General features: G+C 42.8%; 1 protein-coding gene across 1 annotated transcript; it reads left to right on the top strand.

Annotated features, from left to right (window-relative positions):
- The first annotated feature begins 96,765 nt into the window (after nucleotides 1–96,765).
- On the top strand, nucleotides 96,766–248,343 carry LOC124775985 (glutenin, high molecular weight subunit DY10-like). The gene is made up of 3 exons (XM_047250829.1): nucleotides 96,766–96,862; nucleotides 125,102–125,612; nucleotides 248,151–248,343. The coding sequence occupies exons 1-3, from the start codon at nucleotides 96,766–96,768 to the stop codon at nucleotides 248,341–248,343; spliced, it is 801 nt and encodes a 266-aa protein (XP_047106785.1).
- The last annotated feature ends 40,015 nt before the right edge of the window (nucleotides 248,344–288,358 follow it).

The raw sequence follows: 288,358 nt of genomic DNA, 5'->3' as shown, positions 1-288,358 counted from the left end.
TCTTCATCTACATCCTCTTCCATTTCCATAATATTGTCCTCAAGTACGTCGCCCTTGTATAGACCCTCTATATACTCCTTCCACCTTTCTGCTTTCCCTTCTTTAGTTAGAACCGGGTTTCCATCTAAGCTCTTTATATTCATGCAAGTGGTTCTCTTTTCTCCAAAGGTCTCTTTAATTTTCCTGTAAGCAGTATCTATTTTACCCCTAGTGAGATAAGCCTCCACATCCTTACATTTGTCCTCTAGCCATCCCTGCTTAGCCATTTTGCACTTCCTGTCGATCTCATTTTTGAGACGTTTGTATTCCTTTTTGCCTGCTTCATTTACTGCATTTTTATATTTTCTCCTTTCATCAATTACATTCAATATTTCTTCTGTTATCCAAGGGTTTCTACTAGCCCTAATCTTTTTACCTATTTGATCCTCTGCTGCCTTCACTATTTCATCCCCCAAAGCTACCCATTCGTCTTCTACTGTATTTCTTTCCCCCATTCCTGTCAATTGTTCCCTTATGCTCTCCCTGAAACTCTGTAAAACCTCTCTCCACATCTGCCCCTGGAAATGTCTTACAATTTAAAACCTGGTTCCTAAATCTCTGTCTTACCATTATATAATCTATCTGATACCTTTTAGTTGGTTGGTTGGTTGTGTTTTGGAGGAGACCAGACAGCGAGGTCATCGGTCTCATCGGTTTAGGGAAGGACGGGAAAGGAAGTCGGCCGCGCCCTTTCAAAGGAACCATCCCGGCATTTGCCTGGAGTGATTTAGGGAAATCACGGAAAACCTAAATCAGGATGGCCGGACGCGGGATTGAACCGTCGTCCTCTCGAATGTACCTTTTAGTATCTCCAGGGTTCTTCCATGTATACAACCTTCTTTCATGATTCTTGAACCAAGTGTTAGCTATGATTAAGTTATGCTCTGCGCAAAATTCTACCAGACGGCTTCCTCTTTCATTTTTTAGCCCCAATCCATATTCACCTACTATGTTTCCTTCTCTTCCTTTTCCTACTGACGAATTCCAGTCACCCATGACTATTAAATTTTCGTCTCCCTTCACTACCTGAATAATTTCTTTTATCTCATCATACATTTCGTCAATTTCTTCGTCATCTGCAGAGCTAGTTGGCATATAAACTTGTACTACTGTAGTAGGCGTGGGCTTCGTGTCTATCTTGGCCACAATAATGCGTTCACTATGCTATTTGTAGTAGCTTACCCGTACTCCTATTTTTTTTATTCATTATTAAACCTACACCTGCATTACCCCTATTTGCTTTTGTATTTATAACCCTGTATTCACCTGACCAAAAGTCTTGTTCCTTCTGCCACCGAACTTCACTAATTCCCACTATATCTAACTTTAACCTATCACTTTCCCTTTTTAAATTTTCTAACCTAGCTGCCCGATTAAGGGATCTAACATTCCACGCTCCGATCCGTAGAACGCCAGTTTTCTTTCTCCTGATAACGACGTCCTCTTGAGTAGTCCCCGCCCGGAGATCCGAATGGGGGACTATTTTAACTCCAGAATATTTTACCCAAGAGGACATCATCATTTAATCATACAGTAAAGCTGCATGCCCTCGGGAAAAATTACGGCTGTAGTTTCCCCTTGCTTTCAGCCGTTCGCAGTACCAGAACAGCAAGGCCATTTTGGTTAGTGTTACAAGGCCAGATCAGTCAATCATCTAGACTGTTGCCCCTGCAACTACTGAAAAGGCTGCTGCCCCTCTTCAGGAACCACACGTTTGTCTGGCCTCTCAACAGATACCCCTCCGTTGTGGTTGCACCTACGGTACGGCTATCTGTATCGTTGAGGCACGCAAGCCTCCCCACCAACTGCAAGGTCCATGGTTCATGGAGGGGATAAGGAACTTAAGCAATATCAAATAGTTAAACAGAAATAAATAAATAAATGCAGAAAAATGACGGAACTTGAGGGAACATACAGTAAATGCAATGTTTGAGAGTGTGGTGGTACTGCACTTTTAAAAGGTAAAAAGGCTGAACAATACACACATACAAAAGGGACAAACAGGAAAAACAATAACATTATACTCAAAACTTTGGCTATGTAACAGTTTGCATTAAATAAGTAAAATATAAACAATATTTGATGTGGCAGCTACAAGAGGTATTAAACATGGTCACTTACACAAGTATCAGTTAAAAGAACGCCTTAACAATTGAAACTACAGTTTATATGGAATGTATAGACAAAGATTGCATTTAGTGTATGTTCCCTCAAACGCCTCCATTTCCCTGCATTTAATTATTTATTTATGTTTAACTTACTGATATTGCATAAGTTCCTTATATATTCTGTAGTTAAATTGATAATTGTTTCTTCTTTTAATTGGTTTGTGTATCACTCTCCATGTTTTCAAATGGTTCAAATGGCTCTGAGCACTATGGCACTCAACTGCTGAGGTCATAAGTCCCCTAGAACTTAGAACTACTTAAACCTAACTAACCTAACGACAACATACACATCCATGCCCGAGGCAGGATTCGAACCTGCGACCGTAGCGGTCGCGCGGTTCCAGACTGTAGCGCCAGAACCGCTCGGCCACCATCGGCCGGCTCTCCATGTTTTATACCTCCTGAAGTAGCCATGTCAAGCACTAGTTTTATTTTATTTTATTAATTTTGTTTATTAATAGAAACTGTTATGTAGGCATGTTGTTCCTATTTTGTGTTAAAGTTTTTCCTGTCTACTCCATTTTTATTTTATGTTAAATTTTTTTATTTTTTCAGTGCATTACTACCACTCTGTCAAAGACGTTACTTATTGTATGTCTCTGCTTCAATCCAGATGTGTAACTTCTCTTCCAATGTAGTTTACAAACATTATAACTTCTTTGGTGACAGTACTCAGTAAATATCTGAAGATGGCCTTTTAAGCCGAAAACCGGTTAACATAAAAAGAATAATACAGTAGAACAAAAGCAAACTGGTGCTATTCATTTATTATAATGTTGTTCTAACAAGAACCGACGGAAGATTCAATTAACATAAAAGAAGAAAGTTTGTCGTAGTTACATCATGTATTACCGCTGTGGAAAACTAGTGATAGATGGTGATCGGAGTCTTGCCGACGTGGAAGTCAGAGATGCAGATTTAGCTGAGCTGATATGAGTGGGGATGTTGACAGGGATCAGTCGGATCTTTTTACAAACATAATCCAAGAATTAACATGAAGCGATTTAAGAAAATTGGCGAATGTCCAAATCGAGAAGTGATGAACTGCGAGTGGACCAAGCTCATGTCGACTATGAGTCCAAACGACAGTGTCAACTCGCTGCCTGCGGAATTGGCGGTACTGCCGCACACGCTATGTGACTGTGGAGCGCCACGGCGCGGCCCGTTTCGACGTTTGTGACAGAGGGCCACCCATGCCAAAAAAATTCAATACCATGCTATCAGTAGGCAAAGTCGTGCTCACAGTTTTCTGGGATAATCAAGGTGTGCTACATTTAGGATTCACGTCTGAAAGTACCACCATAAGATCTATAAAGTACTGTGAGACGCTCAGAAACTGAAAGCACGAACTCGAACAATCAGTCCACAAATGGAGCACCCTCTCCTTGAGCATGACAACACCGGACCAAACACAAGTGTCGTGACACCTGCAACAATCAGATGCCTTGGGTTCACACTCATGATCACCTCCCACACCTTCCCGACTTGGCCCCATCCTATTTGTATCTGTTTCCAAAACTCAAAGAACATCTTCGAGGATTTCACTTTGGTACTGATGAAGTAGTACAGGCAGAGATGAGGTTGTGGCTGCGTCAACAAATTCAAACATTCTATAGTGGCGATATCAACAAGTTGGTCTCTCGTTGGGAGAAATGTATTCGTCCCCAGGGTGACTACATTGGAGAAATAAATGTGTAGAAATGAAGAACAAAACATAGAAAGTTAATAAAGTTTGTTTTATTTAAAAAGTTTTAAGAGTTTTCACATAAGAATTTCAGAGGAATTACTTTCCAGCACGTCCTCGAAATGATCGGTACACGCAATGTCAGGCGCTGTAAACTGTTTGCGGCTAATGCAAAGCCTTTCGACAATGTTGAAGGGAATACAGTCTTCGATCACCTGTAGGTATAAGTGATAAAATACAAGAAGAGAAAGGTTATCTACAGAAAGCAGCGTGCAGTTGTAAGACTCGAAGGAGGTACTGTACAGGGCAGTATCTTGCACTGTGTACAAACTCTAGGGTTTGATCTACGACAGGATACGGAACAAAAAAGGTCTAATGAAGTTATGTCTGGAAATCCACGGTTTCCATGTTAGAGACCACTTATTCAGTCATACATTGTTACAGGGACTGCGGTTCCAATACGTGCTGTACCGTGCAGCCATAGTTATAGTGTATGTTGAAAGTGGTTTCCATGTGCCTCAACGCATGCGTGTACGCGGAGTAGCATGTTCCGTTTCAAACGTTCACATCGGCCAGGCTGCATCGGAACAGTGTTAAGGCAGCATGAATACGGTGCTCCAGTGCCTCCACCTCTAGAGCGGGCTCTGCATATACAATACTTTTGAGATGGCTCCATAAGCAGAAATTGCACGGGTTGAAATCCGGCGAATGAGCAGACCATGCATCTGTAACCCGCATCCGACCGAGCGAGGTGGCGCAGTGGTTAGCACACTGGACTCGCATTCGGGAGGACGATGGTTCAATCCCGTCTCCGGCCATCCTGATTTAGGTTTTCCGTGATTTCCCTAAATCGCTTCAGGCAAATACCGGGATGGTTCCTTTGAAAGGGCACGGCCGATTTCCTTCCCCATTCTTCCCTCACCCGAGCTTGCGCTCCGTCTCTAATGACCTCGTTGTCGACGGGACGTTAAACACTAATCTCCTCCTCCTCCTGTAACCCGCATCCGATCCGCCGACCAGGAAAGACACGATTGAGATGCTTACGGATGGTAACGGCGAAGTGAGCTGGAGCACTGTCATGTAGGGCCACACAACCTTCCGAATCATCAAAGGCACTTCTTCCAACAGGGGAGGCAAAGTCATCCGCAAGAAACGCCGATAGTTCCTGCCTGTTAGATGACGTCGAAAGAAGACTGGTCCCAAAATACGGTCACCAATTATTCCGGCCCACACATTCAGGCTGCACCGATAATGATGATTCTCTGTCTCAATACCATGGGGGCTCTGCGTACTATCCAACAGATGACTGTTATGGAAGTTGAAGATCCACTCCGCTTAAAGGTGGCCTCATCTGCGAATAACATGGAAGACACAAGTCCCGGATTCCTAGTTACCTGGTGAAGAAACCCGTGACAAAACTGCTCCCGATGTGGAAAATCTGTCGCTAGTAAGCCCTGCACACGCTGTAAGTGATAAGGGTATTAACAGTTGTCATGGAGAATGTTCCACGCGGACGTCTGGCTTACTCTGTACTGGCGGGCCAACTGCCTGGTACGGACACGGCGGTCGCCTTCCACAGTGTTCATCACAGTTTCCTTCACGTTACGTTTCCGAACATTTCGGGTACGTCCTTCATGATTTCCTGCTCCCTAAAGCGACCCTGTCTCAGACAAACTGAGAAACACTGTTGCAAACATTGAATGCTGTGGTTGTTGTCGGTGGGGATAGGTCTCCTGATACAACCTTGCTGCTCGCTGCCCATTGCTTTTTGCCGTACCGTAGGTAGAAGCCATGTCGGAAAGTTGTCGATTCGAATACGGAACCATTGTGTAGAACGCTGTATCACATCCACTAAAAGGTGAGTCAGCAAGATAAGTAAATCTCACACGACGTTAAGACCGCAGTCTCTGTGACAAAGTATGGTTGAATAAATGGTCTCTAGCATGGAAACCATGCATTTCCGGATATAAATTCATTAGGCCTTTTTTGTTCCGTATCCCCTCATCGATCAAACCCTTGAGTTTGTATATGGTGGAAAAAATCACCCCATAGATTGGGTCGTAGCCTATTCCCCTTGTTATTCAGCTTCTACATAAGGCAATCAGTAAAGGAAGCGATGGAGGAATTTGGAAATAAAGAAAACATGGAGAAGAAATACAAATCACGAATTTAGACGTGATATTGTGAGTCTGTCAAATAGGGGAAAGGACATGGTAAATCAGTTGAACGGAGTGGATAATGCCTTCAAAAGGGGTCATATGGTATTGATGGAACTAGATTAGAAAATGAGACGCAACAGTCAATAGACGAATTTTGGTGTCTGGGCAGAGAAGTTACCGGTGATAGCAGATGTAAAAAGGACGTATTATCAATACAGGGAATCTGTTAACATCGAATATAAATTTTATAATCCCACAGTCAGTTTTAAAAGTCCAGAATGAGATTTTCACTCTGCAGCGGAGTGTACGCTGATATGAAACTTCCTGGCAGATTAAAACTGTGTGCCCGACCGAGACTCGAACTCGGGACCTTTGCCTTTCGCGGGCAAGTGCTCTACCATCTTTTTTTTTTTTTTTTTTTTTTCACTAGAAACAGTAACAAAAATGGCTACAATGAAATGACATAAATAAGGTGACAGATAATTGCAGTCATGAATTACAGATTCAAAAAATGAGCCTTTAGTAGTAGCACAATTTAGCACCTTCACTGTCACCTTCAACTGGTGGCAGTTCAGCACGCACATTTTCTTCTTCTGCAGCCGGTTCCTCATCATCATTTCCCAGGCCCAAATTAATCATTCAGTAAATCCTTGATATGTGTTTTTTCCAGGGTAAATTACATGGACAGAAGAGAAGTCCCGAACAGCGACATCGCAAAATATTTCATTGCCTTGTTATTTTTGTCAGTTCCAGCCTTCTAAACGCATCTATAGGGAGTTCATGATCTTCCTTTATATCAGACACCAGATGTTTCTCGCCGTATTCTTGTATCTGCTGTACTGCTGATTTATTTTTCATGTGTGACTTGCAGGTGAGGTTAGGGTCGGGAACGTGACCCAATCCATTCCCTCTCTACTAGGAATCCAGTTCCTAACCTATGCCCATTCGGTTGAAGACAATTCGGAGCATGTTACCATATTTCTTATTGTGATTCTGATATTTGAGTATTTTCTCGAATTCATTTTCCATATACATCTTGTATTCAATATGTTCATCGCTCCCAATATTGTTAAAAACATAACTTGTATATTTGCCCATTAACCAAATCACAGCGTTATTTTTTGCCTGAGGGTAGTAACTTTCCTCTGGTCTGAAGAAAATGTTAGTCGGTACCTTGTTTGCTGAAGTTCTTGTTATTTGAGCAATTTTCTCCCTGGTCCACCTCCAGTTGATAATCCGATCTCCACAAGTGTAACGATGAGGCACACTATCAACGAGGTTGCATTTGCTGCAGAGGTTTGTGCCACTTAAACCGACGGCAAAGAGGCGCTCATTAGTGCTGATGATGTTGTTGACTGCCTTGTACCACGCTGTTCTCACGTCAGACGAAAGAACATCACTACTGATGTTTTTCCAGACCACATTCCATGCTATTCCAGCATATTTGGTTTCTATGTTATTTTTCCTTTCATGTTTCCGCCTTTCAGCTAAAATCGCCTTTGCTGTAACGTTTTTGGAGTTTAAAATCTTTTTGCTGAGATAACTTAGTTCAAGACAATACTCCCTAATGTGTTTCAGCTTAAAACTTATTTTTTGTATATTTATCGGCGGCTCCACACTTTCTGGCCTGACAATATCGTATAGTTTTGCTGTAATGCACCCTGGATCATTACACTTTATGCTCCATGTTCGTTTGACATACAATGCCATCGCTTTAGACTTGATGTCGGTTAGACCCATTCCTCCATTGCTTGGATCCAAAACTGCTGTCTTCACCGGCACTCGAAACAATTCCCCTTTCCGCAAGAACTTTGCTAAAGTGGACATGATCGTCTTCGCCACCATTGATGGAATGGGGAGAACCTGTGCTATGTAGTAGGCCTTGGATAAAACATACGTGTTGACAAACAGTATTCTCTGGAACTGGTCTATGCTACGTTGACAGTTTTCAATCAAAGCTCCCTTGATTTTTCTTGCCACCTCCCGCCAATTTATTGCTATCATTTTTATAAGGGACGTTGTCAATGCCATTCCAAGAGCTTTGTGTTCATTAACATGGTTCGCCCACTCAATGCGTAAGTTAGCAAGCCGCTTTATATTTAGAAATTTACTTTTATTTTCATTTACCCTCGCACCTGATGCGGAACAATATTTTGCAAGTATCATCTCTAGTTGTGTCACATCTGTTTGGTCTCTGATGATTACGCCTACATCGTCCGCGTAAGCACCTGCGACGGTCTTTGTTCCTTGAATGGTAATGCCTGTCAGCCTGTGCTGTAGCTGTCTCAAGAAAGGTTCCAGCGATATAACGAACAGGAGCGTGGATAAGGGGCTTCCTTGGGTAACACCCCTTTTTATTTCAATTTTTTTTGTCAGTTGACAGTTAACGGAGATTTGTGCAGTAACACCCATTGCCATGTTCTTGATGATGTCGATGGTTTTTGGCAGGAAGTCCATTCGGCGCATTATCTCTATCAGGTATTTGTGATTAATTTGATCAAATGCCTTATGGAAGTCTATGAAAAGCAGTCCACATTTTATGTTACTTGCCTGCGCTAGCGCAATGACATCGCGATACAAAGCCGCAGTTTGTAAAATCGTTCTTCTAAAAGCACAAGTCTGCTGCTGGCCTATGATGTCAGCAGTGCATGGTGTAAAGCGCTTGTTAATTACTCGAGCTATAATTTTATAATCTGAATTTAAAAGCGAAATCGGCCGTAGGTTGTTTATTTTTTTGCAGCCTCTGTTCTTCGGGATCAACACGATTTTGCATTGTTTGAACTCTGCAGGCACTGGCTTTCCTTGTAAGACTTCATTGACAATTTCGGTGAACTTTTCTCCTATTAGGGTCCAAAATCGTTTATAGAATTCAATGGGCAGTCCGTCAGGTCCTGGAGATTTTTTAGCAGGGGAGCTGCACACGATTTCTAATACATCTTCCTTGGTGATGTCGGAAGAAATGTTCTCATCACCATCTCGCGATATTCGTGGAAGATATGTCCCAAAGAGGTCATCGTATTCTTCTTCGTTTGTTTCCCCTGACGCATACATACGTTCATAGTACGCTGAGATCTCTTTAATTATTTCCTTCTGGGTGGTGATTATGGTACCATCATCTATTTGAAGTTCATCCATGAAACTTCTTCTTCTATTTTTGGCGTGTCTGACAAGGTGGTACAATGCAGCAGTCTCATCTTCAGTGACTGACTTTGCTTTGGATTTTATTTTAAGTCCCTCCAGTTCCTTACGTTTCAGACTTATTAACTTTGCATTTATTTTCTTGATGTCTTTTAATCTTGTAGGAATTGCATATGTCTGATCGTAGAGGTCCCTGAGCACGCTGTAGTAGAATTCTACAGTCTGTTTCCTTTCTCTGGCCATATCTATACTAAAAGATATTAAAACTTTCCTTAGCTTCGGTTTCGCTCGTTGGGTCCACCATTCTATCACACTTGGAAAGTTGTTCAGTGAACGGAGACACATTTCCCAAGCTCTGGTTAGGGCATCTTCTAAGTCTTCTTCTGATAATAACGATATATTTAGATTCCACTGGCTTCTTACTCTTCGGGTAGGTTGTGGTGTTAAATTTACGCAGGTCAGCAACGCACTGTGATCGGAAAAACTAACGGGAACAGTTTCTGTTTTCAGTACTTTATCTGCTAAATTTTCCGATACGTAAATTCTGTCAATTCTACTACAGGAATTCGCAACAATATGAGTGAAGTTCACCATTGTTGGGTATTTTATTTCCCACGCATCTTTTAATTTTAAATCAACAACAAGACGTCTCAAGTCAGGTGAGTAATTGAAGTTGGGGGTTTGATCCTTTCGACTCAATACACAATTAAAATCTCCCCCTATTATAAGTTGGAGGGGGTTTTTCCTCAGTAAATAAATTACGCTTTCATTAAAGAATGTGGCTCTTGCAGCTCTATTACTGTTGCCAGAAGGAGCATATAAATTGACTATAGTAACTCCTGCTACATTTATTCCAATACCTCGCCCCGATTCTAATTTATCAACGTCATGTACGGGGATGTCTTCTCTAACTAAAATGGCCGTGCCAACATTCGTTTCAGTGGAAATATTGTAAAAATCAACGTAATTGGAAAAATTTAATTGTGGGAATACCACTTCCTGTAGGAGAGCAATATCCGTCGCTGACTCATACAGAAACTGTTTCAGAGCAGCTATTTTAACATCCGACTGTATTCTATTAATGTTTAACGTGGTAATCGTATATGACTGTAACATAGGGGGGTGACCTTTTTCCCGCTAGTCTATCATTTCATGCCACTCCATGCCGGATACTTCCTGAGAATCTGACTGGAGACCACCGTCTCGGTTTGCATTAGAACCTTTCTTTTTACTTTTCTTGCGGTTTGCATTGACACTAGCCTTCACCGAATGTCTGCTCCGCCCACCCCCTGAACAGTTTTCCACCGAGACCGTAGTCGGTGGATCTGAGTGGCAGTCGTGTGCCACCATCTCGTCTGCCAAAGGCGGCGCAGAAGCAGTTTGCAAACACTCTTCCAATGCCCCATCACTTCTATGAACACTTTCGTTTACTGTTTGTGTGTTATTGTTGTAAAACTCCACTTCTTCGTCTTGGGATTTGGACTGTGACGTCGCCTGTTGTTGACAATCACTCGCTACCTCGTCATGTTTGCGTTCAGTTGCATCTGCGAGTGAATCTGTCTGCATTGATTGACGTACGGGTACTGCAGCGCGGGGTTGTGGTGTCACCAAGAGCAGCGCATTGCCATCTACTGGCGCGTCCAGCGCTACAGAATGGGACTCTGATGTCACTTCGACCTGTTCAGGTGATGGTAGCATATTCGATCTGTCTACTGATGTACTTGACTCAGAGTTCGAATCTATGCTGACAATATTGTCTGAAACAGTTTCCAGTACTGTTTTCTGAATGTCACCTACAGCTTTCAGCGATAGGTTGATATCTTCTTCATCTGTGCTACTGCCGTCACAAGTTCGACGTCTTTTGTTAGTGGCTATACTACTTTTTCCAGCCGGATTGTCTACAGTGTCTTTCCTGAGTAAAGGTGGAAATGCTTCAAGAGTATTTTGTGGCCTGTCGTCTACATTCCCCGAAATGCTGGAAACTTCACCACCCGTCATCTGATTTTCAGTCACAAGATCAGCCAGTGTTAACCTTTTACGCTGTTGTAAATTATTCTGCAATACAAACACCTTTTTTGGACAGTTCTGCCGGAGATGCCCACTTTCATTACATATATGACAAGTCAAAGTCTGTCCATTGTATATAACGTGCGCTTTGTAGCCACAAACCAAAATATGAGATGGAATGTTTTGTTTGACATGCATATCGACAGAACGAACGCCACTAAAGCATTGCAATCTATGCTGGCTTGACCATCGTTCATTACGAATTTGTCTGACGTCACCGTATTTAGATAATGCGTCTTTTAAGTAGCAGTTTTCTACCTCAGGAGGCAAATTAAATACTCTGACTTGTTTATAATCAACATCAGCATTTGAAATAGTAACTGTACTCACCGAATTATCGCGATGGCGGAATTCAGCTTTTCCTTCAAATTTCTGCAAAATCCGTTCCAACACCAACGGGGAAAGCAGCTTCACAAAAAGCAGTATTGCTCCAAGTCATAATAAGCAGTGTGCGTCTGATCCGAAGTAATGCCAATAACGTCAACGATCCAGTCATGAATTTCTAGTGAACTTGGCTGAACATTACGGGTTGCTTTGTCAAATCCAAATCTTAGGGTAAGCTTTCTGGGAAACATTGTTGCCATGTCAGCAGTTAACAGTTCGCGAATACAAGGAAACTAAAATGTTGCATCACCACAATCACAATTTTACACAACACTGTTACGCAGAGTCATGAAATCCAAACAGAAGCGCCACAGCGCGTCCGCTCAGGACGGCCGGAAAAGCCGACATTCTGGTTCCAGATAAACGAAACTTCTGTGTAATTGCTTGTCAGAAGGCTATGAACGATAATGGACACCGCTCAAAGTACAACTGTCTGTAATACAACTATATTTTTAAGTTATTTCACAATGCGAACCAAACTGCGATCTCTGTTTACGTTGCTAAGCAGAGATAATGCCGATTTCCTTCCCCATTCTTCCCTCACCCGAGCTTGCGCTCCGTCTCTAATGACCTCGTTGTCGACGGGACGTTAAACACTAATCTCCTCCTCCTCCTGTAACCCGCATCCGATCCGCCGACCAGGAAAGACACGATTGAGATGCTTACGGATGGTAACGGCGAAGTGAGCTGGAGCACTGTCATGTAGGGCCACACAACCTTCCGAATCATCAAAGGCACTTCTTCCAACAGGGGAGGCAAAGTCATCCGCAAGAAACGCCGATAGTTCCTGCCTGTTAGATGACGTCGAAAGAAGACTGGTCCCAAAATACGGTCACCAATTATTCCGGCCCACACATTCAGGCTGCACCGATAATGATGATTCTCTGTCTCAATACCATGGGGGCTCTGCGTACTATCCAACAGATGACTGTTATGGAAGTTGAAGATCCACTCCGCTTAAAGGTGGCCTCATCTGCGAATAACATGGAAGACACAAGTCCCGGATTCCTAGTTACCTGGTGAAGAAACCCGTGACAAAACTGCTCCCGATGTGGAAAATCTGTCGCTAGTAAGCCCTGCACACGCTGTAAGTGATAAGGGTATTAACAGTTGTCATGGAGAATGTTCCACGCGGACGTCTGGCTTACTCTGTACTGGCGGGCCAACTGCCTGGTACGGACACGGCGGTCGCCTTCCACAGTGTTCATCACAGTTTCCTTCACGTCACGTTTCCGAACATTTCGGGTACGTCCTTCATGATTTCCTGCTCCCTAAAGCGACCCTGTCTCAGACAAACTGAGAAACACTGTTGCAAACATTGAATGCTGTGGTTGTTGTCGGTGGGGATAGGTCTCCTGATACAACCTTGCTGCTCGCTGCCCATTGCTTTTTGCCGTACCGTAGGTAGAAGCCATGTCGGAAAGTTGTCGATTCGAATACGGAACCATTGTGTAGAACGCTGTATCACATCCACTAAAAGGTGAGTCAGCAAGATAAGTAAATCTCACACGACGTTAAGACCGCAGTCTCTGTGACAAAGTATGGTTGAATAAATGGTCTCTAGCATGGAAACCATGCATTTCCGGATATAAATTCATTTGGCCTTTTTTGTTCCGTATCCTCTCATCGATCAAACCCTTGAGTTTGTATATGGTGGAAAAAATCACCCCATAGATTGGGTCGTAGCCTATTCCCCTTGTTATTCAGCTTCTACATAAGGCAATCAGTAAAGGAAGCGATGAAGGAATTTGGAAATAAAGAAAACATGGAGAAGAAATACAAATCACGAATTTAGACGTGATATTGTGAGTCTGTCAAATAGGGGAAAGGACATGGTAAATCAGTTGAACGGAGTGGATAATGCCTTCAAAAGGGGTCATATGGTATTGATGGAACTAGATTAGAAAATGAGACGCAACAGTCAATAGACGAATTTTGGTGTCTGGGCAGAGAAGTTACCGGTGATAGCAGATGTAAAAAGGACGTATTATCAATACAGGGAATCTGTTAACATCGAATATAAATTTTATAATCCCACAGTCAGTTTTAAAAGTCCAGAATGAGATTTTCACTCTGCAGCGGAGTGTGCGCTGATATGAAACTTCCTGGCAGATTAAAACTGTGTGCCCGACCGAGACTCGAACTCGGGACCTTTGCCTTTCGCGGGCAAGTGCTCTACCATCTGAGCTACCGAAGCACGACTCACGCCCGGTACTCACAGCTTTACTTCTGCCAGTATCTCGTCTCCTACCTTCCAAACTTTACAGAAGCTCTCCTGCGAACCTTGCAGAACTAGCACTCCTGAAAGAAAGTTCTGCAAGCTTCGCCGGAGAGATTCTGTAAAGTTTGGAAGGTAGGAGACGAGGTACTGGCAGAAGTAAAGCTGTGAGTACCGGGCGTGAGTCGTGCTTCGGTATCTCAGATGGTAGAGCACTTGCCCGCGAAAGGCAAAGGTCCCGAGTTCGAGTCTCGGTCGGGCACACAGTTTTAATCTGCCAGGAAGTTTCAGTTTTAAAAGTATTTGTCTCAAGTGTAGCTCTATATCGAAATTAATAGTAAGACTTATGTTCTGATCAACTCGAAAGATGCAACATCACTACGAAAGCTTGGCTACTGCGTATAAAAATTTCACTTACTATTCGCGTTTTTTGGTAATTTCATAAATCGTTCTTCTGAATCAATTAAAAGGTTTTCCCACTTCCCTTTCTCGGTTGAATTGCATCCACATGAAAAAATGAAACAAGTATTAGAACAAGCACCGAAAATTTTTTAAACACATACATGAAATGATTTTTTGATCAAGTCCCTGTTCGGGCGCCAAGTGTAGCGTTGCTCTTGGGGGACGAAAATAAAAAGAATTGTTACTTTTTTTTAATGTCGAAAAAGTGAATACTTTGGTGGGCCACTTGGCAACAGAATCAGGGATTGATTACACTATTATAATAACATACGTTGAGCATTAAATACCTGAATAAGAGCAGCATATTGATATATATTTGAGATCGTTCGGAAGGAACATTATCATTTCTGTGCATTCTTATAGTCGCGATGTAGTCATACCCGTATCAACACTAAGGGACCAGAAGATTTATAGACTTTAAAAGAAATGCAACACTACACAAAAAAAGTTGGTTCAGAAATAACAGGAAAACGATAATGTTACTTCTGCCTCATGCTGCGTTCGGCCCATCAGCGTGATCGTAATTCCTGGTGATGAAGTAATACAAAACAATTATCCTTCAGGTAAATAAGAAGATGGAAATCATCAAGGTTAATTTACTAAAATAAGCACACTTATCTGTAACGCACTTTTTTTTTAATGCTACGTACCTTTTCATATTAAATTACAATAGACGACCATTGTGGTTACATACTTTATACATAACAGTCAAAATGTCCTCTTGATGCTGGCTATTCGTAATCAGTTACAAGAAACTACATGTTTTCTGATTAAAAAAAATAACATTAAGCACATTCACTCAATATTTTCACATAAAATATAAAATACAGTTGCGAACGCAGCAAGTCCGCGTCCGCCTTTCATAGAATACCAAAAGTAAAAGGTGAGGCGCCAAAAGCCTCATTTGTCTTGAAACAATGGAATTCTTTTTTATACCATTAATCGATACATGTACATAGAGATTTACAGGCACCGCACAAGAACGGCAAAGATAAAGAATAATAGACTCTGTCGCTGCTATGCGACGGTTCATTTCTTTTACTTTACAATTGTTCGATAACTTTAGGCCATCAGGCTTTTACTATTGAGCGTGTATTAATGTTTGTGAGGCGAAAATTACTAATATTACACTGCCTCCCATGAGGAGGGAAGGAATACCGAAGGTATTAGTTTCATCCTCATGCCTATTGGAATATTTGTAATTTTCGGGTGTAACATACAGGTTATTAAAAGTTTCATTTCACATTCATTCCATAATAAAAGAATTAACGTTTCAATTTGTAATTACTGACGGTGGATCGTTGTGAATTTGTTCTGTGTTTCTATCAGTGTTTGCATGGATTCAGTCTTTCTGGATGATTCTTAAAATTAAGGCTATAAGTATACATATTTACAAAATTTGTAAGGAAATAGAGTCACACTTCATTTTTCATCGTTGCAAAAGTAATTTGACTATCACGACTGGTACACAACTTTCTGTTTTAACTGTATTCGTTATATTGTCGTCGTCTTGTCGATTGATTGCCTTGTCCGTTGTCGCACTTAATTATACATTTATTTTCGTCGCACATATACTATTTATGATAGACTTGGATTGTAGAGCGGCCACTGGTGATGGGTTCGACAAGGAAGTCCATATCTTTCACTTTCAGGGCTCGAGTGTGGCTCTCCGAATTATTTCACATATGAAACAGATAAAATATATATTAGAATAGCTTACAAAACTAATTGTATATACATGTGGGATGGGGTATAGGAAGGATCGGATCCTTTGACGTATTTTCGTGTGCTTATTTTCATTTGTATCGTGACCTCTCGTTAAAGTTTACATTTCAACAGTGTTCAGAGGTGAACTTGTGACTCATCTCTGTGTACAATCAGTCATTATACTAATTACGCTAACTTCTCTATCTTAGAGTCTCTCAGAAGGTTTATGATACATACAAAAATGTTTTCAGTACTGGATGTGAAAGTTTTTGCTACAGAATATAGAGCACAGCAACTGTTATTGGCGGTTGAACGTTTACACTATTTCGTCACATGGTGGCTGTCCGCCTCCACTGTTGCGAGCAATCTTGAAATTCAGTCTGTGCGCGCGCACGTGGCCGGAGCTTTCTTGCAGAGCGTTGATTTCGCGTTTGAGATGCCGTGCGTCGCTTTTGTTCGGCGGATCGTGGTTTTGAGCTTTTTAGATTGCTGGAGGGAGCTTCTGCCACCGAAACTGCCTCACATCACTTCCTGTCCACTATCCAATTATGGATTCACAGGTAAGTGGTAGCTACCGCTGCAACTGCATGTGTGGAATGACACTGATTATTACACACTGCACACATCAATGAATTTTTTTTACACATATGGTGCAGTAGAATACTGCCACTGAAAATCGTCGAACTTTAAAACTTCACTTGCACTGTGGTGAGCGTCTGCGTGAACGGTGTATTAAAAGAAACTCTCGCTTCATAACATCACACGGTGTTTACAAGTTGATTTACATACTAATATTTACAAGAGTTCATTTAAATCGAGAGATAATCTAATTGAACACTTTGAATCAGAACAATTGTTTCTTAATTAGTCTTTTTTTTTACTATTTATGCCTACGGTCACAGGTAAGCTATTATAAGTCCTTTTTCTTTGACCAAATTCATTCCAATCTCCTTTATAAATTAATTTCATACATAGTAATCTTTATCACGCTTGCTTATTCATTTTGTAGGCCCAATACATTTTTTTTAATGCTCATCTTATTTAGTGACTTGTGAGGGGAGCTTCATTTATGTCAAAGTTTCTCTCGTATGTGTTTGTCTTTAAAGAAAGTTCGAGGACAGATTTGAAAATATCAAATCCGCCTCTGGATTTCGTGTAGAAATACAAACAGTCGAAAAATAAAAGTGGGCAATGCGGGCCTACTCGCGGATCGTCGACAGAATTTAAATTACTCCTCAACCAGGTGGAAAATTTAATTTACAATGCGCATTACAAAAGCAATTTGCGCGTCCCGAACCTACTCATTTTTATACGTAGTGCCTCACTTCCCAAGCACATGTGCATCTTTACAAGTTGATCCTGCGGAGTGGACAGGACCTGGGATCTTAAAGCATTTGCACTTAGGAAAGGGATTCAATAATCATATAATCACAGAGAAAACAATAAATATTGCAGTGCGCACTTAGAATAAAATCTATCACTTCAAGCATTGATATCTAATATGTATCTTGCTGCAGCTTGCTTACTACTCTTTGTTCATTTCTTAGACTAAGTCAAGTTAATGCATTACGCATTTGGCTATTAATTATGATTTGTATATATAAGCCTCTCACTAGAATGTTGTTGTTTGCTGCTGTGGCGACCTGTGAAGCTTGGGCGAGATTCTTATTCTATTTGCTGCTAGCTTGTGAATTTGCAGTATCGCTAATGCTCAGTCGTACCGTGAAGTTGCCATAATAGACCATGTTACTCATATGTTCTTTTACTCAGCTTGTTTATAGTCTGGACTCGTCTTACTTTGCGTTATATAATAAACTTCCTTTTTATTCCGTCACGCTTTTACTTAAGGTTAACGTCAGGTCTTTTTAGAACAATTGCACAGCGTTATCAATCTGTTCATGCTTAATCCAAGGTATCTGTTTATTTCAAAGAGATGTTATTTTATCGCTGGCACAGCACTGTGCTGGAATTTACAAGTTAAATCTACCGACTGTTTTGCGCTAACAGATGGTGCCTTATTTACGTCACATTTGAAAATAGGGAATAACCTCATGGAATCGAATCTTCTCACATTACTTTCCTCTTTTGTCTGGACGTTAAGTATTTCCTTTTAAAACAGGTCATTAATTTGTCCTCGATTAAATTTCACTTACTAATACTAAGCACATATAATCATCATTTTCATATTACTATTTAGCGAGAGAAGTGGATTATTCGCTCCTTCCTGTTCATTTTCAAATTACTATTTAACGAGAGAAGTGCATTATTCGCTCCTTCCTCTTTCCTCATTTTAGTACCTCGGGGCTAATTAATACCTCTCGAGTACTTCATTTTTCTTACATACTAACTTATAACTAAAATTGAAAATCGCCTCTAGGACATGTCCTCCTGTTTACATAAAGATTATTCATATAAATACTTGTCTACAACTTATTCTGTATTTTATTTTCCAGACGCGTTGTTTTAATACGTAAGGTTTCCTTTTAGCACCGGTTAACGTCCGTAGTCAGTTCAACTCAGTTCTTGTCACTCATTGGTTAATCCTGATTTCCAATACCTTAGAATTTTCTTACAGCTTAAATTAACTTAATTCCCGGCGTTATAAAACTTTCTTAAATCATGATGGTGGAACAAACCTTTGATTTTATTCGTGGCAGGGTCAGATAACAAATAGCTACCAATGTGTGGTTTCCTCATTATCACAAAGGGACCTTCATAGATGTATTGCCACTTACGATTCTTATATAACAACAGGGATGGTTTAAAGTGAGTCCTGACTAATAACTAACTCCAAGAAACTTATGCAGGTGCTCTTCAAGAGCATCAGATCTCGTTCTTATGGGTACTATAATTTTATTGATTAATCTTGCATCTAGGACTGGCCTTACGCTACAATCTGATTTTAGTACAGACAATAAAGAACTCGAATAAGGTGAATGAGATACTTCTATCACATTCCAGCGTAACATTTTCCTGATCTCGCACTTGACAGCTTAGCGTCTCGCATATGGAATTGAATAGCTCATTCTACAGTAGGTTGAATGGGGCAGGACATCCATTCGATATTCAAAGCCTTTTATTAGTCCAGGTTTCTTAGAAAATACTTGAACGTAATCTGTTAACAAATTGTAAAGCTCATTCTTCTGTTGTTTGGATAATTCAGTGGACTCACTAGCTTTACTGCATAATTCATTCTGACCGGGAATTAGGTATTTATACTCATCGTCATTAACACTTTCAGGATCTGTCATGTCTTCTGTCTGACTGTACTGTTGTCTTTTAGTCCATGGCCGTACTGCTATTTGAAGCACCTTAAAGTTTGTCTTCACCTTACTTCTTAACAAATTTACAGTTACTTGTTGCTGGCTCGCTACTAGAGTACAGATTCCACACTCGATGTCAATTTTAGCTTTCGTCTGCCTCAAGAATTCCATACTCAGGATACATGGCACTGATAGGTTTTTAACAATAAGAAAAATGCACGTTACTGAAATAGACTCTATTTGGATTTGAAGCTGAGTCTGAAGATTCACACGTTGTGTTAGTGGACCAATTGCTCCCGAAACGGTGCAACCTTGAATTGGAAGTGATAAAACTTTGCATACAGAGGATATTTGCTTAAATAAACGTAAAGATAAGACATTTATATTAGCTCCTGTATCTACAATGGCTGTTACTGGTATGTTGGCAATTGATACTCTTATGGAAGCTTGAACTTGTTCGTCCCATACATCATTGTCTTTCGTCTCAGTGTCTGCTACTAGATCATCCCGTAAGTTTGTCTCTTTGTATACGTAATTGCTTTAATTTCGTGTGGACTAAGGGACAGGGTGCCCCCATTCAAACCTGCAGCATCCTCTAGGAGGCTCAAAGGTGCTGCTTTTAATTTTCCGCTCGTCGCTTACTTTCCTGCTGATTTATATTTCTTAAAGTTTCTTCCGTCTGGAACTGGTGTTGGTTTTGTGGTACGAACCCGGTTGGAAATGTATCCTGTTGTCCTGACGTATTCGCTTGCGCATAATAAATTTGCGTATTATGCAGGCGTTTAGGCTTCAGACTACCCGAAGGTCAGTTCGCTTGTTGCGTGAAGTGTATATTTTGTGGCTGGAAGGTATTTTGCTGTGGCTTGTGTTGATTGTAACCGTTACTGAAAGGTGTACGTTGGTCTCCACCTTGATTATGCCATTTATTTCCTTTCCACTGACGATTTGAATCGTAAGACTGATCGTTTTGATAATTACCGTTGATCGGTTGCGTGTTTCCATATTGCTGGGGCTGTGTATTATAAAGTGCATTTCCGTACTGAGGTGGTGACGAATTATATATTGGATTTTATCTCTGGCCGTTATTGTACTTGTTTTTGTATTTACTGTTGGAGTACGTAGTGTGTTTATTTTTGAAACCGTTGTGGGGTTGGTACTGGCCGTCGCTGTGACGCGCTTTCGCTCGGCCACCATTGTTGCCTGCGTATTCTGTGTTGTGCTGGCCGCCTGCACTGAAGTGGGCGTTGCCAACATCAACTCTAGCGTCCTCGTAAATCAGATCTGACGAGTCTAACACAGATAGGAAAGTGTCCGTATCGTCCTCAGACACGTTTACTAACTTTTCTCTGATCGCAATCGGTAGCTTAGTTTTTAGAATCATAATAACGTCTTTGGCGGTGATCGGCGAATCCCAGAACTTGATTTTCGCTAAATACTTTTCAAAATATCTTCTCAAACTACCGCGCTTACTGTTAAACACTTCGGCGTTGTAAACCTCTTTTCTCAGGCGCTGCTGCACACCAGAACTCCAGAATTTAGCTAAAAACATCTGTTCAAACTCTTTGTAACTTTTACAAGAGTCGACCATTTCGGTTCCCCATAAGGCAGCATCGCCGACGATAAATCCAGTAACGAACTGAATTCGCTGGCGGTCACTCCAGCTATTCGGAAAAATTCCTGAAAAATTTCGGAGGAACACTATAGGATGAATTTCTCTCTTCTGTGGGTGAAAGGTCGGAAAAACACGATGATTGATCACGCTTTCCTCCTGCATCAAAATGACAAATGTGGGTGGGCTGGTACTCTGGTTAAATTGTGCTTCTATAGAACTATGAGTTTGAGCGTTATCAAATGGTGAACGGTAATGCACCTGCTGTTGTTCATTACATCGTGGTGAATTATTCCACTCTCCTGACACGGGAGGTGGGGAATTTTCAACTTGACATTTTAGTGTACGAACTTCATCAACTATCTGTTGACGCCATTCAGGTAAATCTTGAGCTAACGTTCGTCTTATCTGGCCTAATTTGACATCACCGTGTCTCCTGTTTTTCCAGGGGCTGCCAATATTTCAAAGGTCACGTTTTTGACAATTTCCCTGAGTTCGTTCTTGACCTTGTTTTCTATGAATCCGTCTTTGTTTTTAATCCACTCTTGGTAGTGGTCGGACAATGCTTCAGCATGTGCCTTAACAGTATTCTTTTTTGATCCTCTACATTAAGAGTCTCAATCTGTTTGGAAAGATCATCAACAACATGCTCGATCGTGTCTACTGCGGTTTTAACTCCTTTGACCTCATCAGAGATTGCAGTATAATCTTCTTTTAAGGTCGCAGCTTGTCTTTGATATTCCATCACTTTTGAATTTATCTCTCCCTTGGCTGCTTCGATTTTTTCATCTAACCGTTTTGAAATATCCTCTATTTTTGACTCTACTTGTGTGTCAACTTCTAGCCTCATGGTCGTGATCTGACTACTGATTTGGCTTTGGACATTACCCAACAGGGTATTTAAATCAGCTGTTATGTCTGTCTTTAGTTCGGCCTTTACCGAATTTAACCGTGTATTTAGGTCATTTATCTCCGTTTGCAGATCTGTTTTTACCGAATTTATGTCTGTTTTTACTGAATTTATTTCTGTTTTTACTGAATTTATGTCTGCTTTTACTAAGTTGCACAGATTTGTAAGGACCTGATTTTTATTATTCCGTCTTTCGGCCTTCTCTTTTTCTTCGCGGGCCTTTTCATCTAATTTTTCCTGCTTTTCACGTTCCTGTCTTTGCGCTTCTCTCTGTCTTTGACTTTCGAACTTGCGTTCCATTATTGCTGCGATCATTGCGGCCAAGTCATTTTTTTCAAAAGCGAGAATAGTTTGAACACTAGGACCAGCATCTAAAACTTCTGTCGAGGCTGCTTCTGCCTCCACTCGTGTACCTATCGCGCGTGATCGTAATGGATAGTGAGGTCCATTCGCATCACCGCTGTCGTCTGCTTTTGTTTGTGTCCGCTGTTTACCGTCAGCTATGTTCATGAATTATTTGTCAAACGTCAAAATGCTACAGATATTGTTTGCCACTGCCGTCAATCGTTTGTCTGTGACGTAGTGCTATGGCTTACTGGGATCTAAGATGAAATTTTAGCTCTGGGTAACAACTGACGTTCATGTACGCCAAGAAGGCAAGATGGTTCCTACTAATTACAAACAAATGAAATATCACACGTTTTACCAGTTTTGAGCGTAGTTATCCGCCATATCGTAATTTTTTTATGCACTGACAGCAATGGTACACTTTCACTGAATTTAACTACATAAGAATGGACTGTGGACAAATTGAAATAAAGCTGTTTCAAGGCAAGGAAAGACAGGTTTACGTTCTGATCAACTCGAAAGATACAACATCACTATGAAAGCTTGGCTACTGCGTATAAAAATTTCACTTACTATGGCTGTCCTGATGGTGATACGGCTGGATACTCGCGTTTTTTGGTAATTTCATCAATCGTTCTTCTGAATTAATTAAAAGGTTTTCCCATTTCTCTTTCTCGTTTGAATTGCATCCACACGAAAAAATGAAACAATTATTAGAACAAGCACCGAAAAATTTTTAAACACATACATGAAATGATTTTTTGATCAAGCCCCTGTTCGGACGCCAAGTGTAGTGTTGCTCTTGGGGGACGAAAATAAAAAGAATTGTTACTTTTTTTTTAATGTCGAAAAAGAATATTTTGGTGGGCCACTTGGCAACAGGATCAGGGATTGATTACACTATTATAATAACATACGTTGAGCATTAAATACCTGAATAAGAGCAGCATATTGATATATATTTGAGATCGTTCGGAAGGAACATTATCATTTCTGTGCATTTTTATAGTCGCGATGTAGTTATACCCGGATCAACACTAAGGGACTGTAACAACAACGACGCTGTACTATTGTCCATATAAGTAATTTTTTTTCCATCTGATTTTTCGATAAATTAGTGTAATTGATGTTCTGATTTCATTTTTTTTTTTTTGTTTAATGTCATTGTGTTAAGAAAGCAGTACATAAGTTTCAATGTGAATATTAATGTTTATGTCAAATGTCAAGCAATATTGTAATAGAACTGAAATGTAACAAATGTTGAAACTGTTGTAACATGTTTAAAATTGTAACTGTGCGTCTGGTCCATACGTAGGCAATGTGTTAGAGTATGTAGAATGTAAAACCTCGGGTGAATACCCTGTCTGTAAGGGAGCGGTAAAAGGTGGATGGCAGGCGAGCGCGGGAAAATGCCCACGGGCACTGCACGGTACAACGGGCTCAGCAGGAGTAGTTGGAGTTAGGCATTGGTCTGAGCAACACGTTCTGGAGCGAGGAGGCTCTCCTGGAAGACGTAGTTTCATTGAGTCTCGGGTATGCCGTTCCAACGCCCATACAGCATGGCAAAATTCCATAGGCACTAAATGGAAAAGTATTGCGACGCTATGAAGAAATAAAGTGCCGATACGTCAAGAGCCATAGCTGGGGTTGTACGTGTGCTTTGTGCCTCGCCATCTCGCCGCCCGCCAACCGCCGCATCGATACAGACAGGTTGAAACTTTTAGTACTGTATTCGCATGGACCAGAAAATGACTTATGCAATAATAACTTAAATTTTACCAGAACTTTCCTATCATTTAATTATCCTCAAAACTAACCTAGATAGGGTCCTTTCCAAATGTTGTGCAATCCGAGCGTCCCGAAATGAAAAATTAAATTTTGTGTTAATAATAATTACTTGCAGACCTAACTATGTTAGAATGGTGTTTAAAGAACTGTTTTGTTAATGAACCAGTAAATGAATAACGAAGGTCTGACAAAGTTGGAAGATAACTTTAATATTGATATAGTAATGAAGTTTAATTATTTAGAGACAGATATAATGGTATTTAAATGAGTAGGAAATAAGATGAAAAGAGTAGTAACTCATATATTGGAAATCTTGAGCGCATAATGATTTAAGTAATCAATTTTTTTAATACAGTGATCATAACAGTTTCAGGGTCCCCCCCCCCCTTTTTTTTTTATTCATTTGAATTCTGAAGTGTTCTAAATTGGTTTGACTAGCAAAAGTTAAAGTCCATATAAAAGTCAACATTTATCAGTGTTTTATCTTTATCAAAATTGACATTGTATGTGTGACTCGAAAGTGCTATTTCTAGGGTAACCTACGCCTGATTTTAATCAGATCAATAGACAGTACGAAGTTTTGTAGTATACATTATAGTGTAGTGTTATGTATTTATGGTTTTTTCATATCAGTACAGAACGTGAAACTATCAGTTCAATAGATTTTCTGGTTCTAAAATTCTACTATATTATGCAGTGTTACTATTTGTTGCTTTGCACGAATATCAGCCGACTTGTACAGGGAAGAAACTCAGTTAATGCCTTATTAGGCTGGCGACCGTATTATTAACAAATTGGTAGCATCTTCTGTGTTGCTTTTTGTCCGTACTGACGTGTAGTTGCATTTCGGACTTACTTGACGTATCATTGTTATTACTGAGTGGGTGTAAGTCTGATTTGCCTCCATTCAGGTACGCGCGGTCAATATCTTTACAAAAATCCTGTCTTGTAAGGTGAACCCCATTCACTTATCAGGCATTAAAGAGTATTGTGTGCCCCGCGCGCACGTTACAGGACCAGAAGATTTATAGACTTTAAAAGAAATGCAACACTACACAAAAAAGTTGGTTCAGAAATAACAGGAAAACGATAATGTTCCTTCTGCCTCATGCTGCGTTCGGCCCATCAGCGTGATCGTAATTTCTGGTGATGAAGTAACACAAAATAATTAACCTTCTGGTAAATAAGAAGATGGAAATCATCAAGGTTAATTTACTAAAACAAGCACACTTATCTGTAACACACCATTTTTTGTAAATGCTATTTACCTTTTCATATTAAATTACAATAGATGACCATTGTGGTTACATACTTTATACATAACAGTCAAAATGTCCTCTTGATGCTGTCTATTCGTAATCAGTTACAAGAAACTACATGTTTTCTGATTTAAAAAAAAAATAACATTAAGCACATTCACTCAATATTTTCACATAAAATATAAAATACAGTTGCGAACGCAGCAAGTCCACGTCCGCCTTTCATAGAATACCAAAAGTAAAAGGTGAGGCGCCAAAAGCCTCATTTGCCGTGAAACAATAGAATCCTTTTTTATACCATTAATCGATACATGTACATAGAGATTTACAGGCACCGCACAAGAACGGCAAAGATAAAGAATAATAGACTCTGTCGCTGCTATGCGATGGTTCATTTCTTTTACTTTACAATTGTTCGATAACTTTAGGCCATCAGGCATTTACTATTGAGCGTATATTAATGTTTGTGAGGCGAAAATTACTAATATTACAACATCGAATATAAATTTTATAATACCACAGTCAGTTTTAAAAGTATTTGTCTCAAGTGTAGCTTTATATCGAAATTAATAGTAAGACAAGAAGAACAGTAGCTTTCTAAATGTGGTGCTACGGGCGAATAGTGAAGATTATGTTGGCGGACTGAATAACAAATGAAAAAGCTCCGAATCGAATATAGAGAAACGAAATTTGTGGTATAAGTTGAGTAAAAGAAGAAAGTCGTTGATGGATCAAACCTTGAAGCACCAAGGAATAGCCTACGTTAATTAATGAAGGAAGTGTGGGTGGTAAAATATTTAAGACTGAATTTTGCATCTAATAGCACGGAAACACTAGTATGATAAAAACAGGAGCTTCATCAACATGAGAACAGCCCAAGCGTATGTGGTCTACTAAATATTCAGAGTGGCCTGTGTCATGGAACTACAAGTAATACACATTGTTACAGGAGCATGCTTAAATGAAATTCGTTGCATCGATGTTGGTTAGTAGATGGTATTGCATCTTTATTAGCATATGACACTTCTGTATGTCGGCAGCTGTTGCGTGCAAGGATAAACTACCTCTATTTTGCAAAAGGAGACATTTTGTAATCATCGTCTCACAGTCTGGAGAATATAGAATTCACTATAACTGCAAAGAGTTATCGATAAGAAGAGATGGGGCACGGATGCAGCGTGTTGTTGTGAAGCTATAAGTTATCTATGAACATCAATGTGGAACCTCAGAATGAATTACATATTCATCAACAATGTATTAGGTGGAAAACGACACAACCGTTTCCGGATGACCTATTACTAGTGCTTGACTCTGCTGACGGTTTACATCTCAACACTTCACCTAATGTACTGTACTCTTTAGAAACTGCACAGCATAAAAGAAGAGCTATGATTTTTCAATCAAAAACTGATCAGATTCGACAAGTTAAAGCAGGAAAGCTAAAGTTTGCTGTAATCTACGTATAACATAAAATTAAAAGCTATTGTAGCAAATAGTTTGCCGGTATCAGGTTGCGCTTGCTTGCTAATAGGAGAGTATTTTATAGACTTGCTTTCTAATAGCAGGGTACCTTACAAGCTTACCGGGTGCTGTGTGTAGCAATTGGGTCATTGTTTACCCCTAGCGGGCGCCGTGAAGTGGGCTTAGTAGGTCGACTGCAACGACAAATGCCTCGGATTTTAGACATCGTGAGAGAGCAAAATGGGGCGTCCGCGGAAATCATGGACTTCGAACGTGGCCAGGTGATTAGGTGTCACTTGCGTCATACGTCTGTACGCAACATCCCTAGGTCCACTGTTTCCGATGCGATAGTGATGCGGAAACGCGAAGGGGCACGTACAGCACAAAAGCGTACACGCCGGCGTCGTCTCTTGACTGACAGACACCGCCGACTATTGAAGAGGGTCGTAAAAAGTAATAGGCAGACATCTACCCAGACTATCACACAGCAATTCCAAACTGCATCAGGATCCATTGCAAGTACTATGACAGTTAGGCGGGAGGTGAAAAACCCTGCATTTCACGGTCGAGCGGCTGATCATAAGCCACACATCACGCCGGTCAATACCAAACGATGCCTTGCTTGGTGTAAGGAGCGTAAACATTGGACGATTGAACAGTGGAAAAATGTTGTGTGGAGTGACGAATCACGGTACACAATGTGGCAAACCGATGGCAGGGTGTGGGTATGGCGAATGCCCAGTGAACGTCACCTGCCGACGTGTGTAGTGCCAACTGTAAAATTCGGAGGTGGTGGTGTTAAGGTGTGGCGGTGTTTTTCACCTAGCGCAGGCCTACATTGATGTTTTAAGCACCTTCTTGCTTCCCACTGTTGAAGAGCAATTCGGGGATGGTGGTTGCATCTTTCAACAGGATTGAGCACTTGTTCATTATGCACGACCTGTGTCGGAGTGTTTACACGACAGTAACATCTCTATAATGGACTGGCTTGCACACAGTCCTGACCTAAATCCTATAGAACACCTTCACGATGTTTTGGTATGCCGACTTTGTGCCAGGCTTCACCGACCGACACCGGTACCTCTCCTCAGTGCAGCACTCCGTGAAGAATGCGCTGCCATTCCCCAAGAAACCTTCCAGCACCTGATTGATCGTATGCCTGCGAGAGTGGAAGCTGTCATCAAGGGTGAAGGTGGGCTTACACCACATTGAATTCCAGCATTACCGATGGAGGGCGCCACGAACTTGTATGTCATTTTCAGCAAGGTGTCCGGATTATTTTGATCACATAGTGTATGAATATTTACGTAAGTACACACAGGTGTTAAAATGCAGTAGCTGTATTTTGTCTTGGCATGTGCCGTGGACTGCTGTGTTCATCTAAAACTACTACATACTACAAAGAATACCTGAAAAACGAACATATTCATCCTTAGCGAAAGTGGTAAAATGAAATCCTGAACTAAATGGATCATTTTAGTGACTCACAGTGCTTCATTAACATTAAGTAAACATTGTTAAATTAGAAAAACTGCAAAATCAGTCTGTTTGCTCGTAGCTTTGCAATTTATTGAAGTAAGTCTTTGATGTAGAAAACAGCCAAAGTTGCGAAATTCAGTTCATTTTATTTACGTGCAAACCGGTTTGCGGTATCAGACCCCATGTTCAAATCGTCCGAACAGAAAAAAAAGATGTATTCTGTAATAGCACGCAGAATGAGATTTTCACTCTGCACCGGAGTGTGCGCTGATATGAAACTTCCTGGCAGATTAAAACTGTGTGCCGGACCGAGACTCGAACTCGGAACCTTTGCCTTTCGCGGGCAACTTATACCACAAATTTCGTTTCTCTATATTCGATTCGGAGCTTCTTCATTTGTTCAAGTTAATATTGTAAATACTTGCGTCTAAGTCAAATTTTTCAGTTACCATTAGCAGGACTAACATTTATGTTGTGTACAGAACAATTAACTAGCAGCTTAGCTTTTTCCCAACTAACAAACCGGCAATGAACCAGCGTAATGCACATGATCACTGAAAAACGTCAGTAAGACGCAAGTCTGTGCAATATTAACATAGTTTATGTGCTATAACAGAATTCACCTTTTCTCTCTCTGGGTGTTTTGAGAATGGGTTCTGATACTTGAACTCTCTCACGCGACTAGCGCCCGATAGGCGAGACACACTATTTGCTCGGTCATGCGATATCATACAGCCGCGTCACGTACTTTGAGTCAGGAAAACCAGACAACTACACTACCGGCCATTAAAATTGCTACACCACGAAGATGACGTACTACAGACGCGAAATTTAACCGACAGGAAGAAGATGCTGTGATATGCAAATGATTAGCTTTTCAGGGCATTCACACATCTACAACGTGCTGACATGAGGAAAGTTTCCAACCGATTTCTCATACACAAACAGCAGTTGATCGGCGTTGCCTGGTGAAACGCTGTTGTGATGCCTCGTGTAAGGAGGAGAAATGCGTGCCATCGCGTTTCCGACTTTGATAAAGGTCGGATTGTAGCCTATCGTGATTGTGGTTTATCGTATCGCGACATTGCTGCTCGCGTTGGTCGAGATCCAATGACTGTTAGCAGAATATGGGATCGGTGGGTAATACGGAACGCCGTGCTGGATCCCAATGGCCTCGTGTCACTAGCAGTCGAGATGACAGGCGTCTTATCCGCATGGCTGTAACGGACCGTGCAGCCACGTCTCGATCCCTGAGTCAACAGGTTGGGACGTTTGCAAGACAACAAACATCTGCACGAACAGTTCGACTACGTTTGCAGCAGCATGGACTATCAGCTCAGATACCATGGCTGCAGTTACCGCTGACGCTGCATCACAGACAGGAGCGCCTGCGATGGTGTACTCAACGACGAACCTGGGTGCACGAATAGCAAAAAGTCATTTTTTTGGATGAATCCAGGTTCTGTTTAGAGCACCATGATTGTCACATCCGTGTTTGGCGACATCTCGGTGAACGCACATTGGAAGCGTGAATTCGTCATCGCCATACTGACGTATCATCTGGCGTGATGGTATGGGGTGCCATTGGTTATTCGTCTTGGTCACCTCTTGTTCGCGTTGACGGCACTTTAAACAGTGGACGTTACATTTCAGATGTGTTACGACCCGTGGCTCTACCCTTCATTTGATCCCTGCGAAACCCTACATTTGAGCAGGATACATTCTGCAGATCTCTCACCAATTGAAAACGTCTGGTCAATGGTGGCCGAGCAACTGGCTGGTCACAAACGCCAGTCACTACTATTGATGGGCTGTGGTACCGAGTTGAAGCTGCATGGGCAGCTGTACCTGTACACGCCATCCAAACTCTGTTTGACTCAATGCCCAGGCGTATCAAGGCCGTTATTACGGTCAGAGGTTGTTGTTCTGGTTACTGATTCCTCAGGATCTATGCACTCAAATTGTGTGAAAATTCTAGTATAATATATTTGTCCAATGGAAACCCGTTTATCATCTGCATTTCTTCTTGGTGTAGCAATTTTAATTGCCAGTAGTGTATAAACATATACAATTTTTTTTTCTTTTCCAATTTCAATTTATTGCCACGAATTTTCGACTTGTGATCTGTAAACTCTATACAGGTCTTCATTATTCAATAATCACGGTGACATACAATGATTCATATTTTGCACATATAACAAATTATATTAACGGCTGCCATTCGTAATATTAATTTAATTAAAAACATAAAATAAAAGGAATTAACCTAAGTTCTAAGAGAGTATACATCGTAAATGCAATTTCGTTATTTGCTATCCTTGCTGGTGTTGTAATTATAGCAGTTGGCAGTGTAATGGTCAAAACTGCGCCACAATATTTACCAACAACGCAGCTGCATTTGAGCGTAATAACGGACGGCAGATGGCAGCTATTTGTTGAGCAAGGTCGCCGGCCGGAGAGTGACAGCGGCGGCCTCGCTGTGTGTTGCCATTCGGCGCCGGAGACGCCCGCGCGCGGCTGCCCTGCGGAAGGCGGCGCTTCCGCGTCCTCCAGAGTCTCGAGGCCGGCGCCTATCGCCAGCCACAGGCCCGCGCTCGACTGGACCAACGCGGAAGGCGGCTCCCGCCAGATACGGCAGACAATGCGCGAAGGGCCGCCACGTCTCTGCTCACCAGTCTGTCCTATTGTTAACACTGACAGAGAGCTCTTTCGATACGTGGCAGCCACACTTACTACAGAGAACAATATCGTATGCAAAATGAGATTTTCACTTTGCAGCGGAGTGTGCGCTGATATGAAACTTCCTGGCAGATTAAAACAGGAGACGAGGTACTGGCAGAAGTAAAGCTGTGAGGACGGGGCGTGAGCCGTGCTTCGGTAGCTCAGTTGGTAGAGCACTTTCCCGCGAAAGGCAAAGGTCCCGAGTTCGAGTCTCGGTCCGGCACACAGTTTTAATCTGCCAGGAAATTTAATATCGTATGCGTCACTCCAGGTAGACCGTCTTCATCTTCCGCATCTAAGACGTACTGAGCTGCAGGAAGGCAAGAGGAGTCTACAAGTCTCTTCACGTATGCCATATGCAGCGGAAGCCACTGACTGACGATTAGATCCCGTAGTGCGACCAAATTAGGGGGAAATGTCAGATTAAACCACCTGTAGCCGTCTAAATCTCAAGTTCTATTTTATTTGTCCAACCAGTTTCAGCCCTACACCACGACCTCTTCAGGCCCCTGATCGATGTGTAAGAAGAATCTTAACCTCTGGTCCAGTCAAACTAGGGGCCAAAATTCCGTAACTGTTATCCGTAGATCTTTAGCACAGCGATCCCTTCTATTATCACTTGTCGGCAAAAATAAATGAAATAAAACTGGAAATTTAGACGGCTGAAAATGGTTTGATTTAACGTTTTGTACTGAACAGCCGAGGTTCGGCAACCGTCTTGTGGATGTTGATTCCTGCGTTTCACCCGCTCTTTCAGACAGCCCCAGAAGTCTTCTATGGAACTAAGATCGGCCGATTTAAAGCCAGTCGAGGTGCAATGAATTGCCTGAGTGTTAGTCAAACCAGGTACACGCGCAGCGCCATGAATAGGGCCGTTGCGTCTTGAGATACGGGAATCTCCACAGCCTACTCGTGATGTCGATCACCGAGAATGTTGTAATAAACAGCCCGGTTCATGTGCGTGGTAATATGAATTTCTGGACGCATATCATGGTACGAAAATAACCCTCAAAACATTACAGAATCACTCCTGGTCTGAAGTGAAGTCTCCATTGCGGGTTGAACGACTCACTGTAGTATCGATGCTTTCGACGCCTTGCACCATGTCCATGCGAATCTCTGGACCATATTTCACGCCTACAATAAGCTACTGTGCCCGACTCCAAATTTTCATTGCGTGCAGTTCGCTTCGCAATTTTCACTCGTCAACTGACAGAGATGAATCTTTTTCACTGCACTTACCAATGTCTTCATTTGTCTTCAGATAAAAAGACAGTTCTGGATGAATACACACTGAATTTGTCCTTGAGAGAAACTCGAACTTGGAGCTCCACTTTCCGCAAGCAGCAGCTTTTAAGTGCTGAGTCACCCGAGGTCAGCTGTTGGTGATACTTGAAACATTTCTGTTTCGTCATACACGAGAATACTAGTCCACGCATTACCTGCCAAATCGTGTTAACTTTTAATAAATATTTGCTCTTGGTTTTCTATCCTGACCTCGCCATGATAGCAGTACATACTAAATCTATGTATAAAAAAGGAACTATTATCCTTCAAACGTATTGTTGTCTCTTGAACCAACTACTTCTAATCAGACAAAATCTCTTAAGAATGTTTGTGATTATTCTTTATTAAACTTCGTTTCTACCAAAGTTTTTCGGAATCCCAAGTACCTTGTCATATGCTTCCAAGATGAGGTTTGCTTCTTCAGTTGCGCAGGGAGAATTATGGCTCCATTTCGCTAAGAGTGTTCAGCTCTCAGTCAGTCAGTAACAATGTAGATTTGACAGTGCTACACTCTGGATGATGACGAACAAAGTCTGTATAATCAGTTGCAGAAGACACCTAGAATTCATAAGAAAATATTGCAGGTGAAAATCAAACTCATTTGATATCTCTTATTTCTTAGCTTAGCTTCTTGAGTGTATCGAGCGGGATAGTGCTATGGTTGGCACACTAGTACTCGGGACGACGACGGTTCAAACCCTCGTCCGACCATCCTGATTTAGGTTCTCACGATTTCCCTAATTCGCTTAAGGCAAATGCCGGGATAGCTCCTTCAAAAGGGCACGGCCGCTTTGCTTCTTCATCCTTCCTTAATTCGAGCTTGTGCTCTGTCTCTAATAACCTCTTTTTCGACGGGACATTAAACCCTAGTCTCCACCTCCTCCTTCCTCTGGAATGTGGCGTCGTTGCTGTTGGCAGGTATGTATAAACCAATGAAAAAAATGGAAATACAGCATTTGGCGTCATTGGCTGGGAGGCCCCTTACGGGCAGGTCTGGCCGCCTCGGTACAGGTCTCATTACATTCGACGCTACATTGGGCGACCTGTGCGCCGGATGGGTATGAAATGATGATGAAGACAACACAACACCCAGTCCCTGAGCGGAGAAAATCCCCGACCCAGCCGGGAAACGAACCCGGGCCCCTTACGACGGCAGTCCGTCACGCCTTTTTTTTTTTCTTTCTTCATTGGGTTTGGTCGTTGCGGACGTCACGTAACATCTGTTAAAGTTCGTTTGTTGATCCTTCCACTCAGTTTTTTTTATTACAGAGGCCAACCAGCTCTCTGACCGAACACGCTGAGCTACCGTGCCGGCGGACCATTCAGCTATAGAGGCGTACTGTATAAACGAATAAATAACATAAACCAGAAATTTAAGTTTATATCTGGATGATAGCCGTGCGTGAAGAATTCATGCTACACATCTTATCCAACGTAATAGTTGTTTTGAACAGAAAAACTATCAGTTCCATACAAATTATCGCAATAACATATTTAAGCAACACGTCGAGAGGGAGTCACATTTGGGTAGGTGAGTAGGGGGATTTATAGAGTTCTGATTATCAGCTCGAAAAATTAAGCTGCGGCAATGAAAGTTGATGATGGTGTCAGTCCCCTCTAATGATTACCCTTCAGTGCTGCACATTTCTTTGTAATGGTAGATGACTTGCCGTAGACCGCGGTTGTAGAACTCTTATGGCTCTTCGGGGGACTTTCCACCTCGAAAATCGTTTTGGAAGTGGCTGTCACATAATGATTTCTGCATCCGAGGAAAGAGGAAGAAAATGGATCACATTTCAGGAGAATGTGGGGATGAGGAAATGTTTGATAGCGCAAAGAAGCGGCATGTGTGTCTGTGCCCTATGCAGAATGACTGTGGACAGCTTGCCGCATCGCTTTGTTTTGACAGCCTCCCGTTAACATCATCAGATCCCTGTGGTGTTTCTGGTGTTCTCCTGTGATGATTTACCCTTAAGAACATAATCCGTTGTCCCGGGTTCCCCTGGAAGGGCGTCCATACCCGGGGGCAAGCAGGGACCGTGGTCCCCCCCCTAGCACTCAGGAAAAGGAAAAAAATATAATGTAAGCAGGTGGTTTTCTTGCAAGAAAATTATTTAAAAGACTGTATTAAGCAGGTTTGAACAGGGCCAGAACTAAATCATTCTTATGTCTGCTTACAATTCGCCATTCGTCTTCCAAAAAAGAAAAAAATACTTCATATCCCCGGTTTGTTGCCCCACCCCCTCCCCCTTTTCAAACTATCTTATGGACGTCCCGGGTCTTAGTGAAAGCCCAGCGCTGGTCCATGGTGATTAGGCAGATAAACAAGTTTCCGCTAACGCGTCGGTTCAGCAAGCTTTTTGAATTGGTGTGAGGAGCCGCAGAACCCAGTGAACGGCAAACTTTCCCATGTCCAAAATGCCGTGCAACGTGTTGAAAACGGCTCCATGACTGATTTTCACTTTTTCTACTGTCATCTTGACTGTGATACGCTCGAACACCAGGCCCTCCGCTTCTCTTAGTTCTTCGTCATCCAGACTCGTTCGACCACACTGGAAGCGACTGCGACACCTAACCATTATCTTATGTGACAATGAATTGTACACTGCTACCAACTCACCAAGGACTGTTGCATCGCTGCTGCTCCTCTGATGAAGAAAAGGAATTATCTCGCATTACTTACTTCATCAATGGGTTGCGCCACTTCGCTTTCGCTCCTGTAGCGGTCTGCTACGATACTGAGATGCTGGGATTTCAGTGTGTACCAGAAGTGCAAACATGTTCCTGCCAAATAAACAGTAAAATTAGTTACGGAAAATTATATTTCGAGGTGACTATTGAACCTTTCTGGCTACTCCTTGTACATTCATCTGTTTTAATTATTAAGTTCTAAATGAGCGAACAAGTAACCTAAGACTTCGAACTTTAAGTGATTACTGCAATGCATCAAGTACCGGCTGGCTATAATTTCTACACAGCTACTCCCGGAGGTCCAGTGTAGGCTATAATAGTCATTTGGCAGCGGAAATTGATAGACATAGTAATGCGTTTTTGTAAACTTTTTTATAGTGTATAACGAGAAACATTTGTAAAACAGACAACAATTAGGAATTTCAACAAGTTTCCTGTCACTGAGAATACCGTTGTATATTTACTTGATGTCGATGTTTAACAATAAGTTAAATCATATTACGAACCGTCTTAAATCTCCCAAATTGTTGCGTCTTACAGCCCATTCGTAGCAAGAATTTAATTTGAGAGACATTCAACAGACAATTTTTTGAAAACAGTCCACTTTCATTTTTGACGCCACGTCGTAGGAACCGTGATCTCAGTGGCAATAATAAACGAAAAACCATTGTCTCGATCAAAATTTCTTGTTTAATGTAGATGACTATCGGTTTCGATCTGTCAAGCAGATCACCTTCAGGTCCAACTCGGACAGGAAAAGCACAGGTGAAATTAAGAAGATGTAACGGTACGAACAATAGTATAAAAAGTGACATATACATCAAGAAATCATGTAACACACACATGCCTGGCGCCGGAAGGTGCAGTTTGTCAAGAGTGGTACGAATGACACAAGCCTAAAGTACAAATACAAAGGATGAAATGAGGAAAAAATGTGTAGTCACGTGACATGTGCACAGTCATCAACTAGTACATTAATACAGCATCAAGGAGTTTTTTCCAACATAAAATAAATATAATTATTAAAATCAAAAGTTAAAAAATTAAAAAAATATTGTAAAACATGTTAACCTAATATAATTCAATATGTATGTGTTGTAAAAGATGAAACAGAAATGTGTGAAGCAACCTACAATAACTTTTACATCGTACTTTTTTCTTCTTCTTTATACGGACATAATGTTCTCAAAGTTAATAAACACATCTAGTTGAATCGAGTCCCCCAGGTGTTAAAACAGCTTTAAGAATTTCTAGTCATTTCATAAAAAAAAGTAAATTATAGCACTCGATGTACAGCATACAACAAAATAATACACCACCACAAATTTGTTCTATTCAAATATGAGCTTTCAAATTTATAAAATTGTACAACGTTTGTAGTGCAGTAAGTAAGGTAATGAAATAAATAATCTCCGCCAAACTGGTTAAGCTACAATAGCTGTGCGTTTTTATAAACTTCAAGACTCATATTTGAATGAGAAATGGAAACAAGTTTGTGTTGGAATGTTATTTTATTATACGTCATCACTGGGTGCGGTACATCATCTTTTACTGATCCTTTTTTTATTGTATCAAGAGCTGTACAGTATTTTCTAAATATTTGTCCGCTGTGTGGCACGCAGACATATAGAAACAACAAAAAACTTTAGTGTTCCATCTGTAAATTCAGCACATATCGCGTTAATATTTGTGGGGCTAACACTACCCGATTTCGGCACTGCTACAAATCTGTCACATGCACTCTTTGCTCATGCAGATGAAACACAAAATCATTCAATATAGCTTTAACATACTGATGTCTCCCATTCTGTCTGTTGTATGAAGCCCATAATGCACCTCCCTAGGTCACAAAAGTTCATAACACTTGAATGATGTAAATAAATGGAAGAGTCTCCAGACGCTATCTTGAGTGCTGCATCCCCATTGCATCTCTGTGATGCACAGCTTCAAACGAGAGCAGCAGATGTCTGGAGGAGGAGATTGGGATGGGTCAGCATTGCATGACGTACCTCATTCCAGCCCAGCTGACTAAATTACACTTTAACATCCTTCCTGACATTCTCAATTTTCATTACGGTACTGCCTGGCATTCAGTGTCGGATTTTATACTTATATTGACACTCTTAGGTTCACAGGCAGACAAAATATATATTGTAAACAGTAATAAACCACTTAACAGTGTCATAATTAGATATACCTGGTAGCCTGTATGTGTGTAGTCCACTTAACTGTGGCTCGACAAGTGGCGGTGCACCCAATAGATGCTTGAACAGATGTGTACCCACCTCCAACACGGCAGCTAGTGCCACACCAGAAGGCTACCGCTGACCTGTTGAAAAGAAGGAAAAAACAATAAGTACTTGTCCACACACATAGATGCGGACAGTGAACAAGAGATGAGATTGTTAGTAGTAGTAGTAATAATAATACAAACATACATACGAATGTGGTAGTATTCATTTTCTTGTTATTCTGTCCGGTTGCTCTCTGATGATGATGATGATAATGATGATGATGATTGGTCTGTGGGGCGATGAGCTGCGCGGTCATCAGAGCCTGTACAAAGACCCAGTTGTTACACAGTCCAATTTTTTCACAGTCTACTCTAGCCACTGCCACAAATGATGATGATGATGAAGAAGAAGAAGAAATGACAAGTACAACACAAACACCCAATCCCTGGGCAGAGAAAATCCCCAACCCGGCCGGGAATCGAACCCAGGACCCTGTGATCCAGAGGCAACAAAGCTAGCCACTACACCACGAGCTGCAGACTGGCTGACCTCTGCTGACACTTCATAGCCCTTCAACTGCGGTAAACCGAGTTGGTTGACAGCCGACTGCACCAACTTAATGACATAGTTCACTAACTTGTAATGTCATAGCCTACCACAGTCTGCAACAGTTCATTATTTCACCTTGGATCTGACATCTTGTGACCTTGAACTTGATCTTGACAAAAATTTGCAATATTGAAAAAATGCGCCAGCTCTCTCCTTGCTCTAGTTTTACAGCACCATCCCTGATGCTGATGCTGCTGTTGCCGAAATATATACTTAAAAGTAAGTCGATCAACGACGTCTTTCATGCTCAAATCTCCAATCTTGTTTTTGCTGTGAGCCAAAATGGATTTTGCAGCTATTGAATCTGTCACCTCAAAAAAAAAAAAAAAAGGTAATTTTCGTAGTTTCCATCTCGAATAGCAACCACTGCAGCTGTTGATAATTCTTTATTAAACGTAATACCAGTTTCGTAGTTTTAAATTACATCGTCAGGTGCAAAACCGTGTAAAAACAAGAAAGGCCATAAACAAATTAACGCAAGGGCCATATGACAGTAACAAAAAGTATGCAGAAGACTGAGTAATTATATTAAGTGGTCAGGCCACGTATACGGTCAAATCCCAATCCTTTCTTTAAAATAGTGGGAAATTTCACAAATGTCGGTCAATTTTGATTAGTTAAGTGAATAGCCTGATTCATCTTCTACATCTTCATCTTCTTCTTCATTTATACTCCGCAAGCCACCAAACGGTGTGTGGCGGAGGGCACTTTACGTGGCACAGTCGTTACCTCCCTTTCTGTTCCAGTCGCGTATGGTTCGCGGGAAGAACGACTGTCTGAAAGCCTCCGTATGCGCTTGAATCTCTCTAATTTTACATTCGTGATCTCCTCGGGAGGTATAAGTAGAGGGAAGCAACATATTCGATAGCTCATCCAGAAACGTACCCTCTCGAAACCTGGCGAGCAAGCTACACCGCGATGCAGAGCGCCTCTCTTGCAGAGTCTGCCACTTGAGTTTGCTAAACATCTCCGTAACGCTATCACGGTTACCAAATAACCCTGTGACGAAACGCGCCGCTCTTCTTTGGATCTTCTCTATCTCCTCCGTCAACCCGATCTGGTACGGATCCCACACTCATGAGCAATACTCAAGTATAGGTCGAACGAGTGTTTTGTAAGCCACCTCCTTTGTTGATGGACTACATTTTCTAAGGACTCTCCCAATGAATTTCAACTTGGCACCCGCCTTACCAACAATTAATTTTATATGATCATTCCACTTCAAATCGTTCCGCACGCATACTCCCAGATATTTTACAGACGTAACTGCTACCAGTGTTTGTTCCGCTATCATATAATCATACAATAAAGGATCCTTCTTTCTATGTATTCGCAATACATTACATTTGTCTATGTTAAGGGTCAGTTGCCACTCCCTGCACCAAGTGCCTATCCGCTGCAGATCTTCCTGCATTTCGCTACATTTTTCTAATGCTGCAACTTCTCTGTATACTACAGCATCATCCGTGAAAAGCCGCATGGAACTTCCGACACTATCTACTAGGTCATTTACATATATTGTGAAAAGCAATGGTGCCATAACACTCCCCTGTCGCACGCCAGAGCTTACTTTAACGTCTGTAGACGTCTCTCCATTGATAACAACATGCTGTGTTCTGTTTGCTAAAAACTCTTCAATCCAGCCACACAGATGGTCTGATATTCCGTAGGCTCTTACTTTGTTTATCAGGCGACAGTGCGGAACTGTATCGAACGCCTTCCGGAAGTCAAGGAAAATAGCATCTACCTGGGAGCCTGTATCTAATATTTTCTGGGTCTCATGAACAAATAAAGCGAGTTGGGTCTCACACGATCGCTGTTTCCGGAATCCATGATGATTCCTACAGAGTAGATTCTGGGTTTCCAAAAACGACATGATTCCGCGAGCAAAAAACATGTTCTAAAATTCTACAACAGATCGACGTCAGAGATATAGGTCTATAGTTTTGCGCATCTGCCCGACGCCCCTTCTTGAAGACTGGGACTACCTGTGCTCTTTTCCAATCATTTGGAAACTTCCGTTCCTCTAGAGACTTGCGGTACACGGCTGTTAGAAGGGGTGCAAGTTCTTTCGCGTACTCTGTGTAGAATCGAATTGGTATCCCGTCAGGTCCAGTGGACTTTCCTCTGTTGAGTGATTCCAGTTGCTTTTCTATTCCTTGGACACTTATTTCGATGTCAGCCATTTTTTCTTTTGTGCGAGGATTTAGAGAAGGAACTGCAGTGCGGTCTTCCTCTGTGAAACAGCTTTGGAAAAAGGTGTTTAGTATTTCAGCTTTACGCGTGTCACCCTCTGTTTCAATGCCATCATCATCCCGGAGTGTCTGGATATGCTGTTTCGAGCCACTTACTTATTTAACGTAAGACCAGAACTTCCTAGAATTTTCTGTCAAGTCGGTACATAGAATTTTACTTTCGAATTCACTGAACGCTTCACGCATAGCCCTCCTTACGCTAACTTTGACATCGTTTAGCTTCTGTTTGTCTGAGAGGTTTTGGCTGCGTTTACACTTTGCTTTCGCAGTAGTTTCCTAACTTTGTTGTTGAGCCACGGTGGGTTTTTCCCGTCCCTCACAGTTTTACTCGGCGCGTACCTGTCTAAAACGCATTTGACGATTGCCTTGAACTTTTTCCATAAACACTCAACATTGTCAGTGTCGGAACAGAAATTTTCGTTTTGATTTGTTAGGTAGTCTGAAATCTGCCTACTATTGCTCTTGCTAAACAGATAAACCTTCCTCCCTTTTTTTATATTCCTATTAACTTCCATATTCAGGGATGCTGCAACGGCCTTGTGATCACTGATTCCCTGTTCTGTACATACAAAGTCGAAAAGTTCGGGTCTGTTTGTTATCAGTAGGTCCAAGATGTTATCTCCACGAGTCGGTTCCCTGTTTAATTGCTCGAGGTAATTTTCGGATAGTGCACTCAGTTTAATGTCACTCGATGCTCTGTCCCTACCACCCGTCCTAAATATTTGAGTGTCCCAGTCTATATCTGGTAAATTGAAATCTCCACCTAAGACCATAACATGCTGAGAAAATTTATGTGTAATGTATTCCAAATTTTCTCTCAGTTGTTCCGCCACTAATGCTGCTGAGTCGGGAGGTCGGTAAAAGGAGCCAACTATTAACCTAGCTCGGTTGTTGAGTGTAACCTCCACCCATAATAATTCACAGGAACTATCCACTTCTACTTCACTACAGGATAAACTACTACTAACAGCTACAAACACGCCACCACCAGTTGCATGCAATCCATCCTTTCTAAACACCGTCTGTGCCTTTGTAAAAATTTCGGCAGAATTTATCTCTGGCTTCAGCCAGCTTTCTGTACCGATAACGATTTCAGCTTCGGTGCTTTCTATCAGCACTTGAAGTTCCGGTACTTTACCAATGCAGCTTTGACAGTTGAAAATTACAATACCGATTGCTGGTTGGCCCCCGCATGTCCTGACTTTGCCCCGGACCCTTTGAGGCTGCTGCCCTTTCTGTACTAGTCCGAGGCCATCTAACCTAAAAAACCGCCCAGTCCACGACACACAATCCCTGCTACCCGTGTAGCCGCTTGCTGCGTGTAGTGGACTCCAGATCTATCCAGCGGAACCCGAAACCCCACCACCCTATGGCGCAAGTCGAGGAATCTGCAGCCCACACGGTCGCAGAACCGTCTCAGCCTCTGATTCAGACCCTCCACTCGGTTCTGTACCAAAGGTCCGCAGTCAGTCCTGTCGAAGATGCTGCAGATGGTGAGCTCTGCTTTCATCCCGCTAGCGAGACTGGCAGTCTTCACCAAATCAGATAGCCGCCGGAAGCCAGAGAGGATTTCCTCCGATCCATAGCGACACACATCATTGGTGCCGACATGAGCGACCACCTGCAGATGGGTGCACCCTGTACCCTTCATGGCATCCGGAAGAACCCTTTCCACATCTGGAATGACTCCCCCCGGTATGCACACGGAGTGCACATTGGTTTTCTTCCCCTCTCTTGCTGCCATATCCCTAAGTGGCCCCATTACGCGCCTGACGTTGGAGCTCCCAACTACCAGTAAGCCCACCCTCTGCGACCGCCCGGATCTTGCAGACTGAGGGGCAACCTCTGGAACAGGACAAGCAGCCATGTCCGGCCGAAGATCAGTATCAGCCTGAGACAGAGCCTGAAACCGGTTTGTCAGACAAACTGGAGAGGCCTTCCGTTCAGCCCTCCGGAATGTCTTTCGCCCCCTGCCACACCTCGAGACGACCTCCCACTCTACCACAGGTGAGGGATCAGCCTCAAAAGGGCGGCATTCCGGGCAGCCACAGTCGTAGTCCGATCGGGGGATGCGTGGGACGAGCTGGCCGTCCCCGACAAACCCCCATCCGGACCCCAACGGTGATGCCCATTGGCAACAGTCTCAAGCTGTGTGACCGAAGCCAACACTGCCTGAAGCTGGGAGCGAAGGGATGCCAACTCAGCCTGCATCCGAACACAGCAGTTGCAGTCCCTATCCATGCTAAAAACTGTTGTGCAAAGAACGTCTGAACTAATCTACAGCGAGCACAAACAATTCGACACAAAATGTAAACAGTTATTAAAATACAAGATTGCCTAGTACATGCAGTAATGCTGCTACTTGCTCACTGCTGACACACTGCTCGGCGGCGGAAGGAGACTACGCGATTTTACACTATTCAGGTACTAAAACGCGATGCTACAACTCTCAAATACTACAATACACCCGAAATTTATGAATTAAACAACGCAAATACCAAAAACACGCAAAGAAATTAAGAATTAAACTATGTAACAAATAAGTGAGCTAAGAGTATACGACTTGCTGCTGCAGCTGCTTATCCAACGGCGGCAGGGGGCACACAATTCCTCTTACCTTCTCTTCCTCGTTGCCTGCACTATGGCTATTCTCCCTTTTAAATTTTAATATTTTTCAGCTGTAAATGTTATGTTGTAAATGGTACGTAACAGGTTCTAGGCTTTTATCCTTAATAGATATAAGTTAGTCACTTGATAGTTGCTATTTATAGTATGCTCAGTTCTGTACGCCCCTTTCCCAATCATTTCCGTAAAGTTTATCGGAGGTTACTCTTACTTCCACGCATGCGCCGCTACCCCATGGGTCTATGTTTTGATATCCAGTTAGTCCGTGTATGGCTGTCGCAGCGTTCCGACACGGCGGGGGTTCAGTTGAGGTACTGGTTTCCTCTATACTTGTCCCCCCTTTCCCCCCACCCTCCACCGCCGTCTTTTCTCACGTCCCATTTACTCATGGGTTCCAGTTTCAAGCCATGTTTTATAATACATGACTATTGCTTTTTGCGAAATTTTCCTAAATATTAAAGGAAAGGTTGGGGATAGCACTGTAAATGTGGCCTGACCACGTTATGTAAGTACTCGATTATCCGGACACATTTTATCACTGTCCAGTGGTACTTGCATAAAATTCTTTATGGTTTTTCTTCTTTTTGTTCAGATTTGCACCTGATGTCTAATTTATAATTACGAAACCGCTCGTTTCTATAATAAAGGATTACCAACAACTGCAGCGATTTTTATTGAACATGAAAATTTTGGTTGTAGATCCCATCCGGTAAACTGTTATGTTCAGTGTTCTTACTTCCTTGTAACCTGCTGTAATTTATGCCTAACACACACCACAAGATGAAAAAAAAGAAAGAAAAGCGCACTTCAGATTCCTGTTGCTGACTGCAGATGTATTTCACGAAGACAGAACAGAAGTTATAGTTAGCACGGAAACATAGGGACAGTTGTATTTCCCTCACTCCCTTTGCCAGATCAGCAGAAAAAATGGTTCAAATGGCTCTGAGCACTATGGGACTCAACTGCTGAGGTCATTAGTCCCCTAGAATTTAGAACTAGTTAAACCTAACTAACCTAAGGACATCACAAACATCCATGCCCGAGGCAGGATTCGAACCTGCGACCGTAGCGGTCTTGCGGTTCCAGACTGCAGCGCCTTTAACCGCTCGGCCACTTCGGCCGGCCCGGATCAGCAGAAAATGTAATGCTAGTGGTAAATAAGATACGAGGTAATATACTTTGACAATGCAGTATATAACTGAATTACTGTAAAATAAAGATTTCGTGATGTTTTCTGTAAGCACAACTACCTCCAAATGCTATTTGCTTTACCATGTTTCTCCAAATAGCCAATTCTTCAGTCTAAGAGAACATAAGCGTCCGCTGCACTGTTTTTCCCTCGTTACTTCCGTGAACTAACGTCTGTCCAGCTAACATAAACACTTCACAGAAGAGTGTCAGCGAGTTGCTGCAGGCAATTGAGAATATGTGTTGCTTACAGAGATTTAAGAACCAGATTTTAAATTGTATGACATTTCCAGGAGCAGTGTGTATTCTGACCACAATTTATTGGTTATGAACTGCTGCTTAAAATTGAAGAAACTGCAAAAAGGTAGGAAATTAACGAGATTGGACCTGGATAAATTGAAAGAAGCAGAGGCTGTAGAGTATTTCAGAGGAATCGTTAGAGAACGATTGACAAGAACAGGTGAAATGAATACAGTAGAAGGGAAATGGGTAGCTTTGAGAGATGAGATAGTGAAAACAGCAGAGGATCAAGTGGGAAAAAAAGGCGAGAGCTAATGGAAATTCTTGGGTAACACAAGAGATATTGAATTTAATCGATGGAAGGGAAAAATATAAAAATGCAATAAACGAAGCAGGTGAAAGGGACTACAGACATCTAAAAAATGAGACCGACAGGAAGTGCAAAATGGCTAACCAGGAATGGCTAGAGAACAAATGTAAGGATGTTGATGCATGTATCACTAGGGGTAAGATAGATGTCGCCTACAGACCTTTGGAGAAAAGAGGACCACCTGCATTAATATCAAGAGCTCAGATGGAAAACCAGTCCTAAGCAAAGAAGGGAAAGCAGAAAGGTGGAAGGAGTATATAGCGGGTCTATACAAGGACGATGCACTTGAGGGCAATGTTAAGGAAATGGAAGAGGACGTAGATCAAGACAAGATTGGAGATATGACACTGCCTGAAGAATTTGACAGAGCACTGAAAGACCTAAGTCGAAACAAGGCCTCTGGAGTAGACAACATTCCGTTAGAACTACTGAAAGCCTAGGGAGAGCCAGCCATGACAAAACTCTCATCTAGCGAGCAAGACGTATGAGACAGGCGAAATACCCACAGACTTCAAGAAGAAGAATAATTCCAATTCCAAAAAAAGCAGGTGCTGACAAGTGTGAAAATTACTGAGCTATCGTTTTTATAGGTCACGGCTACAAAATACTAACACCAATCCTTTACACAAGAATGGAAAAACTGGAAGAAGTCGACCTCGGGGAAGATCAGTTCCGATTCCGTAGAAATGTTGGAACACATGAGGCAATACTTACCCTGCAAATTATCTTATAAGATAGATTAAGGAAAGGTTGACCTACGTTTCTAGCATTTGTAGACTTAGAGAAAGCTTTTGAAAATGTTGACTGGAAAACTCTTTCAAATTCTGAAGGTGTCAGAGGTCAAATACAGGGAGCGAAAGGCTATTTACAATTTGTACAGGAACCAGACGGCAGTTATGAGAGTCGAGGGATATGAAAGGGTCCAAATGGTTCAAATGGCTCTGAGCACTATGGAACTTAACTTCTGAGGTCATCAGCCCGCTAGAACTTAGAACTGCTTAAACCTAGCTAACCTAAGTACATCACACACATCCATGCCCGAGACAGGATTTGAACCTGCGATCGTAGCGGTCGCGCGGTACATGAAAGGGAAGCAGTGGTTGGGAAAGGAGTGAGACAGGGTTGTAGCCCATCTCCGATGTTATTCATTCTGTGTATTGAGCAATCAGTAAAGGAAACAAAAGAAAAATTCGGACTAGGAATTAAAATCCACGGAGGAAAAATAAAAACTTTGAGGTTTGCCGATGACATTGTAATTCTGTCAGAGACAGCAGAGGACTTGGAAGAGCAGTTGGACGGAATAGACAGTGTCTTAAAAGGAGGATATAAGACGAACATCAACAAAAGCAAAACGAGGATAATGGAATGTAGTCGAATTAAATCGGGTGATGCTGAGGGAATTAGATTAGGAAATGAGACACTTAGAGTAGTAGATTAGTTTTTCTGTTCGGAAAGCAAAATAAGTAATGATGGTCGAAGTAGAGAGAATATAAAATGTTGACTGGCAAGAAAACCGTTTCTGTAGAAAAGAAATTTGTTAACATCGAGTATAGACATAAGTATCAGGAAGTGCTTTCTGAAAGTATTTGTATGGAGTGTAGCCATGTATGGAAGTGAAACGTGGACGATAAACTGTTTAGACAAGAAGGGAATAGAAGTTTTTGAAATGTGATGCTACAGAAGTATGCTGAAGATTAGATGGGTAGATCACGTAACTAATGAGAAGGTACTGAATAGAACAGGGGAGAAGAGAAATTTGTAGTACAACCTTACTAAAAGAATGATCGGATGGTATGACACATTCTGAGGCATTAAGGGATCACCAGTTAAGTGCTTTCTCTGCCTCGTGATGACTGTGTGTTGTGTGATGTCCTTACGTTAGTTAGAATTAAGTAGTTCTATGTTCTAGGGGACTGATGACCATAGATGTTAAGTCCCATAGTGCTCAGAGCCATTTGATCCATTTTAGTTAAGTGATAGAGGGAAGCATGGGGGGTAATAATCGTAAAGAGAGACCAAGAGATGAATACAGTAACAAAAATGTTGCTAACATCTATTTACAACATATCAGATGTTTTAAAGCAACAACAGACCAGAATTTATACCACGTATGGTAGAACAACAGACCCAATAAATTGTTATTATTATTGGACGTCTGGTACCGAATTTTTTTAAAAGATTTTTCAAACATGGCTCTGCATGAAACCCATGCGTTTCTCTCTCTCCTCTCATCTGTAAATAAATCACTGTGGTAATGAAATGTTACGTGACCCCAGTGCTAGCCAGCAGTTAAGCGGACCTCACGGGCAACACCCACAACACGGAAGTTGCAGATCACAGTATGGTTATCACCATTAGGGCTAGCAGCCCAGACATGTCCGGCAGCAGATAATTTTTTGTGGAATAATCGGCTGCAACACGCGTCTCCCTAGACGTTTCCTGAAAAAAATACATCATCGTATACATCCTGTAAAGGCAGCATTCCCCATCTTATAAGATGGGCGTAGTGCCAGAAACGTTTCATATCGCGAGTATGCAGAATGAGAGCCGTGACGACTCCGGCTGCCAACCACACCACTCACAAGACCATTGTAGGTAACAACCATGCAGTGTATATAATTTACTATCGGTCGCCTGTGTGTGTGTGTGTGTGTGTGTGTGTGTGTGTGTGTTTGTGTTTTTCGTCGCTTCCATCTTCATGCTACTGCTAGCACGTATTTCCTTGTACAGTTTAAAGTTTCGCAGTCAGCTTGTTGCTTCAGGTGTTCATACATCCTTGCAGTCATTGGCTATAATCGCGAATTATTCTCAAAGCTATGCCATCCATCTGTCAGAGTCCGCTTGTTACAGAATAGATTACAGAATCATCTTACTCACTGTCGCTTGCATCACTTGCTTTGCTAGAGCAGAATTACGGCTTTACCTCTCACCGGTGCAAACAAAACGCAAATTCGAAAAGCACCACATTCATTTACGGAAGTTACGGTCTTACTGGTACCCTTTTTTTTCAGAAGCGATATTAGTTGGTTTAAATTCAAAGATCGTTCTCTCTTCAAAGCGGCCCAGGTGTATTTGCTGATTCCTGTGGAAACAGGCACACTAAACTGATGCAGAATTAAATAATGTATTTTTACGGGATGTTCCCTCGAAGCTATTTCCCTGTTGGTCTTTCTGCAAGACCCTGCAAATGTGTTCTAGGTCTCACTGCATATTTCTTAAATTCAAATGCAAGTGAGGACCGTCAATAAAATGATCGAAACAACATGGATGACTACAAAACGCACAACGAGTTGATCACATGTCATAACTGCGCACCCTGTAATATTCGTGCCGAACACCACAACAGTGACGCTTTTGAAGCTGTCCACAGGTTCACCAGTACCGCAGCGAGCGTTCTGCCATGCGTAACGACCTGTTGGTCTATTTAGTTCCGCAGATAATTTATTGTAAATGACAGAAGCCATTATAATGGTAGTGAATCTGTCATGCAATTTTGGCTGTTGTGTTTTCCTGGAATGTATTTTCACTTCAAGCCAGCACTGTATTAAATTTTCCAATCCCCATGTAACTTTTGTAAATCAGCAGAGCTTTTTGGATAATGCAATTCAATCACTTCTCGTGTCAATTGTGTTTATGATCCATTTTAACGTCCCTTGACAGGTTCATATTACACTACTTAAATAGAACCCACTTTTCTATACCTAAATTACTACTCTTTAATTCACATTTCAGAGCATGTCAGGCTACTTTCCGAACAACACATGGGGAAAAATGAGCACTTAAATCTTTCCAATTTCTCTTATTTTTATTAATATTATGTTCATTTCGTCCTAGGTTCAAAATATTTTAACATTATAAGGTACACTTTAGTTTTAATGATTACCGCCCGGACTCGCTTATCATATCCGTGAGAGTCCCTCCCCTATATCTTGATAATACGAGCTTTTCTTCTTTCAACACCATTAATCCTATCTGACGCCGCACAGCAATATTCTAGCAGAAGATTACCAGGAGCCGTGTAGTCAGTCTCTCTAATACATCTTAGGCATCTATATCTACAACCCACTGCACGATGCATAGCGGAGGGTACCGCTACGTAATTTCCTTTCCTGTTCCGTTCGCAAATAGAGCGATGGAAAAACGACTGTCTATAAGCTTCTGTACGAGCCCTAATTTTTGCTCACCTTTCCGTGAGATCATTCATGTGTATAGCGAACAAGAGCATCCTATCACACACTCCTCATGAACACCCTTCGTTCCGCTGTAGTCTTTAGTTTATGTTCCTCCACATTATCGACACTCATGTAGATGATCTGACACTTTCCCTTATTTAGAGTCAATTGCCACCATATAGATACCGTGTGCAAGTCATTATTTCTGCAAATTTTTTTGATCTTCTGACGGACAACATCATCTGCAAACAATCTAACACCTCCTAGGTGAACGCCAGATACCCCCCGTTTTCTTATATTGCAGACTTTTTTTTGTGTGTCCATTACCAGGCCCAGTGTTCCATATGATCAAATACATTCGCAATCCCTGTGGTAGTCAGACGTACATGGATCTTCAAACACATACAATGTAATCTGTCGTTTTTATTGAATTTTGTCTTGACCATCGCTGTGGTGAAACTGTTGTGTACTCTGGCTGATATGTCTGGCTAGTATATCTGTCCACATTCCACTGGTTGCCCTTTGTATTCTGTGTGCTTTGCTCACACTGCTACTCGTATGCAGTTGACCCGTTTATACCTCACCTATACGTATGGAGCTCGTCTTGTCGGTTTCTAATATTATGTTATTTTTCGACTTGAAACCTGACTGCCACATTTTTGTCAATGAGTGTGTCAGTAGCTGCATTCCAATGTGTCCGTTTTCTTAATATAGAAGGTGTGTATGATCGAATTCCTTAAGTACTACAGTCTATTGTTTTTGTCATTTACAATCTATTTTTGTAATTGTAGTTATATCGGTGACTCACGTTCTAATTACGATGATACAGGTACCAAACGACGGTTTGTAACTGAAACAGATAGTACAATACAAGAACCCAATACAGCTTTGAGTCATGAATTTTGTGAAACACACAGTAGCTTCAGGTGTTTCAACAGGATGTGCACACTCCCACTCTTTTAATCTGATTTGCAGTGTAATCAAGGGTGTTTCTTTTTTTTTAATGACATCTGACAAGACCACGGCACTATGTCCCTTAAATACAGTTGCAGTATGATGACATAATCTCATGGCCTGAGGGAATACCTTCAGAGTATATAACAACACCTGTAGAAAAGTCTGTGAAGTAGATGTATGTGAGGCGAGGCTAGAATCTTTTTATGGCTGGTTATTAGCTATTACACAGTGTTCTGGAAAACTTAACGTCTCCCACTAGTTTTGTTTGCGTGGGGAACCAGTAATGTAATTATTTATTTGGATTATAATATTCTCCATCAATACACGTGAGGTGCAAGTCATTTTTAACTGAAATCGTGTAAGAATTTGGATGCAATGAATGTTGTACGATTCTAGAAACGCAGAGCACCAGATGTAGGAACAGAAAATGATTTTTCTATCTTTTATATGTCGTTTTAAGAGTGAGTGTTGACATGGTTGTGGACATCTGATGATGGTGGTATGAGCTCGAAAGGTATCAACCACTTCGCTTACACTGTCTGATGCTCTCTATTTATTCGCACATCTTTCTACCCATGGCACCTACGAGGGCCTCCGTGGCACGTTTCCTTGTGTTTGCGATTTTGTCTGCTAGGTCGTAAGTATAGACCATGTTTCAGGGTCTCTTGAAGCCATGTACAGATAGGCTGCAAATGGAATATTCTGTCTACAAGAGCTACGTAATGGGCGTTGGTAGACAGCGTGTTCTGATGCTTTCTCTTCTCCGCATTCGCGGACGCCTCCCTGCCTAATTGAACCGTTCAAACTGTGAAGGTTAAGGATTATGTCGTGTCAAAGATTAGAACCCATTTATCACATGCCGAGCAACACCTCACAAGTGGTGCTCTCGAATACATAGGTGCTTCACAATGCGTGAATGTAGAGTGCCTCACGACGTTCATCTCTCCCGTGGTAGATGTGACATCGTACCGTCGCCACTGGCAACTTTAATAAACAGCAATGCCCCTTCTGCCACACAAGCTGGAGAGCTGCGGGCCTCTGCGAAAATAAATTCAAGCTACCTTCCCTCGTCCCCTTCAGAGAGAGAACAAACACCAGGCGAGTACTTCACAAGCAAGTAATTATGAGAAAAGTCCTCCTCCGTCGAGTGAAGAACTCAGTATTTTGCTATTTTCTTCATTTTCACGTTCTGTAAGTATTAAAACTTTAATGTGAATGAAACGTAGGGCATTTGAGCTACCATACTGGCCCGGAAACATTCCACCCCCTCATGTAAGCCAGACCCCTAAATTTTGAGGAAAAATAAAAAGGATTTTGCGCAAAATGAGCTACACGTTGGCCGAGAGGAGAAAAATTACCAAAAATTTATTTGTACACACATCAGAAAAAGTTTTGCCTCACCTCGGTTCCGAGAGTTCCGGAACCTGTACAGAAAATTGGAATAGAGATCAACATAAACATCATTCCGGCACATTTTCTTGCTCATGAAAAGCACACATTCCATGTAGTACCACCATACAGCGGGACCTTCAGAGGTGGTGGTCCAGATTGCTGTACACACCGGTAACTAATACCCAGTAGCACGTCCTCTTGCATTGATGCATGCCTGTATTCGTCGTGGCGTACTATCCACAAGTTCATCAAGGCACTGTTGGTCTAGATTGTCCCACTCCTCAACGGCGATTCGGCGTAGATCCTTCGGAGTGGTTGGTGGGCGATGTCGTCCATAAACTGCCCTTTTCAATCTATACCAGACACGTTCGATAGGGTTCATGTCTGGAGAACATGGTGGCCACTCTAGTCGAGCGATGTCGTTATCCTGAAGGAAGTGCACGATGGGGTCGCGAATTGTCGTCCATGACGACGAATGCCTCGCCAATATGGGTGCACTATCGGTCGGAGGATGGCATTCTCGTATCGTAAAGTCATTACGGTGCCTTCCATGACCACCAGCGGCGTACGTCGGCCCCACATAATGCAACCCCAAAGCAGGAGGGAACCTCCACCTTGCTGCAATCGCCGGACAGTGTGTCTAAGGCGTTCGGCCTGTCCAGGTTGCCTCAAAACACGTCTTCGACGATTGTCTGATTGAAGGCATATGCGACACTCATCGGTGAAGAGACCGTAATGCCAATCCTGAGTGGTCCATTCGGCATGTTGTTGGGCCCATCTGTACCGCGCTGCATGGTGTCGTGGTTGCAAAGATGGACCTCGGCATAGACGTCGGGAGTGAAGTTGTGCATCATGCAGCCTATTGCGCTCAGTTTGAGTCGTAACACGAAGTCCTGTGGCTGCACGAAAAGCATTATTCAACATGGTGGCGTTGCTGTCAGGGTTCCTCCGAGTCATCTGTTGGTAGCGGTCATCCACTGCAGTAGCCCTTGGCCGGCCTGAGCAGGGCATGCCACCGACAGTTTCTGTCTCTGTACCTCTTCCATGTCCGATCAATATCGCTTTAGTTCACTCCGAGACGACTGGACACTTCCCTTCTTGAGAGCTCTTTTTGGCACAAAGTAATAATGCGGACGCAATCGAACTGCGGTATTGACCGTCTAGGCATGGTTGAACTACAGACAACACGAGCCGTGTACCTCCTTCCTGGTGGAATAGGCGTCTAATAGGCGTCTAATAGGCGCTTCTCTTGCAGGGAGGGTTTAGTGACTTCTCTGAACAGTCAAAGGGACTGTGGTATACAATATCCACAGTGAATGTCAATCTTCAGGAGTTCTGGGAAGCGGGATGATGCAAAACTTTTTCCGTTGTGTAGGACGAAGATGTGTACTATATACATTTGTTCATTTGTTTGACACAACATACTGTCAACGTACTTTGTTTTATTTACTCTCATCACTATCAGTACAGGTATTCATTTCATCACTCTTTTTCTCACTCCTGTCATTTTCTTCATTCTCTTCCCCACAGTATGTCATCTTCAATGCCATCCAGCGCATTCGATATGCAGCATTTCTTGAACTTCTTGATGATGGACTCTGATGACATTGAGGACTATGAAGCAAGAATCCACTGGCGCAAAAGGGTGACTGGTGGCTTCTTAATCTTAGTCTTAATCATAGTCTTATTTCAGGAGCCAAACTGAACACAGTTTTCAGAGGTTTCCCCTGAACGATATGTTAACAGCCACATGTCTATACGAAAGCAGCACCGCGAGAAGATAGTAAGGATTTGCAGAACAACCTGCAGAGAATTAATGAATGGTGCAGGCTCTGGCAGTTGACCCTGCATAAACCGACGATACCAACCATACTAACATGTAATTGTCGTTGTGGCACGTTTAAGACTTTTGCGATTTCCAGGGCCTTCGGCTGGATAATTTCTCTTATCTTGGACGTAGGAAAGAACCTGAGCTTCAAGTTCTGGATGTAATCATTTCGGTCCCCTGAACGACCTTCTCGTTGAAACAACCTTCTTCTATGTTTCTTCTGAAGCAACCCAACATAGGTGAACCGTGGTACTACCCAATTCTTTATAAAATCAGCATTACAATCTCACCACAGTTATTTAAAGGAAATAGGAAGGCCGGGACCATGGGTGATGGACAAGCTTGTGATTGTTTTACAGTTTTAATTTGACTCAAAACAGACAACTACAAACTTCAATTCGGACATTTGCCCTCTTGTTGATGCCATATACAAATCTTCACTTTGACTGATTTACATAAACACGAATAAGAATCATAATATTTTGCGTCCGCAACCAAAATCATTGATAATAGGCACGGTGAATAGTCAATCACAAACAATCGTTCTTGTTTAACCATGTCTCAAGAGACTAATAACACTATACACAGCCACAAAATACCACAACTTTGTAAAGAACAAAGAGATCTTGAAGCTTAATAAAACTGAACTGCCCACATAAAGGTCCACAGTGAAACATGCTTATACTAAAAATACAAACTCGCAAAACTTGCACACAGGAATAATAACAAGTTGCACGTTCATTAAAGATACACAAATGATTAACATAAGTGTTAAATAAGAAGAGCTAGTAATAACCAATAAAATGGCTTACAGAAACTCCAATATTAATAAGGTGGTCTCAGTTAATGGACATAATGACTCAGAATGATTCGCAAATTGCACTTAGCTTTAGAAAGCAGCGTTAAGGCCCATAGTGTTTGGAAGCAATAACGCTACGGCCAGCAGGCAATACGGCTTGAGCACAGGGTCACAGAGCAGGCGGTTTACATTAATATATAATCCGACGGGCCCCACAATGAGCGGTCCTGACAAGATTCCATAACCGCGCCGACGCCAGAGAACGATCAGTCTTAACAAATGGCCTGCAGCACAAATAGATTACAATGAAAACAAGGTAAAATCACAGCCACACTGGAATATATAATAAGCACGCCTCCAAATTCTTAAGGAGCAATACTCTAACATTACCCGTCTCCCAGTAAATTAGCAGTAAACTTATAGTTCACTTCCAGTTGCCTTAAGGCACTTACAACATTAAATAAACATACCAAATGCTGTCGTGGCAAATGATTAAACTATTAACTCTACGGCTGCCGGGCACGTACAAAACCGCAGCTAGTCCCAAAGCTGGCAATATGCGTTAAAACAAGTTAAAATTTGCATGAAAACCACTTAAAACACACACTCCACGGGTAAACAGAAACGGAATGTTGAACATAAGTCTCCTTATAAACAGCCACTGTGGAACCAAGTTCAGAACCATCTCCGACAGCTACCCATGCCACCATAAGTTTCAACAATCTTCTTGGTTGAACACAGAATAAAAGTCGTACGTAACTTGGAGCTTGCAAATTACGAGCGGGGAAGCTGTCCAGCGTGAGACGACGAACCCACCACTATTTTGCATGTCAAGGCGCCCAGTGATCGGCACCGTAGACCCAGCGCGTGCCAAAAGACAAGGGCGGCAAGCACGGCGAGGCCCATGCGCCACGGTTAGGGAAGCGGGCTTGTTTTCAACACAAGCTGGCTCCTTGAACGCGGACCGGAGAGTCACTCGTCACACGTTCACCCGGAAAACCCGCCGGGGGAGCAGTCAAAGATAGCAGGACAGCCGAATATCTATACCAGCGACGGCTCAATAGCACTTTATATTCGTCCAATCCATACTTACTTCCGGCCTCTCTGTTGGTAGTGGTTTTAGCGTATCGCACAACTGTGAGTCTGAAGCTTACAATGGAACTACGTCGCATTCCTTGGCTTGATGACGCTTTTAGCTCTAAATGGCCGTTCATATCATCATAAATCAGACTTTATTACCAGTATCCAACTAATACTGAGTTATAAGCTAACGAAACAATACTGGTAGACTCACACAATGTCAACGCCAATAAAGCACCGGCAAAAGTTTGCACTGTTGCATAACAAAATGTCTTGTCGCCAGATTCAGCAATAGACGATAGTTGTATTGTTAAAAATTTTCGTACACCAATTGTTTGTAAAAAGAGAAGCTACCGGATATAAGCCACATCCTAACTTTTAGAGGGTGAAATTTTGATAAAAAATTTTCGTACACCAATTGTTTGTAAAAAGAGAAGCTACCGGATATAAGCCACATCCTAACTTTTAGAGGGTGAAATTTTGATAAAATGTGGCTCATTTCCGGGTCAGTGTGGTATGTAACACAGCACCGTGTCAGAGGTCGACTGGTATCTGTCATAGTCGTCTATGTGAGGAAGGAAGTTCAGAAAGATGGAAATAAGGAAGATTACTGCTTAACTTTTAACTTACGACACCGTCATTTGATATGGAACACATGCTTAGATTGGCGAAGTATGGAGAAAGAAATCAGCAGCACCCTTACAAAGGAACCATACCGCCATTCTTTTTAAATGATTTGGGCCAGTCAAACCACTGTCACACAATCCAAATTCAAGTTTTTTTTTTTGCTTAGTAGCTAACGCACCAGCCTAGTAAGCAGGAGACCTGTGTTCGATTCCCGACCTTGCTACAAATTTTCACTCGCCACTTCAGACTCTACATATAAAATGAGAACTGTATCAGACCAATAAAGCCTAAGAAATTGTATCATTTCATGTGTATAAGTACCTGCACCTGGGTTTCAGATTGGATCTCCTATTTACGTTCAATGTTGAGGTGCTATTCCAGAACATAGAGAGCCTTGGCAATTCTTTTCGTGTGTCCAAAGCGCTGAGCCACAGCTGGTACGGCAGAGCAGCAGACTCATCAGCAGAAGAGAGCCAGTATGCACTTGACCTGTGGTTTCGCCAGCACAGTGAAGCGTTGGGCGGCAGCTGTTACGTCACAGAGCAATCTTCGACCTGTGGACGCTGGCGGCCTTCAGCTCTATGTATCGATCTCCAAAGTGCTTTCGTTGATGTCGAAGAATTGCACTCACAAGTCACCTGAAGTATTCGGTGGCTCGCAGGGGTCGGTTCTCAGCACCCATTTAGGAGACAGGAATCCGCAGCATCACTTACAATGACTGCCAAAAGTGTCATGACTGCCAAAGTGTCACAATAATATGGAAAAGCCTAGTGACAGTAATTACGATATTCCAAAGGAGAAGTCTACCTCTCATGGTAGTAATGATACAGGCGTCTAAAGGGGGCACTGTGTCAAGCAGATGTATATCAGGTGGTTGCAAGAATAGCGACCCCCTTTTCGAATCTCCATGACCAAAAGTACTGTCATCCAGTACGAATAATCGTCATCCAGTGTTCACCACACACATAAAAAGAAGACATGTCTATAAATACTAAGACAGGCTGATGACGCCACATTCTTGGAACTGAAGTTCATATAGATGATTTGTGATGTGTTACTGGCAATCAGGTCCAATATATATTACAGAACCATGCTCTGTATGAGATATCTCAAAATTACGACAAGATAACACAGTCGATCTGTTGGTGGATGCTACCAAGCTCATGTACCCTGAAAAAAAAAAACGATTTTAGCTCAGACACCTTCATGACGCTCCCTGTTCCTTTAAATAAACTCGCTATATCATCCTAGACAGCCAGCAAGAGCATTCAGCTCCGCCGAAAAAAAAGGATTACGAGACTTTCGCTTTAATAAAAGGAGAAGCAATTAGCTGGACCATCACTGAATACTGTCTGCAACAATGATCAAAGGGGATAAGTATAATAAAATGAAATATGTTGCCTGACAGTTTTGGGGATGATTCCATTGTGGTGAGGGCTTGGCAGGAAGCGTATTTCCATGGGTTGAATTTATTTATTTATTTGTTGTTCCGTGGGACCAAATTAAGGAGAAGTCTCCATGGTCGTGGAACGAGTCAATACATGAATTTATAACACGATAGTAGAAACAGATAAAATGAAATATAAGAAACATATGAAACATATTCAGGCGACAAGTCGTAAGTTTAAATAAAGAAAATCAACAATGTGACACTGGAATTTGCTTAATTTTTCAGCTCTTCCAGGAGCTCCTCGACAGAATAGAAGGAGTGAGCCATGAGCAAACTCTTCAGTTTAGACTTAAAAGTGTGTGGGCTACTGCTAAATTTTTGAATTCTTGTGGTAGTTTATTGAAAATGGATGTAGCAGAATACTGCACTCCTTTCTGCACAATAGTCAAGGAAGTGCATTACACATGCAGATTTGATTTCTGCCTAGTATTAACTGAATGAAAGCTGCTAACTCTTGGGAATAAGCTAATATTGCTAACAACAAACGACATTAAAGAAAATATATACTGTGAGGGCAATGTCAGAATTCCCAGACTATTGAATAGGGGTCGACAAGAGTTTCTCGAACTTACACCACGTATAGCTCGAACAGACCGTTTTTGAGCCAAAAATAACCTTTTTGAATCAGAAGAATTACCCCAAAAAATAATACCATACGACATAAGCGTATGAAAATATGCGAAGTAGACTACTTTTCGTGTTGAACTGTCACTTATTTCAGATACTGTTCTAAAGGTAAATAAAGCAGCATTTAGTTTCTGAACAAGATCCTGAACATGGGCTTTCCACAACAGCTTACTATCTATCCGAACGCCTAGGAACTTGAACTGTTCTGTCTCCCTTATAATATGCCCATTCTGTCTGATCAGAATATTGGTTCTTGTTAAATTGTGAGTTAGAAATTGTCAAAACTGAGTCTTACTGTGATTTAGCATCAAATTATTTTCCAAAAGCCACAAACTTATTTCATGAACTACATTTTTGATACTGTTTCAATATTACACACAAGATCCTTCACTACCAAGGTGGTGTCATCAGCAAACAGAAATATTTTTGAATCACCTGTAATACTAGAAGGCATATCATTTATATAAATAAGAAACAGCAGTGGTCCCAGCACCGACCCTTGTGGAATGCCCCACTTAACAGTGCCCCATTGGGACTGAACATCACTACCACTCTCAATATTGCGGAGAATTACCTTCTGCTTTCAGTTCATAAAGTAAGAGGCGAACCAATTGTAAGCTACTCCCCTTACTCCATAATGGTGCAACTTCTGCAGTAATATTTTGTGGTCAACACAGTCAAAAGCCTTCGTTAAATCAAAGAAAACACCTAGCGTTCGCAACCTTTTATTTAATCCATCCAAAACCTCACAGGGAAAAGAGAATATAGCTTTTTCAGTTGTTAAACCATTTCTAAACCCAAACTGTACATTTGACAGCAAATTATGTGAATTTAAATGCTCCAGTAACCTTGTATATACAACTTTCACGATAACTTTAGCAAACACCGATGGTATAGAAATAGGTCTAAAATTGTCAACATTATCCCTGTCTCCCTTTTTACAAAGTGGCTTCACTACCGAGTACTTTAATCGGCCAGGAAACCGATCACTCCTAGAGGGAAAGTTACAGATATGGCTAAGTACTGGGCTAACATACATAGAACAATACTTCAGTGTTCTGCTAGGTACCCCGTCCTATCCACGAGAGTTCTTGGTCTATAGTGATTTAATTATTAGCTCAATCTCCCTCTTGTCAGTATCATGGAGGAGCATTTCAGGTAACAGTCTTGGAACACTTTTTTCTAAGAGCGCTCTGTGATTCCCTGTTGGGACTAGGTTTCTATTTGATTCACCTGGTATATTCAGAAAGTGATTATTAAATACTGTACATATATGCGACTTATCAGTAACTCAGACATTACCACTATGCACTGATTCTATATCCTCGTCCTGTCTCTGCAGACCAGCCACTTCCTTTACAACTGACCATATGGTTTTAATTTTATCCTGAGACTTAGCTGTTTTATCTGCATACCACATACTTTTTGCCTTCCTAATAACATTTTTAAAGACCTTACAATACTATCTGTAATGGGCTGCTGCATTTAGATTTTGACTGTTTCTAACGTTTGATATAATTGGCACTTGGTTCTACAAGATATTCTTATCCCTTTAGTCAGCCACCCAGGAAGACTGTTTGTGCTAGTACCCTGTTTTGAACGTTCTAACGGAAAGCAACTTTCAAAGAGCACGAGAAAAGTCTAAAGGAAAGCATTATACACTCCTGGAAATTGAAATAAGAACACCGTGAATTCATTGTCCCAGGAAGGGGAAACTTTATTGACACATTCCTGGGGTCAGATACATCACATGATCACACTGACAGAACCACAGGCACATAGACACAGGCAACAGAGCATGCACAATGTCGGCACTAGTACAGTGTATATCCACCTTTCGCAGCAATGCAGGCTGCTATTCTCCCATGGAGACGATCGTAGAGATGCTGGATGTAGTCCTGTGGAACGGCTTGCCATGCCATTTCCACCTGGCGCCTCAGTTGGACCAGCGTTCGTGCTGGACTGCAGACCGCGTGAGACGACGCTTCATCCAGTCCCAAACATGCTCAATGGGGGACAGATCCGGAGATCTTGCTGGCCAGGGTAGTTGACTTACACCTTCTAGAGCACGTTGGGTGGCACGGGATACATGCGGGTGTGCATTGTCCGTTGGAACAGCAAGTTTCCTTGCCGGTCTAGGAATGGTAGAACGATGGGTTCGATGACGGTTTGGATGTACCGTGCACTATTCAGTGTCCCCTCGATGATCACCAGTGGTGTACGGCCAGTGTAGGAGATCGCTCCCCACACCATGATGCCGAGTGTTGGCCCTGTGTGCCTCGGTCGTATGCAGTCCTGATTGTGGCGCTCACCTGCACGGCGCCAAACACGCATACGACCATCATTGGCACCAAGGCAGAAGCGACTCTCATCGCTGAAGACGACACGTCTCCATTCGTCCCTCCATTCACGCCTGTCGCGACACCACTGGAGGCGGGCTGCATGATGTTGGGGAGTGAGCGGAAGACGGCCTAACGGTGTGCGGGACCGTAGCCCAGCTTCATGGAGACGGTTGCGAATGGTCCTCGCCGATACCCCAGGAGCAACAGTGTCCCTAATTTGCTGGGAAGTGGCGGTGCGGTCCCCTACGGCACTGCGTAGGATCCTACGGTCTTGGCGTGCATCCGTACGTCGCTGCGGTCCGGTCCCAGGTCGACGGGCACGTGCACCTTCCGCCGACCACTGGCGACAACATCGATGTACTGTGGAGACCTCACGCCCCACGTGTTGAGCAATTCGGCGGTACGTCCACCCGGCCTCCCACATGCCCACTATACGCCCTCGCTCAAAGTCAGTCAACTGCACATACGGTTCACGTCCACGCTGTCGCGGCATGCTACCAGTGTTAATGACTGCGATGGAGCTCCGTATGCCACGGCAAACTGGCTGACACTGACGGCGGCGGTGTACAAATGCTGCGCATCTAGCGCCATTCGACGGCCAACACCGCGGTTCCTGGCGTGTCCGCTGTGCCGTGCGTGTGATCATTGCTTTGTACAGCCCTCTCGCAGTGTCCGGAGCAAGTATGGTGGGTCTGACACACCGGTGTCAATGTGTTCTTTTTTCCATTTCCAGGAGTGTATTTATCGTCTACTGAATCAGCACTATAAACATCTTGCCACTCTTGTTCCTTGATAAGGTTTACAAAGGTCTCTACAGCAACTGGATCAGCTTTCCTAATAAGTTGATAACTGTATTTTACATGTGTTGCAGCACAAAAATCTTTTAGAGTTAAAATTTGTGCATCATGATCTGAAAGGCCATTCACCTTTTTGCTAACAGAATGCCCATCTAGTAATGAGGAATGAACAAAAATGTTGTCTATGGTTGTTCTACTGTTCCCTTGCACTCTCGGTGGAAAGAATACGGTTTGCATAAGATTATATGAGTTAAGGAGGTCTACCAGCATCCTTTTCCTTGCACAATCACTTATACAATTCATATTGAAGTCACCACATATAACTAACTTTTTGTATTTCCTATAAAGTGAACCAAGAACTTCCTCTAGCCTTAGCAGAAATTTTGTGAAATCGGAGTCTGGGGATCTATAAATAACAACAGTTAGAAGTTTAGCTCCACTAAATTTAACCACACCTGCACAACCTCATACACCTTTTCAGTGCAGTACTTTGAAACATCAATTGACTCAAGTGGGATGCCGTTTTTCACATACATGGCTACTCCCTCACACCGCAAAGAGCTCCTAGAAAAGCTGCCAGCCAACCTGTATCCTGGTAAAGGAAGCCTCTGAATTATCTCCTTATTTAAGAAGTCAGAGTCAACATCTATAAGCAGTTCACTAACTTTATCTCTAATACCTTATATATTTTGATGAAATATACGAATTCCCTCATTACTCGGATACCTAAGCTTTGTCGAAAGTGGTTCCTTTGTTAGAGAGAATTCCCTTATCCAGGAATACCTATCAGCTAACTTCAATCTAAAAGGTGCAGCTCTAACACCCACTACTACAGGAATTTTCCCATGAGTGATCCCACCACCCCCACCAATGCTGTCACCTATAAGCTTTGCCAACCTCCCCTTCCCATACCTGTTGAGGTGCAGGCCATGTCTTGTGAAACCCGTCGTGCTGATAGACTCCACCGACACCACTGAAATGTGGCCCATGCCTTCTGTCGTCAGTGCACCCCCAGGTCTCATGCTATTACGCCTGACGGCTGACTTAAGATGAGGCCGATCGTGAAGCTGAAACAGTCCCACGAAATGCACATTCGTGTTGCCAATCTGAGTGGCTATCTTTTCAAGGTCACCATCTATACCATACTCCCCATCCCTATAAATTACCAGCCCCACCCACAGTCACTACCTGATCCTCTTTAGTAAAATCCCTACAAGACCCCCCTATGTTAACAGTCACCTGAGCCAATCCTGCATTAGGCTTCACAATGCTGGTGACCTGGTACTCACTCCCCAACACTTCCTGCAACTGCTGGCCTACACCTCTGCCATGAGAACTACCTAACAGCAGAACCTTCTTCTTTCTCTTCGACTTTGCAACTGTCCTAGCCACCGTAACTGCTGAGGTCTGCTGCATTCTTCCTGCATCTACAGCTACTAGAGATTCCTCTCCACTAGACTCTGGCAGTTGGTCATATCTATTGCGAACTCCAATAGTAAAACTATCTGAAAATCTCCTTCTCCTAGCAGATCTCTTGCCAACAGCCAGCTCCCATTCCCCAACCCCCTTCTCCCTCCTCATCCTATCTAGCTCTTCCTGTGCGTTTTTCAACTGCACCTGTAAGGCACAGATCTTACGCTCCTGCTCCTCTATCAACTTACTCTTGCTACATAACCTGCAGTTCCAGGAGAGAATCTCACCAGAATGCCCACTGACTTCCCCACTGCATTCAACCGAGTGAAAATACATCGAACAAGTTTCATACCGCAATCCAGTACTCACGAACCTACGGCAAAGCCCACACTTCTCACTCATGGTAAAATTTTACAGTTATTAAAACAAGAAAACTACTTTATCTAAGTTCCGCTACTACAATACGAAGATGTTAAAAAACTGACTACAATAATCACACTCGTACTCTACAAGGGAAGTAACTACTATTATTAACAGTACTAATCAACAACAAATGACAATATAACAAAAGACTAACACAGAAAGAAAATCAAACGTCTAATGACACAGTAACGATACTGAAAACAGTTCCCAAAAAGTTCTTCTGAAATTATTTCACTAGAAAACACCAAGAACACCGGTTGAAGACTACAAAAGTTCCTAAATAAACTACTATACACAAACAATTAATTAGTACTTAGCTTTCGATGCGCCGCTACAGCTGCAACTGGTCGGCGCGGAATGTAAACACAGGTAAGAGGTTAAGTCGCTCGATGCGAAACACTCACAAATGTCAGGTCACAACACAAGAAAGGCAGAGGTGAATGAAGAAAACACTAATAGCTCACTTATATAGTAAATATTATCACAAAAACCGTTAAAATAAGTATCTGAAACCTAAAAATATATAAAAACTTAGAGAGCGATCTCACACGCCGTCACGCGCTTATTACGTCACACCAAAGGCCTTTGCTCGGCACATCTGTTTGTTTGTTTGTTAGTTCTTCTTGCGAAGGTTAGAAATTTTATAGATGATATTAAAACATCCATGGAACACCATGTGACTATAAGTTATATTTTGGATAGTTGAACAAAGTGGGAACTCTGCCATCTTTTCGGCATTACATAAACTGACTGTCACATAAATTTTTGTCTACTGTGCATATTTTAGACTTCATTGATTGTGAATAAATGTGCTAAGTAAGGAAATATTTTTTCACATAAACGTTTCTTAAACCATGCTGAGTACAGAGGGATCCAATAAAATAGTTTTTTTCTCAGGGACATTCCCGTTTTTAAGGAGGGTCGTAGGTCAGATGCACACATTGACGACAATTTGTTGTAGAACTGTGGAACAGGTTTTATGGGTAAGAATTATGACGTTCTTGGAGAAGGAAAATCAACACGAATTCCGCAAACAGAGATCCTGCAAAATTCAGCTCGCTCTGTTCCTCAAAGGGATCCACTGTGCCGTAGACAACGGCGCTCAGGTTGACGCCGCGTTCCTTGGCTTCAGGAAGGCATTTGACACCATCACGCAATGCTGTTTAGTGAAACAAATACGAACTTATCAAGTATGGGAGCATATTTGCAACTGGATTCAAGACTTCCTTGCAGAATGAACTCAACACGTTGCTCTTAACGCAGCAAAATCGACAGATTTAAAGATAATTTCCTGTGTACACCAAGAAAGTGTTATAGGACCGTTACTGTTAACAATATACATAAATGATGTGGTAGAACGTGTCAGACACTAAGGCTGTTCACAGATGATGCGGTTGTCTATAACAAAGTAGCAACGCCAGATGGCAGTAACGATGACCTCTAGGGGTTCGATGAATGGTGCAGACTCTGGCAGTTGATTATGAACATAAATAAATGTAACATACTGCGCATACATAGAAAAGAAATCCACTACTGTATAGCTACACTACAGATGACAAACCACTGGAAACAGTATCTGCTGATAAATATCTGGGAGTAACTATCTGGAGCGACCTTAAATGGAATGGCCATATAAAACAAATAGTGGGAATATCAGATGCCAGACTCACATTCACAGAAGTATCTTATAGAAATGTAATTCATCCACAAAGAAAGTGGCTTATAAGACGTTTGTCCGATCCTACCTTGAGTACTGTTCATCTATCTGGGATCCCTGCCGAATAGGAGTGATAGAAGAAATAGAGAAGATCGAAAGAAGAGCAGCACGTTTCGTCACGGGATCGTTTAGTCGGCACCAGAGCGTTACGGAGGTGCTCAGCAAACTCCATTGGCAGACGTTACAAGAGAGGCGTTGTGCAACACGGAAAGACTAACTATCGAAATTTCGAGAGAGCACTTTCCGGGAAGAGTCGGGCAACATATTACTTCCACAACATACGTTTCGCGTAATGACTATGAGGAGAAAATTCGAGAAATTAGAACCAATACAGAAGCTTACCGTCAATCATTCTTACCAGGCGCTCTTCGCGAGTGGAACATGGTTGGAGGTCTCTGTTAGTGGGACAGAAATTACTCCCCGCCATACACCAGTAGGTGGCTTGAGAATATGATGTAGGTGTAGATATGCTTTTGGGTATTTTTCTCTACTTTTTCTATCACTCATAGATGGCGAACCGGGGTTTAATGGCTCACATGGGCCGCTAATCAAGTTCTTCACTACTACATCGCACAGTTCCCGATCTTCTTGTGGGTTGGGAAATTCAGCTTGGACGATTTTTTCGGTATCAGGGGGATGAATTCTGTAGTGCAGCTATATTAGATTGTGTGGCAGTCCTCCTTTTTGCTATTCGATTGTATACATGCACCATCTAACGGTTCCAAAGACATGGTGTTTTGTGATGACTTCAATAAATCCCATTTGTTTTTGTCTGAAAACTCGGGCTATTATGTCGTGTCGATGCATGGGGGCTTGTCCATATCGTAGTTGATTTCTGACCACTACGACCTACATGTGAAAGTTGTGAAGACGTTAGGTCATCCATATTTTCTAATGTAGATTATGGCATTTTGAATGAATTCGTGCTTGTGTCTCGGACTTCCTATGTAAGAGGGGCTAAGGTAACCATTGTTCGAATGTCGTCATTGTTTCTGCCATTTATGACTGCGTCTCGAAGGCGGATGTTTCCTTCCGTGCGTAGTTTCTTCTGATTCAGGCTTACGTAAAGCAAGTGTTCCGCTTCTATTTATGCATACATATCTATCAATAATTGCTGGAAAAGACGGCGAGTATTGAGAATGAGATTGTATGTTCCATTATTTCTTATCATTAAGCGGTAGCATAGGACTCCTTGGAAGTGACTTTTTATTTCTGCTCCTGTATCAAGTTGTATTTGTTTGACTGAAAATGATATCCGTCCTCTCCGTGCAGAAATATTAATGGATATTGGAGGACATTATATGAAAGGTATGTCTCAGCAATGCGATTTAGTCATTCTCTTCTTCGTTCTACACTTATGTTACGCTTGTGTTTTGATTGTCCAGTATTACGATGGCGACTTCGTCTATCTAAGGTGCATTAAGTTGACGCTCGTGTTCTCCATGTGGTCTTTTGTCAGCTAGAATTATAGCTTTACAGTCATCAAAAATCATTCGGTCCAGTGTTGTTTTGAATTTATGAAGCAGTTGATTGTACGAGGGTTGGAACTTTTTATTTACTATTTATTTACAGCTCGTACAAAATAGATACGTGTTTCAATGTTTTACTGACCTTACAGAGTAGTCACCAGCATTATATATAACCCGTTGCGAGCGATGTGGAAGTCGTAGGATACTCTTAGCAGTACCAATTGCGTTGACGGTTCGAGCGGAGCGGTCTATTGCCCGACGAATTTGTAGCAGTTCTGATGCGAATGCCGTGAAGTGTTTCCTTCAGTTTAGAAACTGTGTTGAACCCACGAGGGCATAAGTCAGGGGAGTGCAGTAGGTGGTATAGCACTTAGCAGCCCCATCAGTCAAACAAATCAGTAACAGCTTGCACTGTATGTGCTTGAGCATCGTCCTGCAAAATGATGGTCAGGTCCTGTAGAAAGTGTAATAACTTCTGTCTCTATGCTGTTCATTTTTGGAACACAACCTACGACCAGCTTAGAGACAGAAGTGATGACACTTTCTGCAGGATCTGACCATCATTTTGCAGGACGACGCACAAGTACGTACAGTGCAAAAAAATGGTTCAAATGGCTCTGAGCACTATGGGACTTAACATCGGAGGTCATCAGTCCCCTAGATTTAGAACTACTTAAACCTAACTAACCTAAGGACATCACACACATCCATGCCCGAGGCAGGATTCGAACTTGCGACCGTAGCAGCAGCGTGGTTCCGGACTGAAGCACCTAGAACCGCTCGGCCACAGTGGCCGGCCCTCGTATTTGTGTAAGGTTCTCAGTACATCTCGGAAAACTCGTCTCAGTCCACTGATGTTTGTGCATCGTTGACCAAGCGCAAAAATGGTTCAAATGGCTCTGAGCACTATGGGACCTAACTTCTGAGGTCATCAGTCCCCTAGAACTTAGAACTACTTAAACCTAACTAACCTAAGGACATCACACACATCCATGCCCGAGGCAGGATTCGAACCTGCGACCGTAGCGGTCGCGCGGTTCCAGACTGTAGCGCCTAGAACCCCTCGGTCACACCGGCCGGCGTTGACCATGCTCTGTTTCTTTGTTTCCGATGAAATATACTTGCAAAAATTTATGATCTTTGTTGGGTAGTGATATTAATGATCCCACGTTGTGATGGATTCGTCTTTGAATTGAAAAAACATAATCGATTTCCCTTTGTTAGTGTTGATCGAAGTTGCACCGAAAGAAGTCATTTGGAAGAAGGCGTTGTACGCTGTTATATTCTAAAGAAAGTGTTTTCAGTCTGGAGTTTCCCCGGTTACATAATGTAAAAATTCCTCTGGAGACGCTTCCAGTGGTGATAATCGAAGTTTTCCATCCATGCAACATAATCTAGGTGTTTCTCTGCTGGATTTTTCTGCGTTGCAGAATTTGGCATATGTTATCCATTTTTCCGATAACGACATATTTATGTTTGTTATATTCTCTCGTCGGGTAGTAGTGGAATGCTTCATTTGTTAGGTTGTACCGTTTACTTGTTCTCCTCCGCGCTTCTTATACGGTGATATTTTCATGACTGGCTCGAGTTCACAGTCTTCAATTATAAGATGGTGTCGCAATTTTTGATTCTCCAGTCCATTCATTTTGTTTCTCGCAGTGCTCGTTGTCGTTCGTTGGAAACCTAAACGTGCGTCGCGCTCTTCGTCTGTTTCGTTTTTCCGCTGTTCGTTTGGTTAATGCAGTTTTGCTTTAGAACTGGCAAGATCTACTCCTCTTTTACTTAAATATGAATCAAATCAACTTTTTATTAACAAATACACTAAGTACATTTTACACATTTTTCGCGTATTATTTAGGATTTATATTCGATCACTGTATCATTTTGACTACTCACACTTCACTGTTTGATTGTATTCACTCACTGCTTTACTTTCTCGGTTCCTCCCTTCGTCACTGATAAGAAACTAACGTTCGAACCCACGATGGGTCTTGCTTTATATACCCCTACCAACGGGCAGCCCCATCAGAACATACCAAAAAGGCTTCGAATGGTCCACAATGTTCATGAACATTTTACAGCATGAGAGAGTGTTATGGAATGCTCCAAAATGATCTGGAATTTTCCGGAATGTTTCCGAACACACTGAAATCTTTCCGAATGTTCCAGACTACTCTCGAACACTCCAGAACATCCCGGATCATTGTGGAACATTTCGGAACATTCTGGAATGTTGTAGAATGTTGTCGAATACTCTCTAACTGGAATGTTCGAAAAAATTTCTAGAGGGCGGAACTATCCAGCCCTTTTATCTTCAAAAGCACGTCCTTCAGATAAAAACGGGAACCTTCTTCATGAATGGGGGACAGAGAGCTACCACACCACATAACTCCCTTTATCGTACTGGGACTCGTTTCTGAGTTTTTGCGACACGTACAATATGTACTCAGTTTTATAACATATATTGATGATTTGGCGCACGGGAAGAGTCGTAGTCCAACTTTGTTTGCTGATGATGCTGTGATTTACGGTAAGGTGTCGAAGTTGAGTTACAGTTGTTGGATACAAGATGACTTACACAAAATTGGTAGTTGTTGTGATGAACGCCACTTAGCTCTAAATGTGGAGAAATGTAAGTTAATGCGGTTGAGTAGGAGAAACAAACCCGTAATGCTCGGATACAGCATTAGTAGCATCCCGCAAGTCGATTGAATATCTGGGTGTAACGTTGCAAAAGCGATATAGAACGGAATGAACATGTGAGGACTGCAGTAGGGAAGGCGAATGGTCAACTTCGGTTTATTGGGAGAATTTTAGAAAAGTCTGGTTCATTTGTGAAGGACACCACATGTACGACGTTGGTGCCACCTGCTCTTGAGTGCTACTCGAGTGTTTGTGATTCATAGTAGGTCGGATAAAAGGAAGGTATCGAAACAATTCAGAGATTTGTTACCTGTAGTTTTGAACAACACTTAAGTGTTAGGGAGATGCTTTGGGAACTCAAATGGGAATCTCTGGAGGGAAGGTCACGTTGTTTCCGAGGAACGTATGGAGAAAAGTTAGATAGCCGGCATCTGAAGCTGACTGACGAACCATTCTACTGTCGCCAACATACACTGACGAACCACAACATTATGAAAATCGACCTACTACCGATATAAACCCGTCCAGGAGGTAGCAGCGTCAGCTAGCGAAGAATGACTGCCAGTCAGACACGGGCACGATGCATGTAGAATCAGCGAGCATGCTGTCTCTGTGTGGAATGGGGAAGGCGCGCGATCCATCTGAGTTCGACCGAGGGCAGATTGTGTGTTGCCCGGAGCTCGGCACGAGAGTTTCGGAAACTGCACGACTTGTCGCGTGCTCCAGGAGTGCTGTGGTGAGTGTCGCCAACACGTCGCGAAACCAAGGTGAAACCACGTCCAGACGTCGCAGTGTTGGGCAGCCACCCCCTCATTATAGATGTCGGACGTCGGAGGGCGGGCAGAACGATAAAACAGGACAGGCGGCAAACTGTGGCGTAACTAACGTCGGACTTTAACCCTGGGTAGAGTACAAGTGCGTCTGAACACACAGTGCACCGGACACTGTCAACGATGGGTTTGCGCAGCCGACGACCCATACGTATGCCAAAGTGAGCACCAGGACGTCGGCAACTACAACTGAAATGAGCATGTGACCATCGGACTGGACGTTTGTGCAGTGGCAGAGCGTTGCATGGTCTGATGTAACCCGATATCTTCTTCCTCATGCCGCTGGGAGGGCACGAATCCGTTGTCTTCCAAGGCAACAGCTTCTTGTCACCTCTACTGTGGAAGGAAACTATCTTGTGGCACCTCCATTATGCTCTGGGCAACATTCAAGTGGGCATCCATGTCTCGAGTGGAGCACGTGCATGGGACCATGACGGCCAAGAAGCATCGCACATAGCTTGCAGACCACGTACACCCCTTCATGACGATCATGTTTCCCGATGGCAGTGGCATTTTTCAGGAAGATAATGCGTCATGTCACAAGGCTAGAAATGTGACGGAGTGGCTCGAGGAATGCAGTGGTGAGTTCCAATTGATGTGCTGAACCCTGTCGCACACGTCTGGGATGCGGCTGAATGTGGCGTCAGACTTCATGGTCCCCTCCCCGGAACTTACGGAAATCAGGTAACTTCTGCATCCATCTACATCTACATGGATACTCTGAAAATCACATTTAAGTGCCTGGCAGAGGATTCATGGAACCACAATTCTCCATTATTCCAATCTCGTATAGCGCGCGGAAAGAACGAACACCTGTATCTTTCCTTATGAGCTCTTATTTCCCTTATTTTATCGTGGTGATCGTTTCTCCCTATGTAGGTCGGTGTAAACAAAATATTTTCGCATTCGAAGGAGAAAGTTGGTGATTGGAATTTCATCTAGGCGCTACAGTCTCGAACCGCGCGACCGCTACGGTCGCAGGTTCGAATCCTGCCTCGGGCATAGATGTGTGTGATGTCCTTAGGTTAGTAGGTTTAAGTAATTCTAGGTTCTAGGGGACTAATGACCTCGGAAGTTAAGTCCCGTAGTGCTCATAGCCATTTGAACCAAGATTCCGTCTCAGCGAAAAACGCCTCTCTTTTTAATGATGTCCAGCCCGAATCCTGTTATCATTTCTGTGACACTCACTGCCATATTTCGCGATAATACAAAACGTGCTGCCTTTCTTTGAACTTTTTCGATGTACGCCGTCAGTCCTATATGGTAAGGAGCAGTATTCTAAAAGAGGACGGACAAGAGTAGTGTAGGCAGTCTCCTTAGTAGATCTGTTACATTATCCAAGTGTCCTGCCAATAAAACGCAGTCTTTGGCTAGCCTTCCCCACAGCATTTTTTATTTGCTCCTTCCAGTTTAAGTTGTTCGTAATTGTAATATCTAGGTATTTAGTTGAATTTACGGCTTTTAGATTAGACTGACTTATCGTATAACTGAAGCTTAACGAATTCCTTTTAGCTCTCCTGTGGATGACTTCACACTTTTCGTTATTCAGGGTCAACGACCAATTTTTGCACCATTCAGATACCTTTTCTAAATCGTTTAGCAATTTGTTTTGATCTTCTGATGACTTTATTAGTCGATAAACGGCAGCTTCATCTGCAAACAACCTAAGACGACTGCTCAGATTGACTCCCATATCTTTTATATAAATAAGGAACAGAAAAGGGCCTATAACACTATCTTGGGGAACACCAGAAATCACTTCTGTTTTACTCGATGACTTTCCGTCATTTACTACGAACTGTGACCTCTCTGACAGGAAATCACAAATCCAGTCACATAACTGAGACGATATTCCATAAGCACGCAATTTCCCTACAAGCCACTTGTGTGGTACAGTGTCAAAAGCATTCCGGAAATCCAGAAACACGGAATCGATCTAAAATCCCTTGTCAATAGCACTCAACACTTCATGTGAATAAAGAACTAGTTGTGTTTCACAGGAACGATGTTTTCTAATCCCATGCTGACTGTGTGTCAATAGACAGTTTTCTTCGAGGTAATTCATAATGTTTGAACACAATATATGTTCCAAAATCCTGCTACGTATCGACGTTCACTTGCGTCTGCACATGTGGTACCAGCTGCCTCCGGCGACCTACCAGGGCCTCATTGCTTGCATGTCACGACGCGTTGCCGCTGTTATCCGTTCCAAAGGTGGACACACTGACTATTAGTTAGGTGGTCATTATATTCTGGCTGATCAGTGTACACTGGGCGTGAGGACTGTGAAGATAAGATACGAGGAATTAACGGTCATACAAAGGCATTTAGACAGTTGTTTCTCGCTTCGAGTGGAGCAGGAAAGGAAATGCCTAAAAGTTGTACAGGGAACCCTCCGCCACGCGCCGTATGGTGGCTTGCGGAGAATCTATGTTGATGTAGATACTGACCCAAACCACCATGCCTAAACAAGCGAACTCCTTGTTGAATTCGCAAAACTTAATTCGTGAAACATGTATCACTATATGTCGTATAGCAAAGATAGAGTATATGTAACAATCCTCTATGATATTTAACGTCCTGCAAGTAATATCATCATCATCATCATCAGCCAATTCCATCATTAAATGATGTGGCCTCTTCGAGTCGTGGATATGTAGGCTTTCAGCAGTCTTCTCCAAGTGGGACGGTCTTGGGCAGTTCTCTGCCTGGTGTTACCAGCGATCTTCTTGACGTCTTTGTCCCATCTGTCTGGTGGTCTTCCTCTAGGCCTCCGGTGTTCTCCCGGACTCCACTCCAGTACTAGCTTCGTCCATCTGTTGCCTTTTCTTCTTGCGACGTGGCCAGCCCACTACCATTTCAGGGAACCTACTGCCTCTAAGATGTCGTTAACCTTCGTCACGGACTGGATGTCATCTGCCCTTTTCCTATCCTTTCTTGTATAGCCCAGAATTGATCTCTCCATGGCTCTCTTTTGTAAATGAGTTCAGTGTCCATGTCTCGTAGCCATACGTCATCACAGGAAGAATGCATCGATCAAATACTGCTTTCTTCAGATTTACTGGCATTTTTGATCTGATTACTGTTGAATTCTTCCCTAATGCTTTCCAGCCAAGCTTGATGCGTCGATAGATTTCTGGCCTTATGTCTCCCTTCATATTTATAATCTGGACAAGGTAGACATATTCACTGACCTCTTCTAATAGACTGTCCTTGACTTTCACATCTCCAGCTGGGACCCATTTGTTGGACATTACCTTTGGTTTGGAAAGGTTCATGTTCAAGCCAACCAGTTGACATTCCGATGCAAGTTCTGTAACTAAGTTTTGGAGCTCTGCGAAGTCTTTGGCCAGTAAGGCAATATCATTAGCAAATCTCAAGTTGGTAAGCCTTCTTCCATTAATTCTAATTCCCTTACCTTCACAGCTCAGCTTTGACATAGCCATTTCCAATACAGCAGAGAACAGTTTTGGGGAGATGGGATGGCCTTGCTTGACACCTCTAATGATGCGAAATTATTGAGTTGATTCGCCGATGTTAACATAAGCTGAAGAATTCTCGTAGATTTTCCTGAGCACTTCAATGTGTGCTGCTCCCATTCCTTGCTCACTCAAAGCTTGGAGGACAGCTACATGGCAAACGGAGTCAAATACCTTTTCAAAGGTAATGCAGAGAGGCAGTTGGTATTCATTTGCTCTGCTTATCACTTCACTAACGGTCAAAATGTGGTCAATAGTGCTTAAATTGCTTAGGAATCCTGCTTGTTCTATATGTTGGGCTGAGTCTAGGGTGGAACTAATTCGGTTTAACAAGATCTTTCTGAAAATTTTGTACAAAATCGAGAGTAAGCTGATAGGACGGTAGTTCTTAATATTGTGAATACTTCCTTTCTTGTGTATGAAAATAATCTTAGCCTTGTTCCACGATAGTGGGATTGAAGCATAGTGCGGGCAGGAAGTAAATACTTTTGCCAAGTGATTTATTGTTACCTCTCCTGGCAGTTTGAGGATGTCAACACTGAGCTCTTCATCATCCGGCACTGTTCCCTTCTTCATGCTATCTAGAGCACACTTGACTTCCGATGGGAGTATATGTGGAACACTAGGTACATCATTTAATTTAGATACACTCAAATTTTCCCTTGGATTGCTATACAAATTGCTATAAAAGTCTCTGATGAACTTCAAAACCTCCTACTTTTCAGTGATTCAACTGTCATTTCCATCGAGTGCGATAATCTGCATTTTACCGATTGTGAGTTTGCGTTTGGCTGACTTTAAACTTGTCTTGTTCTCCAAGCTTGCTCGTAAGGTGTCTTCAGTGAATTTCTGTATGTCAGTTTTCATTTCTCTTCTCATTGCCTTACATAGTTCGGAATACGCTACCATGTCACGATCGGTTTGGATTTTCATTTCTCTCCTCTGTTGTAAAAGGGTTTCAGGTTTGGAACTGAATTTCTTTGGTTGTTTATTTTTTTTTGGCGTAGGCCACCGACTTCTTGTGCGCTTGAAACAATCATTTCCGCCAAATCACCATCTTTAGTTACGTGGAACTTGCTTTGGAGGACTTCTTGGAATTTCGAGGAATGTTCTTCCAGGTTTTTAAGGTTGATTACCCTTCCCTTCCCTTTCATAAGTTTATTCCTTTTATTTCTTACATTGAGTTCGACCCTTGCTCTCACAAGACGGTGATCACTGCCAGTATTGAACTGATTTAGCACTGATACGTCTTTTACAGTCTGCGGAATGTTTGACAGAATAAAGTCTATCTCATTTTTGACGCTGAAATTTGGGCTCCTCCAAGTCCATTTTCGGTCAAGGTGCTTCTTAAACAACGTTTTCATTATGGACATATTGGTGTATTCAGCGAACTGGACTAATCTCTCACCTCTGTCGTTTCGGTCGTCAATCCCATAGTTGCCCACCACTGTGTCGCCTTGTTTCTTGGTGCCAACTTTTGCATTGAAGTCGCCAATGACCATCTGCAAGCGACAAGTAACATAGAAGTTAACAAACCTCAATGAAGGAAACAAACAAGAAAGAAATAGTGATCGGTGGTTGGCGATCTGTCAGCTACAGCAAGGGGGATAAGTAAGCCGGAACAGAGACGCCAGCGGCTGTTGCCGTTACCTAGAGGCGAGCTGGGCCGTGTGTGTCGGGCAGCAGCTCGCAGCTCCCACGCGGATAGGATGCGGGGTGCAGAGTCACGTACGCATTGTTTTGGGGGAGGGCCAAGGTGTGCGGTGCAGCGGGCACGTACGCTAAGCGGGTCAACGGCCAGCGACCGGAAGGCGGCGCAGGCCACCCTATCTGCGTCCGGGAAGCGACTATCTGGGGCCGCGCGCAGCCGAGAAAACTGGAAGACCCAAACTTACAGCGGGCCGGCGGCTGCTCCACTGGCGTTAGTACCGGGAGCGGCGCAAATGTTTTGAGCCTGTCTAGGAAACTTGCGCTGCGATACCAAATACGGACAACTCCCGTCCACGACTTATTTTTCATATTGCACTCATCAGCATTTCAGCTGTTTTGTGGTTCCGCTCCATTTTTTTATACTGTGCCTTTTTATACTTCATATATGTTCCTACAGCTTGTTATTGTGCTGTTCAATCCGAAGACCTGTCGATGCAAGCCTCCCTGCAAGTCGAACTTGTGTAAATCTCTTCATCTCTTTCCCCTGCACGCACGAACGCACACACACAAACACACACACACATACACACACACATACACACACACACACACACACACACACACACAACACACATATTTCCATTGATAAAGAGCGGTGTACAGTACTAGTAGTTGGCTTTCAGCAGTGACGTAGTGAACATGGGAAAACCGATATAAACAACTTGGCGACGGTATATTTTAAAAGATAAACAGAACACTCCTTGATAACGAGAATATACTCCATTGGGAAAAAAATAGTTCGAATTATGGCGCTTATGCTGAATCACATGTAATTAGGCAGACATTTGTTAGCAAGAAAACGAATCGAGTAACGTAGAAGGAAGCTCTACAGCTGTATGGGCATCACGACACACGGTAACAACGAAAAAATTATTTATCGTAAATAAATATGGGCCAGTATCGGAAAATATAATTTATCTATGAAACTCAAGTGGAGTTTCCGACACACGGTAACGCATATTTGTGGGTATCAGTAGTATGTCGAAAAGCTTGTCACACAAGCACTTTAACTATTTAGCGGAAAAAACGCTAATCGAGTTCCGTAAGAAAAGTCCTATAGCAGCATATGGGAACACGATAAACAGCTGAAAGAAGAAAAAATTATCATAAAGAAGAGTGTTAAATCAACAGAATATTATAATTGCCTCCGAAACAGAGGAGACAGTGTTCCTCAATCACAGCAGACATTAAACATGTAATTTCTCTCGAAACCAACGAAAATATGACACAAACAGCACTAGAAAGTAATGCAACTCAAAAGTGCGATAAGAAGTGACGTCAAGCAACCGTTACCGTTACATCACTGGCCAAAGACGACGGCTAGTATCGTAAATTCCTCTTAACTTCCATCCACTACCAGACTTATGCCTCAGAACGTGTAAAAACATCCGATCACTTCGTTTAGCCTACTTGTGCCACACATTTCTTTTCTCCCAATTTTATTTGTACCTCCTCAAGAGCTATCCGATCTAGCCATTTATCTTCAGAATGCTGTTTATGATCAAAGTTTCTGTTCGCTTCTTCTCTTAACTTTGGCGCCAACGTTTTGCTACTGTACAGGGCTACACTGCAGACAAACATTCTCAGAAAACACTTCGTAACACTTAAATTTACATTCGATGTTAAAATTATTTTTGTTTTTTAGAAACTCGTACTTTATATCGTCTCCATTTCGGCCACCATCAGTAATTCCACTACCCAAATAGCAAAATTCATTTAGAGCTTACTACTTTTATTATTCCATTTACTAATCTAAATCTCATGGTATCCCCTGATTTAATCTGACAACCTTACTTTTAGTTTTATCGATACTCATCTAACAACCTTTTTCAAGACACTATTAACCTGTTCAGCTGATCTCCTTAGTCCTCTGCTGTCTCTGAAGGAAATACAATGTCATAGACAAACTTAAACGTTTTTAATCATTATTTCTAAATTATAATTTCCTTTTCCAGCTTCACCTTGTTTTCCTTTTCCGCTTGTTCAGGCTACAAATACTTATCTTACGACCTTCTCAGTTATTGCTTCCTTTTCAGGTCATGTAAGCCTTGTCCGTGTACAAGCTACAGAGAGTCTTTCACTCCCTCTATTTTATTCCTGCTATCTTCTCAATTTCCATGAGTATAATGAATTCAGCATTGTCAAATGCTTTCTCTAAATTTATAAATGCTATAAATGTAGGTACGTCTTCTTCCAGCCTATCTTCTAAGGTAAGTCTTTACGTCATTACTGCCTCGCACTGGAATACAAACTGATTTAATAGCTTACTAACCCAATAATTTAAGCTATGTCACAAATCGTAATAGTTCGCAGTTGCAGTATCATCCAAACTGGATCTCTTGGGCCGAGAAAATTCCCGCGTGACTGGGGATGAGCAAAGGTCACTCAGATTTAACAAAAAAGCAAAAGAACGAATCCTCGGATTACAAACTAATATCACAGACGTTACAAGATCGTGTAATACACAGCAGACTCTAATATTACGACATTCCTGGAGGAGCAGAAACTTCTTTCATAGAATCATCGCGGCTTCAAGAGAAACCTAGTATGCGAAACACAGCTTCGTATATTCATTCACGATATTCTGAAAACATTAGGTGCAAAGGAACAGGTAGATTGAGTCTTTCTGACAGGCATGTGACACAGTAATCGCATCTTCGACTAACAATAAAAATGCAATCGTACGGGGTGTCTACGCAAGCATGCGACTGCCTTCATCAATTTTTGCCCGTGGAAATTTACTTTTTATTGGATAGCAAATGTTCAACGGGAGTGGAAGTAACATTAGCTAATGCGATAAATTCTCTAGAGTACGTAGTTACGACAGCAGACATCAAACGCCTACAAAGGCGAGCTGGTAGGATCGTAACGGGTCGGTGTAGCCTATTCGAAAGGGTAACAGAGCTGCTCGGGGAACTTAAATGGAAATCTCTGGAAGAAAGGCACTGTTGTTCTCGTACATCCCTGTTGGTTAAATATAAAGAATTGGTATTCGAGGAAGACGTCCGATAATTCTGTTACCACCGTCGCATATCACGGGTGGAAATCATGAGAATAGCATGAAAGGCCGGCCTCTGTGACCGAGCGGTTCTAGGCGCTTCAGTCTGGAACCGCGTGACCGCTACGGTCGCAGGTTCGAATCCTGCCTCGAGCATGGATGTGTGTGATGTCCTTAGGTTAGTTAGGTTTACGTAATTCTACGTTCTAGGGGACTGATGACCTCAGATGTTACGTCCCATAGTGCTCAGAGCCATTTGAACCATTTGAATAGTGTGTAAGATGTCGGGGCACGTGCAGAGATATACAGATATACATTTCTCCCTCGCTTAATATGCGAATAGGATAGGAAAGAAAGCCGCTAATATTAGTACCATGTATTGGTTACTACACAGTGACTTTCGGAGTATTTGTGAGGTGTGGTGTAAAATAAAGGGACTGACGCTGTCACAGAGTAAGTGCGATGCGCCAACGATGAACGACCAGTAACTGTGAAGCGTGAAGCCTTCTCAGTCGAATGGGGCATCTCTGGTGTATGTAGACAAATCAGTTTGGCCGTGGCCTTCGTTTGTGTAAGAGCCTTTATTTTGTGTTATCGGAAAAATTGAGAAGTGTGATAATAGAGCAACGAATTGTCGTGAAATTTCAGGTAAAACTTGGAAAAACTGCTACTGAAACCTATCTTTTACCAAGAGAAGTGTACGGTGAGAACTGTTTATTACATACGTGAGTTTTTGAGTGATTCACGCGTTTCCAAGGTGGCCGAGAAGTCGTTGAAGATGATTTATCCCCGAGAAGCCCTTCACCGTCAAAAACGGGTGGAAATTTCGAAAAACTAGGTAATCTGATTCGGTTTGACTGTCGGTTGAGTATTAAATCGATCGCTGAAACTGTAGGAATTGACATTGAATGCATAATGCAAATTTACATAACCAGTTTAAGGTGAGAAATGTCTGTGTGAAACTGGTGTCGAAAATTTTCACGATCAAACAAAAAGAAGCCCATGGAAATGTTTGTACTGACACTTCGAATACCATTAAAAATCATCCTGTTACTTGGAAAGAATGAAAATATGACTCTTTGTGTCTCACTTTTGATCCAGAAACTAAGTGACAATCCATCCACTGGAAGGGCCCAGATTCACCGAGAACGAAAAAAGCTTGAATGAGCAAATCAAGATTCAAAGCGATGATGATATCTTTGTTTTCTTCGATATTCTTGGAACTGTGTACGTTCATTGGGTTCCTGAACGTCAGGCTATTAATCAACATTATTACCTTTAGGTTCTTTCTCAACTCCATGTGAAAATAAGAAAAAAAGGACTCGAATTGTGTAAGAACAAGACATGGATTCCGCATCAAGACAACGTACCGACTCATGCAGTGTTGTCTGTGAAGAGGTTCCTAGCGAAGCGCAGCATGGCAGTGTTAGAACACCAACCTTGCTCGTCTGACGTAGCACCACGTGATTTTTGTCTGTTCCCCAAGGTCAAATGTGCATTAAAAGGAACAAAATTTCTGTCTGTTCAAGCAGTAAAAGAAAAAGCGGCACACTTAATCAAGGAGCTCGCGGCGGAAGATTTCTGGTACTTTCTCCGTTAATGGAAAATTCGCATGGAGCGTTCTGGGGACAGATCAAGGGAGTATGTTGAGGGTGACAATAACTGAATACACATGCTTTTGAAGTAAAATGTTTTATAGCAGTAGTCCCCTTATTTTATAGCCACGCCTCGTGTATAGATATTTCAGCAAGTCTCACATCAAGCTACTTCAGCTGGTAAAATATTGTCCCCACGTATTATAATATTTGTTCTATTCAGATATTACTGTTCAGTTAACTTAGCGTGACTTCAAACTATTGGACGAATTCATAAGGCTATACCCTATCCGAGACTACATAAATGCGTAATACCACGAGTATCTTAATAATGTGAATTCTAAATTCGACATATCTTACACTATCTCGACGTCAACCCCAAGGTTAATAAGACAGACATCCTGTGAGGGTAGTCTAATTCAGATCCAACCCTTTTAAATTCTCATCAGCTGAGATACTATGTCTTTTCAAGTCTGGCATTGTCTTTGCAATCGGGAAGATGCAAGTGATCCTCTTGATGAAACTCCGCAGGAAGAAATAACTCAAATACAAACCCGGCAACAGAGCTAAATATGTTGTGTGCAGCCGATGTTGGACTAGGTAGTAATCGATGCAACTTCTCCCAAATGTTCGCATGACATTTTAGTAGTGCCTTGTCTTGGAAAAGCACCACGTTTTAATCTTACATCAATATGGGCTGTAGCAATAATATTCACCACGCTCCAATTCTCCGGGATAAAACAAATGCTCGCAACATGTTTAGAATGACATAAAATTCAGTTCTTAAGAGGCAGCCTATTTCAATAGGGATATGTGATTTGTATCTTTTTTTTATATCGTTACAACAGACCATAAAAGCATTTCATAATGCGCACTGATCTCAAGGCAAATATCTGTATATGCGAAGATTTAGTTTGTACAATATCCACCGTGAACGCGTTTGTAAAATGACATTCGTTCTTGATATTGGTAACTGCACCTGTTGACTGTCTCTCCGAATAATTTATGATTGTTCTATAGTGGACTTGCACTCGCGTTGTTAACTGTGCTATTACTTTCAAGTCTCTCCCAGAGCGTGCATTTCCTTTATTGTGAAACTGATTCTAGCACCTTAGATTTCTCGTCCTAGGAAAAGCCCGACGTTCACATTGTCCAACTTACGCCCACTGACTTTGATAAACCCTACTGCCCTGTCGAAATTCAAGCGCAAATCACCAATCAACTGCTCGTAACCTCGATATTTCTTCCTACAACAATAAGAACGACATAGGAATAACAACAGCAACAGCGTACCACTTTCTCTCTAGATCCAAATATTATAAGCAATCATAATACATCATCGAAACCTGAAGGTTACCTGTTAATGTAATAGTAAGATATGCAGTGTTGATGATAATTTCAAATATTCCAATAATAATATTAACATTGACGTGGTTTTGTAACGTCACATTTCTAATGCCTTACATTTCGTCTGTCTTGCTGATCCCAAAATGACATTCTGTGTTTCATGTTGTAAGGTGTCAGGCAAATCCAACACCTTCCATGAAAACCCTGACATGATAAGCAAATCCAGCAGTATGTTACATAGCTCGGAATAAATCGTGACATTAAATTAACCAAAGTAATACGAGTAACGAGTGAGCAAATGGAATACCACAGACTAACACAAGAATGCCTAAATGCATGTCATACCTTCCGACCGTGACACAGACGCAGTTCCGAGGGGAGAAGCGAGAACAGAAGCCGAGAGCAGAACCATGTTAAAAGATAAAGCCCTCCAGAAGAACAGTATAGATCTTATCTTACGATAACACTAAAAGTGCCACACCAGCTGCAAGTTTTAGCGTGAGACTTGTTCGCGTCTCTGTTACGTTGCAAACGTTAAAAACATTGCCCCACCACGAAAAGTAACCGCCAGGGCCACCCCCCCAGCCCATGTTAAAAGATAGAGCCCTCCAGAAGAACAGTATAGATCTTACGATAACACTAAAAGGGCCACACCAGCTGCAAGTTTTAACGTGAGACTTTTTCGCGTCTCTGTTACGTTGCAAACGTTAAAAACATTGCCCTACCACGAAAAGTATAACGTTTCTCATTGGATAGACAGAATTTTTGTAGGCGGAGCTTAAGGTTAACATTGAGACCCTGACTGGTCAGATGAAAACACAGCCAGATAGTTTTTTTTTTAAACTAACTTCGGTAAATTGTAGTAAGGAGAAGTTAGGAGAGAGTTGCTTCCGAGACGGCGAGATGTATGGAGCTGCGCTGCCCGCCGCCCCCTGACACTGCCTAACCAACGACAAGGTAATGAAAGCACGTGATGCCGCATAACAGCGCATAAAGCTTCACTCAGAACTGCAGAAGTCTCATCTATTACACCCCCTTTTTGCGTAATATTAGTGTCAATCGTCAATTAAAGCTCATGGTATTCACATTTGCTACGTAAGTTAAAATCTGAAACGCGATGATTTTTCTGTTATATAATTATTGAGAAGCCACATCAGCCACTGTAATTTTCGACAAGTTAGATAAGTAATTAAAGATAATTGAGGGTCACTGTAGACCATTTTGATAGTTTTCTCTTTTGTGAAACTTAATTTAAACCTAGATTATAGATGTGATCTGGCATAGGTCATCCTTCGATCCATTGTAGAACTTGGAAACCCACTCAGGGAATATTCGTTCACATTTTTGTTGAACGCTGTTGGTTTTTATCATCCTGTATTAACATATTTCCTTTTATCAATAGTGAAATTTATAAACAATGGTTTGTGAGTAGAATAAATTTTCCAGTGGTAAACTTAACTGCTTTTTCGACGTTATTTTACCAGCTAACTAAAAATAGGAATGCCTTGAACCCCTTCCACTAAATTTAGTTAATATTAAGATTCTTTTACAGGGAGTGCAGTGGAGCTGACGCTGAAATCATTAAGTATTCGGTTATATCATCGCTAGTCTCACTGAACTCTTCTGAACTCTACAAGATGGCCGCCGAGTAAGTGACGCCAGAAACCATTTCCAGAAAGTTAAGTGATTTAGACAGGAATATAATTTAGTTTAACGCCGACAACAAATTAAATACGTACATTAGTGTATCGATTAGTCTTGCCGTTAAAGGTTTGACTTTTCTTTGCGTATTTTTTCAGAAAACACGAAAAGATCGTAACTTCGTGAAGTCGCGCTTAGGCTTAAATTTTGTAAACGTTTCTTGTTTCACGGTAATTTAACTAGTTTCTCGGTAACAAATAAGTAAACCACCGTAAATAGCGTATAACTTCATTGTTTTAATACAGATTTCAGAAAAACAGCGTAACTTTATATCAGAAACTTGCTTATATACATTTGTTTATAGGCCTAATTCTCGTAACGTTTTTGGAGAATCAAAGTAAAAGTATCTCGTTTAATTGTCCTTTTTTTTCATTCCATCGAGTGAAATATATAATAAATAGCGTATACCTTCATTGTTTTAATACAGATCTCAGAAAAACAGCGGAATTTTAAATCAGAAACTTACTTATATACATTTGTGAATAGGCTTAATTCTTGTAACGTTTTTTTTATTTTCGGTAATTTAATTGATTTATTCTAGCTAAAGTATTATTTTTGCATGAGTGAGAAGTGCCTGACTTGCCGTAGAATTGTTAGTTCCGGGGTTTGGTGTGATGGATGCAGTAGTTTTTTTCACTGGGGGGACTGCAGTGGCGTGGGTGTTGGGAAAATGGATCAGGCTCATCAGTGGTTATGTAGGATTTGCAGCAGAGATAGGAAGATAGTGGAACAAGAGGGGAAAATTGCTGCGCTTCAGGCTGAGCTAGATCAGGCTAGGGAAGATCTGGACAGGTTACGGAGGGAGAAGGGCTAAGAGAAGTGGGAAGTGGCAACAGGTAGCAGAAGGAACAGGCCTAGAACTATGTCTGACAGTTTTGTGGTGAATGTCAAAAATAAGTTTGACCTGTTGCTTCAATTAGAAACTGATGAGCCTCAAGCAGAGGTAGGTGTAGACAGGACACAACAAACTTTCAATAGGAAATTGAAAAAGAATGTAGGAAAGTCATCGAAAAGGAAGAAAGTTTTGTTGTTAGGCAGTTCTCATGCCAGAGGTGTAGGCCAACTTCTGCAGGAGGAATTAGGACCAGAATACCAGGTCACAAATTTTTTCAAACCAAGTGCTATTCTGGATCAGGTGACAGAAGATTTAGGTTCACTCTGTAAAGGATTTACCAGGGAAGACACCGTGGTTATTGTGGGAGGGCCAGGGAACAGCATCGACAGAGATCCTGGGTACAGTATAGGGTGTGACCTGGTAAAGATTGTCAGGCTACAGAAAACGCACCAACACAGGGACAACCACAGCGCCAGAGGAGGAGGAGAAGGAGAAACAGCCGCAGCACGAGGAACACGACCGCACCACAACAAGTACACAGTCAACAGAACACCAACACCCACGAACACATCCCGGACACCAACTCAACAACCCACATAACACACCCACTCACCTCAGAAAATACACAGGCGCCCACAACTACCACACGAACAACCGACTCGCAGGCCAGCCTTCACCAAACGCCAACACTGGAACAAGCGGCCGCTAACACGACCAACAACTCCCAGGCCGACATGACCAACATTACAACAACATTCCAGAGAATAATGGAAACATTATTCCCCGGACGCACGACCACCGAAATAGTCACGAAGATTATGGGGTGTGTCTCACAACTCTTCATGCAGTTCATGTCGGGTACGCTCAACTGGACTAGCTTCCAAGCCACTATCACACCGCTCTTTACACTACTACATGGATAATACACCACACCAACCCCGAAACGCAGACTTAAACACAATCACACAGATCCTGTTTTGGAATGCCAATGGGATCGCAAACAAAAAAGCCGAGATGGCCGCGTTCATGGAGCGAAAGGGTATCCGAATCGCTCTTGTGAACGAAACACTGCTTACGCCTCGCAAACAACTAAACCTCCCAGGTTATTGCGTCTATCGTACCGACCGAGCGGATGGCAGGAGGGGAGGCGGCACGGCAATCATTATACACAGAGACATAGACCACACGAACATCGAGCTCCCAGCACTTGAAAGACTAGAGGCTACGGCCGTCAGGGTCAAGTTCAACGGAGCCAACACCACACTGGTATCGCTATACAATCCTCCTAAAAACATAGTAACACGCGATATCAGCACAGTACTCAACATGGCACCGCGGGTAATAGCCGCTGGAGACCTCAACGCAAAACACCCCGATTGGAACTCACGAATACGAACCTCCAACGGCAAGAAACTGTACGAACACGCACTAGGCCGAAACTACATTATACTTGGGCCGGACGTTCCCACGTTCGTGCCTACACAGGCCCGACATAGGCCAGACGTGTTAGACATAGCCCTCATAAAGGGCATCACATGCACACTCAACCTAACGGTTGAAAACGATCTGGACTCAGACCACATGCCTGTAATACTGCACATGGAAGAGACACTGCAGGACATCGAACCACGCAGGATGCTTAACTACAAGCGTGCGAACTGGACACTGTTCAAGGAAACGCTTGATAGTCGCATTCCTGACACCCACGAAATTAACAACACACAGCAAATCGATGAGGCTGTGGAGGCTCTCACAACTGCCGTCCAAGACGCAATGACTGACGCCATTCCATTTACAACACCAAGACAACACTCAACGGCCCTGCCCCAGGAAATCCTGGGCCTTATCTCAATGAGGAACCGCCTCAGGAGATACTGGCAGCGTACCAGGCGCCCGTTCTATAAACTGCACGTCAACAGGCTCCAGGGCATAATACGGAATAAAATCCAAACATTCAGAAACGAACAATGGGGACAGAAACTCGCTCGGCTGGATACCACACGTCCTGGCGTGTGGCAGCTGGCCAGACACTTCACTAGGGAGAAACATTACATTCCCACGTTACAAGGACCAGACGGCACAGCCTACTCCGCGACGGAAAAGGCAGAGCTTATGGCCACAACACTTGCAGCGTCGTTCATGCCGAATCTGGTTCCTTCAGACCCAGCATTCACACTTGAAACGGACCAGGAGGTTACACGACTTGTAGCCCAGCCCTCGCGCGACCAAATCAGACGTGCTAGCACAAATGAAGTCACATGGGCTATCAAGCACACCAACGCTAGAAAAGCCCCTGGGCCTGATGGCATTCAAAACCGTGTCCTCCAGGAGTTCACGTATAAAGCCGTAGAATACCTCACACACCTAACGAATGCCATCCTGACACACCAACACTTCCCTGACTTTTGGAAGGCGGCCAAGGTCCTGATGTTCAGGAAGCCAGGGAAAGACCACTCCCTCCCACAAAATTACCGACCCATCAGTCTGCTGTGCTCGTTCAGCAAGATTGTTGAGAAGGTAATACTAAAACGTATCACTAGGCATTGCATCGCCAACGACACCCTAAGACCGGAGCAATTCGGCTTTAGGAATCACCACTCGACAACACAACAACTCCTCCGCGTAGTCGAACATATAACACACGGCTACAACATGAACAAAGCCACAGGGGCCGTGTTCCTAGACATCGAAAAGGCTTTCGATCGTCTCTGGCACAACGGACTCATACGCAAACTAAGCGAAGCTGGTTTCCCAGACGGACTCGTACGTCTCATACACTCATATCTCACGAACAGATGTTTCAACACTAACGTGCAGGATAAACAATCAACACAACACGGTATCCAAGCTGGAGTACCCCAAGGAAGCATTCTGGGGCCCATCTTGTTTAACCTGTACATTAATGACTACCCAGCGACACGAAACACGACGTTAGCCGTCTACGCGGATGACACAGCCATCCTCGCGCAAGACTGGAAACCGTCGAACATCAACTCACGAATACAGACAGCACTCAGAACAGCTGAGCCTTGGCTGGAGCGATGGCGTATTAAAGTAAACGTCGACAAGTGCGAAGCAGTTCTGTTCACACGCAGACCGAAACTACTGCGCAAACACCAACACTGTAGACCGATAACACTACATACACGCCCAATACGTTTCCGAGAGAAAGTCAGATACCTTGGTGTCTGGCTGGACCGGAAACTTACATGGGGGGACCACATCGAATACGTTGCCAACCGAGCGCACGCGAGGCTCAAACAGCTCTACCCAATGCTCAACAGGGAAAGCACACTGAATAGGAGGGTGTCGAGGTCCTTATACACGACACTGATTAGACCTCTGATGACGTACGCAGCTCCCGTCTGGGGATATGCAGCTCCCACACGACTGCGCCGCCTGCAGATCATACAGAACAAAGTGCTACGAATCATTAGCAATGCTCCACGCTACGCACGCACCGTGGATCTTCACCATGAATACCGCCTTGATACCCTCAAGGAAGTATTCAAGAAACACGCCACACGACTATACAGGAACTCGAGACACTCGAACAATCCTTTCATCCTCACTCTGGGAAACTACGATCACAACCACAGGTGGAAACACAAGCGACCAAAGACACTGCTAGCTAGGGCATAACCACCTATGGTAAGCTAACATACGCAAACAGCGACAAACGTCGGTAAGCCCCTGCATATCAGCAATACTGACTGGCAACTACCAGCTGCTATTAGAGCCGACCAACAGGCCACAGCAGGGACACCGACGAGCTCGCCCACAGACGCTCGAACAATCTCCCAACACTCCCTCACACTGTGCCTCCGGTATATGACCTATCGGACACAAGACCGATAACAAACATAACTGTTGCAGGTTGCAGGACGCTGAACGAGGACTCTGTAGCAGCACCCAGCGCCAGCCGCCGAGCAGCACAAACGCACAACGTCAAGGTATCGACATGCATGATACCCACTACTAACAAAGCCTATCCTTGCACAACCTATCGCAGGCAGCAAGACAACCGCTACTGCTCTTGCCGCCCAACCTAACTTTCGCAGAGGTTTTTTTCCCTTGGCTCTTGCCTTGGCACTTTTTTTCCTCTGCCCTTCAAACCGCTACCCTTCGTCAGATTTCGACCAATCTATCTCCAGATGAGCGCGTATTAATGGTTAATCCTAACCAGACGTACGCAAACATCGCAGTACCCACATCCTGCGACACCTCACTTTAGTGAATACTAACCCTTATGCAGAGATGGCAGTAGACCTTTTGTGTTGGCCATCATGCCGGTGTGGGCGTGGAGGGGCTCCACCTCTTGGGTGAAATGGTAAAGATTGCGTCGGCATCGAGACACACCAATGTTGAATTTGTATCTGTCCTGAGACGCCATGACCGGCCTCATTTGAACTCTTCTGTTGGGAGAGTTAATTTGGAGTTGGAACGGCTGCTTGGGTCGATCGCGGGGGCTCATATTGGTGTGGTTCCTGTTGATTCTCTCAGTAGGTGGGACTATACCAGGCACGGCCTACATCTCAACAGGAAAGGGAAGGGGAAACTGGCTGGGATAATAGCAGGAAATTTAAGGAGGGTAGGCACTGCCATGAATGGTAAAATACCAGTGGTTACAGGTGTTGGAGCAGCACCTTTTTTTAGGATAGGTAAGACAGAAAGATGTTAAGTTCTACGAGAGGTCAGGATTGAAACAAATCTTCAGTTTAGGAAAGAAATTAAACAGCACAATTCTAGCACATTGGATCACCAATCACAGCTGTCAATTCCAATCACCAGAAATTTTATCTCCACCAAGTTGTATCTCAGTCCCAGGTAATTGCATTGATGAATTAAAGATACCCAACCCAGTTGACATAATCTGCCTCTCTGAACACCATGTGACCACTGGTATAGGAGCTAGGCCTAAGCACAATGAGAAACTCAGACAGGAGAGTACTGCAAATGTTAGAATAAGGAAAGGTTCTCATAAAAGTATAATTAAAAATAATGTAAGTATATTTAATCAAAATATTGGGAGTTTAAAGAAAAAAACAGATGAGCTTTTGGTTTGTTTAGAAGATTTAGAAGCTGAGGATGAAATAGATATACTATGCCTGTCTGAGCATCACATTGTTACTGATATGGATAAGGTAAATGTAAGTGGATATAAGCTCTCTGCACATGTAATGAGAGAAAATATGGAGAAAGGAGGAGTTGCCATATATGTCAAAAGTTATCGTTGTGCAAAAAGTATAGAAACAAAAAAGTTTTGTGTAGAGAAACATATAGAAGCATGTGCCTGTGAGCTTAAATTAAATAAAGGTACATTTATAATTGTAACTGTATATAGGTCCCCATCAGGAAATTTTCATCTATTTCTGAAAAATTTGGACTCCTTGTTGTGCTACCTGTCAGACAGGGGGAAGCAAATTATTATTTGTGGCGACTTCAACGTAGATTCTCTGAAAGAGGGTAATAGGAAAAATGACCGTGAAGTATTACTCGGTTCTTCCAATTTGACACCCGTTATTGATTTTCCTACTCGGGTGGTAAAAGATAGCAGCTCACTGATAGATAACTTCTTTATAGACCAAGGTAAGTTTAACCAGATAAATGCTCAGCCTGTTGAGAATGGTCTTTCTGATCATGGTGCACAGCTAGTTACAATATATGACATAGCTCCCTTCAGCAATACTAAACAGTCCTCCAAAGTAGTACGTTCAGTCAACGATTTAACAATTGCAAATTTCAGGGAAAGCCTACAGCAGTTAGACTGGGATGAGGTGTACTGTGGACCTGATGCCAATTTAAAATATAATTTATTTCATGACATTTTTGTAAATGCATTTGAAAACTGCTTCCCCAAGAAAATAGTTAAATATACTCGTAAGAAACCTTGTAACAAACCATGGCTTACTAAGGGTATAAAAATATCTTGTAACCGGAAAACGGAAATGTATCTGACAGCAAGAAAGAGTAGTGACCCAGAAACTTTCAAAAATTATAAAAACTACTGTGTTATATTAAGAAAAGTTATTAAAAAATCCAGGAGTATGTGTGTCATGTCTGAAATCAGCAACTCTGATAATAAAATTAAAACAATTTGGAATATTATTAAAAGAGAAACAGGTCAACCAAGAGCAGAGGAAGACAGTATTACCATCAAATTGAACGGAAACTTTACGAACAAAACGTCAGAAGTTGAAAATATTTTTAATAATCATTTTCTAAATGTTGTGGATATAGTAGGATCCAGGTGTTCATTAGAAGATGCTAGGCTGTTAATGGAAGAGGCCATACCTATGCAATTTGATACAATTGAAATCTCACCCACTTCTCCCTCTGAAATTAGGAAAATAATAAACTTGCTTAAAAGCAAAAACTCACATGGAATTGATGGCATTTCCAGCAAAATACAAAAAGCTTGTTCTCAACAGATAAGTAAGATTCTCAGCCACCTGTGTAATAGCTGTCTGGAACAGGGCATTTCCCTGATAGACTGAAATATGCTGTTGTTATACCTTTGCATAAAAAGGGGGATAGATCTGATGTCAACAATTACCGTCCAATCTCCCTTCTAACAGCTTTATCCAAAATTTTTGAGAAAGTAATGTATTCAAGAGTAGCTTCACATATCTGTAAAAATGAAGTACTAACAAAATGTCAGTTTGGTTTCCAGAAAGTTTTTTCAACAGAAAATGCCATATATGATTTCACCAATCAAATTTTGAATGATCTGAATAACCGAACACCAACCATTGGGATTTTTTGTGATCTCTCAAAGGCTTTTGATTGTGTAAATCATGAAATTCTGCTACACAAGCTCAAGTATTGTGGCATGAGTGGGACAGTGCACAAATGGTTTAATTCGTACCTAACTGGAAGAGTGCAGAAAGTTGAAATAAGTAGTTCTCATAACATGCAAAGATCAGCACATTCCCCAAACTGGGGAACTATCAAGAGTGGGGTTCCACAATGGTCAGTCTTGGGTCCTTTGTTGTTCTTAATATATATTAATGACTTGCCATTCTGTATTCATGAAGACGCAAAGTTAATTCTCTTTTCTGATGATACAAGTATAGTAATCACACCTGACAAACAAGAATTAACTGGTGAAATTGTCAATACTGTCTTTCAGAAAATTACTAAGTGGTTCCTTGTAAACGGACTCTCACTGAATTTTGATAAGACACAGTACATACAGTTCCGTACAGTGAATGGTATGACGCCATTAATAAATATAGACCTTAATCAGAAGCATATAGCTAAATTAGAATATTCCAAATTTTTAGGTGTGTCCATTCATGAGAGATTAAATTGGAAGAAACACATTGATGATCTGCTGAAACGTTTGAGTTCAGCTACTTATCCAATAAGGGTCATTGCAAATTTTGGTGATAAACATCTTAGTAAATTAGCTTACTACGCCTATTTTCACTCATTGCTTTCATATGGCATCATATTTTGGGGTAATTCATCACTGAGGAATAAAGTATTTATTGCACAAAAGCGTGTAATCAGAATAATAGCTGGAGTCCACTCAAGATCATCCTGCAGACATTTATTTAAGGATCTAGGGATATTCACAGTAGCTTCTCAGTATATATACTCTCTTATGAAATTTGTTATTAACAACCAAACCCAATTCAAAAGTAATAGCAGTGTGCATAACTACAATACTAGGAGAAAGGATGATATTCACTATTCAAGATTAAATCTAACTTTGGCACAGAAAGGGGTGAATTATACTGGCACTAAAGTCTTTGGTCACTTACCAAATAGTATTAAATGTCTGACAGATAACCAACAAGTATTTAAGAAGAAATTAAAAGAATCTCTGAATGACAACTCCTTCTACTCCATAGAAGAATTTTTAGATATAAATTAAGAAAAAAATAAAAAAACAAAAAATATTAAAAAAATAAAAAATAGAAAAATAAAAAACACAAAAAATTAAAAAGTTGCTATATTAACTTAAGTATGTTGTTAAATTAACTTAATTATGTCATGTATTGGAAAATTTGACTCGTTCCACATCATATTCATGATTCATGGAACTAGTATTAATCTAATCTAATCTAATCTAACATGTCATGTGTGGTCTGGCGTCTCCTTACCAGCAACAGGTCCCAGGTTCAAACTAGTCAATTCCCTAAAAAACACGCTCAGAGCGTCGTTGCGCGAAAGTGGTAGGGAGACACGAACAAACAGACACCATGCAGAATGTTAGAATGTGTAATCTTCCAGGAACTGTAGCCTGACTTACAGGCACATGATGGGAGTCATAATATTCTTTTGTTGAAGATGATTGTGATAATTACTTTTTATCCTTCTCTCTTCGCCATTTTTGTATAATCCTACTTCCGAGATACTGGCTCCTTCTGTTGTGATTATTTGATTGTTTCTCCCTTTCTCGACCATTTTGTACACTCTTAACGTCTAGGTATTACATTCGTTCGCATTTTGTAATGAGTGTTCCTCATTTCTGATTATTATATGGTTATTTTTACAAGGGAACTGGTTTGTTTCATTTTAGAACTAGTTTGGTGAACGGTACATTATCTTTTCCACGTAGCGTTACTCCTAGATACAACTTACTTTTACCCGCACAGTTTGCGGCCGTTAACATTCGTAATCTTTCCTTCTGCAGTTCTTGTTGCTAGCTTGTCGTTCGTGATTTATAAATCACCTAAGTGATAAAAAGTTAAACCCATCTTCGCGAATTTTGAGTACGAGTTTGTCTTTCTTTTTTACTTTCGTCTCCTATTATTTGCATATGGTGTCAGTAAGTGGAACACGTGAGGCAATACTGACCTTACGACTTATCTTAGAAGGAAGATTAAGGAAAGGCAAACCTACGTTTCTAGCATTTGTAGACTTAGAGAAAGCTTTTGACAATGTTGACTGGAATACTCTCTTTCAAATTCTAAAGGTGGCAGGGGTAAAATACAGGGAGCGAAAGGCTATTTACAATTTGTACAGAAACCAGATGGCAGTTATAAGAGTCGAGGGACATGAAAGGGAAGCAGTGGTTGGGAAGGGAGTAAGACAGGGTTGTAGCCTCTCCCCGATGTTGTTCAATCTGTATATTGAGCAAGCAGTAAAGGAAACAAAAGAAAAATTCGGAGTAGGTATTAAAATTCATGGAGAAGAAATAAAAACTTTGAGGTTCGCCGATGACATTGTAATTCTGTCAGAGACAGCAAAGGACTTGGAAGAGCAGTTGAATGGAATGGACAGTGTCTTGAAAGGGGGATATAAGATGAACATCAACAAAAGCAAAACAAGGATAATGGAATGTAGTCTAATTAAGTCGGGTGATGCTGAGGGAATTAGATTAGGAAATGAGGCACTTAAAGTAGTAAAGGAGTTTTGCTATTTGGGGAGCAAAATAACTGATGATGGTCGAAGTAGAGAGGATATAAAATGTAGGCTGGCAATGGCAAGGAAAGCGTTTCTGAAGAAGAGAAATTTGTTAACATCCAGTATAGATTTAAGTGTCAGGAAGTCATTTCTGAAAGTATTGGTATGGAGTGTAGCCATGTATGGAAGTGAAACATGGACGATAAATAGTTTGGACAAGAAGAGAATAGAAGCTTTCGAAATGTGGTGCTACAGAAGAATGCTGAAGATTAGATGGGTAGATCACATAACTAATGAGGAAGCATTGAATAGGATTGGGGAGAAGAGAAGTTTGTGGCACAACTTGACCAGAAGAAGGGATCGGTTGGTAGGACATGTTCTGAGGCATCAAGGGATCACCAATTTAGTATTGGAGGGCAGCGTGGAGGGTAAAAATCGTAGAGGGAGACCAAGAGATGAATACACTAAGCAGATTCAGAAGGATGTAGGTTGCAGTAGGTACTGGGAGATGAAAAAGCTTGCACAGGATAGAGTAGCATGGAGAGCTGCATCAAACCAGTCTCAGGACTGAAGACCACAACAACAACTGAAAACCTAGTCGTGCATATCTGAATGATGAAGGTTTAAAGTTTAACGACAAGATCATTGTAGACTGGTATTAGTCGTCGAACACTAACAGAGGAAGCAATAAACCTTTGCTTGATTGAGAAACCGTCCTGATTTTCGCTTCGAATGATGTAGGGGCACCAGGGACAGAACGAGAATGGCTGGATAAGAGGCGCCCACCAGCTGGTCACTCAATGTGCTGCCCCACGTTGAAGCCATTATAGATGAAACGCCAACTCAGTTTGACCAGGATGAGATTGCAAATCGGTCGCCGTCATTTATAGGAGCCAAACCATACTGTGCACTCCGTGTTCCTATAAGTACGCTTCGTCGAATGGGAGAAGGGAGAAATGAAGCCTACTTCGAGAGGTGGCTCTGATTGAGTTGCTTATTATTGTAGTATATGCCTCAGCTGAACTTGCCGTGCCTTTTACAAAATGTTGCAATGTATTTGGAGCAACCAATGGATTATTTCTGTTGTTACATTCGACACAATTGGATTTATCATAGATGAATACCGATTGGTGTGCGTTCCGTAATTGCCAAAGGTTAGGTACAGTATCGTCATGGTGATGATATTTGACGCTTCTGACCAGTAGTGCCACTGAAAGAGAACAAGTTTAAACTTGAACAGCAGAAAATATTCCGTGTAAGGTCAGCGGTAAAAGAAACAAGACTGATGTTGCAAATTTGTCTACTTACAAAGTAAGCGCAACAGACCGAAGATTGGTCACCGCTAGGACCCATCACGCTAATGCCGTGTAACACCGCCTCTAGCATCAAGAATGGTCTCTATACAGCGAGAAGGTGTCCATAAACTTTTTCGTATATGTTATATCCAGCTGAAACCAATAACTGATGATTTAATCCTATCGATCTACCAAACTGCGGACATGTTGCCTGCTGCAGTTCAGCTGCAATTCCAAAAAGTATCAATTTTATGCAGAATTAAGATCGGGCTATTTTGCGGCACAGTCGGGGTGCCATAGCGTGCCTGACTGCTTGCCAGATCAGGGAGGTATGCTTGCAGCCTTGTGAACACGGCTGTTGTCATCTCGGAAGACGGCAATATACGCAGTATACTCATCACGAATGTGTAGAAGGAAGGGAAACACTTGGTCACAGACAGTGGTGAAATGAATATTTTGGTTCATTTTCACGGTAGCGTGAACGAGTGGGTTCAACGAGGAACACTCCCAAAATATAGAACCACCTCCGGCGTGAACTACTTGCTTCACGCACAATGGCTTAAAAGCCTCCTTGGGCTTTCGATGTACTCGCGTCTTGCATCATTTGAAAGGGGGGAAATCCGCGATTAGTCGGACCACACCACAGGCCTCCAATCATCTGCTCTTAGGTTTCTGTGTTATTTGGCCCACCAAATAGGTGCACGTTTGTGTCCCACTGTGAGAAATGGTTCTTTGAGAAGTATCCGATTCCTGTTGTTCTTTGCAAACAAATCCCTTCGGAATGTTCTTTCGGAATCTAGTTGAGACAGATCTGCATTCACTGACAGCAGCAGTTCTTTTAGGATTTGAAACATATTGTCATTGACAATGCGCGGCATCTGTCTACAGGTCCTGTTGCTTACAATCACTTTACGACCATTGTTCTTACGCCATGCTAAATGTCTGCGGGTGGTACACTATTCCTTGTAGAAGCATTGGATAGTCAGCACCGATACATCAACAAACCGGGCTACATTATTAACGGTGGGAACACGGGGCACGTGCAAACTTCTTTCCATTAGCTTGTCACGTCTCCATGTCGACCCATTTGCCTGCACTGACCGCATACAACCGACTGACACATACAAGGTACATATCAGAAAGGAGCTCTGTATATTGGCTTCAAACTTGCCATTGGGTCCTACGACGTCGTCTCCCAACTCGCCGTCTCCGTGCCATCGGAGACTTGACTCGCCAGTCTCGCTGCTGCCCATTTAACTGAAGACTCGTCGCTTGCGTCTGCTGTCGGATGCGAGTAGGTTATACCGGCGTAGAAAACAGAGCGAGTACACGAGGTCGCAAGTATAACCAAGGCCTCGCAGGATTGCTACTACATGCGAAACCATTGTGCATGACGCCTGTTGTATACCAATATAATGACTGATCGGTTAGCAGTGAATATTACTCCACATTGTTCCAATAATACATACATTTCTACATATGTACATATGAATGTACATATGTACATGTTTAAAGTTGCATACTGTGTGTATGTTTGTATGTATGTGGGTATGTGTAAGTACACATACATTTCATATATATGTGCATACATATATGTATAGGTGTATGTTTGTATAGACATATGTGTATAACATGTATACATGTTATTCTTCAGTTTCTCCCGGCGTATTTGTTGCTCGAACAGTCCACGGGTGTACTGCCAGTTCATAGTGTTCAACGGGCACAATATTTCGGCGATCAGACATGTCGTCCGCTGACGATGGCGACATGTCTGATCGCCGGAATATTGTGCCCGTTGGACACTATGAACTGGCAGTACACCCGTAGACTGTTAGTGTATACATGTTGTTTGTATATGTATGTATGTATGTAAAGGCATATATGTATGTATATACGTTTGTGTACTTATAGTAAGTATACATGTTGTGTGTATATGCATACATGTTTGTATATGTATAAATGTGACGAGATACTGGCAGAAGTAAAGCTGTGAGGACCGGGCGTCAGTCGTGCTTCGGTAGCTCAGATGGTAGAGCCCTTGCCCGCGAAAGGCAGAGGTCCCGAGTTCGAGTCTCGGTCGGGCACACAGTTTTAATCTGCCAGGAAGTTTCAAATGTGTATATGTTTGCATGTACATTTTTGTATAAAACTTTTTCTGACAAGACTGTAAATTTATTTTAATTTTTTATCTCTGTTTAGTGAACATCTAACTCTTACATTGACATAAACACAGTTACTGCAGATTATCGACAATACAAGAAAATAGGACATGTGGATGAAGTGTATTATTCTCTAAATGATGATTAATTATTAAAATAAATTTGCAGCAGTCATCGAAAAAGTTATGGAAATGAATGATAAGCTATACAGCTTGCTATTAGCCCACACAAATGCAAGTTGTCATAACTAAACGAATACAAAAACTGCATCCACTTTTGATTGCAGAGACATAAAAGTGACGTCGCTCTGTGCCCTGTCTTCGTATCACCGAACACATAGATTTTGTCATGGAGGAGGTGGATAAACAAGACAGCAATCATACAGTTTTCGTCTGGAGTGTGGACTATAGCATCGAACCTTTTCGAGACATCTTTCACCCTCTAGTAGAGCACGTTCTCAATTATATGCCAGGTATTATTTAATTTTCGTCTTACACCCTCCACAGTCCCACAAAACACAGCTTCGTTAAAGGCCATATGATCTCTACAGAGGGTCATTTCCACCCTGTCAGCGATACCGTACAGTAGCAAGGTCATGCACTCAACATTTATACCAGGTAATAGCTATCCTTACATTACTACACGTTTCAGTATGAGAGAACATCTCAATGAGTGGGAAGGAACCAACGTGCCACTGTTCTCATACGCACGGAAACGTAGGGGGAAAGAAGAAACACATATAGCATTGACGTAACTGAGGCGCCTTGATTTCTGATGTATGCAACACTCAACAGACGGTTCGTAATCTCTCCGTTTCTGATCTCTAGTTTACGCCATCTAGAGTGTTCCAAAGCGACGAGTGAAATCTTTCAAAGTGGCGACTAATATTTCGTTCAGTGAGTTCAGAAGGAGTACTCGCTTCAAAGTATAATTACTCTAATACACTTATTACTGGTTTTGTTCATTACAGCTCTGAAACATACACTGAGAAGATCGATTCTGATGAAGCTTTTCATAGCTAGGGACGCATTCAAGGTTGAAAACAGTCGGTCACTAATACGCTACGTTGAATAGTTCTTTATTGTGTGGGTAGTGTCGGTCTTTTATGTGTGTCGTGTAATATAACACAAAATGGGTAACCAGATGTCGGGGTGATTACTGTCGCTCAAGTTCTTCGATATAGATTCAGTCGTGAGAATTTGTGGAGCTGGGTATTTACTGAAGAGAATTTATTGGTACGTAATCTTTTCTATATTGTCGGTTATGCACGGCCGGTATACATGCCTACGAATGGGGAGTTTCATGTGACTCATCTCCAAATGGCCGGTGCGAAATTAACGGAGGATGTCCGGCTTCAAGGATGACTGTTAGGCAGCAGCCAGTGACGCAGCGAAAACACAAACCGCCCAGCCTGTGTCAGACCGTCCGACAGTTTTTTGAGGGCAACACCACCGCCCGTAAAGTATGAAGAATTTTCTCTGTTAACTCTACCGTGTCGACCGTACGAAGAATGAGGGGGGAAGACGAAACGGAAAGATCCACTTACTGATCAACATCTAAAACGATGTCTGTGAATCTCGGGAAAGGGATAACTTACTGTATTAACGTTTCCCTGGCGACTCCATAGTATCTCTGATAGTTGTAAAATATAATGATGAAAGCCCACTGATGGAACTGCTGTGCAGTATTTTGTGATTGTGCATTAGAAAGAGACAGAATAGATCAGCCGTTTGTGATGTTTTAGTCTCGCTGTAGGACATTGAGAAAAGCAATCAGATAATATTTTGAAGCAAGGTAGGGGACGTCGAAAAGAGTGAAATTTTCCCACATAATCACAGGTCAGAAAAACTCATTTGGGGACCTGTGACCACAGAACGACAGCCAATCACCGACGAGGGCGCGGGACTGTGTGCATTCAAACCAACTTTCCTCACCTAAAAGCTGTTACGCTAAAGAGCGTAGTTATTAATTAAATAAGGTGAAGGTGAAGGTATCAGCTGAATAGCTGAGGCTAGTCAAACTTTCATTTCATACCCAAGGCTTGTTACATTAGACGCAAAATTTCTGTAGTGTTTGTTAGGTAAATCTTGCCAATTACATCAATTACGTTATTAAGGTAATAATATCAGTAATCTGTTCGCGTACACAGGAGCAGCTTAGTCGAATAAATCCGCATAACTAAATACTCCCACACACTTCTCGAAATACTCCTGGGCTATCGCCGCTGATTGGCTGTCGTTTTATGCCCGTAGCTCCACAATGGTACATTTCCAACCGACGGGAAAAACGATTATTCCGAAAATTTTGCTCGATTCGACCTCTTATAACCTGCTCTGGCCTTATTATCAGGTTGCTTTTCTTCACTCTGTTGTGATAATGACGGTGATATATCGGAATAACTTACGAGTACGTATGTTATTCTGTGAATAAAATTGAGGTAATTTAGGAAAACGAGAAACGTTTTTTTTTTTTTGTAAATAGTACAAAAACACACTTCGTACTGGCTTGCGGTGACATATAAAGTTCAGGTAGTGGGCATGCCAGCAGTCTAACTTAATGTCATGTCACGCTGAATATGGGAACTACCGCCGTAATGATGGTGACCGGTGACCACGACGCGATCGATCTCATGCCAAAACAATTACGAAGTTATTCGGCACTATTTCCAAAAATACTTCGGAGTTAGTGCTTCAGAATCTTAACTAAGTTTGATAATCAGAAGGAAAAAGTTAGTACAAGACTCGCGATTGATTTCATGATATCATCGCATTTATGATTCATAACTAACACAAGTCCTACGTGCTCGGGATGAAACTTCACAAGAAATGATTAAGTAACGCCCACGATATTTAAAACAAATATAGAGAATAACTCTCAGGGGGAACGCTGACGCCATCAAGTTTGAACGCAGCGTAACTTACACACTCTAAGACAAAAAAAAAAAAAAAGCGACGTACCAAAGGAATTATCAGAATGGGACGGAAATCTGTAGATATAATGTACATGTACAGACAAACAAAATGATTACAATTTCAGAAGAACTGGATGATTTATTCAAGAGAAAGAGCTTCAAAAATTTAACCAGTCAGTAATGGTTTAGTCCACCTGTGGCCCTTATGTAAGCAGGTTATTCAGGTTTTCATTGATTAATTCGGGAGGAAGTCGGTCCAAACCCGCGTCCAGACCTCCTAATTGAGCTTTCCATAATTTCCCTAAATCGCTTCAGGCAAATGTCAGGATGGTTCCTTTAAATGTGCACGCCCGATTTCCTTCCCCATTCTTACCTCAACCGAGCTGGTGCACCACGTCTAACGATCTCGTTGAGGACGGAACGTTAAACGTTTATCTTCTTCTCGCCCTCCTCCTGTTATTGACTGATAGAGTTGTTGGGTATCCTCCTGAGAGATATCGCCCCATATTCTGTACAATTGGAGTGTTAGATCGTCAAAGTCCCGAAGTGGTTGGAGGGCTCTGCCCATAGCACTCCACTCGTTCTCAGCTGGGGAGAGATACGGCGACTTTTCTGACTAAGGTAGAGTTTGACAGGCACAAAGACAAGCACTAGAAACTTTCGCCGTGTGCGGGCGGGCAATATCTTGCTGAGATGTAAGTCCAGGACGGTTTGCCACGAAGGGCAACAAACGGGGCAGAGAATATCGACAACGTACCACTATATTGTAAGGGTGTGCACACGGCGAAAGTTACTACTAATTCTGTTCGCACTTAACAATCCCACCTTGGCCAGCGATATCGCCGTATCTCTCCCCAAATTGAGAACGTTTCGATTTTTATGGGCAAGGCCCTGCAACTAGCTCGGGATTTTGATTACCTAGAGCGCCGATTGGGAAGAATCTAGCTCGATATCCCTCGGCAGGACATCCAATAATTCTTTCAAATAATGCCAAGCCGAATATCTGCTTGCATAAAGACCAGAGGTGGACCAATACGTTAATGACTTGCTCAATTTGTGAAATTCTTTCTCTTGAATAAATCATGCAATTTTTCTGAAATTGTTATCATTTGCATTTGTGTACATGTATATCACATCTACCGGTTTCCGTCTCATTCGATTATTTCATTCGCAGTGCTTCGCTTTCTTTTCCCTTTTAGAACCTTAAGATATAACTGCTTGTATTAGCAATACAGGTTTCCCAGTTCGTTAATGACGTGCTCAAATCATGAACCTCTTTCTCAGGTATAAATTATCGTCCATCTCGAAAATTTGATGCATTTAACTTACGCATGAAACGAATATTAAGATCATTTGTGTAGTTTATTTCGTTTAAGACAGACTTGTTATAAAAATACTGAGCTTGTCCACGGCAACTGGGATACTACGCGTACGGAACTGAAAGTCAGAGGTAATCCTGATATTCCTAGAATCGGAACGAGGAAGGTTTTCAGAAACCAAACCTATGAGCCCTCAGCTCGTCCGCACTCTGCCTCCGCGAAGCTGAGGAATTGTGAGTGACCCACGGCACAGTACAGCACGGCGAGCCTTGCCCTGGAAGAACGTAACATGTGCAGCTGGACCTACATGTGCCCTCTGTACGCACGTCGATTCTTTGATAGCTGGTGTAACAGCTGAAGTACTCAGCTGCTATGAGGCGTACTCACTGCTACCGATATATCATCTTCCACACGCTAGAAAGGAATAGGTATACATTCATCGTCAATTTTCTCACTCTTGAATCATTTACCTAACGGGTGACACAGCAGACAAATGTAGCAGCGTTATGCAAGTTTCAATAAGTTCAACTAATCGCTGACTCTGAATAATTACACACTAAGAAAAGAAAAGAACGACGCACCACGAAGGAATTATCAAAATGGGACGGAAATCGATAGACTTGAAGTACATATACAGATAAACAAATGATTACAATTTCAAAAAAATTGGATAATTTATGCCTGAGAAAGAGGTTCATGATATGAGCAAGTCATTAACGAACTGCGCTACCTATGTTGCTCATGCAAGCAGTTATTCGGCATTTATAGATAGAGTAGTTGGATGTCCTCCTGAAGGATATCATGCCAAATTCTATCCAACTGGCCCGTTAAATGATCAAAATCCCCAGCTCGCTGGAGGGTGCTGTCCTTGACAGTACAAACGTTCTCACTTGGGGAGGTATACGCCGACCTTGCTGGATAAGACTGAGTTGGACAAGCACGAAGACAAACAGCGGAAACTCTCCCCGTGTGCGGGAGGGCTTTATCTTGCTGAAATGTAAGCCCAAGACGGATTACCACGATGGGAAACAGAAAGGGACGTAGAATATCGTCGACCTGCCGCTTTTATGTAAGGGTGCAGTGGATGACAGCCAAAGGGGTTTTGGTATGAAAAGAAATGGCATCCGAAACCATCACACCTGGTTTTCGGATGTTATGGTATCCCACAGCTGTCTGGGGCGTCTCCAGACACTTTGTAAGTAGGCTGTTTAGGTTTTCTTATTGGTAACGCCACGTAGCGCTCTGTATGAAAATCACTGGCTGTGCTGTGTGCAGTCTGTGGCTAGTTTGCATTGTTGTCTGCCATTGTAGTGTTGGGCAGCTGGATGTTAACAGCGCGTAGCGTAGTTGGAGGTGAGCCGCCAGTAGTGGTGGATGTGGGGAAGTGAGATGGCGGATTTTTGACAGCGGATGATCTGGACGTGTGTCCATCAGAAACAGTACATTTGTAAGAATGGATGTCATGAACTTATATATATATATATATCAATGGTCCCTTTAAGGTAAATACATTGTTTGTTCTCTATCAAAATCTTTCTTTTGCTAACTGTGCCTTTGAGTAGTTAGTGCCTTCAGTAGTTTGAATCTTTTATTTAGCTGGTAGTAGTGGCGCTCGCTGTATTGCAGTAGTTCGAGTAACGAAGATTTTTGTGAGGTAAGTGATTTGTGAAAGGTATAGGTTATTGTTACTCAGGGCCATTCTTTTGTAGGGATTATTAAATGTCAGATTGCGTTGGGCTAAAAATATTGTATGTCAGTTTAAGCACAGTCATGTATAATTGTTCAAAGGGGACGTTTCAACTTCTTCGGCCTGGAATATCATTGACTGGAGTAGAATTGTCTTCAGTGATGAGTCCTGCTTCAACGTGAGCCCTGATGACGAGCGAAGATGTGTCTGGAGACGCTCCGTGTCTGGAGCTGTGGGATATCGGTCTACCACCTGCCACACGGCCAGACAGCCAGGAGTGATGGTCTCGGGTGATATTTCTTTTCATATGAGGACCCCTGCGGCTGTTATCCGCGACACCCTTACACCAGAGCTGTAAGTCGTTGATATTCTACGCCCCTTTTTGTTGCCCTTAATGGAAAGCCATTCTGGGCATAGATTTCAGCGAGATAATGTTCGCCTGTACACGTCGAGAGTTTCTACTGCTTGTTTTTGTGTTTGTCAAATCCTGTCTTGGCCAGAAATATCGCCGGATATCTCCCCAGTTGAAAAGTTTGGAGCATTATGGCCAGAGCCATCCAACCAGCTCTGGATTCTGACGATCTAAGGCGCCTTTTGGACATAATTTGACTCGCTATTCCTCAGAATGACATCCAACAATTCTTTTAATCAATGCCAATCCAATTATCTGCTTGCATAAGGGCCAGAGGTAGACCAACGCGTTACTGACTTGGTCAATTTCTGAAACTCTCTCTCTTGAATTAATCATGCAATTTATCTTTATTTATAATCATTTGTTTCTCTCTACATGTACGGGGTATTCAAAAAGTCTCTCCGCATTGCTGTATGGTTGTTAGCCGCGCGTGCCATATGATTGTTCGCCTGCCTGGGTTACTTCTCTTCAAGTGGACTCTCCCAACATTTCACTGTTTCGTTTATCTCAGCCAGCGTCAGTAGTATCGTTGGTGTGCGTCGTTACGTGTTTTCGTGAACGCTTAAGTTTAGTTCCTTCGTTGGTTTGTTTCGTTTTTGTCACTGTTAAAATGCTAACCATTGGAGAACGTGTGTTTTTAGCCGAACATGTGTTCAAAGCTAGCGGTAAACACACAGTTTCAGTTCGTCAAACGTTTAATTCAGTTTTCCCGAAAACAACACTCCCACATCGCAATACTGTGCGAGATTTGATTAACAAATTTCGAAGTACGGATTCAGTGACAGATGCACCAGGAAGTAGTCGTTTTAGCGTTTTGTCTGAGGATAAGCTACTCAATATTTCCAATAAAATGTCCATGAGTCCGAACAAGTCAGTTAGAAAACTCGCCCAGGAAATCGATGTTAGTGTCGACAGCCCACACAGCTGTAAGGAATAAATTAGAACATTTCCCATACAAACTGACAGTCGTGCAAGAACTGAAAAATACTGATCATTGCAAGAGACTGCATTATTGTCAATTGTTCAAAAATTTCGTTCAACAAAATGGAAGAGATATTCTTAATGAAACGTTTTTCATTGATGAGGCGTGGTTTCATTTATCCGGGTACATGAATTTGCAAAATTCTCGTATATGGAATACTGCATATCCATTGTGTATTCATGAGGAACAACTTCATTCTGTGAACATAGGAGTTTGAATTGCAGTTTATAGACGTCGGATTGTGAGTCCCATATTTTTCAACGAAACAATAAACGCACAACGATATTGTAGTGATATTCTGTACCCATTCATAGGAGAACTTGTGTTAAGTGAAATACTGAACTGTTATTTTCTTCAAGATAGTGCAACCGTCCACACAGCTCGCGTTTCAATGTCACTGCTTGCTGGTGTTTTTGGTGAGCGCATAATTTCACAGAGATTTTGGCCTCCACGATCGCTGATCTAACACCACCTGACATTTTCTTCTGGGGAGCAGCGAAAGTAACTGTCTATGAAAACCATCTAAATCTATCGATGAACTGAAAACTGCAATATCCACTTTCACTGTTTCTGTTATAGAAGAAATGTTACAGCTTTTGTTTTGAAACGTCCGCAGCTCGTGGTCGTGCGGTAGCGTTCTCACTTCCCACGCCCGGGTTCCCGGGTTCGATCCCCGGCGGGGTCAGGGATTTTCTCTGCCTCGTTATGACTGGGTGTTGTGTGATGTCCTTAGGTTAGTTAGGTTTAAGTAGTTCTAGGGGACTGATGACCATAGATGTTGAGTCCTATAGTGCTCAGAGCCATTTGAACCATTTTTTGTTTTGAAACATGATTAGATGAATTGAATTGTGTACTCAACAACAGGGGGGACACTTTTAACATTTAATGTGAAAATGTGTAAGTAAAAACGAATATTCAATAAATTAACAACTTGTATTTCACTGAGTTTCATTTCGGTATATTCACTGCGACACACGGCACGACGCGACTAGGACTCATACGGCACTGCGGAGAGACTTTTTGAAAAAATGGCTCTGAGCACTATGCGACTTAACTTCTGAGGTCATCAGTCGCCTAGAACTTAGAACTAATTAAACCTAACTAACTTAAGGACATCACACACATCCATGCCCGAGGCAGGATTCGAACCTGCGACCGTAGCGGTCGCTCGGCTCCAGACTGTAGCGCCTAGAACCGCACGGCCACTCCGGCCGGCAGAGACTTTTTGAACATCCCGTATAACACATCTACTGATTCTGATAATTCCCTCGTGGTGAGACGCTTTTTGTCTTACATAGTATTTTGATGTCGAGAAGGCGGGAGGAGGGAGCGGTACCACTTCGAGAATAAATGTAATTTCAGAGTAAGACAGGGATTTACAACCAAATGCAAAGGTAACTGTGATATAACGTTTACATATATGTTGTCTGACTATAGACAGGCCGCGTAGAAATGACGTGACTTGTCCCATGCAGGCCCTGCCGACGCCCTGAAGTAAGTTTCAAAAGTCAGTTTCAGTGTTTGTTATTTCAACATTTGAATATCGTTGGAGCGCTAGTTTGGAAACCACAACGGGGCTTGCGCTTGATACCTCCGGACTTTTACCTGTTGAAAGAGGTCATCAACGTAACACAGACAACTCCCGAAGACAGGAAATGTCATATGATACGGGTATATGATACCAAAAGTACAGATGAAATTCAACATGCATTATTGTCTGTCCGAAATAGCTCGTAGCAACGCTCCTTGTGAATATTTTGAGCACTTGACATGTCAGTCACAATAACCTGTAAATGAACCACAACTAAGTTACGTGTTTGCTCACATTTTCTTGGTACGGCAGTCGTTTGTGAGACTTCTCCTGATATCACGTCAGCGGTTTGTGGCGCTGTTGTCTTTGATCAAATGGTTCAAATGGCTCTGAGCACTATTGGACTTAACAGCTGTGCGACTTAACTTCTGAGGTCATCAGTCCCCTAGAACTTAGAACTACTTAAACCTAACTAACCTAAGGACATCACAAACTTCCGTGCCCGAGACAGGATTCGAACCTGCGACCGTAGCGGTCGCGCGGTTCCAGACTGAAGCGCCTAGAACCCCCCGGCCACTCCGGCCGGCTCTTTGATCAAGTCTCAGGAGTATTATAGCGAACTTCCCTCTCAAGGCTCTTTCAAATCCCACATAAAGAATACGTAGTTCCAAAAAAAGGAAATAAATGAATAAAAAAGCAAATAAATAAAAATATGGCGTTTCAGTCTTTGATCGCTATTCTTTATTTTCAATTACCGAATTCGGGCTAGCTGCCCATCTTCAGATCATATATTGCAGTTACAGAGTAACTTGTCAGTACAGAACAATCTGTTTTGACAGCGAACAGATTGTTTTGTACTGACAAGTTACTTTGTAACTGCAATATATGATCTGAAGATGGGCAGCTAGCCCGAATTCGGTAATTGAAAATAAAGAATAGCGATCAAAGACTGAAACGCCATATTTTTATTTAATTAACAATCGCGGAATTCCCATTAAGACAATCAGGTCTAGTTTTAATAAAAAAGTCATTGTTGTAATGCAGCAGCTGTGAAAGTTAAATATTAATTGCGCGCACCAGAAAGTATGTCGGCTGTGGCTTAGCAAACACCGAAACGCACTATACTTACAGGGTTCAGTCACTTTAATGTGACCAAGGCCTATGTTCGATGTCAACGTGCAACATCACTCACTGACGGTGACATCACTAGCAGTGGAGGGGAAGAGGGGGCGGAAAACAGTGCAGTCGTCCTGTTGCGGGGTAAACAGTGATTTGTCTGACGTCCAAAAGGGCATGATCATGGGCTTTCGGGCCAAGGGTGGAAACATTTTCTAAAGAGTTAAGTTTGCAAATTCTGCGCGAGCCGCTGTGGTTACAGTATACCGTGCATGGCAAAATGGCGTTATCCAAAATCGGAGGAAAGGCAACTTTGGTGGAACAGGGGTGAACGACGGCTGCGGATATGTGTACGGGCGAAGAGACATGCAATTGATGAGCAACTGACCGCCAACAGTGAACGTTCAGCGAACGTTGCTGCGTATGGGCCTCCGCAGCAGGCGCCTTGTTCATGCACCCATGTTGACTGCTTTTCATCGGCGACGAAGGTTGGCCTTTTCAAATGAATCATGTTTTATGCTCTATAGGACTGTAGGCAAACAATCCGCAACAATCGCCGTAAGGATCCAGACCAGACGAGAGAGCATTATTGTGTGGGGAATGTTTTGTGGAATTCCCTGGATGACCTCGTCCTTTTGACGGCACAGTGGATCCATACAAATATGCATCTATCCTTTGGGACAATGTCCACCCTATATGCAGTTTTTGCTTCCTCTGAACAAAGACATCTTCCAGCAGGACAATGCAATGTGTCACACTGTCGCAGTGTAGGTTCGTGGTTCTAAGAGCCCTAGGATGAGCTTACCACATTTCCCCGGTCATCAGACTTACGCGATTTAAATTCAGTCGAGAATCTGTAGGACCACCTCGATCACGCTGTTCGCGCCATGGATCCTCAACCGAAAAACCTAGCGCAGCTTTCCACGGCACTTGAGTCGGTATGGCTCCACATCCCTGTCGGTACCTCCCGAAACCTCACTGACTCGCTTCGCTTCCTGCTCGTGTCACAGCGTTCCGCACTGCAGAGGGTCGTTATTCGGGCTTCTGACAAGTGGTCACATTAATGTGACTGTGCAAGGTATGTATTCTGCATCTGTTTGGAGTGTCTGGTCTTATCTGCCTTACCGCATATGTATTAGCATCAGACCCAAACTAACTAACTAACTAACTACGTCCAAACAAGCCTTGAAGGTCCACTGCTACTGACCGACCACTGTGTCATCCTCAGCCCATAGGCGTCATTGGATGCGGATATGGAGGGATATGTGGACAGCACATCGCTTTCGCGGCCATTGTCAATTTTCGTGAAAAGTTAGGGAGTTCCTCAACTGGCCTCACAAAGGCTGAGTACGCCCCACTTGCCAACAGTGCTCGACAGCCCTGGACGATCACTCATCCAAGTACTAACTGCATTCAAAAATTCGTGAATACTCTCTCTCTCTCTCCCTCTCTCTCTGTCTCTCACTCTCTCTGCCCTCCCTCCCTCTATTCGTTTAGTGGTTCCGACTCTCTGTGACCCCGTGAACTACAGCACACTAATTTCTCCTCCAGCATTTTCTTTCGCAGACTTTCTAGGTTGGAATCCATTACATGTGTGACGCCATCGCTCCATCTCATCCCTCACCGCTCTGTCCTTCTTGTGCCTTCAAACTTTTCCGGCATTAATGTCTTTTCCAGCGAAGCCTGTCTTCTCATAATGTACCCTAAGAAGGCCAGTTTTTATTTTTGTATCAGACCTTCCGAGGAGAAATCACGTTTTATTTTCTGCAATGCTGACCTATTCGTTCTGTTTGCGGTCAATGGAATTGTGAGGTGTTTCCTCCTCCACCACAATTCAAAGGTGTCTATTCGAGGCCATTCTGCCTTTCTTATGGTCCAGGTCTCACATACATATATCAAAACTGGAAAGACCGTAGCACTTATTACACAGATCTTCGTTGTTCACGTTATGTCTCTGCTCCTTAAAACACTGTCAAGGTTGGACATTGCCATTCTGCCAAGTAACAGGCGTCCCCTGTTTTCGAGGCTGGAGTCACCATCATCAGAAATGTGGAAACCGAGATAACTGAACATAGAAACTACCTCCATTGTTTGTTATCTTTATTTTAATTATTTTTTGTAATTATTTTTTGTTGCTTACACATTTACATGCCTCTATCTATACTGATAAGTCAGAACATTATGACCATCTACCACTTAGAAGCATGTTGGTCCACCTCTGGAAGGCCATTCAGCAATGATTTTGCGTGCCATGGATTCGACGAGTACTTGATAGGTTCCCAGATGTTTGTCGTACCCGACCCCTACGCACAGTTCACGCACTTCCCTTAATTTACGGGCAGTTAGTTTGTGAAAGCGGTGCAGGCATGCGATAACGTTCCAGGTAAGCTGAATTTGAAGGCTGAGACATCAACGGAAGTTCACTATCATGCCCCTCAAACCACTGCAGCACGATTTGGGTTTTGTGACACGAACATTTATCCTGCCGGAAAATGTCATCGCTGTTGGGGAAGATTTCAAGCATAAGGCGTTACAGGTGATTCCTAACAATGTCCACGTAATCCACAGCACCTTCGACTACTACCGCATGTTCCACGGAAACCCATGTGAATGTCCTCCTTAACATAGTACTGCTCCAAACAGCCAGCGTCCGGGGCACGCTACATGGTTCTAGCAGCCATTCGCCTGGATGACAGCTTACATGGACATGACCATCGACCTGGTTTAACAATAAATGGGATTCATCAGATCAGGTGACATGATTCTATTGATTCGCGGTCCAATCTCGATGATCTGGTGCTAACTGTAATCAACCTGACGATGTTGTTGGGTCAACATGGAAACTCGTGGGGGTCCTCTGCTATGGAACACCATGTTCAACACTTGTCTGACTCTCTTCTTTTTTCCTTTTTTTAAAAAAAGAAATTGCGCTTTCTAGCTTATATGACATATCTGTAATTTTTAATACAACATCGATCTATTTCGCTTTACAAACCAACAAATTTCGAATGAAACCTGAATTAAATGACGACGGTTCATTTTTGCTCTAAATATTGTTTATTTTTAAGTATCAGACAGAAGGCTAATTACGTACAACAAAAATTTTCCTTATATTACTCGGCGCTTTATGTATCCGCATTCAGTTTCTGAACGGTTCACTACTTCCGGTTTCTACGGGAATCTAGTACGACGCTAATCGCGTTCGCAAACAAAACGATCGAATTGAGGTAACAGCCTATAGGTATGCAACACACCTAACATACAGGTAAAGATCTTAACTTACAAAAGCTACTAGGAAAACTGCCGCAGTCTACAGGTACTTACGATGGTATACAGTATCCTATGGTTGTTTTATAACTCTACCCCTGACCCATCCACTTTGCTGTTCCTGCTTCTCTGCTGACGACAAAATACTCCCTGCCTCCTTTTATACTAGCGGCCTGCCTGTCACGACGTCTAGCCGAGAATTCCGCATTACATACAGGTGCCTGCATATGTTTAACCAGACAGTTTATGGTGCAATACTCTACGTGCCGCTGATGTAGGGAGCGGACAAGATCAGGCTCATCACATTAAGCATTTAATGCAACCATTCTGCCTGTGTTGTGCATGCGAATATAAAGGGAAGATACCATAATACGTGGTACAATGGGAAGTACACTGTACCATGCACTTTACAGTAGTTTGCAGAATTTATAGATGTAGATAAAATCATCTCGCACACGTTAAGTGGACATTCGCGCGCCGGAGATCATCGCCATCGGTGTGTGTGCCGTCGTGTTTGTGCCTCTGTGTTTTTCGCCGCCCACGCTCCATCGTTCACGTGTCGTCTCCTTCATCAGTGTCCGTGTTCAGTGCTAACAGTTTCTTTGGTTGTCTTCGAGTGTGAACCGCTTCGTGTTTTTTCGTTACCGTGTCTACTGTTTTTTGTTCCCCACTATGTTCTGTATATTCTGTCTCTCCATTGTTTTTCTTTTGTAAAACGTGTGGCTGAAGAGCAGCGTACTGTGCTGCTGCCAGCCCACCTTATGTAAGGTGTTAAATAACAATAAAGGAAAAAAAAATCATCTCCTTGTTCCACCACAGTAAGTAATTCTCGTTCGAAACGCGTGATGGCATTTTGAACTCACTTTTCGAAGACAACAATGCCACAGCTGCGGCTTAGTGGATAATGGCACGTCAGGCAGCTGTTATGAGAACTGAAACTATATGGCTCCAGAGATCTTTTCAACTCTTAAACGTCTATGACGTATGAGGTGCAGACTGAAGCATGAATGGAAATGTGTGCCAAGGCTATGATTCTTAGCTGGGTCTCCTACTCACAAGACAGATGCACTAACCACTACGCCATCCTGGCACAGTAGCTTTGGACAACTGCTGAGAGTCCCCCCCCCCTCAATCCAAATTACTACTGAAGCTCCAGCTCTCTTGGTATTACCTCTAAATTTGAACAGCACTGCAGACGATCTCCAACTTGTAGTGTCCTAGCGGATCAGGATGGGAGCTGACGTTGTCTCCAGCTGCAAAGTGGCTCGTCCAAGTCGTAGACCTGGTGCTTGAGGATATAAGCTTGAATGTGTTCAGATAAGGAAAGTCGGCGGGAAAACGACGATCCTGTGCGGGTAAGTGCAACGAGGAACTAAGTCGTGTTCCGGGGGCAGAGTGACGCAGGTCCAGTGTCTGAGGCAGGCTGAGATCGGAATCTGGATCTCCAGCAGCGCCGGCGACACCGCTTACATAGGCTCGCATGACGCGCCTGCCACGCGATCATGCGCTGTCCTCCTGACCTCAGCTCCTTCCAGAAGCTCCCATGCTGCTCGTCACATAGTCCACACATAGTCACAAAAACGCAGTTCCTCCTGCTTCCTAGCGTCCCTGCAGACGTTAGGTTACTCCGTTACTGGCACACCTTGTGCAACATTATACCCTTAGCTATACACTCTCAGTACTTCACGCTACTCATTTGCCACACATACTTGACAAACTGCATTGGAATAACACCTTAGCATCGAACGAAGAGGGGGTTCCTGTCTGAAACCCGGGAGTAGGTGCTTTGATCAAATGAAGCTATATGGTTGCAGAGACCTTTTCAAGCCTCAAACATCTGTTACATAAACAGGGAGGTCCATTGACAGTGAGCGGGCCAAATATCAAACGAAATAAGCATCAAACGAAAGAACTACAAAGAACGAAACTCGTCTAGCTTGAAGTGGGAAACCAGATGGCGCTATGGTTGGCCCGCTAGATGCCGGTGCCATAGGTCAAACGGATATCAACTGCGTTTTTTTGAATAGGAACCTCCATTTTTATTACATATTCGCATATTACGTAAAGAAATATGAATGTTTCAGTTGGACCACTTTTTTCGCTTTGTGATAGATGGCGCTGTAATAGTCACAAACGTAACATTCCACCAGTGCGGACGGTATTTGCTTCGTGATACGTTACCCGTTTTAAAATGGACCGTTTACCAATTGCGGAAAAGGTCGATATCGTGTTGATGTATGGCTATTGTGATCAAAATGCCCAACGGGCGTGTGCTATGTATGCTGCTCGGTATCCTGGACGACATCATCCAAGTGTCCGGACCCTTCGCCGGATAGTTACGTTATTTAAGGAAACGGGAAGTGTTCAGCCACATGTGAAAAGTCAACGAAGACCTGCAACAAATGATTATACCCAAGTAGGTAAGTGTTTTAGCTGCTGCCGCGCCTAATCCGCACATCAGACAAATTGCGCGAGAATCGGGACTCTCAAAAACGTCGGTGTTGAGAATGCTACATCAACATCGATTGCACCCGTACCATATTTCTGTGCACAAGGGATTGCATGGCGACGACTTTGAACGTCGTGTACTATTCTGCCACTGGGCACAAGAGAAATTACGGGACGGTCACAGATTTTCTGCGCACGTTCTATTTAGCGACGAAGCGTCATTCACCAACAGTGGTAACGTAAACCGGCATAATATGCACTATTGGGTAACGGAAAATCCACGATGGCTGCGACAAGTGGAACATCGGCGACCTTGGCGGGTTAATGTATTGTGCGGCATTATGGGTTGGTTGGTTGGTTGGTTGTTTCGGGGAAGGAGACCAGATAGCGAGGTCATCGGTCTCATCGGATTAGGGAAGGACGGGGAAGGAAGTCGGCCGTGCCCTTTGGAAAGGAACCATCCCGGCATTTGCTTGGAGCGATTTAGGGAAATCACGGAAAACCTAAATCAGGATGGCCGGACGCGGGATTGAACCGTCGTCCTCCCAAATGCGAGTCCAGTGTCTAACCACTGCGCCACCTCGCTCGGTGGCATTATGGGAGGAAGCATAATTGACCCCTATTTTATCGATTGCAATCTAAATGGTGCAATGTATGCTGATTTCCTACGTAATGTTCTACTGATGTTACTACAAGATGTTTCACTGTATGGCAGAATGGCGATGTACTTCCAACATGATGGATGTCCGGCACGTAGCTCGCGTGCGGATGAAGCGGTATTGAGTAGCATATTTCATGACAGGTGGATTGGTCGTCCAAGCACCATACCATGGCCCGCACGTTCACCGGCTCTGATGTCCCTGGATTTCTTTCTGTGGGGAAAGCTGAATGATATTTGCTGTCGTGACCCACCGACAACGCCTGACAACATGTATCAGCGCATTGTCAATGCATGTGAGAACATTACGGAAGGCGGACTACTCGCTGTTGAGAGGAATGTCGTTACGCGTACTGGCAAAGGCATTGAGATTGACGGACATCATTTTGAGCATTTATTGCATTAATGTGGTATTTACAGGTAATCACGCTGTAATAGCATGCGTTCTCAAAAAAATGTTCAAATGTGTGTGAAATCTTATGGGACTTAACTGCTAAGGTCATCAGTCCCTAAGCTTACACACTACTTAACCTAAATTATCCTAAGGACAAACACACACACCCGGGATCAGCTGCACAGTCCATGACTGCAGCGCCTTAGACCGCTCGGCATGCGTTCTCAGAAATGATAAGTTCACAAAGGCACATGTATCACATTGGAACAATCGAAATAAAATGTTCAAACGTACCTATGTTCTGCATTTTAATTTAAAAACCCTACCTGTTACCAACTGTTCGTCTAAAATTGTGAGCCATATGTTTGTGACTATTGCAGCGCCATCTATCACAAACCGAAAAAAGTGGTCCAAGTAAAACATTAATATTTCTTTACGTACTACACGAATATGTTATAAGAAATGGGGGTTCATATTTAAAAAAAAAAAAAACGCAGTTGATATCCGTTTGACCTATGGCAGCGCCATCTAGCGGGCCAACCATAGCGCCATCTGGTTTCCCTCCTTCAAGTTAGATAAGTTTTGTTCTTTGTAGTTTTTTCGTTTGTGCTTATTTCGTGAGATATTTGGCCTGGTCACGATCAATGGACCACCAATATGCAGACTAAAGCAACGAATAAAAATTTGTACGAAGGTCGAGATTCGAACCCAGATCTTCTGCTCACTGGACAGATGCGTTAACCACTACGTCACCCAGGCCTTGCTGCATATTTTCATTCGCCACTTCCGTTTGCATACATACATCATGTGAAACGGGAAAGAAAAGGAAAAAGAAACTCTCTTCCAAAATAGAATACCTGTACATGTTTTCTAACGGAAGAGATTGAAATGTAGATAAACTCATCCAATTTTTTCACTGATCCATGGAAATGGGTGTTAGACGCACAGTGTCGGCAGCGCGCGGTGCTGCAATGGACAGGCGAGCGCTCGCGTGCCTGCCGGCTGCTGGCCGCTGAGTCACGGGCGACTGCCGGTGGGGGCGTGTCCCGGTGAACCCCGGCGGCCCCAGCGCGGCAGGTACAGCTGACTCACGCCGCGGCCGGGTAGCGCCGCCTGCCCCGTCACGGAAGTGGCCGGCGGGAAACGTGCCTCCTCTTCCCTCTGGAAACCTCCAGCAGGGCTCGCTACCTGTCCCAGTACACTGTAGACACAGACCGTCAGGAGATGCAGCTAATCATATCGCACTCTTGCTACAAAATTGGCACAACACAAAATTTCAGGGTTTCCGTAATTTAAGAAAAATGGTTTTTAGCAATAACGAAACATTAATAAGACAAACAAATTTATCAGCACTAACGATAATGGACGTATCAGAATCAAATGATTTTGTAATAATTTGTAGCATTAACCTCAAAGAACTGCCCTTTATTTTATTTGTGCCACTCTTTAGTGTACTTGCTGTTGACTAACCGAGTTCTGAGACTTTACTAGAATAAAAAATATATATATGTTACTTCTGATGTTCTAAATATGTTTATTAATGTTTTCTTTGTAATTAAGTCGCATATTGTGTAGGATTCATTTTTACTTGTACGTTTTCGGTGTCCATTCCTGCAAACACATTATGTTTATGGAAATTACATCTACATCCATACTCCGCAAGCCACCTGACGGTGTGTGATGTAGGGTACTTTGTGTACCTCTATCGGTTCTCCCTTCTATTCCAGTCTCGTATTGTTCGTGGAAAGAAAGATTGCCGGTATGCCTCCGTGTGGGCTCTAATCTCTCTGATTTTATCCTCATGGTCTCTTCGCGAGATAGACGTAGGAGGGAGCAATATACTTCTTCACTCCTCGGTGAAGGTATGTTCTCGAAACTTCAACAAAAGCCTGTACCGAGCTACTGAGCGTTTATCTTGCAGAGTCTTCCACTGGACTTTATCTATCATCTCCGCAACGCTTTCGCGATTACCAAATGATCCTGTAACGAAGCGCGCTGCTCTCCGTTGGATCTTCTCTATCTCTTCTATCAACCCTATGTGGTACGGATCCCACACTGGTGAGCAGTATTCAAGCAGTGGGCGAACAAGTGTACTGTCACCTACTTCCTTTGTTTTCGGATTGCATTTCTTTAGGATTCTTCCAATGAATCTCAGTCTGTCATCTGCTTCACCGAGGATCAACTTTATATGATCATTCCGTCTTAAATCACTCCTAATGCCTACTCCCAGATAAGTTATGGAATTAACTGCTTCCAGTTGCTGACCTGCTATATTGTAGCTAAATGATAAAAGATCTTTCATGAACTTAGAAGTATCAGGCCAATGATAGTATCATTTAGCATTATACAAGTCTAACAGTTATCAGACTCGAAAGTGGTGGAATCATAGTGAACCGTTCAATTATTCAATTAATACCGAAAACGTCTTTCTAATAAGAAATACAATAATTCTTTGGAATTTTTATCGAGATATTGAATATGTTTCTTCTTGTTTTCGGGCACAGGAAACTAGTTAAAGTAAGCTTTAAGCAATCTACTTTTTAGTCTACATGTAACATGATAAATGTCACTTCTATCCTCATCAGAACCAGTAGCAACAACTGATCCTTTTTCATTAAGGATAATGCATTCCTATCACAATGTAATTCATAAAGTATGTCACTATGATCTTCCTCTGGCAGCTAATCACTTCCATTTGTTTCATGGGCTTCTTTTCATATTAGCAGAATGTCCATCGTCCATATTTACCTGCAGTATGGCAGGAGAACACCCTGCTGACAACGACATTATTCTTCATGAAACGGGAACAGAAAAGGGTGAATATATTCTTGAAAAATGACAACACAAAATATCCTAATCTTCTTCAAAACAGACAAAACTGAGAACGTCACAAAGTAAGTCTTCTATAATAAAGCAACTCAAAATAACAATAGATAATCGTAAATAACACAGTTCACAACTCAAAATAACAACAACAGATAATTGTAAATAACACAGTTCACACCACAGTCGTCGGACTGGAAGAACTATCAACGGTTAAATTAGACTACTCGTACAACGAACTTATTATCACGAAAGCACAGAAATGGAACATTTCAGTTCATTCCTTAAAACCGGTGAAACGTAAAATCCCATGAATTGATTCTTCAGAACTGTCATAATCAAAATTACTTGGCCTTTTTACGGTTACTTTGATTGACTAAAGCGAGAGAAAAGGAAATATCAAGGTGCATTCTTGTGACTTCAATCCTGAAGAACGACACAACTCAAAACAATGCAGTTTAGAACTTCTTAACAACAACCCGTTCGCTATGGAATTCTCTCATCAACTAACAATGCAATGCTTTTGTTGACATGAGCATATTCCCACTCCAAACAATTAAAGCGACACAATTGTCCTGTAACGGCCAATTCATCAGGTTACAGAAATAAACCATTGATAATTACTGAGGCATATTTCTTCAACTCTGTAACAGTAAAAACTCAGATATGAAGAATTTTCAGTTGAGCCACTTTTGTAGCAAGGGTGCGATACGTAGATCTCAGATCATTTTTATATTCATTGTATGCCTAGTTTTAATAACTGATTTCGTGTATTTTCCCTAATGAGGCAAGAAGCGAGAGAAGTACAGTCGCAGGATCTTCCCTGTTAGCAGTGATAAATAAATTGTAGGTATAATTCCGAGCATGAGTACGAGAGGAAGTCATAAAATTTTAATTATCACTTCGAAAAACTAAACTTCTTGTTTTATTATGGTATGTTCCGTTTTCTAAGTATCCATCCAGCTATCTTTTTGGGGTTGCTATTGATCTTGAATTTAAAACGCTAAAATTTGATACTTGTTTTGATAACCTTGAGTCAGGCATTCTTTGTAGATGTTCTAGCCATCTTTTTTTCATTAGACTTGACTTATCATTTTTAACACATATCCCAAGCTTTGCTGTTATGTCTTCCCACCTTTGTATGTCTAAACTTCTGCAGCTCTTCAATCCTCTTACAAATTTTATTTCTACTCTTTGGATTCTACATTGTTGCTTTTAAGTAGTCGTCCAAGTTTCAATTCAAATAGCAACATGGAGGCGGCCATTACTTTAAAAACTTGATTTTTGTGTCTTTCCTTTTTTTCTCAGTGTTCTGTTGATTGTTTCGTATATCATTTCATATTTCTGCAATTTGCTGTCAATGACGAGCTCATTCTGGTCACCTAAAGTATTTCCCAGGTAACTGAAATAACTAACTTGTTCTACCGTATTGCCGGCCGCGGTGGCCGTGCGGTTCTAGGCGCTCCAGTCCGGAGCCGCGCTGCCGCTACGGTCGCAGGTTCGAATCCTGCTTCGGGCATGGGTGTGTGTGATGTCCTTAGGTTAGTTAGGTTTAAGTAGTTCTAAGTTCTAGGGGACTAATGACCACAGCAGTTGAGTCCCATAGTGCTCAGAGCCATTTGAACCATCTACCGTATTGTTTACTATCATAATCTAAGTCCTCAGCAATTTTGTCCTTCTGAAACACCTCACTTTTCTTTTTGGAATGAATATTTCCTTATCACATTCTTCAAAATTTGGTTAAGTCTATTACGCATCTTCATAGCGAAGTTTCACTATCCTGTACGATTGCGAGGTCGTCTGTAAGAAGCATATTATTGAAAAAACATGTCATGTGATAATCTCAAGCCTGGCTCAGCTATTTCCATGTCTCAATCGGCAACGTATATATTAAAGAGTATGGGTAATAACATACACCCTTGTCGGATCCCTTGGTTTATAGGTACGTCATCTGACTTAGCATCGTTAGTCTTTATTATAATTTTTGTACCTCCGTATAGGCTTTCTATCACCTTCATTATTTGCTGAGAATATCATTTATTTATCTTCCAGAACAATTTCCTATCTGTATGGTCGAAAGCTTTTCTCTAAGGCTATTAATGTGATGTGTGTTTCCCTATTGAACTCTGTTTCTGTGTGACATGTTTACGTGTGAAAGCATTATCAGCACAGGACTCTGCTTTTTTTTAAAAACATTTTGTTGTTCAGATAACAGATTTTGAGCAATAATTTATAGAGGTGTTATTATTTTGGTGTAAATTACAGGGGCTGTGTTCGTCAACGTTATTTCACGGAAACTGTTGCATTAATTTCCTTCAGCCTTTTGAAAGACTGATATATCATGTGCAACTGCCCATGGTTTTGAGATTTGGCATCTTTTCCAAGCCATATTGTATACCAGAATGAGATTTTCAGTCTGCAGCAGAGTGTGCGCTGATATGAAACTTCCTGGCAGATTAAAACTGTGTGCCGGAGCGAGACTCGAACTCGGGACCTTTGCCTGACGCGGGCAAGTGCTCCAAGTGGTATAGCACTTGCCCGCGAAAGGCAAAGGTTCCGAGTTCGAGTCTCGGTCCGGCACACAGTTTTAATCTGCCAGGAAGTTACATATAGTATAAATAAAGAAGTCAAAGCTTTAAAAATAATGCCGTCAGGTCCTGTTGTTTTCCGGGTTTCGTTTTATTCATAGCCTCGTTTAGTTCTTGTATCGCTGCGAGGTCACCGTTATATGGTTTATTCGAGGGAGCCTCCTCCACTGTTTGGTTTTCATTACAGAACAGCTGTTTATAATGTGCTGTCAGTTTCTCTTCTGCGCAAAACGTAAGGACGGAAGTAGCTTTCGCACGATGTGTCACTGCCGAGTGATATAGATCGGTGTAACTTGGATCATACGTAGAAGAAACTGTTACAATATAGAAAGGAATACGCAGTGAGCAGAACAGGAATGATACCTTTATTCAAAGATAATAATTACACTGGAGTCACCACGGTTCCGTATGGTTTCCAGGACATTATAAAGGACTGGGCATGTTTTTACTAGGGTGGGTGATCACCACGGACGGTAATGTTGTGCAACGTGCTCTTAAACTGGACACGAGGTTGCTGAGATGTTCTTGCGGTAGGGCGTTCGATTCCTCCACCAGCGCGTTTGAGAACTGCTTCATGGTCGTCAGTGCATGTCGACGTGCTGCATTACGTCTCCCCAGCGCATCCCGCAAGTGTTCGATGGGATTTAAGAGGAGGGGACGGGTAGGCCCCAGTCCATTCGCCGATTATCCTCTCGTTGTAAGAGCCCCCCCCCCCCCCTCCCCAATTACGCTGTTCGAAGCGGTCGCGTATTGTCATCCATGAAAATGAAGTCAGGGCCGAAGGCGCACCTCGAAAGACGCACATGGGAGAGGGGTACGGTGTCACAATGATGTTGACTGGAGAGTGTATCGTGTTCAAAGATTCGGATACCAGTAGCCCCATGCAACAGCTGGGCCACGAAAACGATCATGTCCGACACTGCTGAATATCCCCTCAAATAGCGAGAGGTGAGATCACGTAACGCACCAAGTCATTGAAGTACCCCGATTTTAAAAATTTAAGTTTACACAGCGGATTAAAAATTGAAATGTACCCATGCACTCGAATACGGGGTGCCATATTTGCAAAATCAACAAAAATGTGGACGGATTGTCCAGCTACAGATTGATTACAAGTGGCTTCAAATTAATGCCCCATTTTTTGGTTAGATTGCCTACACACATGAAAATTGCATGCAAAGAAAATTTATCTAGAAATAGCACAACAATACATGTAGACTCATTTAAATTAGGCCCTATATGAAACAGAGGTTAGCACACCAATGAGTGGCCCGCAGGGTGAAAAAAAGTAAACGGAAACATTGCCTAAATGGTTCACTCCCGTATCTACATTCGACTGTACCAGAGGAATAACTGCATCGACCAATGCAGCATTGGCATAAAAAAGTAGTTAATAGCATGCTATTGGCATTTTAATGGGCAATCACTTCTTCCAATCAACATGGATAGTTATCCTTTAGCAAAATAGCAAAACCACACTATACATTGAGTCTTTAGCAAATTCGGATGAGTAGTCTTCATTGCGACGACAGGAATTTTAAAAATGATTACTTAAGAAGGACCTGATTCCCACTTGCTATGGTGTGAGCACGTGTTTCAGAGACACAAAGAAATCCAGAAATGAAATGATCGTATGGCACTGTTGGCCGGGAGGCCCCTTGCGGGGAATTTCGGCCGCCGTATTGCAAGTCCTAAAATTTATAAAACAGATCGCGTAACAAACCCCAAGAAGATAATTCGTTTTAAAAGCAAGAAAACGGCAACGGAACTTTGAAGTTGCCCATTTATCTTCATCACAAAGAAGAAAACTTAATACCAACAAAAGTATCACACGAATCAATCTGAAATAACTACGAACTTTAATTCGGTGAAACGATTGCGAGTGTGTAGCAATCGGTCAACTCTTTAATAACAGATGACGCTACCATTTCACCCAAACAAGTGATTTACTCTAGAATTACGAAAAAATTACTTACATTAGTAATCGATCGAAATGCCAGCGTAAAGATTCTAAAAGGAAAAGAAACACCAGACGCTGAGCGGAAACTACATCTTCACAATTCTGATTGAAGTCATTCGAGCGAAGCAGCTCTCACCCGGGCTGTATGTGTATCGCCTCCTTATCTTCCCAGCAACCCGGCGAAAAAACAGAATGATAAAAATAAAATAAAAAATTGCGCACCTAAACTCGTAACAGTTAGGCGAGACACGTGACCTTTGTCGCTCTAAGTGCATCAGAGGAGACCGCCCTCGCGAATTCTTCTGCCCAGAGAGACTCGAAATGACAGACAAGAGGGGAACACGAGGTCAAGTCCTCGCTACATGGCGGGCCCAATAAGACTGCTCAAACAAATGGTTCAAATGGCTCTGAGCACTATGGGACTTAACATCTGAGGTCATCAGTCCCCTAGAACTTAAAACTACTTAAACCTAACTAACCTAAGGACATCACACACATCCATGCCCGAGGCAGGATTCGAACCTGCGACCGTAGCGGTCGCGCGGTTCCAGACTGAAGCATCTAGAACCGCTCGACCACCGCGGCCGGCATTGCTCAAACATTTCCTGTGCAAGAGGTGCACCTAGCAACCCAGAGGACAACGGGTGTATGAGAGCTAACTACTAGTCAATACAATAATTTCTGTTACTTTTTCACATTAGTACATACAGATGTAATGAGAGTGGCGAAGATTAATATAAGAGGACAGACGGAAAACTGACGGATGCGTTTCACCATCACTGCAAATGTAGTGTGCAACTCGCACCTATCTTCCTTTCCTGATAAAAATAGCTAATTTTATGTAGGAAACAATCCCTCATGTTCTGCAAAATTATGGTCATTTGGTCATGAGTTTGTTCCTGCAATGTCTGTGTTATACTGTACTCACGAATGAATGGACACTCTTTATTCTTTTATCTCTTTCTGCGTTGTAGAAATTACTAAACGTTTTACAGTATTGCGTATTTAATTTATAACACACTTTTCGTAATGAATGTAATGCAAGGTATGTGGAATACCCGGTTAGATGTAATCTGTAATGATTAAATATTTTATTATTAAATATTGGTAATTCTTGCATAATAGCGCTACTCGTCTCTCATAGGTATAGCTACCTACCACGCACTTAGAACTGTGTACGACGTAGCCAATATTGCGTAGTAATATCCAAAAAAATTTTACTCGGTTACTGGAGAACTTTTAAATAGCTCATTGTTGACGTTATCTATTACTGAAGTCTTATCGCCAGCCTCCTCTTTTTTTTTCCATGGCCTCCGGACGTTATTCATACAGCCAGATACCTTGAATCTCATCCAAGTGTACACGTCCCAGGAAGACACATAATACACCGCTGGAAAAAATTAGTGCTTTTGGAAAGACGACGTCTATTTTGTCCCGATGACGACATATGCCACCTCGGGGTAGCAGATGTACTGATAACGGTTCAAATATCGTCCGCCAACAGATAGTGTAGTGGCATAGCTACCAGAGAGCCATCTATATCTACCCTTTAATAGGGAATGCCGCACGGAGTAGCCGCGCAATCTACGACTCCTTTTCACGGTCCGCGCGGCTCACCCTGTCGGAGGTTCGAGTCCTCCCTCGGGCATGGCAGTGTGTGTTGTCCCTAGCGTAAGTTAGCTTAAGTTGGATTAAGTAGTGTGTAAGGGACTGATGATCTCAGCAGTTCGGTCCCATAGGAACTTACCACCTACCACAGAAGTCGGATGTGATGCGTCGGTTGTGCAACGATGCTGGTAAAAGTGGTCACGCGAACATTCTCATACCCGTAGACGAAGTTCTGGTCATCCATGCAGTACAGACGCCCACCAGGGTCGTCGTATTGTTAAGGGCAGCAGTGGCAGATCGTACAGCTACCACAGCACAGATAAGAGGGCTTGTGAGCCTAGACGTGTCAACACAAACTGTTGCGAACGGGTTATTAGCGGTGGAGGTACGGGCACGTACACCTGTAGTCTGTCTTCGACTCAAGACATCGCATCGACTGGTGCTGTCAGAGGATCCCTGGAAAATCGAATAGCGCGCTGTGGTCTTTAACGATGGCAGAAGGTTCTGCCTGCAAGCAAGTGATGGTCGTTTGGGCCTACGACGTACATCTGGTGAGCGCTGTCTGATAGAGTACATTCGTCCAAGACACACTGCCCTCACCCCAGGCCTTACAACTCTCGTTTACCTACGCAGAATGTCGTTTGACTCTTCTTTTGCCTCCTTGCAACAAGAAGGTGAGGTGTTGTTCCAATCGGATAATGCTCGCCCACACACTGCCCATGAAACTCATCGTGCTCTGCAAGATGTGTAGCTACTTCCCTGACCAGCAATATTTCGCGACTTGTCTCCAGTCGAGCACATGTGGGGTATGATGGGATGAGAAGTGATTCGTCAGGCAGTGGCTATTACAAAACTACGTGAACAGGTCGAGCAGGCGTAGCATAACGTAACCCAGTACAGCATTCGCCATCTGTACGATCGACTGGATGCTAGAGTCAGCGCGTGCATTACCGCCAGTGGAGGCTACACCATTTACTAATACAGACGTTTCAGCATGGATCGATAGCTGATAGTTTAGAACCGCTTGTGTTATTGATCTGTAAATGTAATCATTTCATGTATTCGATATGGTGTGTTGCAAAAATAAATCGTGAGTGAACTGGAAACCTCTAAAAGGGTATACTAATTTTTTCAGGCAGTCCATATTGTAGTACAGAGTAACATAACATGGCATAATTATACATAAAACGGTTATTAAATAAAAGCGTCATAGTTCATAATGATTATTTTGATACAGGTTAATCGCTTTCTGATTATATAGCTGGAGCGTTGGCCACATATTTGTTTGAATCTACTACGCGTTGTATTGGTCATTATACAGGGTGGTCCATTGATCGTGACCGGGCCAAATATCTCACGAAATAAGTGTCAAACGAAAAAACTACAAAGAACGAAACTCGTCTAGCTTGAAGGGGGAAACCAGATGGCGCTATTGTTTGGGCCGCTATATGGCGCTGACATAGGTCAAACGGATATCAACTGCGTTTTTTTTTTTAAATAGGAACCCCCAATTTTTATTACATATTCGTGTAGTACCTAAAGAAATACGAATGTTTTAGTTCGACCACTTTTTTCGCTTTGTGATAAATGGCGCTGTAATAGTCACAAACATATGACTCACAATTTTAGACGAACAGTTGGTTACAGATAGGTTTTTTAAATTAAAATGCAGAACGTAGGTACGTTTGACCATTTTATTTCGGTTGTTCCAATGTGATACATGTACCTTTGTGAACTTAACGTTTCTGAGAACGCATACTGTTACAGCGTGATTACCTGTAAATACCACATTAATGCAATAAATGCTCAAAATTATGTCCGTCAACCTCAATGCATTTGGCAATATGTGTAACGACATTCCTCTCAACAGCGAGTAGTTCGCCTTCCGTAATGTTCGCACATGCATTGACAATGCGCTGACGCATGTTGTCAGGCGTTGTTGGTGGATCACGATTTCTGAGAACGCATGCTGTTACAGCGTGATTAACTGTAAATACCACATTAATGCGATAAATGCTCTACCCCTCCTATCAACTTTGATCTTTCCTATCCCCTTCCTGTGTTTCCTAAGGGCACCCTCTCTCCCTTCTCTCCCTCGTCCCTTCCTCCCTCTCTCCTCCCCCCAGGCTTCCCCTACCCCCGTACCTTCTTTCCTAGCCGTTCCATCTCCACTGCCACTGGCATCTACACTCTCACCTCTCCTTCCTCCCCCACCTTTTCCCCTTTTGGCAGGTCCCCGAACTCGCACACGTCAAGTGAACATTGGCGCGCCGGAGATCATCGCCATCGGTTCTGTGTGTGTGTCGTCGTGTTCGTGCTTCAGTGTCTTCACCGCACCACGCTCCAACGTTCACGTGTGTTATCTCAGTCATCAGTGTTCGTGTACAGTGCTGACCGTTTTTTTATTTTTTACTACACCTGTGAACGGCTCCGTGTTTTTTACTCATGTGTCTACTGTTTTTTGTCCACCATTATGTTACGTTTTTCTGTGTCTTCATTCTTTCTATTTGTACTGACTGTGGCTGAAGAGCGGCATAATATTGCCGCTGCCGGCCCACCTTTTGTCTAAGGTGTCAAAATAACAATAAAGAAAAAAAAGATAAATGCTCAAAATGATTCCCATCAACCTCAAAACATTTGGCAATACGTGTAGCGATGACCTTAGCAGTTAAGTCCCATAAGATTTCACACACATTTGAACATTTTTTTGAGAACGCATGCTATTACAGCGTGATTACCTGTAAATACCACATTAATGCAATAAATGCTCAAAATGATGTCCGTCAACCTCAATGCCTTTGGCAGTACGCGTAACGACATTCCTCTCAACAGCGAGTAGTTCGCCTTCCGTAATGCTCGCACATGCATTGACAATGCGCTGACGCATGTTGTCAAGCGTTGTCGGTGGATCACGATAGCAAATATCATTCAACTTTCCCCACAGAAATAAATTCCGAAACGTCAGATCCGGGGAACGTGCGACCAATCCACCTGTCATGAAATATGCTATTCAATACCGCTTCAACCGTACGTGAGCTATGTGCCGGACATCCATCATATTGGAAGTGCATCGCCATTCTGTCATGCAGTGAAACATCTTGTAGTAACATCGGTAGAACATTACGCAGGAAATCAGCATACATTGCAGCATTTAGATTGCCATTGATAAAATGGGGGCCAATTATCCTTCCTCCCATAATGCCGCACCATACATTAACCCGCCAAGGTCGCTGATGTTCCACTTGTCGCAACCATCGTGGATTTTCCGTTGCCTAATAGTGCAGAACTGCACACTACGTTCAAAGTCGTCGCCATGCAATTCCTGGTGCACAGAAACGTGGTACGGATGCAACCGACGTTGATGTAGCATTCTTGACACCGACGTTTTTGAGATTCCCGATTTTCGAGCAATTTGTCTGCTACTGATGTGCGGACTAGCCGCGACAGCAGCTAAAACACCTACTTGGGCGTCAAAATTTGTTGCAGGTCGTGGTTGACGTTTGGTCCAACTAAAACCTTCATGTTTCTTTACGTACTACACGAATATGTAACAAAAAAATGGGGGTTCCTATTTAAAAAACGCAGTTGATGTCCATTTGACCTATGGCAGCGCCATCTAGCGGGACAACCATAGCGCCATCTGGTTTGCCCCTTCAAACAAGACGAGTTTCGTTCTTTGTAGTTTTTTCGTTTGATGCTTATTCCGTGAGATACTTGGCCCGGTCACTATCAATGGACCACTCTGTATATGGTTATATGGTTTGTTGTTAATAAGATTTTCACCTACGTTGGGGGATCTTTTGCTACGACACCACATCGTGTAATCATTTTGTGGTGTTGTGGTCTTTCCTGCAGCAGGTGAAGAACATTTAGCTGAACTCCTCTTCAGCTCCACAGTCGCAGTTATGGAGAACATCTCCGGCGCTAATCCGGTAGGATACCGCCCTTCGATTGGCCTTTCGGTTCTAATCGAAGCATTAGGTATATTGCAGGTTACAGCCATCCTGCAGTGGTCCAGCCAGCTGTCAGCAGCCAGCAGTCAGCAGAGGTCCCAGCCAGCAGCGGTTCCTGCCAGCACCCAGCAACGGTTCCTGGCAGCAGTCAGCAGCAGTTCCTGCCAGCAGCCAGCATCCAGCGGCGGTCCCAGCCAGTGTCCAGCGGCGGTCCCACCCAGCGTCGAGCGGCGGTCCCAGCCAGCGTCCAGCAGCCAGCCAGCGTCCAGCAGCCAGCCAGCGTCCAGCAGCCAGCCAGCGTCCAGCAGCCAGCCAGCGTCCAGCAGCCAGCCAGCGTCAAGCAGCCAGCCAGCGTCCAGCAGCCAGCCAGCAACCAGCAGCCAGCCAGCGTCCAGCAGCCAGCCAGCGTCCAGCAGCCAGCCAGTGCCCAGCAGCCAGCAGCGGTCCCAGCCAGCAGCGATCCCAGCCAGCAGCAGCAGCAGCGTCCCCACCGGCCGACCAGCCAGGTCGCCTCCCCCGCCAGCAGCAGCAGAGTGGGACTTCAACCCCAGTCTCCTTCATCGTTTCTCCATCCCTTTTACTCTGTGTTTCTCATCGCCATGTCTGTCGCTCGTTTGCTTCTTTGTCCTGTCCTGTGCTTTTCCCCTTGTCACCATGTCAACCCCCACCACCACCACTACAGCCACCATAACTGCCGTAGTATACACATCTCCCTCCGCCGCCGCCACCACCATCACATGGTGTGCCGAATCCCCCCCCCCTCAATCCATCCCACCACTCCTCACTCTCCCATCTCCTTCACTCTTTGTTGCTCCATCCCCGGCTCCTCCCTGCCTCGCCTCCTCTGATCCCTTCCCTCCACTCCTCCCCTCTGCTCCTTCTGTTTCTGTGGTCCCCGCTAGGGTGGTGGCCCGTCGGGCCACGGCCCACGCTCAACTTTCCCCTTCGCCCTCTTCATCGATCATCACCGTCACCATCACCCTCACCATCTCCGGCGCCAACTCCAGCATCGGGATCTTCCCCTCCAAGCCACCTTCCAGTTGCTCCCGTCCCCCATACCTCCGCCGCCGCCGTTAAACGCCCTAGCGCCACCCCTGCCTCTTCTGCATCAAAAAAGGCTTTGCCTCGTCCCCCTTCACCTGTCCAAGATCCCATGGATGTCTCGCCGTCTGTCCCTGAACCCTCCTCCTCCTCCTCCTCCTACTGCTACATCCACTCCCATCCTGACCCCTCCCTTTTTGAGGCCTGGAACCTCACCCTCTTCCTTCGCCAGAATTTTGCTGGTGCCCCCATCTCCCTCCTCACTCCTCGCCGTGATTCGGTGCTCATCTCCTCCCCCAGCCCTACCCTCCACACAGATCTCCTTTCCCGCATCCCTGTCACCCGCTTTTGCCCTAATGCCTCCCTCACCCCTGCTCCTACCCCACCTCCCTCCCGCCAACCCCAACCCCCACGTCGCCCGCCGACCCTCACCGCCGTGATCACTCGGCTTAGTCCGGTGATCACGGAGGAGGAGGTGTTGGCCGAGCTCAAGGCGCATCCCCATCTGGAGGTGCGTGTGGTTCGCCGCATCCATAACTCAGCCGGGCCCACCCGCCTTATGCAGGTCTCTTCCGAACGCGCCCCCTCCATCGACCATCTCCTGAAGGAGGGTGCCCTTCTCTTTCACCAAAGCTACCAAGTTGACCCTTCCCGTTCCCCTCCCCAATCCCTCCGCTGCCAAAGGTGCTTGCGGTATAATGCACACCCGATATCTGAGTGCCGCGAGGCCCCCACCTGCCCGCACTGTAGGCAAGCCCACTTTTTACGGCAGTGCCCCAATCTCCAGTCCCCCCCCCCTCCTATAATACCTGTAATCTCCCTCATCCTACTTATTCCCAGAAATGTAAGGCCCAACCCCCTCCTACCACTCCTGAACTCACCGTTCCTGTCCACCCTCTGGATTCCCCCACCCCTCCCGGCAATTCCCTTTGCCCACCCCATCATCAGATTCCTCACCATCGTCCTCTAAAATGTTCACCCATTCCAGCGGCCCTACACCCTCCAACAGGTCTCCCTCGCCGCCCGTTCCGTTTTCCACTTAAAAATGTATGCCACCTACTCCAACAACCAGGCCCATTTCACGTTCTCCCATCTTGACACCCTTGTCTAAATCCCTGTCATGGCGTGACAGCACCGTATCCTTTTCAACAACATCTGCTCCCTTCCCGCCAACAAGAACCTCTTCCTGCACACCCGTGCCACCCACCACATGGATGCCTTCCTCCTCAATGAAACCTTCCTCCAACCCCACCATACCGTCCACACTTCGCCCAACCTCCTTCACTGCTCCGATAATCCCCTCCCGATTGCGCGTGGTGGAGTTGCCATTGGTCACCACCGCCAGATCCCAGTTCAGTTCCAACCTCTTCTTCCCGACCCCACTGAACACCTGATCCTTAGTCACTTCTACCCCAGACTTACCGTCACCTGCGCCACCATCTATTTCCGCCCTAACGCCCCTCTTTCCTTCGACTTCCTCTCCCACATTGACTGTACCTTCTCCTCCTACGTGATCGCTACAGACCTCAACATCCATAGTCATTCCGCCGCCCAGTTACGGCGGTTGCATCGGTTCCTCTCCTCCCTTCAAGGTGACCTCTTCCCATTCTCCAGCACACCCGTCCCGAATCCAACTCCACTCCTGATGTTATCCTCTCCTCCCCTAACCTCCTTGACTGCATAACGGTGGATGTCCTGGAGCCTATTGGTAGTGACCATCTCCCTGTCCTCATCACCATTTCAGATGGTCGTCGCCCCTGCCCCGACCCTCGTAATGACCCTCCTCCAAAGTACGTCCATGACTATTCCTGTGCCAACTGGAATGCCTACCGGGATACCCTCTCCATCCAGGTCGATAGCCACCCCTTCACCTACCACCACCCTGATGATGCAACCCATGCCGCCTCCTTTCTCCAGCAGACCTTGTCTGAGGCCGTCCCTACTGTCGCCATCCACCCCCACCATCCTACCTTACCCCCACAGGCCATCCTCCTCCTCCGTGAATCCCGCCGTCTCTACCGTGCCTTCCTCCACATGCGTGAACCGGACACACTACGACACCACCGGCAACTCCAGCGACACATTCGAAATTTGCTCATGGCTAAGAAACGCCGGGACTGGCGACAGACATGCACCCATTTAAATGCTACCCTACCTATCAACTCGTCCAAGTTCTGGTGAGCCTTCCGTCGCCTTACTGGAACTAAACCCTCCCCCTACTATCCTCTTCTCCATGATGATCACCCTTTCCTCCCTTAGTAAGGCCAATCACTTTGCCTCCTAACTCTCTGATGTCTTTTCCATCCCCGATGATCCCCAGTTCGATTACTCCCTCTTCCCGGATGTCCGCGATCAAACTGATAGCTCTGCCCCTCCCCTCGCACCTGGTTTCCAGTACTTGGACAACATTGCACACACGGAACTCAATGTCCCTATCACTACACAGGATCTCATTACTACACTCCGCACAAAATGCAACACCACTCCTGGTCACAATCGTGTCACCTACTGTCACCTTCATGAAGCTCTTGTCTCTTTCCTCTCCACTGTGGCCAGGCTCTACAATGTAGTCCTGTCCACCGGTTACTACCCCGACCTATGGAAAACCTCCCATATCCTGATGTTCCTTAAACCTGGTAAACCGCCATCCACCGTCTCCTCCTACCATCCCATCAGCCTTACCTTGGTCTTCAGCAAGGTCCTGGAATCTATCCTCACCTGACACCTCCACCAGCGTCTCTGCCAGCACCGCCTCCTTCCCATTACCCAGTGTGGCTTTCGGCCGTCGTCCTCTTCCGACGACCTTCTCCTTCACCTCACACATCTCCTTTCTGACCAGCTTAATTCTCGTCACTCCGCAATCTTCCTCTCCCTGGACCTCGAACGTGCTTATGACAGCATATGGCATTCCGGTCTCCTCTTCAAGCTCCAAACCTTCGCCCTTCACATTAACTACGTCCGTCTGATCGGCTCCTTTCTCTCCCACCGTCCTTCCTACGTCACCATCCATAACACAGGTTCCTACACCTTTTCTCCCTCCTCCGGTGTGCCCCAAGGCTCCATCCTCTCCCCCCTCCTGTACCTTTTATATATGGTGGACATGCTTCCGCTGTAACCCCCCATCCACCTTCTCCAGTTTGCCGATGACACTGCCTTCCTTGCCCTTGCCCCCACCCTGCAGCACTCCCAACACCTTCTCCAATCCCATCTTGACCGGTTCACCGCTTGGTGCAACCAGTGGTTGCTCAAGGTCAGTCCCTCCAAAACCCAGGCGATCATTGTAGGCAAAACCACCACTTCCTTCCGCCTCCCTGATTTCTATCTAACCACCTATGGCCGTCCTATCGCCATCACCCCCACCCTTAAGTACCTTGGCATCACCCTCGACCGTCGCCTCTCCTGGACCCCCCATCTCCAGACAATCCAAGTCAAGGCACGCTCCCGACTCCGTCTCCTCAAGCTCCTTTCCGGCCGTACGTGGGGTCTGGACCCCTCCACCATCCTCCACACCTATAAATCCCTCATCCGCCCTATCCTTTGTTACGCCCATCCGGCCTGGATCTCCCCCCCCCCACCTTTTATAAATCCCTTCAAATCCTTGAACGCCATGCTCTCCGCCTCACCTATCGCATCCGTCTTCCCTCCCCCACACAGATCCTGTACGATCTCATTCCGTTCCCCCACCTCCTCCTTTTCCTCTAAAAGCGCGCGTTTCGTCACAGGGTTATTTGGAAATCGTGATAGCGTTACGGAGATGTTTAACAAACTCAAGTGGCAGACTCTGCAAGAGAGGCGCTCTGCATCGCGGTGTAGCTTGCTTGCCAGGTTTCGAGAGGGTGCGTTTCTGGATGAGGTATCGAATATATTGCTTCCCCCTACTTATACCTCCAGAGGAGATCACGAATGTAAAATTAGAGAGATTAGAGCGCGCACGGAGGCTTTCAGACAGTCGTTCTTCCCGCGAACCATACGTGACTGGTACAGGAAAGGGAGGTAATGACAGTGGCACGTAACGTGCCCTCCGCCACACACCGTTGGGTGGCTTGCGGAGTATAAATGTAGATGTAGATGTAGATGTAGGATACGGATCCTGTACACCTCCCGCAAATTCGATCCTCCTCACCCGCTTGTGTCGCCCATCCTCTCCCACCCCCACCTGCTGCCGCGCCTGTATTCCCATGTCCCACCTGGTCTCCATCTCTCCACCCTCCTTACCCTCTCCCAAGGTGGTTTCCGCCAGCTCCCCCTCCCTGATGATGTCCTCCTCCCCTCCATCTACCCCTCCTATCAACTTTGATCCTCCCCCCTACTTCCTTTAGGCACCCTCCCTCCCTTCTCTTTCCTTTTCCCCCCATCCCCCTTCCTCCACCCCTCTTCTCCTGGGCTTCCCCTCCCCCTTCCTCCCTTCCCCTTATCTCACCTGCCCATGGCATCTCTGCTCTCCCCTCTCCCTCTCCCACCCACCCTCCTCCTCTCTTGGCAGGTCACTGAACTCGTACACGCACAGTGGACTTTCGCGGGCCAGAGATCATCGCCATCAGTGTTTCGTGTGTGTGCCTTCGTTTTGTGTTTCGTGTTTTTTCGCCGTCACGCCACCACTGTTCACGTGTGCCGTCGCAGTCATCCGTGTTATGTCGCCGTGTCAACAAGTGTTAGTGATTTTTCTCGTCTAGCGTGAACGGCTTCATGTTTATTGTTTTTTTGTATCTACATTTTTTGCCCGCCGTTTTTATTGTATTGTCTGTGCCACCTCTATGTCATTTTATTGTACCACTCAAGGCTGAAGAGCAGCGTAATATGCTGCTGACAGCCCACCTTGTATGAGGTGGTTAAAATTACAATAATGAAAAAAAAATTATGGAGAAGGGACCACATTGATTCAATATAGGTGATTGTGAAAGCACTCGTAATTTAGTCCAAGGAGCGAAATTGTCAGTTGGAAGTGTCTGCTGCAGCTACATTTGACATGCGAATGTTTTGGCAAATTAGTGATCACTGCTGCACAATATCTTCTGTTACTGCGGCATGACAGCTAGAGCCTGTCATTTCAATAATTCACAGTTTTGGTCCTGGTAACACAGATGGTCATACTTTGCTGATTTGTTGTATTTCTTTGATACGGAGTACACTGCTTTGTTAGTCCAGATACACACTTCCCTTTTACTTTTCTTTAAATTCTTTCTTTAGATTCCAAGAATTTACGCGATAGACGTTGACAGTAACATTAATTTGAAGATATCTGTTTCCCTATTGTAAAAATTACCGATATCCTTTAAGTGTTTTAATGATTTTTCTTCTTTGATTACTTTTGTTTTTGCCCTTAACGTGAAAATCTGCCTTCCATGTGTAACGTTTCTGAATTAACTGTTCGTTGCTCTTTCACGCCTCCGAAAGATCAAACTGAATCGACAGCAGTACTTCTCGCATGTGAGAGCACTTGCGCGTGTCTGTGTATGTGACAGTGTTTGCATCTCTCTCTCTCTCTCTCTCTCTCTCTCTCTCTCTCGTGACCGAGCCAAATATCTCACGAAATAAGCGCGAGCGCGCGCGCGCGCGCGCGCGCGCGCGCGCGCGCGCGCGCGTGTGTGTGTGTGTGTGTGTGTGTGTGTGTGTGTGTGTGTGTGTGTGTGTGCCAGTATAATTGTCGAAGACACACCTGACTGCCTTGTGTTGTCAGCTGGGGAGGGTCCTGCCGGCTGCCGTTTCCGTGGATTTCCCGCAGCGGTTGCCCGTTCGAGTATCTGTGCGTCTGCAACCGATATTTGTGTGTATTCAGCCGACAGTAGCCGATTCTCATTATCGGTAACAGCAGAACACACGTTTCCTTTTTCTCTTTTCCAGTGTGCCGTTTCAATGGACGAGGTGTAATTAAAATCTGCTCTTCAATAGTGCTTTGTAGTCAACACAATAGACTGCTAGCTAATTCCGTATAAGCCGTCTGAAGGACAGTATAACTAATAAACAATACCTCCTCGATGCTCCAGGTTTTCGGACAAGCAGTTTCGATCAAACAGACGCTGTCGCCATTTGTAACTGACTGGAATGAAAGGATTTTTCAGAATTAGAATGTTTATCGTCGTCAGTAAGTGTTCTCTGCTTTTGTTGTGTAACACACACACACGCCGTTGTATAAATTTTCCCTCCTGCTTATGTCCAACATAGGGGATTACCGTCCTTGCAAGCACTGCCTTTTCATATTGTCTGGCTGTGGTTTCTTACAAAAGACTGTCTTCGTCAATGCCCGAGCGTCATCGTTATGCGAACTCTAGAGAAGTCATGTATGTTACTGGTGTGTTTATAACGTTCTATGTGCCAGCAGACCCGAGCGAAACTTTTACACTTTCATGACAGTATTTGGAGTAAGTGTAGTCGTTGGGATATAGATAGTTGTGGGAATGAAGAGAAACGTCTTTAAGAATGAACCGAACGACGTGGGTAATAATCATGAATTTATGATACATCCTTGTATATACATTTCCATGTGTCCAAAAATGTGTTTTGAGTTCGGAATGCTTGTCCCGGCTTGCACGATTGGCAGAGAAATCAAGGACTGTCAGTAGGGCTATATAACCTATAATTTTCACTGGACAAACTTTTAGATATTGCAGTAAGCACATTAGGTCGTAGTAGCAATAGGTACATCACATTTCAAGGCGTCACTGGCAAATACGTTTGTAGTTTCGGGAAGTATATTAATTTAGAAAATCAACACGTACGACGGGCAGAGAAAATGGACTACCACAATGGTCGCGGTTATTATCTATGACCGTGCTGCGTACAAATTACCCAGTTAATAAGTAGTTTAAAACAAATAAGATACGCCGCGCAGTGGCCGTGCGGTTTGAGGCGCCATGTCACGGATTGCGTGGCCCCTCCCACCGGAGTTTCGAGTCCTCCCTCGGGCATGGGTGTGTGTGTTGTTCTTACCATAAGTTAGCTTAAGTTAGTTTAAATAGTGTGTAATTGTAGGGACCGATGACCTCAGCAGTTTGGTCCCTTAGGAATTCACACAAATAAGATAGTGTTTGCAATACTATGAAAAGGGATTCTCCTATTCCTGATTAATAAGTTAACTTCATAAAATATAGACATGAAGCGAGGCATACATGATGTCCTTTTGCCTAAGGTAGTTAAAAGTCACTTTTATATTAATAGTAGGTTTTAGCACAAAATCAGTATGCAATGTCAGAAGGCGGTTAAAATACCTCTCTAATGATATCTGATTCATCCTTGTACTATTATTAAGTGTCGAGGAAAAGGGGTGTGCACTTGAGAAATAATATATATGTATTTAGGTCCCGGAACACAAATTCTTTGTGAAATGATAAAACTGATCTTTCGTGCACTGTGAATTTGCACAGCAAACAAAGTTATTCTGGAATTTGTTGGATTATGTAGTAGTACTAGCAGCAGTATCATTAGTACTAGTAGTCTCATTATCCATAGGTCTATTTTACAAGAATACTGGACATGTCTCGTTATTACAATTTAAGAAGAATAAAAATATAGTAATTCACATATACAAATATTTACATACTTACAGGTTTAGTATGACGAGGGTGGAACTGGTAGTCGGCCATGGGGTTACAGTACGAACCATTCCAGCATATGTCTGAAGTAATTAAGGCAAACCATGGAAAACTTGAAGCAGTGGTTGCCGCATGGAGATTGGAGCCTCCGCCCTCCCAAAATCAAGGCCATCTTGCTTATAACAATGCTGCCTCATTCTGTTCACTCCTAATTTACAGTATTGTTTTGAAAATAAGTTATTTAATAATGTAAAAGGTTAATGCTACGCTGGTCATTAATTTCTCAATCCCACTCACTTCACACACTACACACACTCTACACACGTCGTTGCATGAAACTACGCGGACTACACACACCATCAGCTGACGTCAGGACCATTTTGTGTACCTCAACTTTCCATTTTTTAGCCTGAAAAGCTGAATCAGCACTCGTCTACGAGCGAGATGTAGAGATCAGAAAGGATATTATGTACGGTATTTGTCCTACAAGGGGCCAGAGGCGGACGACACAGGATGAGAGACGTCTCATACAGTCCTAATCCGGAGCTAAGTGGTCAGCACGGCTGATTGCCGCGTGGGAGACAAGGGTTCGATTCCTGGTCGTGCCAGGAGTCTTACCTTGGTGGGAGGACTGGAATGGAGTGTACTGAGCCTCGTGATACCAGTTGATCTGCGTGAATGAGAATCAGGGGCTCCAGGTCTGCTAACCCGAGAACGCCTGGAAAAATTTGGAAATTTGTGGTAAGGTCTTATGGGACCAAATTGCTGAGGTTATCGGTCGGTAAGCTTACGCACTACTTAATCCAACTTAAACTAACTTACGGTAAGGACAATACACACCCATGCCCGAGGGAGGACTCGAACCTCCGACGGGGGGAGCCACGCGGACCGTGAAGAGGCCCTTCAGACCGTGCGGCTACCCAGCGCGGCCGAGGAAATCTGGGAGAGCTGTGTATTGCCCCACGCTCCCTCCATAACACCATTGGCTTGGGGTGACATGGCTGTCGGTAGCACACGATTAGCCCGTGTGGGACAGACCGGCTGTGCTTCCCTGTTTTCCTTGTCACAACATTGCTTGTAGGAATAAGAGCTGCAAGATATCAATGATTAAATGTCTGAGTTAATGATTTGTCCTGTCAGCTGTTTGATGATGAATTCGAGAGCGCGACGAACAGAGGTCGGCATTCACCACATCTGCATCTTTACTCTGCAAACCACTGTGAAGTGCGTGGCAGAGGGTACTTGTCATGACATCACGTGTTAGGGTTTCTTCCTGCTTTGTTCGCTCATGGGGCTTGGAAAGAATGACTGCTTAAATGTCTCGCGTGTAATCTCGTATTTGTGGCCCCTAGGGCAGCAGTACTTCACTTGACACTATTTCTTGAAACTCTGTGAGGAGGCCTTGACAGGACAGTTGGCGTCTTCAGGCGTCTGTCACGTTTTGTTTCTCTTCATTCGTGTGATCCTATCTCGTGGAAACCAGCAATGATTCATGCTGCTCTTCATAGTATACGGTTAGCATCTACTGTTAATCATATGTACGCAGCTCGTAGTCTAGGGGTAGCATTTTCGCTTCCCGCGCACGTGGTTCCGGGTTCGATTCCGCCGGCCGGAGTGGCCGTGCGGTTCTAGGCACTACAGTCTGGAACCGAGCGACCGCTACGGTCCCGGGTTTGAATCCAGCCTCGGGCATGGATGTGTGTGATGTCCTTAGGTTAGTTAGGTTTAATTAATTCTAAGTCCTAGGCGACTGATGACCTCAGAAGTGAAGTCGCATAATGCTCAGAGCCATTTGAACCATTTTTTTTTATTCGATTCCCGGCAGGGTCACGGATTTTTCCTGCCTCGAGATGACTGTTGTGTCCTCTGCATTATCATCATTAATCCCCATTACTATCGGAGGAAGGGAATGGCGTATCACCTCTACTAGCACCTTGCCTAGTCAGTTGGGCGGGTCTCCCGCATCATCCCCTACGCTCCTCGGAGTATGGAACCTCATCATTAGTTCTATTTGACATAGGTTCCACACATTTAGCAGTATTCCGTGGTGGGTCGCACAAGAGTTTTCTTAAGTATTCTCTTTCGTAGACTGATTCCATTTTCCCAACATCCTCCCAATGAATCGAAGACGGCAACCTGTTTTACCTGCGACTGCGCCTGTATTATATGAACCAACCATTAGAAACTATTACTGGAAGGTGTGTGTATGAGTTCTCTGATTACAGCTATGACTTTGATATTGCAATCATAGGGTGGCATGTTTTTGCGTTAATACACAAAATTTCGTATTCACGTGGTAACCGAGCAAGGCGGCGCAATGGTTAGCACACTTCACTCGCATTCAGGAGGTCCAAATTCTCGTCAAACCATCCTGATTTAGGTTATCTGTGATTTCCCTAAATCGCTCCATGAGAAAGTCGATATGTTTTCTTTCAAAGGACGCTGCCATTTCCTTCTGAATCATTCAAAGATTTAGAGCTTGTGCGCCATCTCTAATGATCTCAATGTCGATGGGACGTTAAACCCCAATCTCCCTTCTTTCCTTCCTTCGTGTGGTGATGGGCACTGAACGATTGGTCCTAATTCCTGATAGACTTCTAGTAAGTCACACATATGTCGTTTACGGAAAATGAATAATTTATACGAAATCGTAGCTGGATAGCATCGTACTAATGACTTTTGAAAGTAGTGCGGTTTTTGTTCCAACATCCTAGAGTTTTGCTTCTCACTCATAGTATGAGATCAGACGGTGAAATTGTTGTATGTTGCTAAAACCCCTGGTATAAGCGGCTTTTTTCGAAAAGTCAGTCTGTTCTTTAAAAGCTAGTCCAATATGAGGCGACTGTGTCAGCTAATCATTCTTTAGCCACTAGGTAAACTAGAATGTCGAATAGATCGACTAGATTAATTGCCTGATACATAATGTGAATAGGGCTATTCGAAAACACTATACTTAAATCGTCAATAGGTCACAGCACAGAAAAAGCAGATTTACCATTCCATAATTATATAAATGCATGACGTCTGTTCTTTCGGATAAATGGTTCAAATGGCTCTGAGCACTATGGGACTTTACATCTGAGGTCATCAGTCCCCTAGAACTTAGAACTACTTAAACCTAACTAACCTAAGGACAGTACACACATCCATGCCCGAGGCAGGATTCGAACCTGCGACCGTAGCGGTCGCGCGGTTCCAGACTGAAGCGCCTAGAACGCTCGGCCACACCCGCCGGCTCTTTTGGACATCTCGGAAAGAACAGACCCCACGGAGTCATATAACTGGGCGCTGAATCCACAATCTTAAGTGCGGACGCACATTCCGCTCAACCTCTCAGAGGGAATCTAAAATTAGGGAGCATGGAGGACATGGACGGGGACTTCGGATAGGTGGCTCTAGGTGAGAATGTGGGTCGACCGGGGAGCGTCCCGAGGTACTCCACGCAATAGCGATAAACGCCGTGTCCGTATGGCGCAGTGGTTATCGCAACTGGCTCGTAAGCATCAGATCCAGGGTTCGAGTCCCTCTGTGGCACACTTTTGCACTCGTCTCCGCGGATTGCGCCCAAAGTCCCTATGCAGCTGATATCATTAGTTTATTTTCCTTTCCCTTCTCGAGTTTCCGCCTTCACTTACACAACATTGTATAATTCCTATCATCTACCATCGCGTTGAATGCCTCATCCGTTCCGTTTGATTTGTAGGTTTCGTTAATGGTGTCCCAATTGCCATAAACTGAAGTGTCGTTGGTACGGTTGCGAATTCATTTTTCGTGTCGGAGGCGTGAACTATTTGCTTCCGCATAGCGTTTCGCCTCGTTCCCGCTGCGCCTGCCTGCGCTTTCACAGCGTCGCTCGCTAGACGTGACCTGCGCTGAGGTTGGCTGACTTTCTATGCGCAACTAGGTTTGGACACCCTGGCCACTTTCACCTGGATCATTCGGCCGAGAGACGTTAATACACTCAGTTCATAAGTTTGGAACGTGAAGTTAGTTCCAAGCCAACTCGCGACTTTGACCAAGTGAGGGGGGTTCAGTTGTGAAGAAATTCAATTCGTATTCGGGACCGGGCATCTGGGCTGGTAGATTTCCTGCAGTTTTTTTCTTTTTTTTTTGCATTATTTCATGCGACTGTCGGAATACTTGCGTCGTAAAAGACGCAGGCGGTTTCCTCTCCCATCAATACAGCGTGGTCAGAAACAGTCTGAAAAGCTTGCAAGAGTGTTGCAGTGTTGGCTGTGCTGAGAAGTAGTTGTCAAGAAAAAAAATCGATATACTGTGCCGCTTCCGAGCTAATTAGCATTGATGTTAGGCTATCAGACCGTTTCGCACGCTAATTGAAGTGGCCCATCGTAGACAGTCTTGCCAGAGTTCAAATGGCTCTAAGCACTATGGGACTTGAGTTCATCAGTCCCCTAGGTTTACAACTACTTAAAACTAACTAACCTAAGGACATCACACACATCCATGACCGAGGCAGGATTCGAACCTGCGACCGTAGCAGCAGCGCGGTCCCGGACTGAAGCGCCTAGAACCGCTCGGTCACAGTGGCCGGTGCCAGAGTTTCTTGTCTGGTTTCCTATAATCGAATCCGAGAATGATACAAAAACTGGACATGGGACGGTACTAAGGATTGGACCTGAGTCAGAGGCTGAGCAGTCTCGTGCGCTATCATCTACGCTATGACAGCAATTGACAGTAACTGTATCTGGAGGGCCACGTAACGGGCTCGTGTAACGGTCTGATTGGCTAACTTCAATGTTAATTAACTCGGAAATGGCACAACGTGTCGAATTTTTTTCTTAACGATTATTTCTCAGCGCAACCTACCCTGCAACGCTCTTAGAAACTTTTCAGACTGTTTCCGACCACCCTGTATAAGGGAACCGGACAAAAATTAGTAACCCCCGGGAGACATCACGATAATACTGTGTTCTACTGCTTCTGGCCTTGACAGTCGCCTCAGTTCTGCGAGGCCAACTCCACGAGTTTCTTAAGGTACGCCATTATCCATTTAAAACCAATCACTGAAGATTAGATGCGGTACAGCTGCCAAATTTTGGAAGTGCTCATTACAGTGCTTCACCTGCTGATTCACAGCGTCTCAGACATTTGCTATGAGACTACGGTCGGATGATTTAGAGGGCCAGTCGAAGTCTAATGAGTGGCTGAGTGTTCGTCGCAGCCGGCCGAAGTGGCCGTGCGGTTAAAGGCGCTGCAGTCTGGAACCGCTACGGTCGCAGGTTCGAATCCTGCCTCGGGCATGGATGTTTGTGATGTCCTTAGGTTAGTTAGGTTTAAGTAGTTCTAAGTTCTAGGGGACTAATGACCTCAGCAGTTGAGTCCCATAGTGCTCAGAGCCATTTGAACCATTTTTTTTGTTCGTCGCACCAGAATCGGATGCGTGCAGCTCTGTGAATGCGTGTGCTGTCACACTCGAAGATGAGACTGTCCTCACCGTACTCATAACGACGATGTAAACGATAGGGCGACACTTTTTCGCCGAGAATGTCAGAACAAACATCCTAGTTTATCTTTACGGTAACCTGAATGAGTGCAGCCAAGTCATGGTGCGTAAAACACAGTCACAACATCACAGAACCACCTAAGATCTGAACTACACCTTCCACATACACCTCATTAGGCTGCCGATGCACTCGACACCTTGCATCGTTTGAAGAAGAGGCAAAATAGTGACTCATCGTAACACACTCAAAGCCTCCAGTGAGTTACTGCCCACACACATTGGTATGCGGCCTACCGCAAACGTGTAGTTTATCTGCCACTGTGCGTGTAGCGTCCGCGTTAATGAAGATAATTCTACAATTACATAACTCAATGTAATAATGACCTCACGTTACGTTAACGATGAATTGTTTGCAATGGGCGAATAATTAAAAAGATTTAATTATCATAGAACGTACTAACTTCATCGAAGATTGCACACAAAGCTCTGTCTCCAAATGCAATAGTAAAAGATGACTTCTGGGAATTGTGTTTTTTACATTATACCTTTCTAGATGCCTCCATTCCTTTATTGTAGATACACGGGGGAAGTGACAACCCATAGATGGGTGTGAATCTTAAACACTCAATCCAACATCGGAAGTTCACTGAGGCCTTTTGCAGATGATGCTGTGGTGTATCGAGAGGTTGTAACAATGGAAAATTGTACTGAAATGCATGAGGATCAGCAGCGAATTGACGCATCGTGCAGGGAATGGCAATTCAATCTCAATGTAGACAAGTGTAATGTGCTGCGAATACATAGAAAGATAGATCCCTTATCATTTAGCTACAAAATAGTACGTCAGCAACTGGAAGCAATTAATTCCACAAATTATCTGGGAGTACGCATTAGGAGTGATTTAAAATGGAATGATCATATAAAGTTGATCGTCGGTGAAGCAGATGCCAGACTGAGATTCATTGGAAGAATCCTAAGGAAATGTAATCCGAAAACAAAGGAAGTAGGTTACAGTACGCTTGTTCGCCCACTGCTTGAATACTGCTCAGCAGTGTGGGATACGTACCAGATAGGGTTGATAGAAGAGATAGAGAAGATCCAATGGAGAGCAGCGCGCTTCGTTACAGGATCATTTAGTAATCGCGAAAGCGTTACGGAGATGATAGATAAGCTCCAGTGGAAGACTCTGCAGGAGAGACGCTCAGTAGCTCGGTACTGGCTTTTGTTAAAGTTTCGAGAACATACCTTCACCGAAGAGTCAAGCAGTATATTGCTCCCTCCTACGTATATCTCGCGAAGAGACCATGAGGATAAAATCAGAGAGATTAGAGCCCACACAGAAGCATACCGACAATCCTTCTTTCCACGAACAATACGAGACTGGAATAGAAGGGAGAACCGATAGAGGTACTCAGGGTACCCTCCGCCACACACCGTCAGGTGGCTTGCGGAGTATGGATGTAGATGTAGAATAGTGAGCGCATTGAGGTATAAAGTAATTACAAATCAATTACACAAAGATATGTTTGTGTACATGCTTTATAATTCTGCTTCTCAGAATGCAATTCGCTATATTACAGATTCTATTACACCATTGCCTGTGCTCCTGGCCTAATCATACAGCGATTCGAATCAGATTCCCGTACGATCAAAAAGCTGTAAATTGCAATAGAAAAATCCGTGCAGTTCGCTCCAGTGGCCGAGCCAAGAGAAAGCCCAGGAAGACTCAAAGAAATGTGATATCGAATAAAAAATAAATGACGAATGAAATTCCTGCATTGATTGATGCAAACTACCTATTTATGAGCGAGGTACGCGACTCCGGAAGTCCATTACATGTCGTTCTCTTCTCAATGTTGTAAGACGTGTATATTTCTATTGTCTATTGTCAAACCACAATTTATAAACGATGTTTATATTTTATTAATAGGATTAAGTAGGAATAATTAATATTTGTCGTTTTGGTAATAATTGTGGTAGCAGGGAATGTCTGCACCAAAGTATTGTTGGCGGGAGGGATCGCACATTGACATAATTTTAAAAAGGGCGGGAGAGACCGCGTATGGATACATTTTAAGAAAATAGCAGGAAAGACCGCGCATTGATACATTTTGTAATGGTAGCAGGGATTGTCTGCACCAGAAAGCATTGTTGGCAGGAGAGACCGCACTTTAGCGTTCGCAGGAAGTCAGTAGTAAGCGAGATGTGAAGCGAGACGGTAGCAGGTCTGAAGCGAGAGGTTGAGAGGAGCGGTGTGCCTGCCAGCCACCAGCTATGATTTACAAGAGATTATAAACGGATGTCCATAGGCATCAGCTAACTATTATCATAACAGGAACTAATATTATTGAATTGTTTTTTTGGAGAAACTTAAGGCTACTGAAGGTATGTTTGCGCAATGCTAGTTGTAAGATTACTGTAAAAAGTAAGTCCCATTTGAACGTTTGTAAAATCATTTCATAACCAACAGTAAATATTTGAAGAATCGTTTTCAGAATATAATTAATTTTTGATAGCAATATTGCATTACTGATTATAATCCATCCCAAAAACCATCGACGTAAAACTATGCAAAATTTTATTGTTGTCAAGAAAAAGTTTAACTATGAATTACGTAACTTCAGTCAAATTAATTAAAGAATAACGTCAGCTTTGCTATTAAAGAATAACGTCAGCTTTGGTAATAAATACAGCCACTTATTATAACAGCTGACCAGCAGCTAATAGAGTATAGTAAAACAGAGTATATTCATGTCGCAGTTCGATGTAGCAGTCGAAATAATCAGCAAATCACTTTTAATAAGCAGCATTTAAATTTGTTTGCGAAGATTGCACTTATTATTATTATTGAGAAAGCGAATAAATTTCAAAGGGAAGATTTCATTTGTTATTATTAAGCAAGAGATAGAAATCCTTAGGGGAGGTTTCATAGGTTATTGTAGAAGGGAAGGTTGCGTAACAAAAGCGATATAGAGGAGACGGGAAGGTTTCAATGTTCGCTCAGAATCTGGTTGAGACAGACCAGCATCCACTGACAGTAGCAGCTAAAAGCATGTTTCACGGGAATGGTAATTACTGAGAGGGCATCACACTTGCAACTGATCCCTTTCAGTTAGGATCGTTTTACAACCTCCGTGCATGTTCTCCGTCTCTAATGACATCGATGTCGACGGGACGTTCAACTCTAATCTTCCTTCCTTCCTCATAGCTCGTTTCTGCCATCCTGTCATGTCTTTATGTCAACCCGTCTTAAGCGCTGATTCGATATAACCGACTGTCACATATCCATCACGTCACTGCCATGACTTAACGTCATTAGTAGAGGGCCATATGACTGCCTCGTACTAGTTCTGCACTATCTACAGCGTTTCAAACCGATCGGTACCCGTTTTCAAGCGGATGACTTTTTTACGTGAGCTCATATTCCGAGATTATGCTCTCTCTCTTGATCTAATTGTCAACAAGACTAATTTTCCTTTTATCGCAGGTAAGAATATTCGGACTGTTGTTCAAGAACAGTTCTAAGATCAATACTGTGAGTTTCTACACGATATAACATTACCGCCTGTGACTGGGAGAAATTGACTTCATATTCTGAATATGATAACCAATAGCCTTAGATGTTACTTGAAATTATTTATTGGAACTCTGTCTTTGATGGTAACGGTACAAAAATTGAGGTCAAATTATATCTTTCTTTTAATCTTACTTACTTTTCGAAAAGTCAAGCATGATAATGATACTGATAACTTTCATTTGTTTTAAAACTGCGAAATTGCTATGGCCCACAGTTAGCTTGGAAAAAGTTTATTTGGTATTTTACTAACCGTGAAAGGACATTAACTTTCCTCTCGGAATATTGCACTCAGAAAAGTTATAAGACTTCAGGAAATATAAATGACTACAGGTTCTAATGAATGTAACACGCAAATGGCTTTGCAAATAGCCGCGAACCAAACGAAAAGCTTTCGCATTTAATTAACTCACTTGTACTGAAAGAAATTAATCTTTTCTTATTATTTAAAGTGAATGAGGTACCGGTACTTCAAATGACGTAGTCTTAATAGAATAAAATATTTTTTATACTTTTAATGGACATTCAGTCTACACACGCAAATTAGACTCACATTTAATAGCACAGCTTAGCGACAGGGCTAAAAAAGTCTTAATTCCCAACAAGACCTAATCATCTACGAGAATTAATGGCAAGAAAGCTTTTCTACATTGGTCCATTATATGTATAAGGGATTAACATCCGTGTTTTTACAATAGATACTAATAACAAGGTTCACATATAGCTGTCTATCACAGACGACAAATTTTCAGAAAATTAAATGTTATTTTTATTACGTGTGCTTGACGCTGTCATTCATTTGGATAGAAGGGAGAATGTTTAAATTCGGCTGTGACGCCACGATGAGAAAGCAACTGTAAGAACTACATGCTTTGGACCAAGGCAATTCCAAGAGGAAAACATGCAAGTCATGCAATGAGATTACCAGAATTCTGATTGGAACCGTGCAAAATATGATGGAACACTTTGGTACAGTAGTATCGTTTGAGGGTACAATGATTTACCATCGATCTCTGTCCCCGCTATTTATATTAGCGTACGACGGCTTCCACCTACTCACAAAGTCTCTCGTCACAATCACAGAGACTCTCGTCACAGATCTCTCACATGTTTGCAAGATTGGTGGAGATGAAGTTGTTCTCACTAGTCCTCGAAATGGATACTTTCCCACAACACAATACATTCGCAGAGGTGAGGTACAGATATGATGTTCTTATCGAGTGGTTGTTAAAGTACGCTGATTGGAAATGAATATGTTGTATATTTGGAAAAATGATAGCTGTCACGCCCCATATTATAACAACGTGGTCTACGGAGGGGGTATGGGTGCATCTGATTTTGCAAGTGAATGAGTGTCTCGGTGACTCACTTCTTGATAAATATTGTACATTCAAACGCTTTTACCCATAATCGCCTCTCAATATATTTTTAAAGGCACCGTAACATTATTAGTTCCCCTTTTTCTGCCATCATCATCCAGTGAACTGACCTGGGACGCCGTGTTCACCACAGGAAATATTTGAATATTTAGAACGACGTAACCAGTTCGGATATTTATCTTTGCAATCCAGGTAAACACTGCATATCTTTGTCATGGTACGTGTTGATGTAACATATTCAAATGTTCCTTTACAGCAGTAATATTTTAGTTAAATATATACACAAATGTTTGAGAAAATTTCATCTGCGGGAGAGAGCGGCAGAACGAGTCAAAATGCAGGCGATGTGTAGACCAGTGCTATAAGAAGTGGTAATTGAAATAGATGAGCCGGCCGGGATGACCGAGTGGTTCTAGGCGCTACAGTCTGGAACCGTGCGACCGCTACAGTCACAGGTTCGAATCCTGCCTCGGGCATGGATGTGTGTGATGTCCTTAGGTTAGTTAGGTTTAAGTAGTTCTAAGTTCTAGGGGAATGATGATCTCAGAAGTTAAGTCCCATTGTGCTCAGAGCCATTTGAACCATTTTTGGAAATAGATGAGAGATAGCATACTTGCAAGCCCTTATATGAGCGACAAAGTAACTATTAAGCCAAGGTCGTTTTGTGAAGAGTTCTTTTGCCTACAATGAGACTGCATATACGATTTGTGCATTAGTGTACCATTACATACAACGTGCCTATTAAGAACAGCTTCTACATCAAAGAGCTTTCAGCCCTAATGAACTGCCGTTTCTCAGGCATTTACACGTGCCTACTGCACCAGAACAATGCCCATTTAATTGTGGTATAGAATCTGCGAGGTTGCTTCGATGGTGGACAAGTACTATCGCTTTCCTGGCCCACGTGGTCGCCAGAAATGTCGTCCATTGAGCTGACTGGGATTTGGTTAATTGACAAGTCTTCGTCACGGTATTTCAACAGCCACTGTTGATGCTTTGTGGGCTTGCGCACAAACAGCATGGATGGAAGAAAGTTTCCTAGGAACATCCGCTGACCTTTGACTTCATTGCACGATGTTTAGAGGCCTTGATTATGTCAAGTCTGGTCTTCACTCCATAAGAAAAATCTCTACATCAGTTTCATGGAGAGATCTTCAGCCCAAATCATTTGATTACTCTCATGTACTTAATATTTGATATAATGTTCAGTTCCTGTCTTTTATTTGATCTGTGACATACACTTGGGTCGACTCTCATGTATCGTCCTCATTGTCGGTGTTGCTCAAATACTAATCATGCAATTAATCTGAAAATTCTGTTGTAGTGTCCTGAGAAGGTTATAAGACCACTGAACTACAGTTATTAATTTATGGTACAAATTTTTAATTTTACACATCCAAAATCAACTTTTTTTCTACATACAATCATCTAAAAATCAGAATGAAATTGCAGGATCTCGTATTTTTTTCCGGGGTGACAGCAACACGTTGGGAACAGTTCCTGATACTTTCACAGCATTAGTGCAGATACTTTTTGAGAAAAGGCTTCTAATAATGTAAAAATGTAAAACAGAGAAAATGAGTTTGAAAGATTGTCTTCTCATACTTCTACATGTAATAGGCTTACCTCAATTTTAAAACCCTTGCATACTGATACTGTTCATTCTCCAGACTTCTCTTCGAATTTGCCTGGCCTGTATTTGCAAGTAAGACACTGATCTGTTACCTTTATTGACCCTGCTATCGTCGATGGTCTAAAATGTTTTTGTTGTAACACACCAGGATCTACACCAACTCTCTTTAGCACTTCAATTCTGCCATTATTTCCGTTATTGTAACATAAAACTGCATCGTAGACACCTATTTTGAATATTTCAAGTCCACAGAATGTCCCTTTTGATTATCTAATCCAAATTAAATTATTGACGCTTTCATTTGCATTTTGAGTCTTTTTGTGAAGACACATCGTCAATAAATCAGAGTTTGCAGGAAACCTGAATGTGGGCTTAACTGCATTCATAACAAATTCTGGTAAAGAATCTTAAAGTGAATACGTCTCGTTTCTGTTGTTGAACTTACACCAATCGTCTTTCGGACACAAATTGTGCATTGGTGTTTCGTCAGTGTATAGTGTGTGGAAGAAAATCGACCACACAGCACGCCTCATTGCCTCTAAATTATGTGTGTTTTTCCTGACAGATCTCCCATAAAATAACTGAAGAGAATCAATTTCTTTCAGAGTAAGCCTGCCTTTTCCTCCTAGTGTTTTTCCATCCTCAAGTACTTCACCTTTCTTCTCTTTCAGCAAGTGATGAAGCTAACCACCAAGTCTCTTTTGGATGTGGCTAACACATTCCAACTGTTCTATTATTGTATTGTACGGATTTTATCTGATACAGCTTTGAACGAAGAGGAGTCCTCATCACCAAGGTATTTAGTATATCTAACACCATACTGGTCCTCAGATCTGGAGAACATCCTCACAACTGCAGCAGCCTCCGTGCTCCCACTTGAGTCACTATAATTTTTAGAGCATGTTACTGCATGCTTTTCTTGCCACAGTTCCTCACTGTCTTCATTGTTGGACATTTTCTTTGTTGCACATTGGTGGCAGTATTTAGACGTAATTTCTACATTAAAACTTTACCCGAGTCAGTACCAATAACAGATGCAACTCCATATATAGATGTGTGACCCCTTTTCATCCAGGTCCCATCTGTGTGAAATCTTATAGGACTTAACTGCTAAGGTCATCAGTCCCTGAACTTACACACTACTTAACCTAAATTATCCTAAGGACAAACACACACACCCATGCCCGAGGGAGGACTCGAATCTCCGCCGGGACCAGCCGCACAGTCCATGACTGTAGCGCCTAAGGACGCTTGGCTAATCCCGCGTGGCTGGTCAGTAACATTTGTACGACATTTACTGTCATGAATATCTGCCCCAGGAGCTACACCAATTCCTCCACTGCTTTCTTCATAGAAACTTTGGCAGTATCGCATACAGCATTAGACATTTCTTTATTTATTTTTTTAAACCTTGCACAAGGTGGAGGCATTTTCAGGAAAACACAGTAAATCACCTCCTTCCCTGTTCTGTCCAAGACATCTTAGAGCATATGCTAACGTAAAATTGCTTTCATAGGTACCAGTGTCAGTTTTTTTGGAGGAGGAAAATGAAAATTCATAGCCACTCCAATTACAAATTAATTTAAAATCGCAAGCTATTTCGAGTCTTCTTTCTTCAACAACAATCATGCAGTCTGCATATTTACAGCTAACACATGAACATGAAGACTTTTTAACCTGGCAGAGAAGCTCTAAATCAATTAGTCTGAATCCAGTGGAATCCATATCAACTTCATTTACGCACCTTACAATTCTCCTGTCCCAAGTTTCGATACTGAAGCTGAGAGCTTATGTTCCTCATTTCGAGCTACGTCCTCCTTTTTATTGGTAAACCGATGTCGATGAAACCTCCGTTTACTAAACACAGTTTCTCACCACCCATTATGCATGAATCTTGACTTCAGGTTCTAACATTCTGCGTGGTGTCTGTTTGTTCTAAGTCGTGTTTCCCTACCACTTTCGCGCAACGACGCTCTGAGCGTGTTCTAACATTCTGCGTGGTGTCTGTTTGTTCTAAGTCGTGTTTCCCTACCACTTTCGCGCAACGACGCTCTGAGCGTGTTTTTTAGGGAATTGACTAGTTTGAACCTGTGGACTTGTTGCTGGTAAGGAGACGCCAGACCACACATGATATGTAGAGTTCAGAAGAGTTCAGTGAGACTAGCGATGATATAATCAAATACTTAATGATTTCAGCGTCAGTTCCATTGCACTCCCTGTAAAAGAATCTTAATATTAACTATATTTAGTGAAAGGGGTTCAAGGCTTTCCTATTTTTAGTTAGCTGGTAAAATAACGTCGAAAAAGCAGTTAAGTTTACCATTGGAAATTTTATTCTACCCACAAAACATTGTTTGTAAATTGCACTATTGATAAAAGGAAATATTTTAATACAGGTTGATAAAAACCAACTGCATTCAACAAAAATGTGAACGAATATACCCTTAATGGGTTTCCAAGTTCTACAATGGATCGAAGGATGACCTGTGCCATATCACATCTATAATCTAGGTTTAAGTTAAGTTTCATAAAAGAGAAAACTATCCAAACGATCTACAGTGACCCTCAATTATCTTTCATTACTTATTTAATTTGTCGTAAGTTACAGTGGCTGATGTGGCTTCTCAATAATTATATAACAGAAAAATCATCGCGTTTCAGATTTTAACTTCAAGTAGCAAATGTGAATACCATGAGCTTTAATTGACGATCGACACTAATATTACGCAAAAAGGGGGTGTAATAGATGAGACTTCTGCAGTTCTGAGTGAAGCTTTATGCGCTGTTATGCGGCATCACGTGCTTTCATTACCTTGTCGTTGGTTAGGCAGTGTCAGGGGGCGGCGGGCAGCGCAGCTCCATACATCTCGCCGTCTCGGAAGCAACTCTCTCCTAACTTCTCCTTACTACAATTTACCGAAGTTGGTTTAAAAAAAGCTATCTGGCTGTGTTTTCAACTGACCAATCAGGGTCTCAATGTTAACCTTAAGCTCCGCCTACAAAAATTCTGTCTATCCAATGAGAAACGTTGTACTTTTCGTGGTGGGGCAATGTTTTTAACGTTTGCAACGTAACAGAGACGCGAAAAAGTATCACGCTAAAACTTGCAGCTGGTATGGCCCTTTTAGTGTTATCGTAAGATCTATACTGTTCTTCTGGAGGGCTCTATCTTTCAACATGGGCTGGGGGTGGTCCTGGCGGTCAGCCGAAAATGTGGGTGTCTGTCCCTTATCGTAGGGCCTTCTAGCTTAACACGGTTCTGCTCTCGGCTTCTGTTCTCGTTTCTTCCCTCGCAACTGCGTCTCTTTCACTGTGGGAAGGGATTACATGCATTTAGGTGTGCTTGTGTTAGTCTGTGGTATTCCATTTGCTCACTCGCTGATCGTATTACTTTGGTTAATTTAATGTCAGGATTTATTCGGAGCTATGTGACATACTGCCGGATTTGCTTATCATGTCAGGGTTTTCATGGAAGGTGTTGGATTTGCCTGACACTTTACAAGGTAAAGATTTGCGAATTCAATCTTCCACCTACTATATGCGTTAGTATTGTCAAAACGTAAATAAACTACATGCAAGAAAGTTTTCAGGCAAAGATATAGATGTCAGCCAGAGATATAGATGTCAGCCAAAGATATGGAAAGAAAATAACCTTCAAACTGACAAAAGTTCCGCTGAAGCAAGCAGTTTCCCAAATGTGGAAAAAGGTGTGAGTGGCCGTCAGTGCAGAGTTTATCAGTTAAACGATTTAAAGGCATTTCTAAAACCGCTATCACGATAAAATTCACACATAACATAGATTAAACTGTGTTGATCAAGAAAATAATATTTTTGAAAAATCGATTTTTTGGACCAAAACCAATTACATCCCCCCTTAAAACTCCTTTACTTTCACTCCATGAGACTTTGGGTACAGGGCTGTACCTTAATTAGGATACTGGCACTTCCTTTAAGAATGATCTGTGCGCTGCCACTGACCAAACGCTACTGCCATCACCTAATCGTGTGATCAAGCACAACTGCACTGTAGCGTATAAGATAAAAATGACATCTCTAAGGTGTTTTACAATTCAAGTTACACACTTCTCGAGGATGTTGAGGGGACTTAGTAGATCAAGTTTTACATAGGAACACATGTCCGCAAACGTCATCCAACAACGCTACAGAGCGTCAAAATTATAGGTTCCGGCGCCTGTAAATGTATGTTTACACAACGTGATTCCGTGATGATGTTACAAACTTTCTACATGATGGAGAAGGATAAACGTATCAATTTGAGGTAACGTTTCCTGTACCGGGAACGAACGAGTCAAAAGTTGTATGCGAAAACCTTTATTATACTTCTGATGGTAGAATACATGTACCGTTGTTGCTAAGATTGTGGGATGGCAACTTTCAGAGGTGGTAGTATGAAGTAAAAGAAGAAAAATGTCCAGTAAATATGGTCTCGAAAATGCATACTTTAAGAGCTATGAGCACTTGTCAAATAGAGATGAGGTTTCACAATAGCGAAAATGAACAAGTGCCCAGGTATACATTTTACAGTCCATGATTTCTGAACTTTCGTTTTTATTTTGGTCTATAGTACCACCTTCGAAAGTCGCACACCCCATAGTCTTAGCAACAAAAGTATGAATACATGTATTCCATTTTCAAAGGTATCGAAACGGCTCTCGTCTATAACTTTCGACTCGTTCGTTTCCAGTAGATTGAACCTCACCTCAAATTGATACATTTATCCTTCTCCAAATCCTAGAAAGTTTGCAACATAATCGCGGAATCATTCTGTATATACATAGGAGTACATATACAGGAGCCGACGCCTATAACTTTGACGATGGATGACGTTTCCGGACATGAGTTCCTATGTAAAACTTGATCTACCAAGTCCCCTCTACAACCTCTAGAAGTGTGTAACTTCAATTGTGAAACATCTCGTATATGAAATACTGTAAAGATGCGCTGTTTACAGCTTTCTGAAGAACGTGTAAACTGCGAAGACGATGAGATGTGGAACTAGAACTCATGGCTCTCCTCCTGATTTGAGATCTTTCAGACGGCACCAACTACGCTGTCAATTTATGCTAGGCGTTTGAATTATAGCAGCACTATAGAAGTAGGTGCGCTGGATTTATGACTTTTGATGCCCGACTCGACAGGTCGGGGCTCCTGAGGTCGAACAGCGTGACAAGGAAATATGCAACACAGGCGGCATCAGTTGTGTGTCAGCATGGATTGTGGTGGCTGTGCGAATAACAGCTGGAGAAAACTACCTACATTCCCATCGTGTGGACAGCTGGATGCGTTGCACACGATAAATGTGCGATTATGAAATGCCAAGCCATTTTGGCACGAAATTGTGCAACAACTAATGACAATTGTTATTATTAATATTAATGATAAATCGTTGTAGCTAGGGAGGACCGGTAGAACCAGAAAATATGACAGACCTAAATTAAGGAATCATTGTGGCAAATCTTACGCACAAAATAACATATTTTTTATCTAATTTACAGCGTTTCATGGCGTTTATAAGAGTACTTTCATTTACCGGTACCATGTTAAATCAGGCGTTAGTAGCGGCACTGTCTCTTGTTAGTTGTTTTCTGGGGATGCATGTCTATTTGTAATTGTTGTATGAATGATTTCACATGTTTATAGCAGTGGTTATACGTCTACTAGGTTATAAAATGTGGTGCAAAACCACTAAACAGGCTGCTGATACAACAACAACAAAAGAGCTGCAAATGATGCCGATATCCACAAACGGACTGAAATTACCTCCTACTTCTAAATAATAATGTTTCTGCTGTTGAACAGTGGTCGTAATATGTAGTGATTATTTGGTTACAAGGTGTCCATGAGAAGGCTGCTGCGCTCACGCAGACTCAGCAGCACGTAAAGCTGGTGGCAGACTTCAGTACATTAGAAGGACGTGTTGAGTCATTTCTAGCTTTTAGTGATATTAATTTTTTCTGTTTTTACGTCACTACAATACGATAACATAAAACGTATCTGTACTATTTCAGGTCTTTGTTCTACAGTAAAAAGTGTAATGTGTATAGTTTTATAGTAAATTATGTGCTACATGTTTATTATTAACGACAGTTTAACTTAACGTAAATCTTCATGGTAACTTCACTAAATGTACGAGGGCGGGCTGAAGAGCGATGCCTTTGAATTTTTTATTCTGTTCTCAATATCAGTTGAGGTACCACATATCATGCGTACTGGTATGATGTGGCCCGCCACGAATTGCTCTACTGTCTTCATCTGTTTACAAAACTGAACACTTTCGGTAACTTCACTTTGATAGCGATGAAGCGGTGCAAGCAGGGGTGAGGTTGTTTCTCCAGTCAACAAAGTCAAACACTCCACTGTGACGGTATCAACAAACTGGTCCCTCGTTGGGAAAAATGTGTTCTTCTCCCAGGGTGATTATATTGCGGAATAAATATGTAGACATGAAGAATAAACATGTAGAATGTTAATAAAGTTTGTTTTATTTAAAAAGCTTTAAGAGTTTTCGCATTAAATATTCGGAGGCATTACTTTTCAACACGCCCTCGTAAACGACTCTAATAATAATGTGCTGTGTGTGTGTGTGTGTGTGTGTGTGTGTGAGAGAGAGAGAGAGAGAGAGAGAGAGAGAGAGAAAGAGAGAGAGAGAATTATAATAATAATGCGCTGTGTGTGTGTGTGTGTGTGTGTGTGTGTGTGAGAGAGAGAGAGAGAGAGAGAGAGAGAGAGAGAGAGAGAGAGAGAGAGAGAGAGAGGGAGAGAAAGAGAGAGAGAGAGAGGGAGGGAGGGAGGGAGAGAGAGAGAAATGGACAGACAAACAGAATGGTATGTACACTACTGGCCATTAAAATTGCTACACCACGAAGAAGACGTGCTACAGACGCGAAATTTAACGGACAGGAAGAAAATGCCGTGATATGCAGATGATTAGCTATTCAAAGCATTCACTCAAGGTTGGCACCGCTGGCGACACCTACAATGTGCTGACATGAGGAAAGTTTCCAACCGATTTCTCATACACAAACAGCAGTTGACCGGCGTTGCCTGGTGAAACGATCAAATGGTTCAAATGGCTCTAAGCACTATGGGACTTAACTGCTGAGGTCATCAGTCCCCTAGAATTTAGAACTATTTAAACCCAACTAACCTCAGAACATCACACACATCCATGCCCGAGGCAGGATTCGAACCTGCGATGAAACATTGTTGTGATCCCTCGTGTAAGGGGGAAAATGCGTACCATCACGTTTCCGACTTTAATAAACGTTGGATTGTAGCCTATCGCGATTGCGGTTTATCGTATCGCGACATTGCTGTTCGCGTTGGTCGAGATCCAACGACTGTTAGCAGAATATGGAATCGGTGGGTTCAGGAGAGTAATACGGAACGCCGTGCTGGATCCCAACGGCCTCGTATCACTAGCAGTCGAGATGAAAAGGCAACTTATGGCTGTAACGGATCGTGCAGCCACGTCTCGCCCCCTGAGTCAACAGATGGCGACCTTTGCAAGACAACAACCATCTGCACGAACAGTTCGACGACGTTTGCAGCAGCATGGACTATCAGCTGGGAGACCACGGCTGCGGTTACCCTTGACGCTGCATCACAGACAGGAGCGCCTGCGATGGTGTACTCAACGACGAACCTGGATGCAAGATTGGCAAAACGTCATTTTTTCGGATGAATCCAGGTTCTGCTTACAGCATCATGATGGTCGCATCTGTGTTTGGCGACATCGCGGTGAACGCACATTGGAAGTGTGTATTCGTCATCGCCATACTGGCGTATCACCAGCCGTGATGGTATGGGGTGCCACTGGTTACACGTCTCTGTCACCTCTTGTTCGCATTGACGGCACTTTGAACAGTTTCAGATGTGTTACGACCCGTGGCTCTACCCTTCATTCGATCCTTGCGAAACCCTACATTTCAGCAGGATAATGCACGACCACATGTTGCAGGTCCTGTACGGGCCTTTCTGGATACAGAAAATGTTCGACTGCTGCCCTGGCCAGCACATTGTCCAGATCTCTCACCAGGTGGCCGAGCAACTGCCTCGTCACAGTACGCCAGTCACTACGCTTGACGAACTGTGGTATCGTGTTGAAGCTGCATGCGCAGCTGTACCTGAACACGCCATCCAAGCTCTGTTTGACTCAATGCCCAGGCGTATCAAGGCCGTTATTACGGCCAGAGGTGGTTGTTCTGGGTACTGATTTCTCAGGATCTATGCACCCAAATTGCGTGAAAATGTAATCACATCTCAGTTCTAGTATAATATATTTGTCCAATGAATACCCGTTTATCATCTGCATTTCTTCTTGGTGTACCAATTTTAATGGCCAGTAGTGTATGTTCTCATTGTTAGCCACATGATTTCTGTACTACTGCTGTTTGTCTCTTTTTGTATATGTTTCCCATTACGTGTATATTAACATGTTTGAGGGATGTGCTGCGGTATGTGGTTGTTCGGTAATGTTGCTACTAAATTTTACGTGTTCAATGGCTATGTTTTATAAAATACGCGCGACCTGTAGCACACGTATTATCTTTCTGGCTTCGATCAATCGGAATAAAGTAGGTTATTTCACACTGGCACAGGGTGTAAATAAAGTGGGAATTTTAGATCTGTCCGCTCTACGATGATATGAACCGTTTATGTTCTGGAACTCGTCACATTGCACCATTCCCGAGGTCATGGGTGAGCTTGCTTACTGTTTCAAGTATCGTTGGGAAATATTATGGTTTGTTTGGTTTATTTTACAAAGGTACTCATGAGATTTTCCTAATTTACATATTTTTTGTGATTGGGTTTGTTTATTAATAGCGAACGTGATGCTTACAGTAACTTTGATATCGAAACGGTTTTTTCCAGCTCTCAGGTAATCAAGTATTACTCGATAACGGTACTGCGTTAAATTCTTAGTCACAATCAGGGTCAATTTTTTTTCCATATCTCAAACAACTAAATGGTATTTGAATCCGATTCTGAATTAAATATTTAGGGACTTCAGGGTAAAAACTAAATAGTTGACTTAACAAACAGTTTCGTTAGATAAGACTTGAAAGTTAATCTCGTTACATTCTGCGAAAATGGAATCAGCCTACATACAGAGAAGATCGTTTACGAAACACTCATGTAAACCAACCAAGAATATCGCTCAAGTGTGTGGGACTGACAAGGGGTATTAAAAGAGAACGACTGCGTATATCGACAGAGAGTTGTTTGTCCCATGGGAGAGTGTCACGAAGATGCTGAAAAAGCTGGCAGGCGCCTGAAGATAGCGCTAGCTATCCCGTGAAAGCACATTTACAACGTTTTAAGAAACAGTTTTCATTGACGTGTGGAATATAGAGTAACTGATCAGCCCCTACTTATCGCCCCCCTACGGATCGCGAGAACGAGTTTAGACAAATTTCAGCGCTTAGAGGCGTTTAAGTAACCGTTCTTCCCAACTACATAAGCAAATGGAATGGGAAAAACGAAAGTACACTCTACGAAGTCCTTCACAGTGTTTAGCAGAGTATAGATATAGAGGCAGACAGAACAGTAGACTTAGATGCCGTCAAATTGGGTGAAATAGACTGTTAGGGTGAAGTTGACTCAAAAGTTCGAAAAACATTTTATGTTAAATAACTGCACTTTGGTAAAGAAAGTTCTTTTATTTGAATTCATTACGATATTTACCAGTTGTTGAGATTATAGCATTTACTTTACTATAAGTATTGTCAGAAATATTAACATGAATAAACATTACACATTGCTGTTTAAAAGCCTGTTTGGTATTGCCTTAGAGCATGTCATCTGCATCTAATAAGCGTTTATCAATGTTTTAACGTAATTTCTCAATTTAATAGATCTTGGTAAGGTCTTCTGGGAACAAACTACTTAGGCATCAGTCCCTAAGCCTACACACTACTTAATCTAACTTAAACTAACTTACGCTATGGACAACCCACGCCCGAGGGAGGACTCGAACCTCCGACGGGGGGAGCCGCATGGACCGCGACAAGGCGCCCCAGACCGCGCGGTTACCCCTCGTGGCTTAATAGATCTAATAGAATGTTATCGATTTTTTAGTTTTATTTTCCCCTTTTTTATTGCTTTACTGTCATTATATTATTATGTTTTGTAAACAATGGTTCGCTGTTTTACTTCGTGACTAGCGTTTCTTAGGTTACAGTACTATCTTTCGAAAGAATGTGTTGAAATGTATGCTGATTGTGATTAGGTTTTGTGAACTGTTGATTGGGGAGGGAGAGTAGACTATGTATGTAAATGTGGGTACTTATTTTTTGCACATATCGCGTTTTGTAGAAGCACCAAAACTAAATATCTACGAAAACTAAGCATACGCATTTACATACGAGTATATAGTCTGCTCCCTTTCCCAATCAACATTTCACAAACCTAATAACAATCAGCATATTTCATCACATGTTTATCAAAAAATAATACTGTAACCTAAGAAAGACTAGTCAAAGTGTAAAATAGCGATCCTTTGTTCACAAAACAACAGAATATAACGACAATAGTGCAATAGAAAAAGAAAAAATGAAACTAAAAACTCGATATCATGTTACACATAAAATTGAGAAATAATATTAAAAACATTTATAAATGCTTATTAATTGTAGATGACATGCTTCAAGGCAATAATTGTACCTGTGCTGCAAATAAAAGACAGACTTTTATAGACCAATACGTAATAGTAATGTATACATTTATTCTTCATGTTAATATTTCTGTCAATACTTAGGTAATGGCTAAGCTTGTCACGGTCCACGCGGCTCCCCCCGTCGAAGTTCGAGTCCTCCTTCGGGCATGGATGTGTGTGTCGTCCTTAGCGTAAGTTAGATTATGTGAGATTAAGTAGTGCGTAATCTTAGGGACCGATGACATGAGCAGTTCGGTCCCATAAGACCTTACCACAAATTTCCGATTACTTGGGTGATGTGAACACTATAATATAAAAAACTGGTAAACATAATAGTGCATAAAACTTTGTATATTGTTTAACAGATAATAAGTAAAACTAGTGAAGATGTAGAAACTTCTCCAAATCATGTGTGAGTAGCAAAATACGAAATTCTGTTCGTGTGTAAGAGGGAATTTAAAGTAGACTGGGGCGGCAGCGAGAATTTCGATCAAGGAGGGAGGCGTGCCAGGGTAATCTGCTTAGCGGTGTGAAGCAGTGTGCCTAGGTGACCTAGTGGCTAACACACCTGACTACTAAGCAGGAGGCGAAGTTCGATTCCCTGCCTTGGTACAAGTTTTCACTCGTCGTTTCAGTCTGTGTACATAAAGAAAAATTGTGTTTGCTGAAGGCGGAAACATATTTCTTTTTTATACATTGGGAAGCAAATGTGGACAAGGAGAGAGCTTCGACCACAAAACAATTATCTTTTATTTTAGTTATTTTGTTTAGTCTTCAAAAGTCCCTTACTTGTACAGTGTTTAGGCCCACTACTTAAAAAAAAATTACGACATGTTACAGCAGAACGTACATCTCAATACTGAGGCTCCGAAGGAAAGACCAACACAGCTATTAATTTTACTGGTTTCGGAAATATTGAAGTTCAAAATCCAAAATCACTCAACTTCACTCCATTTGACGACATTCGTACCAAAATCACCTGTTCTGTTACGTTGCCACACCTGTGACTAAAGCCTGATCAGAGTTCATAACAAAAATTTTCTCCATGGTAATCGTGTGAAGGAATGTGAATGCAGGTGACCCTTCGCTACCTTCTCCAGAAACGATACTACGCTCATCTTCAATGCCAACAGTATCTTGGCCTGTACTAAAATAATTAACGCTCTGTCCATGGAATGGAACGTGTTGGTATCCATGACAAACTTGTAGTCTACTTTTCAATACAACCGACGGAGGGCATCATTCCAGGGGTTCCTCCTCAACTGGCATTCCGTACTGGAAATCGGTATAAAGGCAAGGTTCCTACGAAAGTAATTCACAATTACAGGTATCGAATTTATGACGAAAGTAGTAGATACACGTAAAACATAAACAATCATGATGGAATTACATAGTTTCTTTCACAAGAAAAGCAACAAAGTAAGGCGTTTACATTTCCTGGATGGAAACTGGTATTTCCACTCACTGCCATGTTGTGTTATTTCATTATTAGTACTCCGTCCAAGCTCTGTTCTTTCTAATTACCTCAAAAATTCTCTTGGGCATTGATTTTGTCAGGGTTTATAGTTCTTGCAGTGCAGTTGCCGCCTTCTCGCATCGCTCATTTCAGCTCACATGCGGCCTCATATTGCCTTCCATTGTTATTAATACGCCTAGAAGTATTCCCCACAGGTTTTCCGCTGGGCTAAAATCCAGGCTACATACAAACGAGGTCAAGACACATATATTTATCTTCAAACCACTTTTCTGTTGTAGCAGAAACATAAACAGATGCATTATCTTGTTGAAACAATAGACGTTCGTCGCCTAGGTCCTCATACATTCTAATCCACTCTGTCTCTAGCATCTCAGTGTATGTGTTAGAGTCCATTCTAGTGTTCACTAAAGCAATGAGTGACGTATGTTTAATGCAGATGGCTGCCCAAATTGCCGGCCGTTGTGACCGAGCGGTTCTAGGCGCTTCAGTCTGGAACCGCGCTACCGTTACGGTCTCAGGTTCGAATCCTGCCTCAGGCATGGACGTGTGTAATGTCCTTAGGTTAGTTAGGTTTAAGTAGTTCTAAGTTCTAGGGGACTGATAACCTCAGAAGTTAATTCCCATAGTGCTCAGATCTATTTGAACCATTTTTGCTGCCCAAATTCATAACACTTCGACTATCAGAATTTCTGCTCATTGTTACCTGCTGCACTATTCTGAGATCATGCCAATCATATTGAATCCCAGCGGACTAAATTAATCTTCTTCTCATCACTAAAGATCGCTTTATCCCAGTCTCCAGTACATGACATGTTATTCAGCGGACTGAAGCGCCTAGAACCGCTCGGCTACAGCGGCCGGCGCTATTGTTGTACTACTGACATAAAAAATGATACACTTTGACTTCCTCAATATACTGCATCTGATAGTTTACAAAGGACAAAACTATTCCAACCGACAAATTTTAACCTTCCTACAAATATTTATACCTTGATACTGATTTGGATGGCTGCTGTGGCCGAGCGGTTCTAGTCGCTTCATCTGGAGCCGCGTTGCTGCTACGGTCGCAGGTTCGAAACCTTCCTTGGAGATGAATGTGTGTGATGTCCTTAGGTTAGTTAGGTCTAAGTAGTTCTAAGTCTAGGGGACTGATGACCTCAGATGTTAAGTCCCATGGTACTTAGAGCCATTTGAACCATTTTGACACTGATTTGCACTACTGTATTACAAATGGTTCAAATGGTTCTGAGCACTATGGGACTTAACTTCTGAGGTCATCAGTCCCCTAGAACTTAGAACTACTTAAATCTAACTAACCTAAGGACATCACACACATCCATGCCCGAAGCAGAATTCGAACCTGCGACCGTAGCGGTCACGCGGTTCCAGACTGTAGCGCCTAGAACCACTCGGCCACCCCGGCCGGCACTGTATTACAAGCTGTTACCTCGTATCAGATTGAAAAGCTGCTTTTCCTGGCGCGCTACCAACAAGTGAAGCACTTGTACAGCTGCACAGTTAAGGTGCCTGCATTGGTCTGGCGCAACCCGACTACAAACGGAGAACGGCATCTCTCAGTAGAAACGAGGTTGTGGTGAATAAACCAGACGTCGCCGGCTGTAAAGCTGAAATCCATCAAGCGTACATCTGCCAGTAGCCTCATCATATGAGAGAGCAAGGCTGGCGACATACACGTTTGTTGCCACGTCACGGTGACCTTGGCGCTGCTGTGACCGCGACCTCTCCTCAAGAGTTTCTCGTGCGCAGACTGGCCGCTGCGTCACTCCTCGCCGCTACTGGTCCGTTAGCCGCGCCGGTGCACATCCCACGTGGCGGTGTGAGTCTGCTCCTCGGTGCGGTGTGTCACGGCAGACGGCGCCGCGCGCTGTGGGCAGGTGTAGTGTGCTGTGGCGCAACCCCGCCCCCTCAGCCAGACAGACGAGGTTCCGGCTGTCTAACGAGCACTGGACAGCTCACGGGACGTTCCCCGTCCTCACGGCCACTCACGCTACAGGAAATAGCTTTCCGCCGTAGTCTCTCCGTCTCAGGCGTAACGATTTGTAGAGATAAATGTTTCTAACATGTGGATGGATGGACTAGTCAGAAGCGGACAGAGAATCGTGATAATCATGTCAGTTTATACGTCTATCTTGTGTTACAAATATTCAGATATTATTTAAAACGGGCCAACGACCTTGCTGGAGTGGTAACACCGCTTTCCGTCAGATTACCAAAGTTAAGCGCTGATGGGCCTGGATATCACTTGGATGGGTGACCATCCGATCTGCCGAGTGCTGTTAGCAAGCAGGATGCACTCAGCTCTTGTGAGACCAGTTGAGGCGCCACTTGAATGATAAGTAGCAGTTCCGGACATGTAAACTGACATCTGCCGAACGGCGGTATGCTGACCACATGATCCTCTGTTCGTTGGTTGGTTGGTTGATTTGGGGGAGGGTATAATTTTAATTAATATTGTGTTTATACTGGTTGCTGGTGAGGAGGAAAGTTAGTTATTAGTATTTTATTAATGATCTTATTCATAAGCAGCCATATCACAGTCATCATAACCGCTCAAGAAAGTTATAATTAAGCTTTACTTGTTTAATCAGATTCGGACGATAACTCTCCTTGTCCGCAGTCTCGATGATTCGAAGCGATCAGCAATCCTGTGTAAATAAAATGTCTTGGTTTTCTTGCGTTGCGTAGTCAGTCGGGAAAACTCAGATCAAGCGGAAAGTTTGCTTTGATAAAGTTTAATTATCCGATGAAATATGGAGCTCTTGGATCTAATAATTGCAGGTTCGTTTCCAATTCATCTGAAGTTCTCTTCTGATTACCAACGAAACGACACCTCCGTGCAAATTTCCAATTAGAGAATACATATATAATGAAATTCCTTATTCACCTTTGATGTAAATGCTCAGTATATATTTTCTTGAGTAGCATACAATATATTTTCAATCTCTTTCTTCCAGTAATCTCGATAGCAAAAATTACGATTATTCAATGCGGCTATTCGGCACGGAGAAGATTCTAAAAGACCCCTCAACACACCAGTGAGAATATTACAAAGAGTAATGATGCGCTCATGGAATAGTAATAGTACTGTACTACTTTGCGCATCGATTCTGCGAGTATATAGAGATGGTCAAGTAGGAAACGTAATTCACTCATAGAATTGTGCAGGGATAATTAGTAGAATATAAAGAGATATTACAAGGGGACGAAACTGCGAGGTTCAAATGGCTCTGAGCACTATGGGACTTAACATCTATGGTCATCAGTCCCCTAGAACTTAGAACTACTTAAACCTAACTAACCTAAGGACAGCACACAACACCCAGCCATCACGAGGCAGAGAAAATCCCTGACTCCGCTGGGAATCGAACCCGGGAACCCGGGCGTGGGAAGCGAGAACGCTACCACACGACCACGAGATGCGGGCAAACTGCGAGGTCATCCGTCCCATCGGATTAGGGAAGATTGGGGAAAGAAGTCAGACGTGCTCTTTCAAAGGAACCTTCCAGCCATTTGCCTGAAGCGATCCAGTGAAATCACGGAAACCCGAATCAGGATGGCCGGATGCGGGTTTTAACCGTCGTCCTCTCGAATGCGAGTCTATATCTACATCTACATCTGCATGGTTACTGTGCAATTCACACTTAAGTGCCTGACAGAGGATTCATCGAACCATTTTCATACTACTTCTCTATCATTCCACTCTCGAATGGCGTGTGGGAAAAAAGGAACACCAAAATCTTTCCGTTCGAGCTCTGATTTCTCTAATTTTATTATGATGATCATTCCTCCCTACGTAGGTGGGTGTCAACAAAATATTTTCGCATTCGGAAGAGAAAGATGGTGATTGAAATTTCTTAAATAGATCTCGCCGCAAAGAAAACCGCCTTTGTTTCAGTGACTCTCACCCCAACTCGCGTATCATATCAGTGACACTCTCACCCCTATTGCGCCATAACACGAAACGAGCTGCCCTTCTTTGCCCTTTTTCGATGTCCTCCGTCAATCCTACCTGGTAAGGATCCCACACCGCGCAGCAGTATTCCAGCAGAGGACGGACATGTGTAATGTAGGCTGTCTCTTTAGGGGTTTGTCGCATCTTCTAAGTGTTCTGCCAACAAAGCGCAGTCTTGGTTTCGCCTTCCCACAATATTATCTATGTGGTATTTCCAATTTAAGTTGCTGGTATTTGTAATCCCTAGGCATTTAGTCGAATTGACAGTCCTTAGATTTGTGCGATTTATCATATGCCCAAATTTATCGGATTTCTTTTAGTACCCACGTGAATGACCTCGCACTTTTCTTTGTTTAGTGCCAATTGTCACTTTTCGCACCTTACAGAAATTCTCTCTAGATCATTTTGTAATTGGAATTAACCGTCTGATGATTTTACTGGACGGTAAATTACAGCGTCATCTGCAGACGATCTAAGGGAGCTGCTCAGATTATCACCTAGGTAATTTATGTAAATCAGGTACATCAGAGGTCCTATGACACTACCTTGCAGAACGCCAGATATCACTTTTGTTCTACTCGATGATTTACCGTCTATCACTACGAACTGTGACCTCTCTGAGAGGAAATCACGAATCCAGTCATACAACTGAGACGATACTCCATATGCACGCAATTTGATTAATAGTCGCTTGTGAGGAACGGTATCAAAAGCCTTCTGGAAATCTAGGAATATGGAATCGATCTGAGATCCCTTGTCGACAGCACTCATTACTTCAGAGGAATAAAGAGCTAGCTGTGTTGCACAAGAACGATATTTTCTGAATCCGTGTTGGTTATGTATCAATAAGTCATTTTCTTCAAGGTGATTCATAATGTTCGAGTACAGCATATGTTCCAAAATCCTACTGCACATTGAGGCCAGTGATACGGATCTGTAATTCAATGGGTTACTCCTATTTCCTTTCTTGAATATTGGTGTGACCTGTGCTACTTTCCGGTCCTTAGGAACAGACCTTTCGTCAAGTGAGTGATTGTATATGATTGTTAAGAAAGGCGCTATTGTGTCTGCATACTCTGAAAGGAACCTGATTGGTATACCATCGGAACCCGAAGACTTGCCTTTCTTAAAGTTGTTTCGCATCATCTAAGATATCTACTTTTATGTCACTCATGCTAACCACTGTGCCACCTCGCTCGGTGTTACTCTGTATCCACGTCCAGCGACGCCTATGGAATGAGGGTGGCAGGGCAATCTATGAGTACCGTTGGAGCTTCCGAGGCCTGTTCGGACTGAGAGTTTAATGTTTACTGAAAACGAAGCAACGATGTTATCATCGATATTTTCGCAGAACCACGTATTAAGACATGTTTCCAATAGGATTCGCCTGTTTTTTCAAAGCTTTTTTATTTGTCTTCACCTTTTGAGTTTTGTGCCATCATTAACGAGTACGTTTTTATTTTGGTCACAAACATTTAAGTCAGTTTCTTCCAGATTTCGTTTGCACTATATACTGCTTCAAAAACTTCTTGTTATTTTGCCTTTTCACGTTTCTCTACAGGGACGGCATCGTTATACGAATTTTGTCAGTTTTAGCGGCAGCTGGTGGCCTTGTGTCCCTCCTGATGCCACCACTAGTCCCCCAGGACTGATGAGCATCTTATCTGTTCGCGTCTAGTGTAAATGTATGTTCAAGTGTGAGAACGTCATCAAAACTTTTGGGTAGTGTTAATTTGAGGCGGGACATGGATACCAGCCGTGCAATTACTTAGCTGGAGGTTGGAAAGCACGCAAGAAGCAAATCCAAACTCCTTGCTCACTAGTGTCCGTCGTTAATCAGCAAGGCTAATTCGATCTGCGGCCGCCTCGCTTCCCAGGATCCCGAAAGCGAAATCGGCGTTTTAAGGCGATTAGCTTTATTTCAAGGTACCTGGAAAAAGAAAACAAAAAGCAAAACTAACTCCGACGAGGCAACGCCATTTGTCATCCTACGAATAAAAATAAACGGATTCCTCTTCAAGCGTTGTCTTCGTAACTATACCTTAACTTTGTTTTATGATTTCTCTGTGAGTGTGTGTGTGTCGTGTGCTTGTTCGTATTATATTAATCCGTTGGTCTGCAGGTGTTGGTGCACATTACCGTGGGAGGTGATCACGGATGCGTCATGAATGGGGAGATGGGGCAAACCGCATCGTAGGGGTGGGTGAAGAAAGACACTGTGGAGACATCCTGCGAAGTGTCGTCGGTAATGGGGCGTCCTGGTGAGCGTACTGTGCGTGATCACAGTCCGGTTCCAGATGTCAGGGACCATATGTGGGCAGTTATGAAGGAGGTATTCTCAAGCCTGTCTCCGAAACCAAATAAGGGCATGATATTTTGCGTGAGGGCAGTGAGAGGTCTGGGGCAATAGCAGGAACTCCAGGATAACCATCCTTGGTGGGGCGCAGAGGTAACGGCCCACGATGCGGTGGATGAGGGACCACGTCCCGCTTCAGTGAGTGTGTAACACGATGCCCGTAGGTGTCGTCAAGTCGACAGTGGGAGCAAAGTTGCGACGTAGCCTGCCCTATATGATAAAGTGACGACTGGTCGTGAATTTACCTTTGACGATGACATACCGGAGTACAGACTCATTTGATGGTAAAAACGATGCGTGGATGCACCCCCAAAGTGTCCACCAGCTAACGTCTGCTTGCTGTACCGCCATGGGATTGCGAAGGGTGGACGATGTAAACAGAGGACATAAGCCCTCGCAGGAGGAGAGCGGGTGACCAGGAGATCGTTCCGAAAGTAGCTGAGTTCGACGAAATACGTTACGATATGGTACAACAAAGGTGAGATGTATCCTATCTCGGTCAGTGGCTAGAGAGAAAGCTCTTCGGAAGATATCCAAGAGACTGCATGTTAAAGACGGAAAGGACCCCCCGCCAGTGCTGCAACATAATATGCATAAAAAAATGGTTCAAATGGTTCTGAGCACTACGGGACTTAACATCGGAGGTGATCAGATCCCTAGAACTTAGAACTACTTAAACCTAACTAACCTAAGGACATCATACACATCCATGCCCGAGGCAGAATTCGAACTTGCGACCGTAGCAGTCGCGCGGTTCCAGACTGAAGCGTCTAAAGCCGCTCGGCCACCGCGGCCGGCAATATGCATACAGATCTGTAAGTTACGAAGGGTGGTATCGACGTTGAGAGTGTCCGGCGCCAGAACCTCGAGTCACGTCCGATATGCATCACCATCGAAATACGGACGCTATCGGGGCGAATAGCGCTTCAGTCACTTCTGGAATGGAAAATGCCATAATAAAAACAGCGAACTACCGTATCGCTGAACGTCCGGTTTCCCGCTTCGACTCACTCTCTCCTATTGCCCAGCTAACAATTTAGTGTCTGTCAACACTTCGAGAGCGTTTGTCGGCCTCGGCCATTGGAGCCACGGAATTCGAGTGGAAATTAAAATGTGATGTAGATAAAGAGGACTGGAACGGTTCTACCTGTTCATCGAAGAAACAAAGATGCAAATAAAAGAAGTTATCACAAGTGCGATTAAAAGCCAGAGTGTAGGTATGTCATTGATGAGATTCGCTTATGCCGGTGCAACGAGAGTAATAACTGCGGTACCTGTTGGCTGGATTAAACAGTCTACTGAGGACACAATACAGACTGGGATTAAATCAAATAAAGGCGAAAGTAGTGAACAGAGGCGGAATTGAGAGAGCCATAACATTCATATCAGAATTGTGGACCGCGTAGTAGAAGTATTAAAGGGTTTAAAAGTACTAAAGGATTTCTGCTATTTCAGAGACAAAAAACACAAGACAGAAGAAAGTGGGAGGATGTAAGAAGCAGGCTAACAAAGGCAAAAAGCGCCCCCCTCTGTAGAGCAAATCTCCTGGTATCAAACATAGGCTTAACTTTCAGGAAGAAGTTTCGGGTAACATACGCTTGGAACATAGAGTTGCACGGCAGGGAGTCGTGGACTGTGGGAAAAATGGAAATTAAGAGAATCAATAAGTTTGCGATGTGTTGTTATAGAAGAATGATGGAAATTACATGGACTGATAAAGAGAAGAAATAAAGAGACCCTCCGCAGAATTTGCGAAGAATGTAATAGGCGGAAAGCACTGAGTAAATGATGATAGGACATGTGTAGCGACATCACAGAATAACTGTCGTAGTATCAGCGGGAGCTGTAGAGGGAAAAAATTGGGAGTGTAGTACGGAGATTGGAATATATCCAACAAATAACTGAAGACATCGGCTGTAAGATGCTACTGTGACATGCAAGGATTAACAGAGGAAAGGAAGTTGTGGGGTAGCGTCAGTCAAGTAAGAAGAATGACTAACACGCCTAAACCCTTCCCCCTCTCCCTCAACCCCCCCCCCCCAAGGAAAAAAAGGAAGACCTTTAGTAACATTTAACTAAGTACATTTAGACAATCAGCATTCTGCTGTGAAAGCTAATGCCGAGTGGACAACTACAATCCTGGTCATTAAAAATACAACACCAGGATGGATATGAAATTTTATTTATTTTACGAATTCGGTATAGTAGGAATTATGTAGTAGGTGATTTGGAAGGATACAGGATGCGATATTCAGTAAACAGATATCGCAGTTCTGGCGGAAACAAGGGCTCTAACCGAGCTGCTCTCCGACTCTGAACCAGGCTGCCAGTCACGGCCACGTCATCCCATGCTGATTCAACATTGTGTCAGATTTCATCAATACTAGTGACTGGCGAGTGGCGATGAGCCCCACAGAACTTCATATACAGGGTGCCAGGGGTTAATTGTAGATATTGTGATCGTTGGTATCTTAATATGTACCCACGTTAGTGTGTTAGTTATTTTTTCTTTGCGTCTGACAGTCTTCCTGCAGACGCCTCACACAATATAACACCTGATGTTTTCTGTACAGTCGTAGCTGCACCACCTATAGGACCACCTGTCAGTATAGACTAACCGTTTTGCTTCCACGTGTCCGCATTTCAACACGTGACCTGATGCTCGTTGGAAAAGTATCAATAGTGGCTTGCTTGTTGCCACATGCACTTGGTGGTACGAATCAACCTAAAAACATACTACTTCTAATAGCTATAATTATTAGTCTGTAAATGAAGTAAATGCTGATGTACTGTTGTTCAGTAAACTATCCTGAGTCACCAATAAAAATACCTGTTCTCATACCCTTAACAACCCGTATAGTCACGACGCAATACTTGAAATGTTTCTTCAATGTTTGACGAGCAGTTTCTGCTGCGTATTTTTCAGAAATTACGAACTTGCGGTTCTCGAAATTAATCTCCCCCCCCTCGATCCCTTGTTTCTTCTCTTAGTGGACTTCGTTTCTTCAGCAGTTTGGCCTGTGCTGGAAACGTAATCGTACTTATCTATTCCATTAAGCTACTAAATAACAGAAGCAACTCTTCTAAGACTTGAATACGATTCTGTTCTTCCAGCTCATGCTGTGTTAAACACATCTCATACAATAATTTTCTGCAATATTAATTCGGATATTACGCTGCTTGATTACCGCTAAGGAGCAAAGACATTACTGGACAGGAATAATCACTGGCAATGATGGACGACATTAAACATAACACATACGTAAGAGAGATGGAGTAGTATATTTATAATGAAAACAGGTTCAGATTTCACCACATGGGAAAGCAGGATTACAGATATGTAACGTTCACGTTTGAGACAGGGAAGACTCCAACCATAAAGATCGATATTGGACTTCCCATAAGCAATACATCCTCCTCGGGCACTGACGTATAGTTTGCACTTGTTACGCCGGCCACGGTGGCCGAGCGGTTCTAGGCGCTTCAGTCCGGAACCGCGCGACTGCAACGGTCGCATGTTCGAATCCTGCCTCGGGCATGGATGTGTGTGATGTTCTTAGGTTAGTTAGGTTTAAGTAGTTCTAAGTTCTAGGGGACTGATGACCTCAGATGTTAAGTCCCATAGTGCTCAGAGCCATTTGAACCATTTTGCACTTGTTACTCATGTTGGCTACCAAACTACTGAAGAGTCCTCGGGTGATATTGTTCCACTCCTCTTCTAGGCAGTGTTCAGTTCTTCCACGGTTCGAGAAGTGGGTGTTCCTTAAGAAACACGTCTGCCAAGATCATACCAGGCACACTCTATAGGGCTTAGGACCGGCGTGTCCGCACATCGTTCCGTACGTTCAGTATTATCAGTTTCCAGTGTGTCTGACACCTCAGTGCTGCTGTACAGGTGGGCACTCTTGTCCAAGAACAGAAAGTCAGGACCTATGACACCCCTAAGCAGACGGATATGATCCAGAATAATCTCCCTGCATTACCACTGTGCTGTAACGGTACCTTGTGCAAAGATATGCAGTGGCTTTTGGCCGTTGTGCATAGAGCCTACCCACGTCACATCGCCTAGGCCTTACCGATGACGTTCGTGAACATTCTGTGAAGTGTAACGTGTTCCTCTCTCTTTCCACTCTAACTGGTGGCCAGAATCGCCTGCCACAGTGAAAAGGGATTCGGAGAACATTACTCTGGACCACTCTTGCTGACCCCAACCAAATTTCTCCCCGCCAGCCGTTGTGACCGTGCGGTTCTAGGCGTTTCAGTCCGGAACCGCGATGCTGCTACGGTCGCAGGTTCGAATCCTGCCTCGGGCATGGATGTGTGTGCTGTCCTTTGGTTAGTTAGGTTTTCTAAGTCTAGGGGACTGATGACCTCAGATGTTAAGTCCCACAGTGCTCAGAGCCATTTGAACGATTTTGAACACCCTCCCTGCACCAACGAACTGCTTCTCAACGATGGCATGTTGAAGTGGTATCCATTTAACAGGCTTCCGAGCAAACAAACCAGACGGATTTTTATCGCAGCGAAACGGTTCTGGCTGAGACACATGTACCTGTAGTTGTTGCCCTGTCTGCAGCCATCTGCTTAGGACTGTGCTATGTGCTCCTAAGGCTACATGTTGATCCTCTTACGGTGCGGGGTCCGTTTGCGACCATCGGCATGATTTTGCATAGCATTTCCACCTTAAGCAGCCTTTTTTAACTGCGGGATAACACTTGGGGCACACTCATTATTGTGACCACAGTAGTGAGATTTCGAGCGGCTGCGAGCCGCCCGACCCTCGAACGTAAGCGCTCAAACGATGTCTTGCAGACATGTTACCGTACCATACCGAATGTCGCACTAGTCGGTTTCACAACAATTTTCATCAACTGCCGTAGTGCATTAACTGTCGAATGCATGAAGTTCGTGCGCGGGCTTCGCTGCAATAAACACGTCCCACGCTTCAGATCTCTTTTTACTACACTACTGGCCATTAAAATTGATACACCACGTAGATGACGTGCTAAAGACGCGAAATTTAACCGACAGGAAGAAGATGCTGTGACATGCAAATGAATAGCTTTTCGCAGCATTCACACAAGGTTGGCGCCGGTGGCGGCACATACAGCGAGCTAACATGAGGAAAGTACCAACCGATTTTTCATACACAAACAGCAGTTGACCGGCGTTGCCTGATGAAACGTTGTTGTGATGCCTCGTGTAAGGAGGAGAAATGCGTACCATCACGTTTCCGACTTTGATAAACATCAGATTGTAGCCTATTGCCATTGCGGTTAATCGTATCGCGACATTGCGTTGGTCGAGATCCAATGACTGTTAGCAGAATATGGAATCGGTGGGTTCAGGAGGGTAATACGGAACGCAGTGCTGGATCCCAACGGCCTCGTATCGCTAGCAGTCGAGATGACAGGCACATTATCCGCATGGCTGTAACGGATCGTGCAGCCACGTCTCGATCCCTGAGTGAACAGATGGGGACATTTGCAAGACAACAACCATCTGCACGAACAGTTCGACAACGTTTGCAGCTGCATGAACTATCAGCTCGGAGACCATGGCTGCGGTTACCCTTGACGCTGCATCGCAGACAGGTGCGCCTGTGATGGTGTACTCAACGACGAACCTGGGTGCACGAATGGCAAAAAGTCATTTTTTCGGATGAATTCAGGTTCTGTTAACAGCATCATGATGGTCGCATCCATGTTTCGCGACATCGCGGTGAAGCACAATGGAAGCGTGTATTCGTCGTCACCATACAAGCGAATCACCCGCCGTGATGGTATGGGGTGCCATTCGTTACACGTCTCGGTCACCTCTTGTTCGCATTGACCGTACTTTGAACAGTGGACGTTACATTTCAGATGTGTTACGATCCGTGGCTCTACCCTTCATTCGATCCCTGCGAAACCCTACATCTCAGCAGCATAATGCACGACCGCATGTTGCAGGTCCTGTACGGGCCTTTCTGGATACAGAAAATTTTCCACTGCTGCCCTGGTGAGCACATTTTCCAGATCTCTCACCAATTGAAAACGTCTGGTCTATGGTAGCCGGGCAACTGGCTCGTCACAATACGCCAGCCACTACTCTTGAAGAACTGTGGTATCGTGTTGAAGCTGCATGGGCAGCTGTACCTGTACACGCCATCCAAGCTCTGCTTGACTCAATGCCCAGGCGTATCAAGGCCGTTATTACGGCCATAAGTGGTTGTTCAGGGTACTGATTTATCTGAATCTATGCAGCCAAATTGCGGGAAAATGTAATTACATGTCAGGTCTAGTATAATATATTTGTCCAATGAATACCTGTTTATAATATGCATTTCTTCTTGGTGTAGCAATTTTAATGGCCAGTGGTGTATCATTAGTCGGGTGTTACGTAGCAGATGTCGGTTGTTCCGCAGCAATTGGCAGTTGTTTCTTAGGAAGTATTAGTTGTTCCTTAGCAATTGTTAGGTAGTCTATTTCAAGCAACATAGATTGTTTGACGGTTCAGAGTAGACTGACTGTTCTTCTCTTTCCTTCGTGACGTAGTACATTACCACGGTGTGTTGATGTTCTATGGAGGGCAGCGAGTCTCCGTGGCAGGATCGTAGCTCCAGGGGTTAACCATCAAACCAGCAGGTTACGTAAAGCGTGACCGAGATCTCAGCATTGCCCCAACTTCCAGACACACTGCATCTATCACCACTTTGTTACATGCACAGACAATACGAAATCTCTACGCAGTGTAGTGTACACACTCACTAAACCAACTAATTACATGTTGGATTATCATCTTTCGTTCGCACTACACACATTCCGCAACATATCACTTCACCTAAGTGGTTGTTGGCGTTGTTGATTTCAGTCCAGAAACTGGTTTGATGCAGCTCTCCACGCTATTCTACCCTGTGCAAGCTTCTTCATCTCCCATTATCTACTGCAACCTACATCCTTCTGAATCTGCTTAGTGTATTCATCTCTCGGTCTCCCTCTACGAATTTAACCCGCCACGCTGCCCACCAATACTACGTAAATTAGTGATCCCTTAATGCCTCAGAACATATCCTACCAACCGATCCCTTCTTTTAGTCAAGTTGTGCCACAAATTCCTCTTCTCCCCAATTCTATTCACTACCTCCTCATTACTTACGTGATCTACCCATCTAACCTTCAGCATTCTTCTGTGGCACCACATTTCAAAGTATTCTCTTCTTCTCTAAACTATTTATGGCCCGTGTTTCACTTGAATACATGGCTACACTCCATACAAATACTTTCAGAAACGGCTTCCTGATTCTTAAATCTATACTCGAGGTTAACAAATTTCTCTTCCTCACAAACGCTTTCCTTACCATTGCCAGTCTACATTTATTCTCCTCTGCACTTTGACCATCATCAGTTATTTTGCTCCACAAGTAGCAGAAGACATTTACTACTTTAAGTGTCTCATTTCCTAATCTAATTCCCTCAGCATCACCCGACTTAATACCACTACATTCCATTATCCTCTTTTTGCTTTTGTTGATGTTGATCTTATATCCTCCCTCAAGACACTGTCCATCCTTTCAACCGCTCTTCCAGGTTCTTTGCTATTTCTGACCGAATTACAATGTCATCGGCGAACCTCAAAGTTTTTATTTCTTCTCCATGGATTTTAATTCCTACTCAAAATTTTTGTTTCCTTTACTGCTTGCTCAGTATACAGATTGAATACGGGTATAGGCTACAACCCTGTCTCACTCCCTTCACATCCACTGCTTCCCGTTCATGCCCCTCGACTCTTATAACTGCCATCTGGTTTCTGTACAAATTGTAAATAGCCTTTCACTCACTGTATTTTACCCCTGCCACCTTCAGAATTTGAAAGAGAGTATTCCAGTCAACAGTGTCAAAAGCTTTCCTAAGCCTACAAATGCTACAAACGTAGGTTTGCCTCTCCTTTATCTATTTTCTAAGATAAGTGGCAGGATCAGTACTGCCTCACGTGTTACAACATTTCTACGGAATCCAAACTGATCTTCCCCAAGGTCGGCGTCTACCAGTTTTTCCGTTCGTCTGTGAAGAATTCGTGTTAGTATTTTGCAGTCGTGACTTATTAAACTGATCGTTCGGTAATTTTCATATCTGTCAACACCTGCTTTCTTTTGGATTGGAATTAGTATATTCTTTTTGAAGTCTGAGGGTATTTCGCCTGTCTCATACATCTTGCTCACCAGATGGTAGAGTTCTGTAGGGGCTGGCTCTCCCTAGTCTATCAGTAATTCTAATGGAATGTTGTCTACTCCCGGGGCCTTGTTTCGTTAGGACTTTCAGTGCTATGTCAAATTCTCCACGCAATGTCATATCTCCCATTTCATCTTCACCTACGTCCTCTTCCATTTCCATAATATTGCCCTCGAGTACATCGCCCTTGTACAAACCCGCTACATACTCCTTCCACCTTTCTGCTTTCCCTTCTTTGCTTAGAACCGCTTTTCCATCTGAGCTCTTGATATTCATACATGTGGTTCTCTTTTCTGCAAAGGTCTCTTTAATTTTCCTGTAGGCAGTATCTGTCTTACCCCAAGTGATATATGCCTCTACATCATTACATCTGTCCTCTAGCCATCCCTGCTTAGCCATTTTGCACTGCCTGTCAATCTAATTTTTGAGACGTTTGTATTCATTTTTGGATGCTTCATTTACTGCATTTTTATATTTTCTCCTTTATCAATTAAATTCAATATATCTTCTGTTACCCAAGGTTTTCTACTAGCTCCCGGTATTTTACTTACTTGATCCTCTGCTGCCTTCACTAATCATCTCTCAAAGATGACCATTCTTCTTCTACTGTATTTCTTTCCCCCATTCTTGTCAATCGTTCCGTAACGCTCTGCCTGAAACTCTCTACAACCTTTGTTTCTGTCACCTAAGTGGTATTCTGCGCTAAAAACAGTGATAAGGCACATTCTGCGGCACCACCATTTTACTTTCATTCTCACTGTCGGAGGTGGTTCAAATGGCTCTGAGCACTATGGGACTTAACTTCTGAGGTCATCAATCCCCTAGAACTTAGAACTACTTAAACCTAACTAACCTAAGGACATTACACACACCCATGCCCGAGGCAGGATTCGAACCTGCGACAGTAGCGGTCTCGCGGTTCCAGACTGTAGCGCCTAGAACCGCTCGGCCACTCCGGCCGGCTCACTGTCGGAGATTACTGACTTCTGAACACTTCGCATTTCATTCATTAGCAAAAATATGACGTCACTGGTCAGATCAGCAGCGTTCAGGTTCCATGATTTCATTTATCAGAGTCGCGCGTGATTAGCCGAGCGGTCTAAGGCACTCTAGTCATGGACTGTGCTGCTGGTCCTGGCGGAGGTTCCACTTCTCCCTCGGGCATGGGTGTGTGTGTTGGTCCTTAGGCTAATTTAGGTTACGTAATGTGTGAGCTTAGGGACTGATGACCTTAGCAGGTAAGTCCCATAAGTTTTCACACACATTTGAACATTTTTTCATTCATCAAAAGGCGAGAGGAGTCGGCTCTTACTGTCAGTGACTACAGTTTTAAATCACACGTGATTATCTTGATTAATGCGAAAATTGACTCTCAGTAAAGACTTGCGGCACACAAAACATAATTTTAAAGATACCACATCAGCACGCATCATCAACAAAAAGTGGAATTCTGTGACCTTCGCAATCACAAACCAGATACAGCTTACAGATAGCGGAGTGCTCAAGAAGCATGAACTGTGGCAGTAGTGTCAAAGCCAGGAAAGGTGGGAAGTGTGTACTGTTACACACCGAATACTGAAGGCAGTGCAAGTAGTCAACAGCTACTAGTAAACGGCATGGTTCCGCTATTATACCATTGGCAAGCTAGATAGTCGTCTTATAAGAGGTGCTTTACCACAGAACCACTAGTTAACGATGGGGTAATGGGTAAACTAGATAATTTTCCATATTGAACTACAAACTTTAGATTTATTTTGTTTTAAGTGGAGTATTAAAATCTAAAAGCGAGAGAAAAATATAATTTGCAAGATGCCAGCTGGACGAAGCCCTCAGTGGTTCACAACCCCACAAGAGGCCGCAGCAGCCCACCCACTCCACCGCCACCTCACACCGAAGCCAGGGTTACTGTGCGGTTCGGGCCCCCAGTGGACGACCCCCCCTCCCATTCCCCCCCCCCCCCCCCTCCGAGAACGTCTCATACCAGACGAGTGTACACCAAATGTTTGCATGGTAGAGTAATTATGGTGTATGCATACATGGAGACTGTTTGCACATCAGTCGCTGACATAGTATAACTGAGGGGGAATAAGGGGAACCAGCCCGCATTCGCTGAGGCAGGCGGAAAACCGCCTAAAAGCCATCCACAGGCTGACCGACACACCGGCCCTGTACACTAATCCGCCAGGCGGATTCGCGCCAGGGACCGGTACGCCTTCCCGCTCGGGAAGCAGCGCGTTAAACTGCGCGGCTACCCGGCGGGCTTGTAATCTGATGCTTCCGACGAGTAAAATATCTTAACACAAATTCGTCTTGGTTATTAAATGTTCCTGGAGGCAAAATAATTGGTCCCTGCCTTCAAAGTAGCAGCTTCAGAGAAAAAGTTACATAGTTGGTTCAGAGGTAGCCATAATTAATACGCTACTGTCTCTTCGCTCTTAGAAATTTATTTGTAATTAATTATTTACTGAATATTAAAATGTTGCTTTTTGGGGCAAGAATATATTTTTGTTAATGTTTGTAAAAAGCCAGTCTCCTACACATACGTTTTTTTCTCTAATAGTCTCTGTGTGTAATGGTAATTAAATTCTGTGAAGCGGTAGTGGAAATTTATCGACGGTCAATGTCACTGAAGTGGCCTGTTTCTGAAACAGAACAGAATAGGGAAAAATTTTCTCTTGTTTTTGTATAAGAGCGCGAGCTCAGTCACTCTCACTTGATCTTTCTCTGGCAGTCTGTCGTAGCGATCAGATTTGCTGTGTAAGTTGTGTCTAAATTATGTTTGCTGGCTTAAAGTAATCAAATGTGGCACCTGTTTAGAAGTTTTGTAATTATTTTAAATCTACCTAGTCCCAGCGGAGATAATTACCTGTTTTTTGCTATTGTATAATTTTTTACAGACAGGATCCAACGAAGTCGGGAGATCATTGCGAAGAGATGTAATGACCGAACGTATGTTGCATTCAGTAATTAATTTGTCTTTGCTTATAACAATCAGCTACCCTGAGATTAAAGGCCGATGATATAAATGTATGTTGCAGTCATCTCACGCAAGAGATGCGCGAATGATTCGGTCATTCGTCTCAGAACGACGTTGCTGACAGTCTTTGCCCATGTAAGACACCGGCCACTGTTTGATTATTAGCTGATCACCCATCTTATAGTGACGTATTGTCTTTCGGTGAAATTACAAGGGTAAAGTAAAAGAAGAGTAACAAGAGAGGTGCAACGCGTCAGAATCCGTCGCTTTGGATGCGTTGTCTGTGTGGAGCAAAGTCGTAGGCAGATTCCCTAGTACGCTAGCTTCTCGGCAAGCACCTGTTGCATCTTCTTTTTGCCCTGCGACTACGCTGTGGCTATGGTATTGCAACCAGGAGCGAGCGGAAACAGGCGTGTCGAAACCGGGCCTCTTCCGTTTCCTCTGTGCGCTGGTGAAAGGCGGAGACTACGAAATTTTGCTGAAACCTTAGCACGTGCCAAAGTCGGACTCTGGTACCGGCATGAAGCTGTCTCTGTACTCATTTACCGTGACAAATGCAACGGCAGAAAAATTAGGGTTGCAGCTAAGACGCTGCTCATGCACAGGGGATGCGGACTGTTCGTTTTTCCACCTGGGCGTCGTGACTTCCGCTTTCCTCGATCGTGTCTCAAAAAATTTAGGAGTAGCTGTGTCGACGAACCGACAGATGGGCCCCCATCGTAAACAACAGTTTTCGTTTGATATCATAATAGAACTATAGTATCCTGTATGGCTATTAAAAAGGAGGTATCTATATCGACGATGAGCAACTGACTAGATCCAAGCACGGTTCGACAGAGACCGATATTTCTATTGAGCAACGGTACAATCTATGAGTATTTTAAAGATGTTCTGGAGAGGCTCGATTAATAAACAACCTATGTAGGCTACTAACGGCCAGTTCCAATCCTTAAGTACGAGAATAAAATATTAAATCACATATACAATTACTCACACATGGCCTGATAAAGCCAGAGCACCTGAAAAGAATAACATAAGAATTCGGAAGGTGCACTTACCTTATTTTTGTGTAATTGAGCCTAACATACAGCTGACTCTTCATAGACATCGTACTGAGGAAGTAAACCCACATTAACATTAAAAGCATGAGATGGGAGCATTAGTCTGACCAACGTAAAAAAAAATGGAAAATTCTAATAAACTTCCGGTTTATTTGAATAATTACTACTATGAACTCTCTAATAAATTAATACAACGCTTCCATATGCTACATGCTTAGTACAGTCACATTCAGCTCGACTCCTGAATCAGCAGTATTAAGAAAAATATTTCCCATCTGTTTCTTTAATGCAAACATTGATTTACTAACTCCCGATCACGAATTAAATATTGGATGCGAAACAGCCAGTGCTGATTACTGAGCTCAGGTTAATCGTTACTCTGCTACGTGGTTCTTCAGAAGACCTAATGAGTCACACTGCCACTAAATAAACGCCAAGCCGAAACAAAAAGAAAGCAGTAACACTTTGCCTCGGATCGCTACGCAGAAAGGAGCAACATGAACGAATATTGCAGTTATTCTCAGAATCAATACCAGTATCATGCGTTCATTCTCTTCAACTGAATGGCAATAGAATTATCAGACCACAGCTTGTGCGATACAAACAACTGCCAACCGTTCTCTCCCTGGTCAGCACAGCTTGCTCGCACCAGCTCACAATAACATGTAGATCAGCCGCAAAACTGCTCAGCACCGACTAACTCTTAACTACAGGCATTAAACTACATTGCAAGCCGACTTAGAACTGCGCACAGCTGACAACAGACTGATTGCCTTAGTACAACTGCTTCCAGACAACTGACACTATACAACTGCCAAATTACAACTGCCCCGTTTCCTTCCTTGAAATACAATGCGCTCACGTGGCAGCACTGTACCCTAGGCGTTCAGGGGCTGAAATACTCACTCCAAAGATCTCTAGTGAAGCCTAGATACATCCCATGTCGCAGAGCTGTATCGAAATTGACGAGCAAGTGGTTGTAAAACATTATAAAGAACTCTCTTGTAACCTATGTGCCAAAATAAGTAATCGAAATGGAGGATGGGTGAATCAACAGACATCTTCCAATAATATACTTTTCTTTTAATTTTCCTGGTTTGCCTGCGATTCAAAACAGTCTTACATGCGAAACAGGGTCACTTGGAACGTTAAAACTAATGTAATCAGAACACACAGTATCGTATACTGTGAGGCTAGAAATATGTATTCAGCTGCTAATTGTTCGTCTTGACACTAAATGAGACACTGACAAAGAAGAACCAAAATACTGACTTATTTCTTCAGAAAGTGTTTCACTGAAGAAGGACGCACTATGGTCCCTCCTCTCCATCGTCAAACAGACGCTGAGACTGATATGAAAATCAAGGTGTTAAAATTAACTGAGAGCGCTCTACAGAAAAAAATCACTGGATTTGGTGAGATACCTGTTCAAGTCTGTACAGTTTGTGTGAAAGCTTACTTCACTCCTTATTGCAGCTTACCACAAGCAGCCAGAGTGAAAAGTGACTCGAGAAACGTGAAGATCGTTATCGTTTCCAGCCTGGGCACTTAGCTGCAGGCCCGTATCTCTAACATCAATAGAGTATAGAATTCTGGAAAAGATTGTATGCTCGCCTGTTTGGAAATCGAAATTGTCCTCTGTAGGAATGAACATAGGTTCCACAAACCTAGATTATGTGAAATTCAGCTGGTTAATTAGTTACATATTCCTTACTTCATTTGATCTCTACTTACATTACAAGAAAAGGTTTCCATGTGAAAGTGACACCAGATTATATATAAAATTTTCCTTGGTATTTGCCAAAAGTTTTACGTTATTGTTCCAACTGTCAAAGTTTTTTGTGGCTGTATATTGAAGTCCATCCTGGGCACTAGCAGCTTTAGCACTGAGTAACGAAAGGAATGCTTTCTTCTAGTGTCGTAGCTGTCGACCTGACTATTTTTTGACACTGCGACTGATATTTACTACTAATTTCAATAACGAATACGTATGTTACGAAGATGCAGTCAGAATACCTAAATCCTTGAAGAGGCCTCTAAATGAGGGATGTGGGTCAACACCGTATATTACTCTCGCTGTTAGCTTTTGTACTATCAGTACTTTTTTTGTATGTCATGAGCTACCCACAAAAATTGTACCATAAGAAATTAATGAGTGCAAATAAGTAAAGCACGCTATTATGTTGGCTTGTTCATTTCCCAAACTAACAATTATGTAAAGAGCAATAGCCTCCGAACTCTTAGCTACCTACAAGTTTCTTCTAGTTCTTAAAATCAACACGTGGATTAAAAAAAAAAAAAACAATAAAATAAAATAAAATTGGCCGTCTACCCTGGTCACGTCTTCCCATGTGCCACATTAGTTCCTAGGGTTATTTCACTCGTTGTATACAAGGAAATATACTATCTCTTTCCAAGATTACGGAGGAACTATTTGTAGGAAACTATTTATTTATTCCTTGAAAGCCGCCCGGAGTGGCCGTGCGGTTCTAGGCGCTACAGTCTGGAACAGAGCGACCGCTACGGTCGCAGGTTCGAATCCTGCCTCGGGCATTGGTGTGTGTGATGCCCTTAGGTTAGTTAGGTTTAATTAGTTCTAAGTTCTAGGCGACTGATGACCTCAGAAGTTAAGTCGCATAGTGCTCAGAGCCGTTTGAACCAATTTCTAGAAATATATTCATAGCAACGGCTTCCGTCGCTTCAAAAAATTGGTTCAAATGGCTCTGAGCACTATGCGACTTAACTTCTGAGGTCATCAGTCGCCTATAACTTAGAACTACTTAAACCTAACTAACCTAAGGACATCACACACATCCATGCCCGAGGCAGGATTCGAACCTGCGACCGGAGCGGTCGCTCGGTTCCAGACTGTAGCGCCTAGAACCGCACGGCCACTCCGGCCGGCTTCCCTCGCTTCTCTGGTAATTATAATACTTGTGCTAGCTCCAAAAATACCAACAAATGGAGGGTCATTTACATACATGAGGAACAAGGGAAGACTCAAAATTGAACCCCTTGGAGCTCCATTCATTATTTCTCCACAGCTATTTAAAGTTTCTCCACCTCCAAAATCGTTTCAAATATTTACCACCTCTCTTTGCATTCTCTTTGTTACATACGTAAACACAAAAAGTACTGGTATTTCTCATTACATTTCTTCCAGACTTCCACACATTATTTAAATTTATATTACTGAAATAGACCATTGAGTACATATGCAATATGAGGTCTGAGCACTCTACTTTTTTTTTTTGGTTAGTGCATTTCGTTGCTCGTATATGTTTCCTGAATACTTATGATGTTATAATGTGGTGTTTGTATTTCTGAAAAAGACTCAGATGTTTATGTTGCTGTATGAAAGCCTCAACCGACAACATAGGAATCACCCGATTTCTTATAACTTTGTTGTCAGGGTACAATCTTCAGAGAACCACCTTTCGTGATCTCCGGCAATAAACTAACATTGAGTTACTTTTGGCATTACTGTGCTGTTGATTTCTTTGGAAAAGTAATGCGCCACCTGGTTTTGATCCGAGACGGAAATATTAACCGTCTAGTTCTTGTGTGACTCAATTACTGAGTAAGACTGAACGTGTGCCAGTCTACTTATAGTACCTAGTTTTAATATAATGCTTTTCGTTGTCTCTCACTCTTCACGGAATATTCGCCCTTAGTCAACTCAGTAACAGAAGTTTAATATATTTTCTTATTCAATTTTTAAATAACGACATTCATTTTTTATGTGCGGCAGTCTTTTCCTGAAATTAAAAAAAATGTTGCTACTGAAAATTAAGGTTCTTCAAAATGTGGAAACATGATCGAAGGTACAACATTGTCTAGTCAATACGGTATTTAATCGTCTATCTATTACATTGTTACTCTACTACACTCTAACAATCAGTAAGTGAAATCAAATTAAGCATAAGTACGAAGTATATCAGAAAGTAGTTGAAAGCTAGAAGCATTTTGAAACTGAAGCTATTGGAGATTTAAAAAATTCTCATTTTGAAGACAGATAAAACTGTAAGACATTCAAGACACTCAGTTTATTTGGAAGTATCACATGTTCTGTTGTTCTGTTTTAAGATAAACAATATGCACGGCTAACGAAGTATGGATTAACTGTCCACATTTTATATAGAAATACATAGTATTTTACTCACCATAAAATTCTGTACCTGAAAAATTAAAATGTATTAATATATTTTACATCACTTACAGGTGTAGAGCTCGAAATATTTGCAAACGCTGCGCAAAATACAACCTCATGCCTAACAACACCAAAAGGTATAGAAAATCGTGGTATCTGCTTGTCTCTAATGGGCTTTCCTTCATTTGATACAGAAATCAGTCACTAGGCTGGAGTACGGTCGAAAAACATCGTGTGTTCATAGGTACACTGCCCTGTATGCACCCAATGTTCGATCTGCGCATCCATCTCATGAGATATGACTTTCTAAATTCTCTTACATCTTACAGATGAGGACGAGTGCACTGACGGTGTCGTAGCCAACGCCCACGACCTGTTGCAGGTGGAGTCAGGAGACGCAGGATCGACACTAAACAGCAAAGCCAGTGCTATCCTGAACACAATATGACATTGGAGTGACACAAAAATATTAACAATCACGGCACACAAAACAGCTTATACAGGGTGAGTCACTAACTATTGCACCAAGAATAACTCCGAAAGTATGATAGGAGCTGGAAAAATTTGTCGGACAAAAGTTGCATGGGACAACGGGGACCATAATATGACGTTGGTTTTTTGTTGCTAGGTGGGGTCGCTTCAGAGATATGAAGGTCAACTTCGTTTTTTTTAAATGGGATGCTATAGTTTGGTACCTATTTTCTGATACCTGCTATTGAGACACTAAGGTCAACGAAGGTTACAAAGGTGGCCTGAACGTCCATTTACAGAAGGTGTTCGAAGTGATGACCATTGGTATCAATGCAATTCTGCAATCTTCTTATCATGGGTTGAGTGGTATTCTTTATCACATCGGCACCTATCGAAGCACATGCTCTGACAATTCTCTCTCGCATATCTTCGGGTGTAGTTGGAATGTCTTTATAAACAATGTCTTTTACTAATCCCCACAAGAAAAACTCCGGAGGAGTCAAGTCTAGCGGACGAGCTAGCCACGACACATCTCCTCCGCGTCCAATCCAACGATTTGGGAATTGCCACTACAACTCATTTCTAGCCATCAGCGAAAAATGTACCGGACACCCATCGTGTTGATACTGCATTTTGTTCCTTCTTCCTAAAGGTATTTCTTCCCACAAGAGACCTAATGTTTCTTGCAGGAAGGTGAAGATTCACCAACCACAGTTTTTGGTGTGCAACTTGCCGCAGCCAACATGGATTTTCGGTTGCCCAATAATGCATCTTATGCAAATTAACATTTCCATGGTTCATGAATGTAGCCTCATAAGTAAATAAAATCAAATTAATAAATGTATCATCCCTCTGAATCCGAAGTTGAGCCCATCGGCAGAGCCGGCCGCTGTGGCCGAGCAGTTCTAGGCGCTTCAGTCCGGAACCTAGCTGCTGCTGCGGTCGCAGGATTGAATGCTGCCTCGGGCATGGATGCGTGTGATGTCCTTAGATTAGTTAGGTTTAATTAGTTCCAAGTCTAGGGGACTGATGACCTCAGATGTTAAGTCCTATAGTGCTTAGAGCCACTTGAACCCATCGGCAGAATTCAATGCGACGCATACAATCCGCACCAGTTAATTCTTGGTAGAGACTGATATGGTAAGGATATTTATGGCGATGCAGAACACGAACAACACTACTCTGGCTCACGCCAGATTCCCTTGCGATTTGACGCGATCTCGAACCACAATGGCAAGAGTACCAATTTCCGTTTCCTCGTTAGTAACTTTCCTTTTCCGGATATGTTCCCGATGCGTTAAAGATCCAGTTGTTCTCAATTTATCATACACATATTTAAATGTACGACATGTAGGGCGAGTACGTTGAGGATATATTTCAGCGTATAAGTCTCTAGCACTCACAGAATTTTGTTGGCATTCTCCGTAAATGATAAGCATATCGACTTGTTCTTCGAAGGAATATATCATTCACATTCGCTTGATTCGACGATACTAGTCTTACCGTTCCTATTAGTGTCGTATTGCGAAACCATCGAGTGGTGGTTAGGGTGCATGTCAATGGCACGTCAGATGGATACGCCGTATTCGGCGAATATTTACTACTTGCACGATATACGAGAGAGAATTGTCAGAGCATATGCTTCGATAAGTGCCGAAGTGATAAGGAATACCACTCAATCCATGACAAGGAGGTTGCAGCACTGCATTGATACCAATGGTCATCACTTCTTTATCTTCTGTAAATGTACGTTCATGCCACCATTGTGATCTTCGTCTCGATAGCCGCTACCAGAAAATAAGTACCAAACTACAGCATCCCATTTAAAAAAACAAAGGTGACCTTCATATCTCTGACGCGACCCCACCTAGCAACAAAAAAACCAACGTCATATTATGGCCCCCGTTGTCCCAAGCAACATTTGTCCCACAAACTTTTCAGCTACTATCGTACTTTCGGAGTTATTCTAGGTGGCAGTAGTTAGTGACTCACCATGTATACTAATGAAAGTTACACTACAAAAACACCCAGCGATAAAAATACACAACACGGATATCAAAAGAGAGAGTATCACATCGTGCTCAGTGGTACAAGTTGACGACAAACAACAACTTTAATTCACACAGAAAATTAGCTACAAACAAGGCAGGAAAATTTTTTATACAAACTAACACGTGTAAATTCCACAAAATACAGCGTAATCACGCGCATCAGAGCACACCACTGCGTTCTCTGTGAATCAGTAGTATGTTTTGCGGCAAATATGTGAGCGCAAAGACGCATTCCTGCGATGAACAGGATAACTGTGTGCTACTGGGGCTATCAGCGGCATTCAGCACCACCTCAGAAGAGGCACTGTCTGTGTTGTTGTGTGTCTTTCCAATCGATATAATTGTCAAATATCGAGCTGCAACCTTCTGGCTGAGGATGGGAAGACCCGATAAGGTCATGGAAATTACGCGAGAAAATGTCGAGCAGAAGCGTTAACCAAACTCTTGGCAGATGGATATCTGACAACGGGAGTAGGAAGAAAACGATAAGAATCGCACGCTGCTCACCTTTCTCCTCAAAATCGGGGAGCAGTTACGAATGAAACACGCAAGTCTGAGCCGTGGCAAGGTTCACTTCCTAACTGGGCACGGTCCTTGCTCTTGCAGCACGTTTCGCTGGCTGACAGCCGCGACTGCCTACGTGGGAAATATGGATCTCCTGAATACGTATTATGTCCTGTGGGAGGTACAGTCGCTTACATAGAAACATACCAGGAATTACCACAGAGACACCACAAGAAACATTCAGCGATGCATACAAATGGGAACTATTAAACAAACAAACAGATCAAATCTACAACATTGAACTCTCTACCCACAGACAGATGAGACCGTATCGACATCGTGTTAGACGAAAGCCTCACGAGTGGGTCAGCTCAGGCGAAGACTGCAGCACAACGGACTCCTCTGACATTAACACTAACGACGAGACTAACGAAGAATTATATGTGCATAACACATATGTACACGACAATAATGATGAAGAAGTAACACACAGACAAATTAGAATAGAAACCTTCTAATAAATTACGTACGATAATTCATGGCTGGCTATTGCAAGTGCCGCATAAAACATGTGTTTAGACTGTAATTAGAATAAATTAACTTAGAAAAACGTGCAACAAAATCTTCCATAAAATTAACACAAATACAACGACGAGAGAAAAGTAACGCTCAACACACATACTAAACAATAATAAACGTGGAGATAGCAACAGGCAAATAAATTGGAATAGAAAATTGTAAGATTAAGTAGAACAGATTGTAACCGGTTATTGAACCAAATATCACGCTAAACCTGTAATTAGAATAACGTAGGAAATTAACTCACATAATATAAAAATTCTACCGAAACACACATATTAGAACAGTTTTGTGAGAGAAGAAACGACGCCGGCCGCGGTGGCCGTGCGGTTCTAGGCGCTGCAGTCCGGAACCGCGGGACTGCTACGGTGGCAGGTTCGAATCCTGAGTCGGGCATGAATGTGTGTGATGTCCTTAGGTTAGTTAGGTTTAAGTAGTTCTAAGTTCTAGGGGACTGATGACCTAAGATGTTAAGTCCCATAGCGCTCAGAGCCATTTGAACCAATTGAAGAAGCGACTCATGACGTTCAAGACGTGTGGAATAGTGCCTTTCTATCCCATGACGATGGGCCACCAATAGTATCCATAAGAGTTTAGCCAATAACGCTCCCTCTCCCGCATCAGCGCGGGAACATTAGCCTATGAAGATGGCCCACCAATGGTAGCCAGAAGAATTTCAACCAATACTCCCACTTTTCCAGCACAAACGAGGGAAAACTCCCCTTTATAAGAGAAGGTGATACTGATATCTGACAGTGTTCTAGCAGTAGTGGACACCGAAACATCCTGAAGAAGATCCCAAAAGAGAGGTCGAAAAGTCGGTTATTTTAGAAGGAAATATGACGCGGCCTAGCAATCCAGAAGATTTTAACGTTAGTGACAACGGTCACGAAAGCCTCCAGACTTATGTCCTTTGTTGTTGGAGATAATTTAGAGGAAGAGAAGCAGGGAGGAGTAGACGCTGTAATACATTCCCCATCATAGCTATCGTATACACTACTGGCCATTAAAATTGCTACACCAAGAAGAAATGCAGATGATAAACGGATATTCATTGGACAAATATATTATACTAGAACTTACATGTGATTACATTTTCACGCAATTTAGGTGCACAGATCCTGAGAAATCAGTACCCAGATCAAACTCTTCTGGTCGTAATAACGGTCTTTATACGCCTGGGCATTGAGTCAAACAGAGCTTGGATGGCGTGTACAGGTACACCTGCCCATGCACCTTCACCACGATACCACAGTTCATCAAGAGTAGTGACTGGCGTATTGTGACGAGCCAGTTGATCGCCACCATTCACCAGACGTTGTCAATTGGTGAGAGATCTGGAAACTGTGCTGGCCAGGGCAGCAGTCGAACATTTTCTGTATCCAGAATGGCCCGTACAGGACCCGCAATATACTGTCGTGCATTATCCTGCTGAAATGTAGGCTTTCGCAAGGATCGAATGAAGGGTAGAGCCACGGGTCGTAACACATCTGAAATGTAACGTCCACTGTTCAAAGTACGGTCAATGCGAACAAGAGGTGACCGAGACGTGTAACCAATGGCACCCCATACCATCACGCCGGGTGATACGCCAGTACGGCGATGACGAATACACGCTTCCAATGTGCGTTCACCGTGATGTCGCCAAACACGGATGCGACCATCATGATGCTGTAAACAGAACCTGGATTCATGACGTTTTGCCATTCGTGCGTCCAGGTTCGTCGTTGAGTACACCATCGCAGGCGCTCCTGTCTGTGATGAAGTGTCAAGGGTAATCGCAGCCATGGTCTCCGAGCTGATAGTCCATTCTGCTGAAAACATCATCAAACTGTACGTGCAGATGGTTGTTGTCTTGCAAACGTCCCGATTTGTTGACTCAGGGATCGAAACGTGACTGCACGATCCGTTACAGCCATTCTGATAAGATGCCTGTCATCTCGACTGGTAGTGATACGAGGCCGTTGGGATCCAGCATGGCGTTTCGTATTACCCTCCTGAACCCACCGATCCCATATTCTGCTAACAGTCATTGGATCTCGACCAACGCGAGCAGCAATGTCGCGGTACGATAAACCGCAACCGCGATAGGCTACAATCCGACCTTTATCAAAGTCGGAAACGTGATGGTACGCATTTCTCCTCCTTACACGAGGCATCACAACAACGTTTCATCAGGCAACGTCGGTCAACTGCTGTTTGTGTATGAGAAATCGGTTGGAAATTTTCCTCATGTCAGCACGTTGTAGGTGTTGCCACCGGCGCCAACCTTGTGTGTATGCTCTGAAAAGGTAATCATTTGCATATCACAGCATCTTTTTCCTGTCGGTTAAATTTCGCGTCTGTAGCACGTCATCTTCGTGGTGTAGCAATTGTAATGGCCAGTATTGTATATGTATATTCCAAAAAAAATTTTGTTCTTAATTTTGTATATGTATACATTTTTGTGTAATCAATACATAGTTGTTGTAGTTGAATTAGGGGGAGCGATCGATGGATCCACCGTGGTTCGGACGAGAATGATGAGATACCTCAATGCGTAGAGGAGATCGAGAGGGAGGTGTGTCGCCACGAGGAGATGAGGGAGGTGACTCCTAATGACCTGAGGGATATCTCACGGAGCCAGATCAATGTAGGTAACATATATACAGACTCACACTGCTTAAATATAAGCAGTAGTTGTAATGATGTGCTTGCAGCAGCAGCACCACGGCCGGCACATGGAACTAAACCATATGTGTTTACTTTTACGCTTTTTCTCCAAAGCAGAGGTGGATGATGATCTTGGTTTCTGTTGGCGCTTCAAGCTTCTTCCAGTGACTGACAGCGACTGAGAGCGCATCTGTGTTATACACCCCGGCGTCTCGATCACTTGACCAGGTGCAGCGTTCCTGTTGGCCTCCTGTCAATTTTCAGTTGGGGAAAGGAGGTATGTTGTATTCCTATTGGTTCCTGAGGGAAATGGTGAGGGAAAAATTCCACTTCAAGTGCCCTCTGCGGCAGTTTTGTGAAGCACTGCTCAGTATGGGTTGGACTGTCCTCGCAATTGCAGGTGTTGCATGGGTTACTTGCAGTGCATGGCAGAGGCACAGTCGCTGTCTGTTGCTGGTGGTCTTGACACTGCGCAGTAACGGTGTTTGTACTCGGTGCTGTCAGTGCTGCCCGGTGCAGGGGTGACCCAAAATGGAAGCTAATACACTGCGATTTATTCCATTCCTCGTTGCTTACATGTATTATGTCATCGGAAGAGGGGGCAGGGGGTATAGCTGTGAGCTCTACTCAGCTGGGAGGAGCCTTGTCTCCTGCAAACTGATTAAATAAAGAATATGCATACTGAATTGAGCAATGTGTTATGACATTTATTTGAACTGTGAGATCCTTCCTATCCAGCACAGATGGAGTCTTTTTCCCACCAATTTGCAGATGGGAGTAAGGAGGGGGGTAGTGGGGAAGGGGGGGGGGGTAAGACTGGGGGATTTCCCAGGAGGACAAAAGAGGCTCGGAACTGAACTGGGGTGGGGTGACAAGGAAAATATCCCTCGTTTTTGAAAAGACCAAGGATTTTATCACTGCTGCTGTGATAAATCGATGTCTACATTTTTTATTCGGTTATTAGTCGAAAAAGGAAAAAAATTCCTTTTTTAGCCGAGACCAAACAGTTACCGACAAATTCGCTGTTGTACAGAACTAAAATACCAGTATCAATTTTAACCGGGCGGTTTTTTACATCCCCACATAGGCCGCTGTCTCCTGTGGATAAATGTCACTGGATAGTAGCGCCAAGTTGATTATGGACGGGGTAGAGGCTGCCTTTATGTCCACCAAAGGGGAGGAGCTCTGCGTGGTGGGCAGCAAGTGATCCATTCAGCCTCTAGTCTAGTCGTCGTCTCACATTTCATCAAACGCACCTCTACTAGAATTATATCCAAAGCGGGCGACTTTCGTGGCAAAGCCCGCTTTCGAAGGCCAGAACACTAGCGAACAATTATACCGTGGCGCTCGATTTGGTGGTAGCCAATTATTTCTGGTGGCAAAAAAATATTCCCCGCCAGTATTTTTTCATGTACAAAAAGAAACCATAATTGGTTACTTGAGATGTTTCATTGAAAAGTCCTTGGTTTTAAAGGCGATAACATCTGCTTCCTTCGTGTCCTCGATTTTTATGGTGCTGGATGCAACGGATTTTTCTTCTTCAACAGAATAACACCTGCCTACAAGTTAAGTTTTAAAAAGGCTACTACACCAAATCCATCTGAAGTACTGCCGGAGGTAATACTGTAGTATTACATATGCTAAACATAATGCAGGTGGAAGAGCAGAAAAGAAAATTGGTTTACCTCACACTGAGTGGCATCGTCCCTTTTGAGTGTAAATCATGTTTCTGTAGTGGAACAAAGCACATATCTATCAAAAGGAAGAACAAATATTCTTGTGAGGAGAGTCTCAACCAGTCTCTGGAACAACCACATCGAGATCGCCGTTCTACTTAAACTCATTCTCCCTTGTCCAGTTGAATACACTTAAACGCCGGTTCGTAACTTTTTCATGAATTTTGAGTTGATGAATAAATAATAGTAGCATCCCTCGACAAATGCACTGTAACTGGCAAAAGAATTGTTTCCCAACGGCTAGCAAGGCGCTTGAATCAGTACAGAACGCCGCCTGGCTGCTAGGCAGCACGTAGAACGATGTAACGCTGCGTAGTACTGCATTCTTAAAAACATTTCGTAGGTTCTCAAAACACGTTACAAGAAGGTTAACGATGACTCCGCCGTCTGCTCAGGTGGAGGTTCTCTTTGATTCTTTGACCTTATAGAGAGGGAACCTCTCGTTTCAGGTGAGGATACAATACCCAAAAGATAGCATTCCCAGGAATGGAAGAATGTGTCTCTTGGATGAGGAAGTATTTACATATACATAACTACTCTACAATTCAACTTTTAGTGTCTGGCAGAGGGTTCTTCGAAACACCTTCGGAACATTTCTCTAACGTTCCACTGTCTTGCGCTGGTAAAACGAACACTTAACTCTTTCCGTGAGTGCTGCGATTTCTTTTATTTTATTTCGATGATCGTTTTCTGATGCAGGCGGGAGCCAATAACATGTTTTTGCATTCGGAGGAGAAATTATGATCCGACATAACATTAATTTTTTTTCTCTTTGAAGCGGCCGGGCACGAATTTCAATTTCTCTTCTGTGGCAATTGTGGCAATCACTTCATTCCCGAATACCACTTGCAATCAGTCTCTGCCTGCTCTATAGTTTTAATCGTCTGAAAATCCCTCAAGTACTATGTAAGTTATTCACTGATGTGTTGACCCAAAGTCCGTTATCCTGTTCGATCTTCTTGTCGATATTTTCCACATGTTCCTCTCCTTGCTGATTCTGTGGAGAAACTTCTCATGTCTGGTCTTATCTGCCTACCTAACTTTCAGGATCCTACTTAAGTATCACATCCTTTAAGCTTCGATTCTTTTCTTTCCTGGTTTTCCCAAAGTCCATGTTGCACTTCCATACTATGGTCTGGCTGGCTCTGAGCACTATGGGACTTAACATCTATGGTCATCAGTCCCCCAGAACTTAGAACTACTTAAACCTAACTAACCTAAGGACAGCACACAACACCCAGCCATCACGAGGCAGAGAAAATCCCTGACCCCGCCGGGAATCGAACCCGGGAACCCGGGCGTGGGATACTATGGTCTGTTCTGAACGCACATTGTTAGGTTTCTTGCTCAATTTCAGGCTGATGTTTGGTACTACTGGACTTATTTTGGCCAGGAATACCCTCTTTGACTGAGGTAGACTGCTTTTTATGTCCTCCTTGCTTTTGTCCCTCATGTGTTATTTTGCTTCCATGCTAGAAAAATTCCTTCATTTCGTCTATTTCGTGTTCCCCAATTTTGATGTTAAGTTTATGGCTAATCGCATTTCTGCTACTGCTCAGTACTTTCGTTTCTTTTCGGTTTACCATCAGTCCATATTCTGCATTACAGAGCTCATTACCCTCAAGAGGTCCTGTAATTTTTCTTCATTTTTACAGAAGATAGCAATGTAATCAGCATAACTTATTACTGGTATCCCTTCGCCTTGAATTTCAATTCCATTCCGAAACTAATATTTTATTTCAATCACTGCATCCTCGCTGTGTAGATTGGGAAGTAGGTGGATGAAGTATCACTGTGGGTTCATGTAACGCAATTGTAACTTTTCGCTACTGCTTTGATTCAGTGGACATTTATGATGGGTGTGTGCCGTCGCGGAACCGAGTGGGTAGCGACCTTTTTCGTTTTCAAAATTGATTTTTACTTATCCCACTATCGCCTTGATTGTGATACCCAGGTCTTCTACCACCAGAACTGGTGCTTCTCTCGCAGTTCCCGGTTCTTCTCAGAGAGTTCGACATTTATATTCATGCTAGTACGCTGTAAGCGTCTGTCGTACGTAACCACTGTGTTATGTGATGGTGTAGTTTTGCAGAACACTTTGTCCAGTTCAGCATGGATCGTTGTAACGCTGCTCCCCTTCAAATGTAGATAAAGACTTACCACAATATATACTCTAAGAAAAAAAAAAGAGAGAGAGACACCACGAAGGATTATCTGAATGGAACGGAAATCGGTAGCTGTGACAGACACGACAAAGAAATGATTACAGCTTCAGAAAAACTGAATGATTTATTCAAGAGAGTTGGGTTGTTTGGGGGGAGGGGGGGGGGGGAGACCAAACAGCATTGTCATCGGTCTAATCGGATTAGGGAAGGACGGGGAAGGAAGTCAGCCGTGCCCTGCCAAAGGAACCATCCCGACATTTGCCTGGAGCGATTTAGGGAAATCACGGAAAACCTAAATCAGGATGGCCGGACGCGGAATCGAACCGTCGTCCTCCCGAATGCGAGTCCAGTGTGCTAGCCACTGCACCATCTCGCTCGGTTATTTATTCAAGAGGAACAGCTTCACAAATTAAGCACACCGATTTAGTTAGTCCTCCTCTGGCCCCTATGCAAGCAGTTATTCGGCTTGACATTCACTGATGGTTGCTGGCGCCAAAATGCCGAGCTGCTTGAAGAGCCCTGCCCATATTGCTCCGAACGTTCTCAGGTGGGAAGAGATTCGGTGACATTGCTAGCCAAGGTAGGGTTTGGTAAGCACGAAGACAAGCAGTAGAAACTCGCTCATCACGTGCTGGCTGGTATTATCTTACAGAGAAATTTATGCCCACGATGGCTTAGCATCAAGGGCCACAGAATGGGGCGCAGAATACCTCCGACATATTGCTGTGCTGTAATGGTGACACGGGTGACAACCAAAGGCGTCCTGCTATGAAATAAAACGGTACTTTACACCATCACTCTCACTTGTCTGCGTGTATGGCGGGCGACAGCCAGGTCGATATCCCACTCGTGTCCGGGGCATCTCCTGACGTGTCTTCGGCCTGACGTTCATTGACTGGAATAGATTTGTCTTCAGTGACGAGTCCTGCTTCGAACAGAGTCCCGATGACCAGCAAAGATATGTCTGGAGGCGAATGCAGGGTTATAGTCTAAGAAAATGATAAAGAGTCAGGCTACAATCCCTTGGAGCCCAAAACTTTCCACGCTGAGGCGAAGGGTAAGATCAAGAAGAAGAGCTTATCAACATGCTTTAGGGCAATCAGAGCGCGCTGCGAGGCTCCATGAATACAGAACAATTAAGATGCGCTACAAAACATTGCTTCAGGAAACTAAAGAATAAACTGGGAGAGGTTTGGCCTACGAAGGCAACTGCAATGTTACACATGGGGAAGACCGTATAAGCTACTGATTGCAAAGGTTAAGGAAACTTCTGTCACGTCCATAATTCGTAAATAGGATGGCTCAATGATGGCTGGATGAAGAGTGACAGCAGAATATCTACTAAACGCCCAACTTCCTGACGATAACACTGACACAGATACGGAAATAGACGCACAACTTAGAGGTGAACCAGGTAACGAATACGACAGTCTGCTCTTGGTGACGGCTTTTGCTCAATAAGAAGTTGCTGTCGCAATCTCCAAGCTCAGAACTGGAAAGGCACCTGGTCCGGCGTTTATCCCGAGGTCGTGCGGGTGGTAGGTTCACTGGTAGTGCCATGTTTGGCAGCATTACTAAACGAATCGTTGCGATATGGAAAATAGCTACAGCATTATTACTTAAAAAGGAAAGGATAAAGACCCGGCATCATCGAAAAGCTATAGACCTTTGCGTTTATTAAAATCTTGGGCAAAGTTCAGGGTCGCCTACTCTGTGACCGGCTGCAGGCGCACAGGGAGCTCTTAGGTCTAAAGCTATGTCAATATGGTTTCAGAAAAGGGAAGTGTACAGACAATGCAGTTAATAGAGCTCTTAATACTGTAGCAAATTCGACAGCGAAGTACCCAATCGCGCTCATGAGTTACATCGCAGACGCATTCGATGGTCTTTGGTGCCCTGCGATGTTTGCACCTTGCGAGGTGGCCCGAAATGTCTGTATGAGAGCTCTGTAGATTATTGCAGTGGACGTAGGGTCCAGTGGCTTGCAAGCCAGAGCAGGGTAGTCAGACAGGTTACCAAGGCCTGTCGTCAAGGCTCCATAAGTGGTCCATTGTTCTGAAATCTTAGTGCTGAAGCCCTATTGCATCTGTTAGACGAGGTAGATGCTATTAAAAGTGTTATTGCATACGCAGATAACATGCTAGCAGTTGTGTCTGCAGACTCCAGTGCGAGACTTAAGGAAAAGACATACGACGTGCTTGCTTTGATGCAGCAGGGCAATAAACGGACTGCAGCTGTTCATAAATCCACATGCATACTTGTAGAGGGAGGACTATCTCTTACTAGAAATCCCTCCCCGACGCTTGACGGAATCCCTGTAAACCACAGCACTGTTCTCTTCTAGAAGAGAAACGAAATTTGCTAGAACATGTAAAAATCTGTTACTCAGAAAGCGGCTAAAATTATGCATAAGATTCGTGCTGGCGATGCTGACTAAAAATACCGTTGCATCTGGTGAGGTCATATCACAAAGCTATCTTCACCACCAGTGTGGGCTTCGCTGCCAGCGTCTGGGAGCGTCGCCTTAGACTTGGCAGCTATAAAACAATACTGCAATGAATTCAGCGGCGTGTACTTCTGAGGCTCACCGTTGCCTTTCGCACTACACTCGTCGAACGATTACTGGTGACTCGGCATATACCCGGTGAATATCGTGGTACGTTACAGGGCAGCGCTGTATTGGTTGGGGTGTGTGTACGGGTTCACAGGAACTCATATTACTGATTAAAGACATTTACGATTCTCGAAGTTAGATGATTGGCAGTCTGACTGGGAGACTAAAAGCACTGCAAGGCGGATTTACAGAATATTCCCAAGCATTAGAAACGGAATCAAACTGCGCGACATCGCCCCTACTCGAGATATGGTGCACGTTTTGACAGGTCACGGTCCGTATTCCAAACATTTGCATCGAGTAGGATGCAGCAAGAGAGGAAGGTTCCGTTGATCAAATTCAAATGGCTCCAAGCACTGTGGGACTTAACATCTGAGGTCATCAGTCCCCTAGAACTTAAAACTACTTAAACCCAACTAACCTAAGGACATCACACACACACCCACGCCTGAGGCAGGATTCGAACCTGCGACCGTAGCTGCAGCGCTGTTCCAGGCTGAAGGGCTTAGAACCGCTCGGCCACAGCGGCCGGCCCCGCTGATCAGGTCGTTTGCAGTTGGCTCCTTTTTAGGTAGAGAGAGACTGCAGACAGTCTGATGGCGATCTGCGAACAATTGTAACTGACGAAAGTACGAGTACGAGGGGCTGGAGATCTCTTATGAAAAGCATGTTGCAACCCCTTAGGTTAGTAAGGTTTAAGTAGTTTTAAGTCTATGGGACTGATGACCTCAGATGTTAAGTCCCACAGTGCTTGGAGCCATTTGAATTTGATCAACGGAACCTTCCTCTCTTGCTGCATCCTACTCGATGCAAATGTTTGGAATACGGACCGTGGCCTGTCAACCCATCTCAAGGAGTTACTTGCGGGGTGGGGGAGTGGCTCTGTACGTAAAAAACGGTATTTCATTTGAGTACATAGACGTATCACAACACTGCACTGAACAGATATTTGAAAGTTGTGCAGCATTAGTTGAATTTATTGAAACTAAACTTCTAATTGCTGTTGTTTATAGGTCCCCTAACTCCGACTTCAGAGCAGTTTTGCTTAAGCTAGAGAGGGTTCTTGATTCACTTTGTAGGAAGTACGAGAAAGTAGTTATATGTGGTGACTTCAATATTAATTTTGTACATGATTGTGCAAGAAAAAGGATGTTGGTATATCTCCTAAATTCATATGATCTGATGCAAACTGTGTTTTTCCAAATAGGGTGCAGGGGGACAGTAGCACAGTCATAGACAATATTTTTATTCACTCTTCATTACTACGTGGGCATTCTGTTAGTAAAAGGGTCAATGGCCTTTCAGACCATGATGCACAAATTTTAACATTAAAAGGTTTTTGTACTCAAACCAACGTCGTATTTAATTACAAACTACGTAGGAAAGTTAATCCAACAGCAATAGAGAGTTTTTCAAAACTTGTCAAGGAAGAAGAGTGGCAAAATGTTTATAGTGCCGATAATATAGATGATAAATACAATGCTTTCCATAACACATTTCTCATGCTCTTTGAGAGTTGCTTTCCATTAGAACATTCTAAACGGGGTACTAGTAGTAATGGACAGCCCGGTTGGCTGACTAGTGGGATAAGGATATCATGTAGAACAAAGCGGGAATTATATAAAAATGTTAGAAGTAGTCACAATCAAGCTACGGTTGCCCATTTCAAACAGTATTGTGAGGTGCTTAAAAATGTTATTAGCAAGGCAAAAAGTATGTGGTATGCAAATAGAATAGCTAATTCACAGGATAAAATTAAAGCCATATGGTCAGTTGTGAAGGAAGTGTCTGGTCAGCAGCACAAGGTTGATGATATAAAGTCAGTTCGCAGTAATAATATTTTTGTTACTGATAAATCAGATATATGTAAAGTATTTAACAACCATTTTCTGAGCATTGTTGGTGAATTAAATAAAAATTTAGTTTCTACAGGAAATCATATAAATTTCTTAGAAAATGCCTTTCCGAGATTGACGTCTGAAATACTCCTCTGTGAAACAGACAAGAGGGAGATTGAGTCAATAATTAAATCACTGAAGACTAAGGACTCTCATGGTTATGATGGAGTGTCTAGTAGAATCTTAAAGTACTGAGCTGCACATGTTATCACTGTATTTAGCCATATTTGTAATTTTTCCTTTAGGAATGGTCAGTTTCCTGAGCGATTAAAGTACTCAGTAGTAAAGCGGCTTTATAAAAAGGGAGAAAGGGATAATGTAGATAATTTTAGACCTATTTCTATGCCATCAGTGTTTGCAAAAGTTATCGAAAAGGCTGTGTATGTAAGGTTAATTGATCATTTTATATCACACGATTTGCTATCAAATGTACAGTTCGGCTTTAGAAGTCGTTTGACAACTGAAAATGCTATATTCTCTTTTCTCTGTGAGGTACGTGATGGGATAAACAAAAAGTTTAGAACGCTTGGCGTATTTTTTGATTTAACAAAGACATTTGACTGTGTTGATCTCACAATATTGCTCCAGAAATTGGACCATTACGGAATAAGGAGAGTAGCTCACAACTGGTTCACCTCTTACTTTAGCAACAGGCAGCAAAAGGTCACTATACACAATGTTGATAACGGCTGTGATGTGGGATCTGAGTGGGGTACTGTCAAGTGGAGGGTGCCCCAGGGATCAGTGTTGGGGCCGCTCCTGTTCTTTATTTATGTAAATGATATGCCCTCTAGTATTATGGCTAACTCTAAAATATTTCTGTTTGCTGATGACACTAGCTTGGTAGTAAAGGATGTTGTGTGCAACACTGACTCGGTTTCAAGTAGTGCAGTACATGACCTCAGTTCATGGCTTGTAGAAAATAAACTAACGTTAAATCACAGTAAGACTCAGTTTTTACAGTTTCTAACACACAATTCAACAAAACCTGACGTTTTAACCTCACAGAACGGGCATATGATTAGTGAAACTGAACAGTTCAAATTCCTAGGTGTTCAGATAGATAGTAAGCTGCCGTGGAAAGCCCACGTTCAGGATCTTGTTCAAAGACTTAATACTGCCATTTTCACTATTCGAACGGTATCGAAAGTGAGTGATACTTCGACACGTAAATTAGTCTACTTTGCTTATTTTCAATCACTTATCTCGTATGGTATTATGTTTTGGGGTAGCTCTTCCCATTCTAGACGGATATTTTTGGCTCAGAAACGGGCGGTTCGGGCAATAAGTGGTGTGAGTTCACGAACCTCTTGTCGACCTCTGTTCACGAGTCTGGGTATTTTGACATTGGCCTCTCAATATGTATATTCCTTATTGTCGTTTCTTGTTACCAATATTAGTTTATTTCCAACAATAAGCAGCTTTCACTCGGTTAATACTCGGCAGAAATCAAACCTCCATTAACTCTTGTGCAAAATGGTGTGCAGTATACTGCTGCTTCCATTTTCAACAAGCTGCCACTCGAATTCAAAAATATTAGCAGTAATCCACGCGCTTTCAAATCGAAACTGAAGAGTTTCCTTATGGGTCACTCCTTCTATTCTGTCGAGCAGTTCCTTGAAAAATTAAGCTGATTCTCATTGTAATGCTGATAGCGTTTGCTTAAACTTATGGACTGATTTTCTTTCAGGTTCATGAACATTTATTTTTGTCTGTTATTACTTTTATGTTGTAAGTTCATGTACTGACACGTTCCATGACCTTGGAGATTTGCTCCTCAATTTGGTCCTACGGAACTTGACATGTAAATAAAAATAAATAAATATGCTCAATAATGTTCATGTCTGGGGAGTTTGGTGACCAGCGGAAGTGTTTAAACACAGAGGAGTGCCCTGAAGCCACTCTGTAGCAATTTTGGACGTGCGGGGTGTCGCATTGTCCTGCTGGAATTGCCCAAGTCCGTCGGAATGCACAACGGACGCCGGCCGAAGTGGCCGTGCGGTTCTAGGCGCTGCAGTCTGGAACCGCGAGACCGCTACGGTCGCAGATTCGAATCCTGCCTCGGGCATGGATGTGTGTGATGTCCTTAGGTTAGTTAGGTTTAACTAGTTCTAAGTTCTAGGGGACTAATGACCTCATTAGTTGAGTCCCATAGTGCTCAGAGCCATTTGAACCATTTTTTGGACAACGGACATGAATGGATGCTGTGAACATACAGGATGCTTTCGTACATGTCACCTGTCATAGTCTTATCTTATAGTCTTATTTTATCAGGAGTCCCATGTCATTCCAACTGCACACGCCCCACACGATTACAGAGCCTCCACCAGCTTGAAGAGTACCCTGCTGATACGAGGGTCCATGGATTCACGACGTTGTCTCCATAACCTTACACGTCCATTATACTGATACGATTTGAAACGAGACTCGTCCAACCAGGCAACATGTTTCCAGTCGTAAACAGTCCATGTCGGTGTTGAGGGGCCCAGGCGAGGCGTAAAGCTTTGTGTCGTACAGTCATCAGGGGTACAAGAGTGGGCCTTCGGCTCCGAAATGCCATATCGATGATGTTTCCTTGAATGGTTCGCACGCCGACACTTGTTTGTGGCCCAGCGTTGAAATCTGAAGCAAATCGCGGAAGGGTTGAACTTCCGTCACGTTGAACGATTCTCTTCAGTAGTCGTTCGTCCTGTTCTTGCAGGATCTTTTTCCGGCCGCTGTGAAGTCGAAGATTTGATGATTCACCTGATTCCTGAAATTCACGATGCACACGTGAAATGGTCATACGGGAAAATCCTCACTTCATCGCTACCTCGGAGGTACTGCGTCCCATCGCTCGTGCGCCGACTATAATACCACGTTCAAACTCATTTAAATCTCGATAACCTGCCAGAGACTTGTCTTATATAGGCGTTGCCGACCGCAGCGCCGTATTCTGCCTGTTTACATATCTGAATCCCTATGCCGGCCGAAGTGGCCGTGCGGTTAAAGGCGCTGCAGTCTGGAACCGCAAGACCGCTACGGTCGCAGGTTCGAATCCTGCCTCGGGCATGGATGTTTGTGATGTCTTTAGGTTAGTTAGGTTTAACTAGTTCTAAGTTCTAGGGGACTAATGACCTCAGAAGTTGAGTCCCATAGTGCTCAGAGCCATTTGAACCATTTGAATCCCTATGGTTCAAATGGCTCTGAGCACTATGGGACTTAACATTTGTGGTCATCAGTCCCCTAGAACTTAGAACTAGTTAAACCTAACTAACCTAAGGACATCACACAGATCCATCCCCGAGGCAGGATTCGAAACTGCGACCGTAGCAGTCGCGCGGCTCCGGACAGAGCGCCTAGAACCGCTCGGCCACCGCGGCCGCCTCTGTATCCCTATGCCAGTTTCTTTGGCGCTTCAGCGTATAGTAGAAACTTGTTTTCTAAACAAGGAAAGGAAGACCAAAAAAATACTGTGGCGACCCATCTAGGTATCCGTAACCTCGAGGATTGCAGAGGCACACACATACCAGTGTGGGCAGTGTAGAATATTGTAGCAAAAATAAGTTTAGAAATAGGTGTAGTTGTACTTGGTTGGCAAACCTTAATTATTCCAAGGCTGCCAGTAACATATCTAGTAATATAAGCTATAAGTTATTCACTTGGAACTTTAGTTAATACCTTTTATTTTATTAATTTACCGGGTGATCAAAAAGTCAGTATAAATTTGAAAACTGAATAAATCACGGAATAATGTAGATAGAGAGGTACAAATTGACACTCATACTTGGAATGACATGGAGTTTTATTGGAACCAAAAAATACAAAAGTTCAAAAAATGTACGACAGATGGCGCTTCATCTGATCAGAATAGCAATAATTAGCAAAACAAAGTAAGACAAAGTAAAGATGATGTTCTTTACAGGAAATGCTCAATATGTCCACCATCATTCCTCAACAATAGCTGTAGTCGAGGAATAATGTTGTGAACAGCACTGTAAAGCATGTCCGGAGTTATGGTGGGGCATTGGCGTCGGATGTTGTCTTTCAGCATCCCTAGAGATGTCGGTCGATCACGATACACTTGCGACTTCAGGTAATCCCAAAGCCAGTAATCGCACGGACTGAGGCCTGGGACCTGGGAGGCCAAGCATGACGAAAGTGGCCGCTGAGCACACGATCGTCACCAAACGACGCGCGCAAGAGATCGTTCACGCGTCTAGCAATATGGGGTGGAGTGCCATCCTGAATAAACATCGTACTTTCCAGCAGGTGTTTATCAGCCAGGCTGCGGATGATGCGATTCTGTAACATATCGGCGTACCTCTCACCCGTCACGGTAGCAGTTACAAAACCAGAATCACGCATTTCCTCGAAGAAAAAAGGCCCGATAACGGTAGATGTGGTAAATCCAACCCATACCGTGACTTTCTCGTCATGCAATGGAGTTTCCACGAAAGTTATAGGATTTTCGGTAGCCCAAAGTCTGCAGTTGTGGCTGTTGACAGACCCTCGGAGCGTGAAATGAGCTTCGTCGGTCCACAACACGTTACTCAACCGATCGTCATCTTCCGCCATATTTTGAAACGCCTACATCGCAAATGCCCTCCGCTTTACTAAACCGCCAGGTAACCGTTCATGATGCCGATGGATTTTGTACGGACAGCATCGGAGGGTACGCCTAAGTGCCAACCAAACAGTAGTGTATGGAATGGCGGTGCGACGTGCGACTGCACGAGCGCTGACTTCCACGTGCATAGACGAACCCGCTACAGTCTCCATTTCTTCCTGAACTGTCTCAGCAGCATTACGCCTTGTGCTCTGTCGGCCACTACGGGGTCTATCGTCTAAACAACCCGTGGCTTCGAACTTCGAAATCATTCTCGCCACAGCTGCAATTGTCAACGTACCTTTACCCGTTCGAATCCCCTTCCTATGGCGATAGGATCGTAACGTTGAGCTAGCGCATTCCTCATTCTGATAATACAGCTTCACTAAAAGCGCCTTTTCAGGTAACGTCAACATGCTGCGACTGCTGGCGCATCCGATACTCTCTCTCATTACAGCTCCTTTTATACACGATTGTCATGCGCAGTCACTGACGTTTTGCTGTCCAGCGGCATCTGTCGGACATTTTGTGAACTTTGTTTGAAAAATTTAATGAAGCCTGGGGGTAATTACTTTTCACAGCAGGACCCGTTTGGTTGTCATCCACGGCACTCTTACAGCTCAGCTGCACGTGGACGGTATTCTACGACACATTTTTTTGCCCTTCATGCTAAGCAAGGTAATGCACGCCCGAAAACGACGAGAGTTTGTACTTCTTCTCTTCGTTCTTGCCACACCCTACCTTGGCCAGCTGGTTCGCCAACTGAGAACGTTTGGGCATTATGGGCAGGGCCCTCCAATCATCTCGGGATTTTGATGATCTAACACGCCAAATAAAGAGAATTTGTCAAGATATTTCTCACGACGTACGACAACCACCAATCAATGTCAAGCCGAATAACTGCTTGTATAAGGGCCACAGGTGGACCAACACGCTACCGATTTGCTGAGTTTGTGAAGCTCTTTCTCTTGGATAAACCATCCAATTTTTCTGAAATCGTAATCATTTGTTTGTCTGCATTTGTACATCACGTTTACCAATTTCCGTCCCATTTGGATAATTCCTTCGTGGTGTGTCTCTTTTTCCCTTACAGTGTATAACATCATAATTACCAAATATGAAAAATGTAACTTTCAGCGATTCTAATTACATAGCAAGTACTGTACCAGAGTCCGGCTTTCCCTGTGGGTTATTGGCGAACGCTATCACGACGAGGTTTCATCGGGTGCTGTGTGCATTCCAAAGGTAACCGGAGGCGCGAAGCGTCCCGTCTCTCCCCTCATAGAACTTTTGCCAAATGGCTTTATATCTTTACATACATTAATTTGCAAATTAGTCACCTAACTTTCGCAGAACAAACTAGCGTGAAAATTAAGAGCATCGGAAATGATACAACTAATAGTTGTCTTTAACAAGAGGTACTTCCAGTTTTTTTCACGAAGGCCCCCGTGTAACGTGGCTCACGACCAGATTAGCTGCTGAAAATATTCCAGCTGGGTAATAGCGTCATTCACAGGCTGACTGCTCCTGTTGCCAAAAAGAAATGCGACTCGGTGAAGGTGGAAGCGGCTGACCACAGGAAGTTCAATAGAGAAAGCAGACTGTGAAAGACCCTCCACTAAGAAGGAAATAACAGAAAGACTGACCTCCCCGAACATAAGCCGAAGCGACTGAAAAACACAGAACATCACAATATTCTCATTCACTCTCTCCTATAGGCTATAGTCTGCATATCTTTGTTGACAGTGATACTGCATATAAGATACCGACAATGGTCACTGCAGATATCCATTTTATACTGTTTGTTGCTAACGTAGGTCCTAAATCAGTTACATGACACAGGTACTACTCAAGTATTTAGACGAATGTTTTTCAGTTGATATACAGTGTGTCCATAAATTGTCTTTACAGTTTATGACCTTAATACCTTTAAAATTATCCTAGACATTAACAGATGGTTTTCAACATGTGGTTAGATAACTCATAACTTTTTGTTTCCTCATTCACACACATCTATGTGTGGAATCTGGGAGGCACGGATAATGTCTAGTCGGAATCCCATTTCTCTCCACCTACAATTCAAGACCTCCATGATGACATTTTAGGACGCATTGCGAATGGGTGCCTTGAAGTCCTTTATGCTTATAACCTTTGTTCGGTACCTGGTTCGGTACACAAGATCCTTTACAAAACCGCACAGGAAGAATTCTAGTTGAGCGAGGTCAGGAGGTCGTGGCTGCCATCGAATTGAACACATCTCGTCCAATCCAGCTATCCGGAAATCTTTCATCTAGAAACTGTCGAACATTTTGGGACAAGCGTGGTGCCGCATCCTGCTGGAATATGATATCAGGTTGTAGACATTCCAGTTGCGGCAGAGGAAACTTGTGCAACATGTCCAGGCAAACGCCACCGTTGACGGTAGATTCGATGAAAAAGAATGGACGTTGGGAATGTCTCTTTCCATTTCACGTGTAACGTGAGGATGCTGTGAATCCCATACCCGAACTTTATGACGATTCAGTTTTCCGGATACATGAAACGTTGCCTCATCGGGGAAACAATTTTTTTACAAAAAGTCGTTGTTTGCGTGAATCTTTCCTAGCATATCCTTATATTTGCGTTAATGCATCAACCAGCTGCACCTTGCAGGGGTATGGTCGTAACCTCTTAGCAAGACATTTTGTTCTGTTGATCGTCTCATTTCCAACTCTGACCGCCGTATGCACCGATTTTGTCAGATACGTTGCAAACGCCAGCCGTGCGTTGTCCATGTTGACGCCTGAAAGAGATGGGCGACCCGCCCACTTTTTACGGAGAACGCTACCAGTTGTGTACCAATGACGTATGCCAAGCCCGAATAGTTGATCGGGACGGTGGTTGCCTTCCATACCGTGTTCGAACGTTTAGTTGCATTTGGACATCGCATGTCGTCTGTACGAAACAGGCCGCATACTGAGCTTTCTCCTGTAGTGTCCAAATTTTATCAGATTTTTGCAGTTCAATTTTGAGTCAAAAATGTGTAACCTAGAAGATAAAAAGAACTTTATGAATTATCACTTGTTGAAAACCATTTATGAATATCTATTATAGTTTTAGAATTAGAAAAGTCCTAAGTTGTAAAGATAATGTGTGGACACTATTTAGTTGCGCGGGATTAGCCGAGCGGTCTTAGGCGCTGCAGTCATGGACTGTGCGGCTGGTCCCGGCGGAGGTTCGATTCCTCCCTCGGGTATGGGTGTCTATGTTTGTCCTTAGGGTAATTTAGGTTAAGTAGCGTGTAAGCTTACGAACTGATGACCTTAGCAGTTAACTCCCATAAGATTTCACACACATTTGAAGTTTTTTTTTTTTTGACACTCCTTATTTCTTTGGACTGAAATTTCTTTGTACTTGTTCTAAAGCTATGTGCTATGCACTGATTTTAACACATTATTTTTTATACTAAAATGTGGTGTGTAATTTATTGTTCCTAAGATTCTGTGGCTCGTTATAAATTGGGGTGACGGCAACTTGTATTTAAGAAGCGTGGGACATCAGGAGACTGTGATTCCCTTCACTGAACCAAACCGTGGATCCGCATATGGCGTGTCGCATACACCAAAGCGCGTGGGCTGCGCCTGCACCAGCGTGCACGTAGGTCTGCACCCTGCGGTGATTCACTTCCGACGGATGGCGTCCGAAGCCGATAGCGGCTACCGCGAATCGGAGCGGCCCACAGCTGGCCGCGCTTCCGGCACCGGAAGACCGAAAACAACGTCACTTCCGTTTCGCCGGGGAAGGGCCCACACTGAGCTGAAGGCGCCCGCCGCTGCCTGCCTAGGTGGCTGCCGGCCTTGACAGCCACTGGAGGAACTTCAGACGTCCGTATTCCGCTCGCGGACTGCCTCGAGGAAGGGAGGAAGGCTCGTACGAGTGTAGAGTATTGCCAAGGTCAAGTTCATCAGAGACGGAGCTCTTCCTTAACTGGACAAGCGTTCTGTGGGAATGTGACTGCGGAGTTGCAGAAGAAACTCCCGCATTTTCCTGTAATAATTTATAAATACTAGGATGGTAGGGTGGAGACGTAGAGGGGCTCTCCAGTTATGGCTGCAGAGCTGTAACCGCTAGGTCAGTTCATTCAGCCGAACCAGTGGACATGTGATATGCTATATCTGTATCATCTGGGCTTGGGAACACGAAATTTAAGCTGGCAGTCGAATTGATTATCTCTGTTCACTCCAGATCTCATCTAATGTCAGGTGGGACTGTCGGATGACATCGAAAAAGTACAAAGAAGGGCATCTCGTTTTGTATTATCGCGAAATAGGGGAGATAGTGTCACAGACATGGTACGTGAATTGGAGTGGCAATCATTAAAACAAAGGCGTTTTTCATTGCGACGGGATCTTCTCATGAAATTTCAATCACTAGTTTTCTCCTCCGATTGCGACAACATTCTGTTGGCACCTACTTACATAGGGAATAATGATCAAAACGATAAAATAAGAGAAATCAGGACTCGCACAGAAAAATTTAAGTGCTCGTTTTTCCCGCGTGCCGTTCGAGAGTGGAAAGGTAGAGAGACAGCTTGAAGGTGGTTCATTGAACCCTCTGCGAGGCACTTTATTGTGAATAGCAGAGTAATCACGTAGATTTAGATGTAATGCGATGTTGATGCCGTATAGCCTACACATTTACAGATCGTGAAAGATCATACGAACTACAACATTGTTTTCGAATAACATCCTTTCAGCTGTGTCGATAGTGGAATCTATTTCTCTCTACTATTGCCAGCATCTTCATAACCACCCTCTCCTTCCATTCTTAGTACCTGGATATTTTTATTTATCTTTCTGACGATTCAACCCCCTTCTACTAACGATGCCTATGCACTACTGACATCGCTGAAATTCTGAAGAAGGAATATTAATTTAATGTGGGTGGAAAATTTGAAATATATGGCATAGTAACTCAAATATAAACGCGTGGTCAACTGAGCTAGAGATACTGTTGCGTTTGAGTAAGAGCAGTGTCATCGCCACGGGGCAGTGGCGTGGCGAGGGAGTTGATGGGAGTGCGTTCCGTACCCGGTATCAGCTCTATGGGGGTGACAAAACTTGTTTATGGTCCGTGGCATGAGTTGTCTTTTTTTGTGTCGTATCACTTCTGGAGTTTGTGGGAATGGCCGTGCATGTACAGAGATTATGTGTTGGGCCTGACCTCTCCGTATGCACGTATACCGCTAAAACAGCGCGTAAAGAAAACTGTATTTTTATTGTCTATATGTCTGTATTAGTGTAACCGAAGTCATTTTTAAAATTATTGTTTCACGTTAATCTGGCAATATTGTGCGCCTGACCAGACGCAATTGTCGGCATTACTGTATTATCGTGCGTGACCGGAGGGGAGTGAGTGTTTTCTTCCGTAAGATACATGGTATAATAAAATATTATGGTCAAACATTCAGGAAACATTCCTCATATACAGAGGAATACATGTAAATCGGTCCGAAAACGCTTCATTTCCGTGTTAGACCTTATTTTCTACTTCTCTTCATTATCACAATGATCATGGGAAACATAACTGGTCTGAATCATACTTAATAAACGAAACGTAAAAATTTGTGCTGGATAATTCAGATAATGTTTGAAGGGGAAAACATTTTTTTGTGACGAGGGAGAAATCACAAAAAGAGTCCCACAAGTTTCAGTTTTGGGTCCACTCGTAATTCTTATTATGAAATGTCGAGCATCCTCACGTATTTGTGAAATCACTTCATCAACAAAGATTTTCTGACAATGCTAGGGGCAGCATTGATGACTGTCAGGGCCTCATGCCAAACCAGCGGAGCTCAACAGAGAAACGTACCATGCTTTCTTAGAGAATACTTTACCTGTTCGGGCAAGAGCATGTGACTTTATGAGTGCGACAAAACACGTACTTCATGTATGATGAAACTGTTCTTTATTTGAGTGTTAACGCTCGTAGGCTTCTAAATAAAGGATTCCGTGACAGATGGATAGGCAGAGGAGGGTCAGTTCCTTGGCCTCCACGCTCTTCGGACCTAATCCCACTAGGCTTTTGTTTGCCGGAGCTGTTGTGCAAGGAACCCTCGTACAAGATATACATAGTGTTTGTAGCCGTATTGTGGAAGGCTGTAAAACAATACCGGTACGCAGGCATACATCAACGCATCAGGGATACAGAGTGTGATGGAGGGCTGATGCATGTGTCCTCGCTCACGGACGGGATTCTAAATATTTCATTTAGGAAAGAGCTTCATACCGTGCTGATATGTTCTTTTATTGTATTTTTGCCGTGCTTAACGTGTCGACGAGTTGAAAAACTGAGTTCTAACCTGGAAAAGACGTTTTTTGGGACCCATGTCCATACAGCATATTTTCTTCCTCTGTAAGGAAAGTGCAAAGAAAGTTTCCTGAAAGTTTGGCCATGCCTTTTTGTTAAACCCTGTGTAACTTACAGAAGACTGAATAAAACGTTTATTCATTTGTACGTCGGTAAATGGAATCGCTTATGAATATTTTTTTGTATGTCATTTTCTTTCTTCTCTTAGTCTTAAGGGAAGTGAGAAGGAAAGATTAATTAAGAATTATCTTAGGTCCACTACTCTCTAATTCGCAGTTTTGTCAATCAAAAAGAGCGTAGATAAAGATATTCATTTTGATGTCACAATTTCAAAATTTGCAGCAAAGAAAGAAGAAAGATATTTTAAGTTACATGTTAAACTCACCAAGAAGATTTTCGCTTACGTGCTGCTACATTAATAATCAACTGAAGTATGTTATTTATAAGAATGAGTTTTACTTATTTATTTCCATTCACAAAAAGGGTATACAAAATAGTTAACATTACATTTTTCTTACTTAAACACTTATATCAAAAACTGCTCTTTTCTTCCCCCCAAAAATATTTGATGTCTTTATGAGGGGGATGGGAGTCGGGGGCGGCGAGGGGGAAGATGATAAGTTAAAACACTACATCAGTTGCCAAACTACCTAGCTAAGTCACTGCCTATGGGCTTGTGTACATAGGTGTGTCACACGTATGGGACGCCCGTCAGACCCAGTGATCGCCATCGGCGTGACAGTCGTGTGCAGGATGGACAAGACGAGTGATGCTAGACAGCCATATCGCGGGTGGTTGCTTCATGAAATAGTCGATATAGGAAAAACTGCCGCCTTCCTACTCAACTGTTGGGGACAACGATCCATCGATTGACAGGCGTTGCTTCTGACTGCAGCTGGTTTTAACAGGAAATAAAAGGCCACGGCGCATAAAATTACTCAACAACTCAATGTTGGACAACAAGAGCTGGCGCGCTAGCACACCATCCAAAACCACCTCTTCATTCTGTGCTACAGAAGTCACTATTCGATAAATATAACCTCTTTCTCCGTACTTCACAGATTATTGTAAGTTTAGGAATAACGCTTTTAGACTCTTGGAGCTTAGAAGGAGTTCACCTGGATTGGTAAGTCCCGGTACATGTTGATACACACCGCTATGGGAACGGTGGCTAAGATTATGCAGATGGTTAAGAGTTCGCAGCACAGCTTCGAGTTGTTGGCAATGACGTCGGGAATCACCCGGGGGTCCACGAGAAATACGAGCCCGGCAGCAAACTTGTGACGTCACTCTAGTCGGCTTGTTCGCCTCACTTCGCAAACGCTCGGCTCGGTGCAGGGCCCGCGAGAAACCAGTATGTAATTGGAAAGGTACGCACCGATGGTCTAACTGTGTCATATGCGATCCAGAGCCTGCAAGCACTTAAACGCGCAATTCGCTCCCCACCGGAGACGGCTGCTGGCACTCGAAAGATCTGCTGTGTCTCGTGCTGTGACGTACGCGGCATGGCCTGCCTTTTGTCTTTCTTGTGGGCCTCGGAATCACAGTTTTGACGTTTTAGTGTTGCCACCTCTATGTTGAGAATACAACGAATCACCAACGGTCTGTTGCACTTCATTTTCAGTTCAAAGGTAAAATTCAATTTTCTTACTTTTCGATGTAATTTCTCGATCATCGGCCATAAGTGTTTCTCTTTAAAATAGCGTAACAGATATTAATAGAGCGCATGTCAGGTCAAATTATACTTCATTAGCAACAAGTTTGTAAACCCAGAGATTCTCCATCTGTTATTTTTTTATGTATCGTATGATGATACAGAGCTTGGATCAAATATATAATTTTAAGAGTATACAATGTAAGAAATGACAAGCAAAATACAGGTACAGAATCAAATGTCCAAAGTTCTTAGATTTCTAAATCCAATCTGTTGATGCAGTTGAGCCCTTCAGGTGATGCATGGTGGATGTCATTTATTGATCCCCCGAAGGCTCGGTTCGGGTATTCACCAACAATGTGGTTGCAGGGCAGCTCCACAGTCACAATCTGGAGATGTTGCCCAGCCCCAATTGCGCTTTAGATATCCGCAGTTCCCTTGTCCAGTTCAGATGCGGTTGATGGTTCTCCACTGGCGTCTGGGGAGTGTGAAACCTGGAACTCGCATGGAAGGCTTTTCAACCAGATGACCGTTGAACACTGACGATTCTTCCCACTGACTTCTCCATACTTCGTTGATGTCAAAGGCGGAGGCTTCAAGATATTGTGCAGTTCGCCAGGGTGGTTTTCTTGACTTCAGACGCTGATGTTCTGCTATTGATATATCGCTGTTTACGGGTAGCTGAGGGTTCTTCTGAATGTTTCCCCAGATCTGCAGGAGAGCATCTGATCTTTGTAGAGCTGGAGGTTGGATGTTACTTAAAACTGGTAGCCATGCAGTTTGAGTGCTACGTATGCAGCCGCATTGTCTGGTTGAGGTGCATATCTGTCTTGCTACAGTGAGCACTATTCATCATAGTATTCAGTGACAGAGTATGATAGTGCCAAAGCAGTTGATCTTAGGGTTTGAGCACTGCAACCCCAGGAGGTACCAGCAAGCTTCTGAATGATATTATTACGGGTCTTCACTTTAGCGGCCTCATTCGAGAGATGTTGTCGGAAAGTTAGGGACCTATCGAGTGTTATTCCGAGGTACTTTGGAGTGCTGAAGTACTGTAATGTTTGTCCTCGGAGTTTAACTTCTGGTTTATAGTCAGAGCGTCTCTTCCGTAGGTGGAATGCTGAAGTAACAGTTTTCTGAGGGTTTATTGTAAGTTGTCGTAGCTGTGTTGGGAAAGTACCCGAGCTACAAGAGCTAATAGAAAGCACTGATGCTCAAATCCTTATAGGCACTGAAAGCTGGCTAAAGCTGGATATAAGCTCAGCCAAAATTTTTGCGAAGAACCTAACAGTGTTCCGGAAACCCAACGGTGTTCCGGAAGGATACGCTAAACACGGTAGGCGGTGGCGTGTTTGTTGGTGTCGTAAGTAGTTTAACTTGTCCAGAAATTGAAGTAGATACTTCCTGTGAGTTAGTATAGGCAGAGGTCGTTGTTGGCAACCGGAATAAAATAATAATTGGATCCTTTTACCGACCTCCCAATTCAGATGATACAGTTGCTGAAAAGTTCAAAGAAAACTTGAGTTTGATTTCAAACACATACCCGACTCATACGAAAATAGTTGGTGGTGACTTTAATTTACCCTCGATACGTTAGCGAAAATACATGTTTAATTCCGGAGGTACGCATAAAATATCATCCAAAATTTTGCTAAATGCACTCTCTGAAAATTACTTCGAGCAGTTAGTTCATGAGCACACGCGAATAGTAAACGGTTGTGAAAACATACTTGACCTCTTAGCAACAAATAATCCTGAGTTAATAACGAGCATCAAAACTGATTCAGGGATTTGTGAACACAGGGTTGTCGTAGCGAGATTGAATATTGTAATCACCAAATCCTCGAAAAATAAGCGAAAAATATACCTATTCAAAAAAGCAGATAAATATTCACTTGACACCTTCCTGAGAGACAATCTCCACTCATTCGAAATTAATAATAGAAGTGTAGACCAGATGTGACTTAAAGTCAAAGAAAAAGTACCGACAGCGATTAAGACATTTATAGCAAATAATTTAACAAACGACGGAGCTGATCCTCCTTGTTACACAAAACGGGTTAGAACACTGTTGCAGGAACAACGAAACAAGTACCAAATTGAAACAGACTCAAAATCTCCAAGATTGGCGATCTTTTACAGAAGCTCGAAATTTAGCGCGGACTTCAATGTGAGATGCTTATAACAGTTTCCACAACGAAACTTTGTCTCGAAACCTGGCAGAAAAGCCAAAGAGATTCTGGTCGTATGTAAAATATATAAGTGGCAAGAAACAATCAATGCCTTCTCTGTGCGATAGCAATGGAGATACTCTCGAAGACCAGGTGCCAAAGCAGAGTTACTAAACACAGCTTTCCAAAATGTCTTCACAAAAGAAGACGAATAAATATTCCAGAATTCGAATCGAGAACAGCTCCCAACATGAGTACCGTAGAAGTAAATACCCTCGGAGTACTGAAGCAACTTAAATCACTTAATAAAAACAAGTCTTCTGGTCCAGACTGTATACTAATTAGGTTCCTTTCGGAGTATGCTGATGCATTAGCTCCATACTTAACAATTATATACAACCGTTCGCTCGGCGAAATATCCGTACCCAAAGACTGGAATGTTACACAGGTCACACTAATATTCAAGAAAGGTAGTAGAACTAAGCCACTAAATTACAGGCCCATATGGTTAACGTCAATATGCAGCAGGATTTTGGAACATATATTGTGTTCGAAAGCCGGCCGAAGTGGCCGTGCGGTTAAAGGCGCTGCAGTCTGGAACCGCAAGACCGCTACGGTCGCAGGTTCGAATCCTGCCTCGGGCATGGATGTTTGTGATGTCCTTAGGTTAGTTAGGTTTAACTAGTTCTAAGTTCTAGGGGACTAATGATCTCAGCAGTTGAGTCCCATAGTGCTCAGAGCCATTTGAACCATTTTTTTGTGTTCGAAAATTATGAATTACCTCGAAGAAAACGGTGTATTGACACACAGTCAACATGGGTTTAGAAATATCGTTCCCGTGAAACACAACTAGCTCTTTATTCATATGAAGTGTTGAGCGCTAATGACAAGATCGATTCTGTATTTCTGGATTTTAGGAAGGCTTTTGACACTGTACCACACAAGCGGATCGTAGTGAAATTGCTCGCTCATGGAATATCGTCTCAGTTATGTGACTGGATTTGTGGTTTCCAGTCGGAGAGGTCACAGTTCGTAGTAATTGACGGAAAGTTATAGAGTAAAACAGAAGTGATTTCTGGCGTTCCTCGAGGTAGTGTTATAGGCCCTTTACTGTTCCTTATCTACATAAACGATTTGGGAGACGATCTGAGCAGCCCTCTTCGGTTGTTTGCAGATGACGCTGTCGTTTATCGACTAATAAAGTCATCAGAAGATCAAAACAAACTGCAAAACGATTTAGAAAAAATATCTGAATGGTGCGAAAAGTGACAGTTGACCCTGAATAACGAAAAGTGTAAGGTCATCCACATGAGTGCTAAAAGGAATTCGTTAAACTTCGGTTACACGATAAATCGGTCTAATCTTAAATCCGTACATTCAACAAATTACCTAGGTATTAATATTACGAACAACTTAAAATGGAAGGAACACATAGAAAATGTTGTGGGGAAGGCTAACCAAAAACTGCGTTTTATTGGCAGGACACTTACGAAAATGTAACTGACCTGCCAAGGAGATTGCCTACACTACGCTTGACCGTCCTCTTTTAGAATACTGCTGCGCGGTGTGGGATCCTTACCATATAGGACTGACGGAGTACATCGCAAAAGTTCAAAGAAAGGCCACACGTTTTGTATTACGTCGAAGTATGGGAGAGTGTGTCACAGAAATGATGCCGGATTTGGGATGGAAATCATTAAAAGAAAGGCGTTTTTCGTTGCGACGGAATCTTGTCACGAAATTCGTGTCACAAACTTTCTCCTCCGAATGCAAAAATATTTTGTTGACACCCATTTACATGGGGAGGAACGGTCACCACGATAAAATAAGGGAAATCAGAGCTCGTACGGAAAGATACAGGTGTTCATTCTTTCCGCACGCTATAAGCGATTGGAATAATAAAGAATTGTGACGGTGGTTCGATGAACCCTCTGCCAGGCACTTAAATGTGATTTGCAGAGTATCCATGTAGATGTAGGCGGAGGCATCATTTCCTGAAGTATGTGTCCAGGATTTTCGTGTCTGCAGTTAATGTGCTTTCAGCAGTAGTGAAACTGAAGCACTGGGTTACCAAACAGATTTCATCAGCATATATGAATTTCCTTGATGTTGTGGCTGGCAGGTCATAAATGTATAAGCTGAAAAGAAGAGGGGTCAATACAGATCCTTGACGTAGTCCGTCACTTAATTTGAAGACTTTGCTTCTGTCGTTATCAGAGTGAATCTGGAAAAGTCTGTTTGTTAGCTTGTTACTAAGTAGGATTGTGAGTTTCCGACACTGAATGACGCTCACAAATTTTAAGAGAAGGCCTTCTCGCTATACGGTGTCGTAGGCGACAGATAGATCCAAGAAAGCAGTTATGCTTACGCATTTCTTCTCATATCCATCTTCAATATGGGTTGTTAATGCAAACATTTGGTCATTGCAGCTTCTACCAGGCCCGAATCCAGCTTGTTCTATGGGTATTTGTTTATTAATTTGTAATATCTCTTTATATTCGATGAATTATTCTGATAAAATTCTACCCTTGAATGACGTTTACTAATTTTCTATCTTCATACTCGCAGAATCCATGCGCAATGTAGTTTCATACAATATGCCATGAGCGCATAAATATTCTTTGTGGTACTCTCTCTGGTGGTTGTTAGAAAAAAAAAAAAAAGGCTTCCGAGATTGTCTTCGTGCCGATTAGCCTGAGCTTTGGTTTGAAGAATTGTAATCTGATTATTGAGATTTATGACAGAAGATAACTGATACGAAATTGTACGATTAAAAGGGAAATATATATATATATATATATATATATATATATATATATATATATATATTGCTCCTTCATACAGAAGTGTGTATTTGACATTTGATAATTAATGGTATTCATCGATATATTGCGTAGTTGTTAATCAGAAGGGAACTTCCGAAAGACTGGATACGAACCTGCATTTAATAATCCAAGAGCTCCATTACTTCTTCGGAAGGTTAAACTTCATCAAAGCCAAATATCCGCTTGATCTGAGGTTTCCCGACTGATTATACAACGCTCCCAAAAATTACGAGGCATTTTGTTTGCACAGATTGGCAGACTGCCGCAAAGCACGAGCCTGCAGAGAAGAAGAATCATCGCCTGATTTCATTCTAACAAATAAAATTTCTGAATCATTTGAGTGAATGAGCTATGACTGTGTTTCATATTATGAATGACTGATTGCTCGAACGAATTGAGGGCTACATAATCTACGTAGATAGGAGGAAAAATTACAAATTGTTTCGTAGATCCTGTTGTAGATGAGTCGTTCAAGTAGTTTGTAAGTAACACTTAACAGGGCTATTGTGCGGTAACTTTCTACTTTTATTGGGTCTTTGTTCGGTTTAAGGATTGCTATTAGCTTGGTTTTCTTGTATAATGGTGGAAGATTTCCAGTGGAGAGAATGTCTGAGAAGAAGTTAGAAAGCTATTTGATAGTTGCTGGTCCACAGTGTGTGAGAAATTCAGGGTACATCCCATTGAATCAAGCTGGTTTCCCAACTTTCATGTTTCTGATGGCATCTCTTACTTCCTCTTCATTGAATGGACTGGAAAATTTAGAGGAATTTGGGGCTGCTCTTTTCTTGGCGTTGAGCTGGGTTTCGATTTCCCTTCTTCTCTGCTTATCCTTTGCGCTCTTGGAATTTGAGATTAGATGTTTGGCACAATCATTCAGCACTATGGCAGTTTTAGCTCTCACCGGTGTTGAGTTTGTTGCATCCAGTTTTCTGATAACAGACCAAGCTTTACAACTTGAATATGTGTGGTCGAATGATTCTATGGTTTCATGCCAGATCTTCTTCCTAGTCTCATCAAGTGACTGCAGAAGATCCGTAGCTTTGCTAACAGTTGGATTTTCTTCGTTTTCTTCAAGTAATTTTTCACTGTCCTCATTTCAGCCAGGTGTATATTCTTTACGATAGACTCTAGGGATAAATCGTCTGGCTGCTTCTTTAATTATGTCTATTAGTTACTGTGTATTCGCTTGATCCATCTGATATCGTTATCTGTTTGTTTTCTGAATTCAGTCCAGTTAGTTTTCCTGACATTCCACCTTGGTTTCGGATGCGACTGCACAAGGGGTACACATATTCCAGTCTCTAAAATAATAGGTCTGTGCTCACTGTGGGAGAAATCTTTAAGTATTGAGCGACGTATCTGGGTATGGGTGCTATGAAGCTGAGTTGTGAAGCACAGATCAGATATATATCCTCTGTTCCAACGTCCTGAATGAAAGGTGGGTGGATCATTGGCATCAAAAACTAATTCCAAGTTTTAGGTTTCCATCCATTCACAAAGAGCTTCACCGTTACTGTCGTTTTCACGGTATCCCCATATATTATGGTGGCTATTGAAGTCGCCCAGGAATAGAGATGGTTGCTGCTGAGAAGCGCAGACATCTAACAGTAGTTTAATAAGCTGCTAACAAGGCGGCCAGTAGCTGTTCACTGCCTCCCCATGATTTTGTTCAATTTTAATTTATTTTGGTTTTAAACACAATAACACAGTTTAAGAAGTGAACAGCTGTTCTTTAATACCTTATTGCAATATAACAGCAATAACTGGTTCAAATGGCTCTGAGCACTATGGGACTTAACATCTGTGGTCATCAGTCCCCTAGAACTTAGAACTACTTAAACCTAACTAACCTAAGGACATCACACACAGCCATGCCCGAGGCAGGATTCGAACCTGCGACCGTAGCGGTCACGCGGTTCCAGACTGAAGCGCCTAGAAGTGCACGGTCACACCGGCCGGCAGCAATAACTGACAACGAAATACTTTTATACTGACAAATCTGTTGTTTTAATTTTAGTTCTAGATAAAATGTTATTCTCAGCTTCTTTCATTATTTATCACACTTCTATAGCAGCAGGATGATTTTATCTGTGGTTTTAAAAATTCAGATATTTATTAATGGCGCCTTATACAAGAAAAAGTGACAGAAAACTCGTCAGTTCTGTAATAATTCAAATGGCTCTCAGAAAGTTCGAGTCTGGAAGAGTAAGAGAGAGCTAGGTATCAACGAGTGCACACTGCCGAAGAGATTAAAGACACTAAAATATTAGCCTTGGGTTCGTTTAATCTCTTCTCCACGTTGTCATCTATTTACTACAAGTCTCCTTTTTATGTTACATGGCACAGTTCGGTATCATTACGACGTTTTAAATTGCCAGTGACCGATGAAAAGGAAAGAGAACTGGCTCAGCACTGCAGAGATTTCGATTGTAGATTCTATTGTTTGAGGAGAAAAACTGTGATGAAAGCTGCAATTAATTACGCTGAAACGAATGTGGTTTCCATGCATTTAATTGAGAAATAGAAACATTTGGTAAAAAAAAGGTTGGAGGGTTTTTCTCAACGCTATAAATGACCTGTTTGGAACACAGAGAATTATAGCAAGGCTAGAGCAAAAGGTTTCAATAAGGTCCAAGTATCACGTTTTTTGGATAACTTAAAAGAATGTTGCCTTCAAAATAAGTTTCCTGCTCGTAGTAAGTTTAATGTGGACGACACAGGATTGTCCACGCTCCCCAACAAAACACCAAAAATATTGACATCCAGTAGTAAAACAAACTGTTTTTCGAGATTGCCGGTGCTGAAAGGGATGAAATCACAACAGCAAATGGTTCAAATGGCTCTGAGCACTATGGGACTTAACATCTGTGGTCATCAGTCCCCTAGAACTTAGAACTACTTAAACCTAACTAACCTAAGGACATCACACAACACCCAGCCATCATGAGGCAGAGAAAATCCCTGACCCCGCCGGGAATCGAACCCGGGAACCCGGGCGTGGGAAGCAAGAACACTACCGCATGACCACGAGCTGCGGGCTCACAACAGCAAGGTGCTGCATTAGTGCGACAGGAATTATCGGACCACCTGGACTTATTTCTCCTAGAAAGAGAATGAACTTTATGCTTGGTCTTTGGCTCCTATGACAGACTAGGTATATGAACTCAGAAGTTTTCCTAGAGTGGTTGACCTATTTTGCTCGTCATGTCAAGCCATCGGCAAAAGACCTTATGCTGCTCATAGCAGATTATCATTCTTCTCATTGTTCACTCTCTGAAATCTTGTTTGATAATTTCATGACACTTTTAACTCTCCCTCCTCATGCCGAGCCATGTCTTTCGGCCTTTAGATAAAAGCTTTTTTGAACCACTTAAAGCTGCTTGTCCCGCAGAAGCAGAAAAATGGTTTGTTCAATACCCAGGAGAAGTACTGAATCTTACTTATCTAGCAGCTGTTTTTTCATAGGCTTACTCAGTTACTGCAAGCGTTAAACTGGCTGGAAAATCTTTCTCGGCTCATTAATAGAGCCATTTAATCCTGACGTAATAGAGAAAGAATTTTTTGCTCCTTGATTGATGATAAGCAAAAGACACGGAAGAAAGCTCATGTGAATTTATGGTGCAAAATCCTGGAGCAGACGAAATACTGTCAGAAAGATATGTGACGCAAGACCTACAGAAAAATTACTGTCAGCACTTGCTCAGTTTTACCGCTCCCACGGCAAAGGGTAAAAGAAAATGTGAACCAGAGGAAAAAGAGAATTTCAACTAAGTCAGAAATCTTGGCATCTTCACTTTAAAAAGCCATTTTGGGAGAAAACGAAAATAGAAAAAAAACAGAGAAACTTCATAACAAATCAATAAATAGAAGTGAGAGAGTAATAAAAATAGTAGAAAAGAGAAACAAACCGTAAAGAAAGGATTAACGTTTCGTTACGATAACCAGTAATCATTAACGAGCTCATCCCAGTCAACAGTTTCTACTGAAGATGACGCCACTACATGCTCAGGATGTGGAAACTCTTATGTTGAAACCTGGACTTAATTTGATTGTGCAAAGAGTGGTGGAGCGAAGATTGCAGTGCCCACTAAGGCTGTGGGCTTTTTGAATGCGATAATTTCCAAGCCAGATCCAGTGCGTATGGGTACAACGTACCTGTGCACTCTTACCCTCCCAGTAGGCTAAGAGTACGGAGTTGTCACTATTTTCTGTATTATTTTTCCTTTTTAAGTGATGAGAGACGAAATCTTGTACTCTGAACTTATTGATTCATAGTTTAAAAATGAAATTTCGGAGTCCATATCTTTCTTATTTTACCTTTTATCAATACCAAACCACTGTCCCTTATCAGGATATGAGTACGTCGTTACGTCGAATGCCACGAGAGACAGTGCGTCCTGCTTGGCATCGCGCTAGTTTTCTTATACATATTTTCTGAGTAAAAGTCCGTTGTTTATCTGTACTTACGTTTTTTGGGTTTTATTTCTGATATGTCTAGACACAGGATATGTGGCCTGTGTTTGAAAAAATGTCATTATGATCTCTCAACGGGCAAAAGATTCCGCATTAGTCACCCATTCGGTTCTCCAGGAGGGGACTGCCAAGGGGGAGATGATCATGAGAAAGACTGAATAACCAAAGAAAGGATGACGTTCTACGTGTCACCGAGGCGTGGAATGTCAGAAGTATTAATACGGTAGGGAAAATAGGAAAATTGAAAAGGGAAATGCTAAGTCTCAGTCTAGATATAGTGGGGGGTAAGTGAAGTGAAAATGGATGATAAGGATTTCTGGTTAGATGAGTGCAGGATAATGTCAACAGCAGCAACAGAAGAGAATGGTATAACGGCAGTAGTATTTGTTATGAATAGAAAGGTAGGGCAGAGAGCGAGTTACGAAGAACAGTTCAGTGTCAGGGTTGTTCTCGTTAGAATTGACTGCAAATCAACGCCGAAACGATAGTTCAGTCATACACGTCGACGTCCCAGGCAGAAGATGATGAGACAGATAAAGTATGTGAGGATATTGAAAGCATAATTGGGTACCTAAAGAGAGAGGAAAACTAACAGCCATGGGGCATTGGAAAGCCGTTGTAGGGGAAGAAGTAGAAGAAAGGGTTACGGGAGAATATGGGCTTGGTAGTAGGAATGAAAGACAAGAAAGAGTAACTGAGTTCTACAATAAACTTCAAATGGTTACAGCGAATACTGTGATCAATAATCACAACAGGATGAGGTATACTTCGAAAAGGGTGGGAGATATAGGAAGACTGAATGAAGCAACATATTACAAACAGAGAGATGAGGAGTATTGGAGGGTGATCATTTTAGCTACAGAAAAGGTATATGTGTCAGACAATTAGTTTTGACCTGCTATTCTCAACAAAAGAAAAAAATATTGAAAAGCCGTGAGAAAAGTAGCTTATTACCTAATTAAAACTTTTAGCAATAACGCTTTCTAAAATCAGGCCGCTGTACTGCCTACAATTTAGACAGCTAACTCGTTGACAGTATTGTTAGTAGGAAGGAACAGACGTTTAATTTACGGCCAAAGATTCATAACACACTCCACTTTAGAGTGAAAAATATATTCTTAGAAATCCTACGTCTCCGGTGCTTCAAAGCTATTGAAAAATGAATATTATATCTGAGGAGTAGTCGTAAAGTTCATCTACATCTACATGGATACTCTGCAAATCACAACAAAGTGCCTGGCAGATGGTTCATCGAATCACCTTCACAATAATTCTTTAGTATTTCACTATTGAGCAGCAGGCAGAAAAAAGAACACCTATATCTTTCCGTGCGACCTCTGATTTCCCTTATTATGATAATCATTTCTCCCTATGTAGGTCGGCGTCAACAAAATATTTTCGCATTCGGAGGAGAAAGTTGATGATTGAAATTTCGTGAGAAGATCTCACTGCAACGAGGAACGCCTTTGTCTTAATGATGTCCATCCCAAATCCTGTATCATGTTCTTGACATTCTTTCCCCTGTTTCTCGATAGTACAAAACGTGCTGCTCTTCTTTGAACTTTATCGATGTACTTCGTTATTTCTACTTGGTAAGGATCCTATTCCGCTCAGCATTACTCCAAAATAGGACGGACAAGCGTAGTGTAGGTAGTCTCTTTAGTAGATTTGTTGCATCTTTCAAGTGTTCTACCACTAAATCGCAGGCTTTGGTTTCCCACAACATTTTCTGTCATTTTCTGCGTATTCTTTCCGAAAGTAAATAAGTACAGTTACGTATTTTTTTTTTTTTTTTTTTTTCAGGCGAACATCTGTAGATCTGACGCGCATTAAATGCACATAAGTACCTTACAGCGCTACCAAAGGAGAAAACCAAAATTCGTAGTCCATTAATAAATTTGAGTATCACGTGGTAATTCGAGAACAACACTGCATGAAACCACTCTGCCAGTCTGAATGACAAAGAACAAAGTGTGAGACTGTCTCTCTGTGAAGAACTGGTAATCGTGAGAGAAGTGGAGGCCATGTTGATTGAAGATCACACTCGAGGCACCAGTGGAAAAATTGAAACTTAAGTATGGATTAGTTTTCAGTATCCTGCACAATATATTGGACATGAAAATGTCGCTGCCCGATGGGTTTCACAGCTGTTGTCACCCATTCACAAAGAGCCTGCCAAACTGAGGCAGCAGCAGGAATGTTGCAGGTGTGTCAGGTGTCAGACGGCAGCATATTTACAAACTGTTAAGCAACATATTTCATGATGTCAGTGTGTCCCCATGGTCAATGTAGCCAATCCTTTAACTCTGCATCGCAACTGCAGACAATATTCAACACTGCCGGCAATTGTCCAGCTAATTACTTCTCCTGCTCAACTAGCAGCGTTCTCCAATCCAGCACATGTGGACCTGCTCCACGCCAAAGGTTCCTGTGGTCATCGAGGAACATAAGATCTGAAATTGATTCCTTAGGAGATCAGAAGATCATCTAAAAATAAAAATAATCAACTTAAATGCGATCACGACTGTGTGTACTAATTAAGTTATAATGTTAATAGATCACTGTTTTTCTCCGAACAATGTTCCAAAAAACTTCTCCTCTTCACTTCCTTTTATTACAGTGAGGTGTCTGTTATTTTCTGCAACTTTGAAAGCTACCTTGCTGACTCGGGCGACATAGGAGTTTTCTTAAAAGGGTCAGGAGTGGCTACAAACGTGTTCAGAGCTGAGAGATGTTCTTAAGAGCGGACAGCCAGTGCAGAATTCGCATCTCAGTACACTGCATTCCCCAATGGTCAGCCTATCTGCCATAAAATTCCATTCTACGATATCTAAGGAGGTGTTTTTTGAAAGATAACATGTGCAGCCAGTACACTGCATGCCCCAATGGTCAGCCTATCTGCCATAAGATTCCAGTCTACGATATCTAAGAAGGTGTTTTTTGAAAGATAACATGTGCAGCCAGGCGCAGACATCAGGATGGGAGAAGCGTGGAATCTGCCGTTACTCTGCAGTTTCGCCATGAAAGATTGTTAGTTTACAATCCTTGCAGTGGGCTCTCTGATAGGTATTAAATAGTTATTTCTGTAGCGCGTGTGCTTCTCCATATATGGCTATGTGTATCTTGCTCTAAAAGCCACGTTCAGGAACCTGTCGTTGCATGGGAGAGATTCCTTCCCATGCCAGACCATCGTTGGTTTATCATGACAAAATCCGTGAGAGAATGAGTTTGTTTAACTTATTTTCAAAATTATTGTTGGTCCGAACTTGCGAGATCTGCATCATTGGCCGGCGAGATTCCTATATGGCAGAAACAGACAAGCTTCAGAAAGTTGTCAGAAAAGCGCTTGCGGACAGACAGTTGACGAGGACATGACGAGGACACTTGCTGCTGGGATATCGATGAGGAAAGACACGCTGAGGTGTCATACAGAAGTATGTCTTATATTAGTACTGAGTGCAGAAGGCGAGTTGGACTCTGAATGTCCAGCTGTCACTACCACCAACTTCCACATTCACGTTGTATGAGAGTGGTAAGACTGAATCGTCCATGCAGTCACGAAGTGTAGAGGGACAAAATGCTGGTAAACTTTAATCAGGGGTTAATTGCACAGTTTTAACGTTTTCAGCCGGCTAGTTGCTTTCATTACGCACTTTGGCGATTCTACTGGTGTTCATACTCATTTTTCCACATTCTTTCTTTAAACCACTAACCACTATTGCAGTTATTGGGCATATCCGTAATTTCCTTTCATGATTATGCTTTTATTGTGTTCATCCACCAATGACTAGGTTAGATTTTGCAATTACATTCCCTTGTACGTTTATTAATGTTTGTACACTTATCTCAGTGGGTAATTCGTATGTTGACCCTTATGGTATAAGACCAAATTGTTACAGTGACTGTTGGTTTCTGCTGTAGATAGTTAAGCGCCTTCAGTAGTATATTTCCATGTGTGGTATGGTACAGACATTTTCATGCTTGGTTTGCCCACACCTGTTAATTTTCCTTCAAAGAGACGTTTCCGTTCTGCGGTATTGTTTACTTTCTAAATTGTCATGATCTTATGGGGAGCCTCCCTCCTCTGTAGGGTACCTTAGGGGTACATCAAACAGGTCGATCGGCACCTCACACAGCCCCGTGCAAATGACTTTCTTAGCCTCCTAGCCACCATGGACAAGAGCTGAGTGCTGCACTATGACACGACACAAAGGCGCCGAACAAGTAGCGGAAACACGGATTCTCCACAATCGAAAAGGCACGATCCATTATCATCAGACAAGGTGATCCGGAGCGTTGTTTGGGACTGACATTGTGCGGTACAAGCAAGCTATGCTCTTATGATGCAAATTCACACGAAAACGCGGTGCCGAAATCTCCTAACGAGGCGGTTTTGCTCAATGACAATGTCTTCCCCCCTCCACCCAGCCTCTTCTGTATTCTCCTAACATGGCACTCAGTGTCTTCTGCTGCAACTTTCCTCGATTGAACATTGTGAGGCAGGCATTTCCAAAACGACAAAGACGTGATTTTCGGCGTGGACTGTTTCCTGAATATCTAAAATATTGACTACAGGCAGGGTCTGCACAAAACCTTTCACATTGACGGACATATTCGTAAGAATTAAACCGGTAAGGAGATATTAGCGACTTGTAAGATTGTTCTCCCGGATGCGAAACAGAGCTTTGACTTCCCATGTGCACCGGGAACGGTAATGAGATTCCAATACTCACGAGGAACCGCTCGTGACTGTAGGAAAGGGAATAGCCTGATATCAGTTGATCTGTGATTGCTGAAGAAACCTGGATCCATAATTATAGAGCAGAGTCAAAACGACAGTCAAAACAATGGCTGGTGAAAGTGCTCTGAAGAAGGAAAAGATCTTTTTGTCAGCTGGTAGGGTGATGGCCACTATTTTTTGGGATTCCTAAGGAATAATCCTCATAGATTACTTAGTAACAGGCAGAATCATAAATGGACCCCAGTATGCTTGGTTGTTGAATCATTTGAAACTTGCATTGGCTGAGAAAAAATCACGGTCGGCAAACAAAAAAGTTCTCTTTCATCAGATTAATGCATCATCCGACACACATCAGCGACAACAATGGCCAAAGTGCATGAACTGGGCTCTGAACTAGTTCTTCATCCATATTATTCACTAGACTTAGTCCGAACTGACTTCTTTCTGTTGTCTAAACTGAACTTTTGGCTTGCTGGGAGGAAATGTCCACAAATAAGAAAGTGATTCTTGCAGTCAAAGAGTATTTTGGAGAGTTTGGCAGAACACATTTTTTCGATGGGGTGAGAAACTGGGCCGGCCGGGGTGGCCGAGCGGTTGTAGGCGCTACAGTCTGCAACCGCGCGCCTGCTACGGTAGCAGGTTCGAATCCTGCCTCGGGAATGGATGTGTGTAATGTCCTTAGGTTAGTTAGGTTTAAGTAGTTCTAGGTTCTAGGGGACTGATGACCTCAGAAGTTAAGTCCCATAATCCTCAGAGCCATTTGAACCATTTTTTGAGAAGCTGGAGGATCGCTGAACGAATAGTATGTTCCTCAAATTAGACTATAGAGAGAAGTAATTTGAGTTGTTTACGAAACAAACATTTTTCTTGCTTTTTTACCAGACTTAGCAGACCACTACGACTCTACTGTCTTAATTAACCACCGAGCCATTTTGATCAGTTCGTAGGAGGGAATATTTTGCAAGATCTGCGAAACATTAAATACTTGAAAGCAGACTGGAATATTTTGACACAGTCTCAGTGTAAGAGTACGAGGAACTGCCTTGTCATCTCCTTGTTTCACAAATTCTACTCGCTGTCCTTTACGGAGACTGTTGAATTTTGAGAAAGAGAGTCTACTCAGAACATCAGTAGATTGCATGTAGTTTATTTACGAGGAAAAACGGAAATTAACGTTTGGCGGCATTGGCCGGGAAGGCCCTTGCGGGGCAGGTCCGGCCACCTTGGAGCAGGTCTTATTGCATTCGACGCCACAGTAGGCGACCTGCGCGCCAGGTGGGAACGAAATGATGATGAAGACAGCACAACACCCAGTCCCTGAGCGGAGGAAATCCCCGACCCAGCCGGGAATCGCACCCGAGCCCGTAGGACGGCAATCCGTCACGCTGACCACTCAGCTATCGGGGCGGACTATTTACAAGGAGGGTTGTACCAGAATTAATCTCTCATCTTGAAGAGCCAATAAGCACTATCACCAAACAGGCTGCTGAAGTCATAGCCCATAACAGCAAATCTTCCTTCTTCTCAGCAATGAATCAAGGCACAAAAAGTGCTCCCTCGTTACTCTCACTACCCTGAAGTTTCATCGGCAAGGTAGTTCGGAAAATCAAATCGCCTAAGTCATATGGTGCACGCTGGTCATATGCGTCACTAACCACTGCCTCTCACGCTAGCTGGCTGAACAAACTGTAGTAACCTTTCTGCTAAGCACAAGTCATTTTTGTAAACAGCAATCTTCGTAGTCATGCAGTTGTATACACAGAATAACAGACTGGCCTGGCGGGTGACATTAACAGCAGTTAGTACGTGACACAAACTTGAGTCATAAGAGAGGAACACTTTCTAGTCTGTGAGTTTGTTGGTGACGGACACAGATTTCCCGCGATCAGCGTTAGTCACTACAAGTAAACATCAAGCAGGCTTTATCTGCCGTCTCCTACTTTGTGCTCCCGCGCTGGGTAAACACTGCTTCCAGAGGGAGTGGCCCCAGTCTCCGTTCGCAGTCATCCCGTGTCAACGAGCGTCACGCCCCATGGACGACACGTCAGCCAGTGCTCTTCTCCCGTGACGCGGGCTTCCAGGTAGCGCGGACGCGTTCTGGGGACACAACGTCCACGCTGTCTGGTGGCTAGGGTCGCGGTCCCCAAAGCTGTTGGGCAGTTCTCTGTAACTTGCACTTAATCCGGTTCTGGGAAGACTGTAAATGGAAGTTGGCAACAAGAGCCCTGAGGACCTGTTTTCCAATTCAGAGCCAGTGACTCAGCTATGCACTAGAAAAACTGGATGCGACGGAAGTGACGGTTACCAGGTGAGCCTGGTATTCGCGATCAGGTCAGAAAGAGCGACATGTTGCTAACACATTGCCCTCCCAGCAGTTAATGTCGATTGTCGAAATGGAGTCCACTATTTCTCCGTCCATATAGCCCCGTAGTCGTCCTCACGACGCTGATATGGGCTGCAGCAGTCTTCCAGTCAAGAAAAAATGCTTAGCAGAAGGGCTGATCGAATGCAGATCCTCTCTACACTATGTAACCGTCCTATTCAAGTTATTAGAAACTTAGTCAGCCGGTTTCGTAATTTTGAAATGACAGTATGATTGTCGGGTGATAAATATTTCGCGTGAAGCGCCGTTGCGACACAGGCAAAGGTTAATTGTGGAAACTATGCCACTAATATTAAAAGTAATGTTATTAAGGAATACACTCGACTGACTACACAAAATAAAGGGCACGTACATTCGCGAGTGAGTGGTTCAAAATAAGAATTAATAATATAAGGGAAATGGGTCATAAATATACACTCCTGGAAATTGAAATAAGAACACCGTGAATTCATTGTCCCAGGAAGGGGAAACTTTATTGACACATTCCTGGGGTCAGATACATCACATGATCACACTGACAGAACCACAGGCACATAGACACAGGCAACAGAGCATGCACAATGTCGGCACTAGTACAGTGTATATCCACCTTTCGCAGCAATGCAGGCTGCTATTCTCCCATGGAGACGATCGTAGAGATGTTGGATGTAGTCCTGTGGAACGGCTTGCCATGCCATTTCCACCTGGCGCCTCAGTTGGACCAGCGTTCGTGCTGGACGTGCAGACCGCGTGAGACGACGCTTCATCCAGTCCCAAACATGCCCAATGGGGGACAGATCCGGAGATCTTGCTGGCCAGGGTAGTTGACTTACACCTTCTAGAGCACGTTGGGTGGCACGGGATACACGAGGACGTGCATTGTCCTGTTGGAACAGCAAGTTCCCTTGCCGGTCTAGGAATGGTAGAACGATGGGTTCGATGACGGTTTGGATGTACCGTGCACTATTCAGTGTCCCCTCGACGATCACCAGTGGTGTACGGCCAGTGTAGGAGATCGCTCCCCACACCATGATGCCGGGTGTTGGCCTGTGTGCCTCGGTCGTATGCAGTCCTGATTGTGGCGCTCACCTGCACGGCGCCAAACACGCATACGACCATCATTGGCACCAAGGCAGAAGCGACTCTCATCGCTGAAGACGACACGTCTCCATTCGTCCCTCCATTCACGCCTGTCGCGACACCACTGGAGGCGGGCTGCACGATGTTGGGGCGTGAGCGGAAGACGGCCTAACGGTGTGCGGGACCGTAGCCCAGCTTCATGGAGACGGTTGCGAATGGTCCTCGCCGATACCCCAGGAGCAACAGTGTCCCTAATTTGCTGGGAAGTGGCGGTGCGGTCCCCTACGGCACTGCGTAGGATCCTACGGTCTTGGCGTGCATCCGTGCGTCGCTGCGGTCCGGTCCCAGGTCGACGGGCACGTGCACCTTCCGCCGACCACTGGCGACAACATCGATGAACTGTGGAGACCTCACGCCCCACGTGTTGAGCAATTCGGCGGTACGTCCACCCGGCCTCCCGCATGCCCACTATACGCCCTCGCTCAAAGTCCGTCAACTGCACATACGGTTCACGTCCACGCTGTCGCGGCATGCTACCAGTGTTAAAGACTGCGATGGAGCTCCGTATGCCACGGCAAACTGGCTGACACTGACGGCGGCGGTGCACAAACGCTGCGCAGTTAGCGCCATTCGACGGCCAACACCGCGGTTCCTGGTGTGTCCGCTGTGCCGTGCGTGTGATCATTGCTTGTACAGCCCTCTCGCAGTGTCCGGAGCAAGTATGGTGGGTCTGACACACCGGTGTCAATGTGTTCTTTTTTCCATTTCCAGGAGTGTAGTTACGTCGGTACACACTCAGTAGTATGCGAACGTACGATCGGGATAGAGGCATGTACTAACATTCCCCGTGACCTGGGTAAAAAGAATGGTGATTACAATGCATTTATTCAGCTGAGAAAGAAAATAAACGGACTTCGTAATTAAATGAAAAGAAAGAGTGCAGGTTCTGAATGTCGTGACAAATATGACCTAAATATTGAAACTGTCCTTGGCGGCCACGAAGAGAAAGAGATGAACACTTTCACGTACCTCTATTATTGAGCTGAGCCGTCGTGAGGATCGTCGCCTCCATCTAAATTCTCTATACAAAATTAAAATAATAATAATCTTCTAGAGTTACAGGAGCTGGGATCCATGGAATCGTAAATGAGAAAATCATATTGTTCATAAACTGCTTTCACTATACAACACAATTTCACTAGAGATTACACAGCAAGTCTTACCACCAGGACATGAGACAGCGAAAGGTAACTATTATTCAAACTAGTAAACGAAGAGCGAAAATATTCTTTTGTTTGTCAGTGTTAAATACTTTTCAAATTAATCTTTGGTATGAGAGTCGAATTATTACCTATACATTTATCAATAAGGAAAAATTATTAAGTTCCTTTATAACTAGCCAGACGCATTTAACGTTGAGCTAGAAACTGGACTCCACCAAATCCTTCGTGATACATTCTCTGGGTGACGAATTCGCAACTCAACGCCTCCAAATGATAAGAAACTGGATTAGGATACAAGGCAAGAGAAGATTGACCACGGCATCCTTCGTAAGATATTACGAAAGTACAGTATTCACAATATTTGTAGGAGATCTATATAAGCTGTAAACTTTTGTAGCCATGATGAAACGTCAGAGTGAACTTGTCAACTTTCTGTCATTCGTTTCAAGGATAGTAATCAACGTTTTGACAAAGACGATAGTACAATTCTCTGAGTTCTATGAGGCGCTTGTTTATTATTATTTAAAAGCGTATTGCATTTGATATTCTGATCTTTCAGCTTTTCAGGGAGAAGTTAAAGTTTCACAGTATTTCAGGGCCGAAAATAATGCAGTTACGCATAATGATAGTTAACTCGCAAAATTATACTACGGGGGTCATGACGTCTTTTTTTGAGAAGGATGCTACCTCACAGTGGCTAACCTTGTTAGAATCTGTACTAATTATTCAGTAAATATCGTACTGATGACCAGTGTCCGCTCCATTTCCTTTACTTGGAATTCTTTGTTGCAAAGTTCCCCTTCACTCGTTTTTTATCAGTTCGAAGGTTTCTATGTCAGGAGTGCTTAACGTTTTCTTTAAGGCTTATACAGAGCTGTTGGTTTACGTGCTGGTATTTAAATGCAAAATCAAGGGCTTCGTGCCAAGTGTGGTTGACTGGTTCTCACGTGACACTGATTTGCTAGCTGGTGTTTGTCAACTTTCCTCCGTTTCTTTGTGTATGGTTTTTTGAAGTCTCCATGAGAAGAGGTCAACTGAGTATTCGTAGTTTTATACTGAATGACTTGAAGTAATTGTAATAGCTGTTCACCTGCTGCTTTCCAAATGGAGCTGCTCTGTAATTTGGATGATCACTGATTATTATATAGACACTTTTAAGGCACAGTTCGCTACTCTTTTATGAAGAGCTACTTGTGTGTCTTTGACAAACCAAAGCAGTGATTTGATCTAATTCACTACGAGGACACAACATCAATATAAATTCATGTTGTGTCTCTGTAGTTATCGCCAACTAATGTACACCGTTGCAACAAATAAAACCGGTGCTAAGAAGTTACTCACATAAACGTATCTTCTTTTGTAAGCAAATTGGACCGTTGCTACTGGCATTTTAGTGTACCTTATTTTATCATCGCCTCCACACCACAGTTTATTGCACCTATATAGAGATCGGAAAAACTGAGCAATGCGGACGTGCGGTGCAGTCATGAGAACAATGACAAGGAAGTCAAACATCTGACGGCTTACCAGTGGGAAAGCCTTACAATTATCTGTCATTGTCACAGGCACCTGCTTCTGTTCTAACTGTAGTAAGTGAGTAGCCTTTACTTGTGTGTGTGTTATTGTAAATACAAACCTGGGAATGTGAACTGACAACCTAAATGTGCTACTGACCTCAAAGCCATATCACTTACATGAATGTGAAAAGAATCCAGGGTGTATGAAAAGCGATCTCATTCATAAGCAAATAAATAAGTGAACCAATAATTTCACGCTCAGTAGACTTGATAAGTGTGAACTGTATGAAAAAACGTAACTTTATTTAAAAAATCTGTAATGTCGATCTGCATAAGAATGTAAACTGAAACACACGAAAATTTCTGCACTGACGTATGGCCCCAGTAAAATATAGAAACTGACACATCCTACATTTTTATAAGGAAAGGAAACAACCGCTTAGTATGAATCTCACCTGCAAAATGAAGTACTGGCAGAAACAGCAACACAGCAAGACTCCATAACAGCTAAAAAACATACTGCTAAAATCTAAGTGCAGCTGGTCCACGGAATTTGGGTTCATAATCTTGACACAGAATGCCAGTGAAACACATGACTCAACCTTTAACTACTGAAATTTCAATTAGGAAGGAACTTATCTAATATAACAATTATAGACTCTAATACGAAAATTCATTTAATCTGATAACTTCCATGAAACAGTAAATTAACTCATGAGATCAATCAATAGAATAACTATCAAAGCGTCGACTGTAAAGAGGGTGAAGTGGATCAACAATGCAAGTTTACAAAAATAAAAGTAAACTTGTTACCCCATCAAATAATACTTTGTTCTTCATTTCAAAACCTTTTTTATGTCCATATGTTATTCAAACATTGTCCTGAGTAATCATTCCTCCTCATAATAAATCTGCAACTCACATAGTCCCAAAAGTGCGTTCATGCATTACACTGTATACCCTAAGAATCCCCGCCTGCTGCACACCACGGCTATCCACTACTGACTGACAAAGATTCTATGACACCACAGGAATCCAGAGGTGCTAGTTCTGCAAGGTTCGCAGAAGAGCTTGTGTGAAGTTTGAAAAGTAGGAGACGAGGTACTGGCGGAAGTAAAGCTGTGAGGACGGGGCGTGAGTCGTGCTTGGGTAGCTCAGATGGTAGAGCACTTGCCCGCGAAAGGCAAAGGTCCCGAGTTCGAATCTCGGTCCGGCACACCGTTTTAATCTGCCAGGAAGTTTCGATAGGATTTCTGTCTTCGCTACAGCTTTCTCTGTAGCCTTCTGCGGGTGTTCTTGACTGACTAGTCATTGCTGACAGTTTCTCACTATCTAACGGAATCTGCAAAACAGGGTTCCGCGATCTGCAATTGTTGTTCAAACGTAGCTCGAAGCGAATCTTGGGTACGATCTTGCATCCCGCCTCACTCGCTTGAGAATGTATGTAATTATTCAGTTTCATACCACCCGCATTGTAACACCCAGATATCTCTGTGCATGACTGACACCAGTTATGAAACCAATTCTCATATTAATGGCACTATGTTTCTTGCATTTACATTTTGCTGCGTTCACTCTTTTTTCTGTGTACAGCGTTTCATCTCTTCTCAAAAACTTTCACGAATCTCTGTACCAATCATTCATTCATTCATTTCCATGTCCGGTCAGCATTTCCAGGAGGTAACAACTCCGATTGTACCAATCTGAAATCTTGATAAGATCTGACTATATATTGGGACAGTTCTCGTCCTATAACACTATAGGTCGCTTGTTTTAGAAGTTCAGGTATTGACTTTAAGGCCTAGTTTCAAAGTTGCTCTGTTACCATGTTCTATTTCTTGCTAAAGTTTGTCTGACACACAGTATTATCCGAAAATCTACATTCTGCTTGAGAGTGAAAATTTCCTCTGATAACAATCCCTTTGGCTGTGGTTAAACCACTACACCGCAATATCCTTCTTTCCGGGAGTGTCAGTCCCACGAGCTATGCAGGCCAACTTTTCCAAAGAGAGGTCCTGCGGAAGCAAAGCGGTCAGGATAGGACGTGAGTCATGTCCGAACAGATCAGTAGAGTAGTTACACGCGAAAGGAAAACGTTCTCAGCTCGATTCCCGATCTCTGAGACTCTGAATAACCGATGTTGTACATGAAGTCGTTAACATACAACGAAACTAGTGGTACCACTGGCAACGACGGTACGGCTAACAAAAATTCCTCCAAGAACGTTGAGAATACCCTCTACGCGACACCTGTCGTGTTCTTTCTGTCAGCATATACATATAAATTAAGACAGCTATCGCATACCAAAACAGCTTTATAGTCCTCACTGCGGAATCAAATACTTTTCTGAATCCAGGGAGCCCAGTCTCCCTTCTGTACTAATCTTGTCGTGTGGTGATCTGTGCACATAATTTCACCAGCCCAGATAGTAGCCCCAACTTCCTCGCCTCCCCCTCCACACTCATACGTTCATGGGGTCACTGGAAAAGCGAAGTAAAAATTAATTAATTAAAATTTTTGCTGCCAACTATCATAAGTACATGAATACGCCGAGATCATCTGATTACGATTTCTCTTTGTTATTCAGCAAACGATTCAATCATGTCTTTCTTCAATAGCCATCTAAAACACCTGACTGTTTCAGTAGTGTATCGATATCCCTATTTCTGAGCAGTAATCGCTAACCCATACGAAAGCGACACTAATCTATAACTGGAAATACTTCATAGATCAGTTACTTCTCTTTTTTTTCCCTTAGCCTTATCATCAAGCATTTGAGACCCACTGCTAGACATAAATCTCCTCCCACGCCCGGGTTCCCGGGCTCGATTCCCGGCGGGGTCAGGGATTTTCTCTGCCTCGTGATGACTGGGTGTTGTGTGACGTCGTTAGGTTAGTTAGGTTTAAGTACTTCTAAGTTCTAGGGAGCTGATGACCATAGATGTTAAGTCCCATAGTGCTCAGAGCCATTTGAACCATGTAAATCTCCATTAGAATCTTCAGTGCTCTAAGGGTTTCAGCTATACGTGTCATTGTCGTTCTTGTCAATTAAGACGTTCTGTCGGTCACCTTTTAACCCCAGGAATCCAAGGAAGAACTTTCTTGATCCATCCAACATCAAATTCACCTGGATACACGTCCATCCCACCTCTATTACAGTCATAATTACTCCTTCTATTCAAATCTGTTTCCTTATCCATGATTGTCTCCCTACCCCTGCACATTGCTCTCTGGGTGTTCTACAGTCTTCGTATGCTTTATGCACTAAAAATCCCAATAACTAAGGTAACATTAACGTCCCGCCCACGAGGTGGCGAGAAGAGACCAAGGCCAAGCTCGGTTTGGTGAAGGAAATCGATCGTCCCCTCTCAAAGGAACCATTACAGCTTTTGCTTTAAGTGATTTTTGGAAAACACTGAGAAACTACATCTGGTTGACTGGATGGGAATAGTATCCTCCGTCCTTCATAACGAGCAACTATTGTCTTCTTATCAGTGTGCTAGCTCTCTCGGTTTAGAAGTTTAGGTATTGATTTTAAGGCCTAGTTTCGAAGTTGCTCTAATAACATGTTCCATTATTTGCTAAAGATTGTCTGACAGGCAGTATTATCCAAAAACCAAGTTAATTCTGACTTGTACCAGTAACTCGTGTTCCTTCTTCGCTTTGCTAGTTTAATGACCTGAAAACGTTCCGTATACTGCTGAGAGCAGTTCTGGAGGTACGGAATCTCCTTGATCTTGCAATTCTGAGTTTCTCACTATCCATATTTATTGTTTGTATGAAAATATCTTGTATATCATACTTCTGCAGTGGATATTCCATTGTAAAAAGAGGATTTTACAATAACATAACTCATTCGGTTTCTCGAATAAGATACAGATCGTTTCCATCCACCACAGTTATACGCTCGACCAACTATGTGTGTATTTTTGACGTCTTACAAGTACGTATTATGATGCATTCCTTCATACACCGTTTTCTACTCATCGGTAAACGATACCGTTTGCTTAGCAGTTTTGCTACCGAATGAGGAATGACGAAGAGGCAGGAATTAAGACACAAGATTAATGTTCTGGGAAATCAGTGTCACTGTTTCCTAACTAACCTAAGGACATCACACACATCCATGCCCGAGGCAGGATTCGAACCTGCGACCGTAGCGGTCATGCGGTTCCAGACTGAAGCGCCTAGAACCGCACGGCCACACCGGCCGGCTTCCCTTCATCCGTTTAGTTAGGTAATTGTTCGTACTTAATTGTGTTGATGATGAAGACATATTTTAATTTATCTCCTACAAATCTTAATTTTCTATTTTTTTCAAATCGCCTAACTGTGCAAGGATAATCCGCAAGCCATTTAATTCTCGCCCATGCTATTGGGACTTTATTGTACTTATTTTAATTTCCATCCAAGGAGAGTGGCGCTAGATTCACATCCACACCTATATATGACTGCTCTGAAACTCACACCTAATTGCTTGGCGGAGGAATCATCGAGCCGCTTTCAGAGTATTTATCGGTCGCCCCACTCTCGGAAAGCACGTGGGAAAAACAGATTATAGATGGTCATTCTTCGTTAGTGGGAGTCAACAAAACATTTTCACGTTCGAAGAAGAAAGTTGTTGATTGGAATTTCTTTAAAATATCACGCCACAACGAGGAACACCTTTGTTTTAATGATTCCCACCCCAAATCGCCTATCATGCCCATGACACTCCTTTATCGCTATGATACAAAACGAACTGCCCTTCCTCGAACGTTTTGGACGTCCTCCGCCAATCCTGTCCGGAAAGGATTCCATAACGGGCAGGAACATTCCAGAAGAGGACGGACAAGCGTAATGCAGACAGTCTCTTTTGTAGGTTTGTTGCATTTTCTAAGTGCTGAGCCAATAAAACGCAGTCTTTGGTTAGTCTTCACCACAACATTTTCAGTGTGATCGGTCCAGTTTAAGTTGTTAATAATTTCAATCTGTAGGTATTTAATCGAATTTACAGCCTTAAAATTTATGTGATCTATCGTATAACAGAAAATTAACAGCTTTCTTTTGATACTCATGTGGATGGCCTCACTCTGTTCATTGTTTGCAATCAGTTGCCACTTTACACACAATCCATATATTTTTCTAAATAACAAACAATAATAAAAAATTTACGAGGGCTGCTTAGAGTGTTTCCTAAATCTCTTATGTAGAGTAGGAACAGCAGAGGGAATGTCAGATATCACTTCCGTTTTACTTGATCACTTCCCATCCGTTACTACGAACTGTGACTTCTCCGACAGCGTGTCAAAAGCCTTCTGGAAATCTAGAAATATGGAATCAACTTCTCTTGTCGACAACTCTCATTACTTTGTGTGGATAAAGAACCAGTTGAGTTTCGCATTAAAATGTTTTCTGAAGTCTTGCTGACCATGTATCAGAAGATAGTTTCCTTCGAGGTAATTCATAATATTCGGACACTGTGCGGGTTCCTCAATGCTACTGCAAAGCTACATCAGTGATTGGATCCGTAATTCAGCAGATTACTTCAATTTCCTTTCTTCTGTATTTGTGTGACCTGTGCAACTTTCCAGTCCATATGTCTTCCGCTGAGAGAGCGCTTGTATATGATTGCTAATACTGGAGGTATTACATCGGCACACTCCCAAAGGAACGTAAATGGTATAACATATGCTTCCTCCCCTTCCAGGTTAGACTCCTCCGGCGCGTCCCTGCGCCGATTAGCCGTGTGCAGGGCTGCCTCCTCGGCGGTGGGAGGCTCGGGTTTCGCACCCCGGCAGACGGCGGCTGAGTCACCGCCGCCTCGCTATTCCTGGCGGCCGCGGAAGCCATTCAGCGCTGCCAACAACTGTCGTCTGGCGCCAGTAAACACTGCCAGCAAAGCACAACACAACACTACGCCTTGCGGGAAGGAAACAAAGTGGACCCACAGACATAGAAATAATCGACGAATAGGAAATTTAATTTGCACACGCTCAAAAGCCAGCAGAGTCACGTGATTTCCTCCCAAGAAAATTATTTAAAATTCGGTATTATGCAGATTTTTAACAAGGTCGGAACTTGAATTTTTTTATGTCTACTTATAAGTCGCCAATGGTCTTCCAAAATATACTCCATACCTCCAGGTCTGGCCTCCACCCTCCCCCACCCCCCTCCCTTACGAACTATCGTACCTTTTATTTAGTTGTCGTTGGCATTTGACCATCATGGAAGACACATCCACCTCACCCACATAATATCTGTCTTCCCACATGTTCCACTAAATTTTTCATTGATTAAATCACAGGGAAAGATATCGACCGTATCGTGTTCAAAGTAGTCTTCCTGCAATTCGTCTGCAGTAAGGTACGGACATCACGGGAAACCAGTATCTGTGTGACCAGATGGCGAAGTAAGCCTTACAAATATTCGATTATCTACCCAAAGAGTTAAAGGTACTAATCGATTATAAAAGCAATTTTATGAACAAATTATCATGTTTGATTGACAGATTCTTCCGCCCCGTGGAAGAGTGTCTGTCTGTCTGTCTCTCTCTCTATCTCTCTCCCTCTCCCTCTCTCTCTCTCTCTCTCTCTCTCAGTGTGTGTGTGTGTGTGTGTGTGTGTGTGTGTGTGTGTGTGGTTTTAATAAAAACAAAATTTTAGTAAAGTTAATGTGATTTTAAACATGGGCCACATCTGCAAGTAGTAGCATATAAGCATCTATTCACGGTTCGACAATATGCTATCTTTTTGTAACGAAATCAACTCTGAAGAGATTTAAACTATCGAGATTTCACCGCGAATGTGCCTGAATACTTAATTCAGAGCCGTAACGGAACAAGAATCTCTTACCTAGGAGTTGTAAAACCTGCCAGAATACTAAAGCTACTTTAAAAGTCACGTTCGCAGTTAGTAAACAAATTCCCCAAAAATGTAAATTATAAAAATCTCATGAACGCTTTCCTTAAAATAAGTCAAACAAATCGTAATACTGCCCAAGGTATTAAGAAAGTGAGCAACCATATTCTCGACTTCGGAAATACTGCAGTATGATGAGTTACAGAACGTAAACTAAAGTTCCTATCGTTGTAACGCTATCAGATATAAAATTCCCACTGTGTTTATACCTTACATAAATGAGAAATTACCTACTTTATTCTGAATGATCGGACCACGAAATGGTGGACGCTACACAATGCACACTTTTTTACGAAACGTAAAATTTAAATATGTAAAATTACCTAATAATACCATTGGATACACATACGCCGAAGCACAGTTCCAAAAGGCATGTAAAGGTTCATATAACGGCTAACAAAATCCAGAAGAAATAAAGTTAGTAAACGATAGAAAAGGGAAATAATATGTCAAACAACGACAAATTGAATTTTGTGAATAAACTTTCTACAGAAGTACGTTTATTAAAGTAACATACGGTTCACAAAGACAATAAGAATTTTACATAGGGAATACTTCCATCTACTCTCAGAGTCTTTATGGTGATGTGCGCGATGAATGTTGTCGGGCAATGTTGTGGGCAGCTAAATGGTCCCGACAGCGAAACTGAAGCCAGTTCGTCGACCTTAAAATGCAGCTCTTACATCCTCTTCAAATGTTTTAAGTCATTTACCGGTAGTGAAATTCCTCCAACGACTCCCACTGGATATAGACTAGTAGGAAGCTACGATTATTGTAAAACGTCAAAGTTCGTATATGCGTGACGGTAACATTTCTGCAACAAATGCAGTCATTAATTTTAAATACACAGGTCATTATAGTGTGTAAAATTCACGTAACATGCGGACAGTGAACTTACAGTTGTTCCGTCTTTTGCCACACGTGTCACATGCGTAAACCACAACCTGGCCAATAATTTTTGCATTAGAAAGTTGTTTAATTGTTCTCGTGGCTACTTTTACTGTCCAAACGCCCGTAAACTCTCCATAAGTTACAAATAAGAAAATATTTTTAAAAAGCATTAGTTTTGCAACTAACGTTACAACAGCCAGACCCTCGAAACAACTACCACTGCGTATCCGTACATGCACTATCAGTAAAGTTTGTAGCATTTCACGAGGCTCTCATTATTTGAACCAGTCTGATACTTTTCTTTACAAGTGGTTCATGGGAACATTAGGTCAATATTTATTCGGAATGTAAGTTTCCGGTACTAACTGGCATACATTTTTTTTCCCGATGTGATACGGATCCTTTACTTCATCGTACCCTCAAACCTTCTGACGTACAAACACTGTTCAACTCTCTGACTGTCAATCTATCATTACACTCTCTCTCTGTCTGTCTCTCTCTCTCTCTCTCTCTCTCTCTCTCTCTTTCTCTCACACACACTTACAAATACACACACACACTAACACACACACACACACACACACACACACACACACAGTATAGCATTTCCATTTTACTTAACATATTTAGTAGAGTTGTAACAAAAAATTTCTTAAATTTAAAAAGTATTGCATACCAAAAACAAACTTAGTAACAATAAATATGTAGTGTAACACAAGTAATTAAAGTAACGCTCAGTTGTATTTCGGGGCGTAGAAGAAAACACATGAACCAGCAGAGGTATGTGTGTGATGCCACATTTAAGCGACGTGAAAAAACATAATAACACTCAGAATTAGCAGTGTCTTCACAGTTCGTAAACCACTTGACACATTTCACATTCGAATGTTATTGCTGGGTGTTAAACACAAAAAGTTCAAATAAAAGTAACAAAATAAGAAACAAGTCAAAAAGGAAGAAGTCTATTCACTCAAATTCAACATCCCTCATCTCATATGCTCGAGAAGTGACAATTTAGCGAACTTCTTGGCTGAGATAACGTCCTCACGCCATGTTTAACATTCATACTTACACTAGATGCGTGTGGGTGAATGTACCCTGAGAAATAGCCTCTTGGACGGCAGTTACCATGATACCTCGAAGCAGTTATTAGAACCAGAGTTATTGTCCAGAAACTTTATGTTTTATCATTAAAACAGAACACAGCATCAGCCTTGCAGAACACAATGAATCCTGCCTGAGTGGTAAGTTCAGACTAAAAGGCCTGCGTCCTACAAGAGGAGGTTTTATTGATTGTTTTGTGGTTAGTCGGCGGCTATCTGCGACTAGACTTCACTGTCTACACTCCTCATTAAATTTCACTGATCGGTGACATTTGGAGAAGGTTTTCGTCTTTTTTAAGACGAACAAAAATCAACTAAGTCATAACTTTGTTCATAGTAAAATTAACCTTTCAGTCGCGGCCGTCTTCACCATTAAATTAATTGATTAATCTCATTAAAATTACTTTTCTTCTTTCGTCATTCGTCCTAGTTGACCACACGCTTTCTGTGTGATTTTATTATAACTCTGTGAATACGTTTCAATATTACAGGCCTTTTAGAAGGTTGTCTCCAGTAAATAGATACTCAACCATTCATCTGCTCACACTGCCACTGGCAATATCTGGTTTGTATTTGATACTTCAGGAGGACCTAATATGATGATACACGAATACTTGGTACACAAGAGCCAATCACTCTCTTTTTGATAGTAGTTAAGTTTATGCCTTCTTACAACAATTTGGTAGCTTTTCTTCTTGCCATACATGCTTCAACAGGTATGTGAGTTTTTCTTTCAGCTCGTCACTCCTCCGTCCCCACGTTTTGTTAGTTTAGTTGCAACTTCTATGTGTAGTGCGCATCTGAAAGCTGAAATCAAGAAGCTCTGATGGCCCCTCACAGCCGAGTACTTCAGAAAAGTATTATATGCAGCTACTCACAGCCGTATGTAGGAAGTATAGACCCATAGGCTGAACATGCAGCGCTGGCTCTAGAAGGAGTAATTTCGTGATTACTAACCTGGAAAAATAGCATTTCAGAACAATTTTCGGATTACAAGCGTGTAACATAACATTTAAGATTTGTTATTTAAATGTATAAAATTTTCCTGTACAATTTACGATTAAATGAATTACTGAAATTAAGAAACGAAATTAAATGGAATCATTAAGCAATCGGCAACATTTATTTATATCCACTGCGATCAACTAATTTTTTTAAACAAAGAACAATATCTGAGAATCACGTCAGTATTTAAATTTTAAAAAAGACCTTTCGTAATTGTAAACAAATATGTTTGTTTTCCTAATGCAAGATAACAAAATGAATGTCCCAACTAAGAAAATTTTACCTGCATTGAATTGAAATACAATATTTTCCAAAATATTATGCCTTAAAATAAAAGTTTTAAATAATTTTATTGGCTACTTGATTTGTGCTTACACTTCGCAGCAATGAATGTGCCTAAATTACTAATCATAATATCACTTTCTACTCTGTGCGAAGGTATACGTTGAGCCGGTCTTCTAACATGGAGATTCGAAGCCTGCAGTTGTTCACTTCCAATTTTGATAAAGGATTTTTATCCACTGAAAAAGCCGTTACCATTATTTTAAAATTTTTATCTTTTTTTCTTCAATTAAAGTGCCATGTATTTGACCGCTTGATCCTACGAATCTGATGCAAGGTAGCACGAGGCTTGAGATGTGAATGCTGACTTAGTTCCTCTCAGCCATCCTCTGAAAAATTCGACCGAATAAGTTCTTACAATGCATCTGCACCTCTTACGATTATAAGGGGGCGCTCACCGCAGCGTGAAATAATTTTTTTTTCTTATTTCAAATGCTTGTGGTGAGGGCCCCGAGGCTAAGCCTAGACAACCTGCACTTATATGTTGCCCTGCGTGACCTATAGCACTTCTATTTTCTTCCTCGTTAGTTTATACTTTTACAACTGTTAATTAATGAAATCCTCCACTTCCTTGCTGTACTACGTATGTTTCTTTAGCTGCTGCCACAGTCCTTGCTTCTTTAAGGAAGTGCTTACAACATGTGCTGTGCATGGTTCATTAACGTACGTGTTTCCCCTGTTACTTAAGCATTTATGTCCGTAGCGTACATTTGTCACCCTACCAAATAGCAGAAGTGATACTTTAACTACAAATACACGTTAAGTACATTCAGTCATTAAATTTGTTATAAACTATGCATTACGCTTCAAAATGAATACCAATGTCTATAATTACCCCAAGAAAGGAAATCTAAATCGACTTCAGCTCAGATAATTATTTACATAAAAATGAATTTTTAATACACCACGTTTTTAAATCGTACTAAAAAGTTTAAAATGATTTCTCCTAGCCCCATACAGATTCCAACACACATACAAATAGTACTGAGAATCTGGATTTTGAATTTTTAATAGATATGAAAATACCTGTAAGATTTAAAACGAAAACAAGGGGTTCATGCAATAGATAATAGTAAGGAGGTGGACTGTTCAAGCATCAGTTAGTGAGTAGAGTAATAGGAAGGAGGTGAACTATTCAGGCATCAGTTACGAATTTCATCCATCGCATTTGTTCCGTTTTAATTCTTACAGCTGTTTTCAAAGCTATTAAAACTTCAGAAGCACAAATTTTCAGGACTATCTATCTGTATGGAATCTGTAGAGGCTAGGAGAAATTATTTTATACCTTTTAGTACAATTTAAAAACATGCCATATTAAAAATTAATTTTTATTTAAATGATTATATTAATAAGTTTATTGTAGCCAGATAGCCATAAAAATTCAAAGTACAGTGATAATAATAAGATAAATTAGAAATTTCACATATTGTGATTTGCATAGTCACTTATTGTTCGTGTCCTTTTGGTACAGAGCTCTATACGGTAATGTTTGCAAATTTGGCGACACAGTTTACACTCACACATTTCGTTTGGTTCATGATATGACGTGTTGTTGCAAATAAGGTGGTGGTAACCATGGACTGCCAATCTGGTGATCACGTGTCTCATTTCGAAGTTTTCCTTTGTCCATGTTCGGACAATCATGGCACCTGTGCTGTAAAATTCTGGAGGTATGTCTTACCTTTCTTCCTTCAATGTTTTAAGTAGACTTTCCAAGGCGCTGCTATTGGGTAGCATCAGGATTGTCCGAAGGCCTTCAATGAGGAAGGGTTCCCTCGCCAGCAGGTATACAAGTCTCGATCGTGTTGTTTTGGACACTCCTATATAGGTCGCCTTCACTCTTTCTAGTGTTGTTAGGGTGTTCACTGTAAGATGTGGTCCAATAATTTCTATGCCGTACTTCAGTATTGGGAAGATTTTGGCTCTGAATAGTGCCATTGCTGTCTCTAGGCTAAGGGATCTGATGTATTTCATGTATTGCCATTATTGCTTGCATTGCTTTCTCTGTTGCATGTTTTGTGAAACATTTTGCAGTTGTTTGTATTGTGACCCCTAGGTACTTGTAGTCCGGTACAATCTTCAGTTTTCTCTCTCGTATGAAGATCTCGGCTGATTCAGATGTTCTTCCTCCATTTCTGAGCGCCATCATTTCTGTTTTCGCCACATTTATTTCGAAGCCGTGTTCGACACACCAATCTTCCATATCGTTTATCGCTTCTTGTAACTTTGCAATATTCTTTGCACCTATTACAATATCGTCTGCATATGCATATGAGACTACGCCCTCCCTTTTGGGTATTCTTACAATTTCTTCCGCTGCAAGGATAAATAACAGAGGACTCAGTGGGGTCTGCCTGTAGTACTCCGTTTGATTGGTGTATCGGCTCCGATAGGGAGAGATTGTCTGATATTCTTACTTCGTTCCAGTGCAGTATTGCGCATATAATTCGTGTCCAGACGTTGTTTTTTCCCAGGGTTTCCTCTAGTTATTGAAATGATTATTATCTACTTTTCAGTCTTGTCAGTGTGATTATTTTTCAATCTATTTCAGATTTTTGATGATATTAAAACGGAAAAAAGTGGTAAATTTTAGGTTTTCTTCAGTTTATATTCACCTGACTCAACCAATATGTTGCTTCCTCGCACGTATACATCATGAGAAGACCGTGAAGGTAATAGGTAGACAAGTTTGAGCTCACTCGGAGGCTTACCAGCAATCGTTCTTCCCGCAAGCCACTCGCGACTGGAACAGGAAAAGGGAAAAATGGGTGTGGCAAACAAAGTACTTCCAGCCAGACGCTCCACAAGAGAGTGAGTTAATACTGCATCGCCATCCGCTTCTGAGCAACGATTAAGATTTTAAGTATTCAGCTTATCGGGCAGTTAGTTTAAAATTAATTATAAAGTTTGTACCGAATAGACGAACCATGAAAAAAGCGACCTGATAAAAAGTGGTAAAATCCTTCAGCCTGTCATCACTTTTGTAGTTCAATTCATGTACACTTTAGTGTGTGGAAGGCTTATGGCGACGTGGACAGTGGCCTATCCATTGCCTGTAACCCAGTAAGCCGTGACTGACAAGCGGACCGTGCCTACTCGTCATCACCGTTTCATCCAGGTATATGGGATGTGCAGCGTTTGAGCAGAAACGACAGTGACAGAAATGAGATCCCCACTGGCCAAGCGTTGGAAAAAAGTAGTGGCCTGTTTGCAACGCGTGTCGTGAAAGACATGCGCCATTTATGTCAACGTAGTTTCCAGGCAGCGTTTGTTGCAGTGGAAAATGTACAGAACGGTATTACGAGAATCTTGGCGTCGATGCCCTATGTGGAATGTTCTTCTATTCTTTCTATTGCGAGTATTAGGTACTGTTACTGCAAATTAACCGAAAGAATACTCAGTATATTGCGTTTATTAATATTTTCATAAAAGTCATGAAAGGAATGGGCAAAGGAAAATTCGGGATTGCAAACAAATTTCCAGGAAGGGGTCGCAAGACGTAGATGAGAACCTACAGTATACAATCAAATTCAAATGGATCAAATGGCTCTGAGCACTATGGTTCAAATGGTTCAAATGGTTCTGAGCACTATGGGACTTAACTTCTAAGGTCATCAGTCCCCTAGAACTTAGAACTACTTAAACCTAACTAACCTAAGGACATCACAAACATCCATGCCCGAGGCAGGATTCGAACCTGCGACCGTAGCGGCCACGCGGTTCCAGACTGTAGCGCCTTTAACCGCTCGGCCACTCTGGTCGGCAAAATCAAATTCCTTTATAACTTTACAGTTGCTGATTTATACGCGCTCGGAGTGATATTCGTAGTAAAAAAAAGGGAACCTACTGTTGGCGTACAGCTGCCGAGGGCTGCTCGAAGGTCAAAATTAAACTAACAGAAGTAGTGTGTGCTTTAATTACATTCCCTTCTTGGAAAATTATTTGCAGGATTCTCGTCGACGCTGTAATTACAATTTTTTCCTGAAAATCCTACATTTTCTTTTCTTTTCCTTATCACAATTTTATGAAGGTATTAATAAACGCAATATATTAAGCATTATTTCGGTGTAATTGCAGCGCAAGCAATGTAAAAATGAAAATAAAAATGTACCTGGATAATGGATCAACCCCACCATCGTGAGATTACCGTTCTTTACTTTCTCCGGTGCACCAACCGCTCCAGGTAACTGCAGTAACTTACACTGAGGTGACAAAAGTCATGAGATAGCGATACGCATTTATACAGATGGTGGTAGTATTGCGTACACAAGGTATAAAAGGGCAGTACATTGGCGGAGCTATCATTCGTACTCAGCTGATTGATGTGAAAAGGTGTCCATCGTGATTATGGCCGTATGAGGGGCTTAACAGACTTTGGACGCAAAAATATAGTTAGAACTAGACTCACTGGAGATTCAGTTTCGTAATCGTTAGGGAATTCAATATTCCGAGGTCCATAGTAGGAAGAGAGTACCGAATATACCAAATTTCATGCATTTCCTCTCACCACGAACAACGCAGTGGCCGACAGCCTTCATTAACGGCCGAACCAATAGCAGCGGCGTATGCATAGAGTTGGCAATGCTGACAGACAAGCAACGCTGCGTGAAATAACAACAGAAAACAATATAGGACGTACTACGAACGTATTCGTCAGGATAGCGTACGAAATCTGGCGTTAATCGGCTATGGCAGCAGACGGCCGACGCGAATGCCTTTGCTAAAAGCACATCGCCTGAAGCACATGTCCTGCGCTCTTGACCGTATCGGTTGGACCCTAGACACTGGAAAACCGTCGCCTGGTCATATGAGTCCGAATTTCAGTTAGGAGGAGTGACGGTAGGTTGCGAGAGTGGTGCAGACTCCACGAAGCCGTGGACCCAAATTGTCAACAAAGCACTGTGTGGGGTAGTGATGGTTCCATAATAATGTGGTCTGTCTTTACGTGGGAAGTACTGGGTCCTGCGGTCCTACTGAACCGATCTTTGAAAATGGTTCAAATAGCTCTGACCACTATGCGACTTAACTTCTGAGGTCATCAGTCGCCTAGAACTTAGAACTAATTAAACCTAAGGATATCACACACATCCATGCGCGAGGCAGGACTCCAACCTGCGACAGTAGCGGTCGCTCGACTCGAGACTGCAGCGCCTAGAAGCGCACGGCCACTCCGGTCGGCCCGATCTTTGACTGGAAATGGTTATGTTCCGCTACATGGAGACCATTTTCATCCATTCATGGACTTCATATTCCCAAACAAAGATGGAATTTTTATGGAGGTCAATGTGTCACGTCTCCGGGCCACAATTGTTCCCGATTCGTTTGAAGAACATTCTGGATGATTGTAGGAAATGATTTGATCTCCCATATCACTGGACATGAATCCCATCGAACATTTACGGGACATAATAGAATGGTCAGCTCGTGCTCAAAATCCTGCACTAGCAACACTTCCGCAATTATGGATGGCTGTACGGGCAGCATGACTCAATAATCCTGCAGGGGACTTCCAAAGACTTGTTGAGTCCATGCCACGTCGAGTTGTTGAACTACGACTGGCAAAAGGAGGTCTGACACGATGTTAAGAAGGTATCTCATGACTTTACTCACCTCAATGTAAATGGCTCATGTTTCGCCCTACCCTCGCCATTTTTTTCCCTAAAGACTTACCCATACAGAGCTCCTGCTTCTCTCACTTTCATTTCCTCCCAGACACTGCATACACATAAAATTTGGACGAAATCGGAGATGAAGAGTAAGCGCGGTATCCTTGTAAGCCATTCTTCACTGTATTGTTGTCTTCAATGGGGCGAACGTAACCAGGCTGACTGTACCACTTTCATTTTCAAACATTACTCCAGACACAGAATTTCAGAACATATTCCTGTAGTCTTTGATCTACACTTTCTTAATGTGGCATAATTTTTTCTGCCATTTTTCTGTGCTTAACCCGTTGTTCATCATATTTCTCCAGCGATGTAATAAGAGTAACTTGCAACAAGGCTAGACCTTCCTGACTGTAAGAACTCATTATTTATTAAATCGACGTCTAAAAATAACCCATTCGTTCACTGAGAACAGCACGACTTTATACAGTTGTAGAAAGTACACATCTCAAGAATTCTTTTTTGTGTGGTAGAGTCCGAAAGATGGAACAACGCACAGTCCAGAGTCGTAGTGTTTGGAACAATTACGGGACACCACTTTCGTTGTTTCATTCCTATTCAGTGCAAAGTCTTCTATACCTTCCTTTGCATGTACATACACTACGGACATTAAAATTGCTACACCACGAAGATGACGTGCTACAGACGCGAAATTTAACAGACAGGAAGAAGATGCTGTCATATGCAAATGATTAGCTTTTTCGGAGCATTCACACAAGGTTGGCGCCGGTGGCAACACCTACAACGTCCTGACATGAGGAAAGTTTCCAACCGATTCCCCATACACAAACAGCAGTTGACCAGTGTTGCCTGGTGAAACGTTGTTGTGATGCCTCGTGTAAGGGGGACAAAAGCGTACCATCACGTTTCCGACTTTGATAAAAGTCGGAATGTAGACTATCGCGATTGCGGTTTATCGGATCGCGACATTCCTGCTCGCCTTCGTCGAGATCCAATGACTGTTAGCAGAATATGGAATCGGTGGGTTCAGGAGGGTAATACGGAACGTCATACTGGATCCCAACGGCCTCGTATCACTAGCAGTCGAGATGACAGGCATCTTATCCGCATGGCTGTAACGGATCGTGCAGCCACGTCTCGATCCCTGAGTCAACAGATGGGGACGTTTACAAGACAACAACCATCTGCATGAATAGTTCGACGACGTTTGCAGCAGCATGGACTATCAGCTCGGAGGCCATGGCTGCGGTTACCCTTGACGCTGCACCACAGACAGGAGTGCCTGCGGTGGTGTACTCAAAGATGAACCTGGGTGCACGAATGGCAAAAGATAATTTTTTCGGATGAATCCAGGTTCTGTTTACAGCATCATGATGGTCGCATCCGTGTTTGGCGACATCGCGATGAACGCACATTGGAAGCGTGTATTCGTCATCGCCATACTGGTGTATCACCCGGCGTGATGGTATGGGGTGCCATTGGTTACACGTCTCGGTCACCTCTTGTTCGCACTGACGGCACTTTGAACAGTGGACGTTACATTTCAGATGTGTTACGACCCGTGGCTCTACCCTTCAGTCGATCCCTGCGAAATCTTACATTTCAGCGGGATAATGCTCGACCGCATGTTGCAGGTCCTGTAGGGGCCCTTCTGGATACAGAAAATGTTCGACTACTGCCCTGGCCAGCACATTCTCCCTATCTCTCACCAATTGAAAACGTCTGTCAATGGTGGCCGAGCAACTCGGTCGTCACAATACGCCAGTCACTACTCTTGATGCACTGCGGTATCGTGTTGAAGCTGCATGGGCAGTTGTACCTGTACACGCCATCCAAGCTCTGTTTGACTCAATGCCCAGGCGTATCAAGGCCGTTATTACGGCCAGAGGTGGTCGTTCTGGGTACTGATTTCTCAGGATCTATGTACCCAAATAGCGTGAAAATGTAATCACATGTCAGTAATCACATGTCAGTTCCAATGAATACCCGTTTATCATCTGCATTTTTTCTTGGTGTAGCAATTTTAATGGCCAGTAGTGTAATACGGCGCAAGCCACTGCACAGTGTATGGCGGAGAGTACGTCGTACCTATGTTATAGATTTTCTTCACTATTCTATTCACATGTTGAGTGAGTGAGAAATGGTTGACCGTATGCCTCTGTACTCCCCCTAATCTCTCTTATTTAATTCTGACGATCCCCCTATGGCGTATACGACGATGGCAGCATAATGGTCGAACGGTATTCATAGAACGCAGCTTCTCTGAATATAAGCAAGAGAATTTTACCAGATATTCGTCGTTGCTCTTTATGCATTTCCATTTGTGTTTATGTAACCCGAGCATTTCGGTTATACTTACAAGTGCGTTGTACCTATTACTACACTACGGTCAACACAAAATATACTCTTTACGCTGCTGACGTGTTGGCTCCCTTGGCATAACGTGAGTAGCTCCATGTAGTAGCCAGAAACAAGAAACCATCGTCTCCACAGCAAGGACAGGTAGGAACTCTTGTCCAACACAGTCCAGTCCGAATATTCTTGTGATTTACATTCTAGACGTCCGCTTTCTTCCTATGTTATCAAAACTGGACATATTCCTCACAAGGAGGTTATCCACTGTTATTTATACAAAAAAAGTCGTCTGTTGATCGCTTTCGTATTTCAAATTTATCGGTTTCGGACGATGTCGCCCATCTTCAGATCATATGTCGCAGTAACCTGTTGTGATGGAACTGTCAGTTTACTGTCATGTACTTAGTACTTTGAAATAAAAAGCAGCGACTGAGAGGCTTACGTTTCCTTTTTTTCTTCCTTTGTTACTGTGCTCCACTTCTTTCCTTACTTCATCTTCTTCGTCTTCTTCTCCTCCTCCTCCTTTTCTCCCCTCTCTTCGAGTTTTGTGTTGTCCTTTCCCAAAGTCATCATCTGTCACAAAACTGCGCCCTGAAGGAAACTGCACTCAGAGAGTCCATCATGGCTGCCGCGCCCATTTAGGCCACCGATGTTTTGCACTCTTAATGTTTAGCTAACTTTTATGCTCATGCCTCATATTGTGTATATTTATAGTTGTAGTACTACCATAAGTTACCGGAGACAATGGTAAGTAAGCGTAAACTATTGCAGTTTCCTAGTAGCTTCGTTCAGTTAAGGTCACACCTACGTTACCTGTATGTTAGGTGTGTTGCATACCTGTCGGGCGTTAACCACACAAGATCGCTTTCTTTATGTTTGCGATCAGCATCATACTACATTCCCCTAAAAACAAGAAACGGGAAACGGTCTAGAAACTTAATGAGAATATATGAAGGGCCACGTAACCCATGGAACATTTTTTTTTTCTACGTGGCTATCCTCCTGTCTGTTACTTAAAAATAAACAGTATTTATAGCAAAATTGAAACTGTCAATGTTTAAATCACGTTTTATCGAAGGTTCGTGACTTGTAACGTGAAAGAGAGAGACGTTGCAACAGAAAAAAAGACAACAGTACAGATTTATGACACAGCGCTGGAAAAAGCAATTTTCTCAACAAAAATTTAAAATTAAAAAAAGATAAGTGAAACAAAAATGTATCAAACACCACTATAACACTTTGTCGAACTTATATAAAAAATGGTCCTGTTATTCATAAACAACTTTCGCATTCATCAGTTATAAGAGAGATATCTTGCCTCTGATCATAATGAAGATTGCAAAATAACAACAATAATTACAAATATTTGTTATGTTGCTTTGCTTACATAAAAGCTATGCGATCAACTAATTTTTATTATTTATAAAGCGCAATTTATATTCTGTAAGGATATAAAATACACAACAGACTAACGCAGAACGATGTGCGGTTCTAATTATGTACAAAACAAACAAACAAAAGAACAAATAGAAATGGTCGGCTCCTAGTTACTCTCTTCAAAATTCATTTTTGTTTCTTTCCCTACCAATTAGAAGCTATCCTACCTATTACTGTGTCATTTATGTAGTATAACAAAACTACCGAATCATAGTTTTGGTAGAACGCGGCTCTACATATACTCTGAAGACATGCTGTTACTTCTGACGGGGCAGTCGGGAGACGCAGCAGGAAGACAGGAAGCTGCTCCGTCACACAAGTGTCAACAATGTCGTCACGCGGCGTTCTGGAGTGGGCGCAAGCAGGCGGGCTGCAGCGGCGGGCCACGCCGTTCCTCAGCGTGCGCTGCAGTCGCCGACGCAGCGGCAGCTCGCCACTGGCCTAATTATAGCAGCCGTCTGTCACTGAAGCCGCGAGCAAGGGTAGGCGGGCTCGCGCCCTCAAGCCTCTTCCGACGAGCAGTCTTCTCTGACACGTGTCCCTGTTTGTTGTCGTCTCTCAGTGAGTCAGGGTCCTCCAGGACGTTGGAAGCCTAAAGGAAGCACGGGAAACTTCAAGCGTGTGTAAGCGTACCTCGAATTATCACGCTTAGCCGGGTTATTTCCAACGGTTTTGTTTGATGTGCAGCATGTCCAGAAGGGATTTCATGCGTTGTCGCGGTGTGGAACACAATGCAGCTTTTAACTGCGAGCAGCGTTCTCGCATTGCTGGAGAAGAGCTCCCCAGGTGATTAGGGTGAACATTAATAAAACCGACAAACTGCAGGGACTGGAAATAGAGCAAAAAAGGTCCTATTAACACGTGTCAGAAATGGTGTGCACGCAACGACAATAAATAGTCCCGGAACTCAGTACATAGCTGCACCACATGCACGTCACAACTGAGCTTCAAAGTGGCCTCCGTGGGATCGTAGGTGATAGGAATAGTAGCAGTTGTCATGCAGGATACACATAATCGTACTTTGGCTTACAGAATGTTGGCGGGACACTTGCCTGGAGCTTGTACTAGAGTTCTTCTCAATATCCTGTATTGCCCGGTCCTCCAAATCTGGTGTACATACAGTCCTTCCTGCACGTTCGTCTGTCTGAAAGGAGACAAGATCCTACAAACGCCCAAAAAGAGCTTGAAATGTTATGTGGTGTTGTTGTGTCTGTGAGAGTACTTGTTTTGTTACAGCCGTGCTGTCTCTCGGCCGTTTCGATCTGTCTGGCCGTACACGAAAACCATCTCGGTTGTTGCCGACGTGAACACCGGATCATTCTGCTGCTTACAGTACGTTGCGTCAATCACACAGTCTGCAAGACGCAAGGCATACACAGCAAATGGTCAGATGAACTGTCATTCGTCGCGCACCGATTCATTTCAGGACACCTGTTCATAGGACGTTTCTTCCTCCATTTCGTCAGGAATCCGTCCACGTAGCTGCTCGGTTTTATTCAAGTCTACACTGTATATGAAGATGTGGAGCGAGTAAAAGATATTTTAATAATGACGAAGCTTCTGTGAAAGTTTATATTTCCGATAACGTCAAGTGTATTAAAAATTTCGAGACCACATCTTATTAAGGCGAAGTCGATTTTTGCTGGGTATAATTCAATAGTCCCTTCGAAGGGAGCACAATTGTAACGGTCACACAGCGATGGTTGAATGTACTTGCGGCTTATCCACCTTCTTTATGCGACCGCTGTTCATAGGGGCAGCAAACCTAACTTATTTAAATTATTTTTGAGGGAAGTAATAACCCCATATCTCGAGTAATGGACTAAAGTTGCTATTATTTAAACAAAAGTCGTCGTTTCACGTTTGTACCAAAAATCTCAAAAAATTCTTGACTGATTTACTTCAGATTTTTACATAATATGCTTCTAAACGTTCGTAAGGACATAGCCTACATATTTTTAATGTATATCTTCTATGAATGAATACTATCGTATGCCGGCCAGGGTGGCCGAGCGGTTCTAGGCGCTAAAGTCTGGAACCGCGCGTCCGCTACGGTCGCGGGTTCGAATCCTGTCTCGGGCATGGATGTGTGTGATGACCTTAGGTTAGTTAGGTTTAAGTAGTTCTAAGTTCTAGGGGACTGATGACCTCAAAAGTTAAGTCTCATAGTGCTCAGAGCCATTTGAACCAGTATTATCGTATGAAGGGTAAACGTTGTCAGCAAAAATGTCGAAAAGTTCTTGACCAGTTTACTTCAAATTTTTACACAATACTCTAATAAACGTTCACACGAACATTGGCTACATACTTACGAAATTTATATAGGGTATACAAATAGATATTGTCACGATAGGTGACGGTTACTGCTGGGTAGTTGCCCTCCAAAACAGCATTCCAGAAGAGCAAACCAGTTGCGTCTTTAACTATGGTTACTCATACCTTAGATACCTGGGCTATGCTCGGCTCTGTTTGAGAAAATAGCCGTGTACGTCTGCTTTCATGCCCCGCAGCTAATTCGCTACAAATAATAACCTGTAGCAGTGATCTTACAATAGAATAGTCTGTACATTGGCCAGAATTGCGAGTCAATTAAATATACAGAAACACAACACAAAATTTAAGTGAATAACGTCGCTAACTGATATAGACGGGAGAGAATCATGTTGAATAATGTTTATTCAAGAGGAACATCTCAAGTAAACTGGAAGTCGTCCTACGACATTCAGTTAAAATACAGACAGAAAATACCCTCATCAAATACCCTCGTAACATTGAGAGCGTTACAAGAATGGTAACAAACTTCCCAAACTAAACAGTCACCACAGATACGCCAAACCAAAGTCCATTTAGTAATCGCAATAAACGAAATATTCACCACCTCAAAACAGTACTTCTTTGGAGTACATTCAAACCACTCGAAATAATAGATTCATTTCAGAAGTTAAAGTAAGGGAGTGGCGATTCACCTTCCAGAATCAATCAATCGTTACCACAGCAAGCCCGCCTCCTCCAAGCACAAACAGAAAAATTCCCACAAGAATACATCGTTCTTTCGGCCTAACACTCAGACTGAACACTACTTTCTTCCTCGCAATCTGTTTAAACACGAAACAGGTGAGTTTTACTTATGGCTTATTGGTTTATGGTTAAAATACTACTAAGAAATCTGAATCAATCATAATTTTGTAATCTGACCTGTTTGCAGATTAAAACTATGATAAATATACTATACCCACAGATCCAGCAGCAGGAGAGGTCTCTCACATCCCCTATACCAGTTGCGACTGATTTATCCATTCTTTATAACTGACTTCAATTGCCAATCAAATTATCCTAGACGATAACAATAAACAAGCTCAGTGTCAGAGAGAGAAAAGGGAAAAGGCAATGGACAGAGAGAGGGAGAAAATGGACATAGAGAGGGGGGAAGGAGGAGATGGCCAGAAAGTGGGATGAGGAGATTGACAGAGAGTGGGGAGGAAGAAGTGGGTAGCGATAGAGGAGAGGGGAAGGAGATGGGCAGATATAGGGGGAAGAAGGAGGAAATGGGCAGAGGCAGAAGAGAGGAGGAGATGGGGAGAGATAGGGGGAGGAGTATGTGGGCAGAGATAGAAGGAGGAGGAGATTGGCAGATATAGAGGAAAGAAGAGAGGAACAGAGATAGGAGGAGGAGGAGATGGACAGATATAGGTGGAGGAGAAGACGGGCGGAGATAGCAGGAGGAGGAGACGGACAGAGATAGGGGGAGAATGACAGCGATAAGGGGGTGTGAGATGGACAGAGATAGGGGTAGGAGGTGAGGAAGCTAGGAGCCCAGATGGGGGGAGAAGGAGATGGGCAGAGGTAGGGAGAGGAGGAGAGGGACAGAGGGAAGGGGAGGAGGAGATAGGCAGAGATAGGGGGATGTGAACAGAGGTAGTGGTAGGAGGAGATGGACGAAGAGAGGAGGGATATTAGGAGATATGGGCGATTTCTGTTTATATTTATCAGTTGTGAAGAATTAGAGGCTTGACTAGTAAGATAAAAAGACAGAATTGTGATAACTAGATTGGATTTTGAATAGATATGAATAGATAATAAATTGCTAAATGCCACCAGGCAGCATACAACCTCGTGGTGGATAGTGGTCATAATGTCTTGGTTCGTCACTGTATATTCATGTCTTCACTTATATAATCATCTTGTGATATCGTAATTATTATTTCCGAGCTTGCTAAGAAAATTGGATGAGGAATTCCGCCTTCTGCAAGACACCTTTGGAGGTTTTCTTTAATTTTTTTTTTTTTTTAACCAGACATGTTTCAACACTTTTTGTACTGTCTGCAGTGGTTTCCTTTATTCCCTTTTTTATATGGAGCTATTGAATGTTTATGTTGGTAGCTGTGAAACTACTACACAATCTACAATGGCTTTGATGTTATGGTGTTATAAAATGCCGTGGGGATTAGGGTCTCCCGTCAGGTAGACCGTTCGCCTGGTGCAAGTATTCCGAGTTGACGCCACTTCGGCGACTTGCGTGTCGATGGGGATGAAATGATGACGATAAGGACAACACAAAACCCCGTTCCTGAGCGGAGAAAATTTCCGATCCAGCCGGGAATCGAACCCCGCCCGTTAGGTATGACATTCCGTCGCGCTGACTACTCAGCTACCAGGGGTGGAGGTTATGGTATGTTTTCGCCTTCGTTTGTGGTGTGGTAACATGCTGATTTCTAAAGCTTTTGTCGTTACACCGCCATTTTCTACGATTTTTCGATCTAGCAAAACAAAACTCCAAAGGTGTCTTGCATAAGTCGGTATTCCTCATCCAATTAGAAACACATATTGAAAGGGTACAGTACCGCCCGACATTGAAAATAGGTACAACATACATGAAATTAACCAGAGCTTTGAGCGCCTGAAATGTGGCTGACCAATGCGGTAGAAAGGTGCTCCCCCCACTTCAGCAGAGGTGGAGAGGACCTCGAGAACGGCCATGTTTCAGCACTCTGCCGCTGGATCTTGTGCTGTTAAGACCTGTTTGAGTTGCGCTCCGTAATGACGAAAGAGTGGAGACATGGTATGCATGTGGAATATTTAAGAGTAGTTTGAAATAATAATTTCTCTATTTCAGGAACTTTTGTGGGGAGAATTAAATGTCAGGCAGGTAATATTAAAGGGATTGTAGTAATCTTCGGAAGTGACCAACGGTCACAATGAAACCACGTGTAGCAATAAGTTGAAATACTTCCGTGTGCTTAAGTTAAGCTGAATTACTAGCGCGTGTACAATAAGTTGAAATATTTAAGAAATAGCGTGTGTACCATAAAATGAAATATTTAAGAAATGGCATGTGCAGGACTTGAAATTAGAGATGAGTACTTCCACGTGGTGAGTACTGTGTGAGTCTCAATCTGTGTATGAGACAAAGGATAAAGAGAAGTACTCGTCCATGGTATCAGTTGAGGACTCGCGTGTGTGATGTTCTTAATATTACTTTGCGTGATATGATTCCGTGTGACGCTTGATTCAAACTCTGAGAGAGAAGCAAGGTGAGTCGGCCGTCTATCCAGCAACGCCACTTGGCTTGCATTGCACAGGAAGACGTGCAAACATCTCCAGAGTTCATAGTAGGAAAGTAGAATTACAAAGTGGGGCAGTGTCGTGTGAAACTGGGATAAATACTAATTGAAGTGGGAAAGCTGAAAGTGATAATGTTGTGACTATTCTCTGTGTAGTATTTCATGTTGTAGTGTGGTGTATGTCATGTAATTTGGGTATGTGTGGTTTTCATGGGAGAGTAGCGAGGTAGTTTCAAAAGATTAGTGGGTTATGCTTGTTCCTTCGGTACCGCTCGGTCTGGAGGAAAGTTTCGTGATGATGGTTGTGAGAGTCGAAGTGTGAGGTATAATAAAAGATCCACCATCCTATCCAGAAAGTGCACTGTAGCGTTAAAATAATTACGAGACCATAATATAGAGATTCACCATTGTAAAGCCATGCCCACTGGGCGGAATTTCTCATGTGTTATTGTTGTAGGTTGTAGAATTTGTGTGTTTAGGTTAGAGAATTTATCGGAATAAATAAGATAGTGAAAAGAAAAAGATTGGTGGATTTTTCCTTCGAATTGTATGTTGTCATAATGTCCCGAATTTATAATGTGTGCGCCATTTATATTCAATACGGTGGCCACGTGTTGACAAAAGCCGTTAAATAAAAGACAAAAAGAAAATGTGGTATTGCCAGTGCGTAGTGTACAGTTAGAGTTCTGTAAATTACTGATAGTCAGATGCGTGTTTCCGTTGCGTATTAATCATATAGGAGGATAACTGGTAACTTAAGTGTGAGTACTAGAGTTCATGTTACTCGATAAGTAAGAATGAATCCACTCGCTTGGCAGACCACTCATCTTGCAGGCCTGACTGCTTGATGCCACAGTACGAGCAAGGCATGTGGGTGCCTCTCATAATTTCGACCCTGCCAGGATATTTTGTTGCCAGGATAATTTGGCCAGGATATATTTTGCCAGGATATGTTGCTGTTGGGGTTTGCTGTTAAATTTTCTTTTTATTTTGATGGAATATATTGTGATAGCGCTAAGAAGTAAAATTTTTTCTGCTTGCAAGTTCTTTCTGTATTGGTGAGGATCTTTTATTTTTTTTATGTAATTAATTGCTATATCGTCCAAGGCTGGAAGATCGTGGTATAATTTTTTTTGCATAATGTCCGTAGTAACTAGGTTGCAGTCGAAAAGTGTAGCCACCATGGAGAATAGCGATTCTGGGGTGGACGTAGCAGTGCAGCAGGAAGTAGCTGTTGACCATGGGTTAATGAGCGGGGACGGCAAGCACTCAGAAGGGGCTGAATTGTTCAGCGGACCGCGGCTAGGTGATCCTTTATGCGGCGGGCTTTGTTCACAATCGGGGGCTTTTCCCGACGACGCGTTCGAGCCGGGACTAGGTCAGGTATGCAGTGAAAGTGCAGCTACCCTTAGCGAAGCTATGGTTTCTCAGGCGAACGAGGTGAGCGCACCGAAAGTAGCAAATGACAGTGTGCTGCTGCAGTTTTTACAGAGGATGGATAGAGATAATAAGGAAAGACTAGAAGCGATGAATAGAGATAAGAAGGAGAGAGATAGGGAGAATAAGGAGAGAGATAGGGAGAATAAGGAAAGATTTGAAGTAACTAAGGAAAGATTGGAAGCGATGGATAGAGATAATAAAGAAAGCAGCTAAGGATAGGCAGGAGAAGCAGAAAGGAAAGATCCGTAAGATCGAATTGGCAGTAGGAGACAAGGTTCTGATTAAAACTCATCGATTATCAAAGAAGCACAGATTCCTAACTAGCAAATTCTTTACTGTGTATAGTGGACCATTCAGAGTGAGGCGGATTGTCCATGAAAATGCTGTACTGATTGAGACGATCAAGGGAAAACAATCTCGTGGGCTTCATCACATTTCTAACATCAAATTATGGAAAAGTTAAGGATAGATCTAAAGTAGGCAATTTATGGTAGATAATCAGTGTATTTATTTGTGGTGTGTAACGTTGTGCAGGGTTAAATCGAACATAAGAATTTTCAGGCGGGATGTCAGGAAGTATGACGGAATAGACTGGTCGAATGAGTCATGAACAGGAGTCGACAGAGTGGTGTATGTACGTATTTTTTGTCATATGAATAAGGATCAAGCAGAAACGACATGATGATTAATGAGTGGATAAAGATGGTAGATAGAGAAGCGACGTGATAAATAGTAGTGGATAAAGGTGATATTTAAGGAGAGAAGCGACGTGAAGCAGTGTGCTTAATAAATAGAGATTCAACGTGATGAAACAGTGGTAAATAAAGGTGAGTAGAATTGAATAATGTGGAGATGTCTTAGATGCATGTTACAGAAAGGCCTGTGTATGCTGCAATAGAGATTGATGCCAATGGCGAAGGAAGACCAGGAAATGATGGAGTAATGGACGGACGGAGATCCGAAATACGAATGAAGAGATGAGGACAACTGCACAGTGTGAAAGGACATAAAGGGAGTATGAGATCCAGATGGTGAACGTTGTGGAATACTGACGTAGGATGTAATATAAATGTAAAATCTAATTCTTACCATAAAATATGCAATTTGGCGAAAATAATATTTTTTGTTGTTGTTGTAGTTGAAGCCTGGTACCAGTATAACTAATCAAAACGGTACCAAGAATGTGTACAGTTATTTTGCAGGATGAATAATTTGTGTATTCTTTGTTCTTAGATGAAATGTCGCAATTCTAAGTAATAGTTAGCAGGAGGAATAATCGGTGAAGTGAATGCAGAGGTAAGCCGATGGAGAGAGGTGCCAGAGTGAAAGGGCGAATTCGGAGACTGGAAAGCTATCTCCGAAACAGCTTCATGTGTTATGTGGTTGATTATAAGGGAGGAAAGGTATGGTATGTTGTCGTGAGTGTGGTGGTGTTATGAGTATAAGGGAGCAAAGGTATGGTATGTTGTCGTGAGTGTGGTGGTGTTAAGGTTAGCTGACTTCTAGACCTATTCTGTTAGTGTATTAACGGATTGAATGAGAAGGAAAATGTGATGTCTGGTGAGTGAGAGTCGTAGAGTAGTGTGATCAATGCGCACACTCCTGTAAAGTGGATGCTACCGATCCATAACTAAAACATTATTGTGTATTGTTAGATTGGGATGAACCTCGATGTCAGGTCAGCATCTGACATGTGGATGGCACATACGTGTCCTAGAAATGTTGTTATATATAATAAAATGTAAAATGTATAAATAGATACTAGTTTCAGTATGTCACAAGCACAAAGGTGCAGTGTATGTTGTAGATTTAGAGTCACCAGTTTCTAAAATGTTTATTGTGTTAGGATGTTAAAGTAGTTTACTATTTAATAACATGTGGTAGGTAATTGAGAGCTGTGTAGATTATTTCTTATTTTTTTGTTAGAACACTTTCAAGGGGTATTAATTTCAGTCTGTCACAAGCACAAAGGTTCATTGCATATTGTAGTTTTAGAATCAACAGTTTCTAATATTTCCACTGTGATAGGATGTTAGAGTAGTCTACTATTTTATATTGTAATTATGAGTTGTATAGATTGTTTATTATTCCTTTTGTTTTTTTTTACACTTTCATGTTTTGTATGAGGGGCGACAGGTACAATCAATAGCACAAGTGTGGGCTGTACATAGAAAAGGGATAAAAGTTGATGTTGTATGTGTAGAAAACTAGGGTGTATAGTTTTATGTTTTTTAGAACAAAGATTCTTTTATTACCAATGTATCTAATAGATCATACATGTAATCAATGAGTATTTAAATATATCCTTTTGTCTGTAATGTTGCGAGATGCACGGAAGGGTCTGACTGATTGGGTGTCGTAACGCCCATACCGCTAGCGGGCCGAGCTGACGTAGCCATGGCAATGGGCGACAGAGCCGCAGCACTCCCCACTCCACTGCCGGACGGGGTACACTCCACGCGCCCGCTACAGCAGGTCAACGGCCTGGGGCGACACGCACGTACCACTGGCCATTCATAAGTTCCGCCACCCTTACGACTGGGGAAAGTATCCCGCGGAGGCAACAGCGGGTGGTTTCTTCTGCTCAACGGCGCGCGCAGCGGCGCCACAGCAGAATGGACGACACGCGGCAGAGCCCGACGGGCATTTTTTACCAGCAGCTATGAACTAGTACTGAACTGTGGAGCCGTGAAGCAAGATGACTGCTCGTATGTCTCCATAAGGTGAAAAGTGAAAGACTGGTGTTCCCACGTTGTGAGTAGTGGAAAAGATTTTGTCTTTAGCAGACAGGACGATCGTTTTGTCTTGACCACTGAATGGTGGGATCCATAAACTTTTGGCAGTGACTTGTTAAGTGTGCTTTGTGAATTGCGTGTGGGATGCTTGGTATTCTTGAAGAGGACAGTTGTCGTTTGGTGACTAATTATTGTATGAACACAACAAACCTGATTGGGACATTGACATTTGCGTCTGTAGTAGGAGACATTTCTTTAATTGGGGCGGGAATACGTGCTGTTTGTTGGAACTTACGACTTTTAATTACACCATGAACTGAAAGGACAGAACCGTGGGTAATAGTAGTTGTAGGGCCATTTTTGGACGACCTGATTCGTGTGGATGGTACGCTGAGGGTGACTATGACATTTGTGTTTAATGTGAGATACAGTTTACTGTTCAGTGCGTGTTCAAAAATGCCGATTTGAGTGACTTAAAGACTTTCGTCCGGGTAACCATGGGAGAGCTTTGAAACCGAGACAGTGTTTCTAGGAAAACTATCAGCAACTTTTTGACCCCAAGAAAATCACAGAATGAAATGATTCCGTGTGACTCGCAAGATAGGGAATAATGTATTTGTAATTGTGTAAATGTTTTTTTTTATGTGTTTCATTCCTGAAGGGACAGCAAGTGTAATTGTATTTTATTAACATTTGTGTTTAGAATAGTTAGTGTTTTTTTTTGTCTGTTCTGGGTTATCAAGTTCACGTAGCATGTTTATTAGAATATTTGGTACAATGATGCTTTAATTATTAGCCAGTGGCGTAATCCTAACGTAGCGGCCCTTGTAGCATTGATCAGTAAGATTGTCACAGGGGACAAGAGTTTGCATCGCACAACAAATATCGGAATTAACTGATGCATTTTGATGTCGTGGACAGTAATGATCTTGTTGGTGTGTTGACTGAAGCCACTTATTTTCATTATCACAGTGGTGATATTTCACATTCAAGCATAACGAAGGCTAGTCGAAATGCAAGTTCTTGTCGTCTAAGCGTGTGACAACAGAGAAATGAGAAGTAGAGTACGATACGAGAGCTACTGGTGGGTTAAAGCACTTATTGCTAAACTGTTTATTGCGTGCATTGATATGGAGCCTGACTTCTACGTGTAACTAGTGTACTAAATTTTTTTCCTTTGTTGATTTCGTTTTGTATTTAGACATTGCCGTGTAAAGATTATTACAACGCAATTTATGAATGTCAGATTACTTGTTCTGTGTTTGGACGGTGAGCTATTTGAAATGTCATGAGTACAATTAGTATTTTTTTTATTTGTCATAGAATTAGTGAAGTTTGGATTACACATAAAAATAACGAAGATCCCGGTAACTAAGCCAATTTTTATCTCAACATTATTTTTTATTTGTGTGATGTAATGTTTTATTTGTCATGTGGATTGTTGCAAACTTGTATGTGTACGTTACTCCGGATTGTGGAGAGTACAATAATGGAACAACTGTGTCAATACTTTGGTAAAGTAACAACATTTGGTCGTCAATTTGAGGTCACCAGGGGCTAAGGTCTCCTCCTGGTTATTTTGATGACTTGCTACGTTTGTTCTACTACAGTTTTCTTAAAAAAATGTTCGGAACTACCCTCGCATTGCAAGGATAGTACCGTGCCATTTTTTTCGGCATGGGTAGCCGGTGGTGAAAGGGTACAGTACCGCCCGACATTGAAAATAGGTACAACATACTTCATTATTTTTGTCAGAACAACACATTTTTTTTTTGTAAAATAACTCAATTTCAATTAATACAGCGAAGCCGGATACCAGTGTGGGAAAGAATGACAATTTATTTATTTTATTGATCACATGTGCACTCCCACAAAGTAAATCCCTACATCCAGTTTGGTGAGACCTGTGAAATGAATGAATGTATGGTCGTCTGCTAACCGCAGATAGTGAATGTGAATATATGATCATCTTTGAGACGATCCTTTGGCCACCTTTGGTGGGGCCAAAGAGATGAAATTTACCAGAGCTTTGAGCGCCTGAAATGTGGCTGACCAATGCGGTAGAAAGGTGCTCCCCCCACTTCAGCAGAGGTGGAGAGGACCTCGAGAACGGCCATGTTTCAGCACTCTGCCGCTGGATCTTGTGCTGTTAAGACCTGTTTGAGTTGCGCTCCGTAATGACGAAAGAGTGGAGACATGGTATGCATGTGGAATATTTAAGAGTAGTTTGAAATAATAATTTCTCTATTTCAGGAACTTATGTGGGGAGAATTAAATGTCAGGCAGGTAATATTAAAGGGACTGTAGTAATCTTCGGAAGTGACCAACGGTCACAATGAAACCACGTGTAGCAATAAGTTGAAATACTTCCGTGTGCTTAAGTTAAGCTGAATTACTAGCGCGTGTACAATAAGTTGAAATATTTAAGAAATAGCGTGTGTACCATAAAATGAAATATTTAAGAAATGGCGTGTGCAGGACTTGAAATTAGAGATGAGTACTTCCACGTGGTGAGTACTGTGTGAGTCTCAATCTGTGTATGAGACAAAGGATAAAGAGAAGTACTCGTCCATGGTATCAGTTGAGGACTCGCGTGTGTGATGTTCTTAATATTACTTTGCGTGATATGATTCCGTGTGACGCTTGATTCAAACTCTGAGAGAGAAGCAAGGTGAGTCGGCCGTCTATCCAGCAACGCCACTTGGCTTGCATTGCACAGGAAGACGTGCAAACATCTCCAGAGTTCATAGTAGGAAAGTAGAATTACAAAGTGGGGCAGTGTCGTGTGAAACTGGGATAAATACTAATTGAAGTGGGAAAGCTGAAAGTGATAATGTTGTGACTATTCTCTGTGTAGTATTTCATGTTGTAGTGTGGTGTATGTCATGTAATTTGGGTATGTGTGGTTTTCATGGGAGAGTAGCGAGGTAGTTTCAAAAGATTAGTGGGTTATGCTTGTTCCTTCGGTACCGCTCGGTCTGGAGGAAAGTTTCGTGATGATGGTTGTGAGAGTCGAAGTGTGAGGTATAATAAAAGATCCACCATCCTATCCAGAAAGTGCACTGTAGCGTTAAAATAATTACGAGACCATAATATAGAGATTCACCATTGTAAAGCCATGCCCACTGGGCGGAATTTCTCATGTGTTATTGTTGTAGGTTGTAGAATTTGTGTGTTTAGGTTAGAGAATTTATCGGAATAAATAAGATAGTGAAAAGAAAAAGATTGGTGGATTTTTCCTTCGAATTGTATGTTGTCATAATGTCCCGAATTTATAATGTGTGCGCCATTCATATTCAATGCGGTGGCCACGTGTTGACAAAAGCCGTTAAATAAAAGACAAAAAGAAAATGTGGTATTGCCAGTGCGTAGTGTACAGTCAGAGTTCTGTAAATTACTGATAGTCAGATGCGTGTTTCCGTTGCGTATTAATCATATAGGAAGATAACTGGTAACTTAAGTGTGAGTACTAGAGTTCATGTTACTCGATAAGTAAGAATGAATCCACTCACTTGGCAGACCACTCATCTTGCAGGCCTGACTGCTTGATGCCACAGTATGAGCAAGGCATGTGGGTGCCTCTCAATATGTTAGGCCACTTAGCCGGGTGTATTCACGAAACCGATCTTTTTTTTCCCACGATCTTAACTACAATCAATGTTACATCTTACTTGATTCACTTTTTGTTATTATGCAAATTTGTCCAGACCAAACGGTTTTTTCTTTGTATCATTTCTGTAGTTTCGATATATACTTAGAGGTTATCGAGCAAGCATTCATTTTTTCAATAGCTGAAATCCCAAAAAGTGTTCCCCGACGTTGAGTGACCAATGTGACGGAAGATGTACACTGCAAATCAAGAACAGCTCAACAACTGATGAAATTGGAGAGTACATTTATTTCTTATTAACGATTAAAGTATTGGGTTGGTGCACAAGTTCGTAGCGAGCTTTCATAAATTTAATAATGACAACAAATACAGATAATATAGACTTTGGTCATTTGTCGTTCATTATATACCACAGTCTGCCAACGCTGGGGCATCTTGTCGATTCCGCGACTGTAAAAATCACATGGTTTTAAGGCAAAGGACTCGTCGAGCCATGATCGGAGCCCGTTTTCATCCGGAAAGGAAGTTCCTTGAGGGCTGTTCTATAGAGAGCGGAAAAGATGAAAATCTGAGGGTACAAGATCAGGTGAATATGGTTGGTGCGGAATGACTTCCCAACCCATCTCCTGCATGTCCGTCCAGCAGAATGTGGGCGGTCGTTATCGTGGAGTTGCATCACTTCACGTAGTCTTCCTGGTAGTTGTTCTTGGACTGCGTCTGCAAGACGTCTCAGTTGTTGATAGTAAATGTTACCAATGATGGTTTCACCTCGGTGAAGCAATTCGTCGCACACCATACCGTCACTGTTCCACCAGATGAATAACATTAACTTTTATGGATGCGCCCAGGTCTTTGTACGGGGAGTTACTGCTTACAAACCTACTGATGACGACCAAGCAGACCTGCATGTATAACTATCAGCTGATTTTTATGATTTTGGCTTAGAGCATGCAGTATAGACACATCCGATTTTTCAACCATTGCCTACAAATGTCACGCGATGTTGGAATGAGCACAGTCCATTACAATTGCCAGTTCTCACGTACACTGACGTGGAGAGTCACTAATGTCATAACGATCCTCCTTAAAACCGAAAATCATTTTCTTACCCAGCTCTGTTCAAATGGCCCTGAGCACTATGGGATTTAACTTCTAAGGTCATCAGTCCCCTAGAACTTAGAACTACTTAAACCTAACTAACCAAAGGACATCACACACATCCATGCCCGAGGCAGGATTCGAACTTGTGACCGTAGCGGTCGCACGGTTCCAGACTGTAGCGACTAGAACCGCTCGGCCACAGTGGCCGGCGCCGAGCTCTGTCCAGTGACATTATCGTCATACACCGTGCAAATGTTTATGATTGCCTCCGCTGCTAACACACATCTACTGGATTCAAGCAAAATAATGTGTCGTAAATGTTCCGATTTCTCCACTTGGCACTTCATATTCTAGCGTCCACACCTGCACTCACTATCTCCAGTTGAGAATATGACAATACGTAAACTCAGAGAGCAACAGTGAACTACAAATAAAAAATGACAATCGATAGCTGCGCGGGATTAGCCGAGCGGTCTGAGGCGCTGCAGTCATGCACTGCGCGGTTGGTCCCGGCGGAAGGCTCAAATGGTTCAAATGGCTCTGAGCACTATGGGGCTTAACTGCTGAGTTCATCAGTCCCCTAGAACTTAGAACTACTTAAACCTAACTAACCTAAGGACATCACACACATCCATGCCCGAGGCACGATTCTCACCTGCGACCGTAGCGGTCGCTCGGTTCTAGACTGTAGCGCGTAGAACCGCTCGGCCACTCCGGTCGACCCTGGCGGAGGTTCGAATCCTCCCTCGGGCATGGGTGTGTGTGTTTGTGCTTAGGATAATTTAGGTTAAGTAGTGTGTAAGCTTAGGGACTGATGACCTTAGCAGTTAAGTCCCATAAGATTTCACACACATTTTTTTGACAATCGATAAACAAACCCATATCAACCGGAATACCAACATACAAAACGAAAACGCAACGAACTTATGCACCAACCTAACAACATTATCTCTAAAACATGCTGTGCCCCTTTATCTTGACAAACTTTTCAGAACATCCTCCATTTCTCCTACTTTTTTTTCGTATTTGCTTTGCTTCATGATGAAATTTCCTCATGATGAAATTTATACTTGAAAGCACATCGCTGATACAAAATGTAATCGAGGAATCAGTAAAACGTAATTGGTAGTTGTTGTTGGAAACGTATTTATTAATTTTAACAAGCAATTAACGTCGCAAATGAGCCAAGTACTGATTGAATAGCTAGGGGAAAGCAGGAGAGCTTAAGTGACTGCTGAGAATCCAGTCCCAGTGTGAGACGACTGCAGCAGGAGATTCTACGCTCGCTACCAGATCTCTCGGCAGAGCTGGGACGGTAGAGCAAAACGTATACTGCAGGGCCCTCGGGGTGATGAATGGCTGCGAGGAGGTGGCTTTGTTTCTGCACGTCTGGATGGAAGCCGCATGGCTGATGTCTTGCACGTGGCTCCAGCGGCTGGCCAAACAACAGCCGCGCTAGGAGGCTGGGCTGGGAAGGGTAGGGACAGGGAGCCACCCCAGAGGGCAAGTAGGTCGCGCAGCTGGCTACACTGGGCTGCTGAGAGCCTTCTCGTGGACGTGTATCGGCACACTCGGCACAACTGCTTCTTCAACAGCTGTTTCAGTTGGCCGTGAGTCTTGCCAACGCTGCACAGCAGGGAGTCCTTGTCTGCCACAGGAGTTCTATACCCGGCTCTGGGGTTATTAGATTACACTTAGTTCACTGGAAATTCTTCATACCGCGAAAGAAGAGTGCTGTGTTACATCTATCTTACTTTATTCACTGACGTTATACTACCCTTGCATTACATGTTTTCGGATGGCAGGTGCAGATGTGAAGAGGTCACTATGGGCTTGGTGCGTAGTACGGCGAGAGACGTGATCTTGACGACGAGTACGTTTGTCCTCACTTTCCCATACAGTCCAGCATCGGATCACTGTCACACTGGAAGTCTCAACAGGTCTGGATACTGCGCGATTCGATCAGTCTGCCAAATGGTGACCCACAATGAGGCTCCTTTTAAACGCTATTGAGTGCTGATAACGCTTTCTCACACGGGTACGTGGCATCTACTTGTCTTTCTCAGTGATTGCTCAATATCTGTCACTCTTCACGCCCTTTATGTGGGGTGTTCCGAAACTTTTCGTTCGAATTAATACAGAAGGTAGATAAAATCGAAACAAATATATTTAGTTATGGCTCATATGATCCCTGACGGCAGTGTCCGATGCTAGGTTCGTTTTAGACAGAAAGCAGCTTAGCATGCTAATTACAGCACTGGTATTCACAGGAACTGCGCGACCACTGGTCAGTATGAACGCAGTAATTCGTCGGGCCATTGTCTGTAGTGCCCGTTCGAAGATTGTTGGCAGTGAGGGCAATTCCAGAGACGAGGTCTTCTTTTGTTTTCACAATGGTTTTATACACCGGCTGTCTAACATGCCTCCAGACTAAGAAATACTGACACGTGAGATCAGATGACCTGGGTGGTCAGATCACAGGTTCACCTCTGCCGATCCATCGACTCCCGAAGGTGGTTCTCAGAAGTTTCCACACAGCAGTGCTGAAATGGGCTAGCGCTAGAGTTGTGCTCTACCGAAACTACGGTTCGGTAGTTTTGGTACTGTAAATAAATGACGCAATCAGTGGTAGGTTTACCAGTAGTACTGGTAGCGTTGGTAGGGAAACAAACATAAGTGAATGTATGAGAGACAGGCTGCAAACTTCCCTTTGCTTTTTGTTTGTTTTGCACATGATTAGAACAACACATCTTTCAGTGTTAGTCCATTGTGTATTTTATATTCTTACAAAACATGAATTGCATTTTATAAGTAATAAAAATTAGTTGATAGCTTAACTTCCCCCCTTCTATATAACCAAAGCATTTCTTTTGATGCAAGTACAGCTTACATGACAAAAATAAACATTCTATACTATTATTGCTGTTCTTTCGTATTCAGAAGCATTTTCTCCATCATGATCAAAGCGAAGAGTTTCCTTTTGTTACTGATAAATGTGAAAACTGTTTATGAATAACAAATGATTCAAATGGCTCTGAGCACTATGGGACTTAACATCTGAGGTCATCAGTCCCGTAGGACTTAGAACTACTTAAACCTAACTAACCTAAGGATAGCACACGCAGCCATGCCCAAGGCAGGATTCGAACCTACGACCGTAGCGGTCGCGCGGTTCCAGACTGAAGCGCCTAGAACCGCTAGGCCACAGCGGCCGGCTATGAATAACAGAATCATGTTTTATGTAGGCTATGCTGAGTGAAGTACTGAAGCATTGTTTGATAAGCTTTTGTTTTTTTTTTTTTATTTTACTTTTTTTTCGAGTAAAACCTGAATTCAACATTGACAATTGCCATAAATATTATTTACTTTTAAGTAACAGACAAAAGGGTTAATTTGTAGAACAAAAATGTTCCACACGTTACGCGGCCCTTTGTACATCCTCAGACAGTTTCGAGACGGTTCGCAGCTTCCAGTGTATAGAGAAATCTCGTAAGACAGTGGTCGCACACGAAGACAAAGCTATCGCAACGAGGTAACGCCTGATAAGTATGCAACACACCTAAAGTGGAGGTAACGTGGTTCCGTACGATATCAGCTGTCCACGGCTACTAGTGAACTACCGTAATCTACGCCTACTTACGGTTCAAAATGGTTCAAATGGCTCTGAGCACTATGGGACTTAAACCTAACTAACCTAAGGACATCACACATATCCATGCCCGAGGCAGGATTCGAACCTGCGACCGTAGCAGTCCCGCGGTTCCGGACTGCAGCGCCTAGAACCGCACGGCCACCGCGGCCGGCGCTTACTTATGAAAGTCTCCGATAGCATACAGCAGTTTTACAGCTCTAGCTGGCGCTCTGCCGTGCTGGAGGTACATCCCCTGTCGAACATTATGACGTACATTCTCCACAGCAGTTCCGGCAACCTACGTTCCACGAAGAGCTGATATCGTCGATCACGGAACGGAAGAATGTATGGTGCAATCAACGCACCATCGAGAACGCCGGTCCACACATTAACGCCATATCGCTGTTTATGAAAACGAGATCGAGCACCTCGCGGATTCACGTGTGCTCAAACATGCGAATTGTGGATATTAGAATGTTAGCACACATTCCTAGTCAGCAACACCGACACAACAGCTTACGTCAGACCACTGCAAGCTCACTTCAGATACTGTATGTTTCTTATCGAAATACTGGGTGTTCAAAAAGCCTCTCCGCAGCGTCGTATGATTGTTAGCTGCGCGTGCCGTATGATCGTTCGCCTGCCTGGGTTACTTCCCTTCAAGTGGACTCTCCCAACATTCAACTGTTTCGTTTATCTCAACCAGCGTCAATAGTATCGTTGGTGTGTGTCGTCACGTCTTGACGTGAACGTTTAAGTTTAGTTCCTTTGTTCGTTTGTTTCGTTTTTGTCAGTGCTAAAATGCTAACCATTGAAGAACGAGTGTTCAAAGCTGGCGGTAAATACACAGTTTCAGTTCATCAAATATTTAATTCAGTTTTCCCGAAGACAAAACTCCCACACCGCTATACTGTGCGAGATTTGATTAATAAATTTCGAAGTACGGGTTCAGTGACAGATGCACCAAGAAGTTTTGTCTGAGGATAAACTACTCTATATTTCCCATAAAAGAACGATGAGTCCGAACAAGTCAGTATGAAAACTCGCCCACGAAATCGATGTTAGTGTCGGAACGGCCCACAAAGCTGTAAGAAATAAATTAGAACATTTCCCAGACAAAGTGACAGTCGTGCAAGAACTGAAAAGTACTGATCATGGCAAGAAACTGAAATATTGTCAGTGGTTCAAAAATTTCGTTCAACGAAATGATAGGGATATTTTTAATGAAACGTTTTTCACTGATGAGGCGTGGTTTCATTTATCCGGGCACATGAACTCGCGAAATTCTCCTTTGTGGAGTACTGCAAATCCATTGTGTATTCACGAGGAACCACTTCATTCTGTGAAAATTGGAGTTTGGATTGCAATTTCTAGACGTCGGATTGTGGGTCCCATATTTTTCAACGAAACAATAAACGCAGAACGATATTTCAGTGAGTTTCATTTCGGTTTATTCAATGCGGCATACGGCACGCGCGACTAACAATCATACGGCACTGCGGAGAGACTTTTTGAACATCCCGTATATTTGTTTGGATGTTCTCTGCCTTCTATATTAATTTGAACGAATAGTTTCGGAGTACAGTGTATACCCTAATAGGCCTGATAACAACAACAAATACGAATAACATTAATATACTCTACATGTCACAAAGAATTACAACTCTAATCACATATATACCCGCAGACGGTGTACACGTGTAAGAAATTACAATGACATGCGGCCGTGTTTTCTGGATGCTTCACTTTTTTATGAACCAATATAGAAAGATGGGAAAGGAAGGCAAATTGCCTAAGACTACAGCTTCAATAAGGCACAACTGGAATCATTCAACTTATACAGTGAGCGTGGCAAAAGTCAGAGGATACTTCCTAAGGTCGTGTTGTACCTCACTTTTGCCCTATGCAGTGGAGCAATTCGACGTGGCGTGGACTCAACAAGTCGCTGGAAGTCCCTGGAGAAATACTAAGCACTGTTCCCTCTCTTTTTTTTTTTTTTTTTTTGGTCATCAGTCTACTGACTAGTTTGATGCGGCCCGCCACGAATTCCTTTCCTGTGCTAACCTCTTCATCTCAGAGTAGCACTTGCAACCCACGTCCTCAATTATTTGCATGACGTATTCCAATCTCTGTCTTCCTCTACAGATTTTGCCCTCTACAGCTCCCTCTAGTACCATGGAAGTCATTCCCTCATGTCTTAGCAGATGTCCTATCATCCTGTCCCTTCTCCTTATCAGTGTTTTCCACATATTCCTTTCCTCTCCGATTCTGCATAGAACCTCCTCATTCCTTACCTTATCAGTCCACCTAATTTTCAACATTCGTCTATAGCACCACATCTCAAATGCTTCGCTTCTCTTCTGTTCCGGTTTTCCCACAGTCCATGTTTCACTACCATACAATGCTGTACTCCAGACGTACATCCTCAGAAATTTCTTCCTCAAATTAAGGCCGGTATTTGATATTAGTACACTTCTCTTGGCCAGAAATGCCTTTTTTGCCATAGCGAGTCTGCTTTTGATGTCCTCCTTGCTCCGTCCGTCATTGGTTATTTTAACTGCCTAGGTAGCAGAATTCCTTAACTTCATTGACTTCGTGACCATCAATCCTGATGTTAAGTTTCTCGCTGTTCTCATTTCTACTACTTCTCATTACCTTCGTCTAACTCCGATTTATTCTCAGACCATACTGTGTACTCATTAGATTGTTCATTCCGTTCAGCAGATCATTTAATTCTTCTTAACTTTCACTCAGGATAGCAATGTCATCAGCGAATCGTATCATTGATATCCTTTCACCTTGTATTTTAATTCCACTCCTGAACCTTTCTTTTATTTCCATCATTGCTTCCTCGATGTACAGATTGAAGAGTAGGGGCGAAAGGCTACAGCCTTGTCTTACACCCTTCTTAATACGAGCACTTCGTTCTTGATCGTCCACTCTTATTATTCCCTCCTGGTTGTTGTACATATTGTATATGGCCCGTCTCTCCCTATAGCTTACCCCCACTTTTTTCAGAATCTCGAACAGGTTGCACCATTTTATATTGTCGAACGCTTTTTCCAGGTCGACAAATCCTATGAAAGTGTCTTGATTTTTCTTTAGCCTTGCTTCCATTATTAGCCGTAACGTCAGAATTGCCTCTCTCGTCCCCTTACTTTTCCTAAAGCCAAACTGATCGTCACCTAGCACATTCTCAATTTTCTTTTCCATTCTTCTGTATATTATTCTTGTAAGCAGCTTCGATGCATGAGCTGTTAAGCTGATTGTGCGATAATTCTCGCACTTGTCAGCTCTTGTCGTCTTCGGAATTGTGTGGATGATGCTTTTCCGAAAGTCAGATGGTATGTCGCCAGACTCATATATTCTACACACCAACGTGAATAGTCGTTTTGTTGTCACTTCCCCCAATGATTTTAGAAATTCTGATGGAATGTTATCTATCCCTTCTGCCTTATTTGACCGTAAGTCCTCCAAAGCTCTTTTAAATTCCGATTCTAATACTGGATCCCCTATCTCTTCTAAATCGACTCCTGTTTCTTTTTCTATCACATCAGACAAATCTTCACCCTCATAGAGGCTTTCAATGTATTCTTTCCACCTATCTGCTCTCTCCTCTGCATTTAACAGTGGAATTCCCGTTGCACTCTTCATGTTACCACAGTTGCTTTTAATGTCACCAAAGGTTGTTTTGACTTTCCTGTATGCTGAGTATGTCCTTCCGACATTCATATCTTTTTCGATGTCTTCACATTTTTCCTGCAGCCATTTCGTCTTAGCTTCCCTGCACTTCCTATTTATTTCATTCCTCAGCGACTTGTATTTCTGTATTCCTGGTTTTCCCGGAACATGTTTGTACTTCCTCCTTTCATCAATCAACTGAAGTATTTCTTCTGTTACCCATGGTTTCTTCGCAGCTACCTTCTTTGTACCTATGTTTTCCTTCCCAACTTCTGTGATGGCCCTTTTTAGAGATGTCCATTCCTCTTCAACTGTACTGCCTACTGCGCTATTCCTAATTGCTGTATCTAAAGCGTTAGAGAACTTCAAACGTATCTCGTCATTCATTAGTACTTCCGTATCCCACTTTGCATATTGATTCTTCCTGACTAAAGTCTTGAACTTCAGCCTACTCTTCATCACTACTATATTGTGATCTGAGTCTATATCTGCTCCTGGGTACGCCTTACAGTCCAGCATCTGATTTCGGAATCTCTGTCTGACCATGATGTAATCTAATTGAAATCTTCCCGTATCTCCCGGCCTTTTCCAAGTATACCTTTTCCTCTCGTGATTCTTGAACAGGGTATTCGCTATTACTAGCTGAAACTTGTTACAGAACTCAATTAGTCTTTCTTCTCTTTCATTCCTCGTCCCAAGCTCAAATTCACCTGTAACCTTTTCGTCTACTCCTTCCCCTACAACTGCATTCCAGTCGCCCATGACAGATTTTCGTCCCACTTTACATACTACATTACCCTTTCAATATCCTCATACACTTTCTCTATCTGTTCATCTTCAGCCACCCATAACTACGGAAGTGTTGTCGAAGCAGGATTTCATTCGCGAGCTGACTTCTCGATTATGTCTCTAAAATGTTCGATGGAATTTATGTCGCGTGATATGTATGGCCAAATCATTCGCTCGAATTGTCCATAATGTTCTTCAGACCAACCGCTAACGATTGTGGCCCGGTGAAATGGCGCATTGTCACCGATAAAAATTCCAACCTTGTTTGGGAACATGAAGTCCACGAATGGTTGGAAAAGGTCTCCAAGTAACCCAAAATAATCACTTCAGTCAGTGGTCGGTTCAGTTGGACCTGAGGAGTCCATTTCATGTAAACGCAGCCCACACCATCATGGAGCCACTAGCAGCTTGCATAGTGCCTTGTTGACAACTTCGATCCATGGCTTGGTGGGATCTGCGCCACACTCGAACCCCGCCATCAGCTATTACCAACTGAAATCGCGACTCATCTGACCCGACCATAGTTTTCCAGTCTACTAAGTTCCAGCCGACATCGTCACGAGCCGAGGAGAGGAGCTGCAGGCAATGTCGTGCTGTAAGCAAGGGCATTCGCGTCCGTCGTCTGCCAGATTTCGCCGCATTATCCTACTGAAACGTTAGTCATACGGCCCACATTAATTTTAGAGGTTACTTCACACCCTGTTGCTTGTCTGTTAGTACTGACAACTCTATGTAAACGCCGCTGCTCTCGACGGTTAAGTGAAGGCCATCGGCAAGTGCGTGCACCGTGGTGAGAGTTAATGTCTGAAATATGGTATTCGCAGCGCACTCTTAACAATGTGGATCTCGGAATAATGAATTCCCTAACTATTTCCGAAGCAGAATGTCCCATGCGTCTAGTTCCAACTAAAATTCCACGTCCAAAGTCTGTTAATTCCCATCGTGCGACCATAATCACGTCGGAAACCTTTCCACATCAATCACTTGAGTTCAAATGACAGATCAGCCAATGGGCTCGCCGTTTATGACTTGTGTACGCGGTACTATCGCCGTCTGTATACGTGGATATCTCTATCCCATTATTACTTATTTTAATTATTACTTATTACACAAACCCATGGGTATAACATTTTGTAGGGATATGAAATGCAGTTTTAGATAAAACAAACGGCAAAATTCTATTCGTTGGGATATTGGGGAAATGCAAGCAGTCTACTGAGGAAGTTCCTTATGAAACACTCGTGCGAATTCTCCTACAGTACACTTGAAGTGTACGGAACCCTTGCCAAACTGGACTACAAGATAATATTGAATGTATGCAAGTCTATCCTACGAATGCCAGCTTAAAAAGTTTCAGAGAACGTTTATTGAGGAATTTACAGCAGCTCGTGAAGTATTAAAGTCGCAGAGAACGCGAAGACAAAATTCTACTGACGCATAGAGGCATTTAAGCAATCATTCTTCCCGCGATCGGTATGGCAATGGAATGGGAGGAAAGCCTTATATATAGAACAGTGGGAAATACGCTTTAGCATGCAGTTCACTATAGTCTGCAGCACACAGAATAGACATCACTCGTGATAACACGCCTCTTGTATGCACTGTACATGAAACGCAGGTATGTAGAAGAAAGGGAAAGGGCGGGTGGGGAGTTAGTGATTTCTAGCCCCACAGAACGTTTTGGAAATCCAATGACGAAAGTTGAAAATTTGTGCCGGGCCGGGACTCGAATCCGGATCTACCGCTTCTCAAGTGCGGTTGCCTCAACCGCTTCGGTCATCTGGACAGGGTTCCTGACCATTCCAGATTTCGAACGTACCGCATACTGCAATACAGTGTCCCTCTTCCATTAACCCCTTATTCGCAAATTACAAATTCCCATAGGAGTTTGGACATAATTTGTGCATCCACACTGAAGGAAATGTCATGTAACTATCACACAGAAACGTGTATGTACACGAACAGAGTCTGTTCTGTTGGACACGTCAGTGAGGATGCACTAATATCGTCCGATCTTCTACGGGAATCAGTAATTTGCGAGTAAGTGGTAAATGGACGAGGCCACTGCATTGCTGTGTATGATAAGTTGGAAACTAGGGTCGGTCAGGGATCGTGTCCGGCTGGCCGAAGCAATTAAGGCAACCGCTCATGAGAGACGATAAATCAGAGTTCGACTCCCCGTCCGGCACAAATTTTGAACTTTCGCCACTGCATTTCCGAAAAGCCCTGTGTACCTATAAGTCGACAGTTTCCTGTTCATTAGTTCAATGGTCCAAATGTTTCTAAGCACTATGGGCTTAACATCTGAGGTCATCAGTACCCTAGACTTAGAACTACTTAAACATAACTAACCTAAGGACATCACACACTTCCATGCCCGAGGGAGGATTCGAACATGCGACCGTAGCAGCCGCGTGGTTCCGAACTGAAGCGCCTAGAACCGCTCGGCCACAGCGGCCGGCCCTATTCATTGTTTCCGTTTCTTTCCCATTCCTCTATTTCGGATACAGTATACACTGAAGCGCCAAAGAAACTGGCATAGGCGTGCGTATACAGACACAGTGATATGAAAACAGGCAGAATACGGCGCTGCGGCCGGCAACACCTATATAAGAAACAAGTGTCTGCCGCAGGTGTTAGATCGGTTTCTGATGCTACAACGCCAGGTTATCAAGATTTAAGTGAGTTTGAACTTGATGTTATAGTCACCGCACGAGCGATGGGACACAGCATCTCCCAGGTATCGATGAAGTGGTGGATCTTCCTGTACGACCGTTTCAGAATATATCGTGTGTATCAGTAATCCGGTCAAACATCAAATCTCCGACACCGGTGCAGCCGCAGAAAGATTCTGCAAGAACGGGACCGACGACGAATGGACAGAATCGTTCAACATGACAGAAGTGCAACCCTTCCGCAAATTTCTGCAGATTTCATTGCTGGGCCATCAATAAGAGTCAGCGTGCGAACCGTTCAACGGAACATCATCGATATGGGCTTTCGGAGGAGAAGGCCATTCGTGTACCCTTTATAACTGCTTTACGCCTCGCCTGGGCCCGTCAACACCAACATTGGACAGATGATGACTGGAAACATGTTGTTTGGTCGGACGAGTCTCGTTTCAAATTGTATCCAGTGGATGGACGTGTACGGATATGGAGACAACCTGATGAATCCGTGGACCTGCATGTCAGCAGGGGACTGTTCAGGCTGGTGGAGGCTCTGTAATGGTGTGGAGCGTGTGCAGCTGGAGTCATATGGGCTCCTGATACGTCTAGATACGGGTCTGACACGTGACTCGCACGTAAGCATCCTGTCTGATCAGCTGCATCCTTTCATGTCCATTGTGCATTCCGACGGACTTGGGCATTTCCAGCACGGCAATGCGACTCCCCACACGTCCCACATTGCTACAGAGTGGCTTCAGCAACACTCCCGAGACACGAACGTTATTGAGCATATCTGTGATGCCTTGCAACATGTCGTTCAGAAGAGATCTCCACCCACTCGTACTGTTACGGATTTATGAGCAGCCGGTCGCTGTGAATGAGTGGTTCTAGGCGCTTCAGTCCAGAATCACGAGCTGCTATGGTCGCAGGCTCGGATCCTGCCTCGGGCATGGATGTGTGTGATGTCGTTAGGTTAGTTAGTTTTAAATAGTTCTAAGTCTAGGGGACTGATGACCTCAGATGTTAAGACCCATAGTGCTCAGAGCCATTTGAACCATTTATGAACAGCCCTGCAAGTTTCATGGTGTCATTTTCCTTCGGCACTACTTCGGACATTAGTCGAGTCCATGCCAAGTCGTGTTACGGCACTTCTGCGTGCTCGCGGGAGCCCTACACGATATTAGGCAGGTGTGCCAGTTTCTTTGGCTCTTCAGTGTAGATAATTGTAGTTCAAAGAAGGGCAACACGTTTTGTACTATCGATAAATACGAACATGATACAAGACTTGGCGTTGACAAACGTGTTTCTCGTTGCGACGGCATCTTTTCACGAAATTTCAGTCACCAACTTTATCCTCCGAATGCGACAGTCTTTTGTTGACACCAACCTACATAGAGATAACGATCACGAAAATAAAGAGAAATTATCATCATAATCATAGGATATTCATTATAATGAAACATAGGAAATCAGAGCTCGGACGGAAAGGTATGTCTGCGCACTGTCCGAGAGGGGAGTAATAGAGAATTATTGTGAAGGTGGTTTGATGAACCCTCTGTCAGGCACTTAAGTGGATTTGCAGAGTAGCCGCGTAGAGGTAGATTTGGATGTAGATGCAGAATGTGAAACACGCGGGGTCAACTGTCAGACTAGTCTGCGCATCGGTTTCTGTTCTGCACACGGGCTCTGTGTACGCTTGCAGTCTGTCGCGTTTGCGGCCTGTGGCACAGATCGGACAAGTACAGGAAGCACATTCAGAGACACGGCCGTAACACTTAGAGTACAGTGAGGCGGGGACAAAGGGAAGGCGCGGTGCGCCGCCTTTGTGCCGCGGGCGTCAGGCGGAAGCCGTCGCTGTCAACACTGGCCGGCTGTGGCTGGGGCGGCGCTGCGGCACGTGGCCGCTGGCTTTGACCTCCTTGGCGGCCCGCTGCGCGTGACTCATCGCCGGCCATTCACGCTGCCCGGACCAGCCTCTGGGACACACGCGGGTGCGGTACTGCGCCCTGTCACCTCCACGGCGCTTCCGTGAGCGGAGCTCAGGCTTCCGCCTCCGTGTCTGGAGACGCGTTGTTACAACCGTCTGGGAAATCCTTTTCCCTGAACCACTTCAGGTGATCACCAATACGCTCCCATCAAAAAGGCTGCGACCTTTCTGTTATCAGTTCTTGTTGTTGTTGTTCTCAGTTCAAAGACTGCTTTGATGCATCTCTCCACGTTACTCTAGCTATGACTACTTGAACCTTTGCAAAAACAGACATAATGTCTGCAGGGATACCGCAATCGCTGGTTATACAATGTTACTTATAATCCGTCTTGATTGCAAAAATGTTTATTCACATGACCGGTTTCGGTTCCTCTACAACCATCTTCAGATCTGAAATGACAATGATACTAATTTACTATTTCACAAATGCAAACCTATTTCGTCCTATCCGATCAACTTCAAATGTACCAGAACGTACCTGCAATTTCGGTTACAGGAGTAACCCGTCCACACTCAGCAACCTTCACATGCTTTCTTCTTCTTCTATAGTGGTCAATCCAAGGATTGGTTCGCAACAGCTGCAAAGGCAGCTTGTCTCCATTCTGTGCGTCTTTCAGCTTTTCTCTTCATTCTTTATAGGTGTTACATCCCACATCTTTCACGATTTGATCCATGTACCTCAGTCGTGGTCTTCCTCTTGGTCTTTCTCCCTCGACATATCCCTCTATGATTGTGTTCAGGAGTCCTTTATGTCTTAATAGATGGCCTGTAAATTGCACTCTTCTTTTGACAATGAAACTCCAGAAGCTTCTCTTCTCACCTGCTCTTTCCAGAACCACTTCGTTTGTGACCTTGTCGATACATTTTATTTTGAGCATGCGTCTATAGCACCACATTTCAAAAGAATTTAGCTTCTGGTCTTTCTCTGTCCCGAGACTCAATGTTTCACACCCATAGCATGCCACACTCCACAGGTATGATTTCAAAAATCTTTTCCTGATTTCAAGGCTGATGCTCTTAGATGTCAAGATGTTTATCTCCTTGTTAAAAGCAGCCTTTGCTTGAGCAACTCTACTTCTGCCTTGCTCCTTCCATCCCTGGTAATATTACTGCCCAGATAAGTAAATGTATCAACTTGTTCAAGCAGTTCATTGCCTACATGAACTTTGACTTTCACTTGATCTTTTTTGTCGTATGCCATTACTTTTGTTTTTGCTTTATTAATTCTCATATTATATTCTTCCCCCATAACTTTATCTATTCTATTCAGTAGGACTACAAGATCTTCTTCACTTTCAGCCAGGACAGCTATATCATCGGCATATCTTATCATATCTATTCGTTGGCCATGAATTACTACACCTGTCTGTGAATTTTCCCTTATTTTTTTCAGCGCTTCTTCAATGTATAGGTTAAAGATAACAGGGGATAGTGCGCAACCTTGTCGAACACCTTTCCGTATCTGCACCTCTTCTTGTTTTGTCCGTCCACGAATAACTGCTGTCTCGTTTTTGTACAGGTTTCATACAATTTTTCCATCTTTATCGTCTATTCCTACTTTTTTTTAGTACCTCCAACATCTTATCCAATTTAACATTATCAAAGGCTTTCTCTACATCTACGAAAGCTATGTATGTTGTCAGGTTCTTATCTAGTCGTTTCTCTATTATTAGTTTTAGAGCAAATATTGCTTCTCTGGTTCCTCTATCTTTTCGGAATCCAAACTGGTCTTCGGAGAGTGTAGCTTCGACTTTTTGTTCTATGCGTTTTAGGATAATTGAGTTTACTATTTTAGAGGCGTGAGTAACTAGGCTGAGCGTCCTATAATTTTCACATCTTGTAGCATTTGCCTTCTTTGGAATGGGGATCATAATTTTTTTCTCAAAGTCTTTTCTCTTCTTCACATGCTACATCACATTAAATTGGTTGGCAGAATGCACGTCATTTATATTAATTATAAAACTCTTATCGACATGTGGCATTGGGACATTTGTTACATTATATATGCACATACTGATGAGAAAGATTTTTCTAATTTGCTTTTATCTCTAAAAATACTTAGTTAAGATCTATAGTTGCCAAGGTTAAATTCTGTCAAAATTAAAATACATAATAAAATTATCGTTTTTGTACGATCGAAAACAAAGGGCGATTTCTGTATCCATGACGCTGGTGCAGACTTGTTTTCCTCCATGTTCTGCTTCCGTGGTTGCCGCTATTTCGGTGTTGTGCCGCGAGCCGTTCAGTCGTCTGATGTCCATCGCCGTGGGTAAGAGGGCCGTGTAGGGGGGCCCCGTCAACGACGCCAGGCGCTGCACGCATTTCCAACTGTTTCCCCGTGCACCATCTCTCATCCTTCGGCTTGGACTTCTTTACGCAACAGTGATCATTTCAGTAAGTCGTTGTAAATACTAAAATAGGCATTATGATTGAACTCACTTTGCTCGTTGAGGATTAAATCCGGGTCTTTCTTTTTGTTGGTGTATATTTCAACTTCTTCTAAAATGTTAAGAAACCGTCCATTATGAGCTCTATGTAGGATTTCTAAGTTTTGTTCAATGTTCGTGACTGGGTGCAGCCATATGTTCCCCAAACGCATCTCCTTGAATCTAGTTTCAAAGTTCCTGCCATTCCGCCCTATGTATTGTTTACAGCATATAAAATAAATAAAATAAAATAAAATAAAATAAAATATTAATTATTTTATCTGTCTGATTGGCTCTCCTATGAGTCGTCAGGTTTTGATTATTCGGTATCAGACGCTTGACAATGGCTTTTTCGTAAAGGCAATGTTACTCGTAGTTGACCGTGAAATAAAACTGAAATAATCGGACTTCGTAATTAAATCGTTTCCAAAGACTGCTGCGGTAGGTGCGGACTCAAATCTAAATCTCAATATTAGATTAATTTGCCAGCCATGTCAATACGTCGTACAGAGGTGACTGTCTACTAAACATAAAAATTACACAGTTAGTTAAATCAGATATATTCAATGAATAAGCCTACAGTTCATAATCCTACTTACTTTTATAAATATAAATTCTTTACAGAATCGAGTGCCTAGTATGGTTGCAACTCGCAGTAATTTTCTATATCATGAAATATGGCGGTGTGCCAGACAATAAACTAAAATACGTGCTTCTCGCACCACTTCAACGAGAGCTCTCCCTTTTTTTTTAATCAAACATACGACTAACGAAAATGTACTTTTGTTTTATCAGCGACACAGCGCTGCAGTTGTGTGCCATAGGCTTTATTTATTTGTCACTGATTATTTATTTAATTAATATCTCGCGTTTCCGAGGAAACTCACGCTCGGCATGCAAATGTGCCTTTATATTGCCCCCTGAATTGCGAGGCGAAAGGACACACCTGCAGGCGAGCAATTCACCTAAAGGCACAAGAAAATCTAAGTTATCTACAACTATTTACATGACTTACATTATACTGTATATTATACACAAAATTTGAATGACGCGCGTGCGCCGAAAAAGTTCTTATGTTGGCAAAACAGAGTGCGCGCATGCGCAGAAGCGTCTGTGTAACTACGGCACTGCCGTTATTTCGTAAATTTAGATCACGCGGCACAGTATTGCAGTTCATATTGTTCGTGTGCGCGCGCATTTCTTAGTCGTTGCACAAAGAAAATATTCCACCAAGATTACATATGAAGACTACATTCTATGACAGGTAACTTAGTTTTAAAATTACAATATTTGTTATAATACAATACAACTTTAGATTGTTGAATGTTCTTAGTTACATAGCATTGCAATGAAATGCTTCAAAGAAAAATGTCCGTATTTTTCAGGTGCGTTGACCTATACACATGGTGTCGTTATCACAGTTCATATTCATCTGCTGCACAATAATTTTTTTTTTTACAGGTTAGTATCGTCGTGGTAAAGTTTTTTTGATCACAGTAACATCGTTGTATAACAACGTGATTGATACATAAGCATGTCCATTTCCTATTTCCATTATAGTCGTTGTGATGCAGTTCGTTGTGACAAAAAGCATTGTTTATTACAGATCAGACGTGACCCGTCGAGTAATTAGTCCATATGCAGTTCGTTTTCGATATTCCGTGGAAGCTTGGTTGCAGAACCTCGGACGGCACATAGCTGGCGTCGATCCTTGGACAGTCCAGGTAAGCGTGTCCGTCACATTTCGAGAACATTTCATTCCCTGAAGTTCCAACCAAAATTCTTCCACCCGTCGTGTTGTTTTCTGGACAGGCACTTTGTGTCCATTTAATCCAGTTAACATCTTGAAGTTGGGTACTGTAGTAATGTCGCTAGACGATGCACGAATTATGCACTTCACATATTCAGTTTTTTTTTTTAAATATAGCTCACCTAAATGTTCGTGGTTACTCATCGAAGAAATCGTTCATCGCGTTAACAAAGGTACGATGCATCATGAATGTCATTAACAGTTTCTTTCACATAGGTTTCTGCGTAGTTGCAGACTTAGTAATGTACGTTAATGTCCGTGAATAGTGGTTCACTACGCAATTTTTTTTTTTTTTTTTTTTTTTTTTTTTTTTTTTAAAAAGTTTTTCACATTTTGGCACTCGTTATCGTTCAAATTTTCACACAGTAACAGTTACATTATACATCAGTTTAAAAAAACATAAGTAATAATACATACACACGTCACATATTTTCTTAGCATAAACATAATACAGTTGCACATAAACATGTTTACATCATCATTACATAGCTATAGGTTATTACATTGTGTCATATTTGATTACATGAATTGCAGATATTTACATCCTCTTTAGCGGTTTTGCTGGGATATTATCGATGTTTTTTGTGATGTCATCTGAAATTAAGATAGGTTAGACACAACATTCATTACATCAGTAGGCAAGACCAGGCGTTTTCGCTACTCAATAAATATTCAAAATAGTAAGAGAGAGAAAATGTTCGATTCCTCGCGTTTTGTGCGTGTGTGTAGAGTGTCTGTGTGGCCTTGACTACTGATAGATGCTTTTCGTGTTGAGAGATGTGCGTCTAATCTATTTCTCAAAGTAAAAGATCGCTTCACAGATGACGTCTGTCAGTTCGTCAGGTGTCATACCAGGTCAGTGGTACCTACAGTCACAAATGTTCCGTGAAAAATTTATATATCATTCACTGCTACGTAATCATAAATTTTACTTTAATATTCAGTCTTCTCGGTGGAACCGCGGCGTTGAAAGAAAAGTTCTTCTGTCTTCAACTGCGTCACTGGAACGCTGAAATGAAAATTTCTATACTACTTATAATCTATGTTGTAATTTGTTTTAGTTCTTGCCACACAGCAGGTCGTTGAGATAACGGTACGTTATATGTCTTATGGTAGAAGATCTTGTGAGGCTTAACTTCAATCTTGTACACATACGTGTTGATAACACCTAATCGTTTGGTAAAAACTTGTAAATATTTGGATAACACTTCCTGTAGTTTTATACGTTCATGTACACTGAGAGCTGTAGCTTCACTTATCTTATGATCAAGCAATGTTTTCAAGTCCATTAGCTCTGCGTCAGATGAGTGTGTTTGCATGTGTTGAATGTCTTTGTCAAGTACTAACTGTACCTTGTACCCTGTACAGTGTTTGTCATGCTTTAGAGTTCTCCTGTCCAAATCAATAATAATTACACTGCCTTTATCATTTAAAATACATTTACCTTTGGAGAAGTCTATAATGCAGTCCTTCTCGCTCATAATATCTATTCCTAATATGCAATTTGTCACAAGGTTTTGTACAACCAGGAATGGCCATTGTACGGTTCCATTACCTATTTTAACGTTTACAAAAACTTGCTTCGTAACCCTACATGACTTATTACCTAGTGCAGTAGTTATTTTACAGTTTTGGGCAGGAAACTCAGGCACAGGTTCCAATTCACACATCTTTTTATAAAAATTAAAAGATAAAACGCTCACAGCTGCACCTGTATCTAGGATAATAGTAGTTGGAATCCCACCTACTACACCAGTAGTGGATGCTAAAACAATTTCATTTGTGTTTAAACGACATTGTGTACTGTCTTGTAAAAGTTCATCTGATATATTGTTATTGTGGTTGTATCTTATAAATAAAACAGGTAGTTTTTGTTTAGAATTACTCGGCATATCATTATTCTGTTGTTCAAGTGTGGTGTCAAATAACTGATTAACATTGAAGCCGCCCCCCAAGGATTCTTCAGCCACGACCTGGGGCAAAGTAGTGACTGTTTCTAGTTTGTTGGATTATCATTTGTACTAGGTACTGACACAGATTGAGGTTGTGCATCAGGTGTCATTTCTATTATATTCACATTCGGATATTGCCTATTATGATCTCCAAACTTTTGCGGTTGTTGTTGCTGTTGCGCATTATAACTTACCTGTCGGTCGTAAGGTATGCTCCAATTTTGACCTGGTGACTGCTGTGGTAAAGCAGAGTTTGAATGAAAGTACTGATCGTTACGAGTCCAACCTTGATGCTGTCTTGGCTCGTAGTTATTATTATTTCTATTTCTGTTTGTGTTTTTGTTATTACCTTTGTATCCGTTGTTACCGTTGCAGTTATTACCGCGGTGCCTTTTGTATGGATTGCCGCATGAAATGTTATTACTGTTGTAACTATTGTTCGTATTGGAATACGCGTGTTGATTTTGATTTCCGTACTGAGACGGCATGTGAGTTTGCTGTTTTTGTTGTACCGCGTATCCAACTGTGGGCGCGCCAGAATTGTGTTGGCAAGCCTGCATGTTTTGCATACCACTAGTGTAAACATTGTGGCTGCTGTTTTGCCGCGCGAAGCGCTGATCTTCAAGTAACATGTCAACCGAATCTAAAGCTGTTAAAAAATAATCTGAATCGTCATCCGGGATATGTAGAAGTTTTTCCTTAATGTTGAAAGGCAATTTGGCCTTCAACGCTCGGAGTATATCACGTGTTGCGACTGGTTCGTCTAAAAAATGTCCCATGTTCAAGTATTTTTCAAAATATCTGCGTAAGTTACCATTTTTACTGTTAAAAGTTTCAGGTTCTAAAATTTGTCTCCTGAGTCGCTCCTGGACGGATTGCGACCAGAATTTGTTCAGAAAGGCACGCTCAAACTCACTGTACGTGGTACATACGTCAGCTTGACTGTATGCCCAGACAGCTGCATCGCCTTGGATGTAACCGACAATATATGAAATCTTTTTCCGGTCACTCCAAGTGCGTGGAAATGCGTTACTAAAAGATTTAAGAAAAATCACCGGATGAATGGTTCGTTTTTCTGGGATAAAAATCTGAAATTGCCTGTGTTTCATTAAGCTTTCTTCTTCCTTTGCATTATGATACGGATTTGTACCACTGTAATTACTGCAATGCTCAGCTGGCGAGTAATTACGATAATGTTGCTGTGGTTTACCATGATAATACCTTGTGTTTGTGTTTGCACGTTGTGGTATGTGTTGTTGTGGTGTGTTTTGTTCTTGTGTGTATGTTGTGTGCGGTATGTGTGCGTCATACTCGAATGTATATTGATTTCTGAACTGTACATTTTGACTGATATTTTCGTTACATTCAGACTGTGGTTGATCGGTGAATTGTCTCATGGGTGCAGTGACGGATTGTACTGCGTCACTAATCAGCTGTTTGTTATTAGTGATGTATTCCGCTACGGAGTCGTGCACAATTGTTGGTAAATTTTCACGTATGCATCTATCAAAATGTTTGTCTTTGTTCTCTACCCAATCATGAAATTCTTTATTAATATTTTGAAAATGAGCTGTGGCATCAGATTGTAAGATGTCAGTCAGGTGTTGTTCAACATCGTCAAATTTATTCTGCACGTCAGTAATTCGTTTTTCAAGGTTGTCGTGTACTGAAGGATATGTTTGAATTTGTTCAGTAAGAGCTTCACACGTGACATTAAGGTTTTTTAATTGTTCCTGTAAAAGTGCTACGTCATTTGTAGTCTTTTCTTGTCTCGTATTAAGCTTGGAAAATTTCGTACTGAGTTCAGTCATCTGTTTGGTCAGTGTGGCGTCTATAAGTTCCACACGCTTACATAAAGTGTCATTAGCTGTCTTGAGTGCTATGAGATCAGATTTGATTCCGTCATTTTGTGTCTTTAACTGTTCATTTTGCATCTGTAAGGTTGCCATGTTTTCCGCGTTCTGCATCCTTAAGGTTGCCATATTTTCTGCGTTTTGTTTCATTAGCATTTGTAACATGTTGGCAATGTTTACTGTTTGCAAGGTCTCTGCCCCCGCCGCGTCATTAGACGTGACGTCATGCATTGACATGGGCTCTGACTGAGACTTTGAAATTTTTGTGGTGGACGGCCTATTGTCAAAATTTCCGTTGACACTTGCGTCAATATTTGATGTATCGTCACTACCGGTTGCTGTCGTAAAGTCATTTTCTAACATTTGTCTCTCGTCCGAGTCGGATTGCGTCTGAATAGTACGTCTTTGCTGTTCCATTTTTGCGTATTGTTTTCTAGTTATTACCATGCCACACGTTCTATATATTTCAAGAAATTAATGTTTGACACTGGTTTTAAAATAAAATGCAGTTGAGCATGAATCGGTCGTAGCAACAATGGCTGTCTGTTAATTTAAAAATATAAACTGAATTTGAGATTATTGGTAATGGCTGCTGGCCATGTTACATGATATCGTACAGAAGTCGGCCATATTGTACACTCGTGTATTGGTATTGTTGCATACGTTATTGTTTAAGGAAAAATACTGAGAATGGAATTTATCACTGAAACTGTTATGGGGAAAAGAAACACTACAGAATTTTACTGAAAAGCTAATACACTGAATTATACGTCTGGTCAAGCCTGCTAATGCAAAGATGCTGCGTCTTACCTTATTTTGCTGGAAGCTTCTTTGCGTCTTCCCGCAAAATTTTATAATTGGCAAATATCTTCTGATTTTTTTTTTATTTCTCATATAGTCAAGTCCAGGACCAGAAGGTTGATTTTTCACATGAAACAAAGAGAACAATGTAACAAATGACAAAATAACAAGTCCGACACGCAGTCGCCAATATAAAATAAATAAAATAAAATAAAATAAAATATTAATTATTTTTATCTGTCTGATTGGCTCTCCTATGAGTCGTCAGGTTTTGATTATTCGGTATCAGACGCTTGACAATGGCTTTTTCGTAAAGGCAATGTTACTCGTAGTTGACCGTGAAATAAAACTGAAATAATCGGACTTCGTAATTAAATCGTTTCCAAAGACTGCTGCGGTAGGTGCGGACTCAAATCTAAATCTCAATATTAGATTAATTTGCCAGCCATGTCAATACGTCGTACAGAGGTGACTGTCTACTAAACATAAAAATTACACAGTTAGTTAAATCAGATATATTCAATGAATAAGCCTACAGTTCATAATCCTACTTACTTTTATAAATATAAATTCTTTACAGAATCGAGTGCCTAGCATGGTTGCAACTCGCAGTAATTTTCTATATCATGAAATATGGCGGTGTGCCAGACAATAAACTAAAATACGTGCTTCTCGCACCACTTCAACGAGAGCTCTCCCTTTTTTTTTAATCAAACATACGACTAACGAAAATGTACTTTTGTTTTATCAGCGACACAGCGCTGCAGTTGTGTGCCATAGGCTTTATTTATTTGTCACTGATTATTTATTTAATTAATATCTCGCGTTTCCGAGGAAACTCACGCTCGGCATGCAAATGTGCCTTTATAAGCAGTCATCACATTTTGTCTTATATACACCTGAATCCTGAAATTTATTCCTGCTATTACATATTTTGTGCCGGAGCTTCAATTATTTTTACAGATAAAAGCAAATTAGAAAAATCTACTTAATACAGAGTGTGCATATGTAATGTAACAAATATACCAGACGCCACCTGTCGGTAAGAGTTTTATAATTAATATAAATGACGTGCATTCTGCCAACAAGTTTAATGTGGCGCAGCATGTGAAGGTTGTGAGTGTGGACGGGCTACTCCTGTAACCGAAATTGCAGGTACGTTCTGGTACATTTGATGTTGATCGGATAGGACGAAATAGGTTTGTATTTGTGAAATAGTAAATTACTAGAATATAGTTCTAGAGGAACCGAAACCGGTCATGTGAATAAACATTTTTGCAATCGGGACGGATTATAAGTAATATTGTACTACTTGAACCTACATTCGCTTTAATTTGCCTTCTGTATTTAACTCTTGGTCTCTGTCAACAGTCCGCCCCTACCCCGTGTCCGCCTGCCTCCATCACGAAACTGACGAATACTTGATGCCTCAGACTGTCTTCTACCAACAGATCCCCTCTTTTAGTTGATTGTTCCATACATTTCTTAACTCCCTACTTCGATTCAGTAACTTTAGACTACTTATATTAGGTTCGCGTTCGTAGCGTTTTTGTTTTGCATGTTGGTATTCCGGTTGGTATCGGTTTATTTATCGATTGTTATTTTCATTTGTGGTTGACTGTTGCTATTTGTATTTATGTATTCTCATTTTGTCATTTGGAGACAGTGAGTGGAGCTGTGGACGCTAGAAAATAGAATGCGAAATAGATAATGGGAACATTTCGATACATTCTTTTGTTTGAGTTCAGTAGAGGTTGATAGCAGCGGAGGCAGCCAGAAACATCTGCACCGTTTACGATGATGATGTCATTGGACAGAGCACGGCAAGAAAATGGTTTTCTCGTTCTAAGGAGTATCGTTATGACAATAGTGACTCTCTACGATCAGCAAAACTTTCAGGATTGGATGAAGATCGTTTAAACGCATTAATCCACGACGGTCGACATAGGTGTACTCGAGAACTGGCAGCTGGCCGGTGTGGCCGAGCGGTTCTAGCCGCTTCAGTCTGGAACAGCGCGATCGCTACGGTCGCAGGTTCGAATCCTGCCTCGGGCATCAGTGTGTGTGATGTCCTTAGGTTAGCTAGGTTTAAGTTGTTCTAAGTTCTAGGGGACTGATGACCTCAGATGTTAAGTCCCATAGTGCTCAGAGCCATTTGAACAATTTTTGAGAACTGACAATTGTGATGAACAGTGAACATTCCATCATCGTGCGACATTTGATGCAATGGGGAAGGTTCAAAACTAGAGTGTATGTGTACCGCATGCTCTAAGGTAAGCCAACTTCACAAATATCAGCTGGAGGCCGTATGTGCATCTCTGCTCGTTTTCAGTTAGCTTGTGAACAATACCGACCGTTTCTGTACCGTTACTGGTGACGAGAAATGGTGTCTTTATGCTAACATAAGCAAAATAAACGAAAGGTCGAGCCCTAACAAAGCAGCAACACCCCACACCTGCGTGCATCCACAAAAGGTCAATATTATTCATCTGGTGGAACAGCGACTGTGTGCTGTACTACGAATATCTTCCCAGAGCTGTAACCATCACAGTTGACATTTACTGTCAACAGCTGGACGTCTGAGAGACGCAGTCAGGAACAACGAGCATGAAGACTGCGTGAAGTGATGCTACTGCACGATAACGCCCACCCCCATTCTGCTACACTGGCAGAAAACACCATCGAGGAGTTGGTTTGGGAAGTCATTCCGCACTCATGTTATTCACCTAATATTGTGCTCTCTGATTTTCAAGTTTTAAGCTCTCTATGGAGCAACCTTCAAGCAACTTCCTTTCCGGATTAAAATGCACACCAAACTTAGCTCGACGAGTTCTTCACCTCAAAACCACTTGATTTCTACCGTTGCGGAATCGGAAATATACTGTTGTAGATAGTGGAGGATAATATATTATTGATGAATGAAATCTCTGTTATTATGGAAAAGCGCTACAAACTTACGCACCAATCCAAAACAATCTATACATATCATAAAAAGTTTTGCATGACCTCGGTTCCGAGAGGTACGGAACGTGTCCAGAAAATTGGAATAGATATCAACATAAACATCATTTCCGCCCTTTTTATTGCTCATGAAAACCACACAATGCATGTTGTACCACCACACAGCGAGACACTCAAAAGTGGTCGTCTAGACTGCTGTACACTCCGGTACATCCAAAACCCAGTAGCACGTCCTCTTGCTTTGATGTATGCCTGTATTCGTCGTGGCATACTATCCACGAGTTCATCAAGGCTCTGTTGGTCCAGAGTGTCCCACTCCTCAACGGCGATTCAGCGTAAATCCCTCAAATTGGATGGTAGGTTAAGTCGTCCATAAACAGCCCTTTTCAATCTATCCCACGTCTGTTCGATAGGGTTCATGTCTGGAGAACATGCTGGCCACTCTAGTCGAGCTTTGTCGTTATCCTGAAGGAAGCCACTCACAAATATACACGATGGGGGTGCGAACTGTCGTCCATGAAGACGAATGCCTCACCAATATGCTGCCGATATGGTTGCACTATCGCTCGGAGGATGACATTCACTTAATGTACAGCAGTTACGACGCCTTCCATGACCACCAATGGCGTACGTCGGCCCCACATAATGCCAACCCGAAACAACAGGGAACCTCCACCTTCCTGCACTCACTGGACAGTGTGTCTAAGGCGTTCAGCCTGACCGGGTTGCCTTCAAACACGACGATTGTCTGGTTGAAGGCATATGCGACACTCCTTGGTGAAGAAAACGTGATGCCAATCCTGAGCGGTCCATTCGGCATGTTGTTGGGCCCATCTGTACCACGCTGCATAGTGTGGTTGCAAATATGGACCTCGCCATGGACTTCGGGAGTGAAATTGCGCATCATGCAGTCTATTGCGCTCACTTTGAGTCGTAACATGACATCTTGTGGCTGCAAGCAAAGCATTATTCAACATGGTGAAATTGCTGTCAGGGTTCCTCCGAGCCATAATCCGTAGTTAGCGGTCATCCACTGCAGTAGTGCCCTTGGGCGGTCTGAGAAAGACCTGTCATCGACAGTTCCTGTCTCTGTATCTACTCCATGTCCGAACAACATCGCTTTGGTTCACTCCGAGTCGCCATAACACTTCCCTTGTTGAAAGCTTTTCCTGGCACAAAGTAACAATGCTGACGCGATCGAACCGCGGTATTGATCGTCTAGGCATGGTTTGAATTACAGGCAACACGAACCATGTACCTCTTTCCTGGTGGAATGATTGGAGCTTATCCGCTGTCGGACCACCTCTAATAGGCGCTGCTCATGCATGGCTGTTTACATCTTTGGGATGGTTTAGTGGCATCTCTGAACAGTCAGAGGCACTATGTCTGTGACACAATATCCACACTCAACGTCTATCTTCAGGAGTTCTAGGAACTGGGGTGATTCAAAACTTTTTTTGACGTGCATATGAAAAA

Source organism: Schistocerca piceifrons, chromosome 1 (assembly GCF_021461385.2).
Source record: "Schistocerca piceifrons isolate TAMUIC-IGC-003096 chromosome 1, iqSchPice1.1, whole genome shotgun sequence".
NCBI lineage: Eukaryota > Metazoa > Arthropoda > Insecta > Orthoptera > Acrididae > Schistocerca > Schistocerca piceifrons.
Note: the sequence above shows the minus strand (reverse complement) of the source record. Positions and strands in the feature narration are given on the sequence as shown.

Excerpts from the sequence above, each read along its gene's own strand:
- LOC124775985 (XM_047250829.1), top strand. The coding sequence starts at position 96,766 with ATGACTGTTAGGCAGCAGCCAGTGACGCAGCGAAAACACAAACCGCCC. Across the intron at positions 96,863-125,101 it reads TGAGGGCAACACCACCGCCC|GTTACAGCCATCCTGCAGTG; the intron begins GTAAAGTATGAA and ends GGTATATTGCAG. Across the intron at positions 125,613-248,150 it reads AGAGTGGGACTTCAACCCCA|TCGGGAGACGCAGCAGGAAG; the intron begins GTCTCCTTCATC and ends CTGACGGGGCAG.